Source organism: Schistocerca serialis, chromosome 4, assembly GCF_023864345.2.
Source record: "Schistocerca serialis cubense isolate TAMUIC-IGC-003099 chromosome 4, iqSchSeri2.2, whole genome shotgun sequence".
NCBI lineage: Eukaryota > Metazoa > Arthropoda > Insecta > Orthoptera > Acrididae > Schistocerca > Schistocerca serialis.
In genome coordinates, this window is record NC_064641.1 from 187,959,302 (window position 1) to 188,203,094 (window position 243,793).

The following is a 243,793-nucleotide window of genomic DNA, read 5'->3' on the forward strand; positions in this document are numbered from 1 at the left end:
GTGCTGACACTTTCCTGTATCGAAGAATGTCGTGGATGATCTTGTGAGCTCGCTCATGTCCGATTCTAAGTTCTGCCGCTACTCCATCGATGGTGATACGCCGGTTCGCTTTAATCATGTCATCCACCTTCCTGACATTTGCATCTGTAGTGCCCGTGCCCGTCCGTCCAGGTCTCGGTATGTCCTGCACTTGCTGACGTCCATCACTGAATTGCTGGCACCATCTCCGCACCATTTGCCTCGACATCACACCTGACCCATACACCTCAACAAGGCGGTTATGAATTTCTGTGCCTGATACTCCACGTTCCCATTCATAGCGGATAACATCTCTCACTTCCGCCTTGACCACGACTCCAAAACGCACCTTCTCTCCATAGCTCAGGGAAAAGACTGAGCGGCTGGTCTCCGCTTTGCGCAGGCACCGCGACAGCACCATCTGCTTGATCGCGGTATTATCGGTATCGGTGTCTTGCACATGCGCGTTCACCTGCCGTGTTGTCTTTCACCCATATCACACAACTCTGCCGACAGTCCACAGGGGAAACTTATTTTCCAACTCCCCCTCGTACATCATCGGTTTGTCACGTCCGCTGAAATTTCTCCAGACTTGAATGATACGGACCTGAGAGCGCAGAAGTGATCAACAAATCATAGAAAAATGTTACACATCAACCAGTGACTTCTCAGACTCGGTTTCCACAGTGAAATGTTTAATTTTGTATTAGAAAGTAATTTTTATTTCTGGGATGCAGCAATGTTGTGTTGTAGACAATTCCAAAAGAGAATGAACACACAGAACGAACGCACGCTTGCCTACACTGGCAAGCGGGTGCCCATTCTGTATCTTCTTTGTCCGTAATGTGTCCATATCAGACACAAGAGATTCTGGTCATACATAAAGCACACCAGTGGCAAGACACAATCAATACCTTCACTGCGCGACAACAACGGCGAAGTCACTGATGACAGTGCCACTAAAGCAGAGTTATTAAACACGGTATTCCGAAACTCCTTCACCAAAGAAGACATTTACATCTACATGACTACTCTGTAATTCACATTTAAGTGCTTGGCAGAGGATTCATCGAACCACAATCAAACTATCTCTCTACCATTCCACTCCCGAACAGCGCGCGGGAAAAACGAATACCTAAACCTTTCTGTTCGAGCTCTGATTTCTCTTATTTTATTTTGATGATCATTCCTACCTATGTACGTTGGGCTCAACAAAATATTTTCGCATTCGGAAGAGAAAGTTGGTGACTGAAATTTCGTAAATAGATCTCGCCGCGACGAAAAACGTCTTTGCTTTAATGACTTCCATCCCAACTCGCGTATCATATCTGCCACACTCTCTCCTCTATTACGTGATAATACAAAACGAACTGCCCTTTTTTGCACCCTTTCGATGTCCTCCGTCAATCCCACCTGGTAAGGATCCCACACCGTGCAGCAATATTCTAACAGAGGACGAACGAGTGTAGTGTAAGCTGTCTCTTTAGTGGACTTGTCGCATCTTCTAAGTGTCCTGCCAATGAAACGCAACCTTTGACTCGCCTTCCCCACAATATTATCTATGTGGTCTTTCCAACTGAAGTTGTTCGTAATTTTACCACCCAGGTACTTAGTTGAATTGACAGCGTTGAGAATTGTACTATTTATCGAGTAATCGAATTCCAACGGATTTCTTTTGGAACTCATGTGGATCACCTCACACTTTTCGTTATTTTGCGTCAACTGCCACCTGCCACACCATACAGCAATCTTTTCTAAATCGCTTTGCAGCTGATACTGGTCTTCAGATGACCTTACTAGACGGTAAATTACAGCATCATGTGCGAACAACCTAAGAGAACTGCTCAGATTGTCACCCAGGTCATTTATATAGATCAGGAACAGCAGAGGTCCCAGGACTCTTCCCTGGGGAACACCTGATATCACTTCAGTTTTACTGGATGATTGGCCGTCTATTACTACGAACTGCGACCTTCCTGACAGGAAATCACAAATCCAGTCGCACAACTGAGACGATAGCCCATAGTCCCGCAGCTTGATTAGAAGTCGCTTGTGAGGAACGGTGTCAAAAGCTTTCCGGAAATTCAGAAATACGGAATCAACCTGAGATCCCCTGTCGATAGCGGCCATTAATTCGTGCGAATTAAGAGCTAGCTGCGTTGCACAAAAACGATGTTTTCTTAAACCATGCTGATTACGTATCAATAGATCGTTCCCTTCGAGGTGATTCATAATGTTTGAATACACTATATGCTCCAAAACCCTACTGCAAACCGACGTCAATGATATAGGTCTGTAGTTCGATGGATTACTCCTACTACCCTTCTTAAACACTGGTGCGACCTGCGCAATTTTCCAATCTGTAGGTACAGATCTATCGGTGAGCGAGCGGTTGTATATGATTGCTAAGTAGGGATCTATTGTATCAGCGTAATCTGAAAGGAACCTAACCGGTATACAATCTGGACCTGAAGACTTGCCCGTATCAAGCGATTTGAGTTGCTTCGCAACCCCTAAGGTATCTACTTCAAAGAAACTCGTGCTAGCAGCTGTTCGTGTTTCAAATTCTGGAATATTCCATTCGTCTTCCCTGGTGAAGGAATTTCGGAAGAGAGCGTTCAATAACTCCGCTTTAGCGGCACAGTCGTCGGTAACAGTACCATCGGCACTGCGCAGCGAAGGTATTGACTGCGTCTTGCCGCTTGTGTACTTTACATACGACCAGAATTTCTTCAGATTTTCTACCAAATTTCGAGACAATGTTTCGTTGTGGAACCTATTAATGGCATCTCGCATTGTAGTCGGCGCCAAATTTCGCGCGTCTGTAAATTTTAGCCAATCTTCGGGATTTCGCGTTCTTCTGAACTTTATATGCTTTTTCCGTTGCCTCTGCAACAGCGTTCGGACCTGTTTTGTGTACCATGGGGGATCAGTTCCATCTATTACCAGTTTATGAGGTATGGATCTCTCAGTTGCTGTTGCTACTATATCTTTGAATTTGAGCCACATCTCGTCTACATTTGCATAGTCAGTTCGGAAGGAATGGAGATTGTCTCTTAGGAAGGCTTCTAGTGACACTTTATCCGCTTTTTTAAATAAAATTGTTTTGCGTTTGTTTCTGGTGGATTTGGAAGAAACGGTATTGAGCCTAGCTACAACGACCTTGTGATCACTAATCCCTGTATCAGTCATGATGCTCTCTATTAGCTCTGGATTGTTTGTGGCTAAGAGGTCAAGTGTGTTTTCGCAACCATTTACAATTCGCGTGGGTTCGTGGACTAACTGCTCGAAATAATTTTCGGAGAAAGCATTTAGGACAATCTCTGAAGATGTTTTCTGCCTACCACCGGTTTTGAACAAGTATTTTTGCCAACATATCGAGGGAAGGTTGAAGTCCCCACCAACTATAGCCGTATGAGTGGGGTATTTATTTGTTAAGAGACTCAAATTTTCTCTGAACTGTTCAGCAACTATATCATCGGAGTCTGGGGGTCGGTAGAAGGAGCCAATTATTAACTTAGTTCGGCTGTTAAGTATAACCTCCACCCATACCAATTCGCACGGAGTATCTACTTCGACTTCACTACATGATAAACCACTACTGACAGACACAAACACTCCACCACCAATTCTGCTTAATCTATCTTTCCTGAACACCGTCTGAGACTTCGTAAAAATTTCTGCAGAACATATTTCAGGCTTTAGCCAGCTTTCTGTTCCTATAACGATTTCAGCTTCTGTGCTTTCTATTAGCCCTTGTAGCTCAGGGACTTTCCCAGCACAGCTACAACAATTTACAACTACAATTCCGACTGTTCGTTGATCCAAGCACGTCCTGTATTTGCCATGCACCCTTTGAGATTGCAGCCCACCCCGTACTTTCCCGAGGCCTTCTAACCTGAAAAACCGCCCAGTCCACGCCACGCAGCCTCCGCTACCCGTGTAGCTGCCAGCTGAGTGTAGTGAATTCCTGACCTATTCAGCGGAACCCGAAACCCCACCACCCTATGGCGCAAGTCAAGTAATCTGCAGCCAACACGGTCGCAAAACCGTCTGAGCCTCTGATTCAGACCCTCCACCCGGCTCTGCATCAAAGGTCCGCAGTCGGTTCTGTCAACGATGCTGCAGATGGTGAGCTCTGCCTTCATCTCGTAAGCAAGACCGGCAACCTTCACCAAATCAGATAGCCGCTGGAATCCAGAGAGAATTTCCTCAGATACAAAGCGACACACGTCATTAGTGCCGACATGTGCCACCACCTGCAGCTGGCTGCGCCCTGTGCTCTTCATGGCATCCGGAAGGACCCTTTCCACATCAGGAATGACTCCACCCGGAATGCACACGGAGTGCACATTGGATTTCTTCCCCTCCTTAGCCGCCATATCCCTAAGGGGCCCCATTACGCGCCTAACATTGGAGCTCCTAAAGTAAATATTCCTGAATTCCAATCAAGAACAACTGCCAAGATGAGAAACATAGAGGCAGCTTAAATCACTTAATAAAAGAAAGGCCCTGCGGTCCAGATTGTATAACAGTCAGGTTCCTCTCAGAGTTTGCTGAAAAAATAGCTCCATATTTAGCAATTATATACAACTACTCGCTCACAGAAGGTTAACTGCCTAAAGACTGGAAGATTGCTCAAGACACACCAATACCCAAAAACGGAAGTAGGAGTAATCCGCTGAATTATAGGCCTATATCACTAACGTCGATTTGCAGTAGGGTTTTAGAACATATACTGTATTCGAACATTATGAAGTACCTCGAAGAAAACGATTTATTGACATATGGTCAACACGGATTCAGAAAATATCGTTCTTGTGAAACACAACTAGCTCTTTATACTCATGAAGTAATAAGTGCTATCGACAGGGGATGTCAAATTGATTCCATACTTTTAGATTTCCAGAAGGCTTTCGATACCGTTCCTCACAAGCGTCTTCTAATCAAACTGCGTGCCTACGGAGTATCGCCTCAGTTGTGCGACTGGATTCGTGATTTCCTGTCAGAAAGGTCACAGTTCGTAATAATAGACGGAAAGTTATCGAGTAAAACAGAAGTAATATCCGGCGTTCCCCAAGGAAGTGTTATAGGCCCTCTATTGTTCCTGGTTGGCAACACTGCGCCGACGCGGACTCTTCGAGTATTTGCTGCACTAAATAATTATAAAAAGCGTTGTTATTAAGCTATTTTTAAACGTCTACAAGTGTTATAAATATAATATAAGTGTTGTTAAATTAGTGGAAGTGTTAGTGAAGTATAAAATAAGATTAAACGGTGTAAGAAGCGTATTTTTCTTCTCGCGCCTGTAGCACGAATCCTAGGCCTAATTTCACGCGCGCGATTCGTAAGTAAGCAGTGAATTAAACTTATAGGTAAACGTTTCCAGTTGGTATAAATATATTATAAGTGTTGTTACATTAGTGGAAGTGTTAGTGAAGTGTTAAATAAGATTAAACGGGGTAAGAAGTTTATTTTCCTTTTCGCGCCTATAGAACAGATTTTAGGCTTAATTTCACGCGCGCGTATCGTAAGTAAACAGTGACTTAAACTTATATGTAATCACCAGTTTCTTTTATTCATTACTCTTTCAATTTATTTATATCTGCCTGAATAGTTTCTAGGGTCCTTTGTTTACGTATTAGTCAGTACTTAAATCAGTTTATACGATTTCTGTTTTTACCATGAGTGAGAAGTGTGTGACATGCCGTAGGATCGTTAGTTCCGGGGTATGGTGTGATGGGTGTTGTAGTTTCTTTCATTGGGGCGAATGTAGTGGCGTGGGAAATGGGGACATAAATGAGGCTCACCAGTGGTATTGTAGGATCTGTAGTAGAGATAGGAAAATACTGGAACAGGAATGGAAAATGACAGCTCTTCAAAGACAAGGCAAGGGAGGATCTGGACAGGTTAAAGAGGGAGAAGGGTGAACAGAGGTGGGAAGTGGCAACAGGCAATAGCGGGAACAGGCAAAGGAGAGCATCAGACAGCTTTGTGATAAATCTTGAAAATAGATTTGACCTGTTGCCTCAGTCAGAATCGGATGAGCCTCATGTGGCTGAAGCTGTAGAAATGACACAACAAGCTTTCAAGGACTTGAAAAAGGTAGGGAAATTTGTAAAGAGAAAGAAAGTTCTGTTGTTAGGTAGTTCCCATGGTAGAGGTGTTGGCCAACTACTGCAGGAAAATCTAGGTCCAGAGTACCAGGTCACAAACTTTCTCAAGCCTAGTGCAGATCTGCGTCAGGTAACAGAGGATATAGGTTCTTTATGCAAGGATTTCACGAAGGAGGATGCCGTGGTTATAGTGGGTGGTCCGGGAAATAGCATTGACAGAGAATCTGAATATTCCATAGAGAGTGACCTGGTGAAGATAGCATCAGCAACGAAGAATACGAGTGTGGGATTTGTGTCTGTGTTGAGACGCCATGATCGACCTCATTTGAACTCTTCTGTAGGAAGGGTGAACTTGGAGTTGGAGTGGCTGCTTAGGACGGATGTAGGGTCCCATATTGGTTTGATTCCTGTGGATGCTACCGATAGGTGGGACTACACTAGGCATGGCCTTCACCTCAGTAGGAGAGGGAAGGGAAAACTGTCTGGGTTGATTGCAGAAAACTTAAGGAGGGGGGGGGGGGGGCACTGTCACAAGTGGTAAAATACCAGTGGTCACAGGTGTCAGAGGGATGCCTTTTTTAGGATAGGGAAGGGGGATCGAAAACGAGTTTTAAGTGATATTGGCAGACACACTCAGTTTGAGAAAACAGATGAACAGGAGTCAGATTTTAGCATACAGCCTCCATTTAAACAATGTTTAACAGAAAGTAATCAGAAACTGCCAGTTCATCTTCACCAAAGCAGTTATAATCCCATGAGTATGTGGTATCAGTTATCTTTATTACACCAGAACATTCTGGGACTCAGAAGTAAAGTTGATGAACTACTCATTTGTATCGATGAAATGAATTCATCTAACCAAATTGACATAATCTGCCTCTCTGAACATCAAGTGACCGCTGGTATAGATATGTTAGACATTTCAGGATTTAAGTTAGCTTCCTACTTCTGCAGAGTAGATATGGATGGAGGAGGAGTTGCCACATTTATTAAAAACTGCCATAAATTCAAGAACATTGACATTAATAAAATCTGTTTAGAGCAGCATCTAGAAGCATGTGCAACAGAAGTAGAGTTCCATAGCAGATCCTATATAATACTGGCTACTTACCGAGCACCTGCAGGAAATTATAATCTATTCATAAATCATCTAGAAGCTCTTTTGGGTTATTTAACAGGAAGAAACAAAGAAATTTTGATTGCTGGTGACTTTAATACAGATTTTCTAATGCAATCTTCCAGCAAACATTTACTGCAGTTAGTAATGTTGTCTTTCAATCTAACTCACACTGTAAACTTTCCAACTAGGATCACTAAATGCTCAAGGACAGCAATTGATAACATTTTTATAGACAAATCAAATGAACAAAATCATATCATAAACCCTGTAATAAATGGACTATCAGATCATGACATGCAGCTCCTTGTTTTAGATGTAAATTCTAAGAAGATTATCAAGACTGCTAAATCTGAATACAGGAGAGTAGTCAATCAACCAAAAATTGAGTGTTTTAGAAAACTGCTCAAAGATATGAACTGGAAAGATGTTTATAGTGCTCATGACATGAATGAAAAATATAACACATTCATGAACAATGTCAGTACCATGTTTGAAAACTGTTTTCCTCTAAAAGTTACTCAAATTAAACAGAAGTCTATAATAAAGCCATGGATCACACAAGGAATAAAGATTTCCTGTGAGACAAAAAGGAAAATGTATCTGTCGGTCAAGAATAGCTCCAATGCTGATGATTTAGCTATATACAAGGAATACTGTAAAATATTAAAAAAAGTAATTCAGACATCTAAACAAATGCACTACGAGAAGAAGATAGCAATGTCAGGGAACAAAATAAAAACAATATGGGATATAGTGAAAGAGGAGACTGGTAGAACCAGAAAGGAACAGGAGCAAATAGCACTAAGGGTAGATGACACATTAGTAACCGATGGGCATAGTGTGGTAAATCTATTTAACAAGTGCTTTATAACCGTTACTAATAGAATGGGATTGTCAGGATCAGTAAATAATGCCGTTGAATATCTGAAACTAGCCTTTACAAATAGTTTCAGGTACATGAATGTATCACTCACGTCAACAAAAGAAGTAACTTCCATAATAAAATCTTTAAGAACAAAGCATTCTAGTGGTTACGATGAAATATCAACAAAGTTAATTAAGGCATGTTCTTGTGAGTTTAGTACAATTCTAAGTTACTTGTGTAACCAGTCAAATATAACTGGGACATTTCCTGACTGGCTGAATATGCAGATGTTAAGCCTCTATTCAAGAAAGGGGATAAAGAGATACCATCAAACTACAGACCGATTTCACTTTTGCCAGCATTCTCAAAAATTTTAGAAAAAGTAATGTACAAGCAGCTTCTCAACCATCTGACCACAAATAACATATTATCTAGAACACAGTTCAGATTTCTGAAGGGTTCTGATATCGAAAAGGCTATTTACACCTACAGTGAAAATGTACTTAATTCATTAAATAACAAGTTACAAGCAGCAGGTATTTTCTGTGATTTGTCAAAGGCATTCGATTGTGTAAACCACAACATTCTTTTAAATAAATTAGAATTCTATGGTGTCACGGGCAGTGCTGCAAAATGGTTCAAGTCACACCTCGCTAACAGGAAACAAAGGGTGTCAGTGCAAGGGACTAGTGAATTAAATTATCAGTCATCATCAGAATGGAAAGAAATTACATGTGGTGTCCCACAAGGATCCATCTTAGGGCCATTGCTTTTTCTTGTTTACATTAACGATCTCTCATCAGTTACATTGCCAGAAGCAGAGTTCATTTTGTTTGCAGATGACACAAGTATTGCAATAAATAGTATGTCGAGTGTAGTTCTAGAAAGATCTGCTAATGATATTTTCATGGATATTAATAAATGGTTTAAAGCAAACTCACTGACATTAAACTTCGAAAAGACTCACTATATGCAATTCAGAACCTGTAAGAGGTTTCTAAATGCATAAAGTACGAAGAAGAGCAGATAGAAGAGGTTGACAGTCTTAAATTCCTGGGATTACAACTTTATAATAAATTCAGTTGGGAGGAGCACACCACAGAACTGCAGAAACGCCTTAACTAATCTGTATTTGCAATTCGAGTGTTAGCAGACATAGGCGACATAAAAGTGAAAAAGCTTGCATACTTTGCCTACTTTCATTCCATAATGTCATATGGTATAATATTTTGGGGTAACTCTTCAAGTCAAACAAAAGTTTTCAGAGTCCAAAAGCGTGTAATACGTATTATTTGTGGAGTAAATTCATGGGCGTCCTGTAGAAACCTCTTCAAAGAACTGGGTATACTAACTACTGCCTCTCAGTATATTTACTCCTTAATGAAATTTGTGCTAAATAATATATCTCTTTTTCCAACAAACAGCTCAGTTCATACATAAAATACCAGGAACAAAAATGATCTGCACAAGGACTTAAAAGCACTTACTTTAGTTCAAAAAGGGGTCCACTACTCAGGAACATTCATCTTCAATAATTTGTCAGCAAACATAAAAAATTTAGTTACAAATGAAGATCAGTTTAAAAGGAGCCTGAAAGACTTACTAGTGGCCAACTCTTTCTACTCCACTGACGAATTTTTAATAGAAACAAATGAAGTATTGTATATATTTATACTATTAATATTGTTATTTCAGCTTTTTTTTAAAAAAAAAGTTGAAATGTCCCCTTAGAAAAATTTATACAAGACTGTGCTTAACCTGACACACAATATTTTGTTAGCGCAACGCAATCTGACTTTCAATAATCCCTACAAAAGAATGGGCCCTGACTAACTTTAAACTATACCTTTCACAAATCACTTACCTCACAAAAATCTTCGCTGCTCAAGCTACTGCAATACAGCGAGCGCCACTACTGCCAGCTAAATAAAAGATTCAAACTATGGAAGGCACTAACTACTGATAGGGATAGTTAGCAAATGAAAGATATTAATAGAGAACAAACAATGTACTTACCTTGATATCATCATATATAAATATAGCAGTTCATGACAAATTTCAAAACTCCGCCATCTCTCTCCCCACATCCACCACTGCTGGCGGCTCACCTCCAACTGCGCAATGCTACGCACTGTTCACATCCAGCTGCCGCTGCCCAACACTACAATGGCGAGTATTACAACAATGCAAAGCAGCCACAGACTGCACACAGCACAGCCAGTGATTTTCATACAGAGGTGGCGTTACCAATAAAAAAACCTAAACAGCCCCCATGCTCCCCACAAAAAATTTTACAAATTGGATTGGGCAGTGGCCAATACAGATTTGAAAAAATTTTTTCATAATTACAATAACAAAGAAATCAAATGCACACACTTATTGATACAATGTTGGTCAAAAGCTAAAAATTTCTCACAGTCCATAAAGACAGTCCAGATTGTTCATCACAGTAAAAATGCAGAGTTTTTCTCAAAGTCTGAGCAGTAAAAGAAAATGCACACAGAAGTAGTGGATTTCCATGCAGTCTTGAAGAAGTAGTGTAGTCCTTCCAACGGAAAGACAGTGCTGACTCTTGACATGCATACAGGTAATGGGCCACAACAGAGCAAACCCACAGCAGAGTCAGTCGAAATTTTGAAGAGTATTGGTAGGTAGGTCATCACAGAGCAGACCCTCTGTAGTCCTGGTAGAGATTACGGTATTGGTGGGCCATCAAAGATGCAGACCCACTGTAGTCCTTGTAGAGATAGCCAGCAGCCATCTGTTGTGACTGTGCAGGTGCACAATCACCATTGAAGAGTCTTGCGGATAATATAGCAAGTCCATAACCACCATTTGTGCACTCACAAAGTTTTTGGAATTGTCCTTAGAACCAGCAATGCTGTTATCCAGTCCCTTGCTGAATTATTAACACACGTGCAAACACTAACAGTCCCTACTTCTCACGTATTGTCCATATATTATGACCAACAGAAACGTGTGCAGTGAAATGGAACTTACAAGTTAATAATATGATGAACTGGTGTCAATTACAATTTTATAACATAAGAATACAATTACAAAGGTACAAAATACATCATTAAAGAACATAACAATACAGATAACATTTGTAGTAACACAGGCTTTACAACAGAACAGAAATAAACATATACATCAATGTTACAGGAATTATGAGATAAGTAGATACATAAAAGATCAGAATAAATTTTGAAACATCAACTTCACACATGAGCATTAAAACAAAACAGAACAAATAATGTCTAAGCATATTTACAAGGTAAATAACATATTATTAATGCCAATTACATTTGAGGATAATAGTATTCCTCATCATAGTGAATGTAGCTTAGTACTAGAAAAATTCTACAACATAAATCGTATTAGCTAAACACATAAAGACAGAAAAAACACAAATACACAAGGGTACACAAACACATAGTGGGATAACACCAACAGGAAAGGACAGGGTTTGTTTTACTGCAGTATTTTGCATGGAGATCTCCCTTTGTTCATCATTATTCCCAAAAAGTCCTATCTAAACCTGCTTTCTGTATTCTGTTTATATTTCTTTCAAAATAATTATTTCTGATTGTACAATACTCATTTGGGCCCAAATCTTTTTCATATAACTTCGCAATGCATTCTTTACCTATTCTCCATAGTCAGTTTCTTATACAGTCTACCCCCTCTTAAGCTAACTTAAATCTACTGAGCTCAGATGCTAAACTAAGGGACGAGGCAATGCAGCAGCACATAAAACAATTAATATAAATGGAAAATCGCAAAGCAAGCTACAGTAAATCTAAATTACCAAGCAATTCAACATTACAACTCATATGAGGCAATGCGCAGCAAACAAAAAATAAATCTGGCTTAGCAGAATAAAACAAATTCAGATTCAGCAACACTATGTCTGGCAAACAGAAGCAGAAAATGAAATACCTAAACATGACATAGCTCAAGCAGAAAAAATAGTACACTAAAGATAACAATGCAGATAAGGGAAATGTATAATCACATCTTAATGTCTAAGTAATTAAAGTGGTGCACCACAAATTATTCTACAAAAGAAATTACCAAGTACTTGAAAAGAAAATTATGTGTCCAGTTACTGTTACTAGTCCCTTCTTATTGTTCTTTCCTTTCCAAGTGCTCCTTTTTTTGAAGAATGTGGATCACAAAATTATTATTTAATAGATCTGTTGACAGAAAGTGTTCACATTAGCACATGCATTTAATTTTATTTTATGAAACCAATGCTGCAACACAGCTGGAAACCGGATATTAAACAAAATGAGCAATCTCTTAACTACAAAGACAATAGATGTAAAATGTTTCTAATCATTTCATTAGGCATTTCAGTAAATATCATAAATTACGAGCTCCACAGTATGCTTTCAACAAGGAAATGTCAATAGCGAGGACAATGGCCTCCCCTTTCTTTTTTTCTACCTGTGCCGCTGAAAGGCTAATGGCTTTTTTTCGGGCGGCTGTCGCCCAGGTGGGTGCCCATGACGCATTACGTGCAGGTGGTCACTTAACTTTCTTACGGAAATATTTACGACAGCAGTTACCGCTACAGTGACAGTCTCACATAAAAATATTTCACAGGTCCAGAATTAGCGTTGCAAATCTGTAGAAAGAAAATCCTATAAATATAAGTGTCCAAATAAAATATTCGTCAGCATTGTGATACAGTCACGCATTTACGCACATTTCATAACTCTTAAAGTACGATTCTTGGTTTCCAACATACTTCTTATTCCTCATATACGGTAGCATCATCTTATTGAGCATAAACATATCTCAACAGCATAGTACACATCGTTGTCGTAATAATATCATAACATCTCAGTCAATTCTCAAAAACGTCGTAGCTTTCTGTAATAATTTCAAAACCTAAAAAAAATTCTCTGCTCATTTCAATAGTGTCATCTACCTCAAACGTACTTTAAAATCATGCTCCCTTACCAAATACATCATTCAAAGCTCTCATAGTATCACAATGGTTCCGAAAAAATATGAAGAGTTCACACAGTACAGACAAAATACAATTTTGTAAGTGTGAAGTTATCCAACGGTGTAATTACGTAAACATGTGTCACTGACGTAGTAAAAAACATGTTTATCTCTCAGTTAAATGATCAGATAGCTGTGTAATTTGTGTGTTAGAGAAATATGGTACCGATGTGTAAAGTTGTATAAGCAAATACCATATTAGCTAGGGTTCCTTGTGGTTGCCACACACATGGTACACAAAGTACTTACCTTATGATAAACAAAAGTGAAATGCTTTGCGTAGAGATATCTTAGTTACTACGCTTATTACCGTGATGAAGAAAGTACTGTGCTGCAACGTATTGTTGTGCTACAGAAAAGGCTGTCTCCTTGTAGCTATACCACAATGTAATTATACCCTCAGGTGTTACAGATTACAGCAATGGAATGAAATGTATCACGGAAAACTTTCTTAGTAATTCAAAAATCTTTAAAGATAAATGTTTTAAGTACAAAATTAATCACTCAAATGCGTGTCCTGTAGCGCTAAATGTGCACCTTGTTGTAAGATAATCTCTGTGGAAGTGTCGTAGTTATTTTCCTCCGAAAGCTAAGTTCTGCAGAAGCCAATGTACTTACCTTATGATAAACAAAAGTGAAATGCTTTGCGTAGAGATATCTTAGTTACTACGCTTATTACCGTGATGAAGAAAGTACTGTGCTGCAACGTATTGTTGTGCTACAGAAAAGGCTGTCTCCTTGTAGCTATACCACAAAGTTACTACTAAAACATGTTTCACTTTCCAGAAGAATTCAGAAAAATTGTGCAGATATAAACAGATACACCGCAAAAGCAACATTGTAAATTGTCACTGATTAGTAGCGTCGTGATAAAATCGTGTAGCCGTTACATAAACTAATCACTGTGTCATCTGGTATCTCACATAAAGTACTTTAAATCCAGAATGTATTTTCAAGTAAACCAAAATGTTGCATTAAAATCTCATAAGCAGTACCAGTACATGTTCGAAGTATGTAAGCCTGATAGTCGTTATGTAATCGTGTAACTAACAAGCAAGAATGTACAAATAACAACACTGTGTCGTCTGTTCACTATAACAATGCATTCGTCATTTCTGTTTCAATAAGTTCTCTTGGTTCTTGACTGGATATTTAACTTCAAACATTGTTGCATGTTAACAGATTCTAAGTCTGACAAGCATACTAGTAATGTAAAGTGAAAAGTTTTATGGCAATGACAAAGTTAAAAAGTAGATTATCTTTCAATAAACGGTTTTACATGTGAAATGTGGTGTAAACCTTTACTCTTCCTAGTACGCAGAGTTTCAACTTCAACGCAATTATCATGTGGTATACGTCGGTAAAGAATACTGGAATTTTTCTCAAGGTTAGCGTCAATGTTATTTTTCTCTGAGTCAGCCGGCGCACGCGGATGCCTGCGGTGCGAGTCATTGTCTATTCCTTTGTTGGCGCACGTCGTTATTGGGATTACGAGACCTAACTTCTACAAATTCACCTTGGCGAGAGGGCCCAGCTCTGTTAGAATCCCGCCAGTTCTGATGAAATTCACGTCTGTCGTTTTGTCGGTACTTTACATAGTTTCTTGTTTGTCGGTCATGTGGTGGAGAATTTCTCCCTGAATCGTAACTCTGCGCCGAACTGTTGCATCTGAAGTTATTCTGCCTCCCTTGATAATAATTGTTCTGGTTCCCATATTGTCTGTTTCTCTGATTGTCTATGTGATAGTCATTACTACGGAAATGCGATCTTTCTCTGTAACTATTATTACTCTGCCAGTGGTTGTCATATGGGTGGTGTCTATTTTGGTCACGATTTGCGTTGTAAGAATAGGCTTGTCGTGTCCAGTTATTGTTTCTGTCGTCACGGAATTGTGACGGATGTGACCTGTAGTGATTGTTTTCCTGTTTTCGCATCCCGCGACTGTCTGTGTCAATTTCTAATTCTTGTAACAGACCCTGAAAAGCTTCAATGTCATCTTTGCAACGTCCTGCTAAAATAATATGTCGTAAATGTTCAGGCAATTTGATTAAGCAAATGCGGATGAGTTCTGAGGGGCTGTATGGGTTTGAAAGATATTGATTCTTATGCAACATGTCTTCAAAATACACTCCTGGAAATTGAAATAAGAACACCGTGAATTCATTGTCCCAGGAAGGGGAAACTTTATTGACACATTCCTCGGGTCATATACATCACATGATCACACTGACAGAACCACAGGCACATAGACACAGGCAACAGAGCATGCACAATGTCGGCACTAGTACAGTGTATATCCACCTTTCGCACCAATGCAGGCTGCTATTCTCCCATGGAGACGATCGTAGAGATGCTGGATGTAGTCCTGTGGAACGGCTTGCCATGCCATTTCCACCTGGCGCCTCAGTTGGACCAGCGTTCGTGCTGGACGTGCAGACCGCGTGAGACGACGCTTCATCCAGTCCCAAACATGCTCAATGGGGGACAGATCCGGAGATCTTGCTGGCCAGGGTAGTTGACTTACACCTTCTAGAGCACGTTGGGTGGCACGGGATACATGCGGACGTGCATTGTCCTGTTGGAACAGCAAGTTCCCTTGCCGGTCTAGGAATGGTAGAACGATGGGTTCGATGACGGTTTGGATGTACCGTGCACTATTCAGTGTCCCCTCGACGATCACCAGTGGTGTATGGCCAGTGTAGGAGATCGCTCCCCACACCATGATGCCGGGTGTTGGCCCTGTGTGCCTCGGTCATATGCAGTCCTGATTGTGGCGCTCACCTGCACGGCGCCAAACACGCATACGACCATCATTGGCACCAGGGCAGAAGCGACTCTCATCGCTGAAGACGACACGTCTCTATTCGTCCCTCCATTCACGCCTGTCGCGACACCACTGGAGGCGGGCTGCACGATGTTGGGGCGTGAGCGGAAGACGGCCTAACGGTGTGCGGGACCGTAGCCCAGCTTCATGGAGACGGTTGCGAATGGTCCTCGCCGATACCCCAGGAGCAACAGTGTCCCTAATTTGCTGGGAAGTGGCGGTGCGGTCCCCTACGGCACTGCGTAGGATCCTACGGTCTTGGCGTGCATCCGTGCGTCGCTGCGGTCCGGTCCCAGGTCGACGGGCACGTGCACCTTCCGCCGACCACTGGCGACAACATCGATGTACTGTGGAGACCTCACGCCCCACGTGTTGAGCAATTCGGCGGTACGTCCACCCGGCCTCCCGCATGCCCACTATACGCCCTCGCTCAAAGTCCGTCAACTGCACATACGGTTCACGTCCACGCTGTCGCGGCATGCTACCAGTGTTAAAGACTGCAATGGAGCTCCGTATGCCACGGCAAACTGGCTGACACTGACGGCGGCGGTGCACAAATGCTGCACAGCTAGCGCCATTCGACAGCCAACACCGCGGTTCCTGGTGTGTCCGCTGTGCCGTGCATGTGATCATTGCTTGTACAACCCTCTCGCAGTGTCCGGAGCAAGTATGGTGGGTCTGACACACCAGTGTCAATGTGTTCTTTTTTCCATTTCCAGGAGTGTATTTCACAAGACTGGAAAATTCAGATTGTTCAAAGTGTTTCATCATCATGATGCTATGTTTTACTCGGTCTTGTGTAGCTTGAGACCAATATGTTGAGAGAAAGGCATGGAAAAATTCCCCTTCACTGTGACAATCGTGAATGACTGATCGCATTCTTACAGCTGGTTCATTCTCCAAGTAGCCACACATAAATTCTAATCTGTGTTCTAACGACCAGTTGGGAGGAAAACAATGCGAGAATTGATGGAGCCATGCTTGTGGATGAATGTCGTTGCCAGAATTCTTAAATGTTTTGAATTTACGTGTAGTAATGAACAGCTTATAGTCAAAATCAACATGTCGGCGAGTCGCATATCGGTCACTGTTAGGTCGTGTCGGCCGTTCCATCTCAAAATTCGGTGCACATTGCCAATTTCTTTCATAATTTCCGAAATGCCCTGTGTTATTATTTTGTGGCTGTTCCGTATTTCTGTGTCCCTCTTCCCGTATTGGGGCGCGAGTATCCTCTGAAATACGTAATTCTTGTATTACCTGTGTCAGCTGATCTTGTACTTCCCGGATTTCTCTTTTGTACTGTGTATTGATTTGATTTTGATTCTGTTTGAATTTTCTAATTTGTTCATACTCTTCTGTGTCAGTGAAGGCTACAGGTCTTGTGTCATTCAGATCCTCATCTACCTTTGTAGATAAGTTAGTGACCTGATCCGAAAGTTCGGCTACTTTCTCCGATAGTGAACACATTTCCTCAGTGTGTTTTTCTGAACCAAGTTTCAGAGTGTCCATTTGTGTTGAAATTGTATCTACTGTGTCCTTTAAGTTTTCTTGAGTTTTTGCAAGTTGTGTAACCGAATCGGTAGATGCAACTGAGTCAATTTTAGCTTGCAAGGTGTTGTGATTTTCATGAAGAATAGTTTGCAGTTCTTTTATGGCTGCTTCATGATTCTGTAATGCATTTTCATGACGCGAAAAAATAGGTTGGAAATGCTCACAAATTTGTGTTTTTACGTCATTACAGACTTTTTGACATTTCGATTCGATGTTATGTAACTCAGTAGTTAAATCTTCACGTGTTTGTTCAAGCGTGGTGTGAAGATTTTGTTCCATTGCGTCTAACTGTTGCTGTGTTTGTCTCTGGTGTTGATCCATTGTGTCTAACTTTTGAAGCTTTTGCTGTGTTTGTCTCTGATTTTGTTCCATTGTGTCTAACTTCTGAAGCTTTTGCTGTGTTTGTCCCATTTGTTGTATTAATTGTAATAACAATGCATTGGTGTCTGAAACATGTTCCTCAGTGCTTTTCGGCAGTGAATTTGCACCGGCAACATTCACATTTTGACAAGCGGAAAATGTGTCTTGACTCATTTGAGAAAACGGTGAGAACCCAAAACCTGAGTCTACAGTATTTGCAATATTGTGTTCTGTCATTCCCGATTCCCGAGGCGAGCTGTTGCCGACCGATCGATCGATAATGCTTCCCTGTTCACTACATCTTTCACTGTCTACACCATTATTTGACGCCCGCTCCATTTCCCTATGCACAGTTACCAAATTACTACTTTGAACATTAGTAAATTCATTACTCGGCGGCGCTGATAAGCTACGCTCGTCGTCACTATTATTTCTCAGTTTACTTTGGAGCCTAGTGTTACGTTTTTCACACGCCATTATTGCCACAATATTTCACACGATAACATAGAAAAGCACAATTTGAAGAGCAAAAATAAGAGAACACATTAACATAGCACTGAAAAAATATCTAGTTAATTGCACGCACTGCTGAGAAATACTTGGTGTAAAACTGCATGCATGCTACAACTGTTTTACTGTACCACAATGAAAGACTGCAACTACAAAGGAGATTCTCTCTACAATTACGCGCTAGCAATAAACAAAAGCTACACTAATTACACAAACTACAACAAAAAATCAGAAGATTCCAGTGAGGTATCCTCGGCTAAGGGTCGACATATGAAACGTCCCCTTAGAAAAATTTATACAAGACTGTGCTTAACCTGACACACAATATTTTGTTAGCGCAACGCAATCTGACTTTCAATAATCCCTACAAAAGAATGGGCCCTGACTAACTTTAAACTATACCTTTCACAAATCACTTACCTCACAAAAATCTTCGCTGCTCAAGCTACTGCAATACAGCGAGCGCCACTACTGCCAGCTAAATAAAAGATTCAAACTATGGAAGGCACTAACTACTGATAGGGATAGTTAGCAAATGAAAGATATTAATAGAGAACAAACAATGTATTTACCTTGATATCATCATATATAAATATAGCAGTTCATGACAAATTTCAAAACTCCGCCATCTCTCTCCCCACATCCACCACTGCTGGCGGCTCACCTCCAACTGCGCAACGCTACGCGCTGTTCACATCCAGCTGCCGCTGCCCAACACTACAATGGCGAGTATTACAACAATGCAAAGCAGCCACAGACTGCACACAGCACAGCCAGTGATTTTCATACAGAGGTGGCGTTACCAATAAAAAAACCTAAACAGCCTACTTACAAAGTGACATGTTCCACATCCACGAGGATCTCCTCAACACGGATCTATGGAACGAAAAACTAATCTAATATAATCTAATCTGATCTATATTAACGACATAGGAGACAATCTGAGTAGCCGTCTTAGATTGTTTGCAGATGATGCTGTCATTTACCGCCTTGTAAAGTCATCAGATGATCAAAACGACTTGCAAAATGATTTAGATAAGATGTCTGTATGGTGCGAAAAGTGGCAATTGACCCTGAATAAAGAAAAGTGCTAAGTTATTCAAATGAAATCAGCTAAATTTCGATTACGCGATAAGTCACACAAATCTGAGGGCTGTAAATTCAACTAAATACTTAGGGATTACAATTACAAATAACCTAAATTGGACCGATCACATAGATAATATTGTGGGTAGAGCAAACCAAAGACTGCGATTTATTGGCAGAACACTTAGAAGGTGCAACAGGTCTACCAAAGAGACTGCTTACATTACGCTTGTCCGCCCTATTCTGGAGTACTGCTGTGCAGTGTGGGATCCGCATCAGGTGGGACTGACGGATGACATCGAAAAAGTACAAAGAAGGGCAGCTCGTTTTGTATTATCGCGGAATAGGGGAGATAGGGTCACAGACATGATATGTGAATTGGAGTGGCAATCATTAAAACAAAGGCGTTTTTCGTTGCGACGGGATCTTCTCATGAAATTTCAATCACCAGTTTTCTCCTCTGATTGCGAAAACATTCTGTTGGCACCCACCTACATAGGGAGAAATGATCATCACAATAAAATAAGAGAGATCAGGGTTCGCACGGAAAAATTTAAGTGCTCGTTTTTCCCACGTGCCGTTCGAGAGTGGAACGGTAGAGAGACAGCATGAAGGTGATTCATTGAACCCTCTGCCGGGCCCTTTATTGTGAATAGCAGAGTAATCACGTAGATGTAGATGATGTAGACACGAATGTATCAGCAGCGGCAGAAAAACTGACACAAACTAAATTGGTTTCCATTAGATCACATTGCTGTCCGCAGCTTCTTCTCACACTCGTATGAACACGTCTTTGCTTATGCATTCCAGCGTTCTACAACGCATTCTTTGGCTCTACGAAACAATGCAGCGATTAGCATGTAGTCGAGCTTCATATCGTCAGAGGCCTGCTGCTATCAGCTAAGATTAGGAGAATAGCTGGAACAGTACGTCTTTATCTGTACACATGTCAAAATTGTAATTCCGCTTTGCGCCAAATATTAATCATATGCAACTTTCTTCCACGTAATACGTCCTATTACGAGCTTCTATTTGCTACCTCCAGGTGGTGTCGGAGAGTCAACATACGGTAATCGCCTAAATTCATAGGTCACGAAGTACTAAGCTTATGAGATGGTAAAATTATGTACTCTCTGATAAGCAAATGTAAATTTGCAGAGTTGTCTTACGTACGCTACAGTCAACAAGAAAGACGCTTGAATACGAGCCGATGAGAAGCTTAGTTGCAGACGACACTATCGTATTTGTTTCATACGTGACGTCTAGGATAAAGATATAGCTCTTCTGGTTCCTTATTTTCATGTACTGTGTTTCGTATGCCTTATCAATGGTTTTTCGTTGTGATGCGTAGTGGATCATAATATTTTACGATACGCGAAATTATTTGGAGCCAGTATCTGATTTTGTAAATGATACTCAAAACAATGTTTCTCTTCACACATCAATAGGCTTTCCACATTTAAATCTGAACTTTCTGATGCCTGCTAACAATAACTTCCCCTTGTAGTGGACAATTTATGCAGAGATCGAGGTAGCTGAAAATGAATTTGCAATCGCTCTCCCGTTCGGTTTTAGGAGATCAAACGAATAACTTGTTTGGTGACACCGTCACGGCGGGCCGCTTGAATTTCGTCGTGCAATCGCCTGATTGGCTAACTTCAGTACTAATTGACTCGAAAACGGCTCAGCGTGTCGAATTTTTTTCTTAACAGTTATTTTTCAGCTCAGCCTACCTGCAGCACCCTCACAGGTTTTTTGGACTGTTTCTGAATACACTGTGTATATTTCGTTACTTATCGTTTACGTATCACTGCATCTATTGGCGGTATCCCTTTGAGCATATATTTTATTAACAGTACTGAATACTTGGTTTTATCAGCATGTCAGTAACGATTTACACACTTAAAAACAAGTGCAGTATGTGGTACTTATTTATGCACTCAGGGAGACTAGACAAATCGAACAGCCATTGCTCATCGTATTCAGTGCAGACATCATACCAACAAAGTAAAGTCTGGTGTAGGTAAACCCAAGTGGATGAGAAAATGTAAACTATAAAATAAAGAAATATGGAACGAATTGATACAGTGTTCATAAAACTACTTGAGTAAATAAATGTACATGTGTGGAATATGTTGTGGTTATGAAAAATTATTGTCCACAATCCAAGGTACACTAGTCTAAAAACAAAGGCAATGTTGGCTTCATAGTCTTGGTGACTGTAAGGTGACTGACGAGATGGAAGAATCTTCGACCGGCAAATAAAAACACTACGGAATATGTATTCGAAGCACAGGGCGGTTATAATTAAAAATGCAGCTGCTACTCACAGAGGGCCAGTGTGGGCTGTAATTACCATATGGAAGCGGAACTTAACACGTGTTCTAAAGCGTTTTTATTTTGTTTTGTTTTAGGACGCAGAAACAACTAGGGTCGTACGCGCCCATTTCAAAACTGTGAAACATGAAGACAAAGAGAGGCGCTAAAAACGACTGCACGTCAGTCCGAATCGACGGAAGAGAAGACAGCTGAAAACAGTGACGCGGAGAAAGGCCCATAAAATACGCCCAAGAGAAGCGGAGGTCCGGAACTAAAACTTAAGTGGTCTTCGCCACACTGCTACGACGAATGAAAAGTAAAACGCGGTCGGCAGCCGGAGCGTCGTTTGCTAAAACAGCCGGTAACTCAGACGCCAAAGCCAAGCGGGAACTTAAACTGTTAAAATATGGGTATTCCGTCACGAAATGGCGGACAGTTAAAAGTTGGGCGCAATGTGCACAAAGCGCCACTTAACAAATGGCGATGACTAACAAGGCAGTGCCGAATATGCAACCTAGTTAAAATGACCTCCTCGGCGGGAGGGCCGAGTGGAGGTCGTCCAAGCCTCTGGGAGAGGCTTAATAACTTGGAGCTTATTCCCATGAAGGGAGGATCAATGGCGACGCCAAAGTGACGCCACCTCCTGACAGACGGCAACACAGAGATCATCAGAGGGAATATAGGAACTAGTGGGCTGAGATACGAGGACTGCAGCCTTGGCAGCAGCGTCAGCAGCCTCGTGTCAATGCGGAACTGATTTACGCTGGAAAAAGGTTAGTTCCAATTTTGCCCATCAGTTGCAAATCTGGCACTATGAATGCAAAAAAAGACAAATAGAAATGTTTCCGTTTGTAATGGATTAGGAACGGGATGTGGGTAGAAAAGTTCAAACCAGTGAGATTATTATTAACCGCCACTTACAACATTTTTTCAGTACGAGACGTCGACGAGATGTTGCACAGCGTCAGATTTGCACCTGGTGGCCAAATTAGAACTAATTTCTCTGTTGTAAGCCGGTTCCGTGTTAACGGATTAGAATCTCTACTAAGCTTTGCCGTCATAAGACAATTACAGCCCACACTGGACCTCTGTCAGTTGCTGCATTTTAATTATAACCACCGGGTACATCTCTTCGTAGAGGAAAGGATAAAGTTGTTAGGTATCAAATTCACCAACAAAGGATAATGCTAAAGGTATTCATGTAATAACATGCTGACTTCCGTTGAGAAACCAGTGTTAGAGGTTTTAAGAATGAAGAAGAATATGATCGAGATGCGAATTACCTAAATAAAAGATTCATTAGTAGAGAAACGAAGAACAGCTTTTAAGGTATCTCCTAAGTCCGAACGCAGATAACTAAAAGGCTGTTCAAAAGACTATCCAAGATGAAATACCAATTGTCCACTAGAATGACGTCTATCCTCGCACCAGAAAATGCAATGTACAGAATTTCATGGATATTTTGAGAGATTGCAACCTGAACGTTTAATGTGTGCTGTATGAATACCAACATGGATTTATTTTAACCATCAGAGGAATAAGGTGCTGGCTGTATAGTATGTATAATATAAATCCCAATAAAATTAAGTACAGAAAACGATCCCCAAGCTTGCTGGCTGTTCCTGCTCTCGCCAGTTTCCGCAATACATTCTACTGACTCTGAAAGATGGATGAGAGTGTACCTTATTTAGAAACCTTTTTGGCTAGAGGAGCCTTCATTTTAAAGTCAAATGTGCTCCTACAGCATGACTTCGGCATTACATGTCATCTTTCAATGCGTACTTGTCCTGCAAACCTATTAGCATAGGTCTCGTTGAGTGATTTTTTTTTTTCCAGTTTCCTTAAAGCACTTATAATCAACAGAGTTTGGAGAGAATGTACTCCTTTTTTGTTTTTCAATGAGCATATAAGAAAATATCTTGCTGTCGTCCTTTTCTAAAGTTGTACTCCTTTTCCAGATGAAATTCATAGAGCAATATCTCTTTATGGCGAATGGTAAACATAGCTGCACATTTCAGCTACACATATACTCCGCAAACTACCTTAGGTGTAAGTAGTGGATGAAAGCAGTATCCAGAACAGACAACAGGAATCCACCTACATCAGTGTCATAAGGGTTCGACCCGTCCCCAACCTACCCTCAGTATCACCCCTCAAGGACATCCCCTCCAATTCGCAGCTCCCCTGTTACCCATTTCCCTCTACTTCCTCCCATACACCACTGTCAGATTTTAGATACACTCTAACATAAAAAAAACGACGTACCACGAAAGAACTATTCAAATGGGACAGAAACCGATAGATGTACTTGTAGAGGTATACAAACTATTACAATTTCGGAAAAAAGCTGGATGATTTATTGAAGAGAAAGAGGTTCACAAACTGAGCAAGTCAACAACGCGCTGGTCCACCTCTGGCCCTTTTGCAAGCAGTCATTCAGCTTGGCATTAATTGACAGAGTTGTTAGATTCCTCCTGACTGATTTCATGCCAAATTCTGCCCAATTGACGCTTTAGAGCGTCAGAAACCCGACTTGGTTTGAGGGCCTTTACCATAATGCTCCAAACGTTTTTTATTGGGGAGATACACGGCGACTCTGCTGGCCAAGATAGGGTTTGGTAAGCATGAAGACGAGCAGCAGAAACACTCGCCGTGTGTGGATGGTCATGATCTTTCTGAAACTTAAGCCCAGGACGGCTTACCACGAAGGGCTGTGAGGTGACCAACGAGGACGTGTCTAGAGACGTCTTGCACAGTGGTGGGACACCAACCTGTCTGTCGCCCGCCATATGGCCCAACAACCAGGAGTGGTCTGGGGTGCCGCTTCTTTTCATATCTGGATCCCTTTGATTGTAATCCACGCCATCCTTAGAGCACAGCGGTACGTCGACGGCACTCTATGCCCCGTTTTGTTGCCCTTCATGGTAAGCCTTGCTAGACTTACATTTTAGCAATAAAAAGCCTGCATGCATATGGCGCGAGTTTCTGCTGCTTGTCTTCAACTTTCCCAAATCCTAGCTTGATCCGCAAAGTCGCCCGTTCTTTCCCCAATTGAGAAGTTTGGAGGACTATGGGCAGGTCTCTGCAACCAGCTTTGGATTTTGACGGTCTGGCTAGCCAATTGGACAGAATCTGGCACTATATCCCTAGGAGGAAATTCAAAAACTGTTGTTAGATCTCACTTGTGCTACTTAAAAATTGAAAATTGTCCAAAATTCCCTCACCTGCACCATTCCCCCATTCCACCACAATTACCCCTGCTGTCTGTATGTTTGGAGTTGTGTGCCGCCATCATCATTATTACTATTATTATTATTATCATTTTTTTAAAAAATTACGCTGGAGCAGACATTGTTGTGAGAGCTGGAGCAGATGTGCATCAGCAGGCGCATCCGAAGCACAAGCTTCCAGTCGACTGGGTTGCTACAAGAGGGACGCAGCAGTCGGCCGGGTAAGCATTAGAGGGAGCGTGGTCAGGACCTCTGTCCATAACTCCAGCGCTCTGTGGCCAGGATCCAGGACAATTTTTATTCGGATGATCTACGACTATGTAGCACTCTTGCATAAGCTAAAAAGACCGGGAACACGTCCTACATTTTTCCACATGAGCATGAACATGAGCTGAAAGAAAAACGGTATAGTGGGGTATGGCCCGCCCTGTGTATGTTGCATGTCTCCACATACAGTTAGTTAGATGTGATCTTGATGTGTGAGTCCTGTGAATAGGTTGCATAGCAATGAGATGTCCCAGTGATGGATTGCAAGGTTCTATTGCTCCGAATTTTTTAAAGTTGCAATAAGGTGGATGTGCTATGGAGTAATAATAATAATAATAATAATAATAATAATAACATGCTAGAATGAAACATTATCAGTTACATATGAGCAGCCAAACTGCAGGCAAGAAATGTGCGGCAGCAGCATCATTTCCATCTGTCGTATTACATCAGCAAAAAAAAAGAAGCTTCAGACAGAATGAAAATATTAGTTCATGAATTGTAATAAATAACTAATAAATAACTGTCGACGTGTGTGTGTGTTTGCGTGTGTTTAGCTCATTGTTGTCGTTGTTGCAGGTGACAACATTGAATATCTTCTGATGAAACCACTCTATGAACCTTCAGTGGTGAAAAGTATAACTCTTTAATATAACATACAATTTGAATGTCAACAAGAATAAACGAGTTCATGTCAGAATAGCATCAGAACGCCTGTTCAGTCCAATAATGGTTTTCGAAAATCCTTGATATTGCGCAAATAAGGGGACATTATGCAACAATGAGTGGCTCCATCTATGCAATAATTCTATGCTAATTAGAGCCACGTTCAGCAGAGATACTCAAAATTCCTTAGCAGCATAAAATTTTTGAGGCTTTCGTTAACCAATTCTTGACTTCTGTCTCGGGTTCCTCGGCCGAAGTTTGTTCGACTTTTCTGACGTTTTGCCAGAATGAGTGGCTACATTTTCAAAGCTTCACCCTCCACTGCTGGTGGCGGACTGGAGTCGAGCTTGCGGCCAGAGATGATATATACCTGTCGTTTCAACGTTAGTTCTCTTGGCGTTACCGCTGTGGTTCTCCAATTGCTATCTGCTACAATCGTTCACTGTCGCACAGGAATCCAGGATTCATTTATCTTGAGGCTTTCCTCTCTCTCTCTCTCCCTCTCTCTCTCTCTATTGTTGAAGCTATTGTCATGTTCGTGGATTTCTAAGGCTTCTCTGAACAAGTGGACGTCTAGCTCTTCTCCACAGATGAACGTCCATGTCGGTTGTTAGTCTCACACAGCGCATGCTCTGCCGCACTGATTTTTCCACCCATCCCAACTTGCAATATCATTTATATTTGGTGATCCTGGTGTTGTTGGATCGTCCAGTCATCCTCTCGTAGACTTCTCCACATGTATTGAGTATGCAATATATTCTAGACATTGAACGTGGGCCCCTTTTGTCCCTTACCCATCCGAGACTCTCTTTGATCTTCTTGATCAGTTTGTAAGTAGCCGTTACGCCGTATCTGCACAATATACAGCCGATTTTTTAAATTACACTGGAGATGTATGGCAGAAAGGCTGTACCTAATATTTGTTCTTCCGACGTGTCACTTCGCCAACTGCTAGATCTCATGACAGTCCTTATGCAAATGGTGACGTATACATTGCTCATCTGAATGCTTTTCAAGTTTTACATTTGACATCCAATGTGCTGCCGCTTACATATTCGTCTTGCACACATTATGAGCTTATTAATCATTTCACTTTCTGGCTCGGCTGATGTGCAGGTATAAGTCCATGTGTGTTGGTTCTTGAAACACGCAGTGTGCCAGGTTCCCACCATTCCTCGTAACCAGCAATCTAGAAATGGTAGCTGTTGGTCCTTTTCTACCTCCAAAGTGAACTTTATGTTGGCATGGAGACTGTTGAGGTTGCTTAGGGTGTCACCGAGCCATTCCTCACCATGGCTCCGCATGACAAAACTACCACACCTTAGGGCTGCAAAGTGCCAAATTCAGCATCTGTCAGTCGAAATGCTCCATGAAAAAATTGACCACCTCTGGACTGAGTGGACCAGTCATGGCGATGCCTTGCAGCTGTGCATAGAAATCGCCATTCCACACTAAGAAGTTCATAGTAAGATATGTCTGAAACAGCTTGGTGATGACATGTAGGAAAAAAGGATCTAATGTGCTCCGAGAATCACAGAGCGACACTTTGATAAAGATAGAACACCAGAAAATGTGTCACACAAATGTCGGCCAAAGAACCAGGACCAAAGCCAACTGACAATATGTCTCTCACTTGTATTAGATGACCAAAGTGTCTTCAGAGTCGACTTCCAGTGGACAGTGAATATATGTAACGACACAGAATTTGCGCATTGACAAGAACACAATTTAAGAATTTAATATATGCAAGCTATGCAGTCCAGTACACTGTTGATAAGGCATCCGCTAACAGCCACATGTAAATAGCTTTCTATGAAAAGCAAGGAAGAATTTAGTGGAGATTGCATATCAGAATATACAACCAACAAAAGAGGCCATTATCTATCATTCTGATGCATGTTGTGCATCAGTATGTAATAATATGAATGAATCCCCTACTCCAAATGCAGTCACGAACTATAATCATATTTAAGCATGTTCACATATCCAGCTATAGGTGAAAGCTTATAAAGTATCTATGCACAGTATATAAAAAAGTGTAAATCATGTTTTTTCCCTTTTTTCTCTCTATAAAAGCAGTTTTCTGCAACTGTGATCCAATAGTTAATGTTGTGGTTGGATGGGTGGAACACTCACATCACAGAACTTCATAGTACTGGTCCTGCAGTACTAAAAAAAAATTGCCCAGTTCTGCCTAGCAATATACAGTTTGTAATTGAGGGACTATCACATTGTGGTGGATGTACATTATCGTGCCATTGCTACTCATCATCACGAAGTTCACTTTAGCATGTACACATATTTTCAAATACTTTATTTCAGCACAGGTACTGACTATTACAAGAGACATTGTCACACACTGATATTGTAACATACAACATATTTCATGAAAGTAAGAGATGTATTCCATCACTTCAAAGTGTATAGCTGAATATTGTATTTTTGACAATGTCGCTGTAGAAAACCAACAACAGGTACAAAAGTATTTCTGTTTCAGTCATCATATAGTGGTAGATGTTTTACATTCGAATCAAACGTACTTAAGGATCTTAAAACAAGGTGAAACACAATCCTCACTATCTCACTCAAACAAGAGAATATAAATTGAACACTCGTTAATCAAGCACACATAGGAACTGACATGACATTCAACGAATTTAGAACTATATGTAGAGAGTGCTGAAATCACACACAGTATGTGTTTTTTGTTACTGACTAAACATGACAGCTGTTGATAGACATTAGATATGAAAATTCTAGGAGTTTTTCTTTAAGGTAACACAGCAATATATAAGTGCATCAATATTTAACATACCATGGACAACAACGATCGAATGATGCAAGCTAATTTACTTAACCTTCAATTAATGTTCTTGTAGATCTACAAAAAATATTACATATTGATATGAAGCACAAAATATGTGTAAAAGGAACGCAATAGAATAATTTAATATGGTAACAGACAGGGTGATAGATCTCGAAGCTAAAGTATATATATATATATATATATATATATATATATGTGTGTGTGTGTGTGTGTGTGTGTGTGTGTGTGATTATGTTGAAAAGTAACCATAAATGAACAAAACTTACTTTTGTTAGTAAAATAATTGTTTTCTATGAACTTGTATTTTATGTATAGCCTATCGGCGGCAAAATGAATAACAGTCCCCATATATATACACACACACACATCAGTACATATATACCCAATATAAGTAGTAGGACAACATAAGTACCACCCCATATTGCACTGTTGCCAAATTTATTTAAGATGACGGATCCAAGATGGCAGCGATAGATGTGGCAACATTGCAATGAAGACTTTGTGGGAAGTTCAAATTTTGATGGCAAAATAGGTCTATTGGGCTACAACCACTAACCTAACACAATACCCTCCCCTCCCAGTCTCCTCCCCCCAGAAAGTGGTGGGAAGTTCAAATTTGGTGGAAAAACGACAATTTGGCTTCCTCCACTAACCTGAGAAAATGGCAGGACAATAGGTCAATTAGGCTGCCTCCACTAACCTGAGAAAATGGCATGAAAATAAGTCACTTGGGCTACCTCCAATAACCTAAGTCATATGACTGCCTCATCTTCCTTGGAATTGGTGCGAAAAGGACTCAGGCTGTGCTGGGCTGCTGGACAGGATGGATATAGGTCTTATTTTGCAGGTACTCTTTATTTGAACAATTTGAGATATCATAGGCAGTAGCTCTGTCCAGTGTATTCACCATAAGGTCTGGAGACCAACTGACCTAGTACACAGTACTACCACCAGAGGGTGCTGCCATCCCATGGCGCTCTGGGGGAAAATGGCACGAAAAGGACTCAGCCTATTCTGGGCTGCTGGATGCAATGGACTGTACTTTATTTATTTTGGAGCAATTTGTTTAACGATGGATTTGACATGGTATATTTATTACACTGGAACAAAACACTCGCTCTGACGTGCTTGGGGTCACACTACATAGCCTAAGATCAGCAGACTACTCATAAATCAACAAAATAATGCAGTGCACTGATGTGCAGACACCAAAACAACTCGTAAATTATCAAAAACACGCATGTAAAACGCTCTCCAGGGACGGTCGCTAATTCTAAACTGTCCAAATAATGCAGTACACAGATTACAGACCTGAAAACTACTCGTAAATTACCGAAATAATGTAGTATACTGATGTACAGACATGCAAACAACTTGTAAATTGTCAAAAAATGCATCTAAAGGGCTTTGCAAACATGCTCACAGTGCTTAAATAGGCGAAAATGATGCAGTGCACAAACAATCAGTGCACGTAAAAAATGCTTTCAAACTATCATCCATCACAACGTATCAGCAAACTGTCCCCTACAATGATTCCAACATGTGCACGCACTGACATCGCCGACTCAGGACGCGAGCCACAGTTGGAGAGACAAATGATGGGGTGCAAGCCATTGCTCTCTGGCCGCTGCCACCTACAGCCAGTAGGTGAAAGTTGCGTCTACTTTCGGGTATACAGTTAGAATTCTTCGAATGTTATACTGCCTTCACATGCCTAGGTGCGTAAGAGACAAGTCACCCCCTGGAAGTGCACATGTTCACCTAACCACTGTGGATGAGGCATACCTGCCAGTCCAGCGCCAAGAGAGATGCTTGGATAGCAGTTCACCCTCGCAGATGCAGCTGAAAGGTTCTCAATGTTATACTACTGACACCACATGTCTATGTAAATAAAAGCCAAGTCTTCCTCTGTACGCTATATAGAAATGTATTGCAATGCTTCCCAGAATAACACAGGGTGCATTCTCTCTAGCGATCCTAATGGGACATGCAAGACACCTCCGGCCACATACGTGTTTACTCAGCCACCACATGTACCTGCCTGTCCAGTGCAGGTCTAATTGCCAAGCACGAGATGTTTGTATAGCGACTCACCTGTACCGGTGCAGCTAAAAGATTATCAGTGTTACACTGATGTCAAATGTTTATGTAAATAAGAGCCAGGTCTACCTTTCGGAAATAGTAAAGTGCCACAGAAATAGTTGACAGACGCTTTTGTAGGAGCTTCCGTGATATCTCAGCTATAATTTTAATTAATATTGTGTTTATACTGGTTGCTGGTGAGGAGCAAAGTTGTTATTAGTATTTTATTAATGATCTTATTCATAAGCAGCCATATTACAGTCATCACAGTCGCTCAAGAAAGTTATAATTAAGCTTTACTTGTTTAATCAGAATCGGACGATGACTCTCCTTGTCCACAGTCTCGATGATTCGAAGCGATCTGCAATCCCGTGTAAATAAAATCTCTTGGTTTTCTTGCGTTGCATAGTCAGTCGGGAAACCTGAGATCAAGCGGAAAGTTTGCTTTGATAGAGTTTAATTATCCGATGAAATAATGGAGCTCTTGAATTTAATAATTGCAGGTTCATTTCCAATTCATCGGAAGTTCCCTTCTGATTACCAACGAAACGACACCTCCGTGCAAATTTCCAATTAGAGAATACATATATATATATAATGAAATTCCTAACATACCTTTAATGTAAATGCTCAGTATATATTTTCTTGAGTATAATACTGTACTACTTTGCGCATCGATTCTGCGAGTATATAGATGGTCAAGTAGGAAACGTAATACACTCATAAAATTGTGCAGGGATAATTAGTAGAATATAAAGAGATATTACACAGCTTATCTGCATGGAAATTCTTTCCCTAACAGGAGCTGTTTCCGAAAATAGCTCAGAATAACACTGAATGCATTCTTCCTGGTAATGCTAACGAGACATCCCCTGCTACCCTTCTTGGAAATCATAATGTCTTGCTTTCAACATACATCTCAGAAAAAGTTAACGATCTCACCATTATGTAGAGGCTCCTACATCCCAGCACAAATGATGTCTTGTGAATGAATGGGGCATTCATATTGGCTCTTACTGAATTTCCCCACCAAATTACTTATACTACTGGTGCGGGGGCACTGTCCGCCATTTTTTTCTGCAAACGAGACTTTCAGCAGCAAAACTGTTTTGTACAGATCGCCATATTGCACTAACAGTTAAACTCTACAAAAATGGTCTACAGATCGTCAAATATGGAAACACACTTGCTCAATTACACTGCTCTGCTACTGAGGATGGAAGTGTGAAACTGACCTCCACGTACCATATCGATGTACTAAACATACAATTCGTATCCTGCATCATGCATATACCTATCAACCGCCAGACACTCGTACATATACCGCTAAGACATACAGCGTAAGCACATGCACCATATATACTCCTCGCAGCACTAGATATTTCTCACGAGGTCGGGCGATCATGTACTGCAGCCAACAGTAACAAGTCATCCGCTCCCGACGGGTGACCAGAGCGCCTTCAGCGGACTGAAGTCTCAGAACTGTTGTACAAAGTCGGGCTCATTTCCTCTTGGTACAAAGGCGTTACTGTTTGTGGGGCCCGACCTTCTAGCTTGCTTGCTTCCTACACCCATCTCCAGATTCTGGTATCACAAGAACATATTTAATTTCACGTGGTTTGTCAGAATATCATACCATTTACGCGATTCTTTTCGATATCGAGCACATGGCAATATAGCTTGCATAGCAGTATCACACATGCAACATAATTCCTAAGATATAGACTGGAAATTATTTCTTTAGAAACCCCAAACTTTAGCGAGGTGGAGCGTGCTGTAAACCACTGAGTGACTAGAAACTTATCCTGTCTGCAATGACCTTTACGTGAAAACTCGAAAAAACTAGAGGAAACTGATATTTCCACTCACAAATACCGATTTCGGTGATGTAACAGATTCCAAATCATCCCTACAGTTTACAAAGTCAACTAAGGTGTTTCTCATGTCTATAGAACCAGAATCGTGTCTTCCATGCATCTTTCACCTACTAGATGCACATACCACAATCAATGTTCTCTCAACTAAATAAAGGCATGAAATGTGCAGAAGCAGTCAACTGGACAATTCACATGGGAGGGAATAATGGTCCAGTGCAAACACATGTCCATATTGAATCTTTTGAAATTTCCACGCGATCATGAAACCAGCCCAACACATAAAAAGTATTAGTTCGCTATTGGGTCGTCTAGAGGATGACACGGTTAAGTCAGCTTCATTCCTGCATCCCAACAAGTCTCTCCATTCGGACGGGTGCTGCCGTTAGCGGGAAACGTGAATCTTTCCCGCCAAAGGCCACCGCCGCCACCCCTAGAGAGAATCGTCCTAGGAAACCAGCCACATACATATTTGATCGTTATACTTACAATTAAATGTTACGATAGCGGTCTCAATTGGATGCCATCCGACAGTGAGCAAAGTATCGGAAATACACCCTGGTGAAGCTGTAGCCCTGGAAGTAGAAATATCTGTACCAGTCTTATGACTTGACATACTTTTCCCTTTGCTATCACAGTATTCCACGTCACATCCATACCATCCTTATGAGTGGACATAGTCATTTCCTTTGAACATTTCGGAACACACATACATACTTTATAAGCCTGATGCTCATGGCGAGCCTATCACACACCCCCTATTACTAAGTATAACAGTCTGTCAATAACTATTTGCCAGGGATACGAAACAGTACTGACCGAAAATCAGCGATGGGAGGACTTGTCTCATAAGTTTTTCCTGTGAGTGGTACCACTGTGTCAAGATGCCTAATCGTCTTACAAACCACCAGATGCTAAAAAGACACGATTGCAACGACCATATTACTATCACAATCGGTCCTGGTTCTACAGGCACACACAACTATCTATGTTAAAAGCTATACTGGCTTTTTAAATGGAGGTATGGCATTACCTCCGAATGAAGTGGTCTTTCCTGTCAAACACTGCGACACTGAATATAGATGGTGATCGCTGGAGAGTATGTTATCAGACCAGCAGTGCAGTTACACATCGCCAACGATGCAACCTCATGATAAAATCACCGAATTTAGAAAGTGATTCGGCTAAGGAACGTGTTATGAAGCCGATATTTGCAACTCCCTCACACCGCCGCTAGATATTTCTCCAGTATTTGTAATGCATTCTGGCTTAATACCACGTCAGAGATTCGGTGATAAATCCACTGGCTTATAGGCGATGGTTAATTGAGAAGGCTCACAAACAATAGATGGTGTGCTGGTTGAGGCCATAAGAAATGTACAGTAGCTTTTCAGATCTCTAGCGTTACTCTCTCTGGTAGAAATGCTGTCTGTGATTTGGAATCAAGTCTTTCCAGTCAACCACATTCCTGTGTTGTATCCGATGGAGAAGTCTTTCAATGACTACAGAAAATAGTGAATCATATTTCTGGCACTATCATATCTCAAAACGAGTCACCTTTTTCGAACCTATCTGCTACAGTAAAATTCCAACGTGGCTTTTTAGGCAATTCCTATGCCTCTTGCAACTGCTGCCATTTCTGCAGCTTTGTGCATGTGATCGTTCCAATTGAAGTCAGAACTAAGCAGACGTCGGTGAGAGCTATATCTACCACCTTCTGCAACCCGTGTAGAAACAGATTGACCTGAGTTACTGCGACAGGACTATGTTTTGACTGTTCGGTGGAAATGTGAACATGTTGTCGCAGCTCCACGAACAGTGTACGATGTGTAAGGTTAGCGCCAAATGAAGCCTGCTCATGTAACACAAGGTAGTATAAAAGACAATAAGGGAACTGGAAGAAGGACAAGGATTTTGCTACTGCATTTTGGTGTGTCCCCAAACTATATATGGGTACTGCAGTCCAAAGCAGATCCGTGTCCCTCAGGGCCCATTCACATCTATCACCCCAACATGCTATCATCGTTATTCTGTATCATCCAACAGAGAAAAATTACGAACTATAAAAGCTCAAATAACTTCATCCAACAGATAACTCGATAAGAACTTTACCACATGTCTCTCCTCCCATATGTCGAAAGCAAATACTGTCTGTGTACTGGAATCTAGCACATGTGATGATCCTATTAAAAATATAGATGTATTGATCCAGTGATCTGAGACAGCAGGACATTGCGATTTCCAGGTAGGGTAACACCGGATGTCTCATTAACACCATTAGGAAGAATGCATTCGGTGTCATTCTTAGCTGTTTTCGTAAACAGCTCCAGTTAGGGCAAGAATTTCCATGCAAATAAGCTGAGACATCACGAAAGCTCCTACAAAAGCAATCATTAACTATTTCTGTGGCACTTCACTATTTCTGAGAGGTAGGCTTGGCTCTTATTTACATAGGCATGTGATGTCACTATAGTACTGAGAACCTTTCAGCTGCACCTGCATGGGTGAGTCGCTACATAAACATCTCATGCTCGGCAATTAGGCTTGCACTGGAGAGGCATGTACATGTGGTGGCTGAGTAAACATGTATGCGGCCGGAGTTGTCTTGCATGTCCCGTTAGGATCGCTAGGGAGAATGCACCCTATGCTATTCTGGGAAGCATTGAAACACATTTCTGTAGAGCGTCACATAGACATGTGACGTCAGTGTAACACTGAGAACCTTTTAGCTGCGTCTGCGAGGGTGAGCCGCTATGCAAATGTGTCTCTCGGTGCTGAACCAGCAGGTACACCTCAGCCACGGTGGTTAGATGAACACATGCGTGTCCAAGGGGTGACTTGGCTCTTATGTACCTAGATATGTGAAGGCAGTATAACATTCGAAGAAATCCAACTGTATACCCGAAAATAGACCCAACTTTCCCCTGCTGGCTGTTGGTGGCAGTGGCCAGAGGGCAATGGCTTGCACCCCGGTGTTTGTCTCTCTGGCGGTGGCTCGCATCTGGAGTTGATGGCGTCAGTGCATTCGCATGTTGGAACCTTTGTAGGGGACAGTTCACTGATACATCGCGACTGATGATAGTTTGGAAGCATTTTTTTACGTGCACTGGGTGTGCACTGCATTATTTTCGCCTGTTTTAGCTTTATGAACATGTTTGCAGAGCCTTTTACATGCATTTTTTGACAATTTACGAGTAGTTTGCATGTCTGTACATCAGTGTACTGCATTATGTTGTTGATTAACGAGTAGTTTGCAGATCTTCGACTACATAGTGTGACCCCAAGGATCTCAGGGCGAGTGTTTTGTATCGGTGTAAGGAATATGCAACGTCAAATCCATCGCTAAATTAATTGTTCCGAAATAAATAAAGTACAGTCCTTCTTATTCAGCAGCCCAGAATAGGCTGATTCCTTTTCCCGCCATTTTTACCCCAGACCGCTAAGGGATGTCAGTGCCCTCTGGTGGCAGTACTGTGTACTAGATCATTTGGACTCCAGGCCTCATGATGAACACACTGGATGGAGCTACTGCCTATGACAACTCAAATTGTTTGAATAAAGACTGCCTGCTAAATAAGACTTACATCCATCCTACGCAGCAGCACAGCAGCGGCTGAGTCCTTTTCCTGTCAATTCCAAGGAAGAGGTGGCGGTCGGATGACTTAGGTTAGTGGAGGCAGCCTAATTGAACTATTTTCCTGCCATTTTCTGAGGTTAGTGGAGGAAGCCTAATTGACCTTTTTTCCACCAAAATTTGAACTTTCCGCCATTTTCTGGGGGAGGAGAGGGGGAGGGGAGGGAAGGGTGTTAGGTTAGTGGATGTAGCCCAATAGACCTATTTTACCTTCAAAATTAGAACTTCCCACCAACTCGTCATTGCAATGTTGCCGTATCTATCGCTGTCATCTTGGATCTGTCATCTTGAATACATTTGGCTACAATGCAATGTGGGGTGTTACATAGGTTGTCCTACTACTTATACTGGTTATATATGTACTGATGTGTGTGTGTGTATGTATACGAGGACTGATTTTTATTCTACCTGCGATAGGCTATAAATAAAAGACAAGTTCACAGAAAACAATTATTTTACTAACAGAAGTTTTGTACATTTATGGTTATTTTTCAACATAATCACCGAAAAGATTGAGACAGTTATCGTACCTGTGGACAAGCATTGCAAAAATGATGCCGACAATGATTGCAAATGAGCATTGACGTTGTTTTGAAGATCTTCATTGGTTTGAAAGTGCTGCCCTCCTAGCCACATCTTCAGTTCAGGGAAATGGGTGCCAGGTCAGGAATGTATGGTAGATGATCGAAAATGTCCCATTGAAATTGTTCAAGGAGCCGTTGTTTTGTGCCTGCAGTATATGGACGAGAGTTGTCACGGATCAACACAATTCTTGAAGTCAGCATTCCTCTTCATTTGTTTTGAATGGCTCTCCGCAAATGTCATAAAGTTTCAAAATAAGCAGCTGCATTGATAGTGGTTCCAGGCTGCATCAACTCTACAAGCAACACACCTTTTTGGTGCCAAAACACGTTAGCCATAACCTTTCTGTTGTTGAATGTTTGTTTGAATGTTTTTGGTTTGTTTGGTGAATTTGGATGCATCCATAGTTGTGACTCTCGTTTTGCATCCAAGTTTTATCTCCAGTAACAATCGATTTCAAAAAGTTCTCTCCTTCATCTTGATAACAGTCAAGGAAATTCAAAGCTGCATCACCCTGGTTCCCAGAACTCCTGAAGGTAGACGTCTGTGGATAGTGTATCATAGACACAGTCCCTTTGATTGTTCAGAAATGTCACTAAACCCGCCCAAAGATATAAACAACTATGCATGAGCAGCGCCTGTTAGATGGAGGGGGTCCAATAGCCGATCAGTCCTGTCATTCTAACGGGATGGAGGTACACGGCTCGCGTTGTCTGTAGTTCAACCATGCCTAGACGGTCAATACCGCGGTTCGATCGCGTCCGCATTGTTACTTTGTGCCAGGAAGGGCTCTCAACAAAGGAAGTGTCCAGGCGTCTCGGAGTGAACCAAAGCGATGTGTTCGAACATGGAGGAGATTCAGTGAGGCATGCCTCGCTCAGGCCGCCCAAGGGCTACTACTGCAGTGGATGACCGCTATCTTCGGATTATGCCTCGGAGGAATCCTGACAGCAACGCCACCATGTTGAATAATGCTCTTTCTGCAGCCACAGGATGTTGTGTTATGACTCAAACTGTGTGCAATAGGCTACATGATGTGCAACTTCACTCCCGACGTCCATGGCGAGGTCCATCTTTGCAACCACGACACCATGCAGCACAGTACAGATGGGCCCAACAACATGCCAAATGCACCACTCAGCACTGGCATCACATTCTGTTCACCGATGAGTGTCGCATATACCTTCAACCAGACAATCGTCAGAGACGTATTTGGAAGCAAACAAGTCTGGCTGAACGCCTTAGACACAATGTGCTGCGAGTGTAGCAAGGTGAAATTCCCTGCTGTTTTTGGGTGGCATTATGTGGGGCCGACGTATGCCGCTGGTGGTCACAGAAGGCGCCGTAACAGTTGTATGATACTTGAACGCCATTCTCCGATCGATAGTGCAATCATATCGGCAGCATATTGGCGAGGCATTCGTCTTCATGGATGACAATTCGCGCCTCCATCATGCACATCTTGTGAATGACTTCCTTCAGGATAACGACATCGCTCGACTAGAGTGGCCAGCATGTTCTTCGGACATGATCACTATCGAACAAGCGTTGTGTAGATTGGAAAGGGCTGCTTATGGATGACGTACTCACCAACCACTCTGAAGGATCTACGCCGAATCGCCGTTGAGGAGTGGGACAATCTGGACCAACAGTTCCTTGATGAAATTGTGGATAGTATGCCACGACGAATACAGGCATGCATCAATGCAAGATTACGTGCTACTGGGTATCAGAGGTACCGGTGTATACAGCAATCTGGACCACACCTCTGAAGATCCTGCTGTATGGCGGTACAAGATGCAATGTGTGGTTTTCATTAACAATAAAAAGGACGGAAATGATGTTTATGTTGATCTCTATTCCAATTTTCTGTACAGGTTCCGGAACTCTCGGAACCGAGGTGATGCAAAACTTTTTTTGATGTGTGTAATATAGATTTCTCTTAGTTTTCTCTTCAGTTCCCCTAACTGAGAAATTTATTTCTTGTAAATCCTTCATTAGTTTCCGAAGCTTTCATTTATTGCTTTGTTTCTCCTCTTGATTCACAATTTCAGCTCTTCCATGTTCTTTGCTTGCCTGCTAAAGTGGTTTTTGCACAATTTTATGTATTAAATCTGCTTCTGTCTTTATCAGTTCAATGTTCAACATACATGATCACACTTCAATCATGTCTCTTTCTGTTTCTTCCCACCCTGTCGTTTGCGGTCAGGTCGCGTGTCCCACACTTATTGTTCTGAGTGTGGTCATGTTTCCCTCACTTTTCTCCATTATGCTACCTACTACTGAAAAATCTCTGTCTAACTCCTTACTGATAAAAACTAAACGCCGCCCAAACAGGCCATGAAGGCCCAATGGTACCGAACGGCCGCCATGTCATCCTCAGCGTACACTGGATGTGGATATGGAGGGGCATGTGGTCAGCACACCGCTCTCCCGGCTGTACATCAGTTTACGAGACTGGAGCCGCTATTTCTCAATCAAGTAGCTCCTCAGTTTGCCTCACAAGGGCCAACAGCGCTCGGCAGACCGGTGGGTCACCCAGCCAAGTGTTAGCCCAACCCAACAGCGCTTAAGTTCGTGATCTGACGGGAACCAATGTTACACTGCGACAAAGCAATTGGTAGAATTATAAATGCTACCTATAATATCACTACAAATTACAGCAATGTTTTGAGAATTCTGAGTTATTTGTAGGATTCCATATCTCTCTACCCCTCTTTCCCTCCATGTTTAGGCAAATTGGTTCAAATGGTTCAAATGGCCCTGAGCACTATACGACTTAACTTCTGAGGTCATCATTCGCCTAGAACTTAGAACGAATTAAACCTAACCAACCTAAGGACATCACACACATCCATGCCCGAGACAGGATTCGAACCTGCGACCGTAGCGGTCGCTCGGTTCCAGACTGTAGCGCCTAGAACCGCACGGCTACTCCGGCCGGCTAGGCAGATTGGAATTGCTATCATACACACACTGTCTCTCGCACTGCTAGGTGATAGATCCTCAGTGATTAAGCCTTCTAAATATGACAGAACTGTTCCTATTTATTGTCTGATTTGCACAAAGCGCTGATCGAACTATTATGCCATACACAATAACTACGACAATTCTGTTACACTGGATTTAGTCAGACGCATTTTTGATACACTTCATAGCCTATGGCAACAAGTATAAATACTCACCTGTTGCAGCACTTCTGACTGCTTGTTACAGCAGTGAGTTAAAGTTATTAATAGCCAGAGTAAAATTGTGTCATTTACAATCAGTCGTATTCTGCTACTGCTGGCTGTTGCGTGTTGCGAAGTAGCCTCTGCTTTATCCATTTGTTCGTTGTGTTATCTGGCTTCGTCTTCAATCATCTTTTTGTGGGGGTTCCCTCCACTGATTTTGGACAGTTCTTGTAGTCGGCGTATGTGGGTACTGGAACAGTTTATTTACTCCTCACACTTGTAGGTCATTTTCCCCGCAGCTTGAAAAGTAGTTCGATAACTTACCATTGTAAGGTGGCTCCTCATCTTTGTTTCCACGATCTCGTCTGAGAATTAAGGTATTTCAAGTCTTGCCACGAGACGACACTTGCAAGTGGCAAGTGAACAGATAAACATAAACAGATGAAGGGAGATGAAAATCTAATATTCGAGGGCCACTTGACGGTTAAATATACACTCCTGGAAATTGAAATAAGAACACCGTGAATTCATTGTCCCAGGAAGGGGAAACTTTATTGACACATTCCTGGGGTCAGATACATCACATGATCACACTGACAGAACCACAGGCACATAGACACAGGCAACAGAGCATGCACAATGTCGGCACTAGTACAGTGTACATCCACCTTTCGCAGCAATGCAGGCTGCTATTCTCCCATGGAGACGATCGTAGAGATGCTGGATGTAGTCCTGTGGAACGGCTTGCCATGCCATTTCCACCTGGCGCCTCAGTTGGACCAGCGTTCTTGCTGGACGTGCAGACCGCGTGAGACGACGCTTCATCCAGTCCCAAACATGCTCAATGGGGGACAGATCCGGAGATCTTGCTGGCCAGGGTAGTTGACTTACACCTTCTAGAGCACGTTGGGTGGCACGGGATACATGCTGACGTGCATTGTCCTGTTGGAACAGCAAGTTCCCTTGCCGGTCTAGGAATGGTAGAACGATGGCTTCGATGACGGTTTGGATGTACCGTGCACTATTCAGTGTCCCCTCGACGATCACCAGTGGTGTACGGCCAGTGTAGGAGATCGCTCCCCACACCATGATGCCGGGTGTTGGCCCTGTGTGCCTCGGTCGTATGCAGTCCTGATTGTGGCGCTCACCTGCACGGCGCCAAACACGCATACGACCATCATTGGCACCAAGGCAGAAGCGACTCTCATCGCTGAAGACGACACGTCTCCATTCGTCCCTCCATTCACGCCTGTCGCGACACCACTGGAGGCGGGCTGCACGATGTTGGGGCGTCAGCGGAAGACGGCCTAACGGTATGCGGGACCGTAGCCCAGCTTCATGGAGACGGTTGCGAATGGTCCTCGCCGATACCCCAGGAGCAACAGTGTCCCTAATTTGCTGGGAAGTGGCGGTGCGGTCCCCTACGGCACTGCGTAGGATCCTACGGTCTTGGCGTGCATCCGTGCGTCGCTGCGGTCCGGTCCCAGGTCGACGGGCACGTGCACCTTCCGCCGACCACTGGCGACAACATCGATGTACTGTGGAGACCTCACGCCCCACGTGTTGAGCAATTCGGCGGTACGTCCACCCGGCCTCCCGCATGCCCACTATACGCCCTCGCTCAAAGTCCGTCAACTGCACAAACGGTTCACGTCCACGCTGTCGCGGCATGCTACCAGTGTTAAAGACTGCGATGGAGCTCCGTATGCCACGGCAAACTGGCTGACACTGACGGCGGCGGTGCACAAATGCTGCGCAGCTAGCGCCATTCGACGGCCAACACCGCGGTTCCTGGTGTGTCCGCTGTGCCGTGCGTGTGATCATTGCTTGTACAGCCCTCTCGCAGTGTCCGGAGCAAGTATGGTGGGTCTGACACACTGGTGTCACTGTGTTCTTTTTTCCATTTCCAGGAGTGTATATTATTAAGGTGTCTAGGAGTAGCTTCTGTGACTGGTAATCGAAACATTCCTCTGACCCAGGTCAGAAAACTGCCGCTAAGTAAGTTTTGAGTAAAGATTATCAGCAATGGAGGACGAAGACTTCTGACATAAAGAGTTGCCCTCACACTGCCAACCGCCTTGTCAAAGAGGTTGGAACAGCAGACAGAGGCTTAGGGCACTTCTCTTGCCCCTGTGGTGAGAAATTGTCCCTAAAGGAAGAAGAATCAACAATGATCAATGGCAGGAGAATGGAGAAATTAATGGAAATCACTGTATTAAAGGCATATAATGTGTATCACAGGGCATGTGGTCTGTAATTGAAAAAGTGTTATGAATGATTTCGGAATAGTCCAGCATTGGATCCCCGGAAGGTGACTGCCAATGGGCAGGTGCCCATGAGAAAAAAATCGAATAACCAACGAAAGGATAACGTTCTACGACTCGGGGCATAGCATGTCTAAAGTTTGAATGTGGTAGAGAACCTAGAAAATCTGAAAAGGGAAATGCAAAGGCCCAATCTAGATACAGTGGGGGGTCAGTGAAGTGGAATGGAAGGAAAACAAGGATTTCTGCTTAATGACTCAAGGCTAATATCAACAACAGCAAAAAGTGGTATAACGGGAGTAGGATTTGTTATGGATAGGGTGGTATGGCAGGAGAGAGTTACTGTCAACAGGTCAGTGATACTGTTGTTCTAACCAGAATCAACAGCAAACCAACACCGACAACAATAATTTGGGTGTACATGTCAACGGCACAAGCAGACGATAAAAAGACAGAGGAAGTATATGAGGTCTTGAATGGATTAACCAATACGTAAAGAAAGATGAAAATCTAATAGTGAAAGGGGTTGGAATGCAGTTGTAGGGGCACGAGTAGAAGAAACGGTCACTTGAAAATGTGAGCTAGGGGGTAGGAATGAAAGAGGAAAAAGACTAATTGAGCTCTGCAATAAATTTCAGCTGGTCATAACGAATAACCTGCTCAAGAAGCACAAGAGGAGGAGGTATACAGGGGAAAAGCCAGGAGATACAGGAAGATTCCAGTTAGATTATCGTGATGACTGGGTGTTGTGTGATGTCCTTAGGTTAGTTAGGTTTAAGTAGTTCTAAGTTCTAGGGGACTGATGACCATAGATGTTAAGTCCCATAGTGCTCAGAGCCATTTTGAGCCAGTTAGATTACATCATGGTTAGGCAGATATTCCGATATCAGACATTGGATTGTAAGGCATACCCACTATTATTTATATACTCAGACTAGAGTTTAGTAATGATGATGAGTAGGCTGAAGATAAGAGATTGGTTCAAATGGCTCTGAGCACTATGGGACTTAACATCTGAGGTCATCAGTCCCCTAGAACTTAGAACTACTTAAACCTAACTAACCTAAGGATACCACACACATCCATGCCCGAGGCAGGATTCGAACCTGCGACCGTAGCAGTCACGCGGTTCCAGACTGAAGCGCCTAGAACCGCTCGGCCACACCGGCCAGCTCAGACATGTCAACACGAACTGTTGTGAACCAGTTATTAGCAGTGGGAGTACAGGCACGCTCACCTCTATCCCGTCTTCCACTCACGCCACAGAATCGACGACAATGGCTTGACTGATGCCGTCAGATGACCACTTGGAACATGCAATAGCGCGCCGTGGTCTTCAGCGATGAAAGCAGATTCTACCCGCACGAAGGTGACGGTGATTCGCGCATACGACGTAGACCTGATGAGTGCTGTCTCGTAAAGCACATTCGTCCAAGCACACCGGCCCCATCCCAGCTTATGGTCCGGGGTGCGATAAGCGACAACTGCCGTTCATCTTTGGTGTTTCTGGAGTGGACACTGACCAGCGCTCGGCACTTGCAGAATGTTGTTAGGTCCATCTTCTGTCATTGCTGCAACAGGCTGGTAATGTGTTGTTCCAACAGGATAATGCTCGCCCACACACTGCCCGTGAAACTAAACGTGCTCTACAAGACGTGCAGCAACTTCCCTGGCCAGAGCAATCTCTGGACTTGTCTTCAATCGAGCACGTGTGGTATATGACAGGACAAGAGGTAACTCGTCGATCAAATACTCTCACAGAACTACGTGAACAAGTCGAGCAGGCGTGGGGTAGCGTATTGCAGGACAGTATTCGACATCTGTATGATAGACTGGATGCCAGAGTAAGTTCCTGCACTGTCACCCGTAGACGCTACACCACGTAATAATATGTATGTTTCAGTGTGGGTCGATATTTGGTACCTCAGAACCGCTCGTGCTAGGGATCCGTAAATGTAATCAATTCATGTACTCCATATCACTGTTACAAAAATAAATCTTGAGTAAATTTGAAACCTGTAAAAGGGTAATTGGTGGATGCTCCCCAGTGTTGATGCAATGTTTTACCATGGGTCCCTTGGTCAGTCCTTTCTTCAGTATAGATCTGGAAACATCCAAATTTTTCACGGAACAGCCAATACTTGAGGATGTTGTTGCTCATCAAAACCAGATCCTATTGGCAATTCAATAGTATCTTCCTCCAGTGCATTGCCTGTAGTGGTGGTAGAGCACGATTCTTATCAGTGGCATTGAACTGTTCATCCTGGACTAATTCGGCTGTTCCTACATACGTATTTTTAGCGACGAACTGTGGCTGCACATGACAGTTTGCTATTCAAAGTTCTCCTTGATCACCTGCAATGCTTGTGATCATCTGGTATGTACATTTCTTTTGTGAGCCTGAGTAGCATTTTGTAGTCGACCAAAGATTCACAGTTTAAGTGAGTACCTGGACTGGCGACTGGAACTCCTCTTGTTTATAGTTTTTTAGTTAGTTACATGTTCCATTTTGCACGATAGATCGTAATGATATGGAACGAGTCATTTTACATTCACGTCGCAAATTAATTAATGCATACGTTTACATTGTGAATATTTCTAAGATTTTGTTATTTTGTACAAAAAGAAATAAGATATACAGATGTGAGTTAGTAATTCCCATCCACCACCTTTTACACATTACAGTAATAGAAATTATTCTACGGAATACAACGACTTGTCAGGCAGAAATTTCCTCTGTTTGCTATCAAATTGTACTTTGCTTTCTGTCAGACATTTTATATCACTCGGTAAGTGATCAAATATTTTTGTTGAAGCGTTGTGCACCCCTTTTAGTACTATCTTAATGTGGAGTATTGAATGTAATTTTTCCTTCTGTTATTACAATTATGTACCTCATTGTTCCTTTTGAACTGTAGTGCGTTATTTACAACTAACTTCGTGAGGGAATAAATATACTGTGAATCAGTAGTCAGAAAGCCCAGCTCCTCAAATAGATGTCTACAAGATGATTGTGGGTGAGCACCAAATATTATTCTTGCAGCACGTTTTTGTGAACATTATTTCATATGACATTATTCAACGAAAATATGCAGAATACGTCAACTTACTGATTTGTCTCTCCCCACGATTTGCAATGATTCAAAGCGCAAATGTGGCTGAAATAAGTTGTTTTAGGAGTTGCAAAATGTGTTTTCCCATTTAAATTCTCATCAATATGGACACCTAAAAATTTTGAAGTTTTCACCCTGTTTATTATTTCCTCACTGTATGTTAAACTTCTTGGTGTAGTACCTCTAGATGTGCCGAACTGAATATGTTGTGTCTTTTTAAAATTTAGGATGAGACTATTCGCAAAAAACCAGTCATGATACTTTTAAAATCTTTGTTTACCATTTCTACTCTTTCTACTCTATGCTTTGATTTATTACAACTCTAGTGTCATCTGCAACAAGAACTAATTCTGCTTGTTTTATTCTATTCGGAAAATCATTTACATATACACTCCTGGAAATTGAAATAAGAACACCGTGAATTCATTGTCCCAGGAAGGGGAAACTTTATTGACACATTCCTGGGGTCAGATACATCACATGATCACACTGACAGAACCACAGGCACATAGACACAGGCAACAGAGCATGCACAATGTCGGCACTAGTACAGTGTATATCCACCTTTCGCAGCAATGCAGGCTGCTATTCTCCCATGGAGACGATCGTAGAGATGCTGGATGTAGTCCTGTGGAACGGCTTGCCATGCCATTTCCACCTGGCGCCTCAGTTGGACCAGCGTTCGTGCTGGACGTGCAGACCGCGTGAGACGACGCTTCATCCAGTCCCAAACATGCTCAATGGGGGACAGATCCGGAGATCTTGCTGGCCAGGGTAGTTGACTTACACCTTCTAGAGCACGTTGGGTGGCACGGGATACATGCGGACGTGCATTGTCCTGTTGGAACAGCAAGTTCCCTTGCCGGTCTAGGAATGGTAGAACGATGGGTTCGATGACGGTTTGGATGTACCGTGCACTATTCAGTGTCCCCTCGACGATCACCAGTGGTGTATGGCCAGTGTAGGAGATCGCTCCCCACACCATGATGCCGGGTGTTGGCCCTGTGTGCCTCGGTCATATGCAGTCCTGATTGTGGCGCTCACCTGCACGGCGCCAAACACGCATACGACCATCATTGGCACCAGGGCAGAAGCGACTCTCATCGCTGAAGACGACACGTCTCTATTCGTCCCTCCATTCACGCCTGTCGCGACACCACTGGAGGCGGGCTGCACGATGTTGGGGCGTGAGCGGAAGACGGCCTAACGGTGTGCGGGACCGTAGCCCAGCTTCATGGAGACGGTTGCGAATGGTCCTCGCCGATACCCCAGGAGCAACAGTGTCCCTAATTTGCTGGGAAGTGGCGGTGCGGTCCCCTACGGCACTGCGTAGGATCCTACGGTCTTGGCGTGCATCCGTGCGTCGCTGCGGTCCGGTCCCAGGTCGACGGGCACGTGCACCTTCCGCCGACCACTGGCGACAACATCGATGTACTGTGGAGACCTCACGCCCCACGTGTTGAGCAATTCGGCGGTACGTCCACCCGGCCTCCCGCATGCCCACTATACGCCCTCGCTCAAAGTCCGTCAACTGCACATACGGTTCACATCCACGCTGTCGTGGCATGCTAACAGTGTTAAAGACTGCGATGGAGCTCCGTATGCCACGGCAAACTGGCTGACACTGACGGCGGCGGTGCACAAATGCTGCGCAGCTAGCGCCATTCGACGGCCAACACCGCGGTTCCTGGTGTGTCCGCTGTGCCGTGCGTGTGATCATTGCTTGTACAGCCCTCTCGCAGTGTCCGGAGCAAGTATGGTGGGTCTGACACACCGGTGTCAATGTGTTCTTTTTTCCATTTCCAGGAGTGTATGACAAACAGTAGTGGACCTGAGACTGAACCCTGGGGACACCCATACGTGATTTCTTCCCACTCAGAATTATATCCGTGGACTATAGTGCTTGAATTACTAAGTACAGCTTTCTGCATTCTTTTAGTTAGATATGCCTTTATCCACTGGTTGGCTATACCATCAGTCCCATAAAAGTGAATTTATCTAGGATAATAGTGTGAGTCATACAGTCAAATGCCTTAGAGAGGCCGCGGAAACTTCCAACCAGTGTTATTTCATTATGTAACGCTTGTAAAAACTGCTGAATGAACACGTAAATAGCATTCTCAGTATAGCAGCTGTTCTGAAACCTAAACTGTTATCTGCTAAGGATACTATTGTTGTTGAGGTGAGATACTATTCTAGAATACATCATAACATGATAGTAATGTCTTGATCAGTAAATAACTGCTCAGAGTGATCTTTGTTACGTGTGCTTGTTGGAAGAGTTTCATAAGAATGGAGCTCTGGTCTTGCACAGTCTCCGACCGTTTGTAATGCTTGCAAGAAGTTCCATCCAAAAATAACGTTCTGATTACATTCTGCTAAAACGACGAATTCGAAGGGTTGTGTTCTCCCATTAACAGTTATCCTTGTAATACATGTTCCCTTCGGGTGGACGTATTTCCCATCTTTGTCCTTCAGCACAGTCACTTTTGTTGTGTCCTCGGCAATGGACGCTACCATAGCTGGCACGCTGACTGGCTCCACCGGCAGCGCTGTGAAGCTAGCCGCCAACCACAAGCGCGGTCCAATCAGCAACCTCTGCGCCGCCGCCGATGTGATGGACTTCTGCGTTATGATAAGCGGCGCTCACGGGTAGCAACAGACTGCTCATGTTCAGCATTGGCCATATGACAGTTCTAGTACGGAGTTCCAGGATCGCGGTTCGTAGCTACAGTTGGTAGTTCAGATCAACCTGCGACATTTAGTCTACACGTGGAGTCGCCTACACCCTTCACACAGACACAAGTATTTCCTACGGTGATTGACAGTGTGGTGCCCAGGACGGACATAATCTTGTTGACATTTTATTCAGTAACGCACTTCTTGACAGGCCACAGCTTAGTTGTATCTGTCCGCAAGCACATCCAACGAGTTGCTATACAACTTTAGTTAAGTATCATAGTCCAATAAAGTATATGTTTGTGTGTCACTAATTTTTTGCACTGTCACAGTTACTCCATCCACCTCAGAGCACCTAAACCTAATACGATGTGTGCAAGTCGTTCTACCCAGGCGACCCGTACACATCAACTTTCGGATCATTTTGAGCTGAGAATGGTTAACATTCGACTTTACAGAAAAAGAAGCCTCTGCCTCGACTAGTGACTGGACAAGCTTGCCTTTGATGATTACGTCAGTGAAATTTCCTGTTGTCTTGGTAACTGTTGTCCATGGAAGATATTAATCTGTGGCGCCCTTATCTCCATGGTTGGTTTTCTTGCTTAGTTTTCGTGAATTTACCGACTAGGCGAATGGCTGGTACCCCTGTTCAGTGATGGGAAACAGTTATGACGTGTTGGGGACCGACCTCGTCCAGATTATGGCAATGGGCTTCTAGAGTTCGACTATAGCACTCTTGAATAGAATTGTTGTTAGGGTTGACTTCTTGCGGCCTAATATTCTTCGAACACTCGTCTTCTTTCCCTGCAGTAGTGTGCAACGTCTCTAGGGCATGCACAGAGGAAACATACCGACGTGTTAGCTTCCTTCCTCCAAATGCCGGTTCGTTTGTGGGGTGTTATACTTGGCGGAGGAGTTGGATGTACCTGCTTTTGTCGGATGCTGAGTTGTCACCTGATGGCTGCGGCGCAAGTCCGAGTCGGAGGAGTCCATTGTTCATGGTGCTCTCGTCTGGTGGCGGAGATTGGTGCTAAAGATCGATACACCTCTTTTTCATCATTCTCTATTTCCTCCTGACGTATGAGGGTGACATTCACGGCTGCTATCTCCTACATACTCTGTCCAACAGTTCTGGCTGTTACAAACTGCTGTATCTCTTCTCTTACTCTTTGGCATAGGAGATATGCGAGATCATGGTGTTCTTCCACAACTGCCATAGGGTCCACACTTGGCAGTTGGTCATATCTCTTTCATCTGATTTCCTCGATGCACTGGCACTAGTTGACGAATTCCTCTGGTATTGTGACATCCCTTGTCATAAGGCTTGGTATATGTCTTCTGTGACTCCATCTTAAAGCGTGGGACTCTGTTGGCTTCTGTCATATTCGAATTCACAATATGGCATAAGGCCAAAACTTCCTGTATCTAAGACTGTCGTTCCCCCATGACGCTGGGCCTATAGCTGTTCTTCTGCCAAGTGGACATGCTACTGATTGTCACCCATTTCGGCCTTGATTTTAGCCCAGCTATTATTATTCTCTTCACTGCTCTCGAACCACTGTTGGATTGTAATATCCAAACAAAATACATATTTCTGAAACACATCATGTCATCCCACGTGTGGTATCTGGCGACTTGGTCGAATCCTTTCAGCCATTCGTCAAGTCCTGACAGCGTCTCTAGAATACCCTGATGGATGCCTGATGTGCAGCTGACTTACCGCTATTTTGGAATCCATTGGTCTCCTAAATATACAGACCTTAGGAATGATGTACTGTTTGTATTCCACTTCCTCCCGTCTGTGTAGGACAAGGCCTCTACATCGCCTGATCGGAGGCATGGTGATGTAGATGGTATGAAGTACCGGGCATCTCCACCTAACAGTGTCACTTCATAAACACAATCAAGTTACATTCATTAAATTCTCTTGATCGAGGTGCAGAATTTTCTAAAGGACATCATATTCGACGTTGACTGTAGAACTTGTTTATTTCACAGTTGTAATTTGGGCCTTTTGGCCATTTTCAAGTGGTACTGCAAAATATTGTGCTTCTGCTCGTCATTTCACGATGTACAGAGCTTCAGATATTACGGTATTTCTACAATGAAAAGGCTTATTTTTGGCAATGGCATCTGTACATGTTGGAGGATTTGAAAGTTTGACTTATGCTGGAGATAAACCTTTTGCAGTATAGCTTGAAAATGGCCAAAAGGACGAAATTGCAATTGTAAGATAAACGGTTTCTACAATCAACGACGAACATGATGTTCTTTGAAAAGTTCAAATTCGAAAGCAGGGTCGTCAATGAAGTACAACACTCAATGCACATTTTACAAAAGACGTATTTACGCCAGTGACTGTAACACTTCATTTCACGATTGCAATTTTGGCCTTAGGCCATTATCAAGTGAAGGTGAAAAATATAGAATGTTTTTAAATTTCAAATACCGTATGAGTTTGCTGCTGGGTGACGTCGTCAACCACCGCCGATATTTCGACAGGAGCACACCCCACCATTCTCAAGGCACAACTGCAAGGAGGAAGCAATGTGCAAGGGAATTTAATACCCCGGTTCACAGACGAGAAATAAGGAAGATACCACACACAGAACAAGTAAACGCAGAGTCAATACACAACCAAAGATAACCAACATCAGAAATATCGATAGCAACTATTAATCAGCAGGTGAGGTAGCACTAATTCTGTGCCTCTGTTTTTTGATGAGAGACAGAGCCGGACTCCAAGCAGAATTTAAACAAAATCCACCATCTCCGTTAATAAGGTTGCTTGATAGTTTGATTTCAACAGCTTCCTTAATAACACTATCGCAATAGCTGGACGTGCAAACCAGAATCTCCGTGTTGTTGTATTCCATAGGATGGCCGGTGTCAAGGCAATGTTCTGCAATAGCGGATTTGCTCGGCTGTTGTAAGCGGGTGTGATGCTGATGTTCAATACCCTGGTCTTCCACAGTCCTTCCACTGGGGCCCGTCCACCCAAGTGTAACATTACAGCAGCTGAGGCGGTTGCTTTACTTTCACTCAGAATGGATCCTGATATTGTTATTTTACCTGCAGACAAGGGAAATGCCACGGTTTTGTTGAACAAGCATGATTACGTTCAAAAGATGCAGTGTCTACTTTCTGATTCGGCGTATCGCAAAATCGGTGCTGACTCTACTAAGAGTGTTGAGAGAAAGACTAATAACTTCCTGACGAAGTCTTCCTGAAGAGTCTTAATTCTTACTGTGTGGTACCACCTAGATTATATGGCCTCCCTAAGGTCCATAAAGAGGCTATCCCGTTGAGGCCTATTGTTTCTAATATTGGTGCTCCGACATATCATGTAGCCAAACATCTTGCTAGTTTGTTGAGCCCACTAGTAGGTAGGTGTGAACACCACATTAAGAACTCTGCAAATTTCTTATGTCGATTGCAGAGATTGCGTTTGAATGACTCTGATATTTTAGACAGTTTTGGTGTGGTTTCTCTTTTCACTCACGTTCCTCTCTCTGATTCGTTCCAGCTAATTGATGTTAAGTTTGGTGTCGAGTTAACAAATTTGTTTCGACATGTGCTGACTTCCACTTACTTTTTATTCAATGGTCAGTACTACGAACAGACTGATAGAGTTGCAGTGGGAAGCCCGTTGTCACCTATTGTGGTCAATTTGTTTATGGAGTACTTTGAAGAACGTGCATTGGAGTCAGCGACCTTGAAACCTGCGCGTTTTTTCAGATATTTAGACGATACTTTTGTTGTTTGTCTTCATGGTAGTGAGAATTTAAACCGGTTTTTGGAACACCTGAATTCAGTCCGCACGAATATTCAATTCACTATGGAGATGGAAAAGAATGGATGCCTTCCCTTCCTTGATGTGTTGGTCAGAAGGAAGACTGTTGGTACGCTGGGACATTCTGTTTATAGGACGCCTACTCACACTGACTTGTATCTGCGAGCTGATAGTTGTCACCATCCAGCTCAGCGTGAAGGAGTACTTCGTACCTTGATTCACAGGGCCCACGTTATCTCAAACCCTGAAAGTTTGGCAGCAGAGCTATTACATCTCAAAGTCACCTTTCGTCAGAATGGTTATAGTGAGAGGCAGGTCAAACGTGAGTTGCGCTATCAGCCTTCTGTGCAACGGGTGAGTGACGATAGCAATGAAGTGGCACCTAAGTCTACGGCCTTTTTGCCTTATGTAGGAAGCATTTCCAACAGCATTGCCCGTACTTTGCGGAAATATGATGTGAAATGCGTTTTTCGACCACCTTCTAAGATTAAGGCCCTCTTGACATCCGTAAAAGATGATCTTGGTTTGCGTAAGGCTGGTGTCTATCGTATTCCTTGCAGTTGTGGCATGTCATATATTGGTCAGACAATCAGGACTGTGGAAGGCCGGTGTATTGAACATAAGTGTCACACACGCTTACAACGGCCGAGCAAATCAGCTGTTGCAGAACTTTGCCTTGACACCAGTCATCCTATGGAATACAACATCATGGAGATTCTGGCTAGCACGTCCAGCTATTGGGATAGCGTTAATAAGGAAGCTGTTGAAATCAAACTATCAAGCAACCTTATAAACAGAGATGGTGAATTTTGTTTAAATGCTGCTTGGAATCCAGCACTGTCTCTAATCAAAAAACAGAGGGACAGAATTAGTGCTACCTCACCTGTTGATTAATAGTCACTATCGATATTTCTGATGTTGGTTATCTTTGGTTGTGTGTTGACTCTGCGTTTACTTGTTCTGTGTGTGGTATCTTCCTTGTTTCGTCTCTGTGAACCGGGGTATTAAATTCCCTTGCATTGCTTTCTCCTTGCAGTTGTGCCTTGAGAATGGCAGGGTGTGCTCCTGTCGAAATATCGGTGGTGATCGACGACGTCACCTGGCAGCAAACCCATAAGTTATTTGATCATTCAATTCGCCGGGGAAAGTTAACGTCTCACATTTTTTTAAAATTATTTAACATAATGGTTGTGTATCTTGATATTCTACCGATTACACAGGATAAAAATCCAATTGCGTAAGCGTGTTACGTACATCTTATGGCTTTTAGGCCATGTCAACATAAAATGAGCTGACACATTTATATGTCGTTGTCATTACTATTAAATACATTAGTGACGCTGTTACATATTGCGAGCACACATATCCATATGTCATACAACAACATAGTCTGTAGACACTCATGTTCGTTGGCCCATCACTAGTCAAATGGTTCAAATGGCTCTGAGCACTATGGGACTTAACATCTGAGGTCATCAGTCCCCTAGATCTTAGAACTACTTAAACCTAACTAACCTAAGGACATCACACACATCCATGCCCGAGGCAGGATTCGAACCTGCGACCGTAGCGGTCGCGCGGTTCCAGACTGTAGCGCCTAGAACCGCTCGGCATCACTAGTCATATATGCACTAAACTGCAGCGGCAGATTACTGTTTACAGGCTACTGGTGGCCGTATTGGCGCGTAAACGGATTACAGATATTGTTTTGCTCTGTGTGGAGCGTCATAGCCATCCAGCTACTGTAATAGGAAGCACAGAGTGTGCCATCGTTGTGCCACTATAATATCTTACGTAACCTATTTTTAATACATCGTACAAAGTTAACTGAATGCACATTTATTAGAGGCACCGACGTACAGGCGCAACAGAACTGCCTCCTGGATGGAGAGTGCTCCTATTTATACAAACATAGAATATTCTATAATATACAAACATTCTAACCATAAGAAATTTCGAGAAACTCTAGAAATGATAAATATTGAATAACAAATATTTGACGATGTTTGGATTTGAACTGTCGACCTGGAGCACGCAAGCCAGCAACCCTAACCGCTACTCTACACCACACACAGCACAGCTTGAGGCAGTATTACAACATGTGAGGATACAAAATCTTCATGGGTTAATATGTGTTTGTATGCTGAGGATGGCAGTGTTGTAAATGTGATAGTTCAGGCAACACCATACGCAACCACAGTGCAAAACAGCCTTTACCTAAAACTACCATGTTCAACATCTTCTATGTTTCCTCTCAGGACAGTCTTTGGTCTATTACAAGACGCAATGATTTGACTCTTTGATTCTCTTTTTTTGCACTATTACATTAAAATAAATTGCCATTGCTTTAGACTCATTTAATCATAGCTAATCAGCTTTATACCAGTGGTTACTATTCTCAACTATCTTTCTGTTTTTTGCTAAATCTACTTACAGATTCTAACCTGATGAGATCAGTGTCAAGTCACCAGTATAAAGGATGTATTTGCAATCATATAGTTTGAGATGTCATCAACATAAGCAATGAATAGGAAGGGCACAAGAACAGAGCCCTCTGGCTTTCATCTTTTTCTTTTCGTGAGTTCTGATCTCTTCTTATATACCTTCACTAGCTGTTGACTGTTGATTAGATGGGACCTAATTAAATGCGGTGGCTTATCTACAGTAGCGTAACATACTAGCTTTTTGTACTAAAGTCATACATTATAGAATCAAATGCTTTAGTACCTAGGCTTATAACAGTCTACAAAAGCATTAATCAGTGACAGCCGCTTTCTTTTTAAGAAATTAAAGGCACATTAACACGATACAAAAATTTAATTGTGATATTAATACATTTACTGCATGTGCTACTTTTGCTACTCTTTTTCCTCAAATATGCCAAATCAGTGTGGTATTCTTGAATTTTATTAATCTTTCATTAACCTAACTTATTTTCCCTGCAACGTTTATCATTTTTCTTATTATTTCATTCAATTCACATTAAAAATGAACTTATGGAATATTAGTAAGATTTTAAAAAACAACACGGAATTTATTTAACGTGTTAAACATTACTGCTTACATGTTATAGCGCCACCAATGCAGAGAGGGGCAGCTATGAGCCAGGATACCGGCACCAAGATTTTTGTGCCAGCAGACCAGCTGTCTGTATACAGTATTTGACGATGCGGACCCGGACAGCACCTCAGATGCGTCACGGAGAGGGAAGCCCGCCACGATAAGGTGCTCGTCCTGAGATGGCAGAAGACGGCTGTTATGCGTGGGAAGCGACCTGCTGCCCTCTAGACAGGAGTCAGACACGCTGCTGGAGTATATCTGCAATGGCCTAACTCTGGGAAGGACTTAGTGCATAGAGTTGTTGCCCCATCATGCCTTTGAACCAGTGACTTCTATTGTCAGGTCCATGTGGCGACCTCACCCAGCACAACCCTTTTGCCCTGGTAGAGCTGTGAGATTGACAACAATTTCGATACAAAATGTCCAGCGCTTATAGGCGTAAGAGGCGCGCTTGTTGTGCATATACATCACTGCCATCACATATCCTAAAACATCATTGTTCTGTCAGCGTGGAAATCCACCTCATTCCTTGTTGCAGTACAGCTAAGTCTGCTATTTCAGTCAGCTAACCTCTCTTGCATCATTGCATGCACGTTGTAGAATTATTACCACAACATTCTGCGCTCGCCTGCTATCAGTGTGACTGTAATACATCAATCACCCCACACTGCCGGCTGGAGTGGCCGTGCGGTTATAGGCGCTACAGTCTGGAACCGCGTGACCACTACGGTCGCAGGTTCGAGTCCTGCCTCGGGCATGGATGTGTGTGATGTCCTTAGGTTAGTTAGGTTTAAGTAGTTCTAAGTTCTAGGGGACTGATGACCATAGATGTTAAGTCCCATAGTGCTCACAGCCATTTGAACCATTTTTGAACCTTCTTCTAGTCAAGTTGTGCCACAAACTCCGCTTCTCTCCAATTCTATTCAATACCTCCTCGTTAGTAGCACCACATTTCGAAAGCTTCTATTCTCTTCTTGTCCAAACTATTTATCGTCCATGTTTCACTCCCATACATGGCTACACTCCATACGAATACTTTCAGAAACGACTTCCTGACATTTAAATCTATACTCGATGCTAACAAATTTCTCTTCTTCAGAAACACTTTCCTTTTTTTCTTTTTTTTCTTCAGAAACGCTTTCCTTGCCATTGCCAGTCTACATTTTATATCCTCCCTACTTCGACCATCATCAGTTATTTTGCTCCCCAAATAGCAAAACTCCTTTACTACTTTAAGTGTCTCATTTCCTAATCCATTTCCCTCAATACAGATTGAATAACGTCGGGGAGAGGCTACAACACTGTCTCACTCCCTTCCCAACCACTGCTTCCCTTTCATGTCCCTCGACTCTCATAACTACCATCTGCTTTCTGTACAAATTGTAAATAGCCTTTCGCTCCCTGTATTTTACCCTTGCCACCTTCAGTATTTGAAAGAGAGTATTCCAGTCAACATTGTCAAAAGCTTTCTCTTAGTCTACAAATGCTAGAAACGTAGGTTTGCCTTACCTTAATCTTTTTTCTAAGATAAGTCGAATGGTCAGTATTGCCTCACGTGTTCCGATATTTCTACGGAATCCAAACTTATCTTCCCCGAGGTCGGCTTCTACCAGTTTTTGCATTCGTCTGTAAAGAATTGGCGTTAGTATTTTGCAGCTGTGACTTATGAAACTGATAGTTCGGTAATTTTCACATCTGTCAACACCTGCTTTCTTTGGGATTGGAATTATTATATTCTTCTTGAAGTCTGAGGGTATTTCGCCTGTCTCATACATCTTGATCACCAGATGGTAGAGTTTTGTGAGGACTGGCTCTCCCAAGCCTGTCAGTAGTTCTAATGGAATGTTGTCTACTCCTGGGGCCTTGTTTCGACTCAGGTCTTTCAGTGCTCTGTCAAACTGTTCACACAGTGTCATATCTCCCATTTCATCTTCATCTACATCCGCTTCCATTTCCATACTATTGTCCTGAAGTACATCGCCCTTGTATAGACCCTCTATATACTCCTTCCACCTTTCTGCGTTCCCTTCTTTGCTTAGAACTGTGTTTCCAACTGAGCTCTTGATATTCATACAAGTGGTTCTCTTTTCTCCAAAGGTCTCTTTAATTTTCCTGTAGGCAGTATCTATCTTACCCCTAGTGAGATCAGCCTCTACATCCTTACATTTGTCCTCTAGCCATCCCTGCTTAGCCATTTTGCACTTCCTGTCGATCTCATTTTTGAGACGTTTGTATTCCTTTTTGCCTGCTTCATTTACTGCATTTTTATATTTTCTCCTTTCATCAATTAAATTCAGTATCTCTTCTGTTACCCAAGGATTTCTATTAGCCCTCGTCTTTTTACCTACTTGATCCTCCGCTGCCTTCACTATTTCACCTCTCAAAGCTACTCATCCTTTTTCTACTGCATTTCTTTCCCCCATTCTTGCCAATTGTTCCCTAATGCTCTCCCTGAAACTCTGTACAACCTCTGGTTCTTTCAATTTATCCAGGTCCCCTGGTTCTTTCAATTTATCCAGGTCCCATCTCCTTAAATTCCCACCTTTTTGCAGTTTCTTCAGTTTTAATCTACAGTTCATAACCAATAGATTGTGGTTCGAGTCCACATCTGCCCCTGGAAATGTCTTACAATTTAAAACCTGGTTCCTAAGTCTCTGTCTTACCATTATATAATCTATCTGATACCTACTAATATATCCAGGATTCTTCCAGGTATACCTTCTTTTATGATTCTTGAACCAAGTGTTAGCTGTGATTAAGTTATGTTCTGTGCAAAATTCTACCAGGCGGCTTCCTCTTTCATTTCTTAGCCCCAATCCATATTCACCTACTATGTTTCCTTCTCTCCCTTTTCCTACTATCGAATTCCAGTGACCCATGATTATTAAATTTCCGACTCCCTTCACTACCTGAATAATTTCTTTTATCTCATCATACACTTCATCAGTTTCTTCATCATCTGCAGAGCTAGTTGGCATATAAACTTGTTCTATTGTAGTAGGCATGGGCTTCGTGTCTATCTTGGCCACAATAATGCGTTCACTATGCTGTTGGTAGTAGCTTACCCGCACTCCTATTTTTTTTTATTCATTATTAAACCTACTCCTGCATTACCCCTGTTTGATTTTGTATTTATAACCCTGTATTCACCTGACCAGAAGTCTTGTTCCTCCTGCCACCAAACTTCGCTAATTCCCACTATATCTAACTTTAACCTATCCATTTCCATTTTTAAATTTTCTAACCTACCTGCCTGATTAAGGGATCTGACATTCCACGCTCCGATTCGTAGAACGCCAGTTTTCTTTCTCCTGATAACGACGTCCTCTTGAGTAGTCCCCGCCCGGAGATATTTTACCCAAGAGGACGCCATCATCATTTAATCATACAGTAATACTGCATGTCCTCGGGAAAAATTACGGCTGTAGTTTCCCCTTGCTTTCAGCCGTTCACAGTACCAGAACAGCAAGGCTGTTTTGGTTAGTGTTACAAGGCCACATCAGTCAATCATCCAGACTGTTGCCCCTGCAACTACTGAAAAGGCTGCTGCTCCTCTTCAGGAACCACACGTTTGTCTGGCCTCTCAACAGATACCCCTCCGTTGTGGTTGCACCTACGGTACGGCTATCTGTATCGTTGAGGCACGCAAGCCTCCCCACCAACGGCAAGGTCCCGGTTCATGGGGGTGTTGAACGTGGTAATAATTAATTAATTGCCGTTTCGGAGATGTCCGGATATTCACTGCTTATATAAAACTAAAATTTGTCCAAAAACAGTTCGAAAAATGTTTATTTCAATTTCTGTCCGCTTTCAAATCTGCTAGCTCTTCTTGTGAGCCTAAACCTGAATTATTCAGAAGATGTTTCGGATTCATGACTGGATCACAAATCCAAACAAAATCTTCAATATTTTCTGGATTTTTTTTAATTCCCCTGCAGGAACCGTAATGTCCGTAAATCAAGTGGATCAACACCTTATTGTCATCATTAAGGGGCCATACAGTTGGGAACATCTCACACGATCCATTTCCAACCGTCTGTATCCACAAATTTAACTTATTAATAAATCCTTGAATATTATCCATACTAGTCAGAATATCTTCGTTTCTACCTTGCATTTTTCTATTCAGTTCATTTAAGTGTATGATTATGTCAGAAAGAAATGACAACGTCGATAGTCATTCATCATGTGCAAATAAACCTGCATACCCATGCCCCTCGGCAGTAAAAAATGCAAGTACCTCATATGTAAGACTAAACATTCGCGTTAACATTTCACCTCGAGATAACCATCGTCCTGTACCCGTATTTTCTACACTGAAGAGGGCAAATAATTTGGTATAGGCTTCGTCATACGTCTGTATGTAGCGGAAGTATAGTGTGCTGTGGTCCCGTTTCTTGACACAAAATGTTAAAAAGCAGCATATTTAGGGGCCACGATGCGATTAAGTTCACAGCTTTTATTTAGCAACAATCAACGTCGTGAAAATAGGATTTACTTCGCGTACTTTACCCACGAATCCTTTCATTCTGATTGTTACGCAAGCCTATACCCAATTCTTTGGCGCTCCAGTGTAGAAAATACGGGTACAGCAATGATAATATTCGCATTACTGCAGAACACAACTGTGGTAAAACCGAACTGAAATGTCCAGGGTGTATCGTTTAACTGAAATCCCGTATTGTTGTTTGACAATGTGTGAGGTCTGTGGTGGCAAATGAAAAGAACAATGAAATTTAAGAAGTACAAACCCGAACAAATATCAAAATAAGGCAATAAAAATAATACGAGGGACGTTTCTGCTAATCGCCAGAATGTTAGGAAAAATCACGTGCATCCAGTCATTGACAAAAGATGCTGTTTTACAAAGTGCTCTCGCCCTAACGACATACCCGGTGCACTGGCACAGACGATAATACAATTAACTTAAGATAAGCAAAGTGTAATAATAATAATATTGAGTAAATAAATTGTATTTAATTTCTTTGAAATAATAACAGTTATATGCATGCATTAAATAATTAAAAAATAAACAGTCCTTACTTAAAATTTAAGGAAACTAATTACATTTCATAATTTTAAAAACACAAAAATTCGCGGTATGTCTAAAACAAAAATCCCTCTATTTCCTACATCAATACGTAAATGTTTGCGTCACACCCTTCATTTTGCGGCTGTACACCAATGTGGCACGACACACTGGTTGTGGAACACTGCACTACAGCGCCCTCTACAACGAACAAGACTCGGCCCCTCAGGTAGTTCTTGAAACTAGTTCCGTGTTATACTTTATATTTGTACAACATACAGAGAAAATTTACAGTCAAAACAACTGGCAGCTTACCCACGTGGATTAAATACTGTATCCAGTTTAATTTACTATGATACTGTACTTGAGAGTCTATTTGTTATAGTTGTTTTGCGCTTCTGGTATCTTAACCGTCACAGCTTGTGCCGTTGCTTCCTTTTCAATTAGCTCTAAATTTACACTTTTTTCTGATTTCGTGCCACGGGGCCCCACTCTCACTCTCCAGTCAACTGGAGTCTGGACTATCCCATGCCATAGGTAACTGATGTGTTGGCACATCCCATATTACACCACAGAGGACGAGGTAGTCTATGTCCAAGGTGTACCGAAAGAACCACGGTAAGTCGACCGGGGTGGCCGAGCGGTTCTAGGCGCTACAGTCTGGAACCACGCGACCACTACGGTCGCAGGTTCGAATTCTGCCTCGGGCATGGATGTGTGCGATGTCCTTGGGTTAGTTAGGTTTAAGTAGTCCTAAGTTCTAGGGGACTGATGACCTCAGAAGTTAAGTCCCATAGTGCTCAGAGCCATTTGATTTGAACCATGGTAAACACCGGCTATTTACATACAAGATATTGGAAACAGACATTCTGAGCACTACTTTCTGCAGGGGAAGCTCGAGCCAGAATCTTGCAGGAAGTATATCACTGCGCCAAAACCTGATTGGCTGGAGACAATTATTTAAGGGCTAGAACCAGCCCAGAAGTTCAGTTCACTCCGGATGCTGACTTAATGTACTTCGACCGCTGAAGATTACGTCTTCGTGTCTGAATTGGACTTTTACTAACGTGTGTGTGTTACCACAAACCGTTGTGGAAACTTAGAAGTGAACTTTTGTTTGCCTCAATTATGAGACTTTAACTGGCATCGATATTGTTACCTTTCGTTTGTTGTTCAGTGAATCTTGTGAACTTACATCAATAAAAGTTGTGTTTGTGAAAAATTGCGAATTGTCAGTCACAACACATACGACATCCTCAAAAATTTCCGATAGTTCACTCTGCCCCTATCTAGTTCTCTGAACCAAAAAAAAAGTCTCCCCCATACAATGACAAAAGTAAAGCAACAAACAAGAAACACGCAACTATTATCGGACCCACCAAAACGCGAGAAAAAGAGAGAGAAAAAGAAAAAAACTCGCACACAAAAAACGCAAACTATCCCTTGATACAAAAACACAAAATGTAAACATGCCATACAATATTACACATACAATAATTTACTCCCTCCGTGACCATAATGCAGACGGAACGCAATGCGTCTGTTGTTGTTCTTCCTCCTAGACCTTCTTCCTCTGCTTTCTTTGCCTAGCCTCTGCAATCGGGTCATTTCCTTGTAATTGAGGTAAGCCGTCCACCATTCCTTGAAAAGGCTTTTCTCTACTCACGTGCATAATGGATGTTTTTGTTGGCAGCTGCACTTTAACATCTCCACGACCTGGTATGGTCCGTGGTACTTCGTCAGGACTTTTTTCGTCTTTCCCTTAGGTGTATATGGATTCGTAATTAATACCCATTGACCTATCCTGTAGTGTGGTAAAGTTTCTAACCGCTTATTCGGTTCTTCCTGCCTCTCTAACACTTTCGTATTGGCCTTCTGTACCCTCTTCCAGACTTCCCATATTGTTCGTGCAAATTCCCTCACTGCGTCTCCTTTAGCCCCATCAAATGGCGATGGCATCTTTCTTCCAAAGACCACCTCGAATGGTGACATTCCGACCCCTGAATGTATTTTAGTGTTATAACTCGATACCACATATGGCAGATAAATGTCCCAGTTATCATGGTTTCCATTCACATAATAACTTAGCATTTTCGAAATTGTCCTATTTACTCGCTCCATTCTCCCATTCACCTGAGAATGGAATGGACTGGTCCGTAATTTTTTAATTCTCAGTAAAAGACACAACTGTGACATTAATTCGGACAAGAAGTTCGTTCCCTGCTCTGTAATTATGGTATGAGGCAACCCAAACTTCAATAACCAGTTATTGACTAAAGCTTGTGGTACTGTACTTGCCTGTTGGTCTGGTATTGCGACCATGGCTAGAAACCGCGAAAAGTGATCAATTACAGTTAAAACGTAACGATTCCCTGCCGGTGTTTTGTTGTAGGGCCTGCAAATATCTAGCCCGATAAACTCGAATGGTTTTGCAGCCTCTGGTAACCGTTACAATGGAATTTTTGCACGTCTCACATCCGCTCGCTGTGCACATGGCACACAATTTGCTATGCATTGTTCCACATCCCTTCTCTGAGTGTGCCACCAAAATTGTTCTGCTACTCATCTTCCCATTGCTCAACGACCACCATGCCCCGAGAGCACACGATCATGGAACCTCCTTTAAGACTTCCTCTCTCAAACTCACTCGTACTACTACCCATGGTATGCACATGGTAACTCTACACAACAAATTTCCCTCCACAGTGAAATGTGGTCGAGTTCTGAAACTCTGGCACTCCTCATCCTCTACTTGTGCCCTTTGCCATTCCGCGACATTCTTACCCATTACTTCTAATGTGTCTACTTTGCGACTTAATGCATCTGCATTCCCGTGTTTCTTCCCTGGCTTATGAATCACTTCAAAGTCAAACTCACTTAATTTTAGACCCCACCGTGTTAATCGGCTAGAAGGATCCTTGAGTCCTAGTAACAATCTCAACGCTGCATGATCCGTCACGACCTTAAACTTCTTACCGTAAAGGTAACAACGAAAATATGTTACTCCATATATTGCAGCCAACATCTCCTTTTCTGTTGTGGACTAATTCCGCTCTGCCCTATTTAACTGGCTAGAAGCATACGCCACATGCCCCTTTCCATTCACCATTTGCCCCAAAGCACATCCTACTGCGCCATTTGAGGTGTCACGTGATAAGATGAAGTCTTCTTCAAAATTCGGAAACACCCACATCGGACCAGAAACTAATCTCATCTTTAATTCATCGAAAGCTTCCTGACATTCCTCCGTCCATTGAAATTTAACCCCTTTCTTTAAAAGCTTTGTTAAAGGTTCGGCTATTTCAGAAAATTCTTTTACAAATTTACTATAATATGAACATAACCCAATATAAGATTGTAATTGCTTCGTTGTACGTGATATCGGAAAATTTTGAGATGCCTTTGTTAACCGAGGGTCGGTTTGAACCCCTTGTTCACTGATTACATGACCTAAATATTTGACCTGCGTCTGAGCAAATTTACATTTTTCTAAACTTAATGTTAACCGTGCCGACCACAATCTTCAAAAGACTTCTCTTAAATGCGATACATGTTCTGGTATATCCTCCGAAAATACTATAATGTCATGTCTTTGGTTTCAGTCCCCTTAAAATCCCATCTAATAATCGCTGAAAAGTTGCCGGTGCATTCTTCAACCCGAACGGCGTACGTATATACTGATAGTGTTCCTAGGAACAGTAAAAGCTGTCTTTGCCCTATCCTCTGGCGCTACTTCCAACTGACGGTATCCACTACGTAAATCCATCGTCATAAAATACTTACGTTGTCCCAGATTGTCCAATGTGTCCGTGATATTCGGAATCGGATACGCGTCCGAAATGGTTTTGGCATTCAGAAACCGATAATCACAACAAAACCTATATCTCCTTGTACCATCCACCGACTTCTTAGGTACGAGAACTACATTGCTTGAATATGGACTATCGCTATGGCCTATGATTCCATCCCGTAATTGTCGTTCTATAAACTCCTCCAGTAGCGGTTGCATATGATGTGCTATCCTATATGGTTTCCTAAACACTGATGTATTATCCTCCGTTGGTATGTGATGCATCAAAATCTGTGTTGCCGGTAACCTACCCTCCGTTCCGAATAAATCGCTAAATGTAAATAACAATTCCTCCAACGCGACCCTGTCGTCTCTCTGCAAATGCTGTAATTTTCCCCTTAACTGCGCTGCATCGACGTTTTGGTTATGGCTCGCCTCTAAATCCTCCCTATCGAGGTCATCTTCATCAAAAAATACCAACGTGGTCAATAACAACCCTTTCGACAAGCTACAATCCGCTCTGTCGAAATTATCTATACTTACAAGAACTCTATAATCTCCTTCCACATAACTTGGGTGAGCTAAACTCCTCCACAGAAAATAGTGTCCATTATCCAACTCCTCACTACTCTAGAGTGGCTCCACCATGTACAACGTCTCCTTTCGTAAGTCCGTATTTATTGAAACCCAAACTACCTTCCCTGTACCTGCCGGTATGTTATCGACCTTTAATGAATCCATTCCCAATTTAGCCGGCGTCAGCTTCATATTAAGAGCGCCTTGCGACATTCGTCCATTTGCAACCGTTTTCCCCATGCGAAACATTGTTCCACCGAGTTCCACTGTTTGTTGCCGAAGATCTATCCTCGCACGATGTTTGTCGAGTAAGTCCAGTCCGAGAATCGCCGAATATCCCTCACCCACACATGGTAACACTTCTACCTGCTCATTAAACTTAGTTCCTTCGATCACGAATTGAAGTACCGTCGTACCCAATGACTCCACTTTATTATCTCCCACCCCACGTAACCTACAATTTGGTGGCTCAAGCCTTCTCCTGCTAACCAGGTCTACACTAATAACAGACACGTGTGCCCCCGTGTCAACCAGAAACCTTTGTTCCCTTCCGTTCAGCAAGCCTAATAAGCAGCATTCCGTCTGTGCACCTACGAGCGCATTACCTAATTTCACTGGGACTGCTCTCCGACGGTTGAAGCAATCCTGTTCTCGTTCAACGGCCGCTGCCGCCGAGGTTCCTCCCTACTTTTGCTCCTGCAGTTCACTGCTCGATGACCCATTTTCCCACATGAGTAACACCGAACTGACGCTGACATTGCCTCCTAATGTGCCCTACCTGGCCACAACCAAAACACTTAATTTCCGTTGCCAGGACTCTATGCTCCACCCTTTGCTTCGTCGCATAATATACCTCCTCTAAGTATGTGACGATCCTTAGAGCCGCCGCAAGATCACTGGGATTCGCCACTCTCACCAGACGTGACATCTCCGGTGGTACTCCCCACAAAAGCACATCTAATGTCCTGTTCTCGGCCTCTTGTAACAGCACTCTATTAGTCTCCCCATTCTGTTACAGTTCGAACGTTTGTGCATTCAGTTTTCGAATCCTGTCTGAGAAAACCTCTACCGTCTCATTTCTCCTCATAACTAACGCACTTAATTTTTCGCTAAAAAACCTGGTACTATTCTGTTTTCGGTACCTCTGGCGTAACCCAGCCTCAAGCTCTGAGAACGTCCCCACATTATTCAACGTTTCATGGTACAATACGTACGACTTAGCATCCCCTATCAAGCGTAACTTTGCTACTCTTAACATTACAACATCCGACCACCCATTGGCCTCAGCCATTGTGATAATGTCAGTAAGTAATACCGACACATCATCCGTTGCTTTACCTCAAAAGGGGTTAATCAATGCCGCGATTGCCATCTCAAACGATCTATGACACTCCATGACCTGTAATTTACTTTCACCTGACGTCCTTTCCCCTACTCGCAATGCCTCAAATCTCCCTGCTAATTCTTCATATTTTTCTTTGTCACTGATCGTCGCCTCTGACAATACCCGAATTTGCTCTGTTAGAGTTGCTACAGCTTCCGCTGTAGTCACTACCGCAGCCTCCGCCACTTGCCGTGTTTCATCCATTCTTGCTTATAGCTCCACTGTTGCCATTAATTTCACTCTGCTATTCCTTAAACTTAGTTCTTGCGGCGAATCATCGCACATCTACATTCTGAACAATTACGTGCCAAATGACCAAATCTCTTACAAATAAAACAATTCTTTGGCGCCCACTTCATACATGGTAATCCTTGGCCTGACAGGTTACAAAAATTACTTCGCTTAGGCGCTATGTTATCATGTCCCCCATTTCAACTACAATCTACAAGCACCTCCAACCTTACAAAGACACCTTTAAAAAGTCCATCCCAATTAACAAAAGAATGACACATAAAACATATATCAAACGTCACTTACCCATCATCATCGTGCTCGTGTGCAGGTGAACAGTCCTGATTTCCTCCCTATACTGGTATGGACGAACACCTCCCGAATGACAAGACGTAACGAGAAGTGCATGACAAACAGTCACGAACGCAACCAAACACCTCAACTACCCCTCTACATAGGCACACCTCAGCGCTTCTTGCTCAACATAAAATGTGGGAGTGGAAGTCTGGTGCCAGCGTTGTAACCGGCACCACTTCTGACACCACTGTTGTGGGGTTAGGGGTCGAACCCGGGACTCAAGATGGCAGAGCTGAAGCCGGGACCCACCACGCCGTATTTCGTCAGGAGGCCGAGCAAGTTCAAGAGTGTAGAGGGCCAGTGCAGAGGGATACAGCGGTATTCGGTAACATTGCTTTATTCATCTAATTTACAATATTCGGTGGGTGCAGTGTAGTGTCGGCTTGAAGTCCGCAGCACTGTCCCGTGAGTCCAGCCGGCTCAGCAACTCCTGGTACACTGCCGCTGCTGTCATCAAGGCCGCTCAAATGGAAGTCGGCCTCGTTCTCCCCAGTCGCCACCCACCGATGCACTGCTGCCTGTGATTCCGGAGACCGCTACTGTCCCTGGTCCTCGTTGCCATCCGCCCCGTTTGGCCTTCTCTGTCCGACCGTGGGACGAAGGTGGATGCACTGGTCACCAGTGGCCCTCGGGCCGCTGCTGCTGCCAAGACAGGACCTGACTAGCACCCACGCCCTCCTGGGCGCTGTGCTGCAACTTGCTGCTAGTGGTGCTTGCCAGATGGCAACACCCACCGCCATCTCTGGTGTTGTCACAGTGCTGCAGCACCTCCCGCAGCGTACGTCTCACCTGGATCCCGGTACGCTAGGTGGGAAGCAAACATGGCCCATAGACTGGAGGAGAACCAAGCCCCTCATGGACCTACTGCAGACTGCTGTCACTGCCCTCTTTCAGGCAGACCAGTCAATCTCAAAGTTCCAGGCTGCCATTCCATCCTGCCCCAGTGTTGTATCCCTGGCGGTGGAATATAGCCCGAACAAGTACATAGCAACAAAGTACAAGTTTATGCCAAATACTCATAACATCACTGCCAGACCAGCACAGATCCGTCCCGACGCTCAACTGACCTGGCACACCCTGTCAAGCTAAAATTGCCCGTATATTTATACTGGTTTCTCCCTCGCTTCTCATGTAGTGTCAGAGAGAGACAGAAACTATGGCAGGGATAAATTCCCACATGTCAGCCATTTACAAATCGCCACTCCTGGCTCTGGCCTACTGCCTCACCTCATACATCGCAATAACTTAACACAACACTGCAGTTTCCTGCCTCGTTGTTGCTCCACTCAAAACAAATTGTGCGTGCAATACTGCCATCGCAGCTGCGCGTCCACGAGTGCCATATTTACCTTTCCTAGCCTGCTGGTTATCGTCTGTTACCACACTCTGCCAGCGGCCCCAGATTTCATTGCCCAACCGCGCCTTCATTGAATTTTGATAAAATTTCCCTTTCCCTCGACTAGGACTTACACTAGCACAGCATATAGTAAAATGTTGAGAACTGGAACAACATTAAAAGCAACGTCCAAACATTTTAAAACATCAACATTTAATTGCTAGCGAAAATATATACATACAAGGGAATAAAACAATATTTATAAAGTGATACATAGAGGCTGTTTACGTTATTCTTTCTTTCTAAGTAACAAATGACGTCAAAAACAACAACATCTCTCTCTATCAATAAAGCTGATATTATCAGTGTTAAAAAATGTTAGTTTAATCATATAACTTTGCCATTTAATCTTCTTTTTCGTATAAATCCAGACCTTTTCTGTCTCGAGTTGCAAAACCTAAATAATTGTCACTTTCAGATATCTGATCTGTCTTGTGGATGAACACTTCATTGGAAAAAATATCAAGTCATTATGGATGGAAAGAAGTGTACCATCACCATCAAAATTTCATCAAGTAAAAGTTTTGACTTTTACATTGGGGTTGCGAGGTGGTGAGGAGGGGAAGGATGTCACCTCCTTCCAAAACCAGAAGTTAATTTATATTCCCCACTCCTGCTCCTGTTATGATAGTAGATTTCATGCTTTTGCATCTTCTTTGTCTTTATTTTATTATTTTGCTTTGTTTTTGTGACAAATTGTGATTGTTTCACGATGACTTACATATTTGTTCATTGTAAGAGAGGCCAGATAACTGAAGGCGAAAAACTTATGTTTTGCATTAACTGAATGGAACCGATGCTTACACTGGGTGTAAATAACAACATATGACCTAGTTTTCATTGAGTAACTTTTCAATAAGCGAAAACGTGAGCTCTACTGAAGAATAAAAATACAGTTGTTTATGACATTATTAGTTGCTAGCAAATCTGACAATGCTGCACAGCCGTACGAGTGGCTGCGCAGTTTGAGGCGTCATGTCACGGACTGCGTGGCCCCTCCCGCTGGAAGTTCGAGTCCTCCCTCGCGCATGGGTGTGTGTGAGTAGTGTGTAAGGCTAGGAACCGATAACCTAAGCAGTTTGGCATTCACACACATTTGTACATTTGAATGCTTCACAATTGCTAAATATATATAGAAATGGATATACATCCTAAACTCATCCCCCACCGTCTCTCTACCCACCTCCTCCTCACCCCTCTCTTTGTCCAGCTCCTTCTGCCACCCCTCTCTCTGTCCATTTACTACCTCTCCCTCTCACCCTTTACACCTCTTTTACCTTGAAGTCATTTAAGACGAATGGGTAAATCAGTTGCGATCATTGGTACATGGGGTACGAGAGACACATCGCTAGCTGGAGAATCTTTGAGCATCGTCGCTTCAATGACAGTATTTCGCATAGTTTTAATATGTGAATGGCTAGGATTACAAAATTTCAGACGATCCAGATTCTGTAGTTGAAAACTAATGATAGATCGATAAGCTGTAACACTCTCTTGTTTTCTGTAAAAATGATGGTGAGGAAGATTACAAAATAGCACATTGCTGTCTATATAGATTTTTTTGAAAATATATGTAAGGAGAAAAAATATATAGAGAAATAATGGTCTAATGATTTATATGCCCTCCTATCGCAGTTGAAACTGGCTGTGAGAAAGAAATCTAAACTGCACGTTTTCATATCACAGCATTTTACTTCTTGTAGTCGGTTTTAACAGAAAATTTGAAGTTGATCGATCAAGAACTTTTTGAGGTTTTAGATAACAACATTGTCCCTGTCTATATATATATATATATATATATATATATATATATATATATATATATATATATATATATATACAGGGTGTCCCAGCTATCTTGTCCACCCAAAATATCTCTGGAACAATAACAGCTATTGGAAAACGACTGTCACCGGTATCAATGTAGGGCTGGGGCCCATGAATGTACATATTTGGAAACATTCTAAAGCGAAAGCATATGTGTTTTTAGCACAAACTTATGTTTTTTTAAATGGACCTCCTATATTTTTTCTTCAGAAATCCATAGCATGACAAAGCACATACACAATGGCGTTGATTGCATCACAATATTCCCATTACATCCCGAGATATTGAGACGCGAAGTTGACGCTTGAAACACCCGACATGCGCTGCTAGCGCACGTCCTGAGGCTCAGGCGTGAACCCCATGCTGCCCGTAATCGCGATGTGATTGACATGTGTAATCACACCTCCATACTTATCAAGAGGTCCGAAACGAATAATACGGTCTGTTGCCATCAACTCTCATAAGCACATAATGGATTCCTTCTTGCACGTTTTACGTATGTACGTACACAATATGAACCAGTACCGATCGGTGTACACCCATCAGGTTGTCTTATTTATCCTGCACACCCAAAATAAGGTTTATCTAATGCGTTATATGACCCATTGTGCCTGTCGCGCAGGGCCTGGCTCTACCTAGTCAAGTGTCCAACGTAGTTCCCACTACTGCCACAGTTACCACTTCGCCTTGTTTATGATTTGCGACCCATGCAAACTCCTGTACTCCACCACTCTCCGAGCATCCCATTTGTTGTTGCTTTGGCGTGCAGTACACCGCTTGCCAGTGTAGTCGTGCATCAGAGTAATCTAGTGACGGCACAGAGGCAGTACACATTGTGAATAAACGTTGTGTTGTGGAACTTATACTGTACAGTATAATGTACACACATGAAGATATGGTAGAAATGCTGCTGATCTATGGAGAATGTACGTTGACGGGAAATACGTTATGAGAGTGCTTGTTTGTTGATAGTACTGTTAGCGAACATTATGATTATTAAGTTAATATGTCTGTTTTCTACCCTACTCTACATACCTGTACTGTACCCTGTTGTAGGTGGACGAAATGCTGTTCAGGCAGAACGACTGTACAGAAGACGATTCCCTGACAAGCCATCACCTTCGCGCCGGATGTTTGGTCGTCTCACATCTCGTCTACGTGAAACGGGAAGCTTAAATCCAAGACCTCGACATCGTCCTAGAACACGCACAGATGAACGTGCTGAAGTTGCCGTGCTCGCTACCATAGCTGTGAATCCTCAAATCAGCACACGTCAAATTAAACGTGAAGTTGGTGTGTCGAAATCAAGTGCACAGCGTATTCTTAAACGTCATAAATTTCATCCTTACCATGTTCATTTACACCAGGATCTTCATGGAAATGACTTCCGCAATGGGGTAACATTTTGTCGGTGGGCTCAGCAAAAACTTCTGACTAATCCAAATTTTTTTGCAGATGTTCTCTTTACTGACGAGGCATCATTCTCCAACGAAGGAATTGTCAATATGAGGAATATGCATTATTGGTCCGCAGACAATCCAAAATGGCTCCGTCAGATAGAGCATCAACGTCTGTGAAAAGTTAATGTTTGGTGTGGGATTATTGGAGATACCATTATCGGACCTTTCTTTATAAATGGCATCCAAAATGGCAGACAATACTCCAGATTTATACGACACAATCTTCCTGTTCTCTTGGACACCGTACCTCTGAACCGGAGAATGGTCATGTGGTATCAGCATGACGGATGCCCTGCACATAACGCCTTACGAGCACGACGACTTCTGAACCGTAAGTTCCCTGGTAGGTGGATTGGACAAGGTGGCCCAGTTAGGTGGCCTGCCCGATCTCCGGACCTTACACCGCTGGATTATTTTCTTTGGGGGCAGTGAAGGATGCTGTTTACCAACATGAACCAACAACACCAGAGGACATGAAGCAACACATTATTGATGCTTATACAGCCATCAAAGAGGAAACAGTAGCACGAAGTAGGGCATCCTTCAGCTGCAGAGTGACCCTATGTATGCAAGCCAATGGGCATCACTTTGAGCATGAGATGTGAACGCTATGTTTAGTATGTAGTGCTGGTATCACAGTGGAAGTTTCTACAAAGGGCCATTTTACCCAGTGATGTTAAGAAACATTTGTTTGCAACAATTTGTCATTTAACGCATTAGATAAACATAACATTGATAATTATGTGATAATAAAACTAATTGGTTAAACATGTTTACATTCATCTTCTATGTCCTACCTGAACTTCCCAAATCAAAACATTTTTACCTAAACAACGGTAAAACATTTAGTCCACTTGCTCGTTTCACTAAAACTATCAACATGAATTTTACTATTATGAGTGAATGATTAACTGTCACTTCCGCTAGATCTACAGTAAAGTAAAGTTTTAACGTTGAACGGCATTACCTTTTTAGTAAAGGATTAACGATGAGCGAAGTTAATTTTGTGACTAACGTTGCGGTACACAGATATGTTACAGAACCGCATCACCCCTAGCCTATGGGATAAATACCTGCTGGAATGTTCGACGTTAATGCAGGATGGCAGCAGACCGTATTATTCGTTTCGGACCACTTGATAAGTATGGAAGTGTGATTACACATGTCAATCACATCGCGATTACGGGCAGCATGGGGTTCACGCCTGAGCCTCAGGACGTGCGCTAGCAGCGCATGTCGGGTGTTTCAAACGTCAACTTCACGTCTTAATACCTCGAGATGTAATGGGAATATTACGATGCAATCAACGCCATTGTGTATGTGCTTTGTCATGCTATGGATTTCTGAAGAAAAAATATAGGAGGTCCATTTAAAAAAACATAAGTTTGTGTTAAAAACACATATGCTTTCGTTTTAGAATGTTTCAAAATATGTACATTCATGGGCCCCAGCTCTACATTGATATCGGTGAAAGTCGTTTTCCAATAGCTGTTATTATTCCAGAGATATTTTGGGTGGACAAGATAGGTGGGACACCCTGTATATATACATATATATATATATATATATATATATATATATATATATATATATATATATAGAATATATATATAATCATAGAGCACCAGGAGAAGATGGCATCATCGCGGAAATCTGGAAGTTACAAGACCCAGAACTCACCAATGACATCCACAGGATCTTGGAAGACATCTGGAAGACCATGAAAATTCCTGACGACTGGAAAACTGCCCTGATACACCCACTACACAAAAAAGGTGACAAGACTAACCCGAACAACTACAGAGGAATATCCTTACTACCGGTCACATACAAGATCCTCTCTAAAGCTTTACTGAACAGACTAGAATGCCAAACCGACCACTTGATTGGGGAATACCAAGCAGGCTTCCGTAAAGGGCGGTCTTGTGCGGAACAAATTTGGAACCTGAAAATGATTTTACAACACAAACAGAACCTGATCATTACCTTTGTTGACTTCAAAAAGGCGTACGACTCTATCGACCGGAAAACTCTCTTCAAAATTCTAGCAGAATACAAAGTAGACAACAAAACACGGGCTATCATAGAGCAAACTTTAACCAACACGACCTCAAAAGTAAAGTTCTGTGGGGAACTATCAGAGCCTTTCGAAATTCGCACAGGTGTCCGACAAGGCGATGGCCTCTCACCTCTCCTTTTCAATCTGGTGTTAGATAAGGTCATAAAAGAATGGGAAACATCACAACAGGGGATAATCTTAGGAAACCTACAGATTAAATGCCTGGCTTTTGCAGACGATTTGGCGATTGTCACGAAAGGTATAAAGGAAACAAAAGACGCTATTGAAAAACTGCACGAAATCGCTTCCAAAACTGGACTACAGATCTCTTACGAAAAGACACAGTTTATGAGCACAAAGAAACTCTCATCTCTGAACACAAAGTATGGCACGATTTACAAAACAGCAAACTTCAAATACCTCGGTGAAACACTACAAATGAGTGGACATAACAGAGACTCAAATGAAGAAAGAAAGACTAAACTGGACAAGGCATACAAAGTAGTGTGGAATCATTACAACAAGAAGTCTATCTCACAAAAAGCCAAATTACGCCATTACGACACGGTGGTGCTCCCCGAGGCACTATATGCAGCAGAGACCACACTAATCCGAGGGCATACGCGTATCAGATAATTAGAAAAAGTAGAACGGAAAATACTTAGGAAAATATTTGGCGCAACTAACATCAATGGAATATGGATCAAGAAACCTACAGAGGAACTGTACAAACATACGGAGACAATCACAGAAAAGATTAGAAAACGCAGACTACAATTCTAAGGACACCTATACAGAATGCCATCACACAGGCTGACCAAACAGATCTTTGACTGGGTAACCACTAGAAACAACAAATGGGTGGCAGAGGTAGAAAACGACCTGAACCAGCTCAACATAACAGCAGACACAATAAACGACAGAATAAAGTTCAGAAACATCATTAAGAAAAGTAAACTACATGAGATACAATGCGACAAACGAACAGGCATAAAATGGACCGAAGAACGAAAGCAAGATCACAGCCAGAAGATGAAAGAAATATGGGCAACCAAAAAGGCAATCAAGATGAAGCCGAAGACACGAAGCCGACAAGAAGCATGGACAGAGGACCGGAAACAGAAACACAGCGAGCAAATGAGGGAAGTTTGGGCAGCAAGGAAGGCAGCAAAAGGAACTGGCCATGTAGTTTAGTCCAAATGCGCTCTTTAAGGGCAAAACACCAATAATACATATATATATATATATATATATATATATATATATATAATTTACATTAAAGCCTATATCCATCTGAATGTTCGTTAGAGGATCACGGAAAATTTTGAAGTACATTGGCCCAGACATTTTTGGGATTCTTTTACATAACAATGTTATCTCTTTATGTATTACATATACATTTATATGTATTATATATATGAAAAATATATAGCCTATGTCCATTCAGTTGTTCATTAGAGTATTATGTAAAAATCTGAAGTCAATTGGTCAGGAATTTTTCGAGATTGTTGATAACATTTTCCCTTTTTATATCATGCATGTATTTGTGTAACTTATGTATTAAAAATACACAGCCCATAGCTGCCTGAATGTTCATTACAGACTCATGTAAAAATCTGAAGTTAATCGTTCAAGAAGTTTTTGAGATGTTTGGTAACAATTTTTTCCCTTCATGTGTTGTATACATGTTTATATATTACACACATTAAAAATATATAGCCTATATCTATCTGAATGTTCAACACAGTATTGGTTTAAATTTCAAGTAAAAATGTAAATGTTGTGTAGCTAGGGTCTCCCGTCAGGTAGACCGTTCACCTGGTGCAAGTCTTTCTATTTGATGCCACTTCAGCGACTTGTGCGTTGATGGGGATGAAATGAAGTTAATTGGTGAAGAGCTTCTTGAGATTTTTGATAATTGCATTTCACCTTTAATATTACACATGAATGTAAAGAAATATGTAGCCTGTGTCTATCCAAAAGTTCATGTAAAAATCTGAAGTAAATTGGTCAAGAACTTTTCGATATTTTTACTAACAATGTTTCCCCTCCGTACATAACATACATTTTTATAAATTGTATACAATAAAAAGGTGCAGCTTATTTCCCTCTGAATGTTCAACACAGTATCACGTTTAACCCTTTGCACTCTGTAAGGAGATACAGTGCGACTCCACACACTCTTATTTAAATTGCCGCCGCCTGAGCGGTGAGTGCGTCAAAGAGAATTACGCGGTCTCTTTGTGGAAAAATGAGGCCACTGACCAACAGGTAGTTTTACGCTAAAACAAAAAGTGCGCTTTCATTCAAATATATTTTCAAAATGTTACAACAGAAAACCTCGCAATGTCTGATATTTTTTGAAACACTCATCAGGGTGGAGAGCTGGATTTCATGTGCATGTTTCGCAGTAATACATAGTTTCACACCTGCCACCTTTCTTTTTTCTGTCTGAACACACTGGACAATCCTTACACTTGTTCCTCAGAAGCTTGTTGATAGTATGCAGCTGTCCATTCAAACATTCATCGTCATCAGAAGTTGCACGATGTGCTCGTTTCTGCCCTGGATTTCTGTCTTCACCAACTAAGTCTCTTATAACACTTCTACAGAATACTTTGTGAGAAAGTTTTTCCAAGTTGTTTTTCTCGCTGTTATTGTTGTGTAGCAAATAGCAATTTACAAGTCCTGTCTCCAACAACCAGAAGCATAATTTTCTCCACCACTTCAGACCTTTCTTTAGAAAACCACAACTGGAAATAAAATGCTCAGATCGATCAACTCCATTCATCTTCGAAGTATAACCAATATTCACATTTTGTTTCATTATTTCTTCCTCTTCCTTTCTGTTTCTTTTTTATAAATGATACTAAGTTAATTGCTTTTGTAGAAAGCATGAGAACAGTTCGTTTACCTTGCCATAGCAGAACCATCATTTTATAATTGCAGAGGCATTTTATTTCATGCTTCTTCTGACACAGAACTCCTTTCTTGATTGTAGCTGGAAGATTTTTGCGATTGGCCTCGATCGTTCCCGTGAGATGCAACTTCTGTTTCGACAGTTCATCAGCTAATGCAACACCTGTATAAAAACGGTCAGTGTACAAATAATACCTTGATTACCTTGTAACATTTATGACAGTAGCCAGCAACTGAAGAACTACTCTCTCAGAAAATTCCAAGTCCGGATGAATCAATGACTCTGTTGTTACAGCACCAAAATAAGGTATCGAACTGCAAATACAGCCGTTTGAGGAATCCGAAATCACATAAACTCTGAGTCCCCATTTTTTTGGTTTTTTAGGAATGTATATTTTCAATAACATACGACCCTTGAATGATACTGTAGATTCATCAGCAGCTAAGTACCTGTATGGACGATAAATTTCGAGAAACTTTTGAGACAAGTAACCCAACACATTCTTCACTTTATTCAGACATGACTAAACCTGAGTGCTGATATGTGTAGCACTCGCTACATCAGAAACATGAAGTGCTCAGAAAATTTGCCTGACTCGTCTGCGATGAAAACAGTCTGAAAAGAAGTAAGGTGATTGTAACCACTCTCTCGAAAAAAAGTTCTGCAAGTTCTTACAGTTTTGTAATGCCATATTCAGTAGCACAGCATGGGAGCGTATCATTTCTTCCTTGGTAATATTTCTCCAGTCTCAAAACGCAGAATGTTGTGGAAGTGGTGCCACTTTACATATTCGTGCTGTAGGGTACCTGTGCATTTGGGCTATTACTTGTTGAAATAGGTTTCTGTAAAATTAACTGAAAGAAACCAACTGGCGATGATGGAACATTACCAGTTTTGGTGATAAAACCATACTTTGAATCATCAAAAAGAAAATCTGTGAAGTCAGAGTCATTTTCGCTCCACATTCGCCACGAATCTTCTGCTGAAACACTAGAAAAATGCACATTTTCGCGGTTTTCATCGTCATCTCCCCTAGAACTGTTTACAAATGAATCACTCGGATCATCAAAATAAATCTCACTATCCTTTTCACGTAGAGGCTCCTCTAAAATCTGTCTTCCTCAGAAAGAACTACACGTGAGGAATTAACCACTGCGCGCTCGCGAACTTGAACGTAATAATTCCAACATTCCTTTCAATACAACTGCAACAGTTTGACATCGAGTTAATACGGTTCCCCCAGATGGCAGCACTAGGCACCATTGATGCCTAGTACTGTCAGAATAGAGAATTGAGCAAGTGAGAGCTGCGAAAAATCGTGTCGAATAAGGCTCGATATCGGAGGAGAAATCAAAATTCACGGTGTCGAGCGACAGTCGACGTTGGAGTGGAAAGGGTTAAATCTGAAGTAAACTGATTAAGTACTTTTCAAGATTTTTAGTAACGTTAGACAATGATTTGTCTTTATATAGCGGTATAGATGTAGGAGAAAAAAACAATGAGTAATTTAAATGGGCTCTATGCATTTCCTCACAAATATGCCAAGTGGAATTCCTGTTTGTGGCTGAGTTAGCCCCTGTTTTGACTATAATCTACCATAGGGCCTTCAAACAAAAAACCGTTCCCACCAGTTGGAAGAAAGCACTTGTCTACAGTGTTCCGCTATAGATATCAGTCACAGCCCAGTGCCATGTGCAGAGTGCCAAGTTCCAGGCACTTACGGCTGCTGCTGGGCCACTCTATGCCATTCTCCTTCTGCAAAGCAACGACTGCCAGGAACTCTCCACCCTTTTGGCTAGCCAGAGGGTTAATTCGACATGGAAGAATTCAGTCAACAAGCGTCTTCCATGTAGTCACCTCCCGACAGCTGTTTTAAGCCACCAGGACAGCTGAGCAAATCATCAGTATGACAGGACTCTGCTGTGTGTCAGTTGCCACCACAGGATCAACAACGCTCTACTGACACAGTACTTATTACTACAGCTGTGCCCTGCTGTGTCAGATAACACCATAACTGTGACGTGACCAATACTCCACCATCACCTCCATGAGATCACACACCAAGTAACCTGCTGATGCCGGCCGTAGTGGCCGAGTGGTTCTAGGACCTTCAGTCTGGAACCGCGCGACCGCTATGGTCACAGGTTCAAATCCTCCCTCGGGCATGGACGTGTGTGATGTCCTTAGGTTAGTTAAGTTTAAGAAGTTCTAAGTTCTAGGTGACTCATGACCTTAGAAGTTAAGTCCCATAGTGCTCAGAGCCATTTAAACTGCTGCCACCCCATGGTCTGAGGCACAAATGGATGACCAGCCAGCTCCATGCCCTGGCTCCACTGAGCACGCACGTTTACTTGTTCAAGCCTCAGACAACAATAAAAAATTGTTATGTTTAAAATCATGCATGCCTATAGTTTGTCTTTCTCGCCCACCCGCACTTCTAAATTCTCTCTCCCTCACCATCACATGATCCCAGGAAGTCCGAGAAGGGAGTTAAACGACAAACATGAAGGCAGCTCCCATCATCCAGCAGCGGTCATTACATCCCGTTCTGTCACAATGAGAAGGGTAGCACGAGTGATTCACAAAACTACTGTACAATACCTCTGACATTCATTCATTGTAGAATCTTAGAACGTGTTCTGAGCTCAAAAGTGCTTAGATATCTTGGTTTGAATGATTTGCAAGACAACTGTCATGGATCCTGAAAACAACAATCATGTGAAACACCAATTGCACTTTTCCACATAGTAATCTGAAAGCCACTGGTCAGGGCAGTCAGGTAAACATGGTATTTCTCGATTTCCAAAAAGCATTTGACTCACTACCACGTCTACACTCATTATCAAAAATTTGATCATAGGGGCATCAAGCGAAATTTGGGACTGGAGTGAGGACATTTTCGTAGGTAGGACGCAGTAAGTTATTTTGGATGGAAAGTCATGTATAAAAGTAGAGGTAACTTCGAAAGTACCCAGGAAATAGTACTGGAACCTTGCTACTTATGTAATTTATTAATGATCTTGTGGACACTAATAACAACAACTTCAAACTTTTCACAGATGCTGCAGTTGTCTATAATGAAGTCTTAAATATTCAATCAGATCTTGATAAGATTTCGAAGTGGTGCAAAGATTCTCAATTTGCTTTAAATGTTCAAAAATGTAAAAGTATGCACTTCACTAAACGAAAAAACGTAGTATGCTATGACTACAATATCAGTGAGTAACAGGTGCAACAGGTCAATTCATACAGACACTTGGGTTATAAAATAAATAAAATAAAATAAAATATTAATTTTTCTATCTGTATGATAGTGATTGGTTGTAATTAATATTTGCTTATCTGGAACGTGGACGTTTAATTATTTGGTATCAGACGCTTGACAATCGCTTTTTCGTAAATGCAATGTTATTCGTAGTTGACTGTGAAATAAGACTCAAATAATCGGACTTCGTATTTAAATCGTTTCCAAAGACTGCTGCGGTAGGTGCGGACTCAAATCTAAATTCTCAATATTAGAGTAATTTTGCCAGCCATGTCAATACGTCGTACAGAGGTGACTGTCTACTAAACATAAAAAGTTTACACAGTTAGTTAAATCAGATATATTCAACCAATAAGCCTACAGTTAAATAATTCTACTTACTTTCATAAATATAAATTCTTTACAGAATCGAGTGCCTAGTAAGATTGCAACTTGCAGTGTTCTTATATAACATCAAATATGGCGGTGTGCCAGTCAATGAAATATACGTGCTTCCCGCACCACTTATCCAAGACCTCCCCTTCTTAATGAAACATAAGAGTATCGTAATTGTGTTTTTTGTTTTATCAGCGACATAGCGCTGCAGTTCTGTGCCATAGGCTTTATTTATTTGTCAGAGATTAATTATTTAATTAAGATTTCGCGTTTCCGAGGAAACTCACGCACGGCATGCAAATGTGCCTTTATAGGGTGTAACACTTTCTAAGGATATGAAATGGAAAGATCACATAGGCTTACTCGTATACCAAGCAGGTGGCACACTATAGTTTTCGGTGTATATTCAGTCTACAAAGGAGATAGTTTACAAATCACCTGTGCAATCCACCCTAAAATATTGCTCAGGTATGTGGGACCCATACTAAATAAGGATAACAGAGGATACCGAACTTATACAGGACTTCGGAACGAACTGGCGGACTTTTGAAGATAGACTTAAAATATCCCAAGAAAACACACCTACAGAGTTCCAGGAACTGGCTTTAAATGTTGAGAGGATTTGGGGTGGACATCTTTAAAACAAAGGCGTTTCCTATTGCAGCGGGATCTTCTCATGAAGTTTCTATTACAAACTTTCTCCTCCGAATTCGAAAATGTTTCAATGACGCCGACTTACATATGGAGAAATAGAGAGAATAATAATAAAACAAGAGATATCAGACTTCGCATGGAAAGATATAGGTGCTCGTTTTATCCGTATTCTGTTCGAGATTGGAATAATAGAGAACTATTGTGAAGGTGGTTCAATGAAGCCTCAACCAGGCGTGTAAGTGCGATGTGCAGAGGATCCATGAAGATGTAGATGCAGGTGTTGTGTAAACTTTTCGAGTTGGTGATGAAAGGAAATGGGTTGACTTCAGCAATGCTCTGCTTGAGGATATGGAAGAGGATGCATTTTTACCACAGTTAATTTTCAGTGATGAAGCAACGTTTCATGTTAGCAGTAAAGTAAACTGACATAATGTGGGCATATGGGGACTCCAGAACCTTCATGTCAATATCGAGCATCAAAGAGACTCACCTAAAGTGAATGTTTCTTGTGCCAGATTTTGTGAAAAACTGTGTGATCCCTTCTTCTCTGACGAAAACACAGTGCCGAATTGTTTTTTTCCACAAGTCTAAGAGGACTCCTAATGGCTTCATTTTCCAACAGGATGGAGCTCCACCACACTGGCGCAACAACATATGTCAGTTTTCTCAATCACACTTTACCTCAGTGGTGGATAGGTTTCATGAGACCCCAAGACACTGCATCCTGACACAGCATTCTTGGTCTAAGATTGCTGGGCATGGCCCCATACGATTTTTCTTGTGGCATATGTGAAGGAAAGTGTGTTCATCTCTCTTTTACCTTGTGACATAGAAGAAATGAAGATCAAAATAACAGCCACCATAACTTCTGTAAAAGCAGATACGTTGTGTAAAGTTTATGATGAATTTAGCTATCATCCAGATGTTGCTCATGCTCCTGGTGATAGACACATAGAGCATTTGTAATAATACAGCTAAAACGTTAAGATTTTGTGAGAATTTTGCAACCCATTGTGAGTTTTTAGCATGTTTTTATCAATGAATACATAGTTTTAAAATCAAGTCACTCTTCTTGAAGCAAGCTGTGTAATGTAACAGAATGAAACCATGCACTAAACATTTTATTAAAGAATAGGGTGTTGTCTACAGGAAAATTGTGTTGTTATTAATGCAATGATATTTTACAGATGTTAGAGAAGTGTTGTGTACCAGATGTTCAAGCAGTTTTGATAAAAGCTTCATTACAGTGTTCCTGTTCCTAACAAATAAGGACACATACTGTGAATGGTTGAAAGTAATTCCTCGGAAAGACTAGTTACCTTCCAAGAGGTCTGTGGTCTGTTTTAAGCATTTTAGAGAAGGGGATATAATAAACTTTGATATGTTTAAAAATAGCAAGGAAACAAGCAGAATTCCCAAGTGTTCAGCTAAAATTAAGAAATAGCACAATGCCGATGATTTTCATCAATATACTTCATTATTTCATCACAGCACCTAATTCTGACTCTAGGAAAGATCCAAACGTAAAAAAGAATGAAATGGGAGGTAGATCTTCATCAGAGAAATGAATAATGACTTGCAGAAATTGTGATTCACTTTTACAGAATTGAGTGGAAATATAGGTAGGATTATGTGAAGTGACATATGGCGCCATAAATGTAATTGACTTTCAGTATATTTCTATATGTTATCAGTGGGAGGCATTCCAAACATTCAATTAGTGTAAACATTGATATATTTACGTGTGTTCAATTATGTGTTGGCAATAATAGTCTAAGTGCCTCAAAACCTGAAAGTAAGTCAGTAGTCACAACTTGAGAGTATCCTGCAAAGATATGTAACTAGTGCAACATCCAATTTTCGTTTATGTTTGTATGTAGCACAGAAGTCTATAAAAAGAGGCCCTGTGAAACTTGTGTTGCACTCATAATGCCACATGAATGCTCTAGTCCTTATTTTGATTCTCAATATGGGTGGTTTAACTTTACCATCCTAAGCTGTCATAAAATTATGTCATGTAGCTTCGAATATTGTTTGTGTACTAATATCGAATCACTGTGATACACGCTTTTGAAAATGAGTGTCCAAAAGCAGGTTCTTAAATTAAATTTGAAAAAAAAAATAGCTTCTTCAGACAACAGTCTACATTTCTTACATCACGATCCTTGTCTGGTGACGCACTAAGTGACTTATATGAAGAGTTATCCAATACAGTTTCAAATATTCTTCTGAATGATTATATAAAACGAAAAAGGATAGCCTAAAGTCGAGCAAAGGACATATTTATAGAAAATAAATAATTTGTATTGCTTGAAGCTTTCCCATAGGATCAACTGTAGAAATGGTCTCACGCGAGATGTTGGATGTCGTTATGAAGTTCTCAGTGTTATCGGTGCAACTGACTGACACCTCCAGGTGCAGTAAACACACAGACGAGCTGTGACAGAAGCCTCTTATTGTGTCTAAGAAGAAAATCTGCAGGTATGAACGTGGTAAATTCGGAGGCCAATAGCAAAGATATCATGATCAGTAGCAGGAGAAACAGCTATGCCACCTGTCAGATGATGAAATGAGAGCTTCTGTTCAAACAAAATGGCTGTCAGTCATACTGTGTGCTACAATCGCCCACTCAGCAACCTTTTTCACGAGCCATGTGCCTATACACATGTCCATGGTGGCGTGTGCCCATCCTTGCATTGTCGTCTGAACATCTATGTCGCCACATTAGTGTTATCCCTTGTGTGACCAATATTTCCTCTTTGTGGTCGCTGTGAATTTAAAATGGCAGCGCTTGATCCCAAGCTATACTAAGTTGTTATCTTGTATCTCTGTTCAACAGATTTGTCGAGCTGCGAATTTAACATTGTCTAAGTATGGCACACAATACAGACTACAAAGATATCAAATCGATGTCTTTGTACTGGGACAACGCTATTAAAGAAGCACTGAAAAGTCTCAAGTCGACAAATCTGCTGAATGGAGATATAGGATATCAACTTAGATCAACAGGCGATCCAGTTCTGGTCATTTTAATATGACAGCTTCCACAATGAGGAACTATTGGTCATACAAGGGATGACACTTCGGCTACATAGATATTTGAATGATAAGACTGAGGATAAACACACACCAATGTGAACTTGTATATTGGTATGCAACCGTCCACAGAGTGCACTGGGGGAAACCGAGAGCAGTGCACGGTATGACTGACAGCCTTTGCACATGGGCCAAAGCTCTTGGCTCAGTATCCGACAGGTAACGTAGCTGTCTCTCTCCCACTATCATTCAGGAAATCTTTGCTATTGATCACTGAATTTGCCACTTTCACACCTGTACATTTTCCTGTTAGACTGGCATAAAAAGGAGGCTTCAGACACAGGTCAGTAGTGTGTTCACCACAGCTGAAGATTCGGGAGGTTACACTGATGACATATTGTGGGAATTTCACAATGACATCCAATGCCTCACATGAGAACTGTTTCTACAAACAATAAAATTTAATTACTTACTTGTGTGATTTTATTTTTACAGCAAATCTGTAGCCAAATAATGTCATGCTTTGCTCTTATATATCTGGTTCTATATGAAGTAACTGTTCTTTTGGACATGTGCAAAATAACAGACTCCATCTTTGATGCTGCACCCACTATCAATAAATACACAAAGTAATTAAATACATTAGCTGCCAGTGGGCATTGATTTAAATTAATGGGGAAAGACATCTACATCTACATCTACATCCATACTCCGCAAGCCACCTGACGGTGTGTGGCGGAGGGTACCTTGAGTACCTCTATCGGTTCTCCCTTCTATTCCAGTCTCATATTGTTCATGGAAAGAAGGATTGTCAGTATGCCTCTGTGTGGACTCTAATCTGTCTGATCTTATCTTCATGGTCTCTTCGTGAGATATACGTAGGAGGGAGCAATATACTGCTTGACTCTTCGGTGAAGGTATGTTCTCGAAACTTTAACAAAAGCCTGCACCGAGCTACTGAGCGTCACTTCTGCATAGTCTTCCACTGGAATTTATCTATCATCTCCATAGCGCTTTCGCAATTACTAAATTATCCTGTAACAAAGCGCACTGCTCTCCGTTGGATCTTCTCTATCTCTTCTATCAACCCTATCTGGTACGGATTCCACACTGCTGAGCAGTATTCAAGCAGTGGGCGAACAAGCGTACTGTAACCTACTTCCTTTGTTTTCGGATTGCATTTCCTTAGGATTCTTCCAATGAATCTCAGTCTGGCATCTGCTTTACCGACGATCAACTTTATATGATCAGTCCATTTTAAATCACTCCTAATGCGTACTCCCAGATAATTTATGGAATTAACTGCTTCCAGTTGCTGACCTGCTATTTTGTAGCTAAATTATAAGGGATCTATCTTTCTATGTATTCACAGCACATTACACTTGTCTACATTGAGATTCAATTGCCATTCCCTGCACCATGTGTCAATTCACTGCAGATCCTCCTGCATTTCAGTACAATTTTCCATTGTTACAACCTCTCGATACACCACAGCATCATCTGCAAAAAGCCTCAGTGAACTTCCGATGTCATCCACCAGGTCATTTATGTATATTGTGAATAGCAACGGTCCTATGACACTCCCATGCGGCACACCTGAAATCACTCCTACTTCGGAAGACTTCTCTCCATTGAGAATGACATGCTGCGTTCTGTTATCTAGGAACTCCTCAATCCAATCACACAATTGCTCTGATAGTCCATATGCTCTTACTTTGTTCTTTAAATGATTGTGGGGAACTGTATCGAACGCCTTGCGGAAGTCAAGAAACACAGCATCTACCTGTGAACCCATGTCTATGGCCCTCTGAGTCTCGTGGGACAACAAATGTTTCCTTCAGTGTAGGTGCACACCAAGCTCAAACTCATATGGAAATCGGAGAAACACTGTGAGTAATGAGAATAATGGGCAAGATGCACTAAATCAGCAGTGTGTGGTTAAGTTAATAATTTGGATGTGACAGAAGGCATACTAGGATAGTCTGTGGAGTTGTGATGACCACTATGCCCAGATGGCATAGTGGTCAGGACATCTGCCTAGTAAGCAGGAGACTTGAGCCTGAATCCTGGTCTAGCAGAAATATTCAACTTTCCCCGTTGATTTAAATCAGTGCCCACTGCCATATAATGCCTTTAACTCCTTTGTGTCTTTATAGCTGGTTCTGATTTTGCCTTTTCTTTCTACTGAATTAACAATATGTGGTACAGTGGTAAGAAAAGCAGCTTATAGTAATGTCAAACTACATAATATGAAATTTTACTACCATGAAGCCTTCAAGTCAGTCACTTAGAGGGAAGCTGTGTTCCAATAGCTTCTGTTCCTTGTACCCCATAACTGTTGAGAATTTCTTTGAGTAACTGAAAATGGATTTACAGATACCAGGAAACCTATCAATACAGCTCATCAGAAGTATATTACCTTTTTTCCAAAATAGAAATGTTACAATACACAATGAGGAAACTCTTATCGAAATTCTTCTGCATTAAGTGACTTTGCAACAACATTATAAATCACTTGGTGTGTATTACATTTAATACATGATAGGAAGTTACTGTCAACTTTCACATTTATTGGCATGGAAAATTTGAGTTTTAACATGTAATGTAAGTGTATACTGATCATGTTGTCCTATATATAACAGCTGTACAATATTTTAGTTTCATGTAAAATAATTTTTATCTGTCAAAATTCACTCTTGGCCATTTAAATGGGAAGAGTAACCGTGATTTCTTCTTGTGCACATCTACTAACCCTAGACTTGCGCCAATGAGTGTCCATTCCACATGAACCACAACTTACTTCTGCACTATAGTAAATTCTCGTGTGTGACAGTTTTCGACACTTGTTAAAACTCGAGTTGTTGCTATTCAAATCAGAAAGGATAAATGATTAACTCTTGTGTACATGTTATGAGCGTGCAATTGCACCTAATGCAAAGAAAACAAATTTTTAATGTACAACAGGATGTGAGTCTGGAGACCCAACCATCTATTTGACAGCTGTGTATTGCTACCACATTGAAGACTATGGCTTGCGTAAAGCCAGCTGTGTGTGAACCATCTGCTATTTGATGGTGATGCCATTCATTGATGTATAGTGTGAATGGTTCTCAATAAAACTTTCTCTTCATGAGAGTACTGTTACAGGCCAATTCACTCTGCGTATTACGCCACATCACAGCACACCACCACCCTGTCAGGATACTGTCTGCACATCATGTCAGTTTCCTTAGGCCAGTAGTGATCAGTGAAAGCGAAGTAATGAGCTACCATCTGTGGTACAAAAAACCAGAATGTGGTACTGGAATTGAGGAACTAGCAAAATAAAGTTTAATATTTATTTTATCAGGCAGACTTGGATGTACATATAAGGATCAGCTCCAACTACATAATTTCATTGTCAGTTTTGCGAAATAATAATCACATGCTCAATTTAATTAATACAAGTACATCATTTTTAAACACAATAACACCATACATAATTACACATTTTGTATCTACTGTACAACCTATCTATACACAGTTTAATTCTGTTATAAAAGACATTAATTACACATTTTGAATCTACTGCCATTCTGGCTAACACATTTTAATTCTGTTAGACCATATGCCTATTTAGAATTTTTGTGGGTAGCGTGAATTCACTGACTGAATAGAAAGGACTTTCTACAGGTCTTTGTGTAAATTCCTCTTTGAGGCTTGAAATATGAAGCCTTAAACAGTTGAAGAAAAATTCCTAATGTGTGTTTTTCAACGCTTTTGTGTGGTAAAATGATGATAAGTAAAAAAAAAAACATTTCAAAACATCGACATTTCTTTGCTAGCGAAAATATGTTCATACATATACATCAGACAATGTTTATAATGATGTAAATAGAGCCAAGTTACCTTTCGTTTAACGAGCTTAACTTAAACATATTATGGTGTGTATATGTGGATTAGTAATTGTTCTCAGTGAGTAACTAAAAATACGGCGATCTGTTGAAAGAACAGGGACATATTGTGCTTTGAAACTAACTAGTGCACAATGGCCGCGACCAGCTCGGAAAATTTGAATACTATTTACGAAATAAGTGAGGAAGCGTGGAATAAACCGTGTTCCTGTAACAAAACAGCAAGAAAAGGCGTGTGTTGTGTAAAGTGTAACAGGAAATTCCGTTACTCGTGTGTAAATTCAACGAATAGAGTGAAAAGCTGGAAATGCAGTGATTGTTTTCGTACTGACGGTGACGATATGGACGAAATCAAAACAGACCCGTTAAAAACGTGTGTGTGCGAAAAGTTACAGAATGAACTCAGAATAGTAAGAAAGGAACTTAAGTATTCGAAAACAATTATATGTTTGCTAACAAACGAACTACAGAAGCGAGAATCAGGCAAGATAGAAATGAGCAAAAACTACAGATTTGATGCACCCAACATAAATCACGATTCACAACACAGTGTGCATACCACAACACAGAATGCAGTTCAAAAAGGAAATCAATCTATGGGTGCAGCAATGAAAATGCAAACCTTTGCTCCTGAGAGTCAGTCAGAGAATAGGAGACCCAAAATATTCGTTGCCTCAGATAGCCATGGCAGAGACTGTGCAAGAAACATTTTAAACTTAGCTTCAAATAAATATGATGTTGAAGGGAAGGTGATACCAGGTGCCCCCACTGGTGTAATACTAAAAAAATGCAATGACCTCCATAAGTTGACAAGTGAATATTTTGCAGTTATCTGGGCAGGGGCTAATGATGTAGCAAAGAATGAAACCAAGTTGTCAATTCGTTCACTACATAAAGCTTTGCCAGCATTACAAAATACAAATACAAAGGTGATTGTAGTTGGTGTACCACATAGACATGACCTGCTTGAATGGTCTTGTGTAAACCAAGAAATTCAATCTGCAAACAGAAAACTAAAAAAAAATAGTGAAAGGCTTCCATAACCCTTGTTTTATTGATACTCCTAGTAACAAGGAGCTTTATACAACACATGGACAACACCTTAATGCAACTGGTAAAGAACTAATTGCCACAAGGATTTATGAATCAGTGGAAACAAACAGGAAAGTGTACAAAACAGCAATAGAACTTAAATGGAAGGATACTGAAGTCTCAGATAAAGAATCAGTGAGAATTGTTAATGACACAACTCCAGCACAAATAACAACAGAACCCTTAAAAGTGAACTCTGTTTGTGTGGAGAGGACAATTACTCAAGCAATAAACTTACCCAAGAGGACAGTGCAAAAGTTTGAAGAAGCAGCAAATGAGGTGGCAGGAAAGAAGGCACCATATAAGAAGAGAGACCTACTTGCAAAAAGAAGAACAGCAAATCAAGCTCAAGAGATAAGAATACCAACACGTGGAGTACGGCAGTCAACCCGAAAAAAGAAACCACAACCGAGGGACCAGGATTTTTGGTGGGATCAGCAGGGGTTTCACAGACCAAAGCAGTTAACAAAGTGAGTCATCAAGTGGATGAACAGGTATGTGACTATCATAACACATATGATCACAGTGCATCAAGATTAAAGACATTAACGGAACCTACAACTTCAAATACAAAGTCAAATTGCTCTCAGAGGAATACAGACAGAAACAAACTACTTGCTTTTCTACAAGTTAACATACGTTGCATTAGAAATAAAATTTTAGAATTAGAACATTTATGTAACACTGAGCATGTAGATGTTATATGTGTATCTGAGCACTGGTTAACACAAGAACAAGTAAATATGTTCATTCCCCAAGGGTATGTTGTGGGAGACACGATATGTAGAAAACAGAGAAAGAACGGTGGGGTGGGAATTTTTGTCAAAGAAGGAATAATGTTTTCCAGAATTGATGTATCTACATACTCCTCAGAGCTAGATGGGGAGTTTAGTTGTGTAAAACTAATGAATGAAAATATAGTGGTAGTTAGTCTATATAGGTCGCCAGATGGTGATGTAAATTTGTTTATTGAAAAATGTGAAATAATAATATAAAAAATATTGAAGAGTAAAACGAGAATTGCTATATGTGGTGATTTCAACATAGAAATGGTAAACACACAGAGACCAGTTGCTAGGACATTTTTGAATATGCTAAGATCATTAGACCTCTATTGTACAAATAACTGAGCCACACGTAAGAATGCCTGTATAGACAATATTATTGTGAATTTCCATAGGGAGGATTTTACAGTTAGACTTGCAGGAAGTGGACTTGCAGATCATGAGCCACTACTCCTTACACTCTGTAAGAGGCAGCCAGTTAAAACTGAAGAATCTAAAGTATTAGTGGTACGAACACAGAAGGAAGAATACATAAATATGTTTGTTGATAGATTAGGAAGTGCAGATTGGGACTTTATATACAATTGTCAATCTGGAAAAAGGGAAGCTGAAATTAGCTTTGGTAACTTCTTTAAAAAGTACACAGATTTATGGTATTCTTGCTCACCAGTAAAAAAAATTAGATATCCAAATGAAATGAAAAAGAGAAGTCTGAACTGGTTCACACAAGAGCTAGTAGAAATTAGAGGAAACTTGCATATGCTGTACCAGATGCATAAACAAGCCTCTGACCAAGGGGCGGAACAGAGTGTGAACATTCATAGGTCATATCTGAAACGCAAAAAATACTATAAAGCTAAACTTCTTGTGGCAAAAAAGCAAGCAGTGGACAACTATATAGAAAGAGCTCCCAATAAATGCAAGGCAGCCTGGCAAATAATAAAACAAGAGAATACACCAAAACGCACAGAAACAGCTCTGCTTGATCCTGAAGAATTAAATGAGTACTTTTTAAACTCAGTTAAAGAAATAAGTAACAGTATCAAAGCAACAAATTCATCTGCAATGAACCTTGTTGGAACACCACTGCCTGTTAACCTGGCATTTCAATGGAGGGCTGTCACACCTGCTGATGTTATAAAAGCTGTATCCTAATTTTCAGGTTCTAAAAGTATGGACTGTTATTGGTTATCAAATAACGTAATTAAAAAGACAATACACTCAATCGCCAAACCATTATTAGAGTATATGTTTAATAAATGTGTAGAATTTGGAGTTTTTCCGGATGCACACAAGGTATCAAAAGTTGTCCCAGTTTTTAAAAAAGGAGACAAACAGCTCCCCCAAAGCTACAGACCAGTCTCCATTGTTCCAATATTCTCAAAGGTATTTGAGGCGCTGATACACACTCAAATAAGCAACTTCTTTGAAAAACACTATATCCTATGTAACAATCAGTTTGGCTTTCGAAAGGGGAAGAACACAACAGGGGCAATCTTGGAAATCATTGACCAAACCTTAACAGCTTTTGAAAACAATAACATGGTATCACTGGTATTATGTGACCTAAGCAAAGCTTTCGATTGCATTCCTGTTTACATACTACTGGGGAAACTAGAGTTTTATGGGGTGAGAGGGAGCACTTTATCAGTGATAAATTCCTATTTAAGTAACCGAAAACAATTCGTTTCAGTCAGAAATTTAAATTCTTCCATCATGGAAATCAGCACAGGTGCACCACAAGGGTCTATCCTTGGACCCTTCTTCTTCATTGTCGCTATTAATGATTTACCTAAAAATATAGCTCACCCTGTTATGTGTTATGCTGACGATACAACACTACTTACCACACATCAGAACATTTCAGATCTGAATAACCCAACGAAAGAAACACTAGATAAGGCCCTGGACTGGTTTGCAGCCAATAAGCTCCTATGCAACCCTGACAAACACAACAACTTTTAATGGGAACATCAAATGAAGTAGGCAATAAGTCGGTAAAACTCTTAGGTATTCACATTGACTCAAAACTATATTGGGAGGAACATGCCAATCATGTATGTGAAAAAATACCTTGGGTGGCATACCTTCTCTTGAAACTAAGGGAGGTAGTGAGCTTGGAGTACCTCAGGGTGACGTACTTTGCGCTATTCCAGTCACGTATTTCATATGGTCTGATTATATGGGGGCACTCCCGTCACATCACAAACGTATTGAAATTACAAAAAAAAGGTCATATGTATAATATGTAAAAGAGGTCACAGGGAGCACTGTCGTCCTCTTTTTTCCAGACTCAGAATACTTACAATTATAAATCTATACATCTATGTGTCTGTACTCTATATTAAAAATAATATTTCAGAATTTATTGCCAGAAGGGAAATACATGAACACAACACCAGGGCTAACGGTAATTTAGACATACCGCGCCACAGATTAGCGAGAACAGGAAATTCCCATAAAGTTAATCCACTCAAAATGTTCAATAAACTGCCAGTTCATGTTCCGTCTATGGATAAAAAATTCTTTTAAAATTAAATGGTACAGCTGGCAGTCAGATCATCCATTCTATGACATTAAAGAATTCTTTGAGATGCCTGAGGAGAATATACGCATTTAAAAGTTGTCTGTAGTTAAATATATTATTTTGTGCTGTGGGTAATCGAGTGTAATTACAAAGTTTATACTATAAACAATAAAATACCATATTATATTAGATTACAAGATAGCTTGGTGCATTAACTTTTAAAAGCTATCCTTTGTAATTTGGTACACTGCCATGCTTCAAATGTATTCAATAATGTATTGATAGAAGTTTATTTTATTATTCTGTATGTACTTGTACATCTTGTATGATAAAGCCAATATCATTGTAAAATGATCTACGGTGAATAAAATTCTTGATTCTTGGTTCCATAACTTTTTTTGTTACATAACTAATAGCGTCATAGATTACTCCATTTTTATCCTCCTTTAGAGCTGACTTTTTCATTTAAAACATTATTTAATGAAAACTCTTTGATTAACTTATATTATTGTTTACATTCAGTGTGGGGGTCGGCTCTGTTCTGTTAGTGTAAAACCTAAATAAGTTTTCGCTCTCCAATATCTGACTCCACTTGTGGAGGAAGGCCCAGTGGAAATAAATATCCAGATCACCATGGAATATTTGAAATTCGCCATGCAAACAAAGCCGAATAGTGAAATAAAGGTTAAGACAACAAATCCACTCCCAAAACGTCAGTGAACATGACAATAATAGGTTAAAGTATGAAAGCTTTCACGACCGGATGACATATCTTCTGGTAAACCTTCCGGGATGTAAGGTCGTGGTCCATGAAACTCTTCAGCTCCTAACGTTTCGTCCAGAGCTGCGCTGGACACATTCAGAGGGGTGTTTCTCCTCCGGTGAGTCTTGCCGACTGACGGGTCGGACGTCTGAGAGCGACTTATATATCGTAGAAAGTGGGCGTGACCAGAGTTACACGTGATATGCAGAGATAATCTTTGTCAGAGATAAAACTTAACTATCGATCGTAATCTCGTCACGGATAAAACTGTCTAGCAATTCTGTAGTGCTACTGTCCAAATATCACTAAGTTTCATGGTCTCTTCTTTCCGATTAAAATTATCCCTGTGTTTATATATTTCAATTGCTTCTCTACAAAGCTGTGGGTAATAGTAGCACTACAGAATTGCTAAACAGTTTTATCTGTGACAAGATTACGATCGATAGTTAAGTTTTATCTCTGAAAAAGATTATCTCTGCGTATCACGTGTAACTCTGGTCACGCCCGCTTTCTACGATATATAAGTCGCTCTCAGACGTCCGACCCGTCAGTTGGCAAGATTCACCGGAGGAGAAACACCCCTCTGAAGATGTCCAGCGCAGCTCTGGACGAAACGTTAGGAGCTGAAGAGTTTCATGGACCACGACCTTACATCCCGGAAGGTTTACCAGAAGATAATAATAGGTTAACTTGCGATGTTAGCAGACGACGACGCCATCAAAACTTTCTAACCAAGGAATCTTGATGTGACACAGCGTGACATGAAGGTCTGTTGACGGTCCGTGTGAAGGCTGCCGTTTGCTATGTATTCTAGAAAGACGTAATGTGACGGCCAAACAAATATTTTTTACAGAATGAGATTTTCACTCTGCAGCCGAGGTGCGCTGATATGAAACTTCCTGGCAGATTAAAACTGTGTGCCCGACCGAGACTCGAACTCGGGACCTTTGCCTTTCGCGGGCAAGTGCTCTACCAACTGAGCTACCGAAGCACGACTCACGCCCGGTACTCACAGCTTTACTTCTGCCAGTACCTCGTCTCCTACCTTCCAAACTTTACAGAAGCTCTCCTGCGAGCTCGCAGGAGAGCTTCTGTAAAGTTTGGAAGGTAGGAGACGAGGTACTGGCAGAAGTAAAGCTGTGAGTACCGGGCGTGAGTCGTGCTTCGGTAGCTCAGTTGGTAGAGCACTTGCCCGCGAAAGGCAAAGGTCCCGAGTTCGAGTCTCGGTCGGGCACACAGTTTTAATCTGCCAGGAAGTTTCAAATATTTTTTAGTATTTGTAATTTACCATGTACAGAAAACCCAGATAGTATTAAATTTTTGGGCTTAAATATAGACAGTAAACTCTCATGGGAACCACACATCAAATATTTAAGTGCTAGGCTTTCTAGATTAATTTATTTGCTGAGGAAATTAAAGAGCTGTGTCTCAGTTAATTATGTTAGATCAGTATATTTTGCATTTTTCAGACTATCATTTCTTATGGAATTCTTTTCTGGGGGAGCAGCAGTCATGTCCAGGATATTCTTCTGCTACAAAAAAGGGTGGTCAGAAATATTACAGGTTCAAACAAGTGGGAACATGCAAAGCCACTATTTGTAAAATTAGGCTGTCTTACAGTTGTTAATCTGTATATATATCATGTTCTAATTTACATAAAAAATAATTTATCTATCCACCTCTTAAAGAAAGACGTTCGTTGTTGTAATACCAGAAATAGCAAGAAAATAGATGTGCCATTCTATAGATTGTCAAAATCATTAGATAGTTATAATGTTTTAGGCTTAAAAATGTATAATAAGTTACATTTAGAAATAAGTAACTTATCTTTAAATTTATTTAAATGCAAGTTGTATTACAGATTAGCTGGTCTACCTTTTTATTCTGTTACTGAATGTTTTGAATGCAATTCTATGGGAAATTGCAGTATGAAGCATGACTGAGGAGATATCTGTCGACATACTAAAAAAGTCTATCCAGCACAACTTAGTGTATAAACTTATATATATGTACAGTCTTTCACTTATTAATATTGACTTTGTCTATTGCTTGTAAAGTCCAATGACAATAAAATTTATATTATTATTATTATTAGTGGGAATTGGTGTTAATAATTCCTCAATACAGTACCTAGAAAGCTACTTCTTGGAACAAAGATGATCATTATATTCAGGCTATCAACACCATACGTCAATTCGACATGAATGAAAAATATAACACTTTTGCTAATAAAGTGCTTACTTTATTCGAACACTGTTTTCCCCAAAACCTTACCAAGGTTAGAGCAAAATCTACAAAGAAGCCATGGATTACTCAAGGAATAGCGGTATCTTGTAAAACAAAAAGACAACTGTATCTGTCAATCCGAAACAGTTCTGATGTTGATGCTATAGCACATTACATGAAATACTGCAAAATATTAAAGACTGTAATACAGACATCAAAGCAAATACATTACAAGGAATAGATAGTCATATCGGATAACAAAATAAATACAATATGGGATATAGTGAAGGAGGAGACCAGTAGAACCAGACATGAAGAGGGACAAATAGCATTAAGAGTAAATGATACATTGGTGACAGATGTGGATGGTGTTGCAGATCTTTTCAACAAACATCTCATAACTGTTACTGAAAAGATGGAGTTGCCAGGTTCTGTAGATGCTGCTATGGAATACCTCAGACCAGACATTTCAAGTAACTTCCATAATATGAATTTGACCCTCACTATGCCGTCCATCATAAAATGTTTAAAATCAAAAACATTTAGTGGGTATGATGAAATATCAACAAAGCTAATTAAAGAATGTGGTTCTGAGTTAAGTAATATATTAAGCTATCTGTGTAACCAGTCGCTTATCAGTGGAATATTTCCTGAATGGTTAAAATATGCTGAAGTTAAGCCACTGTTTCAGAAGGGAGATAAAGAAATAGCATCAAATTTCCGTCCAATTTCACTTTTATCAGCATTCTCAAAAATTTTAGAAAAAGTTATGTACAATCGGCTTTCTAACCATCTTATCTCAAATAGCATACTGTCAAAGTCACAGTTCGGATTTCTAAAGGGTTCTGATATTGAGAAGGCTATCTACACTTACAGTGAAAATGTGGATAATTCATTAGATAAAAAATTGCAGGCAACTGGTATATTTTGTGATCTGTCAAAGGCATTTGACTGTGTAAATCACAATATCCATATAAGTAAATTAGAATATTATAGTGTAACAGGAAATGCTGCAAAATGGTTCAAATCTTATATCTCTGCAGGAAACAAAGGGTGTTATTAGGCAAGAGACATGTATCAAGCTATCAGGCATCATCCAACTGGGAACTAATTACATGGGGCGTCCCACAAGGTTCCATTGTAGGGCCCTTACTTTTTCTTGTCTATATCAATGACCTTTCATCAGTAACATTACCAGATGTCAAGTTCGTTTTGTTTGCCGATGATACAAACATTGCAATAAATAGCAAATCAAGTGTAGTCTTAGAATGATTAGCTAATAAAATATTTCTGGACATTAATCACTGGTTCCTAGCCAATTCCTTGTCACTGAACTTTGAAAAAACACACTACATGCAGTTCAGAACTTTTAAGAGGGTGTCCCACGAGTATATGCCTAACATATGATGACAAGCAGATAGAAGAAGTGGACAGTGTTAAATTCTTGGGATTACAGCTTGATAATAAATTCAACTCGGGAAAGCACATCACAGAACTACTGAAGCGTTTTAACAAATCTCTATTTGCAATGCGAATTGTGTCAGGCATAGGTGATACAAAAATGAAAAAGCTGGCATACAATGCTTACTTTCATTCCATAATGTCATATGGGATTATTTTTTGGGGCAATTCATCAAGCTAAGCTGATGTTTTCTGGGCACAAAAACGTGCAGTAAGAGTTATATGTTCACTGATCAAATATTAAATGCTCTGAATAACCGGACATCACCCATTGATATTTTTTGTGATCTCTCAAAGGCCTTTGATTGTGTAAATCATGGAATTCTTTTAGATAAGCTAAATCATTATGGTTTGAGGGGGGCAGTGTACAAATGGTTTAATACATACTTAACTGAAAGAATGCAGAAAATTTAAATAAGTGGTTCATGTATGTTAGGACAACAGCTGATTCCTCAAACTGGTGGGGTTATCACGTACGGGGTACCACAGGGTTCGGTCTTAGGTCCTTTACTGTTCTTGATATACATTAATGACTTACCATTCCACATTGATGAAGATGCAAAGTTAGTTCTTTTTGCTGATGATACAAGTATAGTAATAACATCCAAAAACCAAGAACTAAGTGATGTAATTGTAAATGATGTTTTTCACAAAATTATTAAGTGGTTCTCAGCAAACGGACTCTCTTTAAATTTTTATAAAACACAGTATATACAGTTCCGTACAGTAAATGGCACAACTCCAGTAATAAATATAGACTCTGAACAGAAGTCTGTGGCTAAGGTAGAATTTTCAAAATTTTTAGGTGTGTCCATTGATGAGAGGTTAAACTGGATGCAACACATTGATGGTCTGCTGAAACGTCCGAGTTCAGGTACGTAAGCTATTAGGGTTATTGCAAATTTTGGTGATAAGAATCTCAGTAAATTAGCTTACTATGCCTACTTTCATTCACTGCTTTCGTATGGTATCATATTCTGGGGTAATTCATTGTTGAGTAGAAAAGTATTCATTGCTCAACGTGTAATCAGAATAATTGCTGGAGACCACCCACAGTCATCCTGCAGACATCTATTTAAGGATCTAGGGATCCTCACAGTAACCTCACAGTATATATATTCACTTATGAAATTTGTTCTTAATAATCCAACCCAGTTCAAAAGTAATAGCAGTGTGCATACCTATAACACCAGGAGAAAGGATGATCTTCACTATGCAGGGTGAAATCTGACTTTGGCACAGAAAGGGATAAATTATGCTGCCACAAAAGTCTTCTACTCATTGGCTGAATTTTTAGATATAAATTAAGGAGAAAAAAAAGAAAAAAACTTAAACATTAGTGTCATGCATTATTTTGTGTAATGTAATATCTTGTACAGGCATCTTTTATTAACCTGACACGTTCCACATCATTAAGAAGTGTTGTATTCGTGATCTATGGAACAAGTATTAATCTAATCTAATCTGTGAACTCAAGAACATCTCGCAGAAGCCTGTTTAGGGAACTAGGGATACTAACTAGTGCCTCCCAATATATTTAATCTTTAATGAAATTTGTCATTAAACATATATCACTTTTTCAAACCAACAGCTCAATTCATGGAATCAATGTTAGAAATAAGAATAATCTTCACAAGGATTTAAAGTGACTTAGTCTTGTACGAAAAGGTGTGCATTATTCAGGAACACATATTTTCAATAACTTGCCAGCTGCCATAAAAAGCTTAACAACCAATGAAATTCAGTTTAAGAGAAATCTAAATGATTTATTGCTGGCCATCTCCTTCTACTCCATTGATGAATTTCTCAGTAGAACCAACTGATTTGTATATATATATATATATATATATATATATATATATATATATATATATATATATATCACTTCTGCACAATTTCAGTACAGTAATGTGTTCATTGTAAATAAGTGTGTGTGTGTGTGTGTGTGTGTGTGTGTGTGTGTGTGTGTGTAAGTACAATCTAACTTCTGCACCATTTCAGTGCAGTAATGTGTTCATTGTAAATAAGTATTACAGTAGTTGTATTACATGTTTCTTCTTCTTTCGATTTCGGCCATCTTTGGACCACGTTCAACAATTCACTTGCCCGGCTTTTTGATCTTTTTTTCTCTCTTCCCAATATTTCCTCATCATTTTCGAGTGGTTCCTCCTCCGCTCTTCCGACCATTTCCTGTTATTATTCTTTAGTTTCGTTTCTTCTGGAAAACACTTAATTTCGTTCACTATTTGTCTAAACTTTTCCCTGTCCCTGATTGACTCACGGGTGACATTAAAATCGGCCAAATCCTTTTTCACCATCTGTATCCATTTATTGTTGGTTTTTTTGTTCCTGTTACTATGTTCAAACACTTTTCTTGTTAGTCTGTTTCCATCCATCCTCGACAGGTGACCATAAAACGTTAGTCTGCGTTTACGCATTGCCTCACTCACTTTCTCAATAGTTTTGTATATTTCCTTATTACTCTTTAGCTTGTACTCTTCTCCAATCTTTCTCGGTCCTAATATTTTTCTCAAAATTTTCCTTTCTTTCTTTTCCATGTTTTCTATTTCCCCCTTTTTGTTAAGAGTTAGGCACTCCGATGCATACAGGCATTCTGGTCTAATGACAGTTTTATAATGTCTTAATTTAGCTTGAATCGAAATGTTTTTTTTTGTTATATATGTCTTTGGTTTTTTGAAAAGCAAATTCCATTTTCCTTGCTCTCGCCTGGTTTGCACTCTTGTCTAAACCATTCACTTGAATTATTTCACCTAAATACTTAAATTTTTCTACTCTCTTAATATTGCCGTATTTAGTAATAAGATTTTTCTTGTTATTTCTATGATTAGACATATACACGGTTTTTTCAAATGAAATCTGCAGTCCAGCTCTGGCCGAAACTCCTTGTAGTTTCTCCAGGTAGTTCTGAGCTATTTCTTCGTTTTCTGTAATTATTGCCAGATCGTCTGCAAAAGCTAAACAGTCCACTTCTATTTTTTCTTTTTTTGTTCCAATTCTGATGTCATTCTTGGTGCCTTTGAGTTCTTCTTTCCATATTCTCAATATCTTTTCCAGTACGCAGTTGAAGAGGATTGGGGATAAACCATCACCTTGTCTAACACCTGTTTTAATTTCGAACTTCCTTGAAATTTCACCCATAAATTTAACTTTGGCCTTACTGTTTGTTAGCGTCTGTTTGATAATTTGAATTGTTTTCGTATCGACCCCAAATTCTTCCAATACTTTCAGTAATGTTTCTCTATCTACCGAGTCGTATGCTTTTTTGAAATCTACAAATACTATTGCAAATCTCTGGCCTCTTGAGATTCTGTAACGAATTAGTGTTTTCAGGTTAAATATTTGTTCAACACAGGATCTACCTTGTCTAAAACCTGCTTGATATTCACCTATTTTTTTATCCAGAACTGGCTCCACGATTTGAAGTAATTTCCTTGACAAAATTTTGTATCCTACTGGTAGTAGCGAGATCCCTCTATAATTATTAACATTCATCTTATCCCCCTTTTTGTGTAGTGGGTGTATCAGGGCACACTGCCAGTCTTCAGGAATTCTTTCTTCGTCCCAGATCTTCTTAAACATATGTTCCAAAACTTGTGGGAGGTTGGTATCCATTATTTTTAGGATTTCTGGTACTATGGAGTCTTCACCTGGGGCTTTATTGTTTTTTAGACTGTGTATTATGTGTTTTATTTCTTCAGCGTCTGGAGGTTTTGACTCGGTATTAGTATTTCGGTGGTTTTCAAAACTCATTTTATCTTTGGGTGGTTCACAATTTAGTAGATTCTCGAAATATGTTTATTACCTTATAAATTACTAAAAAACTTTTTTATTATAAATTCAGTGCATTAGTATTTGTAAAATGATTCTTTCACATAGTGTTCATTAAAAATGACAATCATACCACTTGGGACCTGTGGAATGGTACATTAACTTATTTGTTTGAGTTGTAAATATTTGTCTTGTATTGTTGTTTTTCTGACATGTTCTACATCCTGGAGGACATCCTCACTACGGATCAATTGGAATGAAAGTAAATCTAATCTAATGACATAACGGTTATATTACGTCTCGATTTCACGGGACTTTCCCAGGATCAGTGGAAATCGACCCTCACACGATCTCCTGTTCACAATACTTCACTTTAGATATCTTTGATTAAAAGTGTTTGGCTTGTACCTAACGTGCGGTCATGGCGGCATTTACTAGCGGTGTGTTTGATGTAGAGTTAAGTTCTGCATTAAAAACAGCGAAGGTTTTAGTTGTTGGGGCAGGTGGAATAGGCTCAGAAATCCTTAAAAACATTGTTCTTACAGGATTCAAGGATATCGAAATCGTAAGTATTGCTGTAACAACTGTAGTAGGTTTGTTATATTCTATGTGCCTTTTCAAACTTAACGTTGTTATTGAAAGTGAGTTAAGCACCTATTGTTGAAAAAAAGGTGAGAACGTAGAGGTGATGCTTAATCGTTTTGTTACTACTCTAGTTGCTTGTAGTAAATAACTTTATTTAAGCAACAACCCACAAGAAGAAAATTGCGTATCGTAAACAATGCACCCAAATGACGCTTAGGCAACAACTGAGACAGATAAATAAAAATAAATAAACACACTAGCTATGCGACATTATACTACACTTCAGAGAATAAATTGTTGACGTGTGTTGATCACAGCACTCAAGAGTTGTTTCCTTACACTTTGCCATTTCTTGGAGTAAGCAGATGGCTCACAGTTGTAATTATTTTGACACATAAGAACTTAAATCAGTATCACTATATTGACAGTGTTTTATACCTCCAGATGTCTGGCTGCTGCTTTATTTATGTAAAGCTTTGAGCATTTGCTGTTGTAGTGTGATAAGATGAGACATAAGCTCATATTGTTGCGGTGAAACATATTTAATTGCTGTTTTCTCAGTGAATACTTAAGTCAGCTGTTGACACAACCCTGTTTGTTTCCGTCACACCTTACGATTGCTACCTAGATAGTAAGGTACGGCATTCGACAAGTTTTTAATTTTTACCATCGTGACTTGTGACATAACTCATTCCACGACTTACTTCAGTGTATTTGGCATTGTAATGCAGGTTGGCCGTTAGGAACAACTTCTCTTTTCCATACTGATCAAATCTGGTTGTGAGGATTTCTTCCACTATGTAGCTTTGAGTCGGTTACCTACAGACAGAAATATTACATTCTGTGTTAGTGACAACTACAGAGGGCTAGTACTGAGCAGTGCTGGGTTTTCACAAATATCCTGGACTGCACTTGGGCAGTGAGTTTTCCCCTAAGTGTTCAAGATAATTTCCAATAATGTGGTGAACTATTTTTGAGGGAGGATATCAATTTCCAACCAACTAAGTGTGCTGGATTAGCGAGTCCACACTTTGAATTGGTCGCAAAAGCCAAACATTAAGTAGTAGCGGAACAAAGATTGCTCTAGTTTACAATAGGAAAATAAATTCAAAGTGATAGAATTTGTTGGAGACAGAGTTATCTAAAGGGCGACTTATGGTATAGGTGTTTCTGATGAAAGCTTTTCATTCCTACAGCTGTTTTTTCAGTGGTTGTTATTTCGCGTGGCATTCCCGCCATTCGTATTTTTCATAATTGAAGTTTAGAATCTGTATCAGTAAATATTACACTTAAAAATTCTAATCAGAAATTTCTCTTGTTATTTGATTCACCATTTCTTGATTTACCTTGTTACATATTTAGAAGAGTGTAGGCCTATAAAAATTTAATGTGTAGCAAATATTATCAATTGGACCTTCAGCTACATTACTGTTCAGTCATCATCACAATGTAGATTTCAGGGAGTAGGGAATGTCTTCTACTGTGTAGTGAAAGGAAAATGCTGACAATCTGGGTTCAACAAGAGCATTATGGCAATTTAAGGAACACTAACAATAAGCACAATCTTTGATTCTTAAGACCAGTTCAGAAGGTGGTTGAAGCCTGGGCTTCAAAGTGCAGCAGCTAAATTGCAGGCACATTAAAATCTTCAACCTTCTCAAGACAGCCAGTAAATTTAATGAATATTACCAGTGTAAAACTACCAGATTTGTAAAATTACCGCAGGAAGTAATTTTTTGTATCTCCACAAAGAAACATGGTAGTGTCGTGTTTTGTCCAATCTCAAGACTGATTTGATGAAGCACTCTGCGCTAGTCTATTTTGCTGAATCTGTATCACGTCTGCAACCTACTCAATTTGCACTTTCTTAGTGCTCTCAGATGTTAGTTGAACGTTACTTGATGCCTTATAGTGTGCCCTCGATTTTGATGCCTTATAGTGTGCCTCGATTCTGGTTTCCCCCCCCCCCCCCCCCCATCCCCAGTTATATTCAGTACATCCTCGTTAGTTGTCTGCTCTACCCATCTAATCTTAAACATTCGTATGTTGCACCGTATTTCAAAAGCATCTACTCTCTTCTTGTTTGCGCTGTTTGTCATTGTCGCTCTTCCATACAAGCCTACTCACCAAAAAAATACTTTCAGGAAAAACAATCCTTATATTTAAATGTATACTTAATATAAAAATATTTCTTGTTCCCTACGATGTCTATATGTGGATCAAATTTGATTAACATTGGTTGCCTAGATGAAAAGATATGCATCTGCAAAGTTGGCCAAAATTTTCTTCTTGCAATTTTTGGGGCACAATATCTTTTTTTTTTTTCCACGGCTGGAAAGAACACGCTTTAAGCTTTCAAAGTTACATAGTTTAATTTCTGGATCTTTCATATTGATGAATAAGAATACATATCAAAAGTAGGAAAAATAGATTATTGATAAATACAAAAATTTAATACAATTTGAAGCTGTTAAGTAACAAAAAATTGTAATTGTACTGTCTTTTAATAGTATAAGATTTGTCTGAGGTTTAGGGAATGTAACTATGCTATTAAGAAGTGTTTTACACCATGGATTCCTTCCAGGAAGAATAGGAGGAGGGGAAATACGGAAGCGTTCGATCCCACCCGTCTGCTTTGACCCATGACGTCACAAATATGGCGGAAACAAAAACAAACACACACACTTTCCACAAGAAGCCTAGTGACACTAACGGGACAAGTGCGGGAAATGGGGTGTTTTGGGTGGGGGGCAAACTAAATATAAACAAATTTAGACGCCTTGTGTAGCTACAACGTGTAAGTGAAGACAGCCATGCATGAATACCCACCCACCTCCCCAGGGGTCGTAACCCCTGCAACCCATAGAAGATAAAGATGCTTCAGTAGCTGATTAGTGTTTTTTGTCTTTTTTTAAAAAAAATCTCACGGGATAGAACGAACAGATCAGAAAGATAAATATAATAAACTAAAACAGAAATTAGAGGAAACAGATAATTAAAATAAGTAATAAGTGTTTTTAAATTTTAAAAAAATCTCACAAGATAGAACGAACAGATCAGAAAAGTAAATAAAATAAGATAAAACAGAACTGGAGACAGCCACACTCAAACCAAACTCTGCGCCGTCATGACGTCACACACGACAACACCCTTACGTCACGGGTCAAAGCCGACGCGTTGGATCGGACGCTTCTGTCGACCCGGAGGAGGACCTCCATGCAGCGGTAGTCTTCTTGATACTGCAGAGTTTGCTCTCCAAGTCAGCAGAGGTCTTATTTGCACCCATAGATCTGCACCTGGGTTGGTCACAGCGAAAGTGGGGCGAGTTATCACTCCTCTAGCCAAATGATCAGACAGTTCAGTTTCTGACATAGCCACTTGAATGTAAAGTGTAGGATATAAATATAATAAAACTTCAGAATATGTTCGTAAGATTATAAAATCTAGATGATCATAATGGAATATTATGTTGCTTTAGAATGTTTTAACCCTACAATGCATGGTGATGCATATATGCATTGTCACTCAGTTCCATCGGCATTATAAACCAGCAATAGTTTTTTTAAGGCTCTATCATCACAGTGCTGGTACATTTCTGAATAACCACTTTCAGTTTTTGCTTTAAATATTGTGTTTTCATAATCTCAGTCTTCTGTGCGGTGTAATCTTTGGTGTTGACATTGTAAAATCTTCATGTTGAGTACTGAGTGTTTGAATAATCAATACTCACTGTTGTAGCTGAAGGTAAGCACTAAAGCAGTATGTTTTAATACGCTAATTTGTGTGTTATATATACAAACAATCCCGAATCTGCTATGCTTCAAACCAGGATATTCATGAGCTTTCAAAATTGCTTGTTATGAGTTAATAGACTATTGTGTAAAATGAACCAAGAGACCTTGCACCCTGCTACTTTGGTGGATCAGACAGAGTTGATTGTCATAAGTCAACACCTTTCTATTATGGGAAAAGTCAAACACAATCAGTTGAGGGAAATGTTACCAGTGGACAAGGAGCTTCTATGATGTGGGTCTGGGTTTGATTTTACTGAAGGTGCCCAAATTTGTCCGTAACATAATAATGCCTTGTTGATGACAAAATTTCAGTTCCTGCAGAAGACTTGTTGCAGCCTGTTTGTAGTGAAGAAGGCTTTAACATCAGTAACAATTGCAATGTCTGACAAGTTGAAGTTACTGACTAATGAAGTTTTCAAACCTGGTTGGAAAATTTGTACCAAATGTAGACATGAAGTGACCCAAAAAGAATAATCCCACCAGGATAAGCAAGAATCACCACCCACTGAAGACAAGGATGATTTTGATTCTTGCTTTACTGCGAATACTTCATTATCATCAGTTGGAGAGTGGCCATTATAGCTTCAAGGGATCATCAAAGGGGATTCAATGGGATACATGAAGCGCAAAGTTCAGAAAGCCCAAGGCACCATTACTGAGGTAATTGCCACGACTGCTGTCGTGAGCCAAGTAGATATTGCTCAAATGCAAATGGAAGAGTGCCAAAAATGTATAGACATGGACATCTTAATTAAAGAACTTAAGATTAAGCGTCAGACTTAAGGCAATTACAGTGAAGTTCAGATTTTGACCCTAGCCCCAAATAGCTCAACTATCGAAGAAAAGTCTGAAGAATTTGCTGTTTCAACTAAAATGGTGAAGAAGGCTAGGAAACTAAAGATGGAAGATTGGATATTTGCAACATCTACAAACTGTAAAGGGAAAAAAAAAACTCAATGTTGAAGTAAAACAAAATGTCCTCACCTTTCTAAAGATGAGTTTTCTCATTTATGTCCTTGCAAAAATGATTGTGTTGCAGTAAGAATAAATGGGGGAAAGATTCACAGAATTGCCTGCTCCTTTATAACCTGAAAGAAATGTCCATTGCTTATTGTAAGCAATATGGAAATCAACTGAGATTCTCTAAATTTTGTGAGCTCAGGCCGAAATGGTGTACTGTAGTTTGTTTTTCTGGGTCACACTCAATATGTGTGTGTGCAATTCATCAAAATGTCAAATAAATGTTGGCGTCAGCAACATCCATCCAAGATGGCTACAAGAATTATATGAAAAAACTGCATGCAGTTTGGACTCAAAAGATCGTATGCTGCAATGTTGTGAGGAATGACCAGGAAAAATGCAACTAGAGGCTTTTCTTGAAGACGCTTCTAAAGACGATGATTCTGAAGAAACAATGGAATACAAGCAATGGTCCACACTGACAGTGAAATGTCCGAGAACTGTTGAAGATTTCATGGAGGCACTGATTTTGAAAATTACCGGTTTAAGACACCATCACTTGTGTCGAAGCACCGAAGTTTATACCTTGAGTAGCTAAAAAGAAATCTTACAGAAAATTAATTATATTGATGTAGTTTGCTGAGAATTATTCATTTGTTGTTCAAGACACTGTGCAAGGATTTAATTGAGAGAATAGTCAGGCTACGTTACATCCTTTGTAGTCTATTTTGGTGTCAAAGAGTGTCAGAGTATTAGCATTTGTACGATCAGAAACTGTCTCCATCATGATACCATTGCTGTTCATACCTTTCAGATAAAGTTAATAGCACATTTAAAGACAAAGATTGAAAACGTTAAGAACATTTATTACTTTAGTGATAGTTCAGCTGCTCAGTATAATAATTTCATCAATTTATGTTTGCACGAAAATGGTTTTGGCATTACAGCCGAATGGAATTTTTTTTGGAACAAGCCATGGTAAATTGCCTTGTGATGGCATTGTAGGAACAGTAAAAAAGACTAGCAGCCCGTGCTAAATTAATTGTAATCAGCACAGACCAAGCAGAGTTTCCAGTGATGCTACAGCATTCAAGTTCGTGCCTTTGAAGTAGTTGAAGAAATTTCAGCAATCTCAGTTGCAAGTTTACCACAAGGACAATATATTGCATGTATGTATGACTAATTTTGGTGGGTTGGAAGTGTGTGTGAAGTTTCACATGAACAAGCTTGATGCACCCACAAGGTTCTGCCCGTTCCCTCCACTTTCCAACTCCTCTAAAGACACCTACTGGATTCCTGAGCAACATATTTTCATGATTTTAGAAGCACCATGATCATCATCATTAGGGAGATAATACAGTAATCCACAATCTGCCCTTGACAAAATTGTAGAACTGTTAAATCAAAAATGGAACTGACTCTTTAGTATTTTTGTTTCCCAAATTTGCTGTATTGTGTGTTATATTTGTTTTATGGTATGTGTTAAATTAATGTTTGAAACTGATTTATCTGCTGGAGTAAAAAATTAATTATGGGACTTAATGAGCAAAATATTTCGCTTTTCCATCTTGTCAAAGTGCTAAAATAATAACTTTCGAAACATATTCTTACCCGTCAATATGAAAGATCCAGAAATTAAACTATACAGTTTTGAAAGCTTAAAGCATGCTTTTTCCAGCTGTGGCAAGAAAAAAGGATTGTACAAGACACAGTTGAGATATTGCACCCCCCTCCGCCCTCCAAGAACACCCTAAAATTTGCACGTAGAAAATTTTGGCCAACTTTGCAGATGCATATCTTTTCATATAGGCATCCAATGTTGATTAAATTTGATCCTTATATAGGCATCATGGGTAGGAATAACTCTATGAAGTTTTGATGCGATTGGTTCATATGAAAAGTACCAGTGGCCGGTCAAACTTTGGCACTCAGAATAGTCCGACAAATTTTTCAGCCACTTTAGAGTCTTGTATCTATATTTAGATATGGCTAAATCCCTAATTTTTGCCATGGTGTGATTCAGCATAAAAAGGTGTCTATGTATATTAAAGCAAATGACCAAATTTTTCTAGAACTTCTGAAAAAGCCGAGCAAACTTGGTACATTTGCACTTTCATATATGGTGCGAAGATGAGTAGCCTCTCTTTAAAAGGCCCTAAAAATTCAACCACCGAAGATACTGGACTGAAATTTGATACACAACCATCCAAGACCATATACAACCTTCACACCAAATTTCATTAGATTTGGAGATGGTATAGTGGGGACTCCTGGTCCCTTTGAGGTGGAATGACCCAAGTTTTAGCATTAGGCAAGGGGAAGAGGACGTTATGTCACTCCAGTTCTGTCCCTGAGGGATGCCACTTCTTACTCTCCTTGTTTTTTCCCCCATCAGTCTTCTGACTGGTTTGATGCAGCTCGCCACGAATTCCTCTCCTGTGCTAACCTCTTCATCTCAGAGTAGCACTTGCAACCTATGTCCTCAATTATTTGCTGGATGAATTCCAATATCTCTCTTCCTCTACAGTTTTTGCCCTCTACAGCTCCCTCTAGTACCATGGAAGTCATTCCCTCATATCTTAACAGGTGTCCTATCATGTTGTCCCTTCTCCTTATCAATGTTTTCCCCATATTCCTTTCCTCTCCGATTCTGCGTAGAACCTCCTCATTCCTTACCTTATCAGTCCACCTAATTTTCAACATTCGCCTGTAGCACATCATCTCAAATGCTTAGTCTCTTCTGTTCTGGTTTTCCCACAGTCGATGTTGCACTACCATACAATGCTGTAGTCCAGACATACATTCTCAGAAGTTTCTTCCTCAAATTAAGGCCAATATTTAATATTAGTAGACTTCTCTTGACCAGGAATGCCTTGTTTGCCAGTCCGCAGCTCGCGGTCGCGTTCTTGCTTCCCAAGCCTGGGGTCCCACGTTCGATTCCCAGCGGGGTCAGGGATTTTCACCTGTCTCGAGATGACTGGATGTTTGTGTGTCCTCATCATTTTATCATCATTCATGAACATGTTGAGTTTGGACTGAGCAAAGGTTGGGAATTTGTACGGGCGCTGATAACTGCGCAGTTGAGTGCACCACAAACCAAACATCACCACCACCTTTTTTGCCATAGCTAGTCTGCTTTTGTTGTCCCCCTTGCTCTGTCCTTCATTAGTAATTTTACTGCGTAGGTAGCAGAATTTCTTAACTTCATCTACATCATGACCATCAATCCTGATGTTAAGTTTCTCACTGTTCTCATTTCTGCTACTTCTCATTACCTTCGTCTTTCTTCGATTTACTCTCACTCCATACTGTGTACTCGTTAGACTGTTCATTCTATTCAGCAGATCATGTAATTCTTCTTCACTTTCACTCAGGATAGCAAAACTCTCCTAAAATTCAACATATCTAAAGATTTGAATCATTCTTCCATTCCTCATGTCATTCTTCCTTTACTGTAGACTCTCCGTGATGACAGTAAAAGTTTTGGAATGATCCAATCCCAGACAGATTTAGAAAAGTGGTGTTGGCATTAGCAAAAGTTGAGGGAAATGGTAGGTGGTGTAGTGTGTCCAACTTGTTTTGCCCTGACGAGCAAAACTCCTATCTTAGTGTAGTCAGGTAGATGAGTAATTGATAATAACAGCTAAGTAGCATCATTTACTGCCTAGCAACTGCAAGAAGCCAGCCAGTGACAGGGTTTGCTTGAGCAGGTGGCACAAGCCGTGTAGCAGCACTACAAAACAGATGCACGTGTGTGTTAAATTTAACAGTGAGTTTCTTGTATGTAACTGGTGGTGTCTTCATTTAGCTGAAATCTAGTTCATATAATATTTTATTTTTGGGGTTTATTCACTTCTATTTCCTCTCGGAACTGTTTCCAAATATAGGTAACTGGATACATTTAAAAAATCTACTCGTCAAGCAGCAGCAGCAGAACACACATGTAGAAAGGTATTACAGTTTGCGAGCTTTTGGAACCAGTGATTCCTTCTTCTGGCAGAAGGGTTGAAGGGGAAGGAAGAGGGGTTGAGGAAAAGGACTGTTGAGGTTTAGAAAAAGGGGTAGGGTTTGGAAAAGTTGCCCAGACGGGAGGCTTACTGGACAGGAGGAGAAGGAAAGACTGATTGTTGGGGACTGCACTGGACAAGATTTTAAAATCCAAGAGCTTAAAGGTGGAAGATAGGGTAATAAGCAAGACAAGGATTACTGCTAAAACATCGTGCAAAAAGATGATAAGAACAGAAAGCTAAGTGCATTGTATGTGACGTGGGAGGTGGGCAGCGAAAAATAGACAGGTCAGAGAATGAAAGATTTAGAAAACTAAAAGGGAATGAAGAAAGGAATAGTTACTGTGAAGACATGCTGAGATCGAAGAAATTAACGTATATAAGGCCCAGATGGGTGGTGAAAATCAAGGACATGTTGTAGTGTCAGTTCCCATCTACAGAGAACTGAGGAACTAGTGTCTGGGGCAAGAATCCAGATGGCACGTCTTGAAACAGGCACCAAGGTCATGACTATCATGTTGTAGAACATGCTCTGCAACAGGATATTGTGTGTTGTCAGTATACACCCTCTGCCTGTGTCCATTTGTCCTAACTAATAATTTAGTGGTAGCCATGCTAATGTAAAAGGCCAAACAGTGTTTGCAGCACTTGATCCACACACCACTACCTCGAAATCATCCCTTGCAAGCCTTACGAGAATTCCTCACGTCCAGCATTGCTTCACAACCCTTCCTCAGGTCTCTACAACATGACCGTAACGTGTCCTCTCTAGAACTTCAGGCTCTTCTCTCCCCAAAAGCTAAGGACTCCATCATCATCCTTCCAGCGGGCAAGGGTTGTACCACTGTGGTACTTACTGACAGGAGTACGTAAGACAAGTTCTACGCCAGCTGTCTGATTCCTCTACAAACAGTGCACCCAGGGCCTCAGCATTTGGTTGTTGGGTACGGGCTTGGCGACTCCAGGTTCCTAAGCTGGGGACTGGTAAGCGCCACCAGTCTGCTGTTACTGTAAGCTCCGTGCATGCTTCAGTGACCACTGTGAGGTGCAGAAGTGGAATGTTGTGTGTTTCAGGGAATGGGGGCCTTGGCCTCACTGCCTAGACTGTGAGGAAGTACACACATATGTATAAAAACCCTTTCACCTCAAAGTTCACCATGTGCTGATGAGATGGATGGCCGTTTATGTAAAACAGTGTATAGTGAGCAACCTCTGGGGCTCCTGCTGCCCCCCAAGTTGTATAAGGCTTGCTCAGGCATGCAGGGCTCTGCCTGGGTGGACGGCTGTTTCCCTAGCATCTCGTGGGATCCCTAAAGAACGGTCTCATCAAACTACTACTAATACTACTACTACTACTACTACTACTACTACTACTACTGCTGTTGTGACAGGTGTACCATCGGGTAGTACCTACACCCACTCATCAAAGAGAGCTCGGTTGGTCAGTCCTCCCGAAAAGAAGTCTCAGACTCATAGTAACAGGGCATTAGTGTGCCATAACATTATCATTGTAATCAAACAAACAGGGGGAACCTTTCAGAAGGTCTCCACTTTCTGTATTCACAAGGCATTGGAAGGTATTGCTGGGTCTTTAAAAAGTGTCAAAGGACTACGTAGTGGAACACTTCAAGTTGGAATTGCTAATTCAAACCAAGTATCTAAGCTTTTGGGATGTAAGGCATTAGGTGACTAACCAGTCGAGGCTGAGTTGCATAACACCCTTAACTTCAGTAGGGGCATGGTTACCTGCTCCAATATGACGGAGGTGGACCCCGCAGAGTTACGTGAAGAACGGAAAAAATATGGGCATCACGGAAGTGCAGAACTATGTGAGGATAGTCAATGGCAAATTGGAAAACTCTGCAACATTTATTCTAATATTTAGTAAGAATTACCTGAACATATCCTTGCAGGCTATATCTGTCATAAGGTTTGCCCGTTTGTTCCTAACCAAATGGGATGCTTCAGATGTCAAAGATTTGGCCATACCACTATGGAATGTAATGGGAGGACTACGTGTGGCAATTGTGGAGGCTAAGCTCACGAATCGGGCTATTTTTGTACTCTTCCTCTGAAACGTGTAAACTATTTCCTTTGCATAAGTCCTTAAGACACCAATCGCCAAGTGTGATGCTTCAACATAAACTCAGTTCACAGATTCAAGTACGAGCACATGCACTTGTTGGTGTACTTGTGGGGAAATGCTACACTTGAAACAGAAGTCATTCGGAAGCTATCGGCAATGGACTTACCACCTAAGCCCCATACCACTGCCCACCATCAGAAGCCTACTAAACCATCCCTTCAACCCAAGCAACCACCTCCTCCCATAAGTAAAGAAAACGTCTTTTGAAAAGTACTTCCAAGTCGAAGAAAGTGATAGTTAAACCTTCAGATCGGCGAGCTCTCTTCCTCTCTGATGGGGCACGTACTCTGGAAGAAATGGACTTCCAATTGGAGGAACCGGCTAACATTCCCGCTGACCTCCCTGGTAAATACTGCCTCCGAGGGAGAAAGAAAAGAACAACCTTTGCTAAACAGTGGCATCTGCAGGGACTTCTGTCGTGCAGTGGAATTGTAGTGGATATCTCTCACATTTAGAAGAATTACAACTCATGGTCCAAGAGAAACTGTCCTGCATTTGCTTACAAGAAACTCACCTTAGTCACCGACACACCTGCGTTACGTGGTTGCCACCCCTACAGGAAGGACTACATTACTGGAGGCAGGGCTAAAGATGGAGTGGCTGTTTTCATTAATGACAAATGCCAGTCCTCTTCTGTCTCTCTTACCATGACCGTATTGGTTGCCACGAAAGTTCTAGCACAGTATGTTATTTGTATCTTCCACCTAATGATGCTTCAGATGAAGGCACAATGACGGAACTCCTCCGGGCACTCCCACGTCCATTCCTCCTTGTGGGGGACTTAGTCCACACAGTGTGCTGTGGGGCTTGGCTACCACTTGCTTCAGGGATTGAATGATCGCGCGACTTGTCCAGTCTAAGAATATCTGCCTTCTGAATGCGGGTCAGGTGACACACTTTTCCTCAGCTGCAGGGTCTTTCTCAGTAACTGGTCTTTGTTTTTGTTCCCCAGCTATTGCAGACTCAGTTCAGTGGGAAGTGGCTACAGATCACTTCCCAGTTGAATCATTCTGCCGAATAGGATGGTGGCTGACAGGAGACCATGAAGATGGATGATACAAAGGCTATTTTTGAACAAAAGAATTATGCACAGGAGAAGGTGGCCCATATCACTTGTGAGATCCAGTGGGCTGCCGCAGAGTCCATTCCCCAGTTAGTAACCACCTCAGACAACGGCGTGTACCTTTGTGGAATGACGACTGTCGATTGGCCATCGGGGCCAGTCAAACAGCTCTGTGGAACTTCAGACACCATCAGACTACAGGAAACCTTCATGCCTTCAGATCTGCGAGAGCACATGCGAGGCGAGTGATAACGGAATGGAAGAGGGCTTTCTGGAAGGAATTCACGACTTCCATTAATCAGACTTCCACCGCGCAAGTTTGGGATTCAAAAAGGCGGATTTCAGGCAAGGGCAGTACACATCCTCGTATGGCCTTTACAAGTAATGGGGTGTGGTGGACATGCCAGAAGACATGGCTCACATTTTAGCTAAACACTTTTTTACTTCAACTATGTCATCCAAACAATGTCCTGCTTTTCAGATGTTCAGTAGGACTGCGGAGTTGAGGAAGCTCGATTTCTTCTTGCATAATAAGAAAGACTACAACCTTCCATTCTCATTGTGGAAACTGGACTCTGCTTTGTCTGCAGCCAGAGACACTGCTCCAGGACCTGATGAGATCCATTATGCCATGCTTCGCCATCTGCCCTGAACTGAAAAGACATGTCCTCTCTTGCAATCAGATCTGGTTTGATGGACAGTACCCCACAACTTTGAAGGAGGCAATATTAATTCCAGTCTGGAAACCAGGCAAATATCATTGTGCCCCTAACAGTTACTGGAGTGTAGCCCTCTCCAATTTTATAGGTAAGGCTCTTGAATGCATGGTCAACTGCCACTTCGTCTGGTTGCTGGAATCCCTAGGTCACCTGTTCCGCTCCCAGTGCAGTTTCAGGCACTGCCATTCCACCTTTGACAACTTAATTCTACTGGAGACAGCGAAACTGGAGTCCTTCTTATGCCGAAACCATTTGGTTTGTGTGTTTTTTGACCTCGGAAAAGCATATCACACTACTTGGAGGTACAACATCGTTCACCCACTTCATGAATGGGGACTATGTGGATGCCTGGCACTTCTTATCCAATTCTTTCTCGAGGTCTGGTGTTTCTGATTTAGCGATTCATGTCAGTGATGGCTTGTCTGACTGTTATGTTCAAGAGAATGGGGTTCCCCAAGGCAGTGTCCTCAGTGTCACATTGTTTGCCATCGCTATCAGTAGGATTTCCTCCGCAGTCAGGGGCCCTGTTGTATGCTATTTGTTTGTGGGTGACTTTGCAATCTTCTACTCTTCCTCTGATATTATGATGATGACGAGACAACAACGGCTTACCATTAGGAGTTCGGAAACCTGGGCCAGGACCGCTGGTTTCAGTTCTCACCAGAGAAGGCTACATGTGTCAGTTTTAACCATGCTCGTTGAAGTTTTAATCAACCAGTGCTGACAATGGGTGACAATTTTTATGTTTTCAAGAAACTATGCTCTTCTTGGGTTTATAATTTGACTTGAAATTAACTTTGTTTTCACACCTGAACAACCTATGAATAAAAGGCTTCCAGTTGCTGAATATTTTGAAATGGCTTGGTGGAAAAACATGCGGAGCTGACAGGTCCCGCCTCCTGCAGTTTTATAGGACATTTGTTCAATCACATTTAGAGTATGGCAGGTGGTCTACGGATCAGCCTGTACTTCCTACCTCAAGATGTTAGACGCTGTCCACCATGAGGGCATTTGAATATTGACTAGAATCTTTTGGACCAGCCCAGTTCAGAGTCTGTGTGGGAGGCTAGTGAACCACCACTCTGGATTCAGCGACATATACTTTTGGCTCGACAGGCACTGAAAATCTCAGTGTTACCTCAGTCATTGGCATTTAGTGCAGTGGTCCAACCTACATTTGAATGGCTGTTCAGGAGTCAGCCCCATGTTATCAGGCCATTTGGGATATGTGCTACTGACTGTCTCAAGGCTCTGCATCTATCAGACATCAAAATTCCCCCTGCGGGTCCAGGGATTAGAATAGGCCCGAGGTATTCCTGCCTGTCGTAAGAGGCGACTAAAAGGAGTCCCTCCCCCTCAAGGGGGTAGTTAGCGCCTGCGTCAGGAGACGGACGGTTCCACGACCTATAATTGCGGTCATTTTGGTTTTTCACTTCTTCTGGTTTCTTCCTTCCTTTGGTTGGTTCCTTTCTTTGTTCTTCTCAATCTCACTGTCTTACTTACTCTTTCCCTTGCCTCCTTCTCCTTGCCTTCTCTGGTCTCCGCCTCGGCGTTTGAGACAGTCTGTCCTTTCTCTCCCTCTCTCCCTTCTTTTTCCTCTTCTTCCTTCCTCCCTGTGCGTGCCTGAAGGCCAACCCACGTGTTTGCATGCATAGCTGGTGATGGGGTAACGCGTAATTCCCCGTCCTGGGTAGACAAGTAAGGCACGCACGTACCCCCTGGTAAAGGCCAGGCGCAGGGAGGGGTGATTGCCTGAGCTGACACCATCCGACCATGCCAATTGGTCCCTCCGTCCGTTTCTCGGGAGGTGTGACCTGAGGTGTTTACATTCACCTAAGGCAGGAGTGCCCTCGGAGAGGGTCCCCACAAGGAAGGAGCGCGCCATCGGAGACGCTGGCAATCATGGGGGATTCCTCCGCAATGGATTTCTCTTCTTCTTCTCTCTCGACTTCTGCCCAAAAACGGAAACTTGACCAGCCACCAGTGACAAAAGTACTACCGCCTGCCCCACAGTTCCTCGTAGTTTCTCGATCTGAGAACAGAAAGGATTTTTCCTCTGTCATCCCTTTCGTTATCCAGAAGGGCGTAGATGCCATAGCCGGATCTGTCAAGTCTTGTACCAGGTTGCGTAACGGTACCTTGTTACTAGAAACTGAGAGCGCCTTTCAGGCACAAAAACTGCTTCGGGCCACACTCCTGTACACGTTCCCTGTCCGAGTGGAGGCTCACCACACTTTGAATTCGTCTCGTGGTGTGGTATATATTAGATCACTCGACGGATTGACTGACGAGGAGATTCAGTCTTTCTTCCCTGAGCAGGGCATGACGGCTGTCCATAGGGTCATGAAAAAGGTCAACAATGACCTTGTACCGACCCGGACACTTTTCTTGACCTTTGATAGTGTTCAGCTGCCGTCGCACATCAAAGCGGGCTACGAGGTTATTTCTGTTCGCACCTATGTCCCGACACCTACGCGCTGCTACCAGTGTCAGCGTTTTAATCACACTCGCCAGTCTTGTTCCAATGCGACTAAATGTGTCACTTGTGGCAGGGATGCCTGTGAGGGTGACTGCCCACCTCCATCTCCTCATTGTGTGAACTGTCAGGGTGACCATGCAGCATCCTCCCGCGACTGTCCCATCTACAGGGAAGAACGCTGTATACAGGAAATTCGGGTCAAAGAGAAAGTGTCCACCTCAGCTGCTCGCAAGCTATTTGCTAGTAGGAAGCCCACGCTGCTCCCAGCGGGGAAATACAGTACTGTCCTCGCCTCTCCTCAGACTACCAGGGAGGTGGCGACGCAGACATGCGATCTGACCTTCAGCACTACGGTCGTCCATTTGGTCAGTGCTAAGATCGCCCGGTCGACGTCTCCTCTTCCTCCCGTCACCCCTCAGACACAAGCACCTTCATCAGCTTCTGCCAAGACAAAGACCCAGAAATCAGATGCATGGACCTTCAAGAAGGAACAGTCCCGTGCAGACTTCCTACGTACCTCGAGCTCCCAGCCATCGACCAGTACTTCCACTAAACGACCTTCCAAGAAGGCTCGTAGGAAGCACAGTTCTCCTTCTCCGCAAGCCAGTGCTCAAGATGGCCGATGAGCCTATAGAACCAATGTACGATGACTGTCCGCCTACTGATAGCGGTGGCAGTGCTCGCTCGAAGCCAGGCCCTCAGCGGCCTTCGAGGTGACCCCTTCTTGCATCTTCTTTTTCTTCTCACTATGGCACTTATTCACTGGAATATTTGCAGCATTCGCTCCAACCGAGAGGACTTAAAGTTGCTGCTCCGCTTGCACCGTCCACTCGTCGTAGCCCTCCAGGAAACGAGGCTACGCCCATGCGATCAAAAAGCTACGCCCATGCAATGAAATTGCACACCTCTGTGCGTTTTGAACTACCCTCTGTGGCAGGTATTCCGGCTCATGGAGGGGTTATGTTGCTGGTCCGGGATGATATTTACTACGATCCCATCACATTGCACACCAGCCTGCAGGCAGTTGCCGTCCGAATTACTCTCCCCACTTTACATTTTCCATTTGTACTGTTTACACCCCATTGTCGTCTGCTGTTACCAGGGCAGACATGATGCAAATTATTGCTCCGCTACCTGCACCATTTTTGTTAACTAGAGACTTCAATGCCCACCATCCCCTTTGGGGCTCTCCAGCATCCTGCCCGAGGGGCTCCCTGTTAGCAGACCTTTTCAACCAACTCGATCTTGTCTGCCTCAATACTGGCACCCCCACTTTTCTTTCGGACACAACTCACACCTAATCCCATTTAGACCTCTCTATATGTACTACCCAACTTGCACGGCGGTTTGAGTGGTATGCACTTTCTGATACATATTCGAGCGACCACTTCCCGTGTGTTATCCATCTCCTGCATCATACCCCCTCTCTGTGCTCAACTAGTTGGAACATCTCCAAAGCAGACTGGGGGCTCTTCTCTTCCAGGGCGACCTTTCAGGATCAAACCTTCACAAGCTGCAATAGTCAGGTCGCACACCTCACGGAAGTCATTCTCACTGCTGCTGAATATTCCATCCCTCACACTACTACTTCTCCATGTCGCGTACCGGTCCCCTGGTGGTCCGCAGCATGTAGAGACACTTTACGTGCTCGTCGACGTGCTTTACGCCACCCTACAGTAGCGAATTGTATCAATTATAAACGATTACGTGCGCAGTGTCGTCGTGTTATTAAAGAAAGCAAGAGAGCCAGCTGGGCTGCTTTCACAAGCACCTTCAACAGTTTTACTCCTTCTTCTGTTGTCTGAGGTAGCCTGCGCCGGCTATCTGGCACTAAGGTCCACTCACCAGTTTCTGGCTTGACGGTCGCGAATGACGTCCTTGTGGCCCCCGAGGATGTCTCCAATGCCTTCGGCCACTTTTTGCAGAGGTTTCGAGCTCCGCTCATTACCACCCTGCCTTCCTCCCCCAAAAACAGGCAGAGGAGGCTAGGCCACCTAACTTCCGCTCCTTGAATCGTGAAAGTTATAAGGCCCCATTCACCATGCCGGAACTCGAAAATGCACTGGCCCGGTCACGGTCCTCTGCTCCAGGGCCTGATTCTATTCACATTCAGATGCTGAAGAACCTTTCTCCTGCGGGTAAAGGTTTCCTTCTTCGTACTTACAATCGCATCTGGATTGAGGGACATGTTCCCGCATGCTGGCGCGAGTCTATTGTTGTACTGATTCCTAAGCCGGGGAAGGACAAGCACTTGCCTTTCAGTTATCGACCCATCTCACTTACCAGCTGTGTCTGTAAGGTGATGGAGCGAATGGTTAACTCTCGTTTGGTTTGGCTGCTCGAATCTCGACACCTACTTACCAATGTACAATGTGGATTTCGTAGGCGCCGCTCTGCTGTTGACCATCTGGTTACCATGTCGACCTTCATTATGAATAACTTCTTGTGGAAGTGCCCGACCACGGCTGTGTTCTTTGATTTGGAGAAGGCTTACGACACCTATTGGAGGGCAGGCATTCTCCGCACCATGCATACATGGGGCCTTCGCAGTCGCCTCCCTCTTTTTATTCGTGCATTTTTAATGGATCGACAGTTCAGGGTATGTGTGGATTCTGTCCTGTCAGACACCTTTCGCCAGGAGAATGGGGTGCCACAGGGCTCAGTTTTGAGCGTTGCTCTCTTCGCCATAGCGATCAATCCAATAATGGATTGCCTCCCAGCTGATGTATCAGGCTCCCTTTTCGTGGACGATTTTACCATCTATTGCAGCGCGCAGCGTACATGTTTCCTGGAGCGCTGTCTTCAGCGTTCTCTTGACCGTCTTTACTCCTGGAGTGTCGCCAATGGCTTCCGTTTTTCTGCCGAGAAGACGGTCTGTATTAACTTCTGGCGCTACAAAGAGTTTCTCCCACAGTCCTTACGACTCGGTCCCGTTGCTCTCCCATTCGTGGAGACAACAAAATTTTTAGGTCTTACATTTGACAGGAAACTTAGCTGGTTTCCACATGTGTCATATTTGGCTCCCCGTTGTACCCGTTCTCTAAATGTCCTCCGTGTTCTCAGTGGTATGTCGTGGGGAGCGGATCGAACCGTCCTACTTCGCCTGTATGGGTCGGTCGTCCGCTCCAAGCTGGATTATGGGAGCTTCGTATACTCCTCTGCACGGCCGTCCATCTTACGCCGCCTCAACTCCATACAACATCGGGGTTTACGTCTTGCGATCGGAGTGTTTTATACTAGTCCCGTCGAGAGTCTTCATGCTGAAGCCAGTGAATTGCCACTCACCTACCAGTGCGATATACTGCTTTGTCGGTATGCCTGTCAGCTACTGTCAATGCCCGACCACCCGTCTTATCGTTCCTTTTTTGACGACTCTCTCGACCGTCAATACGGGTTGTATGTCTCTGCCCTGCTACCCCCTGGAGTTTGCTTTCGTCACCTCCTTCAACACCTTGATTTTTCACTCCCTGCAACTTTTAGAGTGGGCGAGAGCCACACGCCACCATGGCTCCAGGCTCAGGCTCGCATTGACCTTGATCTCAGCTCGCTCCCAAACGAGGTTACCCCCGGTTCGGTATACCACTCCCGTTTTGTCGAACTTCGTTTGAAGTTCATTAATATGACCTTCATTTATACAGATGGCTCTAAGACCAATGACAGGGTCGGGTGTTCTTTTATTGTCGGGGCACAAAGTTTCAAATACCGGCTCCATGGCCATTGTTCGGTCTTCACAGCTGAGCTCTTTGCCCTCTACCAGGCTGTTCTTTACATCTGCCGCCACCGACATTCTGCTTATGTCATCTGCTCTGATTCCCTGAGCGCCATCCAGAGCCTCAGTGATCCGTATCCGGTTCACCCTTTCGTGCACCGGATCCAACGCTCTCTTCAGCAGCTGGTGGACGACGGTTCTCCGGTTAGCTTTATGTGGGTTCCTGGCCATGTCGGTATCCCTGGGAACGAAGCTGCAGATGCCGCGGCCAAGGCTGCGGTCCCCCAGCCTCGGACAGCTTCTTATTGTGTCCCTTCATCAGATTGTAGCAGGGTCATTTGTTGGCGCATTTTATCGCATGCCGATTGGGCTGCACTTACGGACAACAAGCTTCGGGCCTTGAAACCTCTTCCTGCGGCTTGGACGTCTTCCTCACGCCCTTCTCGGTGGGAGGAGGTCGTTTTGGCCTGGTTACGAATTGGACACTGCCGGTTCAGCCATCGCCATCTGCTGACGGCTGCGCCGGTGCCGTTCTGCCCATGTGGGCAATTGCTGACGGTCCACCACATTTTAACGTCCTGTCCGGATTTTAATACACTGCATCTTGATCTTGGCCTGCCATGTACTCTGAATGCCATTTCAGTGGATGACCCAGGAGCAGCTGCTCGCGTTCTTCGTTTTATCAACTTGGCAAACCTGTCTAAGGACATTTGATTATGCTGTTTTGTAAATTTTTTGTAAATCCTCTGCCTGTCTTTGTCTTTTATAGTACTGGCCCTTTTAGTTGCTGTTTTAACCTTGTGTCTCGCGGCTCATTCCTAACTTAGTCTGGGCACTAATGACCATTGTAGTTGTGCGCCCTATAAAAAAAAAAAAGAAAAAGAAACAGCTAGGGATGGAATGCATTGCCACCTTGGTGTCTTCAGAGGCCCAAAATGATTTTAAATGTGACACAGTACAAGAAAACTTGTACTTCAGGTTATGTTTTTACAACTTTGTTTTCATTCATTTTAAGTACGTACCAGTTTTATCATCGTTTATACAGATGGATCCCAGCAAAAGTATGTCCTCGGTTGTTCTGCTGTTTTTCCTGATAGGGTTTTTAAAACGCATCTTCTGGAACAATTTACAAATTATGATGCGGAATCATATGGCATTCTGATGTCACTGGAGAGGATTCACAGATATCACTGCACAAGGTTTCTTGTCTGTTGCAACTCACTTAGTGCACTACAAGCACTTCACCAAATGTATCCAGTAGACCAGCTGATTCACCACATTCGTGACTCCTTACAACGGCTCCAGCATTGTGTCAAGTAGGTATGTTTTGCTGGGTACCTGGGCACATCAGGATACAGGGAAACGTCATGGCCGACAAAGCCACCAAGGAAGCATGTTGTGATGGTGCTGCCCATCAATGTCCCATCCCAATACATGCCATTATCTCATTTTCTGACAGATGTGTCATGCGTCAGTGGGAGACTGAATGGTTGCAGGTGACAGAAAACAAACTGTGATCGCTCAAATTGACCACACAGGCATGGTGGACTTCATTTCAGCCTCATCACTGGAAGAAGGTTCTGCTTACCAGACTCCACATCGGCCATAGCCCTTTAACATGTGGCTTCCTCCTCTAGCGGGTGGATCAACCACTCTGTAAAGTTTGTGGTGTGTCACTTCCAGTTCAGCATATTTTGGCAATGTGTGTCCTACTTATTGATATTAGGGCAGCCCTCAGTCTCGATGGAGATCTGCCCACCATCCTCGCAGATACTGATTCCAGTGTGGCAAGATTGGTGAAATTTTGTGAACTATCAGGCCTCATCCGTAAATTGGTGGGAAAGGGAGGCAGCCTTTAATACATTATAAACTGCTCAGCTTGTGGGGACAGCTTTTGTCCCCACCCATGAGATTTGCATATTGACTTTTTGTCAGAGCGCCAATGACCATGATGTTGAGTGACCCTCACCTTAAATCATCATCTAAATACAGCATCTGCCATCAAGATCTCATCACTGTGATTGGAATTGACCTGCAGTCCCTCCTTAAAACCTAAGGTCCCTCGTAAGGACTAACACAGGGCTTCACAACATACGTGCTCGCGGAGCAAGCTGTGAGCAGCAAGGCGCGAGCACGGAGCAGCGCGAGTACGCTACCCCCACTACCGGACCAGAGCAGAGAGTGGGGAAAGTCACGTGGGGCACACAACAGCTGCCGCCAGTCAATGTAAATCCGCGGCCACCTGCAGGCATATCACTCACGAATTATTACTGCGACAAATGAAACAAATAAAGGAGAATGTACACATGCCACATAATTTTATTAGCTTAGTGTATGCCTCTACATTCGCATTAATTTGTGAACTGTTACACAATAAAAGGTGTCACTGAAGTGTGGGATTCTCGGTTATCTCGTACTTTTTGCCCTTTACAATTGCGTCTATGTTCTGAGTAATTGTTCTTGTGCATTTTAGGCGCAGCGTGCAGTTCAAATTTCGATCAGACAATGCGTTTCTCAGGCGCGTCTTGTTACATTTCATTGCAGAGAACAGTTGTTCACAAACATACGTGGAACCGAACATTGATATTATTGTAGCCGCCAGTTTGTGCAAACGAGGAAATCTATCCTGGGGGAAGTGTCTGTAGAATTCCAAAATGTTTTTCTTGTTCTGAAATTTGTCTCTGTATTCTCTGTCACACTGCAGGTCAATAATTTCTTGCTGCAGCTCAGGACGAATCTCTTAAATATTCGCTGAATATGGAGAGAACAGATCAAAATCACTGTCTAGTGCTGTCAGATCTTGAAAGCGCTGATCAACTAAACTATGTGAATAACGTTCACAGTGTTTGTGAACATCTTGCATGGATGATAATTTAGGAAAATGAGCTAGGTTTCCTGTTTCCAGCTGACTCTCCAAAGTGTCAATTTCATTTTAAAAGCTCGTATTCGATCTATGAAATGAGTAATTAGCAGATCTTTACCTTGTAATGAAATATTCAAAGCATTCAGATGGCTAGTTCAATCTGCTAAGAACGCGAGATCACATTCAAACGTGCGCGCGCATTTCCCCTCCCTCCCCTCCCTCCCTACTCCGCGACCTTGCACCTGCTCGCGAGCACGTGCCTGAGCAGACGCGAGTACTTGCGCTCAAAACCGGCCAGTTGTTAAGCCCTGGACTAACACCTCAATCCATGGAACTTACGCTACCCAAACCATGTGCCCCCCCTCAAGACTCCCACCAAACATTTATCTGCATTAGCTGATCAGCACCTGCAACCCATAGTAGAAAGACTTCCCTCATATATTAAAGACACCAATCACTTCCTGGACTGCAATCTGTGCTCATTCCACTCCTTGCTTGTCACCATCAATTCTACCCTCCCTCTATACCAGCATCCCTCATATATGTGATCTGTGTGCTGCTGAACGTTTCTACATTGATGACATCTTTGTTCTATGGATTCATGGTTATGCTGACGTGTTAAAATTTCTGGAATCTCTTAAATACATTTTCCCAATTAATTTCACAGGGTCCTATTCCAAATCCCATGTCACTTTCCGTGACATTGATATCATCTTCACCATCGATCAGCTACACGAACAAACAGCACTTTCATTTTGACAGTTGCTATCCTTTTCATGTCAAACATTCGCTCTCATACAGCCTTGGCATTCGAGGCAAATGTATTTGTTCGGATGCAGACTCTTTACTGTAATACACCAGCATTCCCACCTCAGTCTTCACTGGATCTAATTAACCCACCAGACAAGTTCAAAAGCAGATTTCTCGGGCCGTAACATCCAATCCTGGCACTGACAATACCTCCAAAAAACAACTTTGGAATACACCACTTGTCTTGAATGTATTAATCAGCTACTTCGACAAGACTATGACTTTCTAAAATCAGGTCCATTCTGTCGGAGATTTTGCCTGCCACAGGTAGAATATCTTTTCATCACTCTCCCAATCTCCGCGTTATCCTTGTCAGACCCTATGGTCCGTCTGCACTCGTCTCCCTACCCTACATCTTGACTGTCCCCGCTACAAGATTTGCTCCATGCAGCCTCTTACCATCATCTATACCAGTCCTGTAACTAGCAGAACATATACTATCAAAGGAGAGCCACCTGTGATAAAACATGTATAACAGCTGTTGTGTAAACACTGTTCGGCCTTTTACATCATCATGACTACCACCAGTTATCAGTTAGGATGAGTGGACACATGCAGAAGGTGTACATTGGCAACACACAATATCCTGTTGCAGGGCATGCTCTACAACATGACAGTTATGACCTTGGTGTCTGTTTCATAGCCAGGCTCGCTAATTCATTTGTGTGATAAGTGAGAATGAAAATGACAGTGATGATGTAAGAAAAGTACCCCTTAGATTGTGATGGGCCTTGCACATCAAAGCTGCAGACACTAGGAGAAAACTGGTTGAGGGAAAATAAAGTGATGGCTTTGGGCACATCCAGAAAGGTGACTTGGTGATCTGAGGAGGAATAGGTAAAGCAAATGGGGAGAAGGTATTGAAGTTCTAGAAAAATGTGGATAGTGTGTCCTCACTCTCGGTCCAGATCATGAAGATTTCACGTGATTAGGAAGAATTCCTCTAAATGGTCCCCAGGGGGCTCACCACTCTTTGGTGAGTACATGCCTGGCTACCACCGGACCCCAATCTTTGGAGTGCTACTTCCCATTATGTGCTGCATGTTTTTTCTCCTGCTGGTCTTTTCTCCTCCCTTGGGGACCAAGTCGTATGCCGTCTTCAAGAAAATGAAGTTCCTGATAAAACTGTGTATGCATTCATCCTGTCCACCCATCTTTCTTTCCCTGCCCTTCCTTTTCTTACCATTCCTCTGCTTTGGTGTTTGAGGTCTCTCTTTTTCCTTTTCTTCTTCTTCTCCCTCTCTGTGCTTTCTTGAAGGCCGGTCTACACATTTGACATTTAAAAGGTGACAGGGTAATGCGTAATTCCCAGGCTCAGATCGACAAGTAGGGCTTGTACATACCCCAATGTAAAGGCCATGCCCAGGGAGGGGTGACTGCCTGAGCTGGTATGTTCCTCTGTGCTGATTGGCCACTCTATCTGGAGTCTGCGAGGTGTGACCTGTGGGTGAGTGGACCGGGATCCTGCAGCCTCTGAACCTTTTGGGGGGATTCATGTTGCTCATTTAAGATGATGTCTATAGTCACGCCATTTCCTTACACATCTGGCTTCAAGCTGTTGCTGTCTTTCCCTTCCTGATTTCACCTTGTCTGTTTGCAGAGTCTACTCACCCTCGTCTTCTGCCATCACCATGGCAGACATTTTGCTACTTATTGCTCAACTTCCGCCTCCCTATTTGCTGCTTGGCGACTCCCAGTGCCCACCATCCCCTTTGGGGCCCTCCACACCCCTGTCTGAGAGAGACTCTCCTAGTAGATATGTTCAGCCACTCAGTCTAATCTGTTTGAACGCAGGTACACCCGTATTTCTTTCAGATTCCACATACTCCTTTTCCCACTTGAACCTTTTGATCTGTTCTGCTCAGCTTGCTGATTGTCTTGAGTGGTCTGTTCTTTGCAACACTCACTCAAGTGACTATTTCCCCCGTGACATTTGTTTGCTAATGCCTATTCCATCTGTGCATCCAACCAGTTGGCAGCTTTCCAAAGCTGACTGTAGCTCTACTCCTCACTGGACACTTTTGATGAACACCATTTCCCCTGCATTGATGACCAGGTAGAATACTTTAAACATCCTACCTTTACTGCCACGGAATGTTCCATACATCGCACCGCCTTGCTGTGACATGCCTTTGACCCCTGGTGGACTGAGGCATGCAGTGACACAGTCCACGTGCGTAGACAACCTCTCCGTGTTCTTAAACATCATCTCCCGATGGCAAACTGTATCTGTTATAAACGGCTCTGTGTGCAGTGTCGCCGGGCCGGCCGAAGTGGCCGTGCGGTTAAAGGCGCTGCAGTCTGGAACCGCAAGACCGCTATGGTCGCAGGTTCGAATCCTGCCTCGGGCATGGATGTTTGTGATGTCCTTAGGTTAGTTAGGTTTAACTAGTTCTAAGTTCTAGGGGACTAATGACCTCAGCAGTTGAGTCCCATAGTGCTCAGAGCCATTTGAACCTTTTTTTTTTTTTTTTTTTTTTTTGCAGTGTCGCCACATTTTCAGGGGTAGCAAAAAAGCTAGTTGGCTTTCTTTTCAAAACTCTTTTAACAGTTTTACTCCTTCTTTTGTTGTTTGGAGTAATCTCCATCTGCTTTCAGGAATTGCAATTCATTCATAAGTTTGTGCTCTGACCATAGCAAAAATGTCATTGCAGACTCTCTTGATATCTCCAATGCCTTGGGCTGATATTTTGCAGGCATTTCAAGTTCCACCCACTACCATCCTCCCTTCCTGCCTCTTAAAGGGATGGCGGAGGCAAGGACGATACCTTTCTCCTCTCAGAATCGTGATAGTTACAATATTGCTTTTACTATGAGGGAGCTTAAACGTGCACTCTTTTGTCCAGGTCATCTACTCCAGGACCGGACTGCGTGTACGTTCTGATGTTGCAACACCTATCTCCTGAGGGCCAACACGTTCTCCTCTATACATATAACCACATTTGGGCAGATGGCACATTTCAAGCCATTGGCATGAGACCATTATCATTCTCATACTTAAGCCTGGTAGGAACAAACACCTCCCTTCCAGCTACTGCCCAATTTCCCTCACCTGTAGCGTCTGCAGGGTTATGGAACATATGATTAATGCTCGGTTGGTGTGATGGCTAGAGTCTTGAAATCTCTTCACTAACACCCAATGTGGATTGCGTAGGCACTGCTGTGCAGTTGATCATCTCCTCACTTTGTCAACTCATATCACGAACAATTTTCTGTGGAATTGCCAAACTGTGGCCATATTTTTTTGTCTCGAGAAGGCATATGACACCTGCTGCAGGATGAGTATTACCCATATTATGTAAGAGTAAGGCTTCCAGGGTTGTCCGTCCTTTTGTATCCAGCAATTTTTAAAAGACCATTTTTTCAAGGTACATGTGGGCTCGATTCTGTCGGACATTGTATTCAAGAGGACGAGTGCCACAGAGTTTTGTGCTCAGTGTCATCTTATTTGCCATCTCCATCCAGGTATCTCAGGCTCTCTTTTCATCGATGATTTCATGATCTACTGCAGCTCTCAATGAACCTGTCTACTTGAGCAGCGTCTTCAGCAATGTCTTAATCGTCTTTAGTTGTGGAGCATCAATAATGGCTTCTGCTTTTCTGCTGACAAGACACTCTATGAATTGGTGGCGCCAGGAGTTTCATAACCTGTCCCAACGTCTTGGCCCATTCGTTCTTCAGTTTGTTGACACAATGAAATCCGTGGAACTCGCATTTGAAAGGAAAATCTGTTGGTCTTCCAGGTCTCTTACCTGGCAGCTCATTGTACTCACTCCCTCAGTGTTCTGCATGTTTTATGCAGTACCTCATGGGTTGTGGATCGGACCATCCTCTTCCGTTATATCAGTCCCTTGTCGTTTTGAAACTGGATTATAGATGTATCATATATTCATCCGCATGTCCGTATATCTTACATCGTTTTAAGAGCATCCACCATCAGGTGGGATACGTTTAGCCACTGATGCTGTCTATAAGAGTTCCATTGAGAGTTTGTATAGTGAGACTGCTGACTTACAGTTGTCCTAGCGGCAGGATATTCTCCTCAGTTATTACACGAGCCGTCTGTGTTTTGGGGAATGATGGTGAGGCAAGGTAAGAGGTTAGGAAACTCTGGAAAGTTAGCAGGGGTTTGTTTGGGGGGGGGGGGGGGGGCAGTGATGGTGGATCATGGTTGGGTGGAGAAGTAGACTAACAAGGGGAGGCCGCCAATTGTGAAATTCAGATTCGATTCATACCGCGCATAATAAAAGCTCATGGCCAGAGGTGCAATGTGGCAAAGCACCAAGATGCACTTCTCAGCCGTTGTCGAGAAAATCGACAGTTAAAAGAAACCGTTGCGGTGAAATACTCTCTACGATAAATAAGTTTATGCAACGTCGTGGCGCAGCGGTAAGCGCTCGGGTTCGTAATCCGAAGGTCGCCGGATCGAATCTCGCGCCATGCAACTTTTTTTTTTTAGTACTTGTTTTTTTGTAATTCAAAAAAAAAAAAATATATATATATATATATATATATATATATATATATATATATATATATATATATATATATATATATATATATATATAATTCCCGGCAATCAGTTGCAACAATTATGCATATAATAAGTTGTTGAAAGTCGTTTGTCGTGGAAAAACTGGCGACTTCGAACATCACTATGTTTTCCGCAAACAAAGTTGTATTTCACAAATGTCATTAATTGTCTTCATAATGTTAACCACGTATAATTAACCGAAAACGTAGAAACTATATTCCGAAACGAATACGTATAGCGTAAGTCAAACGTTCGAATTAGAATAGAGACTCCACGAACACAAATTTGCTGTGGCAGGTATGAAATATAAATTCCGTTATTCGCTCGTTACACTTGAAGGGCAGATGTTGAATGGGTCAAAACGAGCGGCCGCATAACAGCGCAGTTGCCTGTTAACTTCGAAAGAAGGTAGATGCGGTCCCTAGCGCAACTTATAACATCGTCGAAAATCAGTGCGGACGGGAGAGCTTTGGTACACCCTGTTAAAAAAACGGAAAAATGGAGGCGGTAAAATTGGTGAGCGATCCGCCTTCACCAACATGCATAAGCAATTCATTAATAGTTTATATATATATATATATATTTGAATTACAAGAAACTAATAATAAAATAAATTGCATAGCGAGAGATTCGATCCGGCGACCTTCGGATTACGAACCCGAGCGCTTACCGCTGCGCCACGACACCATAGAAAAATAATAATCGTAGAGATTATTTCACGGCAACGGTTTCTTTTAACTGTCGAATTTCTCGACAACGGCTGAGAAGTGCAACTTGGTACTTTGCCACGTTACACCTCTGGCCATGAGCTTTTATTATGCGCAGTACGAATCGAATCTGAATTTCACAATTGGCGGCCTCCCCTTGTAAGTCCAGCAGGATGTAGTATTGGTTTCAGACTCAGTTTGATTGGGTGATGGTTTTGTAAATGTAGAGACCAGGAGAAGGAGAGAGAGTCTGTAACAAGTGTAGCATAATTGAATCCAAAATCAACAATACCTCCTATGTCTTTCATACCCATTTCCCTATTATCCACGAAGTTGCTACCTGATGAAAGGAACTGTCCATCATTCCCTCAGTCTTTCCAAAATGAGTAACTAACGACAAATAGAAACAGAAACAATAGCAACAAAAACCTGACAATAAACCTAAAAAGAAAAATATGCATGGATATGACATGAAAACAGTAAATCCACACGAGCACAACACAGTGCAAAATATACCCATAACACAATTATCAGAACTGAACGTAACATTGCTATGAATCTAACAACATAACTAATTGACCCCAAAGCATAAGACATTCTATGGGCCATGCACTGTCTAACTGCTAGAACTTCCTTCTTTCTACCTGCTGCATCTCTGCATAGCGGATTGGTTGCAGCTAATTGTGGTACTGCTTCAACCATACCCATAAATCGTTTCATCTGTCTGATGCGAACAACAGACATTGTAGTAGGTAACAGCACTGTTCCGTTAACCGGTGATGTAACTCCACGACCTGATATGGACTGTTGTATTTGGTCAAGAACTACTTCGCCTATCCCTTCGGTTTATAGGTGTTAGTGACCAATACTCACTGCCCTACACAATGCTGTGGTAGTTTGCCCATGCGCCTGTTCAGCTGTTTATGGCGTTCCAGAGCCTTCGCATTTGCCTTTTGTTTGTTTCTCCATACCTCCCATATTCTTCTTGCAAACTTCTTCACTATTTTGAAGTTCAGTTCTAACTTATAACTTGAATCGCCAAAGGGGGATGGCATCATCGTCCTGTACACTGCCTTAAATGGTGACATGCCTGTTCTCATATGAACCTTTAGAGTTGTATGTGGAAACAACATATGAGACATAGGTATCCTAGTCCGTGTGTCTAGCATTCACATAAAAATTTAGCATTTCTGAAATAATCTTATGGATGTGCTCCATCCGATTGTTAGTTTGAGAGTGGAATGGACTCATTTGGAAATTTAGAATTTGTAACACATGGCGTTGCTGTTTCATAAGTTCAAGTACGAAGTTCATACCCTGATCCTTGACTAAGGAATGAGGCACACCAAACTTCAATATCCAAGTGACCTGCTGGACTGGTATTGCTACCTTTACTAGAAATCGTGATACTGATGATAGTAAGCACATACCTACTCCTTGCAAGTGTTCTGTTACATGGTTCACAGATATCAAGCGCAAGTGTTTGAAATGGCTTTGACACCTCTGGGAACCTGTGCAAAGCAGATTTTGTGATGTGAAATATCTGCTCTTCGCACGCATGGTACACAGTCACTGACATACTAGTCCACGTCGCACTTCCTATTCCTCCGCCAAAACTGTTCCACAACATGCCTATCTGTTGCTCCTTGTCAGCCACTGTGACCTGTTATCACATGGTCATGAGCCTGTTGTAATATTTCCTTTTGAAAAATTGCGGTGACTGCACAACAAATCATCGTACATGATGAAGTGTGACTGTGACTTTAAAGCCTTATCTTGTGCCTGTGCCTGTGCCTGCAGCCATTCCACTACACTCTTGCCAAATATCCGCCTGCAGGTTTGGGGTTAGAATATGCCTGAGGTATTCCTACCTGTTGTAAGAGGTGACTAAAAGGAGTCTCTCATGTTTCGGCCTTTATGTGATGGTCCCCTGTAGGGTTTGACCTCCATTTTCCAAAATTTTCCCAAAGAGCGAGCCAATTGGGGAAGGGCACCTTACAAGGTGCATCGTGTCAATCATGCGCTGAGACCTATCACATCCTTCATCAACGTGGATCTGCACTTCCACTCATTCTCCAACTGTTGGGCGAGGTCACCTTCCTGGGTGCATATTTTTCTATCAACTGTGCAGTATAGTTTTCTACGCTGACGATGATAATGGACTTGTTTGCTTGGTTGCACCTGATAGCCAGCATGGTAGCCAGTCCGTTGTGGTGTGGCCGCCATGTACCCTGTTGGTTGTAGCCCCCTGACCACACAGGGATCGCTCTGCTGATGCCGGCACTGTTAACTTCCCATGTATGCAAAGTAGATGCCCGTCACCCTGGAGCATTGAGACTCCCGGCAATGGCCATCCTTCCAAGTGGTCTTTGCTGCGGCTGGGTGGCGCCTGTGGGGAGGGCCCCTGGTCGGAGTGGGTGGCATGAGGGCAGATGACACGCAATGAAGCATAATCCATCATCTCTTGCTGGTGGTGAAACACCAGCAGCCTGTAAGCGATCACAAGCTCAATTCAACGCACAAAAGTATGATCCCATATCGTTTCCCTCCCTGGCCACACCATGAAAGGAACGTCATGCTAAGGATGGCAGCAGGTCTTATTCGCCCCGGTATCTTGTATGTTTAGGAGCTGATGGGGAATCTTTCATGATGATGAAGCCTCAGTTTTTTTGTTGAGCATTTAGGACAAGTTTGGGGAGGTGGAGGGATTGTCCAAAATGAGGTCTGGGTCAGTCTTGATCAAAACGGCATCCTCTGCCCAATTAAAAGCGTTACTTGCTTATGACAAGCTGGGGGATGTTTCTGTAACCATCACGCCCCATAAGTGCTTAAACATGGTCCAGGGTATCTTATTTCACAGGGACCTTCTTTTGCAGTCTGATGATGAGCTGCACGCCAATTTAGAGCGGTGAGGTGTACATTTCGTTCGGCGTGTCCACCAGGGTCCAAGAGATAATCAGGTTGCCACCGGTGCCTTCATCTTGGCCTTTGAGGATGCTGTACTTCCAGCATCGCATGTCGAGATTGTGGACACCCATCACATCCCAATGTGCCCCACCTCCCATCTGTGTCAACTGTGGAGAGCACCATTTGTCTTGCTTGCCTGACTGCAGAATTCTCCAGAAAGTACAACACCCTGGATTGACTGACCTACACTGAGGCTAAGAGGAAATTTGAATGCCTGCATCCTGTGTGTATGACATCTTACACCGCCACTACAACAGTTCTAGCCCTGTCAGCTCCGCCAACCCCAGTCACCTCTCAGAGCCAGAAGACTACACCTGCCCCCTTGATGGTGGGAGGCACTTTCCTCCCTGTTGCTCCTGCACCATCTACTTTGGGAGCAAGACCCCCCCCCCCCCCCCCCCCATTGGAAATATCAGTCCCTACTTCTACACCAGAAAAGCGTAAGTGTTCTTCAGCTCCTCTCACTAGGAAGGGGTGCCTTGAGTCACTCCCTTCTCAGGTTTCTGCTGGTGGGAAAGATGACACCCGCCAGTGGCTGAAGAGCCCAAAAGCCGCTGGTTCTAGGGCTTCACACTCATCCTCAGTCCCGGAGACTGAATCAGTAAAGTCCTCCCAGCCAGGGAAACTCGAGGAGCAGTGAGAGAAATCCAAAAAGATGATCCCCAAGACCAAGGGAATTGCAGTGACACCCACACCACCGCTACCTACAAGCTCTGCATCTGCTGATGACGTGGAAATTCTGGCATCCGCTTAGGACCTAGATCTCACCAGACCCTCAGACACAATGGAAATAGACTGCTCATGCAATAAGTCGGGGGCAGCAGGTGACCCTGAAGTGTAAACTGCCTCATTGAATGTTCTGTGCCTTCCCAGTCTCACTATGACGTCATCCTCCAGTGGAATTGCGCCTGGCTGAACTACGGTAGTTGTCAAGCGTTACACGTGCTTTCTGCATTGCCCTCCAGGAAACCTGGTTCCTGGCAATGTGGACCCCTGCCCTCCACAGCTATAAGGGATATTACAGGAACCGTAGTGGCTGTAATCGAGTGTCTGATGGAGTTTGCGTTTATGTCCTAAGCTCAGTCTGTAGTGAAACTGTGCCCCTTCAAACCCTTCTTGAAGCTGTGGCTCTCAGAATAAAGACGACGCAGGAAATAACTGTGTGCAATGTATATCTTCCTCCAGATGGTGCAGTACCCCTGAATGTATTAGCTGCACTGATTGACCAACTTCTTAAACCTTTCCTACTTTTGGGAGATTTTAATATCCATAACCCCTTGTGGGGTGGCACCGTGCTTACTGGCCGAGGCAGAGATGTTGAAACTTTACTGTCTCAGTTCGACCTCTGCCTGTTAAATACTGGAGCCACCAGACATTTCAGTGTGGCTCATGGTAGTTACTCGGCCATTGATTTACCTATTTGCAGCCCAGGACTTCTCCCATCTATCCACTGGAGAGCACATGACGACCTGTGTGGTAGTGACCCCCATCTTCCTGTCACTGCCCTGGTGTCAGGCCCATGGACAACTGCCCAGATAGGCTTTAAACAAGGCAGACTGGGAAACTTTCACTTCTGCTGTCACCATTGAATTTCCCCCCTACAGGAACATCAATGTGATGGTTGAGCAGGTGACTGCAACCTGCAACAATCCTTTCTGCGGCAGAAAACGTGATCCCTCACTGTTTAGGGTACCCCCAGCGAAAGGCAGTCCCTTGGTGGTCTTTGGAAGTCACTGAAGCAATTAAGGAGCATCGGCAAGCTCTACAGCGGCATAAGTGGTACCCCTTGCAGGAGCACCTCATAGCTTTTAAACGGCTCCATGCCCACATTCCCTAGCTTACCAAAAGGCGGAAACAGGAGTGTTGTGAGAGGTACGTGTCGATCATTGGGTGCCATACGTCACCTTCCCAAGTCTGGGCAAGGATCAAATGTTTTCGGGTACCAGGCCCCAAAGCTGTTCCTGGTGTTAACATAAATGGCGTGTTACCTACAGACACGATTGCGATTGCCGAGCACTTTGCTGAGCACTATGCTCGAGTCTCTGCGTCAGAGAATTACCCCCAGCCTTTCACACTCTCAAACATCAGCTGGAAGGGAAACTCCTCTTGTTCACTACACACCACAATGAATCCTATACTGCCCCATTTATGGAGTGGGAGATCCTCAGCACCCTTGCACATTGTCCCGACACTGCTCCTAGGCCAGATCAGATCCACAGTCAGATGATGAAACATCTCTCATCTGACTACAAGTGACATCTCCTCATCATCTTCAAGCGAATACAGTGTGATGGCATCTTTCCATCACAATGGCGGGAGAGCACCATAATTCCGGTGCTGAAACCCAGTAAAAACCCAATCAATGTGGATAGCTATCGACCCATTAGCCTCGCCAATGTTATTTGTAAATGACTGGAACGTATGGTGTGTCGGCGGTTGGGTTGGTCCTGGAGTCACGTGGCTTACTGGCTCCATGTCAGGGCGGCTTCCGCCAGGGTCACTCTACCACTGATAATCTTGGGTCCCTCGAGTTTGCCACCCGAACAGCATTTTCCAGATGCCAACATCTGGTTGCCATATTTTTTGGTTTGCGATAAGCGTATGACACCACCAGGTGACATCATATCCTTGCCACATTGTATGAGTGGGGTCTCCGATGCCCACTCCCAATTTTTTTATCCAAAATTTCCTGTCGCTTTGTACTTTCCGTATCCAAGTTGGTGCCTCCCATAGTTCCCCCCATATCCAGGAGAATGGGGTCCCGCAGGGCTCTATATTTAGTGTATTAATGATCTAGCAGCAGCTGTAGGGCCGTCCTGTTTCACCTTCTCTGTATGCAGACGACATCTGCATCTTGTACTGCTCCACCAGTACTGGTGTTGCTGAGCAGCGCCTACAGGGAGCCATCCACAAGGTGCAGTCATGGGCTCTAGCCCACAGTTTCCAGCAAAGTTGTGTATTACACACTTCTGTCGGTGTCGTACCATTCATCCGGAACCAGAACTTTACGTTAATGACAATCTACTCAGTGTAGTGGAGACATATGAATTCTTAGGACTTGTTTTCGACACCCGATTGACTTGGCTTCCTCACCTTCGTCAGCTTAAGTGGAAGTGCTGGCAGCACCTCAGTGCCCTCCGCTGGCTGAGCAACACCAACTGGGGTGCAGATCGCTCTACACTGCTGCAGCTCTACAGAGCCCTTGCTCAATCCCGCCCTGACTATGGGAGTCTTGTTATGGTTTGGCGGCGCCCTCAGCATTGCATTTACTTGACCCAGTGCACCACTGTGGCGTTCGCCTAGCGACAGGAGCTTTTAGGACGAGTCCGGTGACCAGCGTCCTGGTGGAAGCCGGAGTCCCTCCATTGCAGGTTAGGCATGCACAACTGCTGGCCAGTTATGTTACACACGTTTGTAGTTCTCCTGCGCATCCGAATTACCGTCTCCTTTTCCCACCCACTGCGGTTCATCTCCAGCATCGGCGGCCCACGTCGGGGCTTCCAATTGCAGTTTGTGTCCGATCCCTTCTTTCAGAACTGGAGTCCTTGCCTTTACCACCTATACTTGAGGTCCATTCACATACCCCTCCGTGGTGTACATCTAGGCCGCGGCTTCGCCTGGACCTTTCACATGGCCCTAAGTACTCAGTTAACCCCATGGCTCTCCACTGCTCCTTCCTCTCGATTCTTGGCATGTACCAAGGCCATGAAGTGGTTTACACCAACGGCTCGATGGGTGATGGATCATGTTGGCTTCACGTATGTCCATGGAGGACATATTGAACAGCATTCTTTGCCCAGTGGCTGTAGTGTTTTCATTGCCGAGCTGATGGCTATATCTCGTGCTCTTGAGCACATCCGTTCATGCCCTGGGGAATCTTTTCTTCTGTGTACTGACTCCTTGAGCAGCCTACAGTATATCGACTAGTGCCACCCTCATCATCCTTTGGTAGCGACCATCCAGGAGTCCATCTATGCCCTGGAATGGTCCAGTCGTTGAGTGGTGTTTGTCTGGATCCCCGGTCACATCGGAATTCCAGGCAACGAACTTGCTGACAGGCTGGCCAAACAGGCTATACGGAAACCACTTATGGAGATCGGCCTGACCTGCATTCAGTATTATGTCTGCAAGGTTTTGGAGCTTTGGGAGACGGAATGGCATGACCTCAGTACACACAACAAACTGCATGCTATTAAGGAGACTACGAATGTGTGGAAGACCTCCATGAGGGCCTCTTGCAGTGATTCTGTGGTTCTGTCGGCTCCGCATTGACGCCGCTTGGGTGACACACGGCTACCTCCTGCGCCATGATGACCCACCTCAGTGTCGATGCTGCGCAGTGGCCTTGCCTTTACCACCTATACTTGAGGTCCATTCACATACCCCTCCGTGGTGTACATCTAGGCCGCGGCTTCGCCTGGACCTTTCACATTCCAGGCTTTGTCTGCCCTGTGACGACGGACCCTTCAGTTACCGGACTCATTGCCTTTAATTTTAGCTGACAATGCCTCATCAGCTAATTTAGTTTTATGTTTTATATATGATGGTGGGTTTTATCATTCTGTATAAGTTTCGCGCATGTCCTTTGTCCTTTTGTGTCCTCCATTCTAATGCTTTTAGGCTGGATGTTTTAATATGTTGCAGAGTGGCTGGCCACAAATGGTCATCTGCTCTCTTGTTTTATCCCTTGTACCTGTTTCTTGCTTCTCTCTGTGGTTTTCTTTTCCTGTTTTGTCCATAGTAGTGTTAGTTGTCCTTCTGTCATTCTTCTAGTTCTTCCATTCTCCTGTTATTGTGCTGTATGTCTCCTTTATTTTCTTCTTTCCCTTGTGTAATTATTTTACTGGGAACAAGGGACCAATGACCTCGCAGTTTGGTCCCCCCCCCCCCCTTCCCCCCTCCTCTAAACCAACCAACCAGTCTTGCCAAGTGCACTCATCATGGCTCTTTGCAGGATAATGTGTCCATATTTGTGTGTTTTCTACCTGGCTTATCAAAACCTCGTAATCAAATAATCAAACTAAACAAGCTTGAGAGCTCAACTTGTTAGACAAATAGATGGGTCTTTTAGACCAAGCCACCTTTTCCATGATGTATGGTCAGTCACAACTTTGAATCTTCTACCATACATGTTATACAGTATATTGGCCACTGACATTTCCTTTTCAGTTGTTTAGTAGTTATGTTTTGCCTTATTTAATTGCCTCGAAGTGTACGGTACTGTATGGTCCTGTCCATCAATCATCTGACACAAAATACAGCTGACCACTTCGTTAGAAGTGTCACAAGACAGGATGAACTTGTTTCCAGAATCTGGAAAAACCAACATGGGATCCGAAATAAGTGCGACCTTCAGTTTCTCCAATGCTAGCTGGCGCTCCTGTGTCCACAGAAACTTTTCACCCATGTTGAGTAGCCTGTTCAAAGGTTGAACTATTTTTGCGAAACCTTTTACAAATTTACAATGGTAATTGCACAAGTTGATGAATGATTTTATCTGTTTATTTGTCCGAAGTGCTGGAAATTTTGAACTGCTTCTGTAAGACAAGGATCAGTGTGCATACCACACTTGCTAATTGTGTCCCAGATAGTTAACTCTAATTTGAGCATAATGGCACTTGTCCATGCTCAGTCAAATGTGCTGATCGAAACCCACTAAAAATATCCTCCAATCGTCTCACATGTTCAGGTCTATCCTCTAGACTATTATGCCATCTAAGTAGACCACACAGGTCTTAGGCTTTAACCCTCTTAAAATTCACTAACCACTGAAAAGTAGCAGGTGCATTTTTTAAGCCAAATGACACCTGCTTATGCTGATAATGTCCGCATGACTAAATGCTGTCTTTGCTTATCCTCAAGTGTTATTTCTAACTGACGATAAACACTGTAAAGATCCATTGGAGTAAAGTAGCAACATTGATACAAATTATCTACAGTTTCCGAAATATAGGGGACTGGATAAGCATCTGTAATGGTCCACGCATTCAGAAACCGACCATCACACCAAAACCTTTTTCATTTCATCCAATGATTTTTTAGAAACAGTAACTATATTTGCACTCCAGGAACTGTCACTAGGTTCTAGTTTCTGTTCGATCATCTCCCCTCTTGATGGCTGTAAATATTTTAGTAGCAGTATTTTTTCTGCTGCTGTGCAATGACTCCCTTCAAGAGACTCAGCTTCTCTCTTAATAAAGCTGCATGTTTACAGTCTGCTTATTGCTTACATCCTTATTCAACCTGTCGAAGTCTTCTTCCTCTAATACTTCCAGAGTGGCTATAATTATACCGTCTGACAGACTAACTTCTTCTCTGCCAAAGTTACCTATGCTAACTGGAGCCATATGTTCCCCATTAACATTGCTTGCACATGTTATGCATCTGCACACAAAACAGTGTGAACTGTCCAATTCTTCATTACTTGAAAATGTCTCAACCACATACAAAGTTCCACAAGGTGTGTGTTGCCAAAGTTCGATCCTTGAACTTAATATCTTTCATCCACATATAGCAAAACTTCCATACACTCTATAAACTTAGTTGCCACAGTGGTGAACTCAAGTACCATTGTACATGATGACTCAATGCTACTATCGTGAACCCCACATAGCTTAATCGTGGTGGCTCCAATCTCCTCCTGCCCACCAGCTCCAGTCTGATACGATATGTGCATCCCCATGTGTTCAAGAAACTTATGTTCCGCACCATGCACTGAGCACACTAAGTAGTATTCCATCTGTACACTAACTTGTGCAATGTTACGGTCTATTGGCACTGTTTTTCGACAGTCAGAGCATTCATGTTTGATTTTAATGGCTGCTTCTCCCAATGGTGCTTTTAATTTTTCCCTTGTCAATAATCAGATGTTTGCTGTCCCGCTTCCTCACACAAGCAACACTCTGGTTGCATATACCGTTTCTGCATATGGCCCTTATGTCCTCGCATTAGCATTCAACCTCAGAAGCGAAAACACAGTGATCTACTCATTGCTTCATGGCAAAAACTATTTCCTTCAATTGTGCCGCAATTCTAAAAGCTACTGGTAAATCACTTTGATCCTCTGTATGTACTCTTCATGACATTTCTGTCAGAATTCTACACAAGAAAGTGTCTACTGTGTGTACAGCGAGAGAAGAGCTGTGACAGTTGACGCGGCCTTGGCGCACGTGCTTCGTGCATCCATGACGGCCAGTCAGATCGTGAGCTTCTTTTTATGTTATTGTGGCAACACTCCAGTGTTGCCGTAGTGCTGGGCGACCGCTGCTGGCTCGCAGCCCGTCCGAGTCGAATACTGGCAACTGCGCTGCCAGCTGTAAGAGCTCTTTTCTTGGTATATGTAGTGTAGAGCCCCATGTTCTGCCTCCTGCAGTAATACCTTATTGGCCTCCACATTCTGGGTAGGCACATATTTTTGAACATTGACTTTGCAGATCCTGTTAGAAAATACTTCAAAGTGAAAGTACTGAGCTTCTTGTGATTCTTGTGAAAAAAACTGTGTCCTTTTTTGTTTTTGGTAATGCTGGCATAGCCCAGTGACCAACTGCAGAAATGATTGTGGCTTACGGAGACGAGCATGGGCCACCCACACCCTCCAGAGTCGGGTCAGTTGAGCACCCACACATGTGCTCATCACTATGACTTGCACTGGGGTTTGTTAGCCAATGCTAGATGTCCTGATGCTGGGTGGTGATGTCCATGATGGTGGCCAAAGATGTCTAGGTGGCTAGGAAACTGCTAGGGCATGCATCCCACAGCCAGATCATAGGCAGCGTGCAGTCCGTCAGCCAGAGCTGCTCAGAAGATGGAGGCTGGCTGGAACCCAACTCCCCACATCAGTGAGACATTCCCTAAATCCCGCAATCACAGCGCCGCAGGTATGGTACTCCAGAATGCGATGAGTTAATCAGTGGCTTGGTTATCAATCGATTTACATCACCAAGGGTTGTTCCTGGTTTCTCTGAAACTCAAAAGCCTGTCATTCTGTGGTTGAAAACGCAGGCAGAGTGGTGGCATGATTGAATGCTTGGAGCTCCTAAGCTCAGGTGTGTATACCTTTGTAACTACACTGCTGATGTAGTGCTACTGAAGGGGACAAGTAAGTTTGCTTCATCCTAGCTCGCCCTGCTCTGAACACGAGTTGCTAGGCCCAGATAAATTTGCAACGTATCAGTTCATTGGTAGCATGCAAGTGCACAGGTTACAAACTATTACTTCACTCTTGGTCTTCCTGTGTTCTACCTGGTATAGTAAGCCCATCTAGTCAGAAAGTTTCGACATAATGTCAAGAATACCATCCAATGGCTTACTTGATTAGCACATTGACTGGGCTAGTGTCTGTGGCGTGGCCACGTGTATGAATAAAACTTTTAAAAAACTCACATTTCACGCGCCAAATTTTTTCAGGTGCAGCAACATGCTGCTGAGGGCAAGGGTTTCAATCTGGGAGATGGGACGCAGGAATTTAATTGCAGAATGGGGGAATTTTAAGGATAGTGAGGGATGATGAAAGGCAGTGTAGACTGGTCTAGGTTGGTGAGGGCTGCAGTCTGACTTGAACAGGCAAAGGCATTGTGGAAGGAAGTGTTGCATCCAGAGATAGATAAATTTAAAATGAGGTCATTTGGGAGGATTCATGAGCCAGGCAACAACTCATCAAAAATATCTGAGACTACGTTCTGTCTAGGGAGTGGGAAACTTTTCCTGTATTGGTGCAGATGGAAGGAGCAAGGATTCATAGCGGAAGACAAAAATGTGTAAAAATACATGAGGAAAACCACAAAAAAATAATAATAATAATAATGGAAAAAGATGAAACAAGGAGCAGGGCTATAGTGAGAACTGAAAATGCAGTATAATCAACTTGAAAACAGAATTGTGTTAGAGCAAAAATAAATAAGAGGGTTATTCAGAAAGTAAGGTCCGAATTGCCGTAGTTAATCTAATGTTGTGTGAAGCATGCATTTGCACCAACTCCCGGCATGCGTTGTTCAGCATATGACACCGTTTACATTGGTATTGCCGCAATGTGCTCTTTACAGTGTCAATTAAGAATATTTAAAACAATTGATCAGCCCACAAATGTGAAATACAGGTCACTGTTTCAGTTTTGGACAGCAAGGAACATTGCAGCAGCGGAAATTCATCAACTGATAAGTAATGTGTATGTGGCCCCAGTGCAACGTGTGCCAGCAAAGTGCTCAAGTGGGTGAGGGCTTTAAAGGACGGATGGAAAAATGCCCATGATGAACTGAAATCAGCCTGACCATCAGTGATCTCAAAGCTGTGGATGAAAAGATTCGTGAAGATCAGCGATTCTCAATTTCAACTTTGGCATCGGAATTTCGAGATGTCGGTAGAACAACTTAGTGGAAAATTGTCTTTGAAAAGTTACAATTTCGCGAAGAGTGTGCGTGTTGGGTTACCAAACTGCTTACTGAGAAACACAAAATGAAAAGAATGGCTTGTGCTTTTGATTTTTTATGCTGATGTCATAATAAAGGTGATCAATTTTTAGAGAACATTGTCACAGGGGCAAGACTTGGGTTCCTCACATGACACCAGAATCTAAATGTCAGTAAATGGAATGGGATCTTATAACATTATCAGTGAGAGTTGAGGCCAAGCAGTCAATCTCAACATGCAAGGTTATGGCAGTTGTGTTTTAGGCTAGACATGGAGTCTTGTTATTCAAGTTTATGCAGCAAGGGCCAACAACAAACCCAGCCACTTACTGCATTTCCGTGACCAAACTCAGAGTTTATCAACAGCAAGCACTTCGCAGCAGATGAAAAGATGAAAGAAGCCGTTAAAGACTAGTTATCTTCTAAGGAATTAGGTGTCTAATTTATTGATAGAAAAGCTCGTAGAACACTATGACATACATTTAAACAAATATAGAAACTATGTAGAAAAATAGGGAAACATGTAAGGAATTAAATAAAAACAGTTCTTTAATTTAATTTGATTTGATGGTTTGTTTAAGAAATCGGACCTTTCTTTCCAAATAACTCTTGGGGGTAAAAAACACTATAATAGGGTTGGATGCAGGTGGATGTGTGTGGAGAGAGAGAGAGAGAGAGAGAGAGAGAGAGAGAGAGAGAGAGAGAGAGAAGAGGTGTAATTGGGTTATGTGAGGTCATTAAGGTGTATGCTCGAATTACTTCTCCTTTTAAGGCATCGCCTATAATTATATCAATGATGTAACAAACGGCACCTGCAAAGCACTGTCATATGCTAGCCTAGTTATGGACAAGCTAGAGGAATCCGTCCTAACCAACCAGAATCACAACCCAGTCACCTTGTTCAGACTCATATATCATCATGACCTGGACCAAGAGTGTGAGGACACCCTATCCACATTCCTCCAGAATCTCAACACCTTCTCTCACATTTGCTTCACTTGGCCCTGCTCAGCCACCTTCCTCAATGGCTAAATCCACCTCGAGGATGGCTACTTCAGTACCTCCATCGACATCAGACTACCTGTCACCAGCAATTAGAGATGGGCAGACTCGTTCATCCTTGGAACTGGTTCACTGGTGATCGCTCTTTTCTGGGAACCGTTCATTTTTACTCGTTCACCGTTCATTTGTGAGGTTCTTATGAAAAATTGAAAATTAGCAGCGAAGGTGACTGAAGATGGAAGACGCCAAGAGGGGGCACTTGCCTCCCCTCTGGAGTACAGAGTTTTTATTCATTACAGAATTCTCACACATTTGTGGAAGTAATTTTCATGATTCTGCAAAATATAAGATGGCGCACGAAAAACTGACCCCGAATACAGACTACTTGCCAATTACGCAGGATTTGTTGACTGCTACAAGCAAAATAGATAAAAATGTAATAATTAGGCAGTAAAGAAATAACGAATAAGTTAATGCAAACAAAAACTTCAAAACAATAGATGATGATTGGTGGTCGACAATGAGCAGTCTAGTACTCGGGTCCGATTTTTCATGCGCCACCCTGTACCACTGAAATAATATTGTAGAAGTTATTGTATTCTCTTTACAAATTATGGCACCAGGCACTAGATTTTAGAGCGTGGGCTTCATTCAGTTGTAAGTTGGTCTGTCTTCCATAACAATGAACATGCTGTTTTACCTTGGCTCAAAAAAAGATGGAAAATTGCCACTCCTGTGTGCCGTGTCGACTTCCTTTGCATGTGTAATAACAAAAATACTTGTCTTTTTATTAGTATGTTTTCTGCTGTTTATCGAAATAGTGAAGTAAGCTGATATGCCCTTTTGTTGTCTGAAAATATGTATGTATTACATACCACGTAATTTTTATGTAGTTTACGTAATTATAAAATACATTTTAATTACCGATTGTGGACACTGAATAGAAATGAAAAGAGCCAAAGTCCAGAGTTCAAAAACGGTTTGTAACTAATCTACAATGGGCGAATGAAACAAACAACAACTCGATACTGAATTAACTAGGAGTGGTCGGCAGTGGAACTGAGGCAAGTGGCCACGCGAAGGAGGATGAGTCCGGCCGAGGGAGACTGAGACTGAGGCAGACGGGAATGGGACCAAGACTGGAATGAGACCGGCCGATGTGCCATTGCAGGCATGAAATCTACAGTTTCCCATTCCCGAGAACTGTAAGTAGAAAGCCGCGACTGAGGTGAACTATGAAAGACTTAGAATTTGTTCCTCAGTCCTTCCGTTCATTTTGGTGAACTGTTCCTTTGGACCCATTAGTTGGTGAACGAACCATCTCTACCACCCATTCCACACAAAGAAGTCCCTTCCATACAACCAGCTACCTGTGGTCATCACACATTTAGTGATGTATGGTTGCTCTCCAAATATGCCAAGAGTCTCAATTAGGCTTTCGCAGAAGTACATTTCCATCTCGACCTTATTCTGTCACTATTACACACCTGCTCCCAACCCCATCCCTCGTGGCTCATATTCCTGCAGTAGACCCAGATGCAGAGATTGGCAACTTGCTCAGAATGGACAGAAATGTAAAATTTTGCCCTACACAAAGGGCCATTCCATGCCAAGTGGTCTAATACCGAGAAATGTTCCCACATGACCCTCATGGATTTTGATGAAATTTTGTATGAACATTCATACATGTTCTCAATGAACACTGGTAAAGCTTAAGTTTCAGAAATTAAATACTTGCAGAGATATAGTCACTTGTTTGAAACCATAGCACAGCTTCCAATAGTGCATCCTTGAATTTTCAGCAACTTTGAGATGAGATATCTCTGTAAGTATTTGCATGAAAGAAACAAAACTTGGCCATCTTATACAACTTTTAGAGCTCTTTAAAGTAAAATATTAAGAAAAGGATTTCTGAGCAATTTTCATATAGAGAATTTGAATCAAAGTTGGGCAAAAAAATAGCTGTTTAAAAAAATGCGGACTTTAGTTTTTTATATCTCCAAAAGTAATTGTGGGATGTACATGAAACTTTGCACACCATAACTCACCAACACAAGGTCTTAGAATATAAAATTTCATTCTCCTATTGCTTTCCATTATTTCACAAATCTAGGGTGAAGTTGACGAAAGAGCATATTCTAAAATATCTAGAAAAGTGGATGTGGTTTTGTGATGCAAGCATATAAGGCCCTAAAAAGTAGCATCATCAAAGAGGTGCACTAGAAGTTTGAACACATTTTTCTGGCACTCAGATTATACCTGAAACCTTTTATTATACCTGATAAATGTTTATTAGTGCCTTGAATAATTGAAATAAAAAGATCTGGTAAATAGGCAATGAGACTGTCAGAAAAACTTGAAAACTATAAGTAGCCCTTCTGCTTTTATCGTAAGCGTTCATCTGCATAAAACTCTTCTCATTTGTAAAAGAGAGAGAGAGAGAGAGAGAGAGAGAGAGAGAGAGAGATCATAAAGAATTCCATGAATAATAGCTTCATATTTTTTGTACTTCTCAAAATTGTAAAAATTTACAAGCGGAAAATGAAGACCTAATTTTTGGATTCAATTGTATAAAACATTTTTCCAAAAAAGAATCGGTTTGCTTGAATAACACATCAAGTGATGTAAATTTTCCAGTCAATATTGCAGAGATTTTAATACCTAGCTGTTGTAACCTGTGAATTTTCGTCTTAAAGTTATTAGGGAAACATGTAAAATTGGTTGGTTGAACATCTAAGAGTTTTAATTTTGTATTTAATCACACTTAAATGTAGCCTACTACCTTGGTAAATACGTAACCACTAGTTTCACAGAGAATATTCACAAGACTCACTGTTTATAGAAAATATAATGGCAACAATTAATTTACCAATCAGATTGTTTCATTATTGTGAGCCTTGTTTGAACAATCAGTATTTCAGTGGTGTGTTTGGAGCATAGTGAGTGTGTTCTCTTGACCGAGTGTGGCTTGTTAAGTGATTCGTAAGACCATCAAAGTTTGAGATCTAATTTACAAAAAATTGTTTTGATTGTGTCTATTATAGCATATATCTCTTATTAGATTTTTTCATTGGTATTATACATTGTGTATAATTTCATTCAGTAGCAATTTGTCTGAAATTTAAGCAGATTATAATTTGCACTTGGAGGCCAAATACGTTATTTAGTTACTGATTAGAGATGGATGCAGAACAGAACAGCATACGTTCCTGCTCAATTGAGCGAGGAGATAGTGAAACAAAGTGTCATGTCACTTTCTTTGCCAAAAAAAGCTGCTTTAAAATGGTTTGCGGATTTTAGTGATGAGGAAAAAGTTGTTGGTCTGACGTTCTGAAGCAAAGCTGGACAATACCTCTCAAGTTTGCCTACACCATGAAGCCCTGTTATTGACACAATATGAGAGGTTACCAAAAAAATGCTTCAATCCCTTTGGGAAGGTAAATCATAATGTTAAGGTAGGAATTCACAATCTTGATACTGAAACAGCTAATATGTTGAAGAAGCAGCTTGTTAATAACATAAAGCCAAGGCAGAAAATTTGTCCGGCTTGCAGGACTACCTTAAATAAACACTTGGACGAAGCTTTATCAGCCTCATCACTTTCTGATGAGGACTTTACACCAAAAGAAGAATTAAATAGTAGCTTATTGTCTATCGGTATTTCACCCCTGAAGAGTACAGTAAGCTACAGAGATTAGCCCCAATATGTGAAGAAGAAAATTCAAAAGGCTCAAAATGTGATTAAAAATAGAATTGTAAATGCAATGGGAGTAAACAGACAAATTGAAGATGCTAGTGAAATTAAGGAATGTGGAAACTGTGCCGACTATGCACATTTGCTGACTGAACTGAAAGCCAAGATGCAGAATGCAATTCATAAAGAACAGATGCAAATTTTAACCTTGGCACCTGTAAGTTGGACAGTCAAACAGCAGCTCAGTTCGGCGTGTCCAAAAGACTGGTGAGAATGCTCGGAAGCTTAAGGCAGAGAAGGGCATTTTGGCACTTCCCGAAAATAGGCAAAGCAGGAAATTACCAGCAGAAGTTGCTAGCAGAGGGCGAAATTTTTTTGAAGATGATGAGTATAGTAGGGTGTGCCCTCGAAAAAAAAGATAGTATTTCAGTTAAACTTTTAGATAGAAAGACATACATGCAGAAAAGATTGTTACTTTGCAATTTAGGGGAAATGTATGTTATCTATAAGAATATAAATGGTCCCGAAATAGGATTCTCAAAGTTTTGTGAACTTAGACCCAAATGGTGCGTAACAGTAGGATAAGCTGGAATGCATGCAGTTTGCGTCTGTGCAATTCACCAAAATGTTAATCTTATGCTTAGTGGAGCTGGTATATGTGAAAATTATAAGGAGATTCTCAGCGAGGCAGTTTGCAGTTTGAACTCTAAACAGTGCATGCTACATCGCTCTGTAAGGTGTCCTGGGCCCGAAGCTATAGCATCTGAAATTACCAGCTATTTCCTAGATCATGAGCCACAGGAAGTTATTGTGTTTAAGCAATGGATACATACCGATCGGGGCCACACTGGGCATGAAGCAAATGGTAGTGGATGAATTTATTGAAGATGTAAAAAATAAAATATGGAGTCTGTCATGCCATCATTACATTGCCAAGCATCAAAGCTTGCATCTTAAAGGCCTTAAATGTCATCTGAAAGACGAAGAACTTGTTGTCCTAATGGATTTTGCAGAAAATTATTCTTTTATCATTCAGGATGCTGTGCAAGGCTTCCACTGGGACAATAGTCAAGCAACAATTCATCCATTTGTTATCTACTTTCGTCAAAATGAGAAAGTAGAATCTTTAAGTTTTTGCATTATCAGTGATTGTTTGTGGCATGACACTATTACAGTTCACATTTTTATCAAGGAGCTCGTCAAATATATAAAAACATGGTTTGAACTGATATCCCACATTCATTATTTCAGTGATGGCTCCAGTGCTCAATATAAAAATTTCAAGAATTTCCTAAATTTGTGCTATCATAAGAGTGATTTTGGAATGACAGCCGAATGGAATTTTTTTGCTACTAGTCATGGGAAATCACCTTGTGATGGGATTGGAGGTACAACAAAGCGGTTAGCAGCAAGAGCAAGCTTGCAACGGCCACTTAATGGACAAATTCTTACTCCCCTAGATCTGTTTCACTTCTGCTCTGAAAACATTAATAGAATTAAATTTGTTTTCGTCAGTAAAGATGGAATTGAAAAAAAAATATTGTGTCGCAAGAAGAGAGGTTTAAACTTGGACAAACTGTAGCAGGCACTAAGAGAAAATCATCACTTTTTACGTATTGATGAAACAACAATTCAGGTCAGCAGAGTTTCAAATGATTGTTAATCTTTTCTAGCTAAAATGGGTCACAGTAATGAAGGAGGCATATTAATTGTTGTGACTTGGCAAGACAGCCAAGCCACTAGGAGGTGAAGCCGAAAGGCACACGTTTAAGCTCACGCAGGCTGGCGTGAGGTCTGGAACAGTTAAAGGAGTTATACTAGCAAGAAAAGTACGTATCTGTTGGAATACTTAACTTTGATCCATAATTGGTGAACATCGGTCTGACGGTACATGCATCACAAGATAAATAGCAGTTGATAAGGGCGCCTTGCTAGGTCGTAGCAAATGACGTAGCTGAAGGCTATGCTAACTATCGTCTCGGCAAATGAGAGCGTAATTTGTCAGTGAACCATCGCTAGCAAAGTCGGCTGTACAACTGGGGCGAGTGCTAGGAAGTCTCTCTAGATCTGCCGTGTGGCGGCGCTCGGTCTGCAATCACTGACAGTGGCGACACACGGGTCCGACGTATACTAACGGACCGCGGCCGATTTAAAGGCTACCACCTAGCATGTGTGGTGTCTGGCGGTGACACCACATTAATGTCTGCTCTCCAACCAGGACAATATGTTGCATGCATCCATGAAAACGTGTGGTGGATTGGGATATCTGTGAGACCTCCACAGAGCAAAGGGATGCATTAATAAACTTTATGCACCCACATGGCCCAGTAAATTCATTTAATTGGCCACCAATTCCATCTCCATCAGTAAATTTGTCTGGCCGGCAATACACCATTCCTCTTGATATTCATCAGAAAATTAATGTAGCATATCAAAAATTGAAATAGGTTAGAGGAAACAATCTAAGGAACCCAAGAGTGCCTTCTAATTTTACACAAGGCACTTAAATAATTTTACTATCAGGCTTGGGAACCTTTCTAAAGAAACCTTTATCAGGCTTGGGATCCTGTGGTAAAGAAACCCACACGTGGCTGTTGTTGCCAAGCTATTGGGCATGGCCCCTATGGCAATGGGAATGCTGGTTTTCTCAGGTGAAATGAAACTAGCAGTGGTTAAGCCACCATGGACGATAGCAACTCATTTATACACTTCTTTTCCATCAGTAAGCTGGTGTTGTTCATTAAACAGGCAACTAATAATTAGATGATTATGCAAATAAATCTTACGATTTACATTCATTCTTAATAATAATTGTGTGTGTGTGTGTGTGTGTGTGTGTGTGTGTGTGAGAGAGAGAGAGAGAGAGAATGGGGGAGGGGGTGACAATTAAGAAATAACATTGTTTCTATTTTTATTCTTTTGCTATTCGGACTTAAGCTAGGTCATATTCATCAGGACTTTTTATTTCACTTATCCCAGACATTAATAAACATGTATAAAGCAAAATAAAAGATTTCAGGTATAATTTAAGTGCCAGAAAAATGTGTTCAAACTTCTAGTGCGCCTCTTTGATGATGCTACTTTTTAGGGCCTTACATGCTTGCATTGCAAAACCAAATCCACTCTTCTAGATAGTTTAGAATATGCTCTTTCTAGTGACCGTAGTTTAGAAGAGTTTGGAGTAAACACTTCTTTGAAAAATTTGACTAAAAATACCCATTTTTAGCACTTTTTGAAAAATCGTCAACTTCATCCTAGATTTGTGAAATAATGGAAAGTAATAGAAGAATGAAATTTTATATTCTAAGACCTTGTGTTGGTGAGTTACGGTGTGCAAAGTTTCATGTACATCCCACAATTACTTTTGGAGATATAAAAAACTAAAGTTCGCATTTTTTTAAACAGCTATTTTTTTGCCCAACTTTGATTCAAATTCTCTATATGAAAATTGCTCAGAAATCCTTTTCTTAATATTTTACTTTAAAGAGCTCTAAAAGTTGTATAAGATGGCCAAGTTTTGTTTCTTTCATGCAAATACTTACAGAGATATCTCATCTCAAAGTTGCTGAAAATTCAAGGATGAACTATAGAAAACTGTGCGATGGTCTTAAACAAGTGACTGTATCTCTGAAAGTATTGAATTTCTGAAACTTAAACTGTACCAGTGTTCATTGAGAACATCTGTGAATGTTCATACAAAATTTCATCAAAATCCATGAGGGTCATGTGGGAGCCTCTAGACCACTTGACATGGAATGAGACCACTTGACATGGAATGACCCCAAAATGAAAAAGCATAGTATCGTATAACTATAATATCAGTCATTCACTTTCGGAATCTGCCAACTCCCCTAAATGCCTGATGTACCACTTAGCCTTAGCAGGGATATGAAATGGAATGATTACATAGGCTCAGTTATGGGTAAAGCAGGTGGTGGACTTTGGTTTATTGGTTGAGTGCTGGGGAAGTGCACTCAATCTACAAAGGAGATTGCTTACAAATCACTCGTTCAACCAGTTCTAGAATATTGCTCAAGTGTCCGGTACCTGCCCCAGATAGAACTAACAGGGGATGTTGAATGTATACAGAAAAGGATAGCACGAATGTTCACAGGTTTGTTTAATCCATAGGAGAGTGTCACAGAGATACTGAAGGAACTGAACTGGAAGACTCTTGAAAAACAGACGTAAACTACACTGAGAAAGTCTAGTAACAAAGTTTCAAGAACTGACTTTAAATTACTACTCTAAGAATGTGCTACAATCCCCTGTGTATTGCTCACATAGGAATAGTGAGGATAAGATTAGAATAATTACTGTATGCACAGAGGCTTTCAGTCAAACATTCTTCCTGTGCTCCATACATGAATGGGTCAAAAAAATGGTTCAAATGGCTCTGAGCACTATGGGACTTAACATCTGTGGTCATCAGTCCCCTAGAACTTAGAACTACTTAAACCTAACTAACCTAAGGACACCATACACATCCATGCCCGAGGCAGGATTCGAACCTGCGACCGTAGCAGTCACGCGGTTCCGGACTGAGCGCCTAGAGCCTCTAGACCACCGCGGCCGGCCGAATGGGTCAGGAGAAAACCCTAATAACTGGTACAATTGGGTGTACCTCAGCCGTGCATCTCACAGTGGTTTGTAAGAGTATAGACGTAGATGTAAATGTAGACATGTCCCATACATCCTCCCACTTCCACCTACTCCAGTCCTGTCATTGGAATCCACTACCCCATCAAAGGTAGGGCCATCTGTGTAAGCAGCTATGTGAGTTACAAACTTAGGTTTACTTTAACAACTTATTCACACCCTGTGCCATTTGGATTCTTCCCATCAACACCATATTTTCTGAGCTGCGATGGTGGGAACTCTCCCTACAACATATTCTTTGTTCCTCTAAACCCTCCCCCTGCCCTCTACCTTTGCTAGTCCCTATCCACCTGCCTATCCTCTCCCCTGTTCCTGCACCAATACTACATACGCCTTCTACATGGTGTGTCAGTAAAGTATTGAGACTGACAGTAATGCAAACAATCTTGCAATGCTGTGTTCTGCTTGTGTAGACTGGTGTGTTCATACCTTCCAGACACTCTGTCCAAGTTTCAGCTCCATACAGCCACCACATGATTTTTGAGAGTGCCATCAGTAAAGATGCGCTTTCATTGTGTGTTATGAAAGTAGAACGGTGGAATTTAGAGCAAACATTATGCAATTGAATTTTATGTTAAACTTTGGAGATCCACGAGTGTGGCCTTTGAAAAGCTGAAACAGGCCTATGGCGAACATTCCTTATCAAGGGTAAAAGTTTTTCTCTGGCACAAATCATTTTTTTTAAGGTCGGAAACATGATGGAAGTGAACCTCGCTGAGGGAGACCTTCAACTTCTGAAAACGTCGAATGTGTGCTTGCTTCTGAGAGATCAGACTAGCGTTTAACAATTAGCATGATGAGTGACCTGTTAAACTTAATTACTTTCATCATACATCAAATTTTTACTGAAGATTTGCTCATGTGAAAGGTGTGTGCCAAAATGGTGCCAAAAGTCAAGCAGAAGGACAACCGAAGAAACGTATGTTGATCTTGAGAAGATTGCCAATGACCCTGAATGGTGCAGTCATGTGATCACAGGTGGTGTATCCTGAATTTTTGTGTATGATCCTTGGACAAAATGGCAAAGTGAGGAGTGGCGTAGTGAGACATCTCCATGACCAAAAAAAGCTCGACGAGCGTGTGAGGACTGTGGAAGGGAAGGCAAATGACTAACTTTGGCTTATTGGGAGAATTTTAGGAAAGTATGGTTCATCTGTAAAGGAGACTGCATATAGGACACTGATATGCCCTATTTTTGAATACTGCTAAAGTGTTTGGGATCTGTGCCAGGTCAGGCTGAAGAAGGACATCGAAGCAACTCAGAGACAAGCTGCTGGATTTCTTACCAGTTGGTTTGAACAACACACAGGTGTTACCGAGATGCTTTGAGGAATACTATTGAGGAAATTTAGAGAACCAACATTTGAAGCTGCCTGCTGAATGGTTGTACTGCCGCCAACATACATCACATGTAAGGACCACAGAGATAAGATCCAAGAAATTAGTGCTCAAATGGAAACACACAGACAATCGTTTTTACTTGCTCTATTTGTGAGTGGAACAGGAAAGGAAATGACTAGTAGTGGTATGGGATACTCTCTGCCATGCACTGTACGGTGGCTTGCAGAGTATCTTTTAGATGTAGGTGTAGCAGATCAAAGATCAAAACAATGCTGACTTACTTTGTTAACAGTAGGGGTATCGTGCATAAAGAATTTGCTCATCCAAAACAAACTGTCAGCCAAGTATTTTACAAAGATGTCCTTGAAAGGCTCAGGAAAAGGGTGAATCAAGTGAGACTGGACATTGCAGATAAGGGGTGCTGCACTTCCATCATAGAATTTTTTACCCCAAAAGGCATTCCAGTTTGTTCTACAGCGCCTCTATTCATCTAATCTGAGGTTTTTTTGAAAAATGACATCATATTAGACTCTGGAGAACATTCAAAAAACATTCTTTGCTGCTACCAAGACTGGGAACAGCAGCTCCAATGGTTCATAGCTGCCCACAGGAACTACTTTGAAGGAGACAATATCGTTATTTGAAAAAAATTAAAACTTTCGTTAATAAAAAGTCAGACTCGTTACTTTTCTCACACACCTCATATCCTTATAACGCACCTATATAATCCTTTTCTCTATTTATCTCCTCTCCCTTTACCCTGCCCCCTCCCTCACTACCCAACCTGTTCATTCCTCCCCCCCCCCCCCCCCTTCCTCCTCCTCCTCCTCTGTGTGCACGTGCACATGTTTGGTGCTTCTGAAGAGTGATTTTCTCTGAAAGCTGAAATATTTCTAACATTCTTTTTCGTTGTACGTGGCTACTACACTATGCCTCCTTTTCTATGTAGTGAGTAGCAGTCAATTGTTTCCTCATTTTTAATTATTCAATCCTGGACTTTCCATTGGAGTTTACTGTTAGATAGAGTCCACAAGAATTGTGCGAATTGCCGAGAAACAAAAATTGCTTCATACAGAAGTGTGATTAGACACTGATACTTTAACAGTCTGTACATTCCTGTTTCTTTGTTTACTTCATTTAAATGTTAATGTTCATCGTGTATAACCATATATTTTTGAACCAAAGTTCTTTTGTTGATTATATTTCACGTTTTACAGGTTGATTTAGATACCATTGATGTTAGTAACCTCAACCGACAATTTCTGTTCCACAAACGCCATGTTGGAGAATCTAAAGCTAAGGTGGCTCGTGAAAGTGCACTCAGATTTAATCCAGATGTCAATATTAAGGCTCACCATGCCAACATAACAAGGTAATAAAACTCAGAGTAAATTTTTTTTATATATTAAATAACTAAACTGCTAATCAAAACCGAAAAATGCTACTGCAACACTATCTTGTACTTTTGTCGGAAAGTTTTTGTCACTGTTAATGCTTTGGATCCTAAATGCTGGGGCTGCCTGTTTCAAGCCAGAATTGTTAATTTTATATTCTTATGAGTTTTTCATTTCCATAGTGAACGAATCTGCAATTTATCTTCCTATATATTAGCAACCATCACTGAACTTGCAGCAGGTTTTTATTGTGCAAACTGATTTTGAATCTTCATTGTCAATTCTCGTTGTGCTGTATAAATTATTTGCACCCTGTATTACACATGTCAATTATATTCAGTCCCGCAACTCCGACCAGTTGGCAACTTGCCCATATTGCCCCCTGTGAGCCAACCAACACAGTTGTTTCTAAACTCTCTATATTACTAAACTGCTGTGCCCTGGCATTCCTTCTGTTGTATAAGCCCCCAGAAGCGATCCTATTTCCCCGTAACCCGGATACGCTCTTGCTGTGTTTGTCAGAAATATCGGGAGAGTGTCAGGAGGGTCAATTTTTTCTCAGAAGTTCAAGTTATGGAAATATCGATATTGGAAGAGTTAAGAGTTTGTCCTTACCTCTTTGATGCCTCTCTCTTTTTATCAACAATTGCACAGATTCCACAAGCATTTAGTATTGTGTGTGGACATATGGATCATCTGATGACACCTATTCAATGGAATGATTCACAAATTCATGATGAAATCCTTTTTTCATTAAGGTATTGTATGGCTTCAAGCCATCTGTTATCACTTTCATGCCTGGCAATATAAAGTGCTTTATCATAGAGACTAAAGTTTTCTTCTCCCTCGAATAAACTCTACCTACAAAGCACTTGCGGGATTCTACTTCAGTGTCAGCAAATACCCAAATATGTTCAACTTCATTTTTTAACGGTCGTCCTCTCTGGTATGTCCCAGTAGCTCATGCTTGTCTGTTTCAACTACCTTGTTTTGTCCACCGATTGGAACACTCTCGTTTGTGACTATGCCATAACGGACTTCCCAGCAGAATCCATAGTAGTCACACACACTGTTTGTGTGCAATTGTTTTTCAGAAGCTGTCATTTGTAACATACTGTCTCTTATTCAACAAGAAACTGAAACGATGTTCTTCTCGGTGGATAACTTGGAACTGTCAAACCATGTGTTCTTGCTTATACATGTTCTCTTGTGATGCAGGGCACAGAATAATTGCTAAGTAAATTCGGCGCCTGCACCTTTCTTGTGAAGTTTTCATAGACTTGAGTCCTCGATATTCTGCACAATTTGTGCTGTCTTCATCTGTAAGCAATTCGTAGTCCCAACAAAATCTCAACCAACTTTCTACACTACATAACTGAGAAATTAGATTTTGCCATGTGAGACTATCAGCATTTGAAACTGCAGTGCTTTTAACTCATTGCTGTCCACAACTGAAACTGATAAACTGTGTTACCCTGGCAAAACGCTAAACATTTACCACCACCAGAGTCATACGGTGGATATAGTTGCTCATTCAGTATATATCATTAGGGGCCTGCATATTCGGTAGGCAATAACTCTTGGAAATTACCGTATTGCCCGTATGTGATCATCTCACATACTTCCACATTAGTGGTAGCTCAGTTGTAACGTGACTGAGCCCAAAGGAATATGACACACCTCTATCAGTGACCTACAGCCTAATAGTCCCTCAACTTAGCTGCAGATGCTGAAGCTTGATGACTCACCACATCTGCTGTCGCATGATGATCTGGTTTTACATTTGATCCAAAAGAGTAGTTTATTTACGCTCATTTGAAGTTTGTCACCATGGTCTTCTCACCTCTTTTTACCATTCTGTGGTACAAGGATTCTGCACAGTGACTGGAAGATTGTCCGTCAACTGTGCAAGTTACCCTCACTTAGCAGGACTAGGCTGGGTGGGGGGACTGTTGCTGGTACACCTCCCCCACCTCACTGTGTCTTATTACTTTTTTATGGTTACTTTTATGGTTACTTTTTACCAGGTCCCTTGCATGAGATAATACTAAAAAGGATCAAATTGATGGGCAGTCCTTTTGCCCACAAGGAATCCTTTAGGCTGTGATTGTTAAAGGAAGAATGGACTGAAGACCTTACTCTTTAGTATTTTCATACAAGCTAATCAGTCAGTCATCTTGTATACTATTCTTGTCAGAAACTTGGATGCATGAGTTGTTAAGCTGTTCGCATCATAATTGTCGCATTTATCTGCCATTGCTGTCTTTTAGAATTGTGTGAATCAAGATCTTCCTAAGGTCCCCACAACACCTTGCTGTAGATTGTAGCAGTATCACCTGCTTCGTTGTTTTTGTCAGGAAATTGGGACATATTTTAAAAATATATACATTGGATCCTTCTGAAGCAATAATATGGCATCATCAAGCAAATACGTAAAAAATTTAAAAAAATTAAGAGAATATTACAGCGACACCACCACTACCACCACCCACCACCACCACAACCACCACCACCACATGCTATACTAATGCTCTGACAAACTTATTTATTTAAGAGAATAACACAGCAGCAAATACCAACTAACCATTACTGTATATTACCTTAGCTGGCCCAGGTTTTTCAGGACTCCACATTGTGAGGCTGGAAAGACTGCAATTTCTTTTATCTGACAACTTGTTTAATAGTTTTTCCACTGATACAACTTACCCATAAGATATCCAGAATCACAACTGCTCTGGCATTCTACAGAATTCTACAAAGCTGAGTAATGTCCCCATTTCTAACATTGCAGAGGTTCTAAATGTTCACTGCAGTTGTCACTGCTTCCATATCGTTAAATTTTTTACAGAGGCATTACATTATATTTTTGCTCTCCAAATAATGTAATGAGTGCAGATAACCACTCAGGCTATAGTTAAAGCATGGAATAGTGGACAGACTCGTGAACAAGGCCAAAAACATTGCTGGGCCTTTGGACGATGTATTTCTTCAGAATTAACAAGGAACACACCCGTCCATGGCTACATTATCCTGGCTAACTACATTGTCCCATGTGCTGTAGACCTACTGAGGTAAATAATTGTCAGGTTTAGTGGGTGAGAGAAGAAAGGAGATTAGGAGTAGGGAGCTTAAAGAGAATGAGTGAAAGGAATAGAGGCAGATGGGTGCAAAGGTGAGGCAGCAATGGTATGTGACAGGAAAGTGCTGTTGGGAAACATTTCATGTCACAGGCTGTAGAAGTTGTCTGCAATAGAACAGAGGAAGAGGAAAATAAAAACACTACATGTAGATTAATGTTGTGAAGGGGAGACATGAAGGCAGGGGTGTATGTGATTGTGGATAAGAGCTAGAAGCAGCTCAGGCTAGGAGGACTGATAGATCAAATTACACATTTTAAGGACAATTCCTGTCTTTATAATATAGAGAAGCTGTTCTGGAGTGAGATGCAAATACTGTGGATTGTGAAGTGGTCATTGGAGTAGACCATGTTGTTTTCAGGAAGTTTTGCCACTGGGATTAAACATATTTGGGTCATAGTCATAGTTGTCGCTGTCTCTTACACGATAGGATAAGCCTGTGATAAGTAGTCAAAGTAGGATGTAGTGAATAGATGCCTCGGATTGGTCTTACTCCTGGGTCTTCTACAGGATGCATCCCTTGTGGCAAGGGGTTGGGAGTAGGAGTGGCATTTGGATAGACCAGGATATTTTGTATACATTGGAAGGGCAGCAGAATGCCACATTGAGAAAGGAGGATTATGGGAAGAATGTTTCCCATTTAAGGGCTTGATGAAATGTAGCTGAAGCCCTGGTAAAGGATGTGGTTAAGTTGTTGAAATAGTTCTCTAACAGCCACCACCACCACCACCACAAACCAGCTGCAGAGGAGCATCCTGTCATTATTCACCCTGGACTATACAACAATTGATAGTACAGCTTATGTGCTTGTCAGTTTAAATACTTTTTATTGATTATGACTATTGGAATGGAAATGTTAAAGAAGGCTGGCTGAGTATAGATAAACACTGAACATTGATACCAGATGAAATTTTGACTTGTATTTCTGAATGTTACATTTTGATAAATTTTCAATTGATGATTCTTTTTCAGCTCTGAATATGGAATACAGTTCTTCAAAAAATTCAGTTTAGTGATGAATGCCCTGGACAACCGTGCAGCTCGCAATCACGTCAACCGTATGTGTCTTGCAGCAGATGTACCACTTATTGAAAGTGGTACAGCTGGGTACGATGGTCAGGTTGAACTTATACTGAAAAACCGCACTCAGTGTTATGAATGTCTCCCAAAAGCTGCTCAAAAGACATATCCTGGGTGCACAATTCGCAACACACCATCAGAACCAATCCATTGCATTGTTTGGGCCAAACATCTTTTCAAGTAAGTAATATTTCAAGACCATCTGGGTTATTGGACACTTTATGTAATGGTAGAAATGTACCAGCTTGTTGATTATGTTCTATCACAATACGTTTGCTGTATTACATATTAGCCATCAAAAAATATGTATAGGAATTTATTCTGTGATGTACTGTAAATTACGCCCTATGTCAAATCTTTGCGATCTTGTCGTAAGATTGAGTTTGTTGAAGAAAATAGAGAAATAGTACATAATCAGTGAACATGTTGTGTACTTTTCAGTCAGTTGTTTGGAGAAGATGATCCCGATGAAGATGTATCGCCGGACACAGAAGATCCTGAAGCTGCAGGTAAATAGTTTAGTTCGGCTGCTGGTATCAAACATTTCTCTCTTTCGGATTTTAGTGTTCTTTCTCTTATAATTCTTTTTCTCTTCACTTTGTTGAACAAAATTACCAGAAGTTTAACTATTTTGCTGTTATTGTATTTGTGAATTACTTACGGCAGTATCTGTTTTCTATTAAAAAGACTGAAATTGCGAAGGGGAGATAACTTAGTGTGACACAGTGAGGTGGCTGAACACTGGTAAGTAAGAATTTCAGACTACAGAAGTACACCAGATCCTGTTTTCATGGTTTGTACAAATTATTCCACGTGAATGCCAGGGTTGGGTCACTTCGGTACAAACTATACCCAGTGTCATCCTGTCCATGACCAAATTGCTGGCATCCTACCTTGAATTACCTTGTTGTTAAAACTACAGCAAACATTATTAGACTAAATGATTCAGCATGTCGTGCAATAAATTGATTGGTTGAATCAACCTGTTTATACACATAAGCATTGTTACTGTCACCATTCTACAGAGCATTGCATTATTAATGGTAAGACATCTGTCACCACAATCTCCTTCGTCTGATATTTTTCTGGTTAGTGGCAACCTGTGTTTCTTGTGGGGATTTATATTTCACTTTTCTCTGTATTAAGTTTGTTGGACGCTGAATCTGTGTGGATGTAGAAGTATTAGAATTCATAAGCTTCTTGAAAATAGATAAGTGATCAAGAAGATGAAGATAATAATGGACTAGAAATGTTGGAATCCTGTTACGCGAAGGGCAGTGTAGAAACAGAATAAAGTAAATGGATTGATGATGAATGCTCATGAACAGTTACTCACACCCATTACCAAACTGTTAAATTTCTGATTAAACTTGAATTTACTTTTGCTGTATCATTTTATTTTGTCAGTTTGTACCCAACATATGGAAGTGAGTAATCATGTGTGTATTTAGAATTTGTCATACGAAATGCATTTTTAAATGAACAAATGAAGTGAACTAATAATCTATTTGGGTAACATTTTGGATTAATATTTTTGTTGAAATGGCGTAACAGTGTTCTATAATGACGTGCTTCTGTAGTTTGAGGACAATTATGACAGAGAAAGTTAAATTAGCTTCAGTTTGATGTAGTCGCTCACTACAAGAATGCGTTGGTCACAGAATGATCTCTGTTCAGGGGCAGAGGATACCAATTACAGAAAGCTACAACTAACACATTTTGAAGCATCTTGTAAGAAGATACTGTCCAATGACATGGCAATTTCTCTCTCTGGATTGATTTTGACACACACACACACACACACACACACACACACACACACACACACACACAGTCTTGATTGTCTAGAAAACTCAACAGTTCTTGCCCACAAACAGTGTAGTCCCCCTCAAGATGGGGGGTCGTCAGTAGTTACAGCATCTTTTTAAAATACGTATTGATTTATAGCAGTCTCTAAAATGCATTCATATTTGATTATATAACATCCTATTGTACACTGAGGTGACAGAATTCGCGGAACAGCAATTTCCACATATACATCCTCAATCCTTGGATTGAGTGAGACCAAGTGGAACAGAAAAAACTCTTAAATTGCTGAGGGATGGGTACAAATTATACTGGCAGGGTCACAATAAAGAGGCTAAAAATGGAGTGGTGTTTGTGTTTCACAAAGACATTGATCCAGTTGCAGATGTGAGCTTTGTAAGTGAAAGAATAATTAGAGCTCGAGTGAACTTGGGAAAGAATAGTTTTACTATACTACAATTGTACGCACTTCAGCAAGGGTGCAGTGAGGAAGAAAAAACAAAATTCCTTGAAGAACTGGAAGGCCAAGTAAGAAAAGATAACATTATGATAATTGGAGATTTGAATGCTCAGATCGGCTCGAATAGAAAGGGATATGAGGAGGCGGAGGCTCTTTTGGATATGGAAGACAAAATGTTGACGACGAAGAAATTCTAAAGCTGTGCATAAGGAATTGTCTTTTAGTGAAGAATACATTCTTCAAGAAACAAGATAGTCATAAGATTACTAGATATGGCTGGGATGGCAAATCTAAGACAGTTATAGACTATATATTAACGGACAAATTAATTGGAGGAAAAGTAAGGGACACTAAAGTCATACCAAGTGAGCACTTGGATAGTGACCACAGGTTACTAGTTGCTGATCTACATTATAAGATGAAAAGTTTAAATGCTTGTGAGGTAACGGGCGAGTTGTGGCACCTTGAAAATATTCTAAGTTCGGAGCTGGCGCGGCCGCACGGGCTGCTCAGATTGCAGGGGCTCATCAGCAACCGCGTGATGCTGAATGTTAGCCGGAGCAAGAGGGGTAGCTCCAGCGCATGGTCCAGGCTGACTGCGTGGCTGAGAATTCCGTGTTGACACTGTGACAAGGTCTGTGCTTTGTGTCGATGAAGATTTGTATGCCGGGAGTGCCAAAGATGGCGGACTTTGTTAAACCATAAGGGCAGACATTTCACAGTTAATGTAGAGATTAGTAATAGCCAGAGGAATCGTGACACCTTAAAAGGAAATCTGTACATTACCATTATTTGCACAACTATTCTGATGGTGTAATCATATTTTCAATATCTTTATTAGTTTAAACTTTAGTATCTGACTGTAAATTATACAAGTAACACCCAATAACGAATTTCCAAAATCTAAATAGTTCATCCAATTTTGTCAATCTACGTGTCTTTAGAAAGCTATTAGTGTAAACCTAAATTGGTATGAATTTCAGACATGTAACTTGAATAGTACACAAGTTATTGTAGGTCAAAGTGGCCGATTACTATTGATCTCGTCAGGCCATAAGTACTCCACAGTTACACAAAAAAACGGTAGCAGCAAGCTTATGAATTTATTTATTCATCTATGTCTTAGTTTATAACAGATATATTCTATTCATGAAGAAATTGGACAAATATTTACTGTGTTTTAGAAAGCACAGAGACATTAGGGTACTGGCCTATCTTTGCTTCTACTCCTTTGATATATGTTTGTTTAATTTGTTTATGTAATTAATAATGTGTGTTAGAGCTTGTTTATGGTCCAGCCATAGGAATATTTATTTAATTTCAAGTTATTTAAATGTAAATCCAGTATTTAGTATGTGTTTCAATATATTTGTGAGTGTGCATTGGCTGGGAGACATGGCGGGTGCACCCTAGCCAATCACAGCGCTCGCTACTACAGTAGGCGACTACCGAAGAATGGAGAGACTGTATGGAATTGGGGGGGGGGGGGGGGGGCCATCGGGTCGCACAGGACACAGGGGAGTACTGAACAGGACGGTGCGACAGACGGCCTCACAGGACATGGGGAGTGCTGGCCGGGGAGGCGAGACAGACAGTCGCAGGAAATACTTGGAGAGTGGAGCAGTTTGCGCATGGTCGCGGGAGATAGAAATATTTCGTAGTGCCAACTTGTGCACTTGTGAGATTTTCGTGGCTTCTGCAGTGAAGACGTATTTTGCATTTAGAAGTGAATATCTCACGAGCTATGTTGTTGCTCATAACTAATTACGTGAAGTAGGAACCTATTGTTTCCCTGTTATTCAACTTATATTTTATTTAATTGCTGGACCACTGACACCAATAAGTTTTGCAGTAGTAAATGGCATTCTTAAAGGTACTTCTGCTATCGTACTCATCACTTAGTCGTTAGAAATAGTACCTGCAGATTCTATTTAATTGCAATTGTTCATCTATAAATTTCTATGTTACATTCAAAATTCGCAATTGCCGAGTGATAGGAACCTTCGACTATTTGATTCATGTATATTCATATTGTATACTGTCGACTCAGCAGTATTTGCCTTGTAATGCAGCAACTACGTATCACAGCCCCTAGACAATGAAACCAGCCAAAACTTTTAATATTGCAACTCTGAGTTTGAGGGTACGTAGTTGAGGGTCACATTTTCGTTTATTTGAAAGCCTGCATGCAGTACAAAGAATGCCAAAAATTAAGGAGTGGAAGTTGAAAGAAGAAGAAGAAAATAAGAAAAGTTTCTAAAATCTAGTAACACAAAAATTGCCAAAAACTGAAAGGGGTAGTGTAGAGGAAGAGTGGAACCTATTTAAAACATCAATAGTTAACAGTGCTCTGCAGATAAGCAGCAGAACAAATGGTAAAGTGAAAGACAAAGAAGCCACATGGTGGAACAATAGAGTAAAAGATGCAATTAAAAAACATAATATGTCAAAGAAAAACATGGAGTTTGAAAAAGAAATCAGAACCAGGGGCTGGTGCCAAAAGATGAACACAAGTTGACAACACTGGGGAAGGAATACTGACAAAAGAAACTCCAAGCAAAGAGAATCGTGAAAGAAGAAAAGGAGGAGAGTTGGGAAATATTCACCCAGAAACTAGAGCAGGATAGCAGAGGGAACCAAAAACTGCTATATGGGTTATTGAAAAGTAAGAGAGCTGATCGAGAAGACATAAAAGCGATTGAAACAGAGAATGGGGATATTATCAGGGACATGGAAGGTATCAGAGAAGAGATGAAGAATTATTTTGAAATCTTACTGAATGGGGAAGGTGCACAAGAAGGTGCCATCGAAGTCATTGAATTGGAGCAGGAGCAGGATCCAGTCTCTTGGTTAGAAACTGAGGATTCCCTGAAACAGATGAAAATTGGGAAGGCGGCTGGAGTAGATGAGCTGACAGCAAATATGATTAAAACTGCAGGAATCCATGGAATACAGTAGTTACACCGAGTGCTGGGGGTGATATGGAAAGAAAACAAAGTGCCAGGTAAATGAAAAAAAGGAATTAAGATACCGCTGTTCCAGAAAGGTAGTAGAAAGAAATGCACAGACTACCAAGGAATCACACTGTTATCACACTGCCTGAAGATAATGGAAAAGGTCATAGAAAAAGACTGCAAAAAATTCTAGAACCCCATTTAGAGGAACAAGAGCATGGGTTCAGAAGTAATAGGGGAACAATAGATCTCATTTTCTCCCTCCGTCAGTCAATGGAGAAGTATTGGGGAAAAGGAAAAGGACTTGATAGTAGTATTCATGGATTTGGAAAAAGCATATGACAGTGTTCCAATGGATAAAATATGGGAATACTTGAGAAAACATAATGTTCCTGATCCATTAATTTAAAAAGTCCAGATGCTGTACGATGGTTGTGAGAGCAGTGTACAAGTAGGAGGTGAAAGATCAAAATGGTTTAAGACAAAGAGAGGTGTTCAACAAGGCAGTTCGCTTTCTCCTATACTCTTCATTACTCTTATGGACACAATCATGAAAGAAATCAAGGAAGAAGAAAATGAAGATCTCAGTGCTTTTGTTTTTCCTGATGACATCGTCATTTGGTGAGAGACGGAAACGGAGGTTCAGAGAGAGACGAAAACGGAGGTTCAGAGGAGACTGGATTACTGCAACACAAAATTTTAAAAAAAATCAAGTTAACTATGAGTAGGAACAAGACGGTGGCAATGAAGATGAGCAGGACACCCACAGCTTGTCACATCATACTGGAGGGGGAGAAGATTGAATATGTGAAAAGCTTCAGTTATCTGGGTAGCATCATATCACGTGATGGAAGTTCCAGAATAGAAGTCTTAAACAGAATAACAAAAGGTGTAGCTTCTTGCACCAAGTACAAAATCTAATCTGTGACAAGGAAGTCTCTCAAAGAGCCAAACAGACCACGTATAAAACTTATCTCCTGCCAATCATGATGTATAGTCTAGAGGCCTTTGTCATAAATAAGAGAGAAGAGAGTCAAATACAAGCATGTGAAATGAAGTTCCTTAGGTCAGCTCTACAAAAAACTAGGAGAGTCAGGAATGACCATGTAAGGAGAGACCTGCAGGTGACATTGACTGTAGAGGAGAGGATGAGTGCTTTGAAATTGAATTGCTTTTGTCATGTGAAGTGAATGCATCCGACTTGTACTCCACGCCAGTATTTGGAGATGGAGGTACCAGGAAGAAGACCAATTGGGCGGCCTAGAAAGAGATGGACAGACCAGGTTAAGGAAGATCTCAAGGGGAGAGGAGTAACATGGGATGTAGTGGAGAGGGAAAAGCTATACCAGAACAGAAACCAGTGGAGGCATATTGTTCACAAAGTTCCTACCCGGCTCGCTGGAAGGAAATCCTGATGATGATGACAGGTGATGGTTAGCATTGCGGACACAAGGTATAAAAGGGCAGTGCATTGGTGGAGCTCTCATTTGTATTCACGATTCATGTGAAAAAGTTTCTGACATCATGATGATCGCACATTGGGTATTGACAGACTTTGAACGTGGAGTGGTAGTTGGAACTAGATGCATTGGACATTCCATTTCCGAAGTCGTTAGGTGCTAACAGATAAGCAACACTGAGTGAAATAACTACAGAAATTCAGTGTAGTACATACGACGACTATATCCGTTAGGCCATTGTGACAAAATTTGGCATTCACAGGCTGTGGCAGCAGGCGACATGAGTGCCTTTGCTAACAGCACGACATCGCCTGCAGCACCTCTCCTAGGCTCAGGACCATATCAGTTGGACCCTAGATAACTGGAAGACTGTTGCCTGGTCAGATGAGTCCCAGTTTCAGTTGGTAAGAGCTGATTGTAGTGTTTGACTGTGGCACAGGCCGTATGAAGCCATGGGCCCAAGTTTTCAACAAGGTACTGTGCAAGCTGATAGAAGCTCCATAATGGTGTGGGCTGTGTTTACATGGAGTGGACTGGGTCCTCTGGTCCAATTGAACTGATCATTGATTGGAAATGGTTATGTTCAGCTATTAGGAGACCATTTGCAGCAGTTCATGGGCTTCACATTCGCAAACAGCAATGTCATGGCACTGGGCCGCAGTCATTCGTGATTGATTTGAAGAACATTCTGGACAATTCGAGCAAATGATTTAGGGATCCACATTGCCCGACATGAATCGCATCGAACGTTTATAGGAGGCCTCGAGATACAGGCCTCCAAAGATGACACTGGGAACACCATTTTGAAGATTCGAATTTCAGAAAATTTTTTGAAATGCTGTATCTCTGTAACAGTTCTAGATATTTTTTTTTATTTAAAAGATGATTACAATGGTTTCCCTCATTTGGACATACCTGTCAAAGTTCTTTTACTGTCACCTTTTGGAATTTTTTTTACAATTTACAGTGCCCCCCCCCCCCCCCCCAACCTCCAAAAAAAAAATAAAAAAAATAATCAAAGAGAAAAGTTGGATTCTTTTTCTGTTGATGAGTACCTTGTAGTACTATATTCTCTGTAAAGGAGGGCTTCCACTTTTCGGGGGTAATATATGTCTTCGCCGAAGTTGTTTCTTACTGATTTCTTTGTTACAATGTTTACTTCTATTGTCTTTGCTGCAGTTTGATAAATAACTTTGTTGTGGTTTCTTGTCAGTTTGTCATGGTTGTTCATTGCAGGTTTCTGTATTGCAGTTGTTCAGTTCTAATTTGTTTATTGAAGAGGCTTCTAAGAAATCTGAGACCATCCAGTGAGTTCTGTGTTTTCCTGGGGAATTTGCCAGTTGAGAGAGTTGCAGTGTGTTTTGTGAAAAGGACTGTGTGAAATGTTTTCTGACTGGGGCCACAGAAGAGTGAAGTACACTATGTGATCAAAAGTATCCGGACACCCCCAAAAGCATACATTTTTCATATTAGGTGCATTGTGCTGCCACCTACTGCCAGGTACTCCTTATCAGCGACCTCAGTAGTCATTAGACATCGTGAGAGAGCAGAATGGGGCACTCCGTGCAACTCACAGACTTCGAACGTAGTCAGGTGATTTGGTGTCACTTGTGTCATACGTCTGTACATGAGATTTCCACACTCCTAAACATCCCCAGCTCCACTCTTTCTGATGTGGTATTGAAGTTGAAACGTGAAGGGACATGTACAGCACAAAAGCGTACTGGCCAACCTCGTCTGTTGACTGACAAAGACCGCAGACAGTTGAACAGTGTCATAATGTGTAATAAGCATACATCTATCCAGACCTTCACACAGGAATTCCAAACTGCATCAAGATCCACTGCAAGTACTATGACAGTTAGGCGGGAGGTGAGAAAACTTGTATTTCATGGTCGAGTGGCTGCTCAGAAGCCACACATCACACCATTAAATGCCAAATGACACCTTGCTTGGTGTAAGGAGCGTAAACATTGGACGATTCAACAGTGGAGAAGTAGTGCCAACAGTAAAATTCGCAGGTGGTGATGTTATGGTGTGGTCATGTTTTTCATGGAGGGGACTTGCACCCCTTGTTTTGCGTGGCACTATCACAGCTCAGGCCTACATTGATGTTTTAAGCACCTTCTGTTGAAGAGCAGTTCGGGGATGACGATTGCATCTTTCAACAAGATCGAGCAACTGTTCATAATACACGGCCTGTGGCGGAGTGGTTACATGACAATAACGTTCCTGCAATGGACTGGCTGCATAGGGTCCTGACCTGAATCCTGTAGAACACCTCTGGGGTGTTTTGGAACGCCGACTTCATGCCAGGTGTCACTGACGGACACAGATACCTCTCCTCAGTGCAGCACTCTGTGAAGAATGGGCTGCCATTCCTCAAGAAAACTTCCAACACCTTATTGAATGTATGCCTGCCGGAGTGGAAGCTGTCATCAAGGCTAAGGGTGTGCTAACACCATATTGAATTCCAGCATTGTCGATGAAAGGCACCACGAACTTGTAAGCCATTTTCAGCCAGGTGTCCAGATACTTTAGATCACATAGTTTATAAGACAAACAAAAAACAGACTTTGTTCAGGTTGGGAATAAGTGTTCTCATTTGAAGGCTCTGTTTCAAAGTGAAGATTTTTCCGGTGATGAATTTCTGTGTTCTAAATGTTTTGACAGAATAACAACAGTGATAATATCTGAATAAAGTGAAGCCTCCCATGGTGAAGATGATGTAGATTTTGCATCAATAGAGGGAGAATTAAAAACCATGGATCAGTCAACTACAGAGGTAGGTGTTAGTCTTGTTAAGAAACCGTGGTCAGTAAAGTGAAGTCATAAGCTACATGCATCAAGAAAGCGCAGAGAAATTACTAAAGCTATGGATGAATACACTACAGCAAAACTGACCACACTCTTCAAAGTAGAAATTCCATCTTCAGAAGAAAATGAACCAAAGCACTCTTGCACCACTTGCCAAGAATTTTTCACAAATATCAATTCAGCTGTTGAATATTGTGCATCCTACAGTGAAATGGTGCAAGTTTTAACTATTATTCCAGAGACATTTTCAAAGAAAACAATTTTGAACCACATTCCATCAGTATCAAAGTACATGGTAGATAAATCAAGAAAAGTGAGGTCTGTAAAGAGTCTTTGGAAGACCAGATCCCTATTATGGTCACCCTGTAGAAGCAGCTCATGTTCAAATAGCACAGTCATTTAATCGGGAAGATAAATGAGACTGTTCTTGCCAGAGTACCAACAAAAAAGACACTGTAACTGTTACAGTTGCAGGTCAAAAAAGTTGTGAAAGTGAAGAGGTGCATGACTCGAAGTATTAAAGAACCTTTTTCAATTTATTAGAGCAACTATACAACTTCTCATGTTGGAAGATCAAAATTTTATGCACTACAACCTAAGTGGGTAGTTCCATACCCACCTAGAGATGTCTTGTCTGTGTGTACTGCGCGAATTTTGAACTTTGTGTGATAACTTGAAGAACTTACTGGAGCATGTGACACATGACGTCTTGGTTGGGCGCGTGAAGTCATTAGTAGTCTGTGACAAAAAGCGAGAGACTTGTTTGTTTGAAGGGTGTAGTGAATGTCCTGGAAAGGGAGGACTGTCTTTACAGACGCTTGGCTTGGAAGACGTAGCAGATAACTCTGCAGAAATTACATATGTGACATGGGAGGAAAATATACTAATTAAGAAAACTGTTGCCTTTGACAGTTTCATTGATGAGCTTGGTAAATGGTCAGTGAAAGCAGTGACACACCAGCATCTGGAGAAATTGCAACAACACATTGTAGAAGTGAAAGGATGTGTACAGGCTGAAGAATTATGTTTAGTACTTCACTGTGATTTTGCTGAGAACTGGTCTGTAATTCTCCCACAAGAAGTGCAAGGATATAATTGGAGTAATTACCAGGTTTCAATTTTTACAGGAGTGACATATTTTCAAAACAAGACCACACTTGTTGCACTTACAAGTGATGACTCAGCACATGTTTTGCTAGCAGTGCGCAAAATTCTTCAACTGCAAATAGGGGCAGAGAAGATCATCATTATTTCTGATGGTGCTCCTAGTCATTTTAAAAATCATTACCAGCTGTTTGAATTGAGTAAGTTGCTTGTGCCAACTGACTGGGTATACAGTGCTACTGGTCACAAGAAGTGGCCCTGTGATGATTCAGGTGATCTGCTGAAGCACCATGCTACAAAACCTAATCTTTCCATACCAAGTACAGCTGCGACTCAGGATGATGAGGGTTTTACGATAGTCGTGAAATCTTACACATCCACAGCCCTCATTCTTTTGTCCAAAGAGGAAATCGAAGAATTCCACGAGCAGAAAAAAGAAGAATGGTCCAAACAAACTTCTCCTGTGGAAGGAATTTAGAAGAGACATTTTTGGACTCAAAGTGATGCGTGCACTTTAAAGAGCAAGAAAGAAGAAATTTCCTTCGTTTAGCCAACACCTCAGAAACAGCAGGATAATATTGAGATTCACAACCTGAGGAGGAGGAGGATGTTTGTGGCGTTTGTGTATGACTGTGACTGGTGGATTGCAGAGATTATAGACACCAGTTATGAGTTAAACGAGGTAGTTGTGAACTATATGCTACCACATGGACGAGCTGCTGGATATAGGTTTCCACCTGGAGGAAAGCGCCATCAGTGCTCACTTCCTGTTCACAATGTTGTGAAGATTGTAAGTGCTCCAGTTCCTCTTGTTTCAACAGAAAAGCATCACTCTATATCAAAGGAAGATATTGAACCAGTGGAGCACATTTTTAGTTCATTGATTGGCTAATTTCAGTACGAAACAGAAGTCACAGAAGCTGTATAAATTGAAAATGCTTGAAAAATGAGTCTCTTATCTTTCAAAACTAAAATTATGTTAAATGAGGTTAGGTTTTGATTTTTATGAGCCAGTTATGTCATAATGTGGTAATAAAACCGGTTTTATGTATGGCAAAAATTTCAATTGTTTATAAAACCTGTTCAGCCTAAAAGTGGAAGCTCTCCTTTTCTGGGAATGGAATCAACAGAGAAAAAACAAAATTTTATGGATTGTCATTTTTGAAAAAAAAAAAAAATTCCATAAATTATAAAGTTCAGAATGCTATAGTAAAAGAACAGATAAGATCAAATGGAAGATTTCTTTATCATGAAGCAATTATCTTTCAAATAAAAAAACAACAAAATGTCTAGAACTGTTCCAGAAATACAGGATTTTAAAATTGTTTCCAAAATTCGCATCTTCAAAATTGTATGTGCAGTGTCATCATTGGAGGGCTGTATCTCGGAGCAGACATTTTTTGGATAAAAGGAAGACTGTGCAGTGCTTCATAACAACAAATTGCCTCCAATGAGCGTGAAGTTGCAACTGTTTATGTTCGATTTGTTTTAGCAGTTACATGCGGGCTCATGCGTATTTGCAGTTGAGTCACGTTTGAGGAGTAGATTCTCCCGCTTCTGGCTACAGGAATGTGGCTGTTGGCTGTGCAAGCAGTCGCAGCAAGTAGCTAGATGCTACCGGCAAAAGGGGAGGGGGGGGGCCTAATTCATATTATTGAAGAAAAAAAACTTGTTTCACAAAGTGCCTAGCATCCAGCGTACTTTTGTCTATTGATTATTCATATGATTTTGAAATGCTTCCCTGTTGGTTTTTGAACACATTTTAAGTTGATTTCTGAATGAATCATAAGTTGACTTTTGAATGCATGCACGACTGTCAGGAGAATCATCGTCGCATCTAGAAATAAACTTTCTGCAGACAAAAGGGGACGGGGCTATACGAGCTGAGGGAGTAAAGCCCAACGGATGAATGCCAATCGCTGTCTGATTATGTGGTTGATCGGGTTTGCGAATGATCAGCATTGCTATAATTACTTGCGAAATCCATAGATTCAGACTACCAGAATCTAAATAGACGACGACAGGAATAACAGGTGATAAAGATTACGTATTATCTTCTTGGTGGAGGTTCGAGTCCTCCCTTGGGCATGGGTGTGTGTTTTTGTCCTTAGGATAATTCAGGTTAAAGTAGTGTGTAAGCTTAGGGACTGATGGCCTTAGCAGTTAAGTCCCATAAGATTTCATACATATCTTCTCGGTGTATCCAAGAAAATGAAATTTTGACAAAATTTTTGGCCAGATCGCCACACTAGTAAGGACCAGCAGTACAGTCCCCGGCTTGCAGCCACGGAAGTTCTATTCTGGAAGTGATGCGGAAAACGTGTTGTTCGAACACGTAATAACGCCTAACTGGAAAATAATAGCGGGATAACTAAACCTGTGATTCTGGCAGGGTTAGTGAAGTTAATCGGCGAACAAATTTTGACAATGGCAGCAATAGCTACAGAATTAGTGATGACAAGATTGTTTGTTAGAAGGAGGAAGGAGAAGAAACGAGGACATCGCACAAATTATGGAAGAATAAAACGATTTCAAATTTTTATAAAAATTTCGTAACGCTACTTTTCGATCTCGTGCTTGAGAAGCTGGTGCGTATGAATGAAATATGAAACTATTTCCTAACATAAAACTTTTGGCTTGGTGCCAAAACAGCCTCGTTTATTTGGTGTGTAACAAAATTGCTGTCATATTAGAAAAGCCTATTTTGTTTTATCTAGCAGACAGTGACAAAATAGACGTAATCAGATCAAGAAATGACACCAGTATTGGGTATTTGTTTGTATTAACAGCTTTTTCAGTATTAGATAACGACGTTTCGATTTTTCATGTAGCAAAACGTTTGCCGAACTTTGATGAGGTAATAGATTCTTTCGCGGAAAGGAAAGCACACCATAAAGCGGTAGCAAGATTAGAGAGAAAAAATGCTAGGAGCTAAGGTTTGAAGAAATGTGTGATTTCTTCCTTATCTCTTGTCAGTATTGATTTTATATATCCTATATTTAATTTTATGTCGCACAAAACAGCAAGTTATTAACTAATAGGCAATAAAGAGCTCAGATTTTCTGAAGAGTTCTTCTTCTCTCGATTACAAATAATCCCATCCGCTATTATTTGCGAGATTCTTCTTTTTTTTAAAAAGAGAGAGAGAGAGAGGGGGGGGGGGGGGGGGGAGGGGGGGGCAGGCTGTCAAACCGGCCGACTGGGAGCAGGAGAGGCACTACAGGACATTTCAATTTCCACTCTCCTGAATATAGTTTGGATGTGCGGTAGAAAAATGCTTCGTGAAGAGGCGTGGCACTGCACTTTGGTATACTTAAAACTAAATAATATGTCGTACATTTTCTCGAATACATATGTTTTATGTTTCAGACTTTTCAGAAAGATGAGCCCTACGAGACGAACGTATTTTGAAAATTCGATTTTTGTTTTTAGTATTGACCCGGTTCGCAAATGTCGTAGATCCAGGGCTGATGCCCAGAGCAGTTTGAGTTATAGTGGGTAGTCCCCACATGACCCGTGTTTACATTTAGTGATTTTACTGTTTCCCCTTCGTTTACTCTCACGTGAAATAAAAGCAAAACGGATGTCTGTGGCTGGGAGCTATCAAGTGAATTAAAACACATTCACGTAATTACGGAAGTCTAAAATATGTCATTAGTTTCAGATTTTATTTTTCCATGTTTCTGACAGTCAAGCATTAATCGCCTTGCGGAACAATAAAGTTATTTTTGTCTGTTTGCTAAAGAAATTTGACTTATGTTAACCTTTTCTGCAGAGGCAGTCAATGTTGTTGTTGTTGTTGCCTTCAGTCTTGAGACTGGTTTGATGCAGCTCTCCGTGCTACTCTATCCTGTGCAAGCTTCTTCATCTCGCAGTACTTACTGCAACCTACATCCTTCTGAATCTGCTTAGTGTATTCATATCTAGGTCTCCCTCTACGATTTTTACCCTCCACGCTGCCCTCCAATGCTAAATTTGTGATCCCTTGATGCCTCAGAACATGTCCTACCAACCGGTCGCTTCTTCTTGTCAAGTTGTGCCACAAACTCCTCTTCTCCCCAATTCTGTTCAATACCTTCTCATTGGTTATGTGATCTACCCATCTAATCTTCAGCATTCTTCTGTAGCACCACATTTCGAAAGCTTCTATTCTCTTCTTGTCCAAACTATTTATCGTCCATGTTTCACTTCCATTCATGGCTACACTCCATACAAATACTTTCAGAAACGACTTCCTGACATTTAAAACTATACTCGATGTTAACAAATTTCTCTTCTTCAGAAACGATTTCCTTGCCATTGCCTGTCTACATTTTATATCCTCTCTACTTCAACCATCATAAGTTATTTTGCTCCCCAAATAGCAAAACTCCTTTACTACTTTAAGCGCCTCATCTCCTAATCTAATACCCTCAGCATCACCCGATTTAATTCGACTACATTCCATTATCCTCACTTTGCTTTTGTTGATGTTCATCTTATATCTTCCTTTCAAGACACTGTCCATTCCGTTCAACTGCTCATCTAAGTCCTTTGCTGTCTCTGACAGAATTACAATGTCATCGGCCAACCTCAACGTTTTTATTTCTTCTCCGAATTTTTCTTTTGTTTCCTTTACTGCTTGCTCAATATACAGATTGAATAACATCGGGGAGAGGCTACAGCCCTGTCTCACTCCCTTCCCAACCACTGCTTCCCTTTCATGCCCCTCGACTCTTATAACTGCCATCTGGTTTCTGTACAAATTGAAAATAGCTTTTCGCTCCCTGTATTTTACCCCTGACACCTTTAGAATTTGAAAGAGAGTATTCCAGTCAACATTGTCAAAAGCTTTCTCTAAGTCTACAAATGCTAGAAATGTAGGTTTGCCTTTCCTTAATCTACCTTCTAAGATAAGTCGTAGGGTCAGTATTGCCTCACGTGTTCCAACATTTCTATGGAATCCAAACTGATCTTCCCCGAGGTTGCCTTCTATCAGTTTTTCCATTCATCTGTAAAGAATTTGCGTTAGTATTTTGCAGCTGTGACTTATTAAACTGATAGTTCGGTAGTTTTCACATCTGTCAACACCTGCTTTCTTTGGGACTGGAATTATTATATTCTTCTTGAAGTCTGAGGGTATTTTGCCTGTCTCATACATCTTGCTCACCAGATGGTAGAGTTTTGTTAGGACTGGCTCTCCCAAGGCCGTCAGTAGTTCCAATGGAATGTTGTCTACTCCCGGGGCCTTGTTTCGACTCAGGTCTTACAGTGCTGTGTCAAACTCTTCACGCAGTATCATATCTCCCATTTCATCTACATCTACACCCTCTTCCATTTCCATAATATTGTCCTCAAGTACATCGCCCTTGTATAGACCCTCTATATACTCCTTCCACCTTTCTGCTTTCCCTTCTTTGCTTAGAACTGGGTTTCCATCTGAGCTCTTGATATTCATGCAAGTGGTTCTCTTTTCTCCAGAGGTCTCTTTAATTTTCCTGTAGGCAGTATCTATCTTACCCCAAGTGAGATAAGCCTCTACATCCTTACATTTGTCTTCTAGCAATCCCTGCTTAGCCATTTTGCACTTCCTGTCAATCTCATTTTTGAGACCTTTGTATTCGCTTTTGCCTGCTTCATTTACTGCGTTTTTATATTTTCTCCTTTCATCAATTAAATTCAATATTTCTTCTGTTACCCAAGGATTTCTACTAGCCCTCGTCTTTTTACCTACTTGAACCTCTGCTGCCTTCACTATTTCATCCCTCAGAGCTACCCATTCTTCTTCTACTGAATTTCTTTCCCCCATTCCTGTCAATTGTTCCCATATGCTCTCCCTGAAACTCTGTACAACCTCTGGTTTAGTCAGTTTATCTAGGTCCCATCTCCTTAAATTCCCACCTTTTTGCAGTTTCTTCAGTTTTAATCTACAGTTCATAACCAATAGATTGTGGTCAGAGTCCACATCTGCCCCTGGAAATGTCTTACAATTTAAAACCTGGTTCCTAAATCTCTGTCTTACCCTAGTATCTCCAGGATTCTTCCATGTATACAACCTTCTTTTATGATTCTTGAACCAAGTGTTAGGTATGATTAAGTTATGCTGTGTGCAAAATTCTACCAGACGGCTTCCTCTTTCATTTCTCTCCCCCAATCCATGTTCACCCACTATGTTTCCTTCTCTCCCTTTTCCTACTCTCAAATTCCAGTCACCCATGACTATTAAATTTTCGTCTCCCTTCACTACCTGAATAATTTCTTTTATCTCATCATACATTTCATCAGTTTCTTCATCATCTGCAGAGCTAGTTGGCGTATAAACTTGTTCTACTGTAGTAGGCATGGGCTTCGTGTCTATCTTGGCCACAATAATGCGTTCACTATGCTGAACTTCAACCTACCTGCCCGATTAAGGGGTCTGACGTTCTATGCTCTGATCCGTAGAACGCCAGTTTTCTTTCTCCTGATAACGACGTCGTCATGAGTAGTCCCCACCCGGAGATCCGAATGGGGGACTATTTTACCTCCGGAATATTTTACCCAAGAGGACACCATCATCATTTAACCATACATTAAAGCTGCATGCCCTCGGGAAAAATAACGGCTGTGGTTTCCCCTTGCTTTCAGCCGTTCGCAATACCAGCACAGCAAGGCCGTTTTGGTTAGTGTTGCAAGGCCAGATCAGTCAATCATCCAGACTGTTGCCCCTGCAACTACTGAAAAGGCTGCTGCCCCTCTTCAGGAACCACATATTTGTCTGGCCTCTCAACAGATACCCCTCCGTTGTGGTTGCACCTACGGTACGGCCATCTGCATCGCTGAGGCACGCAAGCCTCCCCACCAACGGCAAGGTCCATGGTTCATGGGGGTGGGCAGTCAGTGTATTTGAAACGAAATGTTTAATTCCACAGTAGTGGCTAGTTTCAAATGTTCGCTTCATTTCAAGTGCACGTTTTCATTTTCTAGCACTTATGGCATTCTGCCATAATAAAGAAACAAACATGATATATTACAGTACTGGTACTCCAAGAAAATTTATATCCCGAAACCCACACTGAAAAGCTTAATATCAGGTCGAGATCTACTTCATTGGGAATCTGGACATACCAATGTGCACATTTTAATATGGTTCACGAAATTCCGATGCTCTTGCAGTATCCTCTGATGTCTTGTTTCTTTTATGACATAATGTATGATCTTTCAATGTTTTACATGTACGTACATATGGGCTTCCTACGTCATGATAGCTACCCAAGCGTGGTGTCGCCTGTTATCTGCGCTCTCTGGCAACTGCTGAAACGAATCTATTTCTAACAGGTCTCGGAAAAATATTGCGAATAGTAGTTTGAATAGCATTACTTTCAAAGTAAATATCCTTTTACGTAAGTAGAACTATGTGCAAGAATGTACCATGAATTTATTACATCACGGAGCGTTAGACTCTCATTTAAAAATCAACTCTTTGATGAAGAGCCATTTAGAAGAATTTCGAACCCTGAAGATCAGACATGTATGTCATTATTAAAAATTTTACTGGCACATTTGTGTGATATATCTTAAAGTGTAACACGCGTAAAAAAGATCAATAGTATATGCGAAAGCCTAGCTTCTCTTGCAGCTTGAGACCAATATTATATGTGAAAGCTTTGCTTTCTTGTAGCAACACTATGAATATTAATGTAAACTATTAACTTTCCCTGTTTGTGTGTTCTTGCAACTTAACAGTGATGTTGCTGTTGGCTGACATCACGTGTCCTATGCTATGAATATCCACTGTCATCGGCTGGCGAGATCACGTGAGATGAGCTACGAACGGCTTACAAAAGCGCATCAAAATCTCGATTTCAATTATTCGGAAAGTAACCTGCGGTGTTTGGTGGAATTCCAATGTATACTTTCGTAATACGAAAATATGCAGCGTACATGTTGCTGCACATCACAGATATTTCCAAAACATATCTTTTTTCCCCGATTTTCGTTTTATAAAGTGCCGGGAAATTGTACGCCCGTGGATTGATAAGGGAAAATATACTGTCACCCGGGAGAAAGTGTATTTTTAACCGGGAAATCGGGAAATTTTTTTTCCTTGTCGACGTATGCACCCTGCCTTTAAAAGTGAAACATATTTCTTAGAATAACCCTTTGAGGGTGAGGGTGCAATAAATCAACTGTGGTTTTGCTTCTTTGTGTTTCGTTTTTTTTGCCCCCAGACTTCCATTATCCTTAGTGTGTGTTCTTTTGTTGCTGTGTTGATGTCCTTCCATTAGCAGACTTCATTTCCTGAAATCCTGCTTCTTATGTTGTGTGTGTAATAAGTATTGTTATCTATTATGTCCAGTTTAATTCCAGGGCGTTTCATATTTGTGTCAATTTCAGTGAACCATTTGAGTTTGGATTTGTGGCTGTTTATTAAATTAAGATCTGCTAGGTTAGTCTGTTGTTATCCAGTCGGTATGTGTATCCTTAAAGTTGTGGTTCCCCCCCCCCCCCCCCCCCCCTCCCCCCTCATTAAATCGATTAGCTTTTCTCTGATTGATCAAAATTTGTATTCAGTATTACTATTACTTTTAGATCCCAGTATTCTGCTTAGAATTCTTCTTTCAGCTTTTTCCAGTTTCCAAGATCTCCAAATCTTGTTAGTTTAAATGTTCCTGAACATACAGTGTTTCAGGCTTTATCACTGTAGTGTCTTGGTTTTCTGTTGCAGGAAAAGATTTTTTTGTTATACAGGTTGACCCAAAAGTCTGTTAACATTTGAAAATGCTCTAATTCATGCAATAATGTAGATAGAGAGATAGAACTTGACACACATATCTGAAATTACATGGGGTTTTAATGCAATCAAAATGAGTGGAAACGCTGGCTGACAGATGGAGTTGGACTGCAGCAAGTCAGTGATTCCACACATGAACGATGTACAAAATGACCTGTAGTTAGAGTCATATGTGCCACAAGTCACAGCATGTTGACTTTACCAGAAAGCTTTACTCTCAGAATGGAAAATCCGCTACTGCAGCTTTACGATCCCATTGCCATAAGGAAGGTATTTGAATAGATAAAGGTCCTGTGACAAATGTCACTGTGAAGAAAATAGTCATGAAGTTTGAAGCCATGGGTTATTTAGATGATCGGCCCCATAACGGGCCACCATACACAAGTGCTACTGCTGTTAGGTTAGTTCAGGAAGATATGGAGACTTTAGCAGGTTCGTTTCCACATGTTGAAGTCAGCGTTCGTTGAAGGTGCATGTCGCACCAGCATTCCACGCACTACTGATGGAGAGCACTAAGATCTACCTTCAAATGTTATCCATACTAAATCCAGCACCATCGTAAACTGTTAGCCACCGATTTTTATTACGTGAACAGCATTTGCAATGGGCCCCTTCAAAAAATGGGGAAGGTGGTGATTGGTTGTCTGACATATTGTGAACCGACAAAGCCCATTTCCCACTGTAAGGGTCTGCCAACACTTACAGTTGCAGAGTTTGGGCTACTAAAAACGCTAGAACTGTCACAGAAATCCCATTGCATGATGAGAAAGCTACAGTGTGGTGTGGATTTATCACGTCAGTCATGATCAGACCCTTTTACTTAGGGGAAGTGCTGGGTACTGTGTGTCAAACTGTCTGCATGACAGGTGCAAGGTACGGTGATGTGTTACAGAATTTTATCATCCCTAGCGTGGTTGATAAGCATGGATGGCGCTCCACTCTGTACTGGGAAATGTGTGAAATATGTCTTTGGGCACATTGTTTGATGAGGATCATGTACTGAGCTGCCACTTCTGTCATGCTTGGTCTCCCAGGCCCCGAGGCCTCAATCTGTATGATTATTGTTTGCGGGGTTACCTGAACTCACAGGTCTACAGCGACCATGTGACCTCATTAGGGATGCTAAAAGACAACATCCAACAGCAGTTTCTCACCGTATCTACTGATGTTCTGTACAGTACTGTTCTCACCATTCTCCCTTGAGTATGGGTACTGTTGATGAATGACATCGAGCTTGATGAGCGTTTGTTTATCAGTACTAAAAATCAATTGTCAGGCTAATTATTGCTTTTGTATCATGTGTAGCACCAAATAAACTATGAAACTAGAGTGAGACAACAGCAAACGCGGAAGAATATACATATCGTGTCATGTTTATATTCGTATTATTCTTATGCCTAATAGTGGTACAGTCAGAAATGAAACACGGCAACTGACTAGATTTTTAAATCTAAGATGACTCTAATTTCTGTGCAGAATTTGATGATCTAAAGAAGCGGCCGCAAAGATTTTCAAACGGAGAAAAATTTTCGCGTAACTCTCGTTCAGAACATGTTCTATCATACGCAGTCTATTATTTTGTTCTTGATGATAATTATCAAAGAAAGCAGCAGTGTAAGTAACAACAAATAGCAGTCTCTTGCCATTGTTTCGCTAATGAGACGATTCCTCTCTTCTTTCTTTTTATTGTAAGCGACGGTAGCGCGCACAAAAGCAAGACATGCCGCGAGCAGCTACAGGCCATAAACACGCACTACCATAATGCGACAAACAATGCATGACACAGTACAGTAATGCATTTTGAGCTTAGAGTGACGTAAACACCTATAACAAAGAAAACAGCACTTATCAGATCAAAGCGAAATAAGCAATCGATTCAAACCAGACGAAGCACATGAAAAAGGAAGGGTACCCGTATAAATATGGATGGAGCGCCTGACGTATAGCAATGGCTACCTGGTAAAGCTTAACTGCTAAGCTTACGACTCGAACCAAACTACTGTAGCTGTATCGTCATTCATTCGACCTAAATTGTGTCTCGTATTACAATGGGCCAACTTTGTTTCGAATTGGAGGTGCGGCCCTGGAATTTAGAGTCGCAAATTTCACGTGCAGCGTAGATTTGGGAAATTTTTTTCCCTTTCTTTCGAGTCTCATTTTTCAGGTGCGGCTTAGATTCAAGTGCGGCTTAGATTCGAGTAAATACGGTATACCTCCCAAGGAGATCACGAATGTAAAATTAGAGATATTCAAGCACGCACTGAGGCTTTCTGGCAGTCGTTCTTCCCGCGACCCATATGCGACTGGAACAGAAAAGGGAGGTAATGACAGTGGCATGTAAAGTGCCCTCCGCCACACACCGTTGGGTGGCTTGCGGAATATAAATGTAGATGTAGATGTCAAAGGGCTTATACGGTTCCCTCATCAGTTTTACTTTGGATGGTTTTTTAAGTGCCTTAATTTTTTTCTGCTGTTCCATTATCAAGTGCCTATTCCTTATAATGTTGATTACTGTACTTCTATCAATTGAGTCATAGGTCTTTTTACAATCTACAAACGTTATCACATTTTTTCAAGTTTCCAATTTTCCTAATTTCTATTACTTTCTATAGATTTAGTATTTGCTCCACATAAGACCTTCCTTTTCTAAATCCTGCTTGATATTTCCCTAGTTTTGGACCAGGTGCTGCTTCAGCATTTTTTTGTCACTGGCAAGACGAAGAGTCTTCTATAATTGTTAGGATTTCTTCCCCCCCCCCCCCCCCCCCCCCCCCCCCCCTCTTTTTTTTATTTTTTTTTTTTTTTTTATTTTTTTTAAATGGACGTGTTAAAACTGACGTCATTCTGTTGTTAAGCTGTTGTCCATTTTTCATTAATGATGTCTACTAGATGTAGAAAAGTTTTGTCACTGGTGTTTCCGTAATTCAGCAATAATATTTTTATTTTTATGTTTTGTGATTTTTCTGATTTCCTCTGTCATTTGGTGGCTTTGGGTCTTGTATCTGGATTATGTTATCAAAATTAAATTATTCTTTTGGTAGTTCAGTCATATAGTTCTTTGTCCCAGTCTGCAAGATCTGTGTTTTTGAATCTATAAACTGTAAACTAGCTGGTGTGTACTTCTTTAAACTATTTTTTATTGTTTTAGAATTAAGTCCTTTGTGGTGTTTTGTTTAAAATGTTGCTCAGTTGACATTAGTTGATCTTTTATATGTTGTACTCTGATCTTAGTTGCAGGCCCCTGGCTTCTACAAAATTTTCCCTGTTCTCATTTTAATTTTCTTTCCAGGTATTCTGCACTCGAGTTACAAATAACTCGCCACACTCATCATTCCACCAGATATGTTTCACTGTCTTTTTAAGAGGAATGGTTTCTTCTGCGGTCTGAATAATATCTTTTTGAAGTTTTTCCCAACTTCCAGGAGTTCTTTCTTCCAAAAGCACTTAAAGATCATTTTGTCTTAGATAACTTTTGTATGCAAACTTTTTGGTTTGGTATTGCCCTTCTTTCTAAATCTTGGTCTGACCTTGAATTTAATGATAAATAGTGATCTGAATCTAAACTGGCACTCTTAGCCACTTTTACATTGGGACGTCCATCACAGAGTGTCTTCTTACAGCAAAGTGATGGAGTTATTTTTCATCCAAATCGGATTTGATAACAACCATATAGCTTGTTGTCTAGGGAGTTTATCGAAGACTGCAGGTTTCAGTACAGTGTTACGCTGTCTGCACAGACTTCAGTCTTTCTCAATTTGTGTTTGCGTTGGCTCTTTTAAGTGCAGGGAATTTTCCTACTGTGGATCTGTGGTGATGTTCCTTGTCAATTTGTGCATTAATCTCCAAGTGGTAGCATTGCAGTTTTTGCTGGAATGTGATATAGGGTAGCTGACACATTTTACCAAAAATTTTCTGTCTACTCTTTCTGAGGTTGTTTTTTTTCATGTACCTATAAAACAGTTTAAGCTTTGTGTGGCGATTCAAATGTTAGTGTGTAAAGTCTTTCATTAATTTACTTAAATTCTGTTAAGATTTGATTTTAATGTGTTTCCTTTATAGCTAAACCTGTTCCAAATTGAGGTTTGTCGTTTAGAACTTTTTTCCCTGGTTTGTGTTAAGTACCCTGAATCCTACTGGATTGTAGGGTGTTCATCAGTAAATTTTGTTTCTTGCAGTGCTGTTATCATTGTATTTTTTTTCCTTATGAAAGGAAGGTAATTCATGTTTCTGTGTTTCATTCTATGGATTTGTTGTTCATGCAAGTTTCAGGATGCCAAGGCTCATTCTTTGCATAATGCTGTAGGCCACCAGAATACAAATGCACACTTTTCACTTCTGTGGAAGTGAGAGATTAGTTATTCCCTGGGGTAAAATCTCTTCCACAGTGCACATCCATTGTCAGCTGCTATATGTATGCTGGTACAGGGTATGTCAGTGTACTCTACGCACTCTCATCAATCACTGACTGTGGAATAAGTTAACTAACATGGTGGAAAAGCATATCACTAGAACAGTATTCATTGTTCTACAACAGAAACTGGTCCACATGGAATATAATGTAATGAGATCTGAGTAGTTAAGAATTATGAATCAGAGCTAAAGCTGTTAATACTTAAATTACTCAAAGAAAGTTAAATTAGTGGAGCTGACATACCATATTGCTGCATGAAGATAGTAACTGTTCCGAAAGAACAGTTACCTGTTATGACCAAGCAGCTTCTCTAGAAAGAAACGATAATTAATCAAAACCCTCAGCTGCCAACAGGTGTAGTTGACATACCTCAATGGGTACAGCTGAAGATGTGTGCCCCGACCGGGACTCGAACCCGGGATCTCCTGCTTATATGGACTGTTGGGAATGTGGGTCTCACGGGAAGCATGCAAAGGATAAGTCCCTGTAGTTGCGCTATCCTGTGTGCCCTCAGTGGCTCAGATGGATAGGGCGTCTGCCATGTAAGCAGGAGATCCCGGGTTTGAGTCCCAGTCAGGGCACACATTTTCAGCTGTCCCCATTGAGGTATATCAGCTACACCTGTTGGCAGCTGAGGTTTCAATTAATTATCATTTCCATATTTCTGCATTTGCTGAAGACAGGGAAATACAAAACTGACACTTTATACCACCACTTTGAGTAACATCCATGTTTAACTGTTTATGGTACTCAATTCAGTAACTGTAAACAAAAGACAAAGCCATTTGTATAACATACAATTGTCCAGTGTACAATATTATACTGATAAAGTTTGATAAATATATAAAAAGTTGGTTATAGAAGCTTATTTGGTTGTTGTTAAGCTTGTATTGTAAGTAATAGTGAACTTATTGTTGTTGGTCAGTAGAATTTATAGGACAGAATTGTTCCTCTTTACAGGTGAAGCTGGAGAAGGTGCTCTGAATGCTACCAAGACAGATGGTGCAAATATAGACCGTGTTTCAACACGATCTTGGGCTGTTTCCTGTAATTATGATCCTAAGAAACTGATGAATAAGCTTTTCTGTGAAGATATTCGTTACCTTCTTAGTATGAAGCATCTATGGGAAAAGAGAACACCACCAACTCCTATAACATCAGAATCAGACCTTGATGAAGGTAATGTAGCCTTGTAAGAAAGTTCAGGAAATCACTGACTTAATAAAACATTAGTTGCAGTAATTTTAGTGAAACTCTACAATGTGTTGTGTAAATTTTATTTGTTAATAGCTTCAGAGGTTACTCATTTGAAAGGTTAATCTAAAACTGACCTGTTGCCTTAGAACTCATTTATTCACTGCAAATGCAAAGCTGTTTTGATAAGTCTGGTAGAAAAAGCGAGAAAAAAATGTTTGTTTTATAAACAACTCCCCTTACTTTTCTACATAGTCTCCTTTGAGGGATATACACTTGGTCCAGCAATCCTCCAACTTTTTCATCCCATCTGAAAAAATAGGTTCTTTCAAGCTCCACAAAATACTCGTGGGCTGCTACTATCAGTTTCTCAATGGATGAATATTTCTTCCCAGCAAGCCAAAGTTTCAAGTTGGGGAACAGAAGAACTCATTTGGGCTTAAGTCTGGCGAATAGGGTGGATTAGAAACCAAGTCAAAGTGCAGTTCATATGCTTTCGCTATTGTTATTGCTTATGTGTGGGATAGCGCATTATCCTGGTGAAAGAGCACTTTTTTGCATGCTAACCAATGCAAGTTTCAAATGATTCAATAATGAAGCATAATAGGATCCATGTATGGCTCCACCTTTTTCCAAGTAATCTATGAGGATTATTCCTTGGGAACTCAAAGAAACAGTGGCCATCACCTACCAGTTGACAAATGGGTTTTTGTCTTTTTCGGCGCTCTTTCTTCAGCCTTTGCCCACTGTTATGACTCTAGTGTGTAATGATGGACCTAGGTTTCATCAGCAATTGCAGATCGACACAAAAGTTTTGCTGATAGCAATTAAACATTGCCAGACATTATACTGAAATGGTGTGCCGGATGCACTTTTGGTCGACTGTGAGCATTTGTGGCATCCACCTTCCACACAGCTTGTTCATAGTGCATTATCCATGCAGCATATTATACGCTCACTCAGTTGAGATGCCTACAGTCTTAGCAGTCTCATGAATTTTTATTAGGCGGTCTTGCATTACCTTATCATGGATTTTGTCAGTGGTTTCCTATGTGGTGACGTCAACTGGACAGCCGGAGTGTGCTTAGTCTTTGGTGCAGGTCCAAATGTGTTTAAATTCATTAATCCAAAAGTAAATGGTCATCAATGATTGTGCAGATTCCGCATGAACATCATCGAGTTCTGTTCCCAGTTGTGTGGCTGTCCTACCTTTCAAATGAAAATGTTTAATAACAGCATGAAACTCAGTTTTCTCCATTTTCAATCTCAGTTGACACACGGACCATTACAGACAGCTGTCAACAGTGAACTGTACACTGTACATGTAGAATTTTTTTTTATACGATCCTTGGAATAATCAAGCTTACCAACCATGAAGGCGCAACAAAAATGTTCCATTCTTTCATGGAAATATACCAGAAGTATCAAACCACCCTCATAATTTCATTGCGCCATGGAAGCAGATGTCTTTTAGAATAGTAGTTAGATTTTGCTGTAAAGTGTTTGCACTTCCATTTAGCTCAGTCTATGAATATAACAATGTATCCAATCAATCACTTCATTTTCAGACTTCTACCAAAGTACTGAATTTTATTGCCATTAAAATACTTCCACATTAAAAAATATTTTTCTGTGTAATTACAGGTAGTAGTTCCAGTCTCTCAGCTGATGGTGACAGATCAAAAGATTTGTGGAGCTTAAAGGAATGTGTCAGTGTGTTTACTAATTCCTGTATGAATCTGAACAATAAATTAAAGGTAATAGTTTCCATTTTGGTATTATATTGATCACCATTTTAACAGTTTGATATAACTAATGATGAAAAAGTATTAGTTTTAAGCACCATGAAATTTGTTGTGAAAGATATGCTGGCAGCTTACTGAGATCATGGCATCTAGCAGCAGTGTCCCTTAATTCAAGAGATGCAAAGTTTCTCCTTCAACAACTATTATTGTCCCATTACTCACAACACTGTCTTGTTTATCCACTTCATCTTAGAGAACTGAGCTCCTAAACTGATAGGCGTACATCAGGGCAGACAGTGTATGCCATTTTGGTAACCATAGCAAAAAGCAAGGCTTTAGCAGTTTTATTGAAAGTGTTGTTGAGTGCCTGTGAGAGGGTTAACTCTGTAAGTTTGCCTCTCACCCTTCTTGTCCCCTTTCACCGAGCTAGGTGGTGCAGTAGTTAGCAAACTGGACTTACATTAAGGAATACGACAGTTCAAAAGTGCATCCGGTCATGCTGATTTAGATTTTCGATAATTCTTCTAAATTGCTTCAGGCATATGGTGGGATGGTTCCTTTGAAGGGGCAGGGCCCATTTCCTTCACTATCCTTTCCTAATCCGAAACCTCTTGTACATCTCCACGACCTCCCTCCCTCATTTGATTATACTCTCCTCATATCCGTCCACAAGTCTCTCCTTCACAATCACTGTCACATTCCCTTGCCACACGGTTATCGTTGTTTAGCCTCCCATTTCTGGCTATATATATAAAAACAAAGATGATGTGACTTACCAAACGAAAGCGCTGGCAGGTCGATAGACACACAAACAAACACACACACACACACACACACACACACACACACACACACACAAATTCAAGCTTTCGCAACAAACTGTTGCCTCATCAGGAAAGAGGGAAAGACGAAAGGATGTGGGTTTTAAGGGAAAGGGTAAGGAGTCATTCCAATCCCGGGAGCGGAAAGACTTACCTTAGGGGGAAAAAAGGACGGGTATACACTCGCGCGCGCACACACACACACATCCATCCACACATATACAGACACAAGCAGACATATTTAAAGACCATATTCAATTCAGCTTTAAGGTCATGCATTAATTTTATCCTGCCATATTTCTTCATTGCTTTTAAAAAGAGGCCATCCACCAGCATCGTTTCTTTTTCTGATATTCAGCTTCATGCAATAAAATAAATGCTGCACATGCAACAGCTGCTAAATTCTCTTCTTTCATTATGATATTGGACAGTGAAATTGTAATTAAAATGCTACTTTATAACAATGATGAAGTGGGAGCAACTTCAACATGTCATCAGAGCCAACTGTGATTCCACTTGTCCCTTGGCCCCAACCCCTTCATTTGCTGAGGATGAGAGGCAGAATGTCAATGAGTTGGCAACCTGTGTTCGACCTAATCCATTGGCTGTCGTTCATTTGCCTAGAGAGAGAGAGAGAGAGAGAGTGTGTGTGTGTGTGTGTGTGTGTGTGTGTGTGTGTGTAACATGGAAAAGAAAGTCTTCATTAACATCTTTCTGCTGCGGGTCAAGCTATCCTAAAAGAGGTGTCATCTTTATCAAATGTGTGTCACTGGTTAAAGTCATAGGCATGGTTCTGAGATAGCATTAGTTGCAGTTCGACTGTCTCAATAAAATTGAAATTAACTCTCACTCATATGCATTAACAGGAAAATGTCTACTGTCTATTGTTGAGTACTGGCAGGGGAAAGAAGAATAGGAAAAAAGGGGAAAAAATGTATCATGGTGGTGCACATTATTGAGAACCATATTTCAACTTAGTTAACTGTGCCTTGAACATTTATAGCATGCATACAAGTAGCACATCAGTCTTACAGAAATGAGCTGCTCTTTCTGGTGCTGTCATCCAAAGTTTTGTAGCTCTGGCAGAATTTAAATTATAGTAGGGACTATAAAAAAAACTGCCTAATTAACCAAAAATGGCAATTAAACCCTGAAAACTTACAATTTAAGTCTTGTTCATAATGTATGATGTTGTTTCCCAACACATGCGGCAATGCTAATTGGATGTTGTTTATGTTGTGTGATACACAAACACGAGCCAAACCATGAAGCAAAGATTCCTTTGGATGGGATATCCAAGAACAGCCTTCATATCCCTTGTAGGCAGTTTCTGATAAAAGAGGTTATTGATCTCTGTTACTGCTAACAATACAGAAATGACTCGGTCATAAGGCAGCATGTTAGATTTAGCAGGAAACCAGGAAGAATTAAATGTCCTACATTAATATATATGAACACTGCATCTATCTCCTCCAGGATACTGCTGATATAATACTTACTATTATTAGTATCCTCGTCATTATCAACAACAACATCAATCCTATGTAATGTAAGCACATTAAAAGGATGATGTTGATGTTGTGTTTTAACTTTTAAAAGTAAAATAATCATATTGCAAATAACCGGAGATACATCGGCATGTATCTGCATCTATGCAGACCTCTAGCTGTGGTATGGGAGCAACATGGGACTTGTTTCACATGAATTGCCGAGTTACACAGACTGTATAAATGTGGCTGCACTGATAGGCTTGCGTTAATTGGAAGGCAAGTCTCCAATTCACACAAACACTCAGTCTGTTGTTGCAGAAGTTGATTTGGTCACTATTGATTGCTGTCACAGTACGCCACACCAATGAAAGCAGTAACCATTTTAGTTTTGAGGGCTGTAACAAGCTGCCTGCTGCTCAGATCCCACTCGGTCTAGTTGTTGTCTTTCTGGATCACAAGAAAAATCTTTATCAATTTTTATCTGACATAAATTGGAGGAAATGTTGCATAAATGGTTATGCAACAAATTGAAAATTTTCCTCCAGGCAGAAATATTCAGTCTTGTGAATATTAAACTAGTTACATTGCAGGAAGGACCTCGTGCAGAAAAATTATCTACTTGTATTCATTATGTGCATAAATGAAGTACATAGACACAAGTGCTGATAATGTTGTACCTACTCCCATAATGAAGAACATTATGTATAAACCACTCAAATCCAGTATGAAAATGAAATCCTCAATGTCTTTAAAGATCAGATGTGATAGTGAAACTTGTTGTTTTGTAACAGTAGACAAAAAATTTACAAATTGAAGGAAACAGTACTACTGTCTATTGTTGAATACTGGCAGGGGAAAGAAGAATAGGAGAAAAGGGGGGAAAATGTATCATGGTGCAAAGAGGGGGGGAGGGGGAAATCAGAAAAATAGCTGTAACTAAAGCCAAGCAGCAGTTCAGCATCTGTACTCTCCGAAAGTTCTGTCTTCGTCTAAGTTGTGAACCAAACAAAACATACCTGCTCTCACCTTTGTGCCTCTGAAATGTTCTATCCTCCAACTTGCTTTTGATGCTAAAATGAATGCAGTTAGGCTGATTTTGCTCCTTGCAGTGTAGCAAGAGGGCCGACCCTTGTGGCCCAGCGGTTCTAGGCGCTTCAGTCCGGAACCGTGCTGCTGCTACGGTCGCAGGTTCGAATCCTGCCTCGGGCATAGATGTGTGTGCTGTCCTTGGGTTAGTTAGGTTTAAGTAGGTCTAAGTCTAGGGGACTGATAACCTCAGATGTAAAGTCCCATAGTGCTTAGAGCCATTTGAATCATTTTTTGTAGCAAGAGGAAAATTTCTTCTCTAATTGATCGGCTTAGGAAATGATGTTGGGTGATTATGTAAACATAAACAAGACTACCCTAGAAATTTTTCAAAATTTTTAATGTATCTTCATATACTTTTTGTCATAATTTTTTGTATCTTTTTTCAGTTGCAGTAATTTTTTGTAGCTATGTTCATAGTACCTAATTGCAGGCAAACCAATCAGTTTTTTCTATTTGTAATTTTGTTGTTGTAAGTAAACAGCAAACAAATGACAAAAAGAAGTTGCAGTGGCAGCAATAGGATAGACCTGTGATTACCATCACAAGTGTACCATTAGTAAATTAATTGTCCGTAAATAACTTCTGCCCTACCAACGTGTTGTTGATTCAAACTTGTTTCGGTTTTACATATAATAGTTGATGCAGAAGAGGTACATAGATAATGGTGGTCTTATCATCTTTTAACTAATATTCATGTAGTTAGTTTATATTTTCACATATCAGTGTCATGAATTTTGTGTCAATAAATAATTGTTTAATTATTGTTTCAGTCTTTGGGTGAGGGTAGTCAGTTAATATGGGATAAAGATGACAAAGATGCTATGGACTTCGTTGCTGCATGTGCTAATATCAGAGCACATATATTCAAAATTCCTCGGAAATCTCGATTTGAGATAAAGTGTAAGAATACTGTTACTTTCAATTTCCTTTGTGTGCCACCATTTTTTATATCCTGTGAGAAACAGGAAAAAATGAAACTAATGAGTAATTATCATTTACAGCAATGGCAGGCAATATTATTCCTGCGATCGCAACAACAAATGCTATTATTGCTGGTATTGTGGTCCTTCATGCAATAAATATTCTTCAAAAACAGGTGGAACGCTGTCAGTCTGTATACCTTCGTTTGAAGCCTAATCATCGCAATCAATTGATTGTACCAGAAAAGCATATGATTCCACCAAATCCAAAGTGTTATGTCTGTTCGCCAAAACCAGAGGTTAGTTTTACTTACTTTATTTATACAGAACTTTTATGTTTGCTTGTTGATTGAAGTAGAGCAGCTTAGCTCTTCCTTCCTTATGAAGTGAAGTGCTGCCAACAAAAGTATTGTAGCCTATATATTATGTTTTACACTACACATAAACATGAGATGTGTGAGAAAAGTAATGAGACTGACAACACTGTGAGCAATCTGGCAGTGCTGTGTTGTGTTGACCGATGTGTTCATCCCCTACAGATGCTCAGTCACAGTTTCAGCTTTGTACATCATGTGGTTTTTGAGAGTGCCGTCAGCGAAGTTGTGCTTTTATTGTGTGTTACAAAAATGTCACCGCAGAATTTAGAGCAATGTCATGCTATCAAGTTTTGTGTTAAACTTGTGAAATCAGCAAATGTGACCTTTGGAAAGTTAAAACAGAACTATGAGGAACACTCCTTATCAAGAGCACAAGTTTTTCACTGGCAAAAATCCTTTTTGGGAAGGCTGAGAACATGTGAAGATGAACCTCAATCAGGGAGATCTTAAACTTCAAAAACAGATGGAAACATCAAATGTGTGCATGCTCTTGTGAGATTAGACGCATGAACATTAAGGATGATTGTTCAACTTACACTTTCTCTGTACATCAAATTTTGACTGAAGATTTGCCTGTGCAAAAAGTTTGTGTCAAAATGCAGCCAAAAAACCTCACAACTGAGCAGAGGACAATCAAAGAAACATGTACGTAGATCGTCTTGAGAGGATAGCCAATGACACTGTATGTTTCAGTCGTTGATCACAGGTGGTGACATATTTTTTAGTATGATCATGAACAAAGTGGCGAAGTGAGGAGTGGCATACTTTGACATCTCAACCAGCAGAAGGTTGAATGAGCAAATCAAAATGGGAGGGTGGGGTAAACCTGTGACAGGACACAGGTTTATCGACACCATCAGGGGCCGGGCCACCTACGAAAGCAGCCATGTCATTCACCAGTTCTGTTTCAATCATTGCAAGCTTTTTTATACTGGTTTGATGACCAACCATCTGACCACCAGGATAAACGGCCACTGCCAAACTCTGACCAAGAACAAGGTAGACCACCCTGTTGCACAGCATGCAGCTGAACATAACACACTTGATGTCAATGGCTGCTGCACTACTCAAGCCATCTGGATGCTTCCCTCCACCATCACCTTTTATGAACTGTGCAGACGTAAGTTAATCCCTACTACACTCTCTCTGCTCCCTTAATTATCCCGCCGTCAACCTGTGGTAATGTATTGTCACCACACACTCTGCCCAGCAGTTTCCACCCCCCTCTGTCCTCCCCACTCTAATCCCCCCCCCCTGTTTATGTGCTGCCTTCATCCAACACATCCCCCTGTCTTACACTGCTCCTTTCATTTTTTGCTTCTTTTTTGCTCACTTCCCTGCCCACAACCTCCTGACACTGCACATGTTGGCATTCTAGTCCCCACACTCTCCACCAGACAGCAGTGCTAGTCTCTCCCCACAGATACACTACTACTATCCCAACCCCTCCAGATTGCTGCTTGCATCCCACATGATAACTGCATTCCGGCTGGAGATGCTGGAATTGGCAGTTAAGTGTTCATGAGATGTACTTGCTTGCGTGTATGACTGGTGTGTGTCTGTATTTAACTGATGAAAGCTGTGGCCAAAAGCTTCATGTAAGTGTCTTTCAATTGGGCCTGTCTGCAATTTAACATGTCTTCTTTACTGTAAGAAGCAATCTGTCTCTTCCTTCATTGTTGATAACTGTTGTTGAAATATTTCAGTGATACATTTTGTATAAAACTCTTATAGAAATATTTTAAGTTTGTGATCGTGGTCTTCTGAAGTAAGTTGCTGTAATGGTCAGCAAATATTGTGTGAGCCGAGACGGGCCAGTTTATAGTGAAATGCCATTGTACCAATTTACGGGGTCTTTCTGTAAGAGCATGCAAAAATTTGACAGGGCATAAAGGATGCTCTACTGAACAGTTTGAGGTAGGGAACCTGGGGTCAGAGAAGCCAGCTTGAGGAGATAATAGAAATAAAATCACGTTACTGTGTTCTTTTTTATTTACATTAGTTACAATTAACTGCAAATACCATCATTGACACAGCAAATGTACCATTTGTACTGTATCTCACAAAATATGCTGAAACCATCAACCTCAATGCAAGCATGACATTGGCGAACAAGATTCTGACAAATACCCTCAGTGTGTTTCGAATCACATCACAGGCAGCTACAATTCTGGCAACTAGTGCCATTTCCATTCCACTGGGGGCTCATACACAAGTGACTTTAGATATCCCCACAGAAAATAATCAAGTGTGTTCTGGTGAGATGACCTCACAAGCCATGGAATAGGATATCCCTTTGCAGTCCAGCGACCAGGAAATACTTCCTAGTAATCAGCCTCATTGTCCTCTTGTCCTTGCAGGAAATAAAGAATGTACATGTAAATAAACAGCACAGTATGTGTAAACTTGTATGTGTGTTAGTTGTAAATAAGCTGGAAAGTGACAAAGTGGTAGCCAAGTTTACTTCCGTACCTTCTTAAGCTTGGCTTCTCCGAGCCCAGATTCCCTACCTCAGATTGTTCAGTGGAGCATTCTCTATGCCCTGTTATATTTCTGCACACTCATGTGGGAACACCCTGTATGTGTGTAAATCACCCATGTCCAGCTTTCCCCTCCAGCAATTATGGTTTTTTGAACTAAAACCAGTGGAGGGGTGAAGTTGTGTTGTGAGTTATGATGGCGTTCCAGTGCCTCTAACACAAAAATGGCTACTCAAAATGAAAAGGGTCAGACATGAGAATTTTAGGGCATCAATAATTGTGTAAAAAATCTCCCTAATTTTTAAAATTCACTAGCCTCTTTTCAAAGATACAAATAAAAACCTGAAAGTATTCTTAGCACTAAAGAAGAAACATACATAAAAATGTGGATATTTTGAGTTTTGAAACAATTGTACTTTCTAACTTTTTTCTCAATGAAGGGGATTAGTGATGAACGTAAGTTCTTCCTTCACCAGTTGCTACATACATTGTTGACCAGTATTATATTTCTGAAATTTTTTGAATAAGTGATATTGAGTAAAACTAAAAAATACCTCTCTTGTAAAATTCTGTAAACGGCGTTTGTTGAGTTTTGTTAAAATGGCCATCAGCTTTTATCTTCAACTTTCTGTGAACTCAACTGTTGCGTGTTGATCGGTATACCGACAGTCCCCAACAGATCTGAGTGAATTGTTTCCTTTGGGACCCAGGGTTTAGTGTGGACTTCTGGACTGTCTGGGTCTGGTGGTCATTCCCACACTCTGTGTCGATGATTTATGTATTTGGTACAGTTCCCAGTCGGTAGGCATTGCCAAGCATCAACTCCAAGGAGCATAAAGAGGTCAGCTTCTTGAACCCTCTCCAGTAGTAGCTTCCAATTTTCTCGTGCTATATCAAGGGTCATGTACTTTAGTCGCCGCACCACAGTCCACCCCGACACATACCTTAACTTGGAGAACCAGTGTCTCTAGAGTAACAAAATTGAATTTTTGAGCTTTCTCTTTAGCCATAAACTGACATGGTTGCTACATCTACCAGCTTAAAGCATCTTGTGTAAAGAAACTTAATGCTCTCTGCTTTCTTAACTGCACCTTCCATGGACAGTGAGTGCTCCACTCTCGTATGCTTCATAGGGCACTGGTCTTGTCACAGAGACCCCATTCATTATTATGGGGTACATATAGCCACTAGAACCTTTCCTACAAGCCTCACCACAGTCTTCTGGTGTAAGCCAGGATTCTACCTCTATGGTTTCAAACCCACGAACTGCTACTCAGTTACACCATCTGCCAGTTGCCTAGCCACTCAAAACATCACTTTGTTTTACTCTCAGAAGGGTGTTACCACCCTGACAATCTACTTAGGGCAGGCTTCAAAAGTGAAGTGTCTTTGGAAATTCTTAAGAGTCCTTCATTTTCCAACTCCCAAATGGACGTGTGCGGTGACTTAGTCCTCTCTGGTGCATACCCAGACCACAGACCTAGTCAGGCTTATGTCATGGGTTTAAAATCTCGGACACCCATAGTGTTTATCAGTGTAGCGTCCTCTGTCCTTCAGTGGTATCATAGTGCTTGAATATTTATGCTGATTGCTCAAAAGACGCAGAAAATACAGAATATGCTTTGATGCATGTTGTGAAGGCCATGAACAAATTTCATCAGATGCCTGTAGTGTCTTAATGGCACAACTGGTGGCTGCTGCTAGAGCCCATCGTTTCATGAAGAAGAAAACTCTCAACAATTGTTAATATGTAATTACTCTAGGAACAGTCTGCAGGCTATTGACTGACACTACCTTCACCATCCGGTTGTGTTGTGTCTGTAATCAATCCATGACATCATTTATGAGCTCAGCCATACTGCATGCTCTCCCATTTTCCACTGGATTCTGGCGAATGAGCTAACTGATCATTTATCCAGAATGGTGACCATAAGCTTGATGTTGAAGATATTGGGTACAGATAAGACTTGGAATTCACTACAATTGGAGCATGGAATGGTAAACTAGTGTCCCTCCAACCAACTGCACACCATTAAGGAGACCTCTGCTGTGTTACATTTCTCCTCCTGTTTGTTTCACGAAAATAGTGCACTCTCTTGTACGAACTTATGTTGGTCATATCTGCCTGACTCCTGATTTTATTCTTTACTATGCTAGTTGCCTCCCCAATATGACTTCGGTTCTTTATTGACGGTGGCTCACATCATTATAATATGCCCCCATTGTACGGCACTCTGAATGAACATTAACCTCGGAATTAGCTGATTTTGACAGGAGAGGTGCATAAATCTTATACTTTCTCATAGGTTGTGACTTTTGTTCCTAACTTTAATGATTCAGCCCTGTTGTTGGGAGTAGGGTGGTTGTGGGAGAGATGTTTCTGCTGCAGGTGGGCATTGAGAGGACCCGATTTTGGGCCTCTTTATACATTTCCTGAAGTTGTTTTAAATTCTTAGCATTCTCTGTGTCTCTACTTGGACATTTTCCATACTACGTTGTAACGCACTTGGATGGCTTTTGTTCCCAGTTAGTGATGCTGTTCCCCGTTAAATTGTCTAATGAATAAGGGGCTGAGGACTATCTTTGTATGGTCCTTAATCACCATACAACCTTTATGAAATATTAACCTCTCCTTACACTTGCCCTCCACATAAAGCGGTTAACTTTCATTAAAAAGTTTCCTATTTGTGGCTGGTTAGCCATGGTGTAGCTGTCATTAGTGTAGGGGCAAATGATGTCTACATTAGAGATGTAGAAATGTCTACAGGAGATATTTTTATGAGCTATCTGGGACAACCATTTATCTCTATAAAGGACTGGGTTGGACTTCAAGTCTGTCTGTAAAGTGACTCCTCCTCAGTGCCCACAAATGAGCGACTGCGGAGGGAAGGGGGGGGGGGGGGGGTGTACATATGAAGCAATGTTCAGATAAGTAGATTCTGACTTGTTAGGAAGCAGCATGGTCCAGTCACATTAATATGACCATCATCACGGAAAAACCACTCACCAATGGCATGTGGCAGCACTAGCAATGGATGGTATATAGAATGTGTTGGGGGAGATGTGGAAATCAGTGCAGTCACTTTTGTAAAGCAGAAATGGAGCAATTTATCTGACATTCAAAAGGACGTGATCATTGGATTTCGAGCCAAAGATGGAAGCATTTGCAAAACGGCCAAGTTTGTAAAAGGTTTGCTTGCCACAGGGGTTAAAAGTATACCGTGCCTGGCAAAATATTGCTATTCCAAACTGGTGGTGAGGCAGTGTGGTGGACAATGGGCCATAGATGAAAGGGGTGAATGATAGCTGTAGAGATGTGACTGGTAAATAGAAATGCAACTGTTGTGAAACTGAGTGCCCAGATGAACCAGGGGGCAACCAACAGTCTCTCCTCAATGATCATACAGTGAAAGTTGCTGCAGGTGTATTTGCACAGCAGTCACCTGATTCATACACCCATGCTGACTGCTGTTCATCGACGACTTCATCGACGACAAAGGCTGGAATTTGCATGCCAGTATCACAACTGGACACCTACTGAGTGGTGACAGGTGGTCTTTCCAGATGAATCATGTTTTATACTCCATCGGACAGATGGATGTTGGCATGTATGGCATGAAACATACGAAAACAGAGGAGGAGAGAGCGTTATGGTCTGGGGTATATTGTCATGGGATTCCGTGAGTGATCTTGCCATTCTGGAAGGCAATTGGATCAACACAGATATGCATCTATCCTTGGGGATCATGTCCACCTCTGCATGTAGTTTGCTTCTCCTCGACACAGTGGCATTATCAGCAGGACAATGCAATGTGTCACACAGCTGGCACTATACATGTGTGATTCAAGGAGCACCAGGATGAGTTTAGTGCACTCCCCTGGGGGCCCCAAACACCTGAATTTAAATCCAGTCGAGAACCTGTGTGACCACGTGAATCGGGTTGTTCACACTGTGGATCCTCAGCCAAGAAGCCTAGCACAGCTGGCCACAGGCACTGGAGTCAGCATGGCTCCACACCCCTGTCGGCACCTTCCAGAACCTTATTGACACTTTTCCTGCACATCTCGTTGCAGTCCACACTGCAAAACATGATTATTTAGGGTTTTGACAGGTTATCACATTAATGTGACGCTGGACTGTGTAGATAAGATTTGAGAGAAGGTAATATGTTTGTAGAGAGAGAAATTAATAGTGTGATTTTTTAAATAAGAAAGTCCTAATTTTAAATGTCATTTTCTCTTACATAGTAGCAGTCCCTAATACGTAAATATTAAGGACTATTTTAGGTTGTGTACAGGCAGTTTCACATACAAGGATGCATTGTGAGACTATGAACCCTGCCTAGTTTTGTTGAGAACAACTTCAAAATCTGGAACTCCCTTCCCATCCCACCCATTGTCACACTTGATTTTCCTAGAAGCAGTTTCCCAAATCAGTTTACTTTTCCTTTCTCTGCTTGACAAACTGCCTTCAGTGTTGTTGATGTATGACTCAAATTACCCATAAAAAGTTTAGATCACATTAAATGCACTAACTGTGAGCTGCACTTGACTCTGAAAATTATTTCGTCTCAGCAATGAAACATTAGCCTCCTACAGTGACTGAACATGAAGCAGTATGACCAAGCACTTTTTTTGTGGAGTACTTTCATTTTACAGTGTACAAAAAAGCGTCTTACACTATATCCTCCAACATCAGTGACAAACACCTTAACTACTTCTAGGCTGTAACAAACAAGAAGTTTTCTTTTTACATAGTCTTAGCCTTAACTCATAAAGTTTATCGTAAAAATCACAACATTTTTTTAAGGAAAACACAATTTTTTGTTTTAAAGGTACAATGACTAAGTGATTCACATTTTCCTTCCATTCTGTGTATGAGAGTAAGTCGATTATTATCCACAATTTAGTTATATTTTTGTTATTTTGGTAGTACTGTTGTTTCACATTCATGATGCATGCTTTGTTTATTTGTTGATATATCTTCGCAGTTTTAAAGTGGCTATGTTACTTTTGTTGATATATCTTCGCAGTTTTAAAGCTGCTATGTTACTTTTGTTATTGCTGCTTTGATGTTAATCATGGCTGCTCCGCTGTCTATTTGCACCAAAGAAGAGCAATGTTCAGTGATTCATTTTTTTGTAGTCAGAAGGTGTATCAGGGGCTGAAATTCATCAAAGACTTTCGGTATGGTACGGGAACAGTGTTTTGCCACAATGGAGTGTGTACAAACGGATTGGAAAATTCCGAAAGAGTTCCGCAAGTGTTACACGCTATGAAGGAGCTGGACGACCGTTCATTGCCACAAATGAAGACACCATTGAGCGTTCACATGAAATGATTCTCTTAGACGATTAACTATTGACAAAGTGGCACATCGTCTGCAAATTAGTCACAGTTCTGCCTACGAAATCATCCACAACAGGTTTGGGTTTAATAAAGTTTGTGTAAGATGGGTCCCAAAACAACTCACACAGTTGCATAAACAAACACGGTTGGACATCTGCAAAAATATTTGGATCATTATGGTAACGAAGGGGACAACTTCTTCGACAGGATCATTACTGGTGACGAAACATGGATCCATCATTACGAGCCAGAGAGTAAACAGCAGAGTATGGAATGGAAACATCCAACTTCACCGTGCAAGAAAACGTTCAAGGCCCTACCGTCCACAGGAAAACTGATGCTTACAGTTTTTTGGAACGCGCAAGGTCCAGTACTGGAACGTTATGGGGAAAGGGGCACAACAATAAACAGTGTACATTACAGCGAGATGTTTTCTGCCAAACTAAAGCCTGCAATTTGAAGCAAACATCAAGGATTGCTGTCAAAAGGTGTTGTGTTGTTGCACTATAATGCCCATCCGCATGCTGCTGCCCACACTGCTGAAACGCTCCAGAAACTCGAATAGTACTGGATCATCCTCAATATAGTCCCAATCTTTCCCCTTCTGACTATCCCTTGTTGGTCCACTCAAACAGGCATTAAGGGGCCATTGATATGCTTCGGACGAAGCAGTGAAAGAAGCGGTTCATTCCTGACACTCAGCTCAACGGAGAACCTTTTATTATGAGGGCATCAGGAAGCTTGTACAAAGATGGACCGATTGCATTGAAATGCAAGGAGATTATGACAAAAAATTATGTTCTTGTAAATTTCCTATTTGATTACAATAAAATTTTATAACTGCTTTGCCGATAATAATTGACTTACCCCCGTATGTTTGAGGGAGAGGGAGTTTGATCAAGTAATTCATGCCAGCAGTGTGTCCTGTAGACTTCCTCAAATGCGATAAGCTTCCTGTATTCAGTATTGTCCCGACAACATGTTTCTTTGCTGGTCCATCATTAATAACATTTGTTGGATTGTAGAAATCATCATATAAAGTTCTTTCATGCTCAAATTCAGTTACATGTATATCAGTTTACGTCTTGCACTAGTGTTTGTAGTTACTGTCAGCAAATTACAGTAAACTTAGTCCTGCCAGATAATTCTGTTCAGTGTTCTACAGGAAAGTGTTATTCATTTTGCACCTCATACATAATCAAAACTTGCATTAAAAAAGAAACTACTTTTATATTTCCAAGAATGTGAGGATCACACATCTCACTCGCAATAGCAGTCTCTCTCTCTCTCTCTCTCTCTCTCTCTCTCTCTCTCTCTCTCTCTCTCTCTCCCTCACTCACTCACTCACTCACTCCCTCACTCCCTCCCTCCCCCCCCCCCCCCAAATAGAATAATATTTGAAGAAAACTTAACAATTACATGTATATGTTTTATGCCTTTTGTAGGTCACTGTATTTCTAAATGTGAACAAAGTTACTGTGAAAGAATTGGAAGAACATATCCTTAAAAAGAGACTGAATATGGTTGCCCCAGATGTCATGTTGGATTTGAAGGGTACTGTCATAATATCGAGTGAGGATGGAGAGACAGCTGAAAACAACAACAAAACACTGAGTGTAAGTAAAAAAATAATTGTATTATAACATAAATTTTAGTACATTTTGTTTTCACTCAACGTTTCCATACAAAAGTCATGATCCTGGTCTATTTTCTGTACGTTTTACAGAACTCCTGGTTATTCAATAGTTGTGATTCAAATCTCTCAGGTGCTAGAATTTTGAAAGCCATATTAACTTATTCTGCATACATTAATTTCTTGATTGTTAAATATGTTAGCTTTAAAATGTATACTCATTACAACATAATTGTTTTGTGATTATTATGCATGAAATGTGCCAGAATTTTTTATTGATGAGATCTATTTACTGACCTGACAAATGAAGAACAGAAAGTAAGAGATTGTACATAGTCCATAAGAATTGTTAATAAATATTTTTTTCTTCAAAAGCATACAGGTAGTCATTTTTTCCAAAGTGCTGTCTGTGAATGGAATATGAGAGGGCAAATAATACTTCCACATACCCTTCACTAGATATTATGCAGATGTTTGGAAATGGAGATATAATACTGCTGAATGATTACACTGAATAGTCAGTTATTTACTTCACAGTTATGAAATACTGTACTTGCATAAAAGAGGGAAATATGCTTTGATATGGACTAAAATGTTAACGTTTCATTTTGCACATAATACTGTGCACAGTATTTGCTAACGCCAAATGGTAGGAAGTTCCATCTCTGTCCACAGCGAATCTGTTTGGGTATTAAGAATTTATTTGGAAAGTGCTGAATCATGTAGCAAGGATTATGTGAAATTTTAAAATACATTATATCAGTCTCTCACTTTTTGGGTATGCCACAGAAACAGACAGATTGAAGAAATGTTTTTAGAGCTACGTCAGTGAGAAGCTAAATTACTTGGAAGCTGGATGAAGTGGTACTTTCAGCAAATTTAAACTCAGCTCTGTACATGACTAAGTTTTAAGTGTTTATGATTGTAAGATAAATATTTTATACTTACAGCTGCCAACATGACTTTTCATTTCTAAATTTAAGCTACATATAAATAAAGAGAAAGACAAATGGAAGGGGATAAATACATGTGAACATAAGCTGATAGGTACACTAGCTTTTGAAAACGTGTTTCCTTCATCTGGCATTTGCTAGGGGAGGTGGGGAGAAAAATACAGTGAAACCCCACTTTTACGCTTTTCAAGGGACTTTGTAAAAATGGTGTAAAATGCAGGAAAATGCAAAATGTGGGAAATAATGTTTTAAGTGGTAAAATTTACATATAGGATCCCCCTTCGCATTTTCGCACTTCATGTATGATATATGTACATCATAGGCTTTGAAATACTTGCCAAGGACTTGTTAATTATCTAATAAAAACCGCTGATGTAACAGGAACTGGTGATTCTCTGGGAAGTAGAAATGTCTTGCTTAATTTCATGCATCATAATCAATGTTTTTCGAAAGTCTGCAGCTGTCATTCATTATTTAAATAATGAAACACTGCACCAGTTACGTATTTATTCATGCATAGCATGATGCATTTAGAGAATTTTTTCATGTCAGTTGCAAATATTGATTATTACATAAGTATTTTTTGAGGTCTTAGCATATGTGTTGTTCTGCATGTCTTGCATTGTAGTCATCTTTTTGAGGTTATCAGGTACTGTGTCTCCTCAATTCTGTAGAAAACCACACATGTGCAAAATCACATTGTTTGTGAAACACCTCAAAAAATACGTATGTTAATATTGCACTTAGCAATCAGAATAAATTCTCAAAACATTTCTTGTTAAGCATAAAAAATATGTAATTGGTGCTGTGTTTAAACCAAAAACATTTGAATAATACTAAATCCTCAAAAGTGTCGACTAGCGCTACAAGTGGCCAAACGATGAAATATGCTAAATATGGTTTGACAAAGGTGTCATGACGATCACAACAATCAGGAAGCTATGCATGTGCATTAGAGACAGTTTTGGAAATGGTCATAATATCTTGATTTAAAAAAACCTAGTTACTCCCATCAGCCTACACACTGAGTAATGCTTGGCAGCAGGAGATACAGCAAGAATTGTTCCAACTTTTATCCCATTTACCAGTTCAGATCCACTGAGTAGAGTGCCGTGGTGTCAAGAAATTTAACCATGTAACTTTTGTAAACATTACTTGACAGCCAGTGCCATGCCAGCATCATTTTACATCAGTTTTTTCTCCGCAAACATTTTTTCATAAAGAGTAAATTGCAGGAAAATTATAAATAGGTTAACACAAAATCGGATGAGAGTAAATATTGTGGACATAATAAATTTGACAGAAGTGATTAAAAAACATCATAAATGGCAGGAAAACATTAATTCTGGGAAAGTAAATGTGGGGTTATACTAAAACACTCTTAGGATTAAGGAAGATATTTATGAAGAGCCCAGATCATGTCTCTTTTTTGTTGCTGAATCGTACAGTAGTTTCCTTCATTACATTTGCACAAAATTTTCCTTTGTTTTTTCCATTTGAAGTAACTGATTGTTGCAAAGAAAATGAGCAGTTATTATTTTTGTGTGTGCCATTCTTCTGTCACAAGCCAATATAATCTTGTTCTGCCTTCGAGTGTAGTTTTAAAATGAATATTAGATTTTGTGCTAATTCTTTTTCTTTCTTAAAAAATAATCTGTTCATGTATCAGTATCATATAATTAACGATATTATGAAAAGGATAGTTGCTACTCACCATATAGCAGAGGTACTGAGTATCATGTAAATGAGATTTCTCTATTTTCTGTCTAGGTGTTTGCAATAAGAATTTTTTTATATTTGAATCACTGATTATTCATAGAGTTTACTCCTTACTAATCTACTGACTATTTATTGTACAGGAAATTGGAATTACTGATGGAACAGTGCTGAAAGCTGATGATTTCCTTCAGAATTACGAGCTTTCTATTACCATTATGCATAAGTAAGTAAGAAGTGAATGTTTGATTATGTAAAAATGTAGAATATTATGACTTAGCATCTGCTAGTATGTAGGTTCATGTTTGGCATAAAAAATATGCTGCTATTCGTCATGGCACATATTCTAAAAAGCTTGATGTGCAGCTTAATGTAAATGTCACCAGAAGTCCAAGTCCAGAAATTAAAAACATTATTCCTTTCCATTTAAAAATTATATAATTTGTAAAATATGCCATATTAGTGAATTTGCAAACCAGCACATCAAATGAAATTCTTTCTAACTACTCTCAAACCTTTTCAGTAGCTTGAGGCGTCTCACATGAGCTTGAAGACAATGAAGTATGCTGAGGGCAAGATATCCATCATTATCAACTGAATATTATCTCCAGTAATATGGACGTAATACATAACTTTCACACTGTGTTCTGTGAGAGTAACAGATGGGTCATGCAAAAGGGTCCTGCATCAACAGTGATGGACTGTGAACTCTGCATCATTTGTGCCATGTGTCCGTCAATGGATTGCAGTGATGTTAGTTGTTTCACAGACACAGCTGCCTGTTCTGCTTCATAGAGCAACCCCCTAAAATACACTACTGGCCATTAAAATTGCTACACCAAGAAGAAATGCAGATGATAAACGGGTATTCAATGGACAAATATATTATACTAGAACTGACATGTGATTACATTTTCATACAATTTGGGCGCATAGATCCTGAGAAATAAGTACCCAGAACAACCACCTCTGGCCGTAAAAACGACCTTGATATGCCTGGGCATAGAGTCAAACAGAGCATGGATGGCATGTACAGGTACAGCTGCCCATGCAGCTTCAACACGATACCACAGTTCATCAAGAGTAGTGACTGGCGTATTGTGACGAGCCAGTTGCTCGGCCACCATTGACCAGACGTTTTCAATTGGTGAGAGATCTGTAGAATGTGCTTGCCAGGGCAGCAGTCAAACATTTTCTATATCCAGAAAGGTCAGTACAGGACCTGCAACATGCGTTCATGCATTATCCTGCTGAAATGTAGGGTTTCGCAGGGATCGAATGAAGGGTCGTAACACATCTGAAATGTAACTTCCGCTGTTCAAAGTGCAGTCAATGTGAACAAGAGGTGACAGGACGTGTAACCGATGGCACCCCATACCATCACGCCGGGTGATACACCAATTTGGCGATGACGAATACACGCTTCCAACGTGCGTTCACTGCGATGTCGCCAAGCACGGATGCGACCATCATGATGCTGTAAACAGAACCTGGATTCATCCGAAAAAATGACGTTTTGCCATTCGTGCGCCGAGGTTCGTCGCTGAGTACACCATCGCAGGCGCTCCTGTCTGTGATGCAGCGTCAAGGGTAACCGCAGCTATGGTCTCCGAGCTGATAGTCCATGCTGCTGTAAACGCCGTCGAACTGTTCGTGCAATTGGTTGTTGTCTTGCAATCGTCCCCATCTGTTGACCAGAGATCGAAACGTGGCTGCATGATCCATTACAGCCATGCGGATAAGATGCCTGTCATCTCAACTGCTTGTGATACGAGGCCGTTGGGATCCAGCACGGCATTCGTATTACCCTCCTGAACCCACCGATTCCATGTTCTGCTAACAGTCATTGGATGTCAACCAACGCGAGCAGCAATGTCACGATACGATAAACCGCAAGTCCGATAGGCTACAATCCAACCTTTATCAAATTGGAAATGTGATGGTACGCATTTCTCCTCCTTACATGAGGCATCTCAACAACGTTTCACCAGGCAACGCCGGTCAACTGCTGTTTGTGTATGAGAAATCAGTTGGAAACTTTCGTCATGTCAGCACATTGTAGGCATCGCCACCGGCGCCAACCTTGTGTGAATGCTCTGAAAAGCTAATCATTTGCATATCACAGCATCTTCTTTCTGTTGGTTAAATTTTGCGTCTGTAGCACGTCATGTTCGTGGTGTAGCAATTTTAATGGCCAGTAGTGTATTATACAGAGTCATTCAGTAAGAAAGAACAGATTTCAGTTGTTTATTACAGACAAACTCTGAAAGACAGGAATGCATTGCACATGACCCCCCCCCCCCCCCCACACACACACACACTCACACACACACACACACACACACACACACACACACACTACGCTGTACACTCAGCATTAGCACCATGAGTTGCTCGAGAAACATAAAAACCACAGTCCACTCATTTCATACATGAATCAACAGGTCCCTGTTGATTGAATCAACTGCTTCAACAATTCAGTTTTCGGCTCTTGAAGTGTAGCTGCCATTGGTGGTACAAGGACCCCCTGTTCATGTATGAGTATCATATAATTAACAATATTATGAAAAGGATAGTTGCTACTTACCGTGCTGACCTGGTAGGCCAAAAGCAGTATACAAGATCTTGTTGTCCAATGCAATAATGTGGGATGGTTTTTTAAGATAATGATCCACCTCAATGTGAAAGTGAAGCAGAGCTCTATCAGGCATAAAAATTAGATCAGTGGTATGCTTTTAAAGTTGTGTTCACAACAAATTTTGCATGCCAAGGTATGATATTGCTGCCAGTTTCCTCCACAAAAAAGAAAAGTCCATAAATTATGTGAACAGAAACAGCACAAAAAACAGTCACTTTTGGTGAGTCCCTTTTATGTTTAATGACGATGGCCAGGGTTTTGTGACCCACAAATTCTTACATTTTGGCAATTTACTTTACTCGATAGATGAAATGTTGATTCATCCAAGATGAGTCATTAGTAAAAAGTGTCCTCTGCCATATCCTGGAGAACTGAAATGCAAAATTCGTACCTTTTGTTACGGTCGCCGTTTGCAATTGGTGCAGTAACGGCACCTTGATGCTTCACATGCAGGTGTCGTTTCAGAACATGTTTGACGAAGTTGAAGTTCCTGGCCTGTCCATCTTGTAGACTTCCAAGGGCTCTTTGTGAATACATCTCGGATGTAGTAGACATTTAAATCTGCTCTTCTCTTTGCATATGCAATCGACTTTAAAGAATTTTGCGCTCATGGGCTAAATATTCATTTGCTGAGTACAGGCTTGGCAACCCTGAGGTTCCTGAGCTGGGGTTGCTAAGTGCCACCAGTCTCCTGTTACTGTAAGCTCTGGGCATGCTTCAACGATCAGTGTATGGCGCAGCAGTGGAACATTGTGTGTCGCAGGGAATGGGGATCTTGGCTTGTCCGCCCGGATCGCGAGGATGGTGAAAAACTCTATAAAAAAAACCCTCAATCTCAAGGTGTGCTGCGCATTAATGAGATGCCAGGCCGTTGAGGTGGGAGAGTCGTTAGCGGGCATCCACTTGGTAACCTGCCACACCTCCGTTGTATAAGGCTTACTCAGGCACGCAGGGCTCTCTCTGAGTGGAGCCTTGTTTCCTAGCTGCCCATGGGACCAAGATGAAACTCTCGAAATCATCATCTTCTCCTCCTCCCAATGGGAAAGGTGTACCAACCCTCCAGACGAATGAGGGAGGCTAGCCCTCCTGGTAACCTGCCTCAATTGGATTATAGTAACAGGTCTCAAGGAATCATAAATCAGAATGTGGTTTTGGTCATTAAGAGGAAGGAGGCAACGTTTGAAAAATTGCCCCCCTTCTATATCCATAAAGGCTTGGAAGGACTTGCTGAAAGCCTGAAGTCTAATGAATGGCTGTGGAATGGTTCCCTACTGATAGAGACTAATAGGGTAAAGCAGGTGGAACTACTTATGAAGACTGAAAAATTGGGTGAATATGATGTATTTCCATAACTCCCATAACTCTAGCAAGAGTGTGGTCACATGCTGTGACATTATGGATATCGACATAGCCGAACTTAAACAGGAATGGGCATTACAGGGGATAGTGGACATAGAGCGAAAGATGTGTATGAACAATGGAGTAATTGAGAAGAATGTGACCTTCAATTCTGCAACGTTGCCGGAACATATCATGGCAGTTTTCCTCCGACTTAAAGAGTTAGGCCTTACGTACCTAACCCTATGTGATGCTACAAATGTCAGCATTTTGGTCACACAACGCTGAGTTGCGGGGGTGAAGTGAGTTGTGTGAAATGTGGATAGGTAACTCATGAAGCTGGGATTGACTGTCCGTCTCCAGCAGTCTGCGTTAACTGCTCTGGGAGCCACCCAGTCTGGAGCCGAGACTGCCCTGTTCTTGCAGAGAAACGAAAAATTCAGGAACTAAAAGTCGCCAAATGAATCCCCTATGCTGAAGCCATAAAGGAATATAAGGCGACGAAACCTTCCGTCTTTACTACATCTTATGCTTTCATGGCGCAGAAACCTGCTCCTAAGGTTGACGCCTCGACACAAACATTGTCCAGTGTACAGCTATCCACCACCAGCACCTGTACTTGCATGTGTACATGTCAAGGCAAAAGGAGTATGGATAAAGCAGTCCAAGCAGCCGCCAGAGAAAAGACCAGCAACAGTTCTGTAGTGAGTGTCAAGAAGGCACACAAAAAACACAGTGCCTCTCAACGCCCCCTTTCCTCCTCATCCTTGAAGGTACAGGGTGTAGGGAAAGGTTCACGACAGTCAGGTCAAAAGCTGTTCCCAGCACTGTCAGATGTCATTCTTTCTCATGTGACTGATGAGGAGGACATCATGGAGTTACATGCCTTTTGGATCCAGGCAGCCCCTCCACTCCCCCTCGCCTCTACAAGTGCTTCACCTCCGCGGTGCAAAGACAGGGGTAAATTAAAACCACATTGATAAAATGGCTCCCATCCTACAGTGGAACTTCCAGGGGTTCAGGATGCATGTGGAAGAACTTCATCTCTTATCTCAGAGTAGACCACTGTGTCTGTGTCTCCAGATAGTCATTTCCATCAATCGTGCACCCCTGACCTATGAGGTTATGTACTCCACAAAAAAGACGACCTGAGTGGAGAGAGCTAGAGGAGGCGTAGGTATTTTCCTCAGTACTGACTACCACTCCTCCTCTCTCTCACTTACAACAACTTTACAAGCAGTTGCTGTATCAGTGCACATGCATCATCTGTTGACAATGTGTTCCCTTTACTTGCCCCCACATGATGCACTTGATGAAGAGGCCCTAACCGACCATATTACACAGCTCCCCCACCCCTTCATCCTCTGTGGTGATTTTAATGCACACAATGGGCTTTGGGGCTCTGCATCTACTTGCCCCCAGAGGTAGAGCAGAGAGGCTTCTTGTGTCATCATGAGCATACTTGCTAAATGGGGGACACAACACTCACTTCTGCACAACTATGGGTTCGTTCTCTGCCATTAGTCTCTCTCTTTGCTCTTCAGGTCTTGCTCACACTGCTCAGCGGGAAGTGGTTCACCTGCCAGATAGGGTGGAACCCAAAAGGAAACCACCGAGATGGGTGCTCGATAGAGCCGACTGGACAACTTATAGCCAGTTGGCCCAGTTTGGACATTGTGCGAATGTCTGGATCATATTACCAAAATGATCCACCATGCCGCTGCAGCATCCATTCCACAGTCACAGGACAGCAGAGGAGACAACCTGTCCCTTGGTGGAGTGCCAAATGCTGCTCTGCAATCGGTACTGGGTGTGCAACTCTGCGTAGGTTCAAGTGTTGGCCAACTGCAGAGAATCTTGCAGCGTTTCAAGTGGCGAGGGCAAAGTGTTGCCAAATTATTCGAGAGAGCAAGAAGATGTCGTATCAACAGTTCCTGAACCCCATTAATTGTTGTGTGGGAGACCATTAGGAGAATTTCTGGGAGAGGAGGCAGGTGCCCCGTGGCTGCTGTAATGGAGAACGGCACTCTCCAAACCAAATCCGCGAGACATTGCCCAGACTATGGCGGCATATTTTGCCACAGTTACTGCAACAGCCAGTCAGGATCCAGGTTTCCAGCGCCATAGAGCGGTTGCTGAGAGAGGTGTAGTTTGGACTTCTGATCCACCTCTGATGAAGATTACAATTGCCCATTTTCCATGTGGGAGCTGGATTCTGCATTGTCTGCGGCTCGTGACACATCCCCTGGTCATGACAGGATCCATTACAGTATGCTGCAGTACCTCACAAGGCGAAACAAAGATATCCTCCTCACACTATTTAATGCCATTTGGGCATCAGTTCACTTTCCTGGCTCATGGCGTGAGCCAATTTTAATTCCTCTGTTAAAACCTGGGAAAGACCGCACAAGCCCAAGTAGTTACCATACTAGCTGCCTGGGGAAGACCTTGGAGTGGATGGTCAACCGCCTCCTTGTCTGGATCTTAGAATCCAGGCAACGCCTTAGTCGCTTTCAGTGTGGTTCAGGAGGTATTGCTCCACCTTTGATAACCTTGCCCTCCTGGAGGCAGCTATACTACAGGCTCTTCTACGCTGGCATCACCTTCTCAGTATATTTTTTGACATCGAGATGGCCTACGATACTACTTGGAGGCATCTTATCCTGGAGCAGCTTCACCAATGGGGTTTTCGTGGTTGTCTTCCCATTTTTATTCAGTCCTTCCATGATATTTTAGATACCGAGTCAGTGATGCCCTGTCTGATCGCTTTGAGCAGGAGAATGGTGTCCCTCAAGGTAGCATTTTAAGTGTGACTGTCTTTGCCATAGCTATTAATAGCATTACAAGTCCAGTCCAGTGTTCTTTGTCTGTGGGTGACTCCTCTGTGTTTAGCTCTTCTTCAAGTCTCACAACGAAAAACACGTCAGTTTGCAACAAACTTTTTGACGTTTGGATGAATGGGCACAGAAGAGTGTTTTTAAGTTTTCCACCATGAAGTCTGCGTGTGTTATTTTTAGCCATTCTCGTTCCATTTTAAACTTTCCTTAGTGGAGGATGAGGGACACTGTCTTTACTTTTAAGGACACAGTGGGGTTTCTGGGCCTCATATTTGACTCTAAGCTTATGTGGTTGCCACATCTTACAGACCTGAAGAAACAGTCACTTAAGGCTTTAAGTATTTTAAAACGTCTTAGCCACAGTACATGGGCAGCAGACAGGACTTGTCTGCTCCGGTTTTACAGGGCATATACGCGATCTCTGCTCAACTATGGGTGCAGGGTGTATGAGTCTGCAAGGTCCTCTTGTTAAAAGATGTTGGACTTGGTGTACAATGAAGGGATTCAATTGGCCATTGGGGCATCCAGAACAAGCCCCATACCAAGTGTCTGTGCAGAGGCTGGTGAACCGCCTCTTTACGTCAGGCGACTGCTATATATGGTGCACTAGACATATAAAACACTGTCCACACAATATACACACATCTACCATACTGTTGCTCAGCCTCCATTGGAAAGGCTTTTTCGTAACAGGCAATGAGGCCCTTTGGGATTTGTGCACAGGTGCCTTCTAGAGATGGGTGTGGCCAGTCTTCACGTTTTACATTGCAGTGGGGGCAGATTTCCACCTTGGCTTCTGCTGAGGCTCAGACTTATTTTAGACTTTACGAATTTTAAGAAAGATCGTACACCAGATTTTACATTTCAATCTCTGTTTCTTAACATTTTAGATATGCATCACGGTTTCGCAATAGTGCATACTGATGGCTCCAAGCAAGGGAGTTCTTCGTCTTCTTGACATTTTCTCAAAAGAGCTCCATGCGATCCTGGAGGCACTGGAGCAAATGCCTCGTATTCAGGGCAAATGGTTTCTCATTTGCTCAGATTCCCTTAGTGCCTTACAATCGTTACAGCTGGTCCGGCTGATATATGACCAAATGCACTTGCTGCAACAACAGATAAGCAGGTGTCATTCTGCTGCGTGCCAGGTCATGTAGGGATATTGGGAAATGAACAGGCTGCCAAGGAGGCCTGCAGAGGACAGGATGTGGCACAATGTCCTATTCCCTTGCAGGCTGTCATTTCTGTGGCACAGTGTCCTATTCCCTTGCAGGCTGTCATTTCTGCGCTACACAGGAAGTGCATGCAGTTGTGGAATGAGGAGTGGCTGGCTGTGATGGCCAATAAGATACAGTTGGTGAAGTCAACAAACCAGCCATGGCGTTCCTCCTATCAGTTGCTCAATCAGGATGAAGTGGCCCTTGCGCATCTTAGAATTGGGCACTGCCGTCTCACAAACAGCTTTTTACCACGGCGAGAGGATCCCCCGTTTTGTAGTGCTTGTGGTGTTCACATCTCTATCCGCCATTAATTATGTAGTGCATTTTATATCGTGATGCAAGGGCAGAAGCAAATGTTTGTGGGGATCTGCCCTCTATTTTAGCTGATAATGAGACGAGTGTGACTAAGGTGTAAAAGTTTTGTGATGTGACTGGACTCTGGCCTAAACTTTTAGGCTGGAAGTTTGTGTTTTGCAGAGTGGCTGGCTTCTCATTTTTTGTTCTTGTCATCAGCCAGCCACGTCCATATGCTATATTGTTTTAGCTCTTTATATCACTTTCTTCCTGTGTCATTAATGTTTTACTACTGACGCAATACTTCGTTCTGTGGTTCTGTGTGGGTATGCACTTAGTTTTCCAACAGAACTGTGTTTTACGTGCTGTTTTATCTTCCTGTTTTGTGTGATTTACTGACACTCATTTCAATCTCTTTTTCATGTGGGTGCTAAAGACCTTGGTGTTGTTGCACCCATACAAACCTGTCCATGTCCATGCTCAAGAATTTTGCGTCCCAGTCATAAAACTGCTTGTACAGAGGTGGCTCCTTGCTGAATTGATGGCAAAATGCACGTTTCACTTGAACAGTGGATTGATTTTACAAAAATTCCAACACACAAAATGATTTCTCTTGTGGCGCAGTTTTCATGTCGCTTCAAGCAAGCAGACAACAGTATCAAAACTTTGAACACTCCTGTGTCCAGTGACATACTTCTGTTCTTTCTTTTTGAACCACCCGGTACAGTTACAACATTCTGCATAGTTACTGAAATAGGAAATCCACCCTACAGTGCTACCCGTTTACAGTGATTTTTCGTTTGTCCATCATTGTATGTGCCAGTGGAAAGTAATCAGACTGTAATTTGTCACCTGAAGGGTTAAGTATTCAAAGGATGTAATGTTATTCAAGCGGTATCCAACATACACAATGGTGTTCAAAAAGTAAAAGCTGTGATAATAAACACGGTCTCCAGCCTTATTGGGCAAAAGTAATTTCAAGTAAATGTTAATAAACAAAGCAAACCATCTGCTTAATTGAACATCGCTCCCAAGAGACTGTTTGTTTGGTAATCAGACGTGAAAGCAGCAGCACGCTGTAGGATGTAAGAGCAAAATAACTAGTCAACAGAGTTGATGACGGCAGTTTTAGTTTAATGGCAACAAACTACTTTACACTAATGTCTATTGCTTGCTTTAGTGTGACCGGCCACTGTGGCCATGCGGTTCTAGGCGCTTCAGTCCGGAGCCGCGCGACTTCTGCAGTCACAGGTTCGAATCCTGGCTCAGGCACGGATGTGTGTGATATCCTTTGGTTAGTTAGGTTTAAATAGTTCTAAGATCTAGGGGACTGATGACCTCAGATGGTAAGTCCCATAGGGCTCAGAGCCATTTGAGCTTTAGTGTGTAAAGAATAATGCCAATTACAATGCACCACTCAACTGGGGAAAAGTACTGATAATTTGGACATAAGGTGGCCCAAAAACTTCACTGTTGAAGGACAGCAATTTTGATATAGTTACCAAGTTGTTATTTTAACTGAAATGGACACTAATGGTTTTCAGAGATTTTATGTAAATCTTTGCATTGCGCTGAATGAGTTGTACATGGGGATCCTGGTTATGTTATAGTTTAAGTAATATAAGACCACTCGTGATTTTAAGAGCACAAATAATTCTGTAATAATTAAGTTTTGTATGAACTTTCACTGTTTAACTGTCTAAGACTTTGGGATGTGGGATTAAAACTGTTCTGTCTCACAACACATTTCTTGATTAACTTTTTCAATAGTAACAATGTACATAAAAAGGATATGTACATAAAATCACTATTTACAAATCTGTTATACCAATATAACTGTTCTTTCAAGTTATTATGGCCTAGGCTTTGTTTCTGTAATCACAGTCTTCTAGTAAATTTTAGATCTTGAGAAATGATTTTAATAACCTCAGAGTGAATATGTAATTCAGTATTCTTTTACTATAGATTCAACTTATGAACTTTTACTACTATATGGATCACATCACTCGCAGCACTATTTGCAAAACCTAATTCTGTTCCCAGAATGAGATTTTCACTCTGCAGCGGAGTGTGCGCTGATTTGAAACTTCCTGGCAGATTAAAACTGTGTGCCCGACCGAGACTCGAACTCCGGACCTTTGCCTTTCGCGGACAAGTGCTCTACCATCTGAGCTACCGAAGCACGACTCAGGCCCAGTCCTCACAGCTTTACTTCTGCCAGTATCTCGTCTCCTACCTTCCAAACTTTATAGAAGCTCTCCTGGTTCGCAGGAGTCTCGGTGGGGGACACAGTTTTAATCTGCCAGGAAGTTTCCTATTTCTGTTATTCCACAAAATTTTGTAATTCTTTTAATTGCTGTAAATAATTATTTAAACACTTCTTCATAATAGGAAAACTCTGAACAGTCTTGTAACAGGAACAGTCCTATCAAGGTGAGTGACTTAGGATAAAACACAGTTCATGAAACAACATTAATCACTTATTTAAACGTTTGTGCTAACACTGGTCCATCCATGCATTTACAAGATTACATACTACTTTGCCTGAAGATGGATGCAGCAGTGATAGAACAAATCCATATGATGCAATTGTGGCTCTTCATACAATATGCTCTGTAAAATACCTTCTTGGTGTTGAAAATGCAGATTTTATGGCAACCCAATAAATGCCATGATACACTGGTTAGTAACAGTTCTCATCCAAGGTATAAGTTGTACTTTTCCAGAAATCTTTTTCTCATTGATCACTCGGGATGTTGACTTGTTGAGAGCTAGCTACTGACTGTATGCACCACAAAAACTTCTCACACTATCCCAGCTTTCACATTCCTACATAAATCTTTTTGTTGTGGAAAGACTTCTCTCCAGCTATTCTATCCTATTCAGTTCTACTTTCTCTAAGCATGAACCAAATGGTTCAAATGGCTCTGAGCACTATGGGACTTAACATCTGAGGTCATCAGTCCCCTAGAACTTAGAACTACTTAAACCTAACTAACCTAAGGACATCACACACATCCATGACCAAGGCAGGCTTCGAACCTGCGACAGTAGCGCTCGCGTGGTTCCAGACTGAAGCGCCTAGAACCGCTCGGCCACACCGGCCGGCAAGCATGAACCAGTTATGTACATGAAGCAACATAGCTTCATAAAAGATATTTACAGAATATTTCCAGGTTACATCAAATTACAGAATGAGAAAAAAATATTTACTTACAGATCAAGTCAAAGGTGTTACAGTATCGATAATCGACATACTTGTTTTTAGCTTGCCCGTGGTTTAACAATCATTAGCCAAATTTTTATGGGTTCGTTAGCAGTAGCTTAAAGAAATTCAAAGAAGTTTTTCATTTCCATGATATTGTCACAATTATTACAATGTGCCCTATTCAAGAGTCTTGATGATCAGCAGCTATCTTGTAATCTGAAGGGACTAAATCAGTCACAATTACAGTGAAACACTGCTTTTACACTTTTCAAGGGACTTCAAAAAAATTGTGTAAAACACAGGAAAATGTAAAATGCGGGAAATAACGTTTTAAGCTGTAAAAGCTACTTATGGGATACCCCCTTGCACTTTATGTATGATATATGTACATAACCAGCATTAAAGACTTGTCAGGGTCTTGTTTATTATCTAATGAAGATTTATTATCTGATAAAATCTGCTGATGTAACTGAATCTGATAACTGTCTGGGACGTAGGAGCATTTCACTCCATTTCATATGTCTTAATCAATGTTTTTGAAAGCCTGCAGCCACCATTCATTATTTAAATAATGAAATGCTGCACTAGTTACATATTTCTTCATGCTTAGCATGATGCATTTTGAGAATTTTTTTCTCATTGTCAAGTGTAGATACGTACTAAAGTATTTTGTGTAGTGTTTGAATATATATTTTTTTGTGTCTCTTTCACTGTAGTCATCTTTTAGGTTACCAGGTACTGTGCCTCATCAATTATGTAGAAAACTACACACACACACACACACACACACACACACACACACACACACACACACACACACACTATCACTCACATTGTTTGTGTAACATCACAAAAAATGCATACGTAAATACTGCACTTGATTGTGAGAATAAATTCTCAAAACACGTTTTGCTTACCATGAATGAAATACATAATTGGCACTGCGTTTAAAATAAAAAACATTTGAGGAACGCAAAGTGAATGACGGTGTCACCTAACTCTCCAAGTGGCCATACACCGAAGGTTGTCATGATGAAACTGCGTTTGCGCAGTAGAGGTAGTTTGGAAATGGTTGTTATTGGTCATGATATCTTCATTCGAATGAAGCTAGCCACCACACCAAGTAGAATTTGGCAGCAGCAGGAGATACGGCACGAATTTTTCCAACTTTTACTTGTAAAGACTACTGGACGGCCAACATCTAAGCCAGCGTCATTTTTTCATAATGCGTAAATCGCAGGAAAATCATAATTATGTTGTCGCAAAATCAGGTGAAAATTGACATTGTGGGCATAGGAAATGTGACGGAACCAATAAAAAAATGTCGTAAACGGTGGGAAAACGTTAATTCCGGGAACGTAACAGTGGGGTTATACTGTATTTTTAAGTGCCCCAAGCATTTTTTAATGTTTTATTTGGAAGGATATATATGTATTCGAATGATATTGGTGTTTATAGTGTGCTGACTAATAGTGAAATAACCTTACATTTCAGAATGAAGTATTAGAATTTTAATTTTTTATTTTCCAGAGTACCAGGCAGGGATGACCCAGAGTTTGAGGTTGTTGCTGACAAAGACTCTCTTAAGCCAAAGGAAGAAGACCGAACGAGTGTTAATGGTAATTTTTGCACATCTCTTGTTATTCTCAAGCTTTTACGTATTACAGATACAATTTTAATGCAAGGCTTCAGACAACATGTTCTGTGAGCAGACAATGAGCACAGGCCTGTGAGCAGCAAATACTGTACTCCCTCCATCTCCGTCATCACAGCACAGGGTAGGGAGTGGAGAGCCATGTGGAGACTTGAGGGGGTATACCACATATTTCGCCGCTTAATTAATTTTGCAGTGAGAACCATCTAAGTCACTGTAAATGACATTTCACTGCCATAAATTAATCAAAGAAACTAAAAACGTAATGCTACCATGTAATTTTATTATTAAGTAGTTACATATATCTCATTTTACTTAATTAGCCATTGCAGTGTAATAATTTTTAACCAACACTTGCACTCTTGATCTTCTTCCCTTTTACAAGAGTGTCTATATTCGATAAAATCATTTGTGTGCTTTGTAGACATAACATACAGTTCACATTACGATGAAACAATGAGTTTCTCAAATGCATTTTATTGTTCTTCGTTGTCGAAAAAAGTCATTCAGGTGTATGTGGAACCAATCATTGATATTGTCCCTGCTGCTACCTTGTGTAAAACAGGAAATTGATCCCAAAGGAAATGCTTATAGGAAACTAGACTGTTTCTCTTGTTTGTCTTTATGTTGTCTGTCATATTGCAGGTCAATTACTTCAAGCTGCAGATCACGTGTCATCCATATTCACTGAATATGGAAAGGAAAACATGAAAATCACCCTCTAGGGGTTTAACATTGTTAAATCAAAACTGGAATTCTTCCTTAGAATTACATGGAATGTGTGAATAGTGTTCTAAGTCTGTTAATCCAGTCCTTCAATGAAAACAATTTTGGGAAGTGAACTTTTATTTCCTTTTTGCATACAATTCTCCCAAAGTGATAGTTTCATTTTGAATGCTTGTCTACAGTCGATGAAGTCTGTTATCCTGAAGTGAAGTGTTCAAGTTGTTCAAATGACCGTAATGGCTCTTGTTAATGGCTGGCTCAGTTCAGGAACATATATTACTCATTTCTGTAAACATATTTATCTCATCCATAATATAGTAAAATCGATCTAACAGTTGGCCACAACTAAGCCAGGTCACCTCTTTGTAATAAGGTAGACTGGCTGTCGATTCAAGGAAGTTCTTAAATTGGCAGTGTTTAGAAGTCCACACTTCCGTGTATGATTAGTCGTGCAAAAACTACCACTCATCACATTTTTCAAAGAGAAACTCGTCGCACATAAATTTTCCTGGTGAATCGTGTAGTGGGCATAGGTGATTTCATTGGATACTGCTGTTTTTCATTTTCTCTTTCAGTTGCACTGCAAATCGTGATCTGTTTCTCAAAATGGCTTGGTGCTCTCTTTGCAGAAATATAAACTAATAAATTCCATGACATACCCATATTTTCTATGCTTTCTTCAACACTGCTAAGAATATCACATCCAGTTGCCGTGTTCTTCATTGCTACTAAGTCCAGGAATTCTTCTCTGACCTCAAGTTCACTGTGTGCACTGCAGATGAACATAGCTAGTGGGCCTGTGCTCAGTGTTATCTGCACTTTCGAGTTGTAAGGAGTGTGCAACAAGCTGTGCAAGTTGATTCTGAATGTTATCTGCCATATCCTGTTTGCGGCGTGATTGTCATGTTTGATAACAGCAACCTCCTCTTCAGAAAGCTTTCTTTTAAAGTCTAAAATCTCTGGCACATGCTGAGGTTTCTCACATTTCCCTTTTACATATTTTTTGATGTGTTAAGATATGTAGTGCCTTAGTAAATTGAACTTCCAAAAAGTATTCAGTGTCTTGTGACACACTAAACATTTTGCTAACCCATCTTTTTGTATAGAAAGATGGGATTCCTTTCTCTGCAGACTGAAGTGTGAAGACATTGTCAGTGTTATTCGGTGCTGCCGTGCAATTACTGCTATTAGGTGATACTGCTGTCAAAATGTGCCCACACCCCACCCACCCAGCCTCCCAGCAACCAACCAACCTAACAACCCACCCACCCACCCATTTCGCAGTTGGTGCCCCTCCTCTGTTGTCATGACCTGACTGTGCACACATCTCTCTCACTCTCCACCATGGCCACTACTGCTCTCCTCTCAAGCAGACGCCTGAGCAGCTGCGGGTACTCTCACTCAAAACCAGTGAGTTGTTAAGCTCTGTTTTAAGAATTGAAAGTGAACAGCAGTTTATATTTTGACGATCGGTGCATGTTCTAAAATACTGGAAATTCATTTTGTAATTATATGCCGTTATTGGGTTTGGTATTTTTGTCATGAGGATTTTATTTATGCCAAAGGGACATGGAAAGTTGCATATTTTAATACCTCTGTCTTCTATAACTTCAAGTTTTCTGTTATAATTTGTTTTGTATGTGGCATCATATCTGATAATATTCACACAACTTTCTGAATCTCTTCCCTGAGAAGATGCCAGATGAGACTGAGGGAAGTCATGGTTGTATCTCCTTACAAGCTCAACTAGCCTTTCAAAACTTTCCAGAAGCCCAAAAAAGTAAACATGAGGAAGCAGTTCTGGTAATGTTGTGTACGCACACAGCCTCTGGATATGTCTCGGATATCTTACTTCACCCAATTCCCGTAGCCTCTAAGTTATATAGACCATTGTTAAAAATTCATTTCTGCTGTAGAAATTCATAGTAACCCCCAAAAGGGATTAATTCTCTGTGAAATAAGTGTCATCATTTTGTTTCATAACCTTGTCCTTCTCAGCTTAAATATTACCTACATTAGATAGAATAGTGTGCAAATTAGAAGGTGAGTGTGTGACTCATTTATTACTGCGAGAGGAGGGTGGTATATTGTGGTGGCACTTGTGTGTTCTCTTAAAATTCCACACCACACTATTCAACTCTTATCTGCCTGGGCAGTAGCAACACTGGGTTATGCACTACTAGAAGACTTGTTTCTGTTTCTCGAAAAACTTTGGTGCTCTGAAAGATAGCATTATCTTTTGTTAATTTAATACTTGTGGTATTTATTTTACATCACCCAAAAGTAACGCTATAGTGTCTAAATAGCCTCACTGCTGTTAAACTAGCATAAAAAATCTATGTAGATGTTCTGACTGTACCCCGAAGCTCAAATTACAGCTAAGCGTTACAGAAAGGTGCTTTTTGGCAGATACATCATGCACTGTCCCTGGCCACTGTACAACACTTAACCATTTGTTTCTTATGTGCACACCACTTATTGAGGAGCACAGGCATATATTGCCTGAAACTGGCTTCTAGTTGTTTACAGTTAAACTTTCTACGCATGTTTTTGATGCAGCAGTAATTTTCATAAGTTTTGTTTTTATCTGTATAAAATTAATTATACTCTGCTCTACTTGATATTTTATTTGTTGACAGTGGAAGCGGAATAGATTTATATTCATGCATCACATTCTCTAAAATTTATACTTAGGCCTGATTTATATTGCCTGCAGTAATTATTGGAAGGTTTATAGTTGAACACAGTTTCACAACCAGAATGTCTACTGGATTGACTGCCATTGATCTTGTGCAACTCTGATCATGGATGTGACGTAAGGCTTTTGTCTAGTTTTCCCCCACACCTCTCCAATAAAATGCTATAGTAATGTCCCATTAGTTTCCCATCTTAGTCTTAGATGCACAACAAAGTTAACTTGAATACACATAGATCATAGATGACACTATTCATGCTCATGGTACACATGACTTCCATAGGGAGACTTGGATTTTTTATTGTAGAAATGACAACCACTACAGTATTAATTGCCAAATTGTTAGTAAGTCATGTCCCATCAACAGTTATGTATTATAAATATGTCAGTTATTAATTATATATCTAAAAACATCTGTATATGTATGGATGGATGTGTGTGTGTGTGCGCAAGTGTATACCCGTCCTTTTTTCCCCCTAAGGTAAGTCTTTCCGCTCCCGGGATTGGAATGACTCCTTACCCTCTCCCTTAAAACCCACTTCCTTTCGTCTTTCCCTCTCCTTCCCTCTTTCCTGATGAGGCAACAGTTTGTTGCGAAAGCTTGAATTTTGTGTGTATGTTTGTGGTTGTTTGTGTGTCTGTCGACCTGCCAGCACTTTCATTTGGTATATTTCTTATAAGACATTACTTTTTGTATGTTGTATAGTTTCATGTATCCATTTCATTGTAATTCGTCTTGCCTTATATGTAATGTTCCCTAGTTTCCAGAATGAGATTTTCACTCTGCAGCGGAGTGTGCGCTGATATGAAACTTCCTGGCAGATTAAAACTGTGTGCCCGACTGAGGCTCGAACTTGGGACCTTTGCCTTTCCCAGGCAAGTGCTCTACCATCTGAGCTACCAAAGCACGACTCGCGCCCAGTCCTCACAGCTTTACTTCTGCCAGTATATCGTCTCCTACCTTCCAAACTTTACAGAAGCTCTCCTGCGAACCATGCAGAACTAGCACTCCTGAAAGAAAGGATATTGCGGAGACATGGCTTAGCCACAGCCTGGGGGATGTTTCCAGAACGAGATTTTCACTCTGCAGCAGAGTGTGCGCTGATATGAAAGAGCTTCTGTAAAGTTTGGAAGGTAGGAGACGAGATACTGGCAGAAGCAAAGCTGTGAGGACCGGGCGTGAGTCGTGCTTCGGTAGCTCAGATGGTAGAGCAATTGCCCGTGAAAGGCAAAGGTCCCGAGTTCGAGTCTCAGTCGGGCACACAGTTTTAATCTGCCAGGAAGTTTCAATGTTCCCTAGTGTTTACCAATGGGGCCCTTGCTGTGGCTGGGTGACACCCATGCGGAAAGCCCCCCCAATTGATGTGGGTGGTATCAGGACGGATGCTTTCCGTATGAAATGTATCAAGCTCCAAAAATCTGGCCGTTCTACAGCCATCTCTTTGGTTGGTAACGGATCATTGAATGTTCCCTTTTGTGACCCTACGGCCTCCCTTTTCCTGGCTACACCCAGGGAGGAGGGACAGGGACACTTTGCCGTCACAAAGCCATTATTTTTGGGTGACAGTATCAAAGACAAGTGTATGAAGCCTCTCAGTAAGATGCAGTCGGATTCCCTGTTGCTCAAAACTTCTTTAGCCGCACAATCTGCAGGTATTTACGCTTGTGATCATCTTGGCAAAGTTCTAGTGTCCATTACATCTCGACAGTCTTTGAATATGGTTCAGGGAGCCATTTTTCATAGGGACCTCATTCTTCAAACTAAGTCTGGGCCAATCTGGAATGACGGGGCATTCATTTTGTTCGGTATATGCAGAAAGGCCATAAGGACAGTCACACCGATACCAGTGCCTTTATTCTGGCTTTTGAGGGAGATACCCTCACACAAAAGGTCAAACTTGCGTGTTATCGATGTGACATGAAGCTGTACATCCCGCCACCCATGAGGTGCTTCTGGCGCTCGGCTCATCTTCTCGATGTATGGCAGACCCTCAGTGTGGTGAATGTGGACACCCACTCCATGAGAAGAGCCTGTGTTCCACCACCCGTGCTTTTTAATTGTCATGACCATCGCTCTCCACACTCAGCAGATTGCCTGACTTATAAGAAAGAAAAAAGGTGCAAAAGTATAAGTCGCCTGATCGTGTATCTTGCACTGAGGCTCATCAGAAATATGACAGACTTCATCCTGTACTGATAACTTCTACTTTTGCCTCTGTTATGTCCTTAACCCAGTTCCATCCCCCTCTCCTCTTCTCCCCCCCCCCCCCCTCCCCTTCAGTTCCAACTCTCCACCCCCTCCAATTTCTGATCCCTCTCCCCAGCTGAAAAAGTTTCCCCTTCGTCGGCACCCTCCGGTGTTGGGGCTCCCTCCTGGGACTCTTCTCCCCAGCACCTCTCAGGCTGTGGACCTGCTACCACAACTCAGCCACAGGACACAGTCAGTGTGCCCCAAGGTAACCTGCTCTCTTTCGGTCTTGGAGCATCCTGCTCTCACTCCATGCATTAAACCCCCCCCCCCTTTCCCTCCCTTCCCCAAGAGTTGCCATCTCCCCCCTCGCAACCCGAGTCAGGCAGCAGTAGCCGACCGAGACAGACGCAGCAACAGGGAAATGAACGGCTTTTGTCATTTACGAGTTCCTAACCGGGAGCGAATTTTATTATATCACCTGTGTGCTTTAATAGTTCAGTTTCTTGTGTTTCTGCGTGTAAATTTAATATCCAATAGCCACAGTTGTCGGGTTTTCATTTGCGTCGGAAAGTAAACCAATTTTGTGACATTTTAAAACTTCCTAATCAGGGGCAAATTATTTAGTTCCACCTGAGTGCTCAGTAGATAGGTTTTTGAATATCTGCGTATTACTAGTCCCAGTTCGTGCGTTTTCGTCAGGATCTACAGTAGAGTTGCGCAGCACGTGCCGATAGTCCGTTTATCTGCATAGTTTAGTTTTCCATGGCCTTTAGTATGGACAGGGACTGCGATTGTTGTGTGTGGATGTGAGCCGAGTTGGTGACACTTCGCTCTCAGCTTCAGGCTGTGATGGCTTTGGTTACACAGCTTGAGGCTGCAGTGGATGGGTACCACTGTTGTGGGCTGGCCGTGGGGATCCAATGGACGTTCAGCATGTCTGAGTCCTCCGATCAGTCCTCTCCGGTGGCCAACCCAGTTACTGCTAGCACTGAGGCTGACCCCTCACCTGTGGCCCAGTGGGAGGTCACGCCAGGGTGAAGCAGGCGGTGAAAGACTTCCCAGGCAGCCGCACATAAGGCCTCCCTAGTTTGTCTGACAAACAAGTTCCAGGCACTGTCTGTGGCTGACACTGTCTCCGAGCCAGATGCTGTCGCCTGTCCTATTTCAGAGGAAACCACTCAGCCTGCAAGATACGGGCAAACACAGATGGTGGGATTATTGGTAGTTGGGAGCTCCAACGTTAGTCACGTTATGGGGCCCTTTAGGGACTTGGCCGACAAGGAGGGTAAGAAATCCAATGTGCACTCCGTGTGCATACCGGGTGGAGTCATTCCAGATGTGGAAAGGGTCCTCCCGTATGCCATGAAGAGCACAGGGTGCAGCCAACTGCAGGTGAGCTGACCATTTCCAGCATAGTCGACAGGACCGATTGCAGACCTCTAGTACAGAGCCGAATGTAGGGTCTGAATCAGAGGCTCAGACGGTTCTGCGACCGTGTGGGCTGCAGATTCCTCGACTTGAGCCAAAGGGTGGTTGGGTTTCGGGTTCCACTAAATAGGTCAGGTGTCCACTACATGCAGGAGGCTGCTACACGGGTAGCAGGGGCTGTGTGGCGTGGACTGGGCGGTTTTTTAGGTTAGAGGGTATTGGGAAAACACAAGAAGGGCTTCAGTCACAAAGGGTGCAGGCTGAACACAGGAAAAACGTAAATACAGGAACCATTGGTGTAACAGTTGTAAATTGTTGCCGCTGTGTTGGGGAAAGTAGCAGAGCTCCAAGCACTAATAGAAAGCACTGATGCTCAGATCGTTATAGACTCTGAAAGCTGGCTAAAGCCGGATATAAGCTCAGCCGAAATTTTTGCGAAGAACCTAACGGTGTTTCGAAAAGATAGGCTAAACACGGTTGGCGGTGGTGTGTTTGTTGCTGTCAGAAGTAGTTTAACTTGTCGCGAAATTGAAGTAGATATTTCCTGTGAGTTAGTTTGGGCAGAGGTCATTGTTGGCAACCGGAATAAAATAATAATTGAATCCTTTTACCGACGTCCCAATTCAGATGATACAGTTGCTAAAAGGTTCAAAGATAGCTTGAGTTTGATTTCAAACATGTACCCAACTCATACCATATTAGTTGGTGGTGACTTTTATTTCCCCTCAATATGTTGGCGGAAATACATGTTTAATTCTGGAGGTACGCATAAAATATCATCCGAAATTGTGCTAAACGTATTCTCTGAAAATTATTTTGAGCAGTTAGTTCATGAGCCCACGCAAATGGTAAACGGTTGTGAAAACACACCTGACCTCTTAGCAACAAACAATCCTGAGTTAATAACGAGCATCAAAACCGATTCAGCGATTAGTGAACACAGGGTTGTCGTAGCGAGATTGAATACTGTAATCCCCAAATCCTTGAAAAATAAGCGAAAATTATACCTATTCAAAAAAGCAGATAAAAATTCACTTGATGCCTTCCTGAGAGACAATCTCCACTCATTCCAAATTAATAATATAAGTGTAGACCAGATGTGGCTTAAATTCAAAGAAATAGTATCGGCAGCAATTGAGAGATTTATACTAAATAAATTAACAAACTACGGAGCTGATCTTCCTTGGTATGCAAAACGGGTTAGAACACTGTTGCAGAAACAGCAGAACAAACGTCAAATTTAAACAGATGCAAAATCACAAAGATTGGCGATCTTTTACAGAAGCTCGGAATTTAGTGCGGACTTCAATGCGAGATGCCTATAACAGTTTCCACAACGAAACTTTGTCTCGAAACCTGGTAGAAAATCCAAACAGATTCTGGTCGTATGTAAAGTACGTTAGCGCAAGAAACAATCAATGCCTTCTCTGCGCGATAACAATGGAGATACTATTGAAGACAGTGCTGCCAAGGCAGAGTTACTAAACACAGCCTTCCAAAATGCCTTCACAAAAGAAGTAGTAAATATTCCAGAATTCGAATTGAGAACAGCTGCCAACATGAGTAACGTAGAAGTAAATATCCTCGGTGTAGTGAAGCAGCTCAAATCACTTAATAAAAGCAAGTCTTCTGGTCCAGACTGTATACCAATTAGGTTCCTTTCGGAATACACTGATGCCTTAGCTCCATACTTAACAATCATATACCACCGTTTGCTCAACGAAAGATCCGTACCCAAAGACTGGAAAGTTGCACAGGTCACACCAATATTCAAGAAAGGTAGTAGGAGTAATCCACTAAATTACAGGCCCATATCGTTAACATCGATATGCAGCAGTATTTTAGAACATACATTGTGTTCGAACATTATGAATTACCTTGAAGAAAACAGTCTATTGACACACAGTCAACATGGGTTTAGAAGACATTGTTCCTGCGAAACACAACTAACTCTTTATTCACATGAAGTTTTGAGTGCTATTGACAAGGGATTTCAGATCGATTCCGTATTTCAGGATTTCCAGAAGGCTTTTGACGCTGTAACACACAAGCAGCTTGTAGTGAAACTGAGTGCTTATCGAATATCGTCTCAGTTATGTGACTGGATTTGTGATTTCCTGGCAGAGAGCTAACAGTTCGTAGTAATTGACAGAAAGTCATCGAGTAAAACACAAGTGATTTCTAGCGTTACCCAAGGTAGTGTTATAGCCATTTGCTGTTCCTTATCTATATTAACGGAGCGTGAAATGTCAGATCCCTTAAGCAGGCAGGTAAAGATAGATACGAAGGCCATGCCTACCACAGTAGTTCAAGTTTATATGCCAAACGAAGAGATTGATGAAATGTATGATTCGATAAAAGAAATTATTCAGATAATGAAGGGGGACGAAAATTTAATACTCACAGGTGACTGGAATTCGATAATAGGAAAAGGAAGAGAAGGAAACGTAGTAGGTGAATATGGAATTGGGTTAAGGAATGAAAGAGGAAGCCGCCTGGTAGGATTTTGCGCAGAGCATAACTTAATCATAGCGAATACTTGGTTCAAGAATCATAAAAGAAGGTTGTATACGTGGAAGATACTGGAAGGTGTCAGATAGATTACATAATGGTAAGACAGAGATTTAGGAACCAGGTTTTAAATTGTAAGACATTTCCAGGGGCAGATGTGGACTCTGACCACAATCTATTGGTTCTGAACTGTAGATTAAAGCTGAAGAAATTGCAAAAAGATGGGAATTTAAGGAGATGGGACCTGAATAAATTGAAAGAACCAGAGGTTGTAGAGTGTTTCAGGGAGAGCATTAGGGAACGATTGGCAAGAATGGGGGAAAGAAATGCAGCAGAAAAAGAATGGGTAGCTTTGAGAGATGAAATAGTGGAAGCAGCAGAGGATCAAGTAGGTAAAAAGACGAGGGCTAATAGAAATCCTTGGGTAACAGAAGAGATATTGAATTTAATTGATGAAAGGAGAAAATATGAAAATGCAGTAAATGAAGCAGGCAAAAAGGAATACAAATGTCTCAAAAATGAGATCGACAGGAAGTGCAAAATGGCTAAGCAGGGTTGGCTAGAGGACAAATGTAAGGATGTAGAAGCATGTATCACTAGGGGTAAGATAGATACTGCCTGCAGGAAAATTAGAGGCCTTTGGAGAAAAAAAAAGCACTTGCATGAATATCAAGAGCTCAGTTGGAAACCCAGTTCTAAGCAAAGAAGGGAAGCAGAAAGGTGGAAGGAGTATATAGAGGGTCTATACAAGGGCGATGTTCTTGAGGACAATATTATGGAAATGGAAGAGGAGGTAGAAGAAGATGAAATGGGAGATATGATACTGCTTGAAGAGTTTGACAGAGCACTGAAAGACCTAAGTCGAAACTAGGCCCCGGAGTAGACAACATTCCATTGGAACTACTGATAGCCTCGGGAGAGCCAGTCCTGACAAAACTCCACCATCTGGTGAGCAAGGTGTATGAGACAGGCGAAGTACCCACAGACTTCAAGAAGAATATAATAATTCCAATCCCAAAGAAAGCAGGTGCTGACAGATGTGAAAATTACTGAACTATCGGTTTAAACAAAAGCAAAACGAGGATAATGGAATGTAGTCGAATTAAATCGAGTGGTGCTGCGGGAATTAGATTAGGAAATGAGACGCTTAAAGTAGTAAATGAGTTTTGCTATTTGGGGAGCAAAATAACTGATGATGGCCGAAGTAGAGAGGATATAAAATGTAGACTGGCAATGGCAAGGAAAGTGTTTCTGAAGAAGAGAAATTTGTTAACATCGGGTATAGATTTAAGGGTCAGGAAGTTGTTTCTGAAAGTATTTGTATGGAGTGTAGCCATGTATGTAAGTGAAACGTGGACGATTAATAGTTTGGACAAGAAGAGAATAGAAGCTTTCAAAATGTGGTGCTACAGAAGAATGCTGAAGATTAGATGGGTAGATCATATAACTAATGAGGAGGTATTGAATAGAATTGGGGAGAAGAGAATTTTGTGGCACAACTTGACTAGAAGAAGAGATCGGTTGGTAGGACATATTCTGAGGCATCAAGGGATCACCAGTTTATTATTGGAGGGCTGTGTGGAGGGTAAAAATCATAGAGGGAGACCAAGAGATGAATACACTAAACAGATTCAGAAGGATGTAGGGTGCAGTAGGTACTGGGAGATGAAGAAGCTTGCACAGGATAGAGTAGCATGGAGAGCTGCATCAAACCAGTCTCAGGACTGAAGACCACAACAACAACAACAATAACAACTAAATTAACGATTTTGGAGACAATCTGAGCAGTCGTCGTCGGTTGTTTGCAGGTGATGCTGTCATTTATCGACTAATAAAGTCATCAGAAGACCAAAACAAACTTCAAAACAATTTAGAAGAAATATCAGAATGGTGCGATAAGTGGCAGTTGACCCTAAATAACGAAAGTGTGAGGTCATCCACATGAGTGTTAAAAGGAACTCGTTAAACTTCGGTTACACGATAAAGCAGTCTAATCTAAAAGCCGTTAATTCAACTAAATACCTTGTTATTACAATTACGAACAACTTAAATTGTAAGGAACACACAGAAAATGTTGCGGGGAAGGCTAACCAAAGACTGTGTTTTATTGACAGGACACTTAGAAAATGTAACAGACCTACTAAGGAGACTGCCTACACTACGCTTGTCCGTCCCCTTTTAGAATACTGCTGCATGGTGTGAGATCCTTACCAGATAGGACTGACGGAGTATATCGAAAAAGTTCAAAGAATGCAGCACGTTTTGTATTATTGCGAAATATGGGAGAGTGTGTTACAGAAATGATCCAGGATTTGGGCTGGACATCATTAAAAGAAAGGCATTTTTCGTTGCGACGGAATCTTCTCACGAAATTCGAGTCACCAACTTTCTCCTCCAAATGCGAAAATATTTTGTTGACACTGACCTACATAGGGAGGAACAATCACCATGATAAAAGAAGGGAAACCAGAGCTCGTACGGGAAGATATAGGTGTTCATTCTTTCCGCGCACTATATGAGATTGCAATAATAGAGAGTTGTGAAGGTGGTTCGATGAACCCTCTGGCAGGCCCTTAAATGTGTTTTGCAGATTATCCATGTAGATGTAGAGGAGTCTGACATCTTATTTGTGGATATCATCCCATCCTTGTTAATGACGGATGGTAACCCAGTGGCATGGTTGGCTCCAGCCTGTTTGCCTCCCATTTGGATATCCACTCTGTGCTTTCCAATGGAACTGTAGTGGATACTACCATCATCTCCCAGCGTTGCAATCCCTTATTGCCTTTTACTCGGCAGCTTGTGTTGCTCTCCAGGAATCTCATTTTACTGATGCTCACTCACCAACACTTCATGGGGTCCATGTTTTTTTTTTTTTTTTTTCAGAACCGGGCGGCCCTTTGAGGGCTTCCAGTGGTGTTTGCAGATCGGTCTGTATGGATATTGTTAGTACTTGGTGCCCACTCTGTAGCACATTGGAAGCAGTTGCCGTCCGAGTCCACTTACTCTCTGCAGTCAGGGTTTGCAGTCTCTATTTCCCTCTTGACAGTCTGCTGCCCTAACTGCCCTACTTCAGTACCTTGCCCGCTCCCTTCCTCTTCCTTGGGGATTTTAATGCCTATCACCCTTTGTGGGACAACATTTTTTCATCTAATCGGAGGCTCCAGATTGAATAATTTCTTGTGGACCATGACCTGTCCCTTCTTAATGATGTTTCCCATACCCATTTTGTTGCCACGTATGGCACTTTCTCTGCCATTGATAATTCACTCTGTTCCCCTCCCCTTCTTCTTTTCTTACACTAGTCGCTACAGGACGACCTCTATAATAGTGACCACTTCCCGTTGATTCACTTAACAATGTTCTCTGTGTCCCTTCCAGCGGTGGATTTGCAGCTTTGTATCATATCCCTTTTTGCTTAATCAAGGGCCAACTCTTGGGAGGCTACCCGTTTCTAATAAACTTTGCATAATCAAAGAGACTCCCACCACGTGATGTTCTTCCCTCTACCTCACCGGCGGGAATCTGCCATCTTCTGTCGTCTTCGTATTGGCCATACTAGGTTGACCCATAGTTTCTTACCCTGCAAAGAGCCACCCCCCACCCCTCCTTTGTAGTTGCGGAGCTTCCCTCACGATGGTCCATATTTTGCTGGACTCGCCCCCGCCTTTTGGCCCTTCACACTAAAAACACCTTCCAACAACCTTCCTTGTCAGAGTGATTGAGGATGACCCTCATATGGTTGTGTCTGTCCTCAGTTTTCTTTGCAAAAATGGTTCGTCCTGTCAGGTTTAAGTCTTTTAATTTTCCTCAGGAATTTGAGTCCCTCAGTTATCATAGAAATTGGTTACATAGGCCTTGACCTTTTCTTTGCACCAGCCAGATTCTCCCTGCTTTTTCCCTCCATTTTGTCTGGTCTATTGTTCAGTTTTGTTAACCCTTTTCTTGGGTCTTCTCCCACTAGTGTTGTCCTTGTATCGTGATGCTGATGTGGTGTGGGTGTCAGGAGAGGTTGGTGGCATTGCTGGTGCCCCTCGTCACAGTGTTACTGGGGCACCCCTGATCTTCCTGTTTCTACGTACCACACTCCTGTTCTTCCTCTTTCTGCTGCCCTGATCTCCCTTTTCCCTCTTTGTTTGCCAGTTATCCCTTCTCATTAACTGGACTGTGCCCTTTGTGTTGTTTCTCCCTTGATTCTGTCCTCTTAGATCATGGGATCGATGATCTCACTGTTTAGTTCCTTCCTCTCATCCCCGCCCCAAAAAAGAATAAACCAACCATATACATATATATCAGAAAAGGAATTATTTATGAAGTATATGCAGTTGTCATTGGGAATTGCTGTGGTGAAATGTTCAATTTATTTATTTATTTTTTAAATTGGCCTGTTCGTTTAAAGTAATGTCAAAATGTTTTGTTATATATGTTAAAATTACATAAAAGGCAAGTCAAATTACAATGAACTGAAATCACAGATATATATCTAAAAACAAAGATGATGTGACTTACCAAATGAAAGTGCTGGCAGGTCGACAGACACACAAACAAACACAAACATACACACAAAATTCAAGCTTTCGCAACAAACTGTTGCCTCATCAGGAAAGAGGGAAGGAGAGGGGAAGACGAAAGGAAGTGGTTTTAAAGGAGAGGGTAAGGAGTCATTCCAATCCCGGGAGCGGAAAGACTTACCTTAGGGGGAAAAAAGGACAGGTATACACTCGCACACACGCACATATCCATCCACACATACAGACACAAGCAGACATATTTAAAGACAAAGAGTTTGGGCAGAGATGTCAGTCGAGGCAGAAGTGTAGAGGCAAAGAAGTTGTTGAAAGACAGGTGAGGTATGAGTGGCGGCAACTTGAAATTAGCGGAGATTGAGGCCTGGCGGATGACGAGAAGAGAGGATATACTGAAGGGCAAGTTCCCATCTCCGGAGTTCGGATAGGTTGGTGTTGGTGGGAAGTATCCAGATAACCCGGACGGTGTAACACTGTGCCAAGACGTGCTGGCCGTGCACCAAGGCATGTTTAGCCACAGGGTGATCCTCATTACCAACAAACACTGTCTGCCTGTGTCCATTCATGCGAATGGACAGTTTGTTGCTGGTCATTCCCACATAGAATGCGTCACAGTGTAGGCAGGTCAGTTGGTAGATCACGTGGGTGCTTTCACACGTGGCTCTGCCTTTGATCGTGTACACCTTCCGGGTTACAGGACTGGAGTAGGTGGTGGTGGGAGGGTGCATGGGACAGGTTTTACACCGGGGGCGGTTACAAGGGTAGGAGCCAGAGGGTAGGGAAGGTGGTTTGGGGATTTCATAGGGATGAACTAAGAGGTTACGAAGGTTAGGTGGACGGCGGAAAGACACTCTTGGTGGAGTGGGGAGGATTTCATGAAGGATGGATCTCATTTCTGGGCAGGATTTTAGGAAGTCGTATCCCTGCTGGAGAGCCACATTCAGAATCTGATCCAGTCCCGGAAAGTATCCTGTCACAAGTGGGGCACTTTTGTGGTTCTTCTGTGGGAGGTTCTGGGTTTGAGAGGATGAGGAAGTTGCTCTGGTTATTTGCTTCTGTACCAGGTCGGGAGGGTAGTTGCGGGATGCGAAAGCTGTTGTCAGGTTGTTGGTGTAATGCTTCAGGGATTCCGGACTGGAGCAGATTCGTTTGCCACGAAGACCTAGGCTGTAGGGAAGGAGCCTAGGTCTTCGTGGCAAACGAATCTGCTCCAGTCCGGAATCCCTGAAGCATTACACCAACAACCTGACAACAGCTTTCGCATCCCGCAACTACCCTCCCGACCTGGTACAGAAGCAAATAACCAGAGCAACTTCCTCATCCTCTCAAACCCAGAACCTCCCACAGAAGAACCACAAAAGTGCCCCACTTGTGACAGGATACTTTCCGGGACTGGATCAGATTCTGAATGTGGCTCTCCAGCAGGGATACGACTTCCTAAAATCCTGCCCAGAAATGAGATCCATCCTTCATGAAATCCTCCCCACTCCACCAAGAGTGTCTTTCCGCCGTCCACCTAACCTTCGTAACCTCTTAGTTCATCCCTATGAAATCCCCAAACCACCTTCCCTACCCTCTGGCTCCTACCCTTGTAACCGCCCCCGGTGTAAAACCTGTCCCATGCACCCTCCCACCACCACCTACTCCAGTCCTGTAACCCGGAAGGTGTACACGATCAAAGGCAGAGCCACGTGTGAAAGCACCCACGTGATCTACCAACTGACCTGCCTACACTGTGACGCATTCTATGTGGGAATGACCAGCAACAAACTGTCCATTCGCATGAATGGACACAGGCAGACAGTGTTTGTTGGTAATGAGGATCACCCTGTGGCTAAACATGCCTTGGTGCACGGCCAGCACGTCTTGGCACAGTGTTACACCGTCCGGGTTATCTGGATACTTCCCACCAACACCAACCTATCCGAACTCCGGAGATGGGAACTTGCCCTTCAGTATATCCTCTCTTCTCGTCATCCGCCAGGCCTCAATCTCCGCTAATTTCAAGTTGCCGCCACTCATACCTCACCTGTCTTTCAACAACTTCTTTGCCTCTACACTTCTGCCTCGACTGACATCTCTGCCCAAACTCTTTGTCTTTAAATATGTCTGCTTGTGTCTGTATGTGTGGATGGATATGTGCGTGTGTGCGAGTGTATACCTGTCCTTTTTTCCCCCTAAGGTAAGTCTTTCCGCTCCCGGGATTGGAATGACTCCTTACCCTCTCCTTTAAAACCACTTCCTTTCGTCTTCCCCTCTCCTTCCCTCTTTCCTGATGAGGCAACAGTTTGTTGCGAAAGCTTGAATTTTGTGTGTATGTTTGTGTTTGTTTGTGTGTCTGTCGACCTGCCAGCACTTTCATTTGGTAAGTCACATCATCTTTGTTTTTAGATATATATTTCCTACGTGGAATGTTTCCCTCTATTATAACCATATCATTAATTTGAAATCACAGATACATTGAAAGTAACTTATCGTAAAATATTTGTGTAATACAGATACCACTGATGATGCGCAATGCCGGAAATTAGTCTGGTGAAATAAAATACTACCACAAAGCAGCTTTTGTTGAATAATTAATTAATAAAATTACAAATTTTACGAGTTTTCAAGCTGCAGGGCACCAAATGAGCAATACATTCTTGCTCTAGAATTCACTGTATTACACGAGATAATTACTATGCCAATTGAGTTTTTCCACTCCATCCATCCCTGCCAGGTGCAAAAATTATTCTAAGTCATCTGGTTGAAAGTCAGAACTTTTTCCATAGCAAGCCCAGTGTATTTTAATTTTTCTTCATATCTTCTACGATCCTACTTTTAGTGATGTTTTAGAACACTACACTTTGGAATCTAATGTCATCCTAATAATAATGAGACCTTATGAATAAATCACATCATAAAATTACCAAGTACATTACTGTATCAGTCGGTTCAGGTGAAGGAGTGTTGTGTATTTATTCAAACAAGTCAGCTAGTCTTATCTCCAAATGAAATTTTTACCATATTGTTTGTGAAACAGTTACGTTACTGTCAGGCTAATCTAAAAGATTAACTTGCTGAATTGTGTATGCTGCAGATCAGGCGCGGCTCGTGGTTTCTATACTGGGGAATGCTGCGGCATTTATCAATCGGAGCCAATATAGACCTCTGGTTACATTACAGATTAGTCTGACATAAACAACTAAGAATTCAGGTGGAGGGGGGTGGGCAGATCACTCTCTACCCATAATTTTACGTACTGTGTCTTCTATAATCAGGTATTAATTTATTAAATATCATTAGAAGCTAACTTCAAGTTAAAATCTTTGGTTAGTGTTTTTATACGTCGTCATTACATTTTCTGACACTTTGCAGCAAATCGTATGAAAAGACGCGTTTCGGAGAGATCTTTAATGCGATGAATGTTAACTTTGCGGCTGCTTAATATTTTTGGTGTTTTCAGTTCTAAATTTAAGGCGTTTAATGTAGTTTACCTCCAAAGCTCGAAGCTAAATGTTTTCTGCTGGAATTATGCTTTTTCACCTTTGCGTGAAAATTCTTTAAGTCAGTGATACCAGTTTCAGTCCAGGCACTATCAGTACTGTTTGTACGAAGACAGGTGAAACAGAAAAATGCATTTTCCACTTCACAACCACTCAGCTGCATCGTACATTGCTCTATTAAAACTGCGTTTTTATCCTTGCCTAGATTTGCACTGTTTCTGTTCTTGATTGATCGTTAGATCGGGTCTGGGTGCACCAAGTTCTTTCACTTGCATCCTATGGCCGTGTTCCAAGTTTTTACCTATTAAATTGCACACTGAATTCATATTGTGCTGGTTTCACACTCGCGGTATGTCGCAGATATTCACAAGCAAGTAAAACTCACTAAAATCTTGCAAAATACACTCCGAAAAAGAAACTTGCTAATATCACACGATATCAACAAAATCAGTCAGCATCAGCAAGCAAGGAAAGTAAAGTCACGGGACAAATTTCGCGTACTTTGTCCTCTAATCACTTATGAAACTCTCGCTAGATGGCAGTACTGTGGTTACGGTTAGAGAGCCTGTAGTTACAGTAGTCTAGTGCACATTGGCGGGATATTTGCAAACTTATTGTAAATGTGGATAAAATAGCCAATGGTAGAAACAAAACAACTATGTAAAACATTATCAAAACAATAATACTTAACGTCGATTAATGACGCATTGAAGCGTAGTAGAGATGTGCAGAGACAGAGATTGGATAGCGAAGTTTGGGCTACTCTGCATTCCTTTATTACATAGATAGTGGAACGTGAAAAACATGTGGTGGTTGGTATGACACCCTTAGGCAGCAAGCTCTGAGCCTTCGGGTCACCCATAAAGAGCAGTACTATGTAGAAGCCACGCCCCCATACCGCTACTACATGCAGCTTACGGACGTTCCAAGGCGCAGCCTAAACACTACTAACCGTTCGGAAAACATCTATCGATACAAACAGTTCCAAAAACGTTGACCGTCGTTATTTTAATCGGAATGGGAAATGTGCGAAATTCGTCCTGATAATTTAAATTTTGTAATATGTTCTTGCGAAATTTACTTTAACAAATATTTTGGGGCGGCTCCGCCTCAGAGCCTTTAATTACGAGCCGCGCCTGCTGCAGATAAATCTGTTATCACAGTGTGCAAATTAATTGTCAGATTGTATATGTTGCCATTCCACTCCTTAGGCCCTCCAGTATTATGCATTTTTATAATAATTTTTCTTACAGGCACCACGGACAATGATGATGACGACATTGAAGTTGTCGATGCTGATGGTGTTAATGAAATAACCAAAACTGACCGAGAAGGAAAGAAAAGGAAGTCAACCAGTGATGAAGAAAACAGTATTTCAAAGAAACCTAAACTTCAAGACAGTGATATTGAAATTGTTGAGGTCTGATTATGGGACACCTGAATTGTGATATATATTATACTGCCACCAGTTGTCAGTTGTTGGCAAACTGCATTATTACTATTAAGACTCAGGTACTGTTTTAACCTTGAATGTAAGGATATTCCTGAATTGATGTGTGAGTGATAAGGATTTCAGTGTCATAATGTGTAATAATGCTGAATACGTGTCTCTTAGTATTACTTGTGAAACATTGTATGCAACAGTACATGACGATGATTATTACATAAGTAGAAACAGATGAAATATTTCATTAACACAGTAGTACCAATCCTGTTTGAATCTCCTAACACAATCTATTGATAACTGAATTATGGAAAAAAAATGTGTATAAGGTACTGTGTACTTTCCAGTTTATACAGAATGAATTTGTGCAGTATTGAATATATGAGAATTTCCTTTTTTTGTTTTTAAAATAAAATACTTCAGATTTTGTCATTTATTCATTATTTACAAATTAATTATTTCATTGGCCACTTTTCTTTAACCTACACTGCTTAAAATGTAGTGTGTAATGTGCTAACGATGGAGAGAAAAAAGATAAAAATTGGATTTTTTCAGTCACATTAATGTGAACACCACACACATTCAATGTCATTGTGCAATAACCACTCACGGACTGCAGGTGGTGGCTAGTAGCACTGGAAGGTGTGTAAAGTGGTTCTTTTTTTTTGGGGGGAGGGGGGGGGGGAGCACTACAAGAAACAGTGCAGTGCACTGCAGTCTTTGTCATAATGTGTAAATGGAGTGATTTATCTGATATCCAAGAGGGCACGATCGTCAGCTTTGGGACAGGGGTGGAAGCATTCCCACGATGACAAAGTATGTAAACTGTTCACAGCCTGGTTGAAGTATACTGTGCGGGGCAAAATGTCAGTATCTAAAACTGGTGCCATTGCAACCGTAGTGCAGCAGTGGCCATAGATGACAGGGGTGAAAGATGGCTGCAGCAGACGTGTATTGGCAGACGTGCAACTGTTGAATGACAACAGCCCAAATGAACCAAGGACTACCAATGGTGTCGCTTTAACAACCATTAAATGAACATAGCTGTGTATGTGCCTCTGCAGCAGGCGCAAGCTCCATGCACTCATGATGACTGCTGTTCATGGGCTCTGAAGGCTGGAATTCGCACTGGTGGCCTTTTCGATAAAACATGAGAAATGTATGAAAGCAAACACCCTGCAACAATCTTTGGAAGGGTCCAGGCCAGAGGAGAGAGCGTTACAGTCTCGGGAATGTTTTCGTGGAATTTCATGGTGATCTCGTCATTCTGGAAGGCACAGTGGATGAATAAAAGTTTGCGTCTATCACTGAGGACCATCTCCACCCCTACATGCAATTTGTTGCGTGTTGGCACGATGGCATCTACCAGCAGGACAGGGCAATGTGTCATCCAGCTTGCAGTGTATGTGCGCAGTTCGAAGAGCACCAAGATGAGTTTACTATACTGCCCAGGCCCCAAGACTCACCAGATTTAAACCCAACTGAGTATCTGTAGCACCACGTCGGTTGGGCTTTATGCATCATGGATCCTCAAACCGAGAAACCTAGTGCAGTTGGTCATGGCACTGAAATTGTCATGTCTCCACATCCCTGTTGGTACTTTCCAGAACCTCACTGGCTGTTGTCTTGCATATCTTACTGTGGTTCACGCTGCGAAAGGTGGTTATTCAGGCTTTTGACAGGTGGTCTCTTTAATGTGACTGGACAATGTACTTGCAACTGATAGCAAGGAAGCCAGAGAATAGTTCCTCCTGGCTTTGTGATACATCTCTCAGATTCGTATCAATTGTAATGTAATTTAAATATCTTGTGACTGACATTTTAGCGAGGAAAGTGCTAGGGTGTGGCTGCCAGCTAATAATACTCCTTTCACAAGCACTTAAATATTCGTTGTGTTTGTCACCTGTTTTGTAGGTACACGTATAGCCTTGTCAAGCAATTCTGGCTGCCTACGAACAGTACTGTTCCCCACATCTGCATTCTGTCTATTACAAAGCACCTTTATTCCATAGGAACATTCATTAAATCCTTTAGTTTTATCCTTCGTGAATGATTTAAGAGTAAAAAAAACTGGAAATGACAATCACCTCAGTTTGCATGAAGTACCAGAGCCCTGCATTTTCTGACACCATTCCTGGCCCCAATGTCTTCCTTGAGTGTTAAATTTTTCCACAGAGTTTAACTGCACAGTTTTGGCCACAGAAAACTAAACAGTACTTTCAAGCACATATGTCAGTTGCCAGCTCCTGACAGGACTGAACAGAGCTCCTAACATGTTGGCACTTGAGGGAAATATGAAGGCTGCAAACAGTTATTTGCTCAGGTTCTGAACATATCTGCAGCCCCAGTTATTTACCACTTGTTTCAAATGTTATCATTGTTTTCCCGATTCACTGAACAGCCACACATCACTAAGTTGTGTTGCAGTGAGGTTAACAGAATTGTTGAGAGCCTCATTGAGGTTCACTTGTGACTGACTGAACGAACAGTGATGGATGACTGGTGAAGCATGAGAGGTTAACTTCATTTAAAAAAGTAAGCTTATCTGTAATGTCAGTTTCAAGATTGTTTAAGGTGCTGGACATATTTAACTAAACATGTAGTGCTTTTAGTGAATTGATCAAGACCTGGAAGATGTGGTTAAAAAGTGGTGTTACTGCCAAAACTGGAAATTCCTGGAGCAAAACTGCCCTGGCCAAGAGTGTGTACGTTTGTGTATCTGTGTGAGTGAATGTGTGTACTACTGCATGAAACCGAGCGAGGTGGCGCAGTGGTTAGACATTGGACTCACATTCGGGAGGACGACGATTCAATCCCGCGTCCGGCCATCATGATTTAGGTTTTCCGTGGTTTCCCTAAATCTCTCCAGGCAAATGCCGGGATGGTTCCTTTCAAAGGGCACGGCCGACTTCCTTCCCCGTCCTTCCCTAATCCGATGAGATCGATGACCTCGCTGTCTGGTCTCCTTCCCCAAAAACAACCAACCAACTACTGCATGAAAAAGAGCTAGTGCTCGAAAGCTAATGTGAATGCTGTTTTCTGTTGTATGTTACTATGCTCGGCGCATCAATCTCCTGTAGATGAGAGAATGGTTGCCATTCTGTTATTTTATGAAAGTTTACCAAAATTTCATACTGGTTGCATTTCAACCTCTGTATTACATTCATAAGAAAAAAATTGTTGCCATCTCAATACTGCTGGTATGTTGTGAGCTTAATGTGTCATACAGGTGTATGGTAAAAATCTGCTGATTGAGCTTCTGTGATGACCACTGTCTGCTATAAATACTACTATTTCTGAGAAAGAGATTATGAGCCTTCTGCTGAAGGTGCTACCCACTATTTTACAATTCATATGCTATCACTTGTGTTACGTATTTTTACTACACTGAAAACATGCTGTGCAAAGTAATTCACACCTGCACTAATTTAGAAGTTCTTTGTGAGAACTACACACAACAGAAAAATGTTAAAAAATTATCATCCATGCATTATCACTTGTTTTGAAGTGCTTGGGAAAACAGGACAAGCATACGATCAAAAAAAGAAAAAAAAAGCAGTTGGTCACTGTCAGAGTAACTGGATGCAAGACAATTAAACTAATAAGTGTACTTCTAACCTTAACACATTTTAACCCTTTGCTCCCAAGGTACCATCGACAAGTTTAAGCACGACCTCAGGGTTTTCCTTCACTGCAGTTGAAAAGTTACTTGTGGCCTCCTTGCTGACCAGTGACAATAAAACAGGGTGTCCCAGGAGGAATGGCCATTATTCAGTAACATGATAGGAATGGAACGATCATTCGAAGCCAAGAAGTCTAATAAACATGGACTCTAAAATGCATACCTTAAAAGCTACGAGCACTTGTTCATCTTTGATACTGTGAAACACACCGGTTCTACAGAAAAAGTGCTCATAGCTCTTAAGGTATGCATTTTAGAGCCCGTGTTTATTAGATTTCTTGCTTCAAACTATCATTAACTGTCATATCGCTGAATATTGAGCATCCCTCCTGGGACATCCTGTAGAAGAGCCATCATGTGGATAAGCAAGTACTGCTGATGAGTTTAAGCATTTAGCAGTATTTCATTCTCATATCTCAGTAGCTTTTCACAGTTCTGGCTTCACATTTCTGCCTTGTAAATTGTGTTTGAATACTTTATTTGGTCTCATTTCGCTGCATTCAGCTTTTCTCTACATCAAACTGTTCATCAGGATTGGCAGGACTGTTTTTCTCTTAATCATATTCTACAAAGAAAATGACAAGGTGGCGCGGTTCCACTGAAGAAAATATAGAGGTAGACATACTCACAAGAGCGGCAATGAGAATAAATTTCAGCGCAATTGAAATGTCTTCAAAAATTTTGGAAGCTACAGTCCTAAGCTGTCTGTGTCAGCAGGTGTAACACTGCAATCGTATGTTGCAACAAGAGTTCTTCCCGATCTGAATAATCTGAAAGTGACAGTAACTTTCAGACTGGTTTACCAAAATCAGTTCAGAAATTACAGAAAATGAAATACATCTTTTCAGATTTGTAGCAGCTGTGAATAGGCAGAAAAGCTTCGAAGTAACTAACTAGTTTTACATCTACAATAATGTTCGTCGTGGTGGTGACAGATCTTTGAGTGACAGTAGTAGTGTGGTGTTACATAGATCTCCGGAAGAGTAATGTGTATCCCTATGTATTCTTACTGATAAATGATATTTACAAACGAAAATGTGTCAGATGAGTTGTTACATAGGAGACCATAATTATTGTGGGGACTTATTGTTTCATTTGTATTTGGAGAATTGTGCCAAGACAAGATACATATCTTCAAGATAAGATGGCGCCCACAGTAACTTCTCAAGAGGAGATCCTTGAATTGCCAGCCCTTTTTGGACAATCTTATCTCCTTGGAGTAAATGCTTGAAACAATGAAAATGGATGTAATCTTTGTTGAACCAGTTTACAGTTATTTCAACTGTCATTCTGAATCCTCCTTTCTATGTAAAAACTTGTATGTAGTGGTTTCATGTTGGAAGTTTGATGTTGTTTGAAGATTATTGTACATGATTATGAATAGTATGTGAAATATACATAAAAGATTAAACCCTGTAACTTTGCCATTCGTGGGTAAGTGGTCTACAGGTGTTACTAAAAGGTATGGCCAAACTTCCAGGAAACATTCCTCACACACAAATAAAGAAAATATGTTATGTGGACATGTGTCCGGAAACGCTTAATTTCCATGTTAGAGCTCATTTTAGTTTCGTCAGTATGTATTTCCTCAATTCACAATCAACATGTGTGGGCTGACGAGAATCCGCACGCAATTGTGCAATCACGTCATAAACACAGATTTTCTGTGAACATTTGGGCAGGCATTGTTCGTGATGTCTTGATTGGGCCCCATGTTCCTCCACCTACGCTCAATGGAGCACTTTATCATGATTTCATACGGGATACTCTACCTGTGCTGCTAGAACATGTGCCTTTCCAAGTACGACACAACATGTGGTTCATGCACGATGGAGCTCCTGCACATTTCAGTTGAAGTGTTCGTACGCTTCTCAACAACAGATTCGGTGACCAATGGATAGGTAGAGGCGGGCCAATTCCATGGCCTCCATGCTCTCCTGACCTCAACCCTCTTGACTTTAATTTATGGGGGCATTTGAAAGCTCTTGTCTACGCAATCCCGGTACCAAATATAGAGACTCTTCGTGCTCGTATTGTGGACGGCTGTGATACAATACGCCATTCTGCCGGGCTGCATCAGCACATCAGGGATTCCATGCGACGGAGAGTGGATGCATGTATCCTCGCTGAAGGAGGACATTTTGAACATTTCCTGTAACAAAGTGTTTGAAGTCACGCTGGTATGTTCTGTTCCTGTGTGTTTCCATTCCGTGATTAATGTGATTTGAAGAGAAGTAATAAAATGAGCTCTAACATGGAAAGTAAGCGTTTCCGGACACGTGTCCACATAACACATTTTCTTTCTTTATGTGTGAGGAATGTTTCCTGAAAGTTTGGCCGTACCCTTTTGTAACGCCCTGTATATATACAAAGATGATGTAACTTACCAAACGAAAGTGTTGGTATGTTGATAGAGACACTGACAAACACACACACACACACACACACACACACAAAATTCAAGCTTTCGCAACCCACAGCTGCTTCATCAGGAAAGAGGAAAGACGAAAGGATGTGGGTTTTAAGGGAGAGGGTAAGGAGTCATTGCAATCCCGGGAGCGGAAAGACTTACCTTAAGGGGAAAAAGGGACAGGTATACACTTGCGCGCACACACACATATCCATCCGCACATATACAGACACAAGCAGATAAAAGATGATGTGACTTACCATACGAAAGTGCTGGCAGGTCGATAGACACACAAACATACACACAAAATTCAAGCTTTCGCAACCAACGGTTGCTTCATCAGGAAAGAGGGAAAGACGAAAGGATGTGGGTTTTAAGGGAGAGGGTAAGGAGTCATTCCAATCCCGGGAGCGGAAAGACTTACATTAGGGGGAAAAAAGGACAGGTACACACACACACACACACACACACACACACACACACACACATCCATCCGCACATACACAGACACAAGCAGACATTTGTAAAGGCAAAGAGTTTGGGCAGAGATGTCAGTCGAGGCGGAAGTACAGAGGCAAAGATGTTGTTGAACGACAGGTGAGGTATGAGCGGCGGCAACTTGAAATTAGCGGAGGTTGAGGCCTGGCGGATAACGAGAAGAGAGGATATAATGAAGGGCAAGTTCCCATCTCCGGAGTTCTGACAGGTTGGTGTTAGTGGGAATTATCCAGATAACCCGGACGGTGTAACACTTTGCCAAGATGTGTTGGCCGTGCACCAAGGCATGTTTAGCCACAGGGTGATCCTCATTACCAACAAACACTGGACACAGGCCTTCCAGCCAAGCCTGTTGACATCCTGCCGACATCCCACTGACCTGTTGCCTGCTGCCACCATATCCTTCCCAGCCATCCCTGTTGCTGCACTGGTGTCAGGTGCCTGCAGAGCTGCCTTCTCCTCCAACACCACTAGAAGGTTCCAATCAGTCCCAGCCACCAGTGCCACTGCACTCACCACCACCACCACTGGGCCTCTCAATGCCACTGTCACATTTTCTGTGTTACCTCCTTCTTCTCTTCATGCATTGTCACCTCCTGCCATGTCACCCTTGGCTGAGCTGTTGCTTACTTTCCCTGTGGCATACAACGAAGAGCTCGTGGAAGTTTGGATGCAAAATCCTGGGCTACACTATGTCTCATCACCTTTGCTGTCCTCCAGCAGCCAGCTTTCGTTCATTCATGACAACCGTGCCCAGATCCCTAATCATGGTAGCCTTTCCTATCACGCATATCAATGCCCCGAGTCACGCCTTGCCAGCACGTTGGCTTCGTAGTATCTTGTGCGGCCGTCGTTGGTTGAACGTTGTCCTCTCATCGGCAGTCAATGCCATTTCACCAGTCCTGGGCACCTTCACCGAGCAGCAGCCACTTCACCTTTGGGTTGTGTTCATCTCATCTTTTTAAGTGGGGAGGTGCATTGTATCCTTGGGAACTACCAGTATACAACATCATTGTGTACTATGGTCTTTGTCAGTACCATAGCACGAAATGCAGGATAAACAGTACGACCAAAGCATAGGCACACCACATTTGTTGTTGTCCACATCACCCGCAGTCACCAAAGTTCTTTTATTTCTTGTTTCCTGGGTCACATTTATTGGCTTTCTTGGCCATGACACAAAAGGAGGGTAAGAGATAAGGTTCTGGCATCAGTAAAGTTGTAAGGGAGGGATCATAAGTCGTGCTTGGATATCTCTGTGGGCAGAGCACTTCCCTGCAATAGACAAAGTTCCCAGGCTTGTGTCTTGGTCCAGCACTTAGTTTTAATCTTCCAGGAAGTTTCAGATTGGCACACCGCACTACTAAGTTAAAATTCATTCTGGAACATATGAAGGATGTCGACATAATTACTCAAGAAAAGTAGAAGTTGCTTTATTACATTTCCTTCCAGGAAGAACTGATCTAAGAGAATTCTTTTATCCCTGCATCCAAGGTAATTTTCAAATAAAATAAGGAAGAAAGGAGAATAATATTGAATATCCACCAAATAGAAACCTGATGCCCTGTATTCTGGCAACCATGATAGGATTAACAACTCGCACGACGGTCCAGTGAACATCATTTATGCCAAAACTTCCTTCCTCCCTTTATTTTATTTGTGGGGTGGGGATAGATAAGAATGATTATTGTACATGCTTATGGACAGTATGTGGAATATACATGAAGAATTAAAACTGTGCGCCAGACCAACACCTAAACCTGGCAACTGTACCATTTGTGGGTAAGTGGTCTACAGACTGAGCTATTCAAGATTGACTCAGGACTTGCCCTCACAGCTTTACTTCCACCACTACATCTTCTCCTATCTCCCCAATATCACTGAAGTTCTCCTGCATACCTTGTAGAAATAGCATACCTGGAAGGCTAGCATGCAAGATATGCAGCAGAACTTTTGTGAAGTTGGGAGGTAATACACTCCTGGAAATGGAAAAAAGAACACATTGACACCGGTGTGTCAGACCCACCATACTTGCTCCGGACACTGCGAGAGGGCTATACAAGCAATGATCACACGCACGGCACAGCGGACACACCAGGAACCGCGGTGTTGGCCGTCGAATGGCGCTAGCTTCGCAGCATTTGTGCACCGCCACCGTCAGTGTCAGCCAGTTTGCCGTGGCATACGGAGCTCCATCGCAGTCTTTAACACTGGTAGCATGCCGCGACAGCATGGACGTGAACCGTATGTGCAGTTGACGGACTTTGAGCGAGGGCGTATAGTGGGCATGTGGGAGGCCGGGTGGACGTACCGCCGAATTGCTCAACACGTGGGGCATGAGGTCTCCACAGTACATCGATGTTGTCGCCAGTGGTCGGCGGAAGGTGCACGTGCCCGTCGACCTGGGACCGGACCGCAGTGACACATGGATGCACGCCAAGACCGTAGGATCCTACGCAGTGCCGTAGGGGACCGCACCGCCACTTCCCAGCAAATTAGGGACACTGTTGCTCCTGGGGTATCGGCGAGGACCATTCGCAACCATCTCCGTGAAGCTGGGCTACGGTCCCGCTCACGCCCCAACATCGTGCAGCCCGCCTCCAGTGGTGTCGCGACAGGCGTGAATGGAGGGACGAATGGAGACGTGTCGTCTTCAGCGATGAGAGTCGCTTCTGCCTTGGTGCCAATGATGGTCGTATGCGTGTTTGGCGCCGTGCAGGTGAGCGCCACAATCAGGACTGCATACGACCGAGGCACACGGGGCCAACACCCGGCATCATGGTGTGGGGAGCGATCTCCTACACTGGCCGTACACCACTGGTGATCGTCGAGGGGACACTGAATAGTGCACGGTACATCCAAACCGTCATCGAACCCATCGTTCTACCATTCCTAGACCGGCAAGGGAACTTGCTGTTCCAACAGGACAACGCACGTCCGCATTTATCCCGTGCCACCCAACGTGCTCTAGAAGGTGTAAGTCAACTACCCTGGCCAGCAAGATCTCCGGATCTGTCCCCCATTGAGCATGTTTGGGACTGGATGAAGCGTCGTCTCACGCGGTCTGCACGTCCAGCACGAACGCTGGTCCAACTGAGGCGCCAGGTGGAAATGGCATGGCAAGCCGTTCCACAGGACTACATCCAGCATCTCTACGATCGTCTCCATGGGAGAATAGCAGCCTGCATTGCTGCGAAAGGTGGATATACACTGTACTAGTGCCGACATTGTGCATGCTCTGTTGCCTGTGTCTATGTGCCTGTGGTTCTGTCAGTGTGATCATGTGATGTATCTGACCCCAGGAATGTGTCAATAAAGTTTCCCCTTCCTGGGACAATGAATTCACGGTGTTCTTATTTCAATTTCCAGGAGTGTATATTGCCTGGGGTCCATCATTACACAATACAGATGTGTTCTGTGGCTTGCCACCTCTCCGGGCCACTTGTGACACAACCACAGGAGATGAAGGATAAACATTACGACCACATCATAAGTACACTGTGTTTGTTGTCAACCACAGGTGCCAGTCGCTCATGCCAAGCACCGACCACAGTTGCAGGTCCCTCAAAAGGAACTCTCTTCACTCTAGTACAGCCGTTCACTCCGAGCCACTTCCAAATCTTTACTCCGCGTACACAAAACGTTAGCAACAAGAGATAAAAACTATGAATGAAAAGAAAAGAATAACATTGCTGCCCATTTTAGTCTAGATTTTTTTTTATTAGTTAAATGATATGCCAAAGGGTTATTCCACTCAGAGAGAGAGAGAGAGAGAGAGAGAGAGAGAGAGAGAGGTATGTGAATTTGCTGGAGTAATGTTTCCTTTGCCATCCAACAATTATCGTTCACACTCTGTACCACTAAAGATTCTTTTGCAAGATTATATAGATAATTAATAATGTTTCATTGCAAACTATAGTGAATTATGTGTTATGAGGATGTCAGCAAGATGACTGTGACAAGGACTGGAATAGACAAGGTACGTGACTGCAAATCAAATTTATTACATTCTAGTATTAAAAATTGACAATACTTTCGTGCCTCCATAACAGCAAAAATATTCTGGCAAACTAATTGATTGATTTTTTTTTTGTAATAAGTAACTTAAGTAGTGGCAACTGAAATCATATACATGTAAGGTAATTATAAGGATTGTTGGCTAAGGTGGTATAAAAGGAAATGTAAGAGATGTAGCTAAGATAGAGCCATGCAACAAAAAGTGTTTTTATTTGTGAAATAGGAGCACATATCAATGTAATAAAAATAGAGGGTGGTCAGAAACAGTCTGAGAAACTTTTAAGGATGTTGAAGGGTAGGTTTTGCTAAGAAATAATTGTTAAGAAACAATTTCCTTATGTTGCACAAGTTCAGAGTTAATTAGCATTGAAAGCCGACCTGGCCATTGTGCACGCAAATTCAGGCAAGCCCACCAGATACAGTTAGTGTCATTTGTACTCATAGCATAGATGATAGTAGATGATAGAGACTGTTCAACC

At 41.6% G+C, this 243,793-nt stretch overlaps 1 protein-coding gene across 1 annotated transcript; it reads left to right on the forward strand.

Moving 5' to 3' along the window:
• Nucleotides 1-100,334: 100,334 nt before the first annotated feature.
• LOC126474063 (SUMO-activating enzyme subunit 2) lies at nucleotides 100,335-233,143 on the forward strand. The gene is made up of 12 exons (XM_050101473.1): nucleotides 100,335-100,492; nucleotides 152,588-152,742; nucleotides 156,874-157,161; nucleotides 157,423-157,490; nucleotides 181,706-181,924; nucleotides 183,584-183,696; nucleotides 187,855-187,984; nucleotides 188,086-188,303; nucleotides 197,656-197,826; nucleotides 200,656-200,738; nucleotides 213,578-213,666; nucleotides 232,517-233,143. Exons 1-12 carry the CDS (start codon nucleotides 100,349-100,351, stop codon nucleotides 232,687-232,689), a joined length of 1,851 nt encoding a protein of 616 aa, XP_049957430.1. The 5' UTR covers nucleotides 100,335-100,348; the 3' UTR covers nucleotides 232,690-233,143.
• Nucleotides 233,144-243,793: the final 10,650 nt, after the last annotated feature.

What these genes read in the sequence shown, in the direction of transcription:
- LOC126474063 (XM_050101473.1), top strand. Translation starts at nt 100,349, where the DNA reads ATGGCGGCATTTACTAGCGGTGTGTTTGATGTAGAGTTAAGTTCTGCA. An exon ending in TGGGCCAAACATCTTTTCAA is followed by an intron (nt 157,162 to 157,422) that starts GTAAGTAATATT and finishes TGTACTTTTCAG; the next exon opens with TCAGTTGTTTGGAGAAGATG. An exon ending in ATCTCGATTTGAGATAAAGT is followed by an intron (nt 187,985 to 188,085) that starts GTAAGAATACTG and finishes TATCATTTACAG; the next exon opens with CAATGGCAGGCAATATTATT.